Source organism: Drosophila guanche, unplaced genomic scaffold (assembly GCF_900245975.1).
Source record: "Drosophila guanche unplaced genomic scaffold, DGUA_6, whole genome shotgun sequence".
Taxonomy (NCBI): domain Eukaryota; kingdom Metazoa; phylum Arthropoda; class Insecta; order Diptera; family Drosophilidae; genus Drosophila; species Drosophila guanche.
This window is the reverse complement of record NW_022995748.1, coordinates 4,954,051-5,241,459: the sequence shown is the minus strand read 5'-3', so window position 1 is coordinate 5,241,459 and position 287,409 is coordinate 4,954,051. Positions and strand designations below refer to the sequence as shown.

The 287,409-nt window shown below is 42.5% G+C and overlaps 15 protein-coding genes, 2 long non-coding RNA genes and 8 other non-coding genes across 42 annotated transcripts; 11 read left to right on the top strand and 14 right to left on the bottom strand.

Moving 5' to 3' along the window:
* The first annotated feature begins 805 nt into the window (after positions 1-805).
* Positions 806-5,110, top strand: LOC117584189. The gene is made up of 3 exons (XM_034272956.1): positions 806-883; positions 2,946-3,077; positions 4,588-5,110. Exon 3 carries the CDS (start codon positions 4,627-4,629, stop codon positions 5,083-5,085), a length of 459 nt encoding a protein of 152 aa, XP_034128847.1. The 5' UTR covers positions 806-883; positions 2,946-3,077; positions 4,588-4,626; the 3' UTR covers positions 5,086-5,110.
* Positions 5,111-10,118: 5,008 nt separating this feature from the next.
* On the bottom strand, positions 10,119-10,638 carry LOC117584318 (MICOS complex subunit MIC13 homolog QIL1-like). Its single transcript, XM_034273147.1, has one exon. It carries the CDS (start codon positions 10,620-10,622, stop codon positions 10,230-10,232), a length of 393 nt encoding a protein of 130 aa, XP_034129038.1. The 5' UTR covers positions 10,623-10,638; the 3' UTR covers positions 10,119-10,229.
* A 33,859-nt stretch (positions 10,639-44,497) lies between these two features.
* On the top strand, positions 44,498-67,722 carry LOC117584521 (ras-GEF domain-containing family member 1B). Of its 5 annotated transcripts, none has more exons than XM_034273467.1 (12): positions 44,500-45,064; positions 50,908-51,657; positions 51,968-52,078; positions 52,264-52,377; positions 53,302-53,498; positions 53,576-53,705; positions 53,799-53,939; positions 54,920-55,051; positions 55,467-55,610; positions 57,512-58,005; positions 59,653-59,819; positions 67,543-67,721. In XM_034273467.1, the coding sequence occupies exons 2-12, from the start codon at positions 51,289-51,291 to the stop codon at positions 67,611-67,613; spliced, it is 2,070 nt and encodes a 689-aa protein (XP_034129358.1). In that variant the 5' UTR covers positions 44,500-45,064; positions 50,908-51,288; the 3' UTR covers positions 67,614-67,721. The 5 variants fall into 5 exon arrangements, with proteins under 5 accessions (XP_034129360.1, XP_034129361.1, XP_034129358.1 ...); XM_034273468.1 differs by having other exon boundaries at positions 44,501-44,565; XM_034273469.1 differs by lacking the exon at positions 55,467-55,610 and having other exon boundaries at positions 44,498-45,064; positions 67,543-67,722.
* Positions 67,723-68,589: 867 nt separating this feature from the next.
* LOC117584268 lies at positions 68,590-69,087 on the bottom strand. Its single transcript, XM_034273080.1, has 2 exons — positions 68,817-69,087; positions 68,590-68,737 (listed from the first exon to the last, which is right to left on the bottom strand). The coding sequence occupies exons 1-2, from the start codon at positions 69,058-69,060 to the stop codon at positions 68,616-68,618; spliced, it is 366 nt and encodes a 121-aa protein (XP_034128971.1). The 5' UTR covers positions 69,061-69,087; the 3' UTR covers positions 68,590-68,615.
* Positions 69,088-69,207: 120 nt separating this feature from the next.
* On the top strand, positions 69,208-69,758 carry LOC117584267. Its single transcript, XM_034273079.1, has 2 exons — positions 69,208-69,573; positions 69,627-69,758. The coding sequence occupies exons 1-2, from the start codon at positions 69,234-69,236 to the stop codon at positions 69,734-69,736; spliced, it is 450 nt and encodes a 149-aa protein (XP_034128970.1). The 5' UTR covers positions 69,208-69,233; the 3' UTR covers positions 69,737-69,758.
* A 64-nt stretch (positions 69,759-69,822) lies between these two features.
* On the bottom strand, positions 69,823-69,904 carry Trnas-aga. The gene has a single exon. It is a non-coding gene; the product is annotated as a tRNA-Ser (tRNA).
* Positions 69,905-70,810: 906 nt separating this feature from the next.
* Positions 70,811-77,138, bottom strand: LOC117584266 (abhydrolase domain-containing protein 2). Of its 2 annotated transcripts, XM_034273078.1 has the most exons (5): positions 76,710-77,134; positions 72,439-72,608; positions 72,021-72,375; positions 71,607-71,956; positions 70,811-71,249 (listed from the first exon to the last, which is right to left on the bottom strand). In XM_034273078.1, exons 1-5 carry the CDS (start codon positions 76,862-76,864, stop codon positions 71,077-71,079), a joined length of 1,203 nt encoding a protein of 400 aa, XP_034128969.1. In that variant the 5' UTR covers positions 76,865-77,134; the 3' UTR covers positions 70,811-71,076. The 2 variants fall into 2 exon arrangements, with proteins under 2 accessions (XP_034128969.1, XP_034128968.1); XM_034273077.1 differs by having other exon boundaries at positions 72,021-72,608; positions 76,710-77,138.
* Trnas-aga lies at positions 71,324-71,405 on the bottom strand. Its single transcript has one exon. It is a non-coding gene; the product is annotated as a tRNA-Ser (tRNA).
* Trnag-gcc lies at positions 72,753-72,823 on the top strand. The gene has a single exon. It is a non-coding gene; the product is annotated as a tRNA-Gly (tRNA).
* Positions 77,139-77,913: 775 nt separating the features above from the next.
* On the bottom strand, positions 77,914-80,073 carry LOC117583926 (probable tyrosyl-DNA phosphodiesterase). The gene is made up of 5 exons (XM_034272606.1): positions 79,896-80,073; positions 79,303-79,840; positions 78,857-79,246; positions 78,208-78,805; positions 77,914-78,145 (listed from the first exon to the last, which is right to left on the bottom strand). The coding sequence occupies exons 1-5, from the start codon at positions 79,969-79,971 to the stop codon at positions 78,014-78,016; spliced, it is 1,734 nt and encodes a 577-aa protein (XP_034128497.1). The 5' UTR covers positions 79,972-80,073; the 3' UTR covers positions 77,914-78,013.
* Positions 80,074-80,518: 445 nt separating this feature from the next.
* Positions 80,519-96,813, top strand: LOC117583927 (protein mothers against dpp). Of its 2 annotated transcripts, none has more exons than XM_034272608.1 (4): positions 80,519-80,658; positions 93,465-93,889; positions 93,952-94,642; positions 95,499-96,813. In XM_034272608.1, exons 2-4 carry the CDS (start codon positions 93,620-93,622, stop codon positions 95,903-95,905), a joined length of 1,368 nt encoding a protein of 455 aa, XP_034128499.1. In that variant the 5' UTR covers positions 80,519-80,658; positions 93,465-93,619; the 3' UTR covers positions 95,906-96,813. The 2 variants fall into 2 exon arrangements, with proteins under 2 accessions (XP_034128499.1, XP_034128498.1); XM_034272607.1 differs by lacking the exon at positions 80,519-80,658 and adding an exon at positions 89,547-89,563.
* Positions 84,581-84,652, bottom strand: Trnae-cuc. Its single transcript has one exon. It is a non-coding gene; the product is annotated as a tRNA-Glu (tRNA).
* Positions 96,814-97,893: 1,080 nt separating the features above from the next.
* LOC117584008 (NADH dehydrogenase [ubiquinone] 1 subunit C2) lies at positions 97,894-98,539 on the top strand. Its single transcript, XM_034272738.1, has 3 exons — positions 97,894-98,078; positions 98,167-98,310; positions 98,380-98,539. Exons 1-3 carry the CDS (start codon positions 97,916-97,918, stop codon positions 98,427-98,429), a joined length of 357 nt encoding a protein of 118 aa, XP_034128629.1. The 5' UTR covers positions 97,894-97,915; the 3' UTR covers positions 98,430-98,539.
* A 4-nt stretch (positions 98,540-98,543) lies between these two features.
* Positions 98,544-99,238, bottom strand: LOC117584009. The gene is made up of 2 exons (XR_004573822.1): positions 98,914-99,238; positions 98,544-98,858 (listed from the first exon to the last, which is right to left on the bottom strand). It is a non-coding gene; the product is annotated as an uncharacterized LOC117584009 (long non-coding RNA).
* A 675-nt stretch (positions 99,239-99,913) lies between these two features.
* LOC117584740 (protein MLP1) lies at positions 99,914-181,095 on the top strand. Of its 6 annotated transcripts, XM_034273814.1 has the most exons (10): positions 99,914-100,616; positions 118,613-122,034; positions 139,426-139,574; positions 152,155-152,292; positions 157,859-158,041; positions 173,820-174,130; positions 174,197-174,427; positions 178,697-178,892; positions 178,958-179,648; positions 179,726-181,095. In XM_034273814.1, the coding sequence occupies exons 1-10, from the start codon at positions 100,608-100,610 to the stop codon at positions 180,753-180,755; spliced, it is 6,360 nt and encodes a 2,119-aa protein (XP_034129705.1). In that variant the 5' UTR covers positions 99,914-100,607; the 3' UTR covers positions 180,756-181,095. The 6 variants fall into 6 exon arrangements, with proteins under 6 accessions (XP_034129705.1, XP_034129706.1, XP_034129708.1 ...); XM_034273815.1 differs by lacking the exon at positions 152,155-152,292; XM_034273817.1 differs by lacking the exons at positions 99,914-100,616; positions 118,613-122,034; positions 139,426-139,574 and adding an exon at positions 150,102-150,428.
* Positions 154,182-154,252, top strand: Trnag-gcc. The gene has a single exon. It is a non-coding gene; the product is annotated as a tRNA-Gly (tRNA).
* On the bottom strand, positions 154,824-154,894 carry Trnag-gcc. Its single transcript has one exon. It is a non-coding gene; the product is annotated as a tRNA-Gly (tRNA).
* Trnag-ccc lies at positions 155,147-155,217 on the bottom strand. Its single transcript has one exon. It is a non-coding gene; the product is annotated as a tRNA-Gly (tRNA).
* Positions 155,510-155,580, bottom strand: Trnag-gcc. Its single transcript has one exon. It is a non-coding gene; the product is annotated as a tRNA-Gly (tRNA).
* Positions 181,096-182,288: 1,193 nt separating the features above from the next.
* LOC117584742 (medium-chain acyl-CoA ligase ACSF2, mitochondrial) lies at positions 182,289-185,355 on the bottom strand. Its single transcript, XM_034273825.1, has 3 exons — positions 185,127-185,355; positions 182,684-184,136; positions 182,289-182,615 (listed from the first exon to the last, which is right to left on the bottom strand). Exons 1-3 carry the CDS (start codon positions 185,198-185,200, stop codon positions 182,352-182,354), a joined length of 1,791 nt encoding a protein of 596 aa, XP_034129716.1. The 5' UTR covers positions 185,201-185,355; the 3' UTR covers positions 182,289-182,351.
* Positions 185,356-186,491: 1,136 nt separating this feature from the next.
* Positions 186,492-188,255, bottom strand: LOC117583969 (beta-Ala-His dipeptidase-like). The gene has a single exon (XM_034272676.1). It carries the CDS (start codon positions 188,253-188,255, stop codon positions 186,492-186,494), a length of 1,764 nt encoding a protein of 587 aa, XP_034128567.1.
* Positions 188,256-189,430: 1,175 nt separating this feature from the next.
* On the top strand, positions 189,431-208,975 carry LOC117584741 (serine/threonine-protein phosphatase 6 regulatory ankyrin repeat subunit A). Of its 4 annotated transcripts, none has more exons than XM_034273822.1 (17): positions 189,431-189,808; positions 191,233-191,334; positions 194,981-195,082; positions 196,272-196,388; positions 198,038-198,130; positions 199,148-199,361; positions 199,447-199,742; positions 200,006-200,308; positions 200,366-201,793; positions 201,852-202,388; positions 202,449-202,655; positions 202,725-203,418; positions 205,830-206,059; positions 206,958-207,086; positions 207,546-207,654; positions 207,988-208,205; positions 208,325-208,975. In XM_034273822.1, exons 1-17 carry the CDS (start codon positions 189,431-189,433, stop codon positions 208,328-208,330), a joined length of 5,163 nt encoding a protein of 1,720 aa, XP_034129713.1. In that variant the 3' UTR covers positions 208,331-208,975. The 4 variants fall into 4 exon arrangements, with proteins under 4 accessions (XP_034129713.1, XP_034129714.1, XP_034129715.1 ...); XM_034273823.1 differs by adding an exon at positions 203,821-203,907 and having other exon boundaries at positions 207,988-208,975; XM_034273824.1 differs by lacking the exon at positions 205,830-206,059 and adding exons at positions 203,821-203,907; positions 205,264-205,475 and having other exon boundaries at positions 207,988-208,975.
* A 6,355-nt stretch (positions 208,976-215,330) lies between these two features.
* LOC117584546 (cytosolic non-specific dipeptidase-like) lies at positions 215,331-216,950 on the bottom strand. Its single transcript, XM_034273499.1, has one exon. The coding sequence runs from the start codon at positions 216,933-216,935 to the stop codon at positions 215,412-215,414; it is 1,524 nt and encodes a 507-aa protein (XP_034129390.1). The 5' UTR covers positions 216,936-216,950; the 3' UTR covers positions 215,331-215,411.
* Positions 216,951-246,176: 29,226 nt separating this feature from the next.
* LOC117584490 (T-box protein H15) lies at positions 246,177-259,161 on the top strand. Of its 4 annotated transcripts, none has more exons than XM_034273418.1 (7): positions 246,177-246,810; positions 247,202-247,661; positions 249,245-249,744; positions 249,839-249,969; positions 255,368-255,653; positions 256,679-256,923; positions 258,022-259,161. In XM_034273418.1, exons 2-7 carry the CDS (start codon positions 247,322-247,324, stop codon positions 258,560-258,562), a joined length of 2,043 nt encoding a protein of 680 aa, XP_034129309.1. In that variant the 5' UTR covers positions 246,177-246,810; positions 247,202-247,321; the 3' UTR covers positions 258,563-259,161. The 4 variants fall into 4 exon arrangements, with proteins under 4 accessions (XP_034129309.1, XP_034129306.1, XP_034129308.1 ...); XM_034273415.1 differs by having other exon boundaries at positions 249,245-249,762; positions 249,836-249,969; XM_034273417.1 differs by having other exon boundaries at positions 246,178-246,810; positions 249,836-249,969.
* Positions 259,162-266,101: 6,940 nt separating this feature from the next.
* Positions 266,102-266,922, top strand: LOC117584250. Its single transcript, XR_004573835.1, has 3 exons — positions 266,102-266,240; positions 266,333-266,496; positions 266,557-266,922. It is a non-coding gene; the product is annotated as an uncharacterized LOC117584250 (long non-coding RNA).
* The last annotated feature ends 20,487 nt before the right edge of the window (positions 266,923-287,409 follow it).

Here is a 287,409-nt window from a genome sequence, read left to right as displayed (position 1 = left end):
ACCGCTCCATGCTCCATGTCGGCTTTGAACTTCAAGCATGTTCGATGACAACATGCTCCATCATGCTCGCCTATAACATCATTTTGTGCTTTGGCCTCTGTTAAGAGTTCGGAGTCTGCTAACAGCGTTTAACATGTCACCCGATTACGGTCCGCACTTTCTCAGTTAGTCGTGGATTCTGTAAGAGAGCGGCATCGGGAGCGGATATGTCAGAACGGTTTTGTCAAGTGAAACATTTGACGTAATAATTAATATTTTTATTTATTTAAAGCTAATTTCTTATAGGAAAACACTAAAAACCTTACCTACACAAAAGGAATAGTATAATTAATACTTTAACAGCAGCTTAAGACGAAAATTATACTCTATGTGTGACAAACTTTCAGTGAGAAATGCTAAAAAAGCGGAATAAATTTGTAATCAGTTCCCTCCAAATATCTTAATGGAGTACGCCTGTCAGCAGCAGGATGAATTATGAATTTAAATTGCTGACGACGGGCATTAATTTTAGAATTAAAAAACAGTCGCCCAACTGAAGATAGCTTTTCTTTCTTTATGCCCTTTCAGAGGGTATTGTTATAATTGTTCAGCAAAAATAACGATGCTCTTGGGAACCTAAAAGTCGATCAAATCGAGGAGTATTTAACTTGGATCTACTACCTACATATCTCAAGAAAATGGGGCACAAAGTCTTCCCAGACTAGGGTTTGATTTTTATTGTGGTTTGCTGGTCGATGCGATGATTGTAATAAATTATCTGACAGAACAATTTAGAAGTCATTGAAGACATTTTGCTGAAGGACTCTCATTAATGATTACTCTCACTCGCACAATTAAAAGCTGACCCAAATGCATTTTTTATGGTCCAGCATCGAAAGTCAAAGTAATTCAATTTCGTTTTCTCTTTTGCTCCACTTTTATATCCAACCAGAGACATGGCGTTGACAGTTTTCTTTTCGCTTTTTTATTTCATTTTTCCATTTTTCCTTATCTTCGTAGCTGTAGCTGTGGAAGTAAATGTAACACGCAGAAAAAGGCGGTTTCGATCCTTACTTATTTCGCTGTCCAAGGCCATGCATATCTCTGTAGACCCCCACTCAGAACTCACTCATGGTTGCCTTTGACTATTTACAATTGACTACATGCGTTCCATATAGATGGACACCCAAGAGGATTCACCTCGTATTTGTTGAACCGCTAAGCCCGTAATCCCTTTTCTGTTATACCTGGAATTGGCAACATCAAAATGCAGATTGTTCACAGAAATGATTTATTATGCATGGCTTATGCAATGAACGAATCATAGAAAAGCCCAAACCAACAGACGAAGCGCACAGCACAGGAATAGGGTTTCCTTAATTGGAAATTTGAGACTGACGCAACCTTTGGCGCCTTAGATTTGTGGATCTATCCTTAAGTTGGAATGAAGCGGAAACTGTCAAAGAAAATAATTCTTAGGCCGGTTAAGGTGGTAAGGTCCTGGCATGGCTTTGCTTCTGCAATTGGGAATATTCAACGCAGATATTCAATGTTCCTGCTTGTTTTCATAAGCAGCTTACGGACAGGTGCGAGGAACTGCATACGAGTTCATGTGTCTGCATATATTTATTATTCAATGTATGGAATATACATACATATGAAGCTGCACAAAGACGAGCTGTCGTTATCTCTTGTGCGTGGTTAATCCACATTAAAGCCAGCTGCCGCCGTTTTCTTAACGGCGTTTCTTCCGTAACGGCATGCGAAATTTCGAAATTTCCGCGCACGTGGAAATCCCCTCATAATATGTGAAACAGTTTCCCCGGCACAGCCTGTTGATCCCCGTATTCTTAATGCCGCTTTTTAATTCGTTTCTGCAGCGTAAAAGGTTTCATTGTTTTTTTTTTCTCAGCAAAGGCTTAATTTTAAAATTAAATGTGCTGAATAAAATGAGCGCCAAAAAGCAGCCAAAACACCAAACCCCATGCCCAACCTCAAAACTCGAACACAGGCACAGCCAAAGGGCAAGCAAAACAGGGTTCGGGGTACAGAATGCACGGACAGTCCGGTATGGAAGAGCTGACTCTTAGGACCACAAAGACCAAGTGCAAAAATACAAGCAATCAAGCTATTTGCTTACAACTTCCAAATATGGGATCAAAATGTAATACTCTGTACTCAATGTTTAAATTTTCTCTCAATTGCACAGAGTATTCCTCTGTAAATGTGATTTACCATAAGAACAGTGTGCACTTTTTTATACATTTCTCGTAGAACACTCGTACACATGCAGACACAAACACAACCGCACTTATTAACACTCATACTCATACTCACTTACAAGAACATGCAATTACAATGACGACAAGCAGCTTCATTAACAATGCTCCCCCTGTAGGTTCACTCGCTCCACTCCACTCCGTTTCACTCCTCTGCACTTCCCACCTCTTTTCAACAGTTATTTTTTTAACTGGCTGTTCTTCTACCTTGCAGTCGTCGGGGTATATTGGTACCACTGAAAATGGGTGACAGAATATGTGTTCTAGATTTGTATGAAAAAGTGATTAATAAATCAAAGTAAATTGATGGTCAGCCATATTAATGTGGGCTGGGTTTTGCCAATTGCGATCCCTAGACAAAACCCCAAAACGAGCAAGGGCGTATTCGCGTCACTGCGAATTCCAAACGGGAGAGCAAACGCAAAGAGAAAACGAAGGAGAGCGAATTGAGAGCGAGAGCGGACAACCGATCGGCGAGAGAGACCCGTTAAAGGTCGATGCAGAAATCGAATTCTTGTACCGTTAAACAATAAACATAAACAATAAACATAAACCCCCACATTTATGTCTTGCCAGTCAGTCCTGTTTGGTCGCCTGTAGCACAATTTTAATATTTGTTGAACTAAGTAATGGAAAACCATTCTCTATAGCATTCTCTGTATTGTGTTTTCTTTTTATTTAATGCAGAAGAAATGGGACCAACCATCCACATCGGGTGGACCACCAGGTGCACAGGATCCAAAGAAGACATGCAACCTGGAAACGTATCTGGATTGGTCGGCACGTCTCCGTCTGTTTGTTTGCAATGAGATACTGCAGGTGAGTGTGGATATACAGAAGGACAAGCAGAAAATGGGTTCATAACCATGTCGGGGTCCAAACCAGGCACGGTGCTCAAGTTAAACGTAGCGCATGAATCCTTAGACCCTGTGGATTGAATTAACATTCCCATGCCTGCTGCATATTCAGAGTACTACGTGTCCAGGACTCACATGACTTTGCATGGCAGAAAGCAGGCAGCAGGCAGGCAGTCGAGATGGCTTATAATTTATGCCGTTCGTAACTGTCTCATTGACAGTTTGCCAGTTGGCCATGTGAGCGACTCGTTAAAACTTCCGCCAAGTCACGTGGTTGCATCTCTTCGCGTGTGCCCTCGTCTGCCTTCATCCATTGGCAACGTCTAACCAACTTGAGTAATCAAATAAATCTTTCATTTCGAATCGTGTACCATGGACATCACCACATCAGTGCGGTGGCATCGAGGAGGCACCGTTGAGCGGTGGAGTGGCGTTGCCTAGTATTGTCTGCTTGTGGGCATCCCTTGAAACTCCCGCACAACTAAATCTGAAATTATCCCTCAATGATTAAACAAAATTGATATTCAATGAAAGGCCTAGTCTTGTCTTTAATTTGTGTTGAGGAGCATCCAGAAGTAGCAGCCTAATCCACAATGCAAGCCAAAGCAGCACTTTTCCTTATAAAACTTTGCTTTTCCTCTTTGCTCCAGCATTTTCCCTTTGTCTTCTTATGTGTGCCTAAGATATTTGTTCGTGTCAGCAGATATTTTTGCAGTCTAGTGCACTTTAGCATAAGGAGCCTAAAAGATTTAGTACCATGTTCCGGTTTCGGTCCGAGGGTTTCTGGTTACATATTGAAATAAGTAATGGAAATACTCGTAAATGGTGTTTGTTCGCAACCCAATTGAATTGTTTGCATTATTTTTGGCACATTTTCTTTGTCATCTTCTTATAAAAACGAAAGTTCTTAGACCCTCTTGCACCAAGGTTCCCCGAAATCGCAAAAAAGAAAAATTTGGCGCATGAATTGGGCGATGACAACGCCCAAGCAACCACAGTTTCGCTGCAGTTGGTCCCATTTCATAAGGTTTTTATATATAAAGAGTATATTTTCCCATTTATTTGGCACATCGCCCACACTTTTCGCACGGTTTTCATCTTTCAGCAGACCTTCAATAGGCAGCAGCGTGCTGGCGTGCATTCAGCTAGTTTCCATAAAAAAAGAACTGTTTAATTTGTTAATGGATTACGCTTTCTGCTAACACTAACACGCTAACACTAGGCTTTAGCTGCTTTTGCTATTTATAACCATTTACGAAAACAATTCAGTTAAAAGTTACTCACTCCCTCAAATGCCTTTGGCTTATATTTAACTCTCACAAAACACAATCAGACAGCAGAAAAGCAGAAGGAAACACACAAATACAAAACAGAAAATAAAATGGTGTGTGGAACAGGGCAGAGCAGGGTCGGGTCCCATCCAGATTACAACTACAAATGATGTTCATTTATGGATTTCGATTTGAGTACAGTGGAGCAAATTGCAAGTGACGTGCCAACAACTGGATTGCATGCAGCGACATGCCGAGGGACACGGTCATTTGTGGCAGAAACAGGCAATCGTCTTAAATGAACAAGGCCAGCCACAAAGTCTCAAGACTGATAAGCAGGCTAAGGACAAGTCATCCACATCAATAGGAGGAAAAGCAACATCAACATCAACATCAGAATGTGGAGGAGGAGCTACCACATCAATGGACTTAGATGAGAGACCGTCGACGAGTGCGAGTGTGATTGGGCATCCAGTTGGCATAACAGGCACTTCCGCTATGAATGCAATGTCGGCACCGGAAACAGCGACACTGCCTGTGGCTGGCAACAGCAATGCGGAGCAGCCACCAACATCATCCCCTGCCACGCCATTAACTGGAACGGCACTGGGCAAACCCAATGATTGGGTTGTTATTCCAGTGTTTGCGGATATTGTTAAATTGGCATTGGGCGAACGTGAGAACTGTTTGCAGCGGTAAGTTTAATTTGCCTGGAACTGCGCAACATTTGATTGATGTTGCATCATTGCTTAGTCTGATGGTATGTGATACCAAAAACCTCTTGGCCAAGGGGTCCTACGATTAATATATTGCCTCCGCATCAGCATCCACAAGCAATTGCATTTCGGACTCCGCTTTCGCCTAAAAAAGGCATTCAGTCATTTAAATTTATATTTATTTATGTTTTAAATATAATTTACCGCAGAGCGAGGAAAAAATCATTTCCATGGTAATTCAATTTAAGGAACGATGACCATAAACACATAACACGTTTTTTCTTCTTTCCATAAATTATTTGTATGTCATTGGACGCGTTAGAGAGTATTATCCCTGGCAATGAACACACGATACATTTATTTGTTTCCCCTTATTGTGGAGCATTTATTTTAATTAACTTTAAAGTGTGCGATGGAATTATCAGATGCACAAAACAAATCAATAATGGTGTTAGTGTTTTTGTGATATGTTTAAATTGCTTTAAATATTCGGTAAATATAAGCAGTGCATTGGGGAAAATTGTTGTTTAAGTAATTTATTCTATTGGAGTGCTTAATTTATTTGAACGTAAGGAGGGAGAAGTAAAGATGAAGAGAACCCTGAAAACATCTTTCAATTCTCTTTCCCTTTTCCCCTGTTAAGCCGCCGACACCATCTTCCATTGGTGGTCGTCGATCGAATGCAGGCGCCATCCAGCGGGGAGTAGGAACACTTTGGCCAGCATGTGCAGCAAGCTACGAGACAATAAATAAAACTTACCTTTTTGTGAGTGCGCTATGAGTACTTGAATATTATTTTCTAGGCTGAGTATTTTCTCGCATTTCTTTACATTTTTCAATGGCACTCGGTGCCGCATGATGTTTTGATGCCCTTAGAAAGGTGTTTGGAAGTAGGAGAAGGTTGTGGCAAGTTAGAGAAGCGATAAATTAGAATCAGAGTCCAGAATTAAGATATAATAAAAAGAAGACATTTTTAAGCATTAAAATCGATGTATTTAAGGCTATTTGTTTTGGATTTATTGTGGTTTTATTTACTCTTGTTGTCGCATCGATGACAAATTTGTTTTTCTGTTTCTTTTCCACACAAAAAGCCAAATGAGTTTCCTCTCTTTTTCGGGTTCCATTCTTTGCAGTTTGAGTAGTTGCTTAGCCAAGGCAACCGAGCATCTTCTAAATCAGTTTCCTCAGCAAATGCCCAAACAACAAAAAATACTGTCCAGCAGCTCAGAAAAGTTTAGCTAAACTTTAAGCCAACATCAGCAACGTCAATGCAAACGAAGACCCTGAGTAAAAATTCAAATAAAAGTTTATTTCCAACTTTGATGCACTTTCGAAAGCTGAATAAATACATTTTGGGCTGGTCTTAGCTTTTAGGCGTCCTTTTACCCAAAGCCGTTCACGCAGAGACACACATTCGCGGACTGTGGATGTTGGTTTATGGTAAATGCGTTTTATGTTGATCCTTTGGCATGTTTTTTATAGCAGCTACTGAAAGACAACTATAAGGTGATGTATAATCTTAAGCGAACAAAGAGCTGAAAGAGATGCCAGTATATATGTGGGCTGGGTTTTGCCAATTGCGAACCCCAGACAAAACACCAAAACGAGCAAGGGCGAATTCGCGTCACGGCGAATTCCAACCACGAGAGAGCAAACGCAAAGAGAAAACGAGGGGAGAGCGAGAGCGGACAGAGCGTGACCAGACGACGAACGACGCAGAAAACGAATTCTTGTACCGTTATACCATATTTAATCACTTATTAACCTCTACTTACAAACAATAAACATATAAAATGGCATTTACATGCTAATTTAAATGCATCGTGTTGGCCTTTTATCCATTGTTTAATATCCTGTGGCCCCTGATGGGCTACTTTCACAGCCTTTTCGTTGGCTCAAGTCTTTCGTTTTTCCGTTTTCCTTTCAGCAGAAGAAAATCATAAAGGCAAAAACTAACAACTTAGGTACACTTCTCTTCTCTACTATTTTGTAAGCCGCTCACTTGTGCCCTGAAATATGTTTGCCATAGAGAGCTAATTGTCTGCTATCTTCTTCTCCTGGTCTCTTAGTTTATCCCTTCGGTTTACCCAGTAAATACCAGAGGCAAAACAATTTACAGATTAAATGCTTACGGAATGTTTGGTGGAATGTGTAGGACAGCGATTCCAAAAAGCTCACAAAACTTCAACAAACACATGGCCATACACCAAGCCTTACAAGCAACAGAATAAAGATTAGATGCAATTCCCAGACACAAAAAAAAAGCCAAAGGAAGACTTTCAAAGCACTGCCAAACAATGCAGCAAAGCGAGGAAAGGCACAACAAAACTACTTTCGAAATCCTCTCAAAGGATCAAAAAAGCATTTATTTGTTCTCCTTTTTGCTTTGCTTATTTCTTGCTCTAGCTTATGCATTTTTATATTCATTTTGTCCGGGACGCACTTCAGGCCCTCTCCAGCTATACGGGCATGTGAATATGACCGGCAAAAGTAGAAAAATAATAATGAAAATAATAAAATAATAATAGCATGCAAAAAAATAAAGAAAAACCTGCTTCCACTTTAAATCGACATTGAGGCACGTCTCTATGGGAACAGCCTCGTTCAGTGCTATCTGTCGGGTCCTTCCTTTCCTGCCGACCCATCGGGGCCACATGCCAAAGCAGCTATGCATATTGGATTTTGCACGTCTGTTCAGGCCTGACACAAGAACTCGAAGCCATTTCTCGAAATTCCAGAGCGGACAGCAGGCAGAAATTGCATTTAGATGTGCGAAGAAAATTGCTAAAAATAATATTTGCTGACGAGGGAATTTGAAATGAAAATTAAACCTAAGAGGCATTTACAATTTTCTCGTAAAATAATAATCATATCGAGTGTCAAATGTCAGGACCACAGAGCCAAGCCAAAGTTATATTCAAATCCCTTGAATTCAGGACCTGGCAAGTCCAAGGAATTTCCCACAAGCATCCACAACACCAGAACAAACATTCTAGAGCTCCTTGGGTTGGGGAATTTAAGTGCAATTCATTTGTATCCATTTGTTTGTGTGCTATTTCAATTTTGCTCATTAGGCCTTAGACATGGTAATTTGCGCAGCAAGACCATTGGGAGGAAGCCAAACCCAGTCCATATGAAACATTTATGAGGGTGAATCCTTGAGTCGCACCCAACAGCTGGCGCAATTATCCCTAGCTCAATGGCAGTGCAATATCATTGACCAAGTCCCATCATCATTATTATCATCAGCATTGGGGCCTGCCTTTTGCTAGCTCTTCGTCTTTTGTGTCTGTTGTTTAATTGCAAAATTAAATTATAAATTTCGTGCAGCGGTTATATAAGAGCTAATGGCAGACATTTTCACATTTGCATATTGAATGATTAGCAATGAATATTGATTCCAAATAAGAAATTTACAAAACAAACTTCCGAAAATGTATGTTTAATGGATGCCCCAATACTCGCAGCATCTACCTTCCTAAGTGGCCTGACAGCAGGAAGTTATTGCTATAACTGCGGGCAGCTATCCCCTTCTGTTGTCTTCCTTCAGGGATTGAGACTTTGTTCCTTCTGAGGGTGTGCTGCTCTTGTTATCTATCACTTGTCTCTCCCCTCTGTTTTTGAGTCAGTAGTCAATTTTACAGTAGTTACGGGTACCAGCTGTTGTTGGTCTCTGGGTTCGGGTGGATGCCATGAGGGGCGGAGGCAAGTAATAGAAAATAAAAGATATTGTATCTCGGGTACTGACTGACCTTTGAAGGCAAATCATTTTGTACTCTATAAGGAACATCTGCCTTAGATGATTGGGTATCAGAAATATAAGTTTCAACAGCATAAATTAGCTTTAGGTTTAATTTCTCGCTCATTTTTGTAGAATTTTTTAGTATAAACTTCATCTGAGCGACTCCCAGGCTTCTCAACAGCCCGAGTAATGGCACGGAATGGTCCACCCTACCATGTTTGCAGACCGTAAATACAAGTTCCAAACCTGAAGCATAATGAACTGAACCGAATCGAGCCCCCGCAGAAAACTTCAGGACACAGCAATGGGGCGATATTTACACACGACTCTACGAAAACTAAACAAGAGGAAAAAGGGCTACGGGAAAAAAGCTTAACCCTGGATTTTGTTTTTGTACGAATAACCAGAGGCACTATTTCTTATATGGCAAGGAGTGAATGCTGAGTGTGGTAGGGGCTCTCCTGTTGGCACAACTTGGAGAGCATTTTCAGAGCCTGTTCCAGTGGGATGCCACATTTTGTGGCAAGTCAAGCGCACATCTGTTGACCAAACGAGGCTGTTTCCCCAAACATTGTAGAATTTTAATGGGCTCATGGTGCGAATTCTACACTCCTCTCCTCTCACCATATTTTTTCGTACAACTTTATTAAATTTCCCTAAATTAAAATGCTAGAGAGCAGCGCTGACCCGCTTGTCGGCACTTGACCGCTGGCTAACCCTTTCCTAAACGAGTTCCAGTTCAAGTGGTATGGAGATGTGTGAACAAAATCTAGGCTAAAAATTCCTCTCACTGAAGTGCTGGCTGAATATTTGTGAACATTTAGTGAAGTTTTAAAGCTTCTCGTTTCCCTATTCCTACATATGTATAGTTCACATCCTTCACACATTCGAATGGCTAGACTACAGCTTCTACTTAATGCTTTTGCTCATGCGAACAAATTGCTGGTGGGAATTTTATAAATGGTATCGCACACTTGGCATGTTTTCGTATAAATCAAGTCCGCAGTATCTGCAACACTTTTGTGTTTTATTTTATTTAGTTTTGTGGCCGAGGCCAAGGCGTTGCAGCAAGTCCTGCAACCTTGGAAATGTATGGGCCACACTTGCTGCACATGCGACATGCCGGACGGGTGCAGTGGCTAAGACAAATCGATGGCTCCTACTTTGTTGCACAAACACAGCTAAGGGCATAATTTATGGAACACTTTGCTGCAACTTGCGACCATGTGGCACTTGAACTCAAGACCCACAAAGCTTATTTGTAATTCTAGCAATTGAAATTAAACATTGGTTTTAATATAGTTTGCTCACAAGAACCTAATTGGTGTCCTGGTTTTTTGATAGCTAATTGGCACACAGATACTTATATTTCCATCAAGCTGTTTTCAATTGGATTTAGCCGATGTTTTGTGCTTTTGGTCTATCTTTTGGTCCTTCTCCTTGGCCAAATCGGCTACGGCTTTCTCCACATCCTCCATAAAGTGATGAAAGTATGTGGGCACCTGATTCAGGTAGAGAAAAGCTTTTTTGATGGTGTCATTCCAGGAGTCCACGAAAGACTCTCGCCAGGGCTTCGGCTCGAGTTCCTCCATGCATTTCTCCTGACATTTCCAGCAGCAGATCCGATCCTTCAGGTCCTGGGCGTAAGGTCTAAGACGTTCTCTGGCGCTCTCCACTAACACAGCCGAGTGCTCTGGGCTCTCCCAAACTCCCAGCTGCTTGGTAGCAAATGCAACTCCAGCTACCACTCCCAGTTTGGCGATCACCATGAGAACCATTGCCACAAAGCCACAAAAACAAAACAAAATTCCAATAAAATGTAAAAATTTTTGGGGTTTTTTTTTGTTGGAATTTTGACTGAAAAGTCTGGCAAGGTTAGTAGATACTTGCAAGAATTTTCGGACTATTGGTAAACGTGTAATGAAGTTATATACAATGTACATACACTTCTGCATCCTGTTAAGAATATTTTCTGTTCCTTCTTTTAGAGCCGCACGTGGTCCTCCCGAACGAACACAAAACTGAGAAATGTCCCACATCTGGAACCATTGTACCGACTAGACTGTGGTCTGTTTGTGTTTTTTGGCATTCATTTTCATCATCCCCCTCTGCGGTCAAGGGGAAGTGTGTTTTGGTCCAAACTAAAGCTGCATAAGAGAGTGGTTATCCTGGTGGTGGCGTTTAAATGGTAAAGTTCTCCCAGCGGAACTAAAACGATAATCTTTTGTGTGCCAACTCAAAGTATGGTCCAATGTCTCCAATTTATAAATGTGTAGTTTCATTTGCTGGGTTATACTACTCCTTTTTACATGAAATGTGAACAGGGAACAGCTGCTCCATTATATAAATTAGAACTTTCAAACTGCTTGGACATCAATCAGAAGCGAGTCCTTTGGTTGGGAAACTTTTATAATTAGCTGCGAAGGCGAACAAGATGTTCAGTTCTCCTGAAGAGCTCACAGATAATATATTTATGTTAGGATTTCTCGAATCAATCAATTATTTTGCAACAAACTTTTCAGACCTGCTCATATAAAAAGTTTGATGTTGGTGTGTAATTTTCTCAGTATAAATGCCAAAAAGTATTCGTTTGGAGTGGCTTTCCTAATTAAATCAGTCCTAAGACCTGTGTGCCTTCCACTCCTTAATCACAGCCAGTGGAAAATCATCCTTATTGAAACAGGTGTCCCATAATATGTGTTTAGAAATTCATTTGATTGACTCCTTTGCTCGTTTTAAATGCTTTCAGCAGCAGGAGACAGGAAACTCCAAGAACTCAATGCAGGGGAGTCCCTGAGGTGCTGGAGAGCGAGGGATTGGTTTTAATTTTCACCTTGAATGGCATCAATATTCTTGGGGACACTGTTGCTGAAATGAATTCATTTTCACAGGAAGCATCGGGGAGAAGCCGCATCAAGTCGCATTTATAAGCCGCAATGCCGGAAATTAATTTCTTTGAAAATGCAAATTAAATCAAAACAAGTAAATAACAACTTGGCAAAATATTCGCAGACGTAAGAGCAGCTCTCCGTCAAAACATTTTGTCTGGCGGAGATTTAAATTGGATTGAGCCCGGAGTTCAGCGTACGCCTGTGCCGCTGGAAACTTTGCTTTACATGCAATTTGCTGCTCGCTACAGAAAATCCAAGAGTTTTGGCATTATTTCAGACTCTCAAGCACAGCATCGTTTCAGTAGCAGCGTCACATTCGCATTTTCATCTTCAAGAACAAAGTTTTCTTGGCTCTATATGACCTTGGGACTAACATAAATTTACCTTAAAGTGGAGAGCGACAAGCCGAAAAATATTCCCAAACTTGCACAATATTCAGTGGGGCTTTAGCCACAGTAATTGTAATAATAACCCAGCAGCTTTTTTATTTGATGGCCATTAAGTCGTGTAAAATGAAACAAATGCACAACTAATCGATAAGAGCCATCAATGGATGCCAATAAGAGCATTAGAGAGTGCCATGAGAGTGCAAAGAAATGAGAAAAAACATTAGGAAAACAATTAAACTGATTGCCGGCAATTTATACGCAGCAAAGTCACAGAAACTATGTGCAAAAAAATCCAAAAAAAAGAAAATTGGAGCTGCTGGAAAGTTTTGCAGTACATAGAAAAGTGAGCCGCTAAAATTGAGGCAGTCGGAGGAAAGGAACAAATAGAGCAGGCATCCATTAACTTGGCCACTAACTAATTGCAACCGCTAACTAATTGGCACTAAATACGAATGTAAAATGCGAATTACTTCACCGCTCATATGACTCGTGTGACAGACGCGCTCCATTCCTAAATAAATGTGCAGATTGCAGACATTTTTCATAAATTAAAAGAACTTAAAACGTCATAGGGACGCAAGAAACCTCAAAGTTTGATGTAAAACTATTTGCAGGTATCTTGTGTATCATTTATGTCTTCATTTAATTGAAAAATTCCCTTTCTCTCTGCCAGAACGAGTTCTTTCGCTTCATTTTCCACAGAGAAATGCAATGCCTTCGTTATAATTGACTGGAGCAGAAAGCATTGCGGATTATCCTTTTCATTTCTGACTCATCGCCGACTCAATTGTCAGTCGTTGATGAGTTCGCCTTTGTTCATATTTATTTATTGCATTTTTGGACATTTAAAGTGCAATTTGAATGACGTTAAAACGGCATCTGCTCGGGGAAATTGTCAATCAAAGATGAGTTAAATACAGTCAAAGAATGCCATTATTATTTATATCTTTGGCACTCTTCAGAGTTATGATTGAGTTGTTAAATTTCAGCTCAGAGTTCGTTGATAAAACTTCCAAAAGATGGGAAAACTTATGCCATTTCTCTGAAGCACTTCAGACATCAATTCCGACCAACAGCACTCGAGCAGGTCGCAGTAAAATAGCAATTGAATTAGGAAGTTTTATAGATAAAAGTATAGATGCCATATAATATTTATTACATTTTTGTTTACCTTGCTGCGGTTTTATATGCGTGCCTGCCTGCTGTGCGGTTTTCTTCTCCTTTTTCACAATTTAGGCTAAAGCATTTCAACAGAAGCTTTGCGGATAACCAGTTGTCCCTGAGCCAGCGACTTAACTGCTTAGACTCTGGCCATTGGACTTGACAACGTGGTGCATGTTGGGACCCATTTCTTGGGTCCTGCTGTTTTCTTTATAGCCACCGACTGACAACTGACTGCCACACATCTATGTATTTATTAGCATATTTGAAGGCTGCCACACTGCCACACTGCCACTGCAGCACATCTTCGCCACCTAATGATGTTGAAATGTACAGCAACTGTGTTTGTGATCCCCCAGGGCAGTCGGTTTCCAACCCATTTCCCAGCTCATGTGGAGTCAAGCGGAGAGAAATTTCCCTGTAGGGAGCGTTTCTTTATTTCTCAAACGTAACGTGACATAAGACCATCATAGACTTCTCTTTTTTTACCCGAGGAAGGTAGGGGCTAGGTAGTGACTCTGTCTGCTTATTGCATTGCTTATTTTACTCTATTTTTCGTTTTATTTTCCCCACTAAAGTATTCAATTGCGAAGCACCTAAATTCCCAAGGCTGTCAATCGTTTTCACGGAATTTTATTTGGCCAATGTGATCCATGTCGAATAAATGATTGAATAGGTAGGAATATTTGTTGCTTAAATATATATAGGAATACTAAAAATGCTCTCAAATCGAGCAGCAGATTAGTGGGCTTCGAAGTGGTAATAAATAATGAAAACATAAACCTTGACCACCGGCAAAAATCCACACTAGCCCTTGTAAAACAATTTGCTTTGTGAAAAACTGGCAATCCCAAGCTCAGAGATGCACAAAAGTCAAGCAAAATCGTTCGTTTTATTGTCAGTTGCACGCGCGGATATGTTTTTCAGATAAATTGGAAAAAATTAGTTTAGTGTTGGGTTGGTAGGACTCTACTTTTGTGTATTTTGTATCATGGAAGTGAGTGATGGACATGTATTGGAAGGGACGCACCATGTACTCAATGCTCAATGAATGGGTCAAATTGAAGCTTTTGCAAGCCAACAAATGTTACACCCTAAGGTCCTTTGATTTCGATTATTGGGACTGAAACACACAGACATTCATCGCACATACAACAAGTGTTTAAAGTTCTAGCAAAAGAATAAATAGTTTTTATTATCAAATATTATCTTAGAGGAAATATGAACGATCAATTCATTATGAATATAAAAATGTACACAAATAAACAGAATGATGAACACTGAGACAACTTTTATGTACCACGTTACAGCGAGTAATTTTGTTGGCATATTTGATTCGGCAGCAAACCGAAGGCATGCCCAACATTCACATGTGGCTTTGACACTTATGAACATTGTATTGGACGACGGCTGTTTGCGGTTGTGTGCCATCCTTTTGGGTTAAAATTGGCTATGAATAATTGAATATTTCTGGGTTTTTTGGCTCGTGTTTGATTAATTGTGTGCACACACACACTATATACAATATTTAAAGACATGGGCAGCAGATGATTTCAATTGAATTCAGACCGCAGCACGACAGGCAACCGACCTAAAAAGGATATGAATTACATGGATATTAAATAGCGGATACGGTGATAAAATACTTCACATGTGGTGCCCAAGCTTCGAGCCTCAAAGCCACAACTGGCTGGAAATTCAACTAAGTTGGCTTGGCATCAAATGAAATGCCTATCTACGTAGATCTAAGGAAAATGCAACTTCGATTTGCATTGGGACAGGTACAGGTACAGGTACAGGTGTTCTCCTTTCAAAGTTCTGCTTTCGAATGGGAAATGCAATCGACTAGCACTTCAAAAGCAGGGCACTGGAACTGCCTTTGTGAGCAGTCAAAAGGTAGCAATGAAATTACTTTCATCACACAGGGACCATGGAAAGCGAATCGAATTGCAGCAAAAGATACAAATGGAGTACACACATACGATACTCATATAAGTTGGCATGCATGTGAAGGCAGAACAATTTGCATTCACCGGAAAATCTGCTGGCTGCCGGGTGTGTCCCTATTGGCTGCCCCAGAAAGGCGAGTCCTTGCCACACGGTTGAGATGATCGGCCAAGATTTCCGTATTCCCACAGGGGACAGCTGTGAAGTGACACTTTACGCTTGGGCCACTTAAAGACCCAACCAACGCGATCCATTCAACGACTTCTACTGAAAAGTTTTTGCTAAATTTATCTCCAGTAATATATGTGGGGGTTTATGTTTATTGTTTATAAGTAAAGGTTAATAAGTGTTTAAGTATGGTATAACGGTAAAAGAATTAGATATCTGCGTCGTTCGTCGTCTGGTCTCGCACACAACCTTTTACGTCGGAGGTTGGATAGAAACTCCTCTCAGCGTTCTCTCGCCGATCGGTTGTGCGCTCTCGCTCTCAATTCGCTCTCCCTCGTTTTCTCTTTGCGTTTGCTCTCTTGTTTGGAATTCGCCGTGACGCGAATTCGCCCTTGCTCGTTTTGGTGTTTTGTCTAGGGATCGCAATTGGCAAAAACCCAGCCCACATATATGTTTCTTAAAGTGTAAAAATTTACTGTGGACAGAATAATTTACATTGAATTGCATGCTGAATGACTAAATACGTAAGCAGAATGCCAATAATTGGATTTAACTCAAATCAAACTCGATTTGTATTTCCTTTTTTAAAATGCTGCCATCGAATTGTGGTTTGATTTTTGTATATTTATCAAGTAAATATTGTTGACATTTTATTTGTTAATTTCTTGGGCTGTTTATTAAAATGTTTACTTCATTCTCGTTTTGTTTCCATTTTATTTATTGCAAATTGCCGCAACTTTTTCGAATAAATTCATCGAAATGAATGATATAAAATGTTTTTATTAGCCTTTAATGATATTCCTTGGTTGGCCATAAAAATAGATTATTTTCTACTGATTGAAATGCATTTGGTAAATTAAATCATAAAAATGAAAATTAACATAAATCATTAATCGAAACGAAGGAGCTTCCCGCTGTATTTTCAGTGAAATTTATTCTTTGACATAAGAAAACTGCTCTTATTTGAAGCTACAGCAAAGTGGGATAAGATACCGCTAAAGGTTATACTCCATGTAAAATATCCAGCAGAAAGTACTCGAATAAACTTTAGAACTCATCTCTGTTGATGGAGCTGTCGCCAGTTAAAGGGGGAGGTAATTTAATTTTCTATTCCCCACACTGACATTAAATTTCAGTGCCTGCCACATAAGTGGCCCTTCTCCTCACTTAGTTGCACTCTAAGGGCAATGAAAAAGTTTCGCTTAGAAAATGTGGCCGTGCGCGTCAATGTCTCGCAGAAAGGCTGCTGCGTGTCTGTCAGAGTCATTACCAGCTGGGTTCCTCTGGGCTTCCATGCCCGTACACACATCAATCCAAGGACAGATGGTGGGAGTGTGACACATTTGAGGAGCCAACACACTTATGCACTTAGGCGGCGATAGTAATTTTCTCATAAATTTCAATTAAAAAGTTGACGATATAATGACTTAATTGTGGCACACTTGCCAAGAGTTGGTCTACGTTTCTTTGTATGTGTGTTGATCTCAAACATATTTCATAGAAATGTCCTTTATTTTGTGCACTGTATACATAACTGTAAACGAATACACATAAATTGTGTTGTAAAATCAAATTTATTGCAAAATTCCGTCTAGAAAAAGGGCACACAAAACATACAAAGCGACCCAAAGCGGGTTTAAGAACACGTACAAATAATATTGTACCCTCATAAATGCCACAACCCATATCCGCATTCATAATATCAAGCACCGTTACTTGGTGAGAGACCCTCTGTTCCTGACACCTGCTCCCTTGTGTGGACCGCCATGTAACATTTACCATATTTGTTTGCATATTGAACCGTAATTATTTTCTTCTTTCCCTCTTCTTCTCTTTCTTATATTTTTGAAGCTTCCAATTCTTCAAATTCTATACGAGCTTATAAAAAGTGGAACGTAGAAACAAAGAAGTTAAACAATTGTTAAACAATTATTTATATGTTATCTGAGCTGTGAAACTCATCTGTGTCACAGGCAAGAACAACATTTTTTTCAAAGCAATTGTCAAAATAAAAACCACAATTGATATAAAATCCAACCAATAAAGCTGAAACAAAAGCGAAGCAAGGTGAAATCAAACAAGTGGCCTGAACAAACGAAAAAATCACATGGAACATGAAAACAAATATACAAATAAAACCGCTATTCGGCTCAATTGCACGTCGAAAACGACTGCACGAGTGGAAGAGTGGAAGAGGGGAGAACAGAACAAAAGAAAAGAGAGAGCTCAAAAATATAAAAATGGACCATGAACCCAGCACTCCAACAACACTGCTGCTCCAGAAACGTAGATAAACGCGTAGAAGGCAACAACAAATTGATTTTCTCTTTCTCTTTGACACTCACATTCAGAGGGCATGACGATTTTGAGAAGATGTTTGCCACACAGAAAACAAAAACCATCAAGAGATATACCTTCCTTCCTTTACTTTGGTCCCCATTGCCAATCTCTGCTCAAGTACAAACCGTAATTTACCGCCATCATAATAATTTAAAGTAGAACTGATTATAATCTTTGAGTGGCTAAAGTGTGCTTGACAGCCTGCACCCTAAAAAGGTTGCCCGCAGGCTGAGGCCTAATAGGGTTTAGAGCCGCTCTTTCTCCTGTTTTTGTATTTCTTTTGTGCAGCCTCAACATAAGCTTAGTCGAAGTTTTGTCAGTTTCATAGCATTGCACAACAGCGGTCGGCACGCACACATTGAAATGTTAGTTCGTGCGCATGTAGAACGGAACGTTGTATTGTATACTGCGCGCAGTAGCAGCGACTTTTCGTATGCACAGAGATAACGGCGTGCCGAACGACTACTTTAGGAACGTAAACTTTAACTTATTCCTTCTAAAAACGAATTCTCTTGATGGTTGTGAAATAAAGATAATTGTGGCTTTTAAATCCTAATGTTCAAGCCTTGAATTTTGTTTTTATTTTTTCAGTTTTCCAATTTGAGTATAAATTAGAATACATTTTTCACAGCTACACATATTTTCAAACTTAAATTATAACCGACATGTGCAAATACCATATGCCAGTTCTGGTCACTTCTCCATTCTTTGTTTTTGCCAGCCACAACTGATTATGTTATGCAGATTAGCCGCAAAATTCTGCCGTCAGTTGACCGTCATTTCCATTTGTTGTTTCCCAATCATAAAGTATTGCGCAATGTGCTATGTAGGTCCGCTTTGAGGTTGAAACCATACTAAATATATGCATGGCGTTGCCCAAATTGGGTAAATTTCAGTGAGCTTTTGGCTGTCAGAGCGAATGAACGTGAAGCAAATGAAAGGAAAGGTGCCATCAATTGCCCACCTGCCTGCCGCCTTCTGCTGCTGGCGTTGATTGCTAATCTTCAAGTGGGTCTGACAGTGCACCCGAAAAAAAATTGACAAGACATGAGAGGATGAGAAATCCAGGGAACATGCGGAAAAGCATGGCAAACATTCAGAGAGTTAACAGAAAATTGGTTTTATGCTTATTTACATTTGCCGCCAGCCAGCAGGTGGCCCATATACGAGTATCGAATAAAATGTACACACAGGAGCACATATTTATCCACGCTTAAAAAGGAAAACGCAAAAAAGTTGACAACTTTACGCTAGCGGATATGGATGTGGATCAGCTCCATTGAAGCCAACTGTTGCTGGCTATATTCTGTGAAATTTATGGGACTGTGTACATTGATATATATTATATTTTCGCTGCAAGGGATTTTGTTCAATGATTTTTAAAGAGCAGGCTGTTGCTGCTATCTGCGGAGAATATTAAGGGCTTTGTTCCATTTGGATAAATGTGGAAAAACTCTTTAAAGCAACAACTCGAAAAGAAAACTTTGGCAAGCAAAATACATTTATTTTATTTATTTATATTTTAATCTTGAACAATCTTTTGCAGAATCACTCCACCTATTGGTGACAAATTGAACATATTTTGTCGTTCCAAGAATAACAAATGTGAGTCATTTTGAAGGTCGCATCTACGGGTGTCCTTATTTATCTTGCTCACAGAAATGTAAACACTTTTATTGAGCGCAGGCTTAAGTGGTCCCCATGGGATAATAATATGTGATAGCGTGAGGCGTAAGAGTAATTTATGCCAACCATTAGACTTGTTGACACGGCCCAATGTATCTGTTCACTCAAAACTGAATATGGAGGTCCCAAAGCAATCATAGTTCTTAAAAAAGGAACAAAGGAGCCGCAAGTCCCCGGTAATCTGCGATGAAATTGACATCTGATTGGAGGAGCAGCATCTGGCTGGCTGCCAAGTCCTCTCTACGTGCTGTCAGTCTAATCACAGTGCCACGAACCCTCGAGTGGAGGAGACATGTGATGAGCTCGGCGCGATACCTAAAATCCAGATGTAAGCCAACACCTTGCCACCAGGCGACACCGCATCCACACATGAGATTCCCGTACGCCAGTGTGACACATTCTTGTGTGCTTTCCAAAAAGCCAAAAGCCTCACGGTCAGCGGAACATCACAGCCAAAAGAACATGACAGGAAAATGCACCAAAAATGCCACGAAAATGCAACGAAAATGGTTGCCCAAGCTGCATTTTCTCTGGGATCATGGTGTAGATGTAGAAGATGTAGAAAACTGTAAAAATAATGGGAATTTGATTAAATCAATGGCAGTAATTCTCTTGTTTGCCAGCCAATGCTGCATCAAAATTCACATGGAACCGGCCATAAATTCACGAATCTACAAATGCATTAGGCTGCACAAATGTCTGCTGATGCGAACATAATTCCCGTCATGGACAGGCACTAAGTACTCTCGCACACACTCTGGTATATATGTACATACATTTCTCTCACAAACACTTTTGGCTTTTGCCTTTTGCCTTTTGCGGACCAGAAATTGCTACATAAAAGGAAAATGCAGCTCGCTGGCTGCTTTTGGGTTGGGTGTCGTCCTCTTCGACAACGGAAGATGAAATTTTATTATTTTAGCTGGTTGTCATGTTACCCAGAGATATCATTCGTTTACGATAATTTCGGTGGGTTTACTGCCGGCAGCCCAGCACCCAGAACCCAGCACCCAGCACCCATTTGACAGTCGCAATATCCTTTGTCTGACTACAGATCGTTAGTGCATTTTATGGGGCTGTGGTACCACTGCATACACGAATACCCCCGAAACCCTTGATTAAACTTCTTGATGTCTCGTCTTAAAGTTTTAAGCCATCGACACCAAAATTTAAGCAAATATTTTCGACTTTTCCGTTGCTGGTTTTTTGTAATTTGTTCACAAATTATGCAAACATTTCGCTGCCCTGCACGTACTTTCAGTCAATTTAATTTCCAACATTTGTTTTACATACATATTTATGTCGGGGCACGTGCCTGACTCTGCCTGTCTCTCTGTTCGACACTTTTGGCTGTCATCTGGCAGACAGACGAGGGTAAGAAACTAGGAGACTGTTGTTTGCCGACTTCCAGTCATGTTTTTAAGTGGAGAAATTAAAGTAAACATGAGCAAACCATGTTGGGAATTCCAACTAGTCGTTGGCTATTTTCAGATTACAAATTTACAAATGTAACAAATTATAGATATTTTAGGCTCAAGAGCTTTGTGGACACAAGAGCCATGTAGGTTATTTCTGTTTATTTGGAGTCGTATATTGATTCGTTTGGCATGCTTTGCTTTGTGCAATTGTTAATCCGGAAGTTAGTTTATAAATTCGCCCATTGTTGACAGGATGAACAAAAGCGAAAGACGATGTATGAAGGCGCGTGACCAGACTGCAAACCTCACACATAATAAACAAATAGTTTTAATAATATGCAAAAGTTGCACAGGACACGTACGCCTCTCCATTTCCACATCGCTGGCTATGGTAGGTCTATGCTTTTATATCACTGGAGCCTTCAGGAGGGCGCTAAACTAAGTTGCTAAACTGCTCACCTGCAGTAACTCATAAGGAGAGTAAAGTGGAGTTATGTATTCCATGCATGTTTTTCTAGAAATAATTGTTAAAAAGGCTAGAAGTTGTAATACTTGTAACTGAAATAAATCTACTCCTTTATTGCCTTTTGAGTCCTCGCCAAAATTCTTTATTTTAACAGCTGTCGCTAATTGGCACAAATGAAATAATAATGGCAATAAAACAAACAAATTTGGCAAGCATTTTTCCATAAAGAAACATGGAAAACTGGTTGCTCTTTGACCACAATTCATTTTCGCTTTGATGCTTTCACACAGCCAAACCCTATCTCTAGGTGCCAGAGGGCAGCACCGGGGTCTTGGGTCCTGCCATCCAATCGTCTGCCCAGTCTGCAGCCCATTGTGACGAATGCAGCTTTTATGAGTTGGTTTGAGTTATCTTTTTGTTTTGTTTTGTTATTGTAAAGCGTTCAAGCGTTGCAAAATGTCGTAAATTTGAGAGGCGTTTGCATAATGCCAGACTTAATGTTAATTTTATGCAATTCATTTCAATTGAAAGACAACCTGATGGAATTGCACAGCCACAGCATATTGCAGGTTTAGATTTTCATTAGATAGGTTGTCAATTTGGGGCTTACATTGCAACGATATGGGAATTAAAATGTAACTAATTTGCAGGTGTGACGGTGACATTTCAATTGTGTCTAGAGTTTCCGGTGACTGACCTTTGGACACACAAACACAAGTGATGTTTGCAGAATGTTTGCCCATAATTGTATTTACGAAAAGTCATTGACTTGCTTTGGGTTTCGTCCAATTATTTGCATAAATGTCGCAACACTCAGTGTCAGATCAACATCTCACTTTTGTGCTTGCTGCTGTTGCAATTCCGACATGACTCCCAGCTCCGATTCCTCTTGAATGCTGTGGAGTTAAATGCGTCTAGGCGCTGCGTGGCTTTAACAATGCGTGCAAGTCTCAGTTTCACAAGGAGAGATGGATTAAAAAAGACTGCAGATAAACACTCACTCGACTAACCATTGTCTAAGCGCTGCTGGCAAAATGTCAGGAAATGGCAGCAGAAATCATTTGCAATGGCAACAGAATGACGCCCCGAGTGTGTACGACAATTCATTGGATGCCGCCGATGGGCCGACAAAGACAAAAGAAATGGGCGTAGAAAAAAAAAAACAAGAGCAACGATGGAAAATACTCTCACGATGGGATTTTTTGCATCAAATACTTTGAAAGCGGATCCGAGACCCACAAACAATGTAATGTCAACAGTCTACCTCCAGGATAAGGGGCATGCGCCGGAGGACAGCAGTGCAGCTGACAGTTCGACAGCCGCTGAATGGATGGATGGAGCTGGAGCCTGTAGCCTGTAGTCTGTAGCAGCCTACAGCCTACAGTCCCTTGGCCTTATTGGATTGCCGTTGTGGCCACATCTATTTACCCTCTTCTGGCCGATGGTGTTTGGCCACACTGTGTAAATATGTGAGAGAGATTTCCAGCTCACAGGATCACCTCACCTGGGTCATTCCCAGAAGTAACTGCCACTGCCCAGGGGCCACTAGAGTCACTACTCAGAGTCCTCTCAATTCACCTTTGATGTTGTGTCTGGAACAGGTAAATATTCGTGGAGCGAAAAGAGTACTAAAGTTCGACATGCTGGTGCTCCAAAGAGTTTTCTTCCAATTTCTGCAGTGAATTTATGTGTCAAAGAAGACTTAATGTTGGATCCCTTTCTGCCTTCTTTTTGAACTGTGCATGACTCAAAAAATAAACAGTTAAAAACAATATTTAGTGTGGTAAATTATGATATTGATTTGTGAATTTTTCAATAGAATTAAACATTAAATATCACATGCATCACTTGGTCCAACAAAATTCCCCTACCAAGCTCAAATTTCGCAGAGTTTACAGCTCCAACTCTCGTTCTCATTTCGGCTCCCACTTGTATCCAATTTTCTTTGCAATTTTGCATTGGTATTTTATATTGCTTATCTTTTGATTTTGCAGCCATTCAGCTCGACTTTGTTGCGGTTTTTTTTGCTTGCTCTCTTTTTTCCTTGGCGAAAAAACCGCACTCTGAAATTGAAGGGTGACCAACAATGGTTGCTGTTGATGCAATTTTGTGCAAGTTTGGATGGTGTTTGAATGAAAGACCCAGTCAAATTGTGGCCGTGGAAATCCATTCGAATTCACTTCATTAAAATGCAGTCCCCCAAGGGTGTGGCTCAAAGGAAAATATCGCGAAAACAGCGATTCCCCCGCGTATGAAGAATGCCATAACACATGAGTTGCCGAGAGAGCACCATTAGCAGTGCAACAGCTGGAGAGGGAAGACAAAAGTCAAAGGAATGCCAACTGGGGTAGACATAGCACTCACAGTGAGGGGCTGAATCTGTGCTGGATTATCCCAAAAGTCACGGCTTAGGCAAATGTTTTATGCTCCACTTCTCTGCATTAGCCCCGCGTAGTATGTTCAAGTGCCTCTGGCGCACGCTGCTCAAGGGTTATTTACACTCTGTAGAATCCAAAACTCTGAAGAGCGTTCTATCAGGCGTTTCCTAGTGAAGGCCTCCAACTACTGATGGCAATTTAACATTGATTTATTTTTTAATTCAACTTCATCTACTACGAAATATGAGACTTAACATCTTTTAAGCTTTCGAGAAGTTTCATCTCAGCCATTCGATGCTTGGGCCATATAATTAAATTGCATTGGCATTACATTTTATGGGGATGTGGTTCATAGACGCACCATAAGCAATTGCATTCAATGTGCATCAAATAAACAGAACTTAAGTTCACATTAACTTTATAGAGAAAATGAAAAGTACGAGACGGAGCGGGTGCCAGCAGCCACGGCACATGGTACAAGGACATTTCTAAAAGCAACGTACACTTTGCCTCTGTTCATTTATTTACTCAGTCAACTGTTCTGGCAATCACTTAGGCTAGGGGTTGGTACTCCTAGTTGCCCCTTCGCCATACCAAGCGCCACTTCTCGACGCATTCACTCAAACACGGTTTGTATTTGAATTTCCCTCATTGCGCATTCAGGCGTTGCCATGACCCTCTCCGCCTGCCGGCAATGGCCAACTTTCACCAACGAATGCAAGAGGGGCAGGCGGAGGGTGAAAAGCTCAACTGGCTGGGGCTGGGCTGGGCCTACGCACATGCCACGACCCTTAACACTTTCGGTGGAGCCAGTTAACCTTGCCAGAGTGAGAGCGTCCGCAATGTGGGTTAAGCAATTGCGCCTTCCAATTGGCTCTGCAGGGCAGGATGGTGCTCTAGTTGCTACGAAACTAGAACTGGGACCGCTTTTCGTTTCCTTTGTCATTTCTTTTGTATTGTCAACAACTCGGCTGCAAGCCGAGCAGCTGCCAGTGCTGGTGGAACTGCAACTGCAGACAAGTTGACTGCAAATATTATGATTGCCTTGGCGTACTCTGTTACGAAAGACAGTTACAAGACATTCTTTTGTTGACGTGACGAAAATTATTACCATAACTGACATGCCAGTGACGGGAGTGGACTCTGTTATTGCCTCCATTTGACATGCAGCTGATGCTACCTTTCCAGTGGTTGAGCAGTTGTAGTCATGCCTCAGTGTCTGAGAAAATAGAAAATTCATAAAATTCATAAAATTTCATAACTCCTTATCAGGAGTTTCGCTTGCCACCATCCACTTTGGGGTTGAGCGAAGCGTAAAACTTTTCTAATAAAAGCTGGGAGGCACAAGCATAATCCATTTATAAATGTACACTCGATAAAAGGCTTTATTAAATTGACAATACAAAATTGCTTTATTGGATTCGCAGTAAGTAAGAGGGGGGCGGCAGGCAATTCACTTTACTTTGATGAATATGGATGGATACTTTGCTACATACATATACATTGGATACATATATTCGTAAGCTCTTGAGAGGAGGCAGAACAAATCAACCATCTCGAAAGTGAATAAAATTAAAAATGCAGGTCTTCTTCCCTAAGGATAAGTGTGTTAACCTTTAAGCAGCGTTTGCCTTTACTCCTACATGTACATATGTACATACGTAGCAGAAATAGCAACAAAAATATTCCTATGCTCCGAAAAGCTCCGAAAACCGAAAAAGCATTTGCTCTGCTTTGCTGTTGTCTTTGTGGGAGCAATAGCAAAAGCAATAATCATAGCAAAACATGGAAAGATGTGCTCTGCGTAGCCGGAGCGGTAGCTCAAAATTGCGCGCGAGATGTGAGCAGAGATAAGGCAATTTTTGTCTCATTTACTGCAGCTCTCGGGTGTGTTTGTTGTTGCTTAGATTCTGTGATCGTTTTTTCTCACTCTGGTTTGTTAGGCACCGTTATTCTGGCGCGTCGCTTGACAAATGCGAAGCAAACGGTCACAGAATTAAAACAATAACAACAACACCCTTTCATCTTTCGGCTGTGGCTCTGCTACGACTCCAGAAACTCATTGCCGATACTTTCGGTTTCGGTAAATGTATTTGTAGATGTGTATGTACATATGTATGTTGTATATTTATGTGAATTGGTCTACAGTCTGCAGCACAGTTGTGTTAATCGTGACCCATAAACAAATCTGGAAAGCCAAAATTACTTTCTCATCTTGCTCCATGTCCTCCATCAGGTGCGCGAAGTTTTATTTTGAAGCCAATTAACTCTAGAGTTGTTTATTCTTATACAAAATATTACTAATGTACATTTTCCTGTTACTTTATTATAATTATAAGAAAACTAATTTGCATCTGTTTCCCCATTGCATTTTAATTGTCCCTGGCGATTCCCTGTGACAGTCTCCGGCTCATTTTCAGGAGTCTGAAAGCCCCGCCATACTGTTGCTACCCTGCGGTTCCGCCACTGCAGCCAACGCCACCAGCAAAGTGGAAAAATTTTAGTTTTCAAAGTCGTTGCCGCTTCGCCCACTGCCCCTCTACCGGAGGGCTTTTGCCTGGCTGCTGGCTGTTGCTGGCTGCCATTAGAAGAATTTTACTCTCAGACGCGTTAATTTACTCACATACGCTGCTTGTTTGCATAAATCAACGCTGTCTGGTGGTTAAAGTACGAACTGGAGTGCGAGGAATCCCAGCCTGGATAATCATACCCGCACCACGTTGGACATAACTTTACGGCTCCAACTTAAAGCCGCAAAAATCAGCATAGCTCGTGCGGTGGCAACGGCTGCTGCTCCTGTTATGTGGGCCCCTCTCGTGTCACTTTCCATAAGGGATGGCAGAATCTCCACCTGCGTGGAGCGTATGTTTCCGCATTTATTACACGGCTCGCTGGCGCGATTTACAACTCGTTTACTGAGCGATTTAATCCTTTTTGCTTGGCAATTTTGATTGCCGCATCGCGCTCTGCACATTTGTTAGATTATAATGAGATTTTCTGTTGTGACTTTTTATGGGATAAATAAAATGAAGCACCAGCTGTACCCTCAGCTCGTGGTCACTTGCTGAACTCATTTCAATTCAAGTTATCCGTCTGACGTAGTTGCCCAAGAAACCACCTAAAGTAAGTTTGGTTGATTTCGGTAGCAAAGGAATTATATCCTCAGGCGCTTTGCCGTTCGTACGACAGTTTTTGTGGCCAAAACTTTCGCTGTGTGCGGGTTTGTGTGTCAACTGAGAGGGAAGAAGTGGGAGCAGTTTTGCGGCTAGAACTTGGACGGAGCCTGATGACTGCTGGCAGCTTCAAGAGGTGGGTAGTTTCACCACAGCTTCAACTTTAAATTGGCCTGAAATCTCAGTTTAAGGCTACAAAAGAGAATTTAATGTCTCATAATTGCAACATTTTTTTCACCCATCTGCTAAGGTAGAATTATCCAAAAAAATTGGGAAAACTTTGGTGTGAAATTTAGCAGCTGCCTCGAATCCTTTTCTCTCCGTTAATGCAAGGCAAATGCTTCAAGGCAAAATCCCAGCGTTAATTAAATATCAATGTGAAAAGTGCTATCCTCAATTAGAATTTGGATAAAGGAAGAACGGATGCTTTTTTTTTGGATCCACTTTAATTGCCAGCGGGAGACAAGAAAATAGACGATTTGCATATTTAGTTGGAAATCATTTGTCTGCAGACATCTCGAGGGGCTTTCAATAGTGAATCCGAGATCCGACGTTTAACTGCAGATTGTGCAACAATGCCTTCGCCTGATTAGCAGAATATTTAATTAAATCCTTTGTGATTCAAGCAGGGAGAAAAACGAGAAATCGAGCTAAAGGAAAAGCACGAAAACGTAACGATGGGCGAAGAACAAAGCTCTCAATAAAGAGCTGACTTTGATTAGCGCATAATCAGACGATGAGTCCAATAAAACCATTGATTAATCGCATGCAATCCCTGCGATTGCTATATATTTTAATTGGAAACCCACAGACGGGCAGCAGAAGTTTCTGAATTTGAATGGGGTGTGTGTGTGTTTTTTTTTCGGCTTTTCCCCCTTTTGCATGATTGAGTGTTCTGAATGGAGAAATTGATGTTCATACACGGGCACTACCTCGGGTGCCATGGCTGCAATAGTGTAATGAAAGCATAATAAAAGCGGAACGAAAACAGAGCTCCAACCAGAAACAGAAACATGTGAAAATCTCAGCATGGGAAGTGCCTGCTCAATGGAAAGCAAACAAAGCGTCCTCCGTCTCAAGGGAGTTTGGACTGTTGTACAATAGTTTGTAGTTTCAGTTCACGTTTTTGACATGAATAAATTGGTAAATGTAACCGGGATAAATATGCTCCCACCCGAAAATCTCAGACACGGAATTGCAGCTCACGAAAACCATCAATGAAAAACAAATAAATAGATGAATGCAGAAGAAGGAAACATAATTTGTCTCCACTCCGAGCCACATTCTGATGGAGCCTAATGATATTTATTGCCACGCTCCTGATCGGCATTCCTACCTAGTCACAGGCCTTGCACCAATTCCTTTAATCTGAGTAGTTCTTTTTAGGATCTCAGACAGTTTTCCATTTTACTGCGAGAAATTCGCAGTGTCGGTTAAGCTCAGTAGGAATGTTATAAATAACCTTGAACACTTATTCGCTGGCTCCATGGACATCAAGGAGCAAAACAGGTCTGCCGATGAACACCTGAAGTGCCTAGAAAGTAAATATGTTTTCCCCAAGGTTTTTCTCTTCCGGTTAGGTGCTCCCGCAGAGCCAAGTGCTAGCGTTGATAGTCGGATATTTATGTGCCATGAAGTGTGGTCAGTTTATTCTTACTTTATACCCCCAGGTGGGAAACATATTATACACCTGCTGTGGCAGAGTAGGGTGTGAGTGGGTGTTTTGCCCAGAAATTACTGCCAGGGTTTGCCAGGTCAAGGTGTCAACTGATATGGGCCGTAAAATACCTTTAAATAGCTTAAAAATGTATAAAAAGGAAAAATGTATAATGACAGTCTGAAATCGTTTCTGTCTCCTGCATTCACTCGATTGCGATTTGGTTTTTAAATCAGCAATTATGCGGAAACACTGAATGAGTCAAAGGCAAAGGAAAGCGAAGGCTGCAATCAAGCAAAGTGGAGGAGCCTTGACATTGAGGCTTGAGGAAAATGTGTGGGCGTGACGTAAATGACAGGATAAGGTTGATGCTGATATAAATAACATACCTTTGATACCTGCTTGGTTTAATTAAAGTTGGTAAAATGTTGAGAATATAAGGAGAATATAAATACATTTCTACTATTTTTTAATAGAAGTTGCTGGCCAGCCGCTGGGATGATCTCCCTCTTTAGGTGCACTTTGGTGTTTCATGGGAGCATTTAACAAAGATAAATACAATAGAAGTGTGTAAGTATAGTAAAAATAAACATTTATTTTAGTTTCTTTCTCCGTAATAGATGTTTGAGCTCATGGTAAAGTATATGTTATGAGAGTGGGTTCAGAATGTGCAATGAAATGAAATATTTTCTGTCTGAATTTGAAATTTCTTTGGTTCATAAATATTTGAACAATTCACTTTATTTGCTGCTAGACGTTGAAGCATGGACAATAGAATTCAGACATGAATGGAGACACCAAAATGACTATATTCCAGACAGGCCCCCCAATACTCCTGCAAAAAGGGACACGTGTCATTTGAAAATTCCAGAAAAGTTCACGTTTGGGCTGCTGTTGGTTTCGCCTGTGGCTGCAGTATGTGCCCAGGGATGAAGCTGTTTAGGAAGTAGGACACACAACTGTCTTGTATGTGAATAAATGTAAATAACTAATGCAATAAGCAAAATGTACACATTATGTACACATCTCCACTTACATTTCTAGTAACAAAACGCAATCTCTTTAAAGTATTTCACTTGTTTCCCTGTGTTTCAAATTGTGTTTGTTTCAAGGGTTTCAAAGTGTTGCAACGCCACAAACCCGCCCACAGCCAGCATGCAAAAAACTGAATTCGCTGAATTCGATTTGAAAATTGCTGGGCTCAGCCATTCAAATGCGTGTTCTTTTGCCTCGTATTGTGTGCACTTGATTTTTTGCCAACTGTCTCGCTACAAATTTGCATTGCCAGCAGAAGTGGCCAGCTGTCATGGCTACTATTTGTGCCCCTTTGCTAAAGGACACTCTCCCACGACGAATGCAACTCGCATGTATTCAGGGAATGCATTTTGTGGTGAGCGTTTAACTTTGACTGTTCTCGTTTTTGGGAGTGAAAGAAAAACCCTGACCAAACAGCTTGGACGTAGACAACTGTTGAATGTGGGGCAATTAGGGAGCTATCGTTGTACCTGAGCGCCGACCAATCCTGTCAACGTCCCTGTACACACGCCCTCTCAGATTCAAGGGAAGCTGCAGAACACTCCCGAGCTGGGCACACACAAATTGCATGTGTAAATAACGTTTTAATAAGTTTCACTTGACAGGCTGCGGTCGTCAAGTGCCCCCTGTCTCACTCTTAATACTCGTATATCGGTCCACAAGAACAGCGTGGTGGTATGGAGAATTCGGTTACGACTCCTTGCGCCTTAGGAATTGTCAGCTGGCAAATTAAATTAAGTTGACACAACATAAATGTTGGATGTGTGCTTATATTAATGTTGATTCATTGCTAACAATGCTGCGGGGAAGTGCTCATCTCCTCATTTGGAGCCCAGGTGCAGGAATCTGACAAAGAGAAGCCTTTCAAAATGTATAACGCTTATCAGAATGACAGCAAAATCAACTCACGACTGTCTGACAGTGGCAGTGAGTAAGTCAGACCCCAGTTGATGATTTGCACAGAAGAACTTACGAAGATTGAAGACAAACACACCCTTAAGTGTATGTGCCTGCAATTTGTTTCTGGCTTTGGTTGAAAAAGTTATCAGTTTACAATAATCTCTGCAAAGAACATAACTTAAAGGCATCAAAAAAGTAAGTGAAACTCACAAATAAGTCAAAAACTTAAATAATTCGAAATGAATTCAATATTTGCCAGCATTTCCATAACATCATTGCGAATATTTGCATGCAGCCCCAAAAACAAATACATAATAATTTGCCACAAGGCGGCAGCAAAATTGGTTTTACATTTCCATGCAACGAGTCAACAACTTATTAGCAGAGCAATCGAATCGTATCGATTCAGGGGAAATGTGAGCAGTGAGCGTCTAGACAAATAGGCCGACATATTTGAGTGTTCTGCAGAGTACTCCTCACACTTCAGTAAAATCAAATCGATGTCCTCATTTGTTGTTGTTTGTGTTGTCTGACAATGACATTCACACGCTCGATTAACATTCAAGAATAACACCCATAAGCGGCACAAAAGCTCCACTCAGAAAGCAGCAAAATAATAGCTTTGAAAAAACACGTCGGAGGTTGGATCGAAAGCTCTCTCAGCGCTTTTTCGCCGATCGGTTGGCCGCACTCGCTCTCAATTCGCTCTCCCTCGTTTTCGCTTTGCGTTTGCTCTCGTTTGGAATTCGCAGTGACGCGAATTCGCCCTTGCTCGTTTTGGTCTTTTCGGCAAACACCTCTTTTTTGAGTCACAATTTTCGGCAAATATTTCAAATATATTTTCTATCACGTTCTTTTAATTTGTAAATAACTTTTCTCATACTTGCTCTTATACATATTTCACCCCTCATCCTGCTGGACTTACTCACATAAATATTCATGAGACCTCTACTTCTTGTCAAGCTTTGAGTGTGAAAAATGTATGAATAATTCTGTTCATGCACAGGTGAGGATGTGGAAACCAGGAGCAAGAAAATATTTGATCAAAACGGAAGAACTCATTTTTCCCCAGGCAACAACTTTCAAGCAATCTTCGACATGGTCTTGCTTAAATTGTGTTTATTGGCTCTTACACAAATTGATTGCCCAAATGGCATTTGGAAATAATGGAAAGTCTTGACTTGGATAAGGCAAACGAGCAGACAGCATACGGGAGAAACTTGTGGAAAAAGTACACAAATTTTGCTACTGCTGCATGGAAATCCATTTTGTGACCTACTCTAGAAGCATTGTCAACCGCCAGATTAGGATGTTTGCCATTTCCACAGAAAATATGGAGGAGGAATGAGACTAGGCATAGGACTAGCCCGTGGACAAACAGACACACAGCCCAACAGGAGCTTGCATAAATATTAGTTTAGTTCGAAGTGAGTTTCTCGTCTTCCCGAAATCCGAGATAGTGCAAGGCACAGGGGACAAGACAGACAACGTTGCATTTTTATTTGCTTCTTTCGGAAAGCTCGAGGAAGTCGCTCAAACTTTTCACCTCGAACAGCAGCGGGGCAGCAGTCGAAAATATTCATTAAAATGCAATTGAACTTTGCCCGAAGTTGCATTGGTATTTCAATTACTTCAACTTCACCGCGGGGAAATGGGGTCAAATCGGATTAAAGGCTTACCCAGTCCCCCATCGTATTCGCCAAAACTTGGCACGTTTCACGTTGCGGTGGGGATTGAATGATGATTCTGTGGCTCTTTTGATGGCAGACCATAAAAGTTGTCTGGCCAATTCTTCCTTTTCACCTTTACCGGGTTGCCTTAATGACTTTGAATTGTGCCTGAGCTGGAGGAAAACTACTACGTGGGTAGGATGCCAAGAGGGTTCTGGATGCTGGTTACCTCTTCAATACTTTTGTATTGTTTTCTTAAATTCTCTATTAAAACCAGCACCAAAGTTAGCAGCAATGGGTCTGCCACAAATGAAAATTTAAACAAATAAATTTATCACAAAATATGCAAACAAATTATGGGCATAATAATTATTGTAATTAAGGGAACCAAATGCACAAAAGAACGGAAACAGTTTACCAAATAATTGTGCTAATTTGTGGCAACAAGAAAAAAATAGAATACAAATTGTGTAAAAGGAAGTCGTATCATTCAGTAAACTTGAATAAAAACCCCAACCTTTATTTTAGTCAAAGAGTAAAGGGCACTTGAGAAAGTACTAATTACAGGGCAACTAACACAAAGGTTCCAAGCTCACTCAGTGTGACTAAAAGCCACAAACAAGCAGAGCAACATCCAGCCACATTGCTCTTAGTACCTGATTCTGCCACTTAACCACTTGTTTGTGGAGTCCCAGCAGAGTGTCCGGACAGAAGAATAGTGTCTGCGGCATCTGAGTAAACATAGCTATCAGTTACAGTCGGGATTCAGTGTGGGGACAGCTCCAAGTTCTGTGCGGTGGTTTCGACATAATGGGATGTGTAATTTATGTTACCTTTAGGTACCATTTATGCGTGAAAGGATGCTCTCCATGTCTCGTAAGGCATTTATAATTATGCAAAACTGCGCAACTTTGCGATGCGTTAATGGGACACTCGTAAAACCCACACAAAAAGGAAATGCGGGCAAGGGTGAAAAGGGTTAACCTTTTTCTCGGCGACACACAAGTTTGCTCTTAAGTTTGCTGTCAAGACTTTAAGGCCGAGATTACAGCCATTCGCTACCAGTCGTGTCAATGTGCTCATTCAATATTTTATGTTAACTTCCGAGGCCCAACTAATGGCTTGTCTTTAAAATATTTACTTGAAAGATCCAAGGATACAAAATCCTAATCCGGCAACATTTTGTATTTAACAGTTCATTGCCTTGCGGCCTGAGGCAACCCAATCAAATGAATGCCTGAAAAATTACTTTTCTCATTTGATTAATAGCCCCGGAGCAATGCCTGACTCAAGAACCAGAGCCAAGCCAAGGGCTCTTCGCAAAAGTGCTCACAATAGTCTTGGTCTTAGCCTCAATCCGGTGTTGGGTGCATATTTTGTGGTAGCAACAAGTGCCCCACTTTAATTAGGAAAATTAAGTTTAAAATTCCCATGAACATACCCGAAAAGAGTCAAGTATAGGTTTACGATCTAAATCTTTCTATTAGGCTTGGCTGTTTCTTGTTGACACTTTACGTGACTTTCCTGAAGTTCAGCTTAATTTCTGGAGCACTCCAGCTGCTAGAATGAATGAAATGTGGAGATGGAGGGGTCATGGGGCATGTTTTTGTTTAGTTTATCCTGTCCGCTAGTGCCGGAGACAACTAAACAATTCCGTTGTTCGCCCATGAAACGAATGAGACCGGTGACAGCTGACGGCGCAAAGACAGGCAAGCGCCTGTCCACCCGCCCCTGTTTTGGTCTGGTAAAGCTGATAAACTTTGGGGATATTTGGGTGGGTGGTCGGTCAATGTTATTTATATTCTGCCACATAAAACGTTTAAATCCAGTGTTCGCCGCGTAGAGCATTCAAATAACACCAAGAATTTATGCACCGACAACTTGCTGGCGAGCCAAGAACTTCGCTTGCGCCACTTCCGAGCTGAGCAACTTCCACATCAAGATAAAATAACACTAGTCGAGTATCTTCTGTGCATCCTCTGTTCTTAAATAAAAGTTCCACTTAACATTTCCTCATTGGCTGCAGCAATTGTCAGCCAACGGACAAGAACAGACACCAATGGCAGAACTCTTCTGCCATAAATGTATCCATGTTGGAGGGACTCTCGTTCTGTCCAGACCTGCCCTGCAGCCATCGTTGTCTGTGCTACTAGAACTAACATCATAATCAAAATGCCTGAACCTTGAACCAGTCGCACAATAAAAGTAAATGTCCCAAGGAATAAAAACAGAGACCAGCAAGAAGGGAAAAATATAGAGAGTCGGTGGCCGAAGTCTTAATACACTTACAAAACTTAACTTACTTAAAGATCTACAGCTAGAGAAATGACTTGATGGATTCTACTCTTTATACTATTCACTTCTCTGCATGGCAATACTTTTGCAAAAATCCCAGTACCCCTTGTAAGTGTGCAACAATACAACGGCAAAGCAATGTCCTGGCTAGTCGAGAGCAATTGTTTAACTGTGTGATATGCCGCAGCTTGTGTGCTAATAAAAAGGGAATAAACATTTTTATGACTTTTTCCCCTTTTCCCGGCCATGCATGTGCTGCACCGTTAGGATCGCATTGGGACTGGGGTCAGAAATGAGAAGAGATCACCCCAACCATAGGAGAGGGCTCTCAAATTGTTGCCAATTGGATGTGCTCAAGAAACGGTCAGCCTACGTTTGCAATTTGATTGACAAACTTCATGAGAGCTGCACATTATGATTAACAGAAATATTCCAAGAAATATTATATTATTAAATAAATTAATATATAATCTTCAGCATATCCGAATTTTAAGCACCCACGGGGCTGTCCATTTCGAGGTTATTTAAAGACCAGCAAAATTAAGACAGAAATGGAGACTAAAAATGCAGGCAACGTACTTGTAAGTAAAATCGGGCATATCTCATGACCGCCAAGCACTCAAAGATGCAAGCCGCGTGCCACGAAGTTACAGAACGAAGTGAAAAAGTGAACAAAGAAAGCAAAAAGGGTGGGCACATAAAGACAAATTGCATAATGGACAACGGCAGCGAAGAACACGAGGCACCAACAACATCCATATGTTTGTATGTACATATGTGTGTACATATATATGTACGTCTTCCATTCTCTCTATTTCCTCAAACCCACGAGCGTTAAGATTTAACGGTACTGGGTCTGTGGCTTCTGGGGTGTGCGGATCCTCAGCCCTCTCCTCTGTTGCGGCTGCTCTTGCTTCTCCCTCCACTATGGTATACACAGCTCAGGTAAATGCACAAAAAGCACCGTTAATCACATGTATGTAAATCCGAGTCTGAGATTCTGCAAAACTTGCTACTCATTGTAAATATTTGTGGGAAAAATCAGAAATGAAAATAAATTACATTTATTAAATTGAAGCCTCCTGGACCCTTTCAAAGCATATTCAATTGAAATATTCATGTCCCTTATAAGTCATCTGGTCCACACCTGAGCTCTTAATTGGTCTAATGCGAATTATCCCATTCATTTCATTTTGCTAAGGTGCTTAATGGCCTTAATTCTGTTGAACATTAAGCAAAGGAAGACTTGATGGAGTCATTTGTAATCAATAGTTAATAATTCGTGTGGGTACCTGCAACTGTGCTGCGTGCAAAACACCAGAAATGGAAGCCAACAAACGGAAAACTAAAAGTAAATATATGAAACAATTGTTGTCAAATATTGCAACAGACATCCGAATAGTAGTACAAAACGACAGTTTGATTGCTCATCTTTGTTGCCAGACAACAGATCATTTCGTTCAACTTCACTTCAAGGAAGCGGAAAATCAGAGGATTGTTTCGAGAAAGTTCTTTAACTTGATGATGGACTTCATCGTATGCGTATCAAGAGATAAGCTCTGCAAACCAAGCCAGAAATTGCCTTCGGACCAGAAAAGTATGTCTCCACAGATTATGCAAACACTTTTGGAATTGTTTACCTCTGAAAGGATATGCCGAATCCGAAACCTACCACACAAAACATTAAATCTTAACCTTTAAAAGTGCTTGACTTTCACTTTTTCAGCCAACACAATGCCCTCAAAGGTTTCCAGTTTCATTTCCGCCACTTCCATTACCAAATATACGAAACTTTTTTATGGCCAGTCACTGTCATTGGCCCCAAAGAGTTCAATGTGTGACGCTGTGATTTGCATTGATTAAATTAAAAGAAAGAAAAGTCGCAAGGGTTGAGATGATGCCTGGCGATCCAACACTTGACAGCTGTCGGTAGAGAACTTTTTGGGAAACTTTGGCACAGGGTAATCTAATCAATTTGTCATAAGATGTGAGGTCAGTAATGTTTGACTCGGACCGAACAAAACAGACTCCATTTGGCACGTGCTATTGCCGCACTAAGCCAAACCCTGATTTCAAATGGCTTTCGTGGCTGAGCGTAAAACTAAAATTGAATTTTTATTTATTTTGGGACCTGACAGAGGGACTCTATTCAGGTGTTTGGTCAACACACACACACACTCCCCTAAGCGCTTATAAAATATTTAGTGACAAGCTCAGCACAAACATAAAAGTTGCTATAGGGAGGCCGAATCCTTCCGAAAATACGTACAAACAACTGAAAGAGTGTGTGTCAACACAATCAGCATAATAAGACCATGACCGTGGCCCCCAAAGGGCTGCAATAAAAGTGGATTAAATGTAAACATGTGTGAGATTGACTCTGCCCTGGCAGGTTCCTAAGCCCTCACGCAAAGCCCCCAAGAGGGACTTGAACTCGAACTCCAACTGATCCCTGTGCCATCGGACCATTGAATGTGCACAAGTCAATGCCTAATGACTTTGGTTACATGCCGAATTAGGCGGGACATATGACAGCAAAGTTCCAGCAATCTTGGGTTAGAAGTTTAGGTGCTCATTTGTCCAGCCTCAACCTTTTGTATGCATAAATGGGACGCTGCGAAATGGGCTGTGTTTGGGATTCGGTTATCTCTATGTGTTGCCAGCAAATTAAATGGACTCAAAATAAATAATTTGTATGTACATTTTGCCCGGCTAAGAAACTGCTTGGCTTTTACTTGATTAAGCCAAGTAATCAGGAAGAATTTGTTATAGTTTTGCATCCTCAAACCTCCATTCAATAAAGATTCAATCTGCAGAGCTAATCTTGTTGGCAAATCGAAGGTATCAAGCTCTTCCCTTTCAATGAAAAGGTTTTCGTGATTATGTGGCTCCGCCTGAAGGTGAATTGGCTCTAATTTAATTAGCACAGCTCTTGTTTTATTCGTTTGTTCAAGGAGAAAAGAACAGCTAACCCACAAAGGCCATGCCAGAGGCAAGCCAAACAAAAGGCAAAAGGAGGCGAATGCTCTGTGGCAATGTTTTTGCAAAATGGACAAAGTCGAGCTGAGACAATAAAACGTTTTTTTATGGCTCTTTGAAATGCTTTGCCCGAAGACATTAAAAACTCTTTAAGATGGAGAAAAAGTTTGGTATTTGTGAGTTGGGTTTCCGGTTCTTTGTTTTTGCTTTACTGCTTTACATGCAGAAGGAAATTCGACAGTTCCACTTGAACTCGTCACGAATAATCGTAATTATGGAATTGGACTCAGACACTTGTCCGTTATCCTTCGAGTGCAATCATCTGTTTGAAAATTCCGTTTACGCACTCAATTGCTCACACCAGAAAATACACACAGAAGCATCGTTGGGAGTTTGCTTTCACTCATCGTCCTCATTATTGGCGCCATTCTGTGGCCGCCTTCAGTTCTCTGGTACTCGGCTGACAGCCACCAGAAAGAGCAGGAAAACTTTTTCCGCTTTCCACTTATTATTATATAAATTTAAGAAGTATGCAAAGAACAGACACTGTCTTGTCCCCCCCGTTCTTGAGGCGTGAAATGCATGTCAGAGCTGTCAACGTAGAAGTTTTAAGTCGGGGCTCCAGTCAGAACTAAAGTGCGGAAAAAATACTGAACTCAAACTTAAGAGAGTTGAGTAAAATATTGCCCTGTCTCGCTGAAATTAAATTTTAATTTCCCCCTAATGTTGGAGTCCTAGAAGTTTGCTTTTAGCCTCTGGATATTTGGAATAAAATGTACCATTACATTCCATACATACTATTTATGTATCTACTGTTTATGCCTACCTGAAAGCATTTATTTTAAAAGAAAAAACAAGCAAGTCTCTCATCTTCGTATATAAAAAGCTCTTTGAAAATCTTCCTCATTTGAGCTCCCGACATAAGGAAAATAATCTCTATTGGAACACCTCACAAGAGCTCTCCCATCAGAGCAAAGGGATGTCTTATGGTCGACCTTTACAATGGAATAATGACTGTAAAAAATAATTTACTGCCCTGCCTTTGCTGCAGCATAAATAAAACCATTAATGAGGCACATAAATAATGCGGCAGATAATTCAAATGTGTCAGGCATTAGTTGGGAAAATAAATAAAATGCAAGTGGGGCATTTACTTCCAACTCTTGAAAAATAAATGTTTGCACAATGACAATAATTTATTTACCAATGATTACTAAAAATTGGTTTGAATCGGAATTGGAATTAATATTTGCTTCTAAATGTAATTATTACTTGTATATTTTCCATCTCTCTCTCCACCAATGCACAATATTTACATTATGTCTATATTTTTCCCACGCCTAAGTCACCAAAATAATTTATACAACGAATTTACAATCAACGATCTTCTATTACATAACACCCATTCACCTTTCGCACCTGTTTCAGTACAATTCGCCATTGCAAATTACGTGTGCGTATAAATTATTTATAAAATTAACGTTGCCTATTTAAAATGCAATTTAATTCCTTGCAAGGACAATGACAGAGCACCCACGCACGTAATTTCCCTCACACACAGGGATCCGGAGATACATTGGCAACAGGCAGAGAGGAAAAAAGAGGACACTGATAAAGAAGGAACACAAAAAGGATTTAAAGAACATGAGAAAATTATACAGCGTTCTGTGCCGGACCTGCTGCACATTGCAGACAGAGAGAGAGAGAGAGAGAGAGAGAGAGAGAGAGTCGCATTGCAATTGAATTAATTAATTTTTAAATGCTTCCCCCGGTTTGCGCACTTTTGCCTGTCTTTTATATGTAAATTTATTGGTTTCTTGCTAGTGTGGACAGGGACACACACAAATTGAATACAAATACAAAACCAAAAGGAATTGCACAATTCACGGCGAATTCCAAACACGAGAGCCAAACGCAAAGAGAAAACGAAGGAGAGCGAATTGATAGCGAGAGCGGACAACCGATCGGCGAGAGAGCGCCGAGGAAGTTTTTCTCTCCAAACTCCGACGTAAAAGGTTGTGTGCGAGACCAGAGAAAGGTTCTTCACTTCGAGCTGTTCCAAAAGTGTCTGGTAATGGCTGTGTGCCTGGTTTTGGCGCTGTCAAAACTGCAAGTGCAATGCAGATAAACGAAGATAATTTGCATAAATTTGCAAAGCAACTTCCACCACCTTCAAGTGCAGGCAATGATTGCCTCCTCGTTACGGGGCTTCATTTATTTATAAACATAATTATCCTCGACGGAGCGAGCGACCGCACTTGTTAATTTTTGTCGTCAGCTTGTCTGAAAATGTCTGCGTTTAGCGGCTCTTTCGACGGTGAATCATGTTAACATAATGTTTAGGCAATTTTTTTAAAATTTGACTACAACTATTTGCACTCTAAATTCTTCATTCTCGCTACACGAAACAGGCAATAGTGGATTTTAGTAACCCCTTCCTTATTATAGTCAAAACTTTGGTTCTCTCGGGCGCAAGGAAAAGCTCATTAAAATCACCCAAGACTTGCATTAAGCAGACACACTTTTTGTCTCTGCTCAACGACAAAGTTTTGGCGCCGAAAAACTTTCAAACACCTTCTGACGTGGCAGGGCTAAGAGGGGATATTTCCACATGACTGGGGCCAGCATCTGCCGTACCAAAAGGGTGAAAACTTTCAATCGCAGTTTGATGTCTCGTCAAGCATGTATCCAGCAGCAGGGGCAAGCACACAGATGCTCTCTTACATTTTTGTGGTGACAAATTCTCAAGGCAGTTGCCAATTTATGCTAATTTTTATGGCAACCAAAGAAGCAGCATCTGGCTATAAAAACAAAATTACAATTTATACACTCCAAATAATAACAAAAAGGTCGATTAATTTGGCAATTAAATATTTGGTGGAGTCTCTTCAGTATCTATCCGATTATCCCCCCTGCAACATATTTGTATTTCTACTTTGGTTAGTTGTTATTTTGTTGGCTTCATTCTTAGCTTTTGCCGTGTAAGGTACAGAACGTGCCGCTGGCACGTGACACTGCGGTTGGTCAGCCAAAAAAAAGTGGAGCATATAAGCTTTAAAGCTGTCAATATTATTCTAGCCAACGAGATGGCTACACTCAAGAGTTTATGGCTCAAAACTTTTGTTTTCCATGGTGGCAGCAGTCTAAGAGCTCCTTCTGCTGTTTGTGTGGCATGATTTCCCCCTAACATCTCAATATCCTTTTATACTTTGGCATTTCGTTGTAATTTCGACTGCATAAGAAGAAAATTTCGCAACAAACTTTTGGCATATCTCCACACACAGACGAGCATGGGGATGGAACATTTTTGCTGAATTTTTTGCTTCTAAGGAAAATTGCTTGCTGCAAGTGTTTTTTTGGATTTTCATTAATTTATTGGGAAACTCATCGCCTGCCAGCGCCCTGCTTCCGTTCGCTCTGTTCGCCCAGAGCTGACAGGACTAAGCAACACAATCAGGCGATTGCCCGAAACCAAGAGGAAATGTGTTTGCTTCTAGCCATTAGCATTAATATTTCAACGCCTTCGGGTGCTGTCGGTCGCTGCGCCATCCAGTGCCCAAGGACCGGGCTGGGCACATTTTTGAGCTATGCGATGGAGTTTCCGGGCAGCGTATCAAGCTGAATTTCTGTACTTGTCAGCTGTTGCCAGCAGTAGTAGCAGCAGCAAAAGTAGCCTCTCCATTCATGCAAGCACTCCTCAACCTCTCGCTGGGACTTGTTTCATAAACAAGTCTTGATCGGTTTCCTTGTAGGGGTGTTAGTAGGAAGGGTAGAAGTGTGTAGGTGTGGCTGGGTTACACATTTACATGCATAGTTTTGGCAGTTGTTTCTCTGCCCCAGTGCCACAGCTGATGAGAATTGCCGGGCGAGCTGCCTATGGGGCTTCAAATGCAACTCACTTGCCAGAGTGGTTTTTGTAATTGTTGCTGCTGAGTGTGTACAAAAGTTGAACTGAATTTATTATGAGTGCTGTAGTTGCTGCTGCATAAATTATTGTTTTTAATTTATAAAACTGCTGCCAGTGCTCCTCGAGCACAATTGAAATATGTTGGCATGCCGGCAGAACCAGAACCCCAGCCCATGCAATGTGCCAGTTGTTCTTTAAGCTCCATGTACTACGAATTTTATGCAAGAGAAACATTGCATTTGGGTTTATTTCCGTGTCCGTGCTGAGCTCGTGAACTTGTGTGACATTATTTTTGCATCAGGCTACCAAGAAGCGGCCTTGGCCAGCAGAGTTCGTATGTCATTTCAGAGAAAATCTAAGTAGCTAACACCTTAATAAGTAGTTCCAATAACTCTATCTTCACTGCATTCCTAGTGGCTCAAATCAATTACAAATTACTTTTCGAGACACTAATGCCAAGAGATTTTCTCATTTCCTTTTTGCTGTTGGAAAAATATCGGAAAAGGCAAGGGGGAAAGGCAAGAGAATTTTTCAATCACGGTTGCTGGGAATGGGAAATCATTTTTCATATTATTCTACAACTTCAATTTCCTTTCAACTGCTTACTCATAAATCAACTTAATTTCTATTGGAATTCGATGTCACCAAAAAGGAAATTTCAAACAAAATTACGTGAATGTAGCTCATAAAACAGTTCACAAATTAATACATTTAAGTCAGACACACCCAAAATTAAAGTTTTGGTGACTAGCCCATCAATTTCGCTGGGGTTTCGGCTTAAGTCTTAGTCCCTGACAATGGCAGGATACTGCGGAAATGAACAGCTCATTTGTCTGTCGTCGGCACGAGGTGGAAAATAAATTACGCGACACTTTTACCAAGCCCTGTAAGGGCTCGTAAGTTGACATTCCGGTTGTGTGTGGGAGTGTGTATGATTGCCAGAATACCCACTTGAAGCGACAGGCTGGGTGGCCGTAGAATTGCCTACATTCCCACGAAGTCACGCACAACAGACAACAAGACGTGTGTGTTGGCATCGTAACCGGGGTCTGGTTTGTTTGTTTGTTTGCTCTTCGCTGCTTTTGTTTGACACAAGTCATTTGTCAACTCATTATTGGCCCTTATCGGGGCTGCTGCTGCTGAGAAAGTGCCACTAATTGAAAACGTGTTTTAAGTGCAATCCTCTTTAAGTTTGGTAATTTTTGTGTTCATTTTTTTTGCGGGGATCACAACGCCCTGCCAGTTTCACTAATTAAACCGCTTTGCGCTTCTGTCAGCAGGCCTAGCAGTGAACTAAAGCGAAAATACGACAAACAAACAAAAATACACTTCAAACAGAGTCAGAAGGTTTTGGGATTATATTGCAGAAACATTTTATTTGCATGTTTTCAGTGCGAATTCATTAAAGTTCACTAAAAATCCTGTTTTTTTATTCACTTCACAGCAACCACTGCCTTAGGTAGCCTAAATGAATCTGATATCGGCAGTTCCCACAGGCAAGAGTATGGAAAACAATTACCCGTTAAAAGAGTTTTAATGAATTGCATTCTTTTGTTTATTCTTCTCTTTTTTTGCAAGCCGGCTTCTCTGATACATAAATGGATCCATTTCATTTTAAATGCCATCCATGATGATCCCTGACGAGTTATATTTTAGCAGTTGGAAGCTGTTGTTCTCCCCCAAAAAAACAGTGCACACAGCTTGAGGTTCTTTATTTGTTGGCTATAAAACTTCCAGTCGAAATAAAAGGGTCAACATTGTGATTTTGTGTTCAGAGACGAGCCCTGAAGGCCATTTCCGTTTCTTTCTGAGGGCTTTTGACCACCGAACCACATCTTTCTCAACTCAGTAACACACACAGCAAGGGTGTAACATGATAAGTTGACATATGTATATGGGTGTGCATTAATTTGTTCATGTATGGACGAGTTCCAAGTGTTTGAAGTGCTCTGGTGCAACACTCCCCCACACCTGTCTACCTCGCTCTTAGCGTCAGTCATGGTGGATTAAGCAATAGAAATCAACGAACTGACATGTCATTTCCAAGGTGTCTTCAGGGGGAGGTCTCACCTCGCCAAGATGTTTCCAATCGACCGCAGAGTAAGTGGAAGCCGTTCGTACTTTGTGCAATTCCTTAAACGTAAAAGCATTTAAAAAGTTGTGCAACAGAAACATTAAACTTTTCTACAAAAAACAAAAAAACACAAGCAAGCAAAACTTGAAACTTTGAAACTGCATTTGAAATGGTAGACAGCCCACGTATCAAAAGCCACAAGAGAGCAAACATTATCGCAGACAAAGGAGCAGCAATTGAGGAAACTGATTGGAACTGATTGAGCTCCCTAGCGTTCCTTTTTGAAACAATAGTTTGCCGTAGAAACAGGACTGTACTCCAGGACGTTGAGAGACGCTTCTAAAGCAGTTTCACTACTCTTATTTCAGGGTAGTGGCTACAGACTGCTAATTGGCGAAGAGTCTGTAAGCTCAAGGCTAACTTACATTGGAAACACACAGAATTTCATTAATTTAAAAGTCGGCCAGGACTTCAGGAATTGAAGTTTCTCTTCAAACATTTAAACTTGCCAAACAGCAAAAGGCAAAAGGCAAAGGCAACAACCGCTGCAAATAATACAATTTGGGAGTGATATAAAATGTAAGCTACCATGTACCATGTGACTGCAGAAACACTCAAAAACTGCTTGGACGGACTTATACTTGAGCGTTTAATACTGCTGACCCGAAGACAAAGTTTAAATTTTAAATTGATTTCATTAAATTGTTGTCGGGACTTTTTTTCTAGACAAGCTCAAGCCCAAACGCTTTATAAACATTTTTCACAGCCAAAAAGAGAATTAGAGAGGCAAAGCATTCCCAGAAATTTGACAACAAAGCTGAGTAACAACGATATATTATCCAGATAAGAAATAAATAATTATGAACTATTTTGCTCAGTATCTAGCTGCTCCTTTGTATTTACACAGCAAATGTTATGTAGAAGTTGCGCTTGTTCCGCATAAGCGAACCTCTTGGAGCTTCGAGCATGTTCGATGGCAACCTGCTCCATCAGCAATCTCACAGCGAATTCCCTCCTTTATAACATTTATGGCGCTCTGGTCGCTGTTAAGGGTTTGGAAGCTTCAAACAGCTTTTAACATGCCCCCCGATGAGGGTGCGCACTTCAGTTCGTCGTGGATTCTGCAAAAGAGCGGTTTAGGGAGCGGATAGATCAGATTGGCGTTTTTTAGTGAAATATTAAAATCGGTAATTGATATACTAATATATTAGTCAGCAGACGCATTATAAAAAATTAGAAAATAATCCTAAAAAATATTAAACAAATCTGCGAACAAGGAGTAATGGAAATAATATTTTAGGAATATCATTAAGTGAGAATTAAGTGTAATGTGCGACGAAATGTGCGTGAGAAATGATAACAAAAATAGGCATCAGTTCTAAATCAGTTCCCTCCATTATCTTAATGGAAAGTGAGTTTTAAATATTGATCCCCAGCGTAAAAATTAATGTATGCAAGGAGTACCACGCCCACAGCTCTGCACGCAAATATTTCCCTTGAGAGCTATTTGTATTTATGGAATATCGAATACAGCTGTCAGCAGCAGGAGGAACCGTAGCGGAATTTGGCCATTTCTTAACAACAACAAAATCAATAAACATGAATTTAAATTGCTGAAAAAAAACGCCTCAACGGGCATAAATAAGTAGTATCGTATCATATGGTTCCGGCCGACTGGCTGCGCCAGTAAGTATGCAACGTTCGATTAACTTGTAATTTCAGAATTCCCAAACACTCGCCCAAATGAAGAGGATTTCTCATACTTTATACACTTTCAGAGGGTATTGTGATATTTTGACACTTCGCAAAAATAAATAATCTATGGAGATATAATTGCTTGCAAAGATTTTGATTGTTGTATCTGAAAGAGTGCCCACAGCGTCGGTTGTCTCATCTTCTTTTGTTCAGCATAAATGCACACTGTAAAGAGAAACAACAAGCAGCACATCGACAAACGAAGCCATATCTGTGACACCAGCTCCCGCGCCGTTCCACTCGAAAATGATGCATAATTTACGAGTTTCTGCCGACATTTCCACGCCACCCAATATGTGCCCGAAACTGTTTGCCTTCTCGCACATATCCCAGAGCATTTTTTGCCGTTTTCGGTGTTGCTGTTCGACTTTGTAGACTCTTTTTCCCTTTTCTGTCACTGACGTTGGCATGTCCGCTGGCAAAATTAAGCTCGGATATTGGATTGGTACTTATGGCTGTTAAACAATAATGCATTTTCAATTAATGAAATGAATGAAGTTAAATTAAGTGGGTGGAGAGTGCACCAGAGTGTCATGTTTGTGTATGCCATTTAAATCAGTTAGAAACTATTTTTTGAGAGCATTGTGATAAATCTTTAACAAATTATTATTGCACATATCTACATATCTAAATTCTACATAACTTCGGTTAACAGAGGGTTAGGGTCATTTTAATTGAATCAAAATGTGTATTATTTAGTAAATATTCAGTGTTTGATCGAATAACTTAATCATAACTCTACAATGAGCATAATTGAGGGAGAAGCCCTGTTGAGTTTCTGCAATTTACTTGCCTTAAGTTCAGCAAACACTTTGGTTTACCTAATCATAATGCAATTGTTTGGTAGCTCAGACAATTGTTCAGGGACTTATGTGCTTATGATAATGCATTTTGCGGCCGAACAATGAGAACATTAAAGCATTCAAATGGCAATTATAAAAGCTGAAGACATAATAATACCATAAGTTAAAATGTGCAGTTTTAGGTGAGGATTTTATGCAACTTCCTTGGAGTTTTATATGCCCAAAAGACTTTTGCAACACACACAAGAACAATATGTGCCGTTTATCCCTCTTTTGGCTAATTTCCGTGCACCAAAGCCATCTGCACCGATCCCTTATGCATTTGCATAAATACATCCGCCAGAGCAGCAAAACCCATCATCGATTTGTCAATTGTCTTGGCAATGCAGTTGCTAACATTCTGGCCAAAAAGATTGATGATGATGCCAAAATACTTTCAGACTTTGAGCCGATTTTCTTGACGTATTTTAACGGCTGCCATAAAAAAATGATGATACAAAATTTGCATGTCTAGGGTTTGGTTTTTATTGCGGTTGCCTGTTCGTGGACTTGGTCGATGCGGTGGTTGTAATGTATTATCCGATAAAACAATTTAAAAGTCATTAAATAAATTTTGCTGTCGCTGGCATTGTACCAATTTCGGGAGGACTCACATCAATGTGGGTGTAGGATCCTGTCCGATACGGGCTCTCTCTCGCTCACACAATTAAGAGCTGACCCAAATGCATTTTTTTATGGTCCAGCTACGAAAGTCAAAGTAATTTAATTTCGGTTTCTCTTTTGCGCCACTTTTATGACACAAACAGAGCAATGGCGTTGACAGTTTTCTGGTCGCGTTTTTATTTCATTTTTTGCAGATTTTTAACTTATAACCGTGGAGTGGAAAAGTATACTGTAGCTGTAGAAGTCCTTAAATGTGGCACGCGCAAATTCGGTTTCGACCCTACCATACTTTAATCAGCGGATTCTAAGAAGGAAGGAGAAATCTATTGAAAGTGATGATAATTGCACAGAAGTATTCGATTTTAGCACTTTGACTGTGCCACGATTTGAATGATTGCAACCTTTAAATCATTTAAAAACAACTCATATAATACTCCAATCAATTTATTGCATTATTAAATAAATAATATAAAATGCAATAAAGTGATAAATGTAAATAGAGGAATAACCACGGCAATGCACAACTGCAGGTTCGAATAAATGGCAAAAATATAATTGGTTTTCAATCCGTTTTGCAAAATAAGTAAAAACAACTCAACGAAACAGAAAAGCGAGCAAAGTGAAAGCAAACAAACGCAAGCCGATCAAATCAAATGTTAATGGAAAACGGGGGAAAAACAAGCAAACCCCAAGTGAAGTGGAGTGCAATCGATTTTATGAATTAAAATAAATTTAATTTCAAAACTTGAACAAAAATATTTTCTTAACAAAGTATAACTTTAATCATAGTGTATGTGTAAATATTTGTAGATAAAATAATGATGTGAGTTGGATGGCTATTTTGATATCCCAAACAACGGAAACATGGTGCAATTAATCAAATTAAAAATCCAAATAAATCATAAGTGCCAAGAGAGAGAGAGAGAGCCATTGTGCAGGCAAAGTAAATCTTATTTCAGCTTTAATCATTCGCAACCTATTTATATGCAAACCAAGTAAAGCCCAAGGAATTCCTTCAACTCCGTCTGAAACCCGTCTGCGGTTCGCATTTAGTTGCAAAGACTCTTAGCCTAGAACAGCGGAAATTCTTTGCCGCTTTGCTGCTTGCTGATTTCTGTTGTTTGTTTGCCAGCTAAATTGTTGCCATTTCTGCCTCTGCCACAGCTTCCTTTGTTGCTGTTGCTTGTTGACAACAGCGACAACGACATCAGTTTATTTTTTTGTTATCAGTTTTATGCTAATAGATTAGAGCACACTTGCAGCAGCTGCTCCTCGTCTCCGAAGCACCATTCCATTCCGCTGTGGAATGGGACTTTCTTGGAGTTTAGCCAAAGTTCAGATGGGTCTTAAAATATGCAAAGCATTTGAGAGTTTCAAGTATTCACAATCAAGATGAAATATTGCAAATTATTGAACTTGCCACGGCAAGGACATAGACCAATTTCATCGTTTGTGGTTTACCAAGCAAAAACAGCAATGCAGCTTTTGCTCTAATTATGTTATAAATACTGAAGCTTGGCGATGGGGAAGAAAATTTATTCCCGCCCTAAGAGGGACGAACAAGTGCAGCAATCAACTATTTTTGAGACCCTGCGGTTGGTTGGTTGAGCATTCAACATTCCTGGAAATTGTACTTCAGTTAATATGGGTTTAAATACGAGCCTCAGGCATTGTCTCGTGAGTTTCGGTTTACATTCCCCCAGCAAAACTTGCGTTATCAATATTTAAATTGCAAATATTTGACTGGCCAGCCCTTGGTCTGTCGACAGTAGTGCCATTATAATAGGCCTCTGCCTATTATTTCACTTCTTTGTCTATAGTCTTGTGTATCCAGCAATGTGGGCTTGTCCAGAAAGATGTGGGTGTGGCAAGCATCACTTGTAGTTAACTGAATAGAATTTTTTGTCGAGTATGAGTACATGGCATGAGACTTGTGTGTGTTCCGCCTTTGTTACGCTCACTTGAGCATGGTACAAAAACTTTGGAAGCAAAAACTGTAGGCAGATAAGGCAAAAACCCTTCGCACACACATAGCACACGGCATGGCAGACAAATACCAATCTTGTTGATCTCAACAGAACTTCACATAAATGTGCACATGTACGGACACAATTCACTTGTCTGTAAGCACCAATTATAAATACTCACTTTAAGGGTATCAAAATGTATTGTAAATGCGCCAATTCCTACTTCAACATTTATTTCGACGCAATCTCCTTTTCAATTGTAATTTTACAAATTTTCACTGGATTATGCAGTATAAATTGCAATAAATAGACACATAAATGCATTACGGTTAGCCCAAAAATTATTTTAGAGGCTTATTGAACAAATCTCCAGTGATAGCCATTCAAAGCTCGTTCATGATGCACTCTGACTATTTGCAAATTGACTACATTCATTCCAATAGCATACACTTTGTGTTTGTTGAACCGCTAAGCCTTTTATCCCTTTTCTCTTGTGACTCGGAATTGGCAACATTAAAATGCAGATTGTTCACAGAAATGATTTGTTATGCATGACTTATGTAATAGCCCAAAAATAAAATAGTACGCAAAAGGTAAAGAGACTCCCGCACACACAACACATGAATCTGGTTTCCTTAATTGGCAATTTGTGACTGACGCTGAGGCTGAGCTGAGGCTGTCAAAGAAAATGAATCTTAAGCAGAGCAAAGGAGCATTCGTTAAAGCAAAAGTGCCTGTGACTTTGATTTGCTTTTGTATCGATTTCTGCTTCTGGCATTGGCATCAATGGCATCAATGCCTCTTCCAGTGAATGGGGGCACAGCAACTGTATAATTTTAGCTGGCAAAAGCCAAGACTCAAACATGACGAGCCGGAATTAGGTTAACATAATGGAAATTTCTTGCTTTTTTGCCTAAGCAGCAGCCAGACAGGTGCGAGAAGATGAATTCATGTGCCTGCATATATTTATTATTTATTTATATTCCATCAAGATGAAGCAGCATCAAAGTGTGATGCCGGTATCTTTTGTGCGTGGCTGCCACCCGAGACCGTTTTCTTATTTCCGCATCAACGTAAGGGAAAGCTTAAAAATTTCCGCGCACGTGGAAATCTCCTCATAATATTCAAAACAATTTCCCCAGCATAGCCTGTTGATCGCCGTATTCTTAATGACACTTTTTAAGCGAGAGAAAAATATATTAAATTACTTGCTTTGGAGAAAAGAATGTTATCTACTTGGTTTGCCCATATATGTGGGGGTTTATGCTTATTGTTTATAAGTAAAGCTTAATAAGTGATTAAATAAGATATAACGGTACAAGAATTCGATTTCTGCGTCGTTGGTCGTCTGGTCCATGAAGCAACTATAAAGGATGGCCCGTCGGCTTTGTAGAGGGTGAAAGGGTGTGCAGAGAGAGAGAGAGAGAGAGAGCAACTTTCGAATAATAAGAGTACAAACTGCTCATACTGGCGTTCCACCACGGTCAGGGGGAAATGACGCGAGGAACGTTGCCGACGACGGGCCCTCCTTTACAGTTGCTTCATGTTTTTAGGTTGGGTAGAAAAGCTCCCTCGGCGCTGTCTCGCCGATCGGTTGTCCGCTCTCGCTCTTAATTCGCTCTCCTTCGTTTTCTCTTTGCGTTTGCTCTCTCATGTTTGGAATTCGCAGTGACGCGAATTCGCCCTTGCTCGTTTTGGTGTTTTGTCTAGGGATCGCAATTGGCAAAATCCAGCCCACATATATGTACATATATTTGAATGCACCATAAATCAATATGAATACGGGTGCAAAAACACAACATCAAAGACCACATATTTATATATTTTCTCCGTATTAAGTTCACAGCTAATCTGTAATAGCCACAAGAGCAAAGTTTCAACCTTTCACTCCATCCAAAGTAAAATCTAGGTCATAAATGTTTATTCATGGATAACCTTGAACCCAGCTATGCATCATTTATGCCTTTTTTTTGTATTTGCGAGCCTTTACGCATCTATAAATCAGTTCTGATTTCGTCTGCTGGTTGGGCCTTAACACATCTGCAGTGATTTAATGGTTTCCATGCTCTGCCTTCCCATCAGAACGTTTCGGTTACGCCCTTATTGATGAGGCGCACATGTCTATGGTCTGATGAGTTGCAAGTGGTCCCACAGGGATAATAACCCTAACCATAACCCTCACACGCATAGATACACTGACACTGATGCAGATATAGGCGGTGGCCAGTGATTTAAGCACTTGGGCGAAATCCACACGGCGTTTGAGTAATGTGCTGCGATAGAGCGCATAACTCCGATTTCACAACTCCATTTCTGATTTGCCTCTCTTTTTCGGTTGCAGGAAGAGAGGAAAAACCGAGAACTAATCTTGCTGGCCTGAAAATTGGAAAATCCACAAACGATAAACGGAATGAGGTGTCACCTAAGCCTACGCCAAAGGATTAAAATGGAATGCGAGAGTTGCTTGTTCAGCATCTAATCCTTCACCAAATTGACGTTTGATTGCCCACACCGACACCCATCCCCTACCTATCACCTACGTGTCCAGCCATGAGAAGAGGTAACTTTTCACCAGCCCGTTCCGTGCCCATGCATTAAAGAAGGAGAGGAGCCAGTCCGACAGGGACACCAACCCGCAGGCAGCCAACCCACACAGAACCAACCCCCCCCCCCCACACACACACACATGACAGCGTCAGGAGCGGCTGCCCGAACGTGACACATGGCGATGTACTTTTATGCCAGTAAGATATCCGCCATCGCCTGCGGCATGCGTTGCAAGCAGACCGTGCTGCAAAAATCGCGCGGCCAGCGGGATCGCGACAAATGTCGCCACCGTCGGCGTCGTCGCTGCCGCCACCCCAGCAGTAGCAGCAGCTCCGACAGCGATGACTGCTGCCTGGAAAACGAACCGGTACCATCTCTGGCGCCGACAAATGGTGGCGTTTTCTCTCTGGATGCCGGCAATCTGACAGCGGAGACAGCTCTCCTTGGCGTTGCTCCCGGGGGTCTGGGCATACGCTACAGGCGGCGACACAGCGCCGAGCAGTTGAGTGCATATGACTTGGAAATGGGGTTTCAGCAAATCGAGGTGAGTGATTACGAGAGGATGGCGAATTTCATGGTTTAATCATTTTTCATTTATGACAGTCATGTCTTGCACCACATACACTTTTTTTCTATGAATTTTTAAAGCAATTTAAAGCATTTGTTCAGTGATTATTTTCACAAATAAACGACAAGAAAATCTAATGATTTGCCTAAATTGTCATGTCAACATTTAAGCCTTTTGTTTTTAACCTGCATTTATGTGTATTCTCGTATGCACCTACAAACATTTATCCGCATTTGGAGTACGGGCACCTTATTATCCATTAATTTGCTCTTTGTTTTGTATGCAGCTTGCCGCAAAAACGGGCGGGCACAACCGCGTGGGTGTCGGTGACGATGTCGTTCAGTACGATGTGCCCAAAAATCGGCACAAACGCAGCCAATGTGATATTAATTTTGAGGTACGCCCTGCGGTAATTAAGCAAAACGTTTTGCCAAATGGCAATTTAATAATAATTTTCTGTTTCTGTGCCACACCCAAGCACTTAATTAGCTAAGTAAATGTGATTGGATTTTAGTGTCCTGGCTTTTTCCCACACATTTTCCAATTTAAATATATATTGACTGTTTGCATACTTTTTGACAGAGCTCGGTCTTGGGTTCCGGTGGCATTATGTACATAAATGGTAGAATAGTTTCTGGGCCATTGGACTCCCTGGTCGAGACGCTCATACCCAAAAATGTCATCGACTTAGATAAGGTAAGAATCATCTTTACTCATAAATGTTTCAACTATTTCCAATTTAAATGAATAAATGGCCAATAAATGGGCAAAGAAAAATAAATTCAAATTTGCAACAAAAACTCTGGTAAATATTGCAATTTCCATAGAATAAATAAATCAAGTTTCTTCGAACTTTTTCGTTGCAATTTTTATGCAATTAAATTAGGGTAAATGGTAAATATGAATTTGGTATATTAAAAACATACTTTAAATATTATTCTAAGCTGTTTGATTAGATTTTAAATATATTTTAAGAATGGCTCTAGATAAGGAAATTTGTTAAAAATCACAGGGAAAAGCGGAGGTAAAATTACTAATACACTTTTTTACATACCTCTCCTATTTTGTAAACGCCAAATAAATAACAAATCAGTTCCTACTTAGTTGCAAGCACTTAAAGCCGTTGAACTGGGCAACTGCCAAGTTGAATTTTCTGGCACGAGCCAAGAAACCACAAACCAAAAGGCAGCCAACGGACCAACAAACCAATTGCCAAACCCAAACCCAGACCCCAAACCCAGGCCCAACCTCAAAACTCGAACACAGGCACAGCCAAAGGGCAAACAGAACAGCGGTCTGGATACAGGACTTAGGACCACAAAGACCAAGTGCAAAAATAATTAATTCGTTGCCAACAAATCCAGAGATTTGCGCTTATTTTATAGAGCTGATGTGCGATGTCCTGCGGCAAGAGAAGTGTGTTGGGAAAAGGCAGATAGAACAAGAAGGAGTAAAGCTAATTGCTGACTTCTTTCAACTAGCTCAAGAGGCCTGACCATAGATTTGTATACAAAACTAGTTACAGGGTATCACTTTGTCCATCCCTTGTTCCCGCTAGTTTTTATTATGCTGCGTGGATAAATGTTAATTGAGTTTTACTTTTCTTTTATTTGTTTGCAGGAATTTGTATTCTCGTTTTTATTATCGTCACGCTTATTTCTGCGTCCCCATGAACTGCTGGGTAAACTATTGGACTCGGTACCTGATAGCGAATGTTTAGAATCATTAGTAGCCCTCTTGGCCGAGTGGACACTGAAGTTCCCCTACGACTATCGGGATGAGCGCATGATGAGCCATGTCAAACATATCGTTGCCAGGTGAGCAGACAGGAGTTCAATTTCCCTCTTGACGAACTCAACAAGAAGACCACTTGAACTCAATCTCCCTCTTGCAGATGTTCCAACTCGCATTTAGAGGCCGTTGTCTCCCAAATACTGAGTGCCTTACTAAAACGTTTGACTGATTTAGAGAGACATGAGGCCGACCTACGTGCTTGCCAACAGACCAACAGCACAACCGACAAGGTAAGTCTCGCAGCGAACCTCTGGCAGAGAAATCTGCCTAATCCCCACTTAAAATCAATGTCTTGTGTTTCTCCTTTTGCTTGCTGGCTCCAGATCGTAGTCGAAACAGCATTCAACTGTCCAACAGCCACGCAGCACGCACAAATTGTCTGCCGACTGGAGAAGAAATTGGCAAAGCACATTGGCGGCGAGGAATTCTTGCAGTGCAGCAGCATGATTCTGTTGGACAAACAGGTAAGTAATGGAGAAGAAGGAGAAGGAGTTTCAAGAAGGAGAATGCAGATTTTTGCTAGAAATTACTTACTGAGTCGTTATTGAGTGAAGAACAGTCAAAGCAATTACTTCCTAAGAATTAAATGAGGCTGTAAAAGTAATGCTCATATTAGTATTTTTTATGCCAATTAAATTACGAGCGTATTCTTTAACTTAAATGTTCTCTCAATTGTAAACGTTGCCCTCTGCATAAGTCAACATTTACCATAGGAACAATCTGCCCTTTTGCATACATTTCTCGTAGCACGCTCAGACAAATGCCCAAACACTCATATATACACTCGTACTCATACTCACAAGAACATGCAATTAAAATGACGACAAGCAGCTTCATTAACAATGCTCCCCCTGTAGGTTCACTCGCTCCACTCCACTCCGTTTCACTCCTCTGCACTTCCCACCTCCTTTCAACAGTTATTTTTTTAACTGGCTGTTCTTCTACCCTGCAGTCGTCGGGGTATATTGGTACCACTGAAAATGGGTGACAGAATATGTGTTCTAGATTTGTATGAAAACCTCGATCTTAATAGAAGTGATTAATTAATAAATCAAAGGAGATGGTCAGCCATATTAATGTGGGCTGGGTTTTGCCAATTGCGATCCCTAGACAAAACCCCAAAACGAGCAAGGGCGTATTCGCGTCACTGCGAATTCCAAACGGGAGAGCAAACGCAAAGAGAAAACGAAGGAGAGCGAATTGAGAGCGAGAGCGGACAAACGATCAGCGAGAGAGCGCTGAGGTAGACGAACGACGCAGAAATCGAATTCTTGTACCGTTAAACAATAAACATAAACAATAAACATAAACCCCCACATTTATGTCTTGCCAGTCAGTCCTGTTTGGTCGCCTGTAGCACAATTTTAATATTTGTTGAACTAAGTAATGGAAAACCATTCTCTATAGCATTCTCTGTATTGTGTTTGCTTTTTATTTAATGCAGAAGAAATGGGACCAACCATCCACATCGGGTGGACCACCAGGCGCACAGGATCCAAAGAAGACATGCAACCTGGAAACGTATCTGGATTGGTCGGCACGTCTCCGTCTGTTTGTTTGCAATGAGATACTGCAGGTGAGTGTGGATATACAGAAGGACAAGCAGAAAATGGGTTCATAACCATGTCGGGGTCCAAACCAGGCACGGTGCTCAAGTTAAACGTAGCGCATGAATCCTTAGACCCTGTGGATTGAATTAACATTCCCATGCCTGCTGCATATTCAGAGTACTACATGTCCAGGACTCACATGACTTTGCATGGCAGAAAGCAGGCAGCAGGCAGGCAGTCAGCAAGACAGGCGGAGAGTCGAGATGGCTTATAATTAATGCCGTTCGTAACTGTCTCATTGACAGTTTGCCAGTTGTCCATGTGAGCGACTCGTTAAAACTTCAGCCAAGTCACGTGGGTCCATCTTTTCCCGTGTGCCCTCGCCTGCCTTCATCCATTGGCAACGTCTAACTAACTTCCGTAATCAAATAAATCTTTCAGTGTGGTGGCATCGAGGACCGGAGTCGCACCGTTGAGCGGTGGAGTGGCGTAGCCCAGTACTGTCTGCTTGTGGGCAACTACAACAGCGCCACAGCCATTCTGGAGTCTCTGGAATCACCCGCGATAGCAAGGCTGAAAATTACGGTGAGTTCAAAGCTGAATCAACTGTCAAATGTTATGATGGATTATTACAATAAATTGCTGAATAAGTCTGTATTATGTTGAATATTTTGCTTGTTTCATATGTTTAACTTTTGATAGCTTTAATTCCTATACACTTTCGTCTGTCGTCAAATATACATAAATCTCTTCCGTGCATTACAAACTTACATCCCAAAATCTTGGGCATAAAGATTCGGCCTCGTCCACAATGCAAGCCAAGGGAGTACTTTGCCTCAAGAAACTTTTCTCTTTCTCTTTGCTCCATCATTTTCTCTTAGTCTTCTTGTGTGTGTGTGTGTGTGTGTGAATTTCTTTCTGCTCGAGGTTTTACCCGATGCCTAAGAAATTTGTTCGTGTCAGCAGATATTTATGCAGTCTAATGCATTTTGGCAAAAAGGAGCTTAAAAGATTTAGGACCATGATCTGGTTTTGGTCCATCGATTTCTAGTCAAATATTGAAAGATTTAATGGTGTTTCCATATACTTTATTCCATATTTTCGCACTCCCCCGTAAATGGCATTTGTTAGCAACCTAAATGAATTATGTTGATTTGTATTGGTCATATCTCTCCTGCATTTATACTCACTTTTTAATTTGACATTAAATATTACAAATAAATTTTCAACATTTTCTGTGCCACGTTGTCATAAAAGCGAAAGTTTTGAAACCTTCTCTGTACTTTTGCTTGCACTAAGGTTTCCCTCTCAAAAAAAAGGAAAAAAGATGTGCATGAATAGGGCGATGACAAGGCCCAAGTAACCACAGTTTCGCTGTGGTCCAATTACATCAGGTTTATATGCATAAAGAGTATATTTACTCACTTATTTGGCGCATTGCCCACTCTTTTCGGCGGGTTGCCGCTTTCAACAGTCCTTCAATAGGCCGCAGCGTGCTGCCGTGCATTCAGCTAGTTTTCATAAAAAAAGAACTTTTTAATTTGTTAATGGATTACGCTTTTTTTCACTTTACTCTTTTAGCGCGGTTTTTCCCTTTGTTGTCGGCACATTTTAACACCAGGCTTTTGGTTTCTCGTGCCATTTATAAGTAAATATTCACGAGGAAAAAATCAAGCTACAAGTTACTTACTGCTTAGTTTTGATCATCAGCTTCAATGCATATTCTCGTAGATTTAATGCTGGCCTTCGCCACACTTTCTCTACCTTAATTTGAATCATAAAATGTGTAACACCCTGCACAAGTCTGGTTGCTGGTGCAATGCGCAGCAAGAAAAGAATAAAATAAAAACAAAAATATATAAAAATCCCAACTGCTCATGCAAGAGAATTTCATAAATTTATAGAACTATGTAAAATGGTAGCCATGAATAGTTTTGGGGAGTGGGAGTGTCTGCATGCATTTTGTTACAGAGATATATTTCAATGGTGGCTGCTGACATTTTTATGAGTGTCCATTGGCCGACGGCAAAAGAGTGGCAAAATATCTGCAGAAAATAAAATAATTTTGCTTCTTAGCCAGGAGCTTTTGACTGACAAAAGAAAGTCCCTTTTCAGTGAAATGAAAATAAATATTCGAAATCTTTCAAGATTACATTGGGTCACACACCATTTAATGGCTAAAGAATTCCCCAAGTGGTATTCCCATGATGACTTTAGAAATCCTAATTAATATGTTAACAGCGAGAGACCAAATCAGCTCGTAAAAATCGATCTAAAGCTTTTGCGCGCAAATTACAAACATAAAACTCACACAAACAGAACAAACACAACCACAATCAGACACAAAAAAAAAAAGAAACACAAGCAAGCGAAGAAATACAATACAGAAAATAAAATGGGTGGAAGCTCAGGGCAGAGCTGGATAGGGGCCCATCCAGATTACAACTACAAATGATGTTCATTTATGGATTTCGATTTGATTACAGTGGAGCAAATTGCAAGTGACGTGCCAACAACTGGATTGCATGCAGCGACATGCCGAGGGACACGGTCATTTGTGGCAGAAACAGGCAATCGTCTTAAATGAACAAGGCCAGCCACAAAGTCTCAAGACTGATAAGCAGGCTAAGGACAAGTCATCCACATCAATAGGAGGAAAAGCAACATCAACATCTACATCAGAATGTGGAGGAGGAGCTACCACATCAATGGACTTAGATGAGAGACCGTCGACGAGTGCGAGTGTGATTGGGCATCCAGTTGGCATAACAGGCACTTCCGCTATGAATGCAATGTCGGCACCGGAAACAGCGACACTGCCTGTGGCTGGCAACAGCAATGCGGAGCAGCCACCAACATCATCCCCTGCCACGCCATTAACTGGAACGGCACTGGGCAAACCCAATGATTGGGTTGTTATTCCAGTGTTTGCGGATATTGTTAAATTGGCATTGGGCGAACGTGAGAACTGTTTGCAGCGGTAAGTTTAATTTGCCTGGAACTGCGCAACATTTGATGATGCATCATTGCTTAGTCTGATGGTATATGATACCTTTCCCTTTCAAGAGCACTTGAATTTCGCTACACATTAAAGATTCAGTATGAAAATCACATTAATTTATCCAACAAGAAGGCAGCATCGCCAGAAAACATATCGTGTTATAGCAGTGGAAAAGAAATATCTTGGCTATGGGGTCCTATGATTAATATATTTTTTATCCACATCGACATCCACAAGCAATTGGAATTCTTAATAGGCTTTCGTTTGAAAATTCAGAGAGTCATTTGTATTTATATTTATTTATGTTTTATATTTAATTCACAGCACAATATGCGAAACAAGGTCTTTAAAAACATTGTTTTTTTCTTTATGTCATTGAAGAAACGCGTTGAAGTGTGAATTATTTGGCAATACACACACGAACATATTAATTTCCCATATTGTGGAGCATTTATTTTAAATGAATTTTAAAGTGTGTGATGGAATTATCAGATGTACAAAACACTTTCATCAATATTCAAGCCTAATAGTGTTTGTGCTTTTATGATATGTTTAATTTGCTTTTATTATACTTTAAATATTTTATTATAATTTGGGCGTTCAGAAATGAATAGAGAATTGCGGAAAAATATTCAAGTTAAATTTTCCCATGAATTATTCTATTGGTGTAATTTACTTATTTTATCATAATTGAACAATTTCATTGGAAACTAAATAAAAGTGCCGCCATGTGCTTCCCTGCAGTTTGCTATCAATTAACTCATCTGACTGACTCTTATCACATGGATAGCATTTACCACGTAAATGCCCACTAAAACAATCCATGTTCCCCCTGCAGTCCCACCATGCGTATTAGTCCCTTTGGGCCCCAACGATACCCAGCAGAAACAAACAATTTAGCATGCTCCAGCAACCAGGGCACAGTGGTCACAATTGACCTCATTAGGCACGCAGGCACACCATTCAAAAGAGCACGATGCATATGTACGAATGTACATGCGTAGAAATTATAAATTCATAGAGTCTGCGCTTTTAAACTGAAATATAATCTGAGCGCAGAAAAAGCAATACCTTTCGACTCAGACATACCCACATTTTATTTCTTGTGTGTTTGTTTTAAAAGAAGATATTATAGAGCCCACATTTCCAGAAGAAAGCTCTCAGAAATATTTAGTTAAGAGATCTCTTCTGTCTTTTACCAACTTGCATGCTAATACAGGATGCTCTGAAATACTTCGCACAAAAACCGAAATAACTTTTGCTCTTCCATTCATCTATTTTCAATGTCGCATTGAGTTCCGCAGTGAAATGAACCGTAAAGCGACGTTTGTATGAGCTAATTAAACGGGGCCGATGCTGCATTGATTGCATGGCAACCAGTAAACCTCTCTCGGTTCTCTTTTCCCTTTCAATTTCCCCCCACATTTATATTTTCCCCGTTAAGCCTCCACCACCCTTTGACCATTTGAGTCCTGCGCCATTTTGCATTGCAAATAAAGCCCATGACTTTTTATCATCGAGCAAAACATACTTTTCTCACTCGCTGCCACTCTTTCATTCTACCCCTTCTTTACACTCACTCATACCTTCGTTCTGTTCCCCTCGTCTCGTTTTTTATGTGTGCAGCTTGCAAAATGGCCACATCAATATGGCGGCCTTCGATCGAATGGCGGCTATTGTCGGCGCGTTCACCAAGCACATGCAGGCGATGAAAACAGCACAGACGCCTTCCAGCGGGGAGTACGAACACTTTTGCCGACATATGCAGCAAACTACAAAACTCGGTGAAGCGGGTAAGTAAAATTCGCAAAAGTCGAAAACTTTGCCTTTTCTCCCCCTGTGCCTTTTGTGTATGTTCCATGAGTGTTTGGATTTTTTACTTTTCGTTTTTTCTGCTTTTCTACTCTGGGTATTTTATCGCATTTTTCCACATTTTTCACTGACACTCGGTGCAGCAAAGTGTTTTGATACCCTCACGAAAGGGGGTTATTGTGACCTTAAGTTTTTCAGTGCATACAAATGGTTACTCTTGGGCAAGAAAAATAGTTGAAATAGTCCATTGATTCCAGATTTCAATTAATACAAGCTTAGAATGCTTAGAACTAAGATTTGGAATCTAATAATTTGAAACGTTTCAACGTATTTCACTCTGAAATTGTGTGCAGTCTTTTAAAAGCCATTTGATATTTGTAATTAAGATTGTAACTAGTTATAATTTCAATATTTCGATTTTCTATATTTAACTAGGGTTTCAACATTTAGCTCTTCACCCAAAAAAGCGTATTTCTGAACTCCGTCCCTCGCTGCAAGCTCGCTTTTCTCAGTTTTGTGTAAAGTTTAAGTACAGTGGCTCAATGGCTGCCACTGTATGCTTATGTAAAAGCAGGGGGGCTTTAAACTGTTTAAATGCCCAAAAAAAAACTTTTTAATAGTTCGCTGAAATTCGCTAAATTTGCTAAAAACTGTAAAAGAGCTGGAAGCCAATTGTGAGCCAAAGAAAGTTTATTGAAAACGGCCAGAAATTTAAAGCGTTTTTACTTTTCCAACGCTTACTTTATATTGAAACTTGTATACATTGGTAAAAATGTGCATATGTATGTACATACCTAAATTCATACATATGTAGAAAGGCAGAATTGAGCTTGTCCGATCATGTCTCCAGCCTCAAAATCCCTCTCTTTATTTTATGAGTCAGCTTTTCGTCTCCCAAACTCACCCACCCTCGCAATTGCAAACATTTCATTTCACAACGCGTTCGACTTTTTGGAAGCAACAACAACACAACGTTGATTTGTCGCTACCTGCTTTCATGGAACATGTACCGTTGGACCCTTGGGTGAAGTGAAGCTGCTTTGTTGTTGTTGCTGCTTTCAAGATAACGAAGCTGAGGGAGAGCAGAGAAATGCACGTACATACAAATGTATGTACATACATGTGAAAGAGCGTGAATGTGTGAATTGGGGAGAAGCAAATCTCACACATGAAATCAAGGTGGGGGAGTGTGTGTTCGCGAACATGATCGGACATGCACAATTCTGTATTTCAATGTTGCGAATCCAACCGGGTATACCAATCGGTGGTAAGAAAGTCTTCCCACTAATTGGATTGTGCATGAAAATGGAGAAGAGAAGTAACCTTCAAGCTTTGAGAAAACACAATAAGGTTTATGGACGACTTAAAAAAAAACACTAGAAACCATGGAGTTGTCTTCACAAAATTAAATTAATAACATGCTAGGAAAAATATACAAAACATACGCGAGCAAACAGGAAGTTGCGAAATTTAATTTGAATTAGTATGCAGCCGGCGGAATAAATGTTAAAAGAATTTTTTCCACCAAGAAGCCAAGAAAAAGTCCAACATGAACTTCAATTAATCCGCGCATCCTCAACCTTCGGGATACAGCACACTTTATTCGCAGAGTAAATACAAACAGGAAAACTTCACATATCCCCAGGCCTCAGACAACACAGAAGCGAGATGAAAAAGAGATGAGCTCCAGAGAGCAGGCAAACCAACAAAAAAACTACGTTAAAAATGCAACAAAAGTTGCAACAAGGTGCACCACGTGATGTGTTTTCTTACTCATTTTGGTTTGGTTTTTTTTTAATCCTTCTTCGAGCTGTCAGCAATGCCCAGCAACTTGATATATTTTTCACAGAATGTACACATGACAAAAAGACCTGAAAGAAATCCCCAAACTAAAGACAGTTGGGGAGAAGGAAGAGGTTGTGTCACGTAGCAGAAGCATGTTGCATGAAAGCGGGCAAAGACATCAAAAAGGAACAAGAAAGTTCAGAAATGAAAGGCCACAGAGCACATAAGGACCCACGAACTCATTTTAAAACCAGGCAGGGTAAGGCAACTTTTGAAGGCTCCAGCTACTGGCAAAACCAACAACCAGAGGCATAGAAAAAAAAATTATAAATGGTAGCCGAATCAATGAGTACCCTGTCAGAACTACAAGTATTCTGAAGATTCAAGACAACCATGTAATATACAAACGTATCTCTAATTCAAAATACTTTTTTTGTCAGGGTATTAAACCCACATGTGAAGCATAGAAAGAAGTTGTCTTCGGGTGTTGCGGCAAAACGCATCTTAACAGCAACGGAAGCTAAAGAAATAAATGAATGAAAACTTATGGAGGAGAACTTTTTGCGGTGTGTTTTTATGCCTGGTAATTCAGCAGGCTCATCCTCCTCCGCAGCATAGGCCTGAGCCTCGGGGGGGAAAACTTTATCGGTGAGTGCATAATGATGGCGGCAAATGAGATTTACGACGAAAACCCAAAACGAGTGTGGGTCCTTCTGGCTAAACTAGTAAACTCTGCTCACCTTTGAGGAGCGGAATTTAATCCGCATTTAGCGTTAAATAATATTTTAGTTTAAACAGCTAAATTTAGAGAGAATATTATTCTCCTTTTTTCACCCACAGTATTATAATGTGTTTTATGGCATATGTTGGGGAAACGTTAATTTAATTTATTAAATTGTATTTAAATTCTTCCTAGATTGCATTAAAATATAAACAAAAAAGTTTAGAATTTATGTAGATTTAGGCATGTGGCGTGTTCCAGATTTGTTTTTGTTTATGGTTTTAGGCTTTAGCCAAGTTTTAGTTGATAGTTGGTCCTGTTATTGTGGTTATATTTGTTTTTGATGTCGCATCGATGACAGACTTGTTTTTCTGGCTAAATGGGGTTCCTTTGCAGTTATTGTAGTTGTTTAGCTAAGTCAACCGAGCATCTTCTAAATCAGCTTCCTCAGCGTATAACCAAACTAAGGATACTGTCCCGCAGCTCAGAAAAGTTTAGCTAAACTTGAAGCCAACGTCAGCAAACGTAAATGCAAACGAAGTCCCTGCGAAAAAGTCGAATAAAAGTTTATTTCCAAGTTTTGATGCACTTTCGAAAACTGTATAAATAAATTTAGGGCTTCTCTTCTCTTTTTTTTGGGAGTGCTTGGTGGATGTTGGTTTATGGTAAGTGCATTCTGTGCCAAGCCAACCTATTGACCAACAGGAATGGGTTTTTCCGAAGAAAGATCTATGTTAATTCTTTGGAAGCTGAGAATCTTCAGGAACTTTTCGCGTATCTGCAGCTATATAGCTCGAATTTTTGTAGTTACTCTTAATGCAAGGAATGCCAGCTTTATTGAGAACTGGGAATAACCCCCAGCTGTTCTATCATGTGGGATTTCACCCACCACTCCAATCTGACATAATCAGTTGATAACCTCCTGCTGGGAATGAACTGAGAATTCTTGTTGCTGTAATCTCTTGGGTGGCACAAAAAGGAAACACCAAACTGACCCACACAAAGGCTTTATGGTTGCGAGTTGTAAGAAGAGCAGCGGGCGATACGAGTATTCCACAGATAGGGAGATACGGGAAGCAAAGAAGAATGGAAAAACTTTAATCGACTGTCTGGCAAATTAAATGTCTTTAATCAACTTGCTTGCCTCCATCATGCTGGCTTTATAAACGCTCGCTGAACTTGCTTTTTTCCAGCCTTTCTTCCTTTGTCTATTATACTTTGCTGCCGGATGGACCCATTTTACAGCATTTTCAGTTTATTTCCAACAACTAAATATGTGTCTCAGTTTCTTCTAGTTTTTATTTGCGTAATCTTTATGGCCGCATTCTCGAAAGTTTTACCTGACAAAACAACAACAACAGCGAAAAAGCAACAACATAACTCAACTGGAAGTCTCTCCCTTCTCTGGCATTTTTTAATAACAATCCCTTAATACAGAGTTAATCGTCTGGTGGTTTACCCTTGCGGCTTACCCAGTTAAGACCCTCGAAATGTTGGGGGAATGCGAATCCATAAGAAGTAGCAGTTCTCATTGGCTTTTTTTAAAGGAATTTGGTTATCTTTTTCCGCCCAGAGTGGGGTCATAGATACAAGATAGAGACCCTCCGTTTCCCCTCAATCCATCACTTCGCAGGGGAGATTCCACCAGAATAAAGATTATATACCTCTTCCAGATTCATTTTACATTTGTAAACGTAAAGACAAGATAAACTTTCAAATGCCTTGCCAAACAATTTCGCAAAAACTAAAGGAACAACAAAAATGCTTTCGAAATGCCATCAAAGGATCACAAAAGCGTTTAATTGTTTTTCCTCTTTGCTTTGCCTATTTCTTTTCCTTGCTTATACATTTTATTTAATTTATTTTGCTTTGAAAATCTAACTCGTTTGTTCTACTTTTGGTGCACACTTGGCTATGAAGCCATGAGCATTGTTATGTCAGGAACGCACTCCATGCCCTCTCGCTCTATGACGGCATGTGTTACGACTGGAAAACGTAGAAAAATAAGGGAAATACAAATAGGGATGCATCGCTTGCATCAACAAAAATAAAGAAAATCCTGCTACCACATGACTGCGACACAGAGGCCCGTCTCTATGGGAACAGCCTCTTCGTGTGCTTCCCTGACTCCCCAAAGGGGCGACATGCCGGAGCAGCTGTGCCTATTGGATGGCGCACGTCTGCTCCGGCATGACACAGGAACTCGAAAGCAATTTCTCGAAATTCCAGAGCGAACAGCAGGCAGAAATTGCATTTAGATGTGCGAAGAAAATTTGCTAAAAATAATATTTGCTGGCGAGGGAATTTGAAATGAAAATGTTTATCTTTAAACGTAAAATGCATTTACGATTTTCTCGTAAAATAATAATCATATCGTGTGTCAAATGTCAGGGCCACATAGCGAAGCCAAAGTTCAATTTAGATATAAAATTAATTGTTAGTAGCTTGAATGCCAGCAAGTCCAATGAATTTCCCACAAGCATCCACAACACCAGAACAAACATTCTAGAGCTCCTTGGTTTGGGGAATTTAAGTGCAATTAATTTGTATCCATTTGTTTGGGTCTGCCTTGTGCATCTGTGTGCTATTTCAATTTTGCTCATTAGGCCTTAGATATGGTAATTTGCGCAGCAAGACCAAGTCCATATGAAGCCCCAGTCTCACCCAACAACTGGCACAATTATCCTTAGCTCAATGGCAGTGCCATATCATTGACCAAGTCCCATCATCATTATTATCATCATAGTTGGGAGATGCCTTTGGCTAGCTCTTCGTCTTTTGTGTCTGTTGTTTAATTGCAAAATTAAATTATAAATTTCGAAAACATGGGAAGTGCGTGCAGTGGTTTTGGTATTGCTTGAGGCAGAGGTTTTCACATTTGCTTAATGAATAATTAGCATTGAGTATTGATCCCAAATAAAGAAATCAAATTTATGTTTAAGAGCATTTGAAGTAGCTCTAAAATACATATACAAAATACCTTTTTCTATGTTTAAAATCAATATCATTAAATTTTCAAATGACAATTTGATTTTCGAAAGCAATGCCGTCCGTTTTGTGTATTTCCAACAGTGGAAACTGTGCAGATTTATATTGTTTTATTCACTGTCGTAGACATGGACCTGACAGTCCGGCCGACAGTTCAGACATTCCAGATAAATACAAATAGATAAAAGGAAACTTCTCTTAGTAACTGTCCTCGGCCAAACCCCAATACTTGCAGCATCTACCTTCCTAAGCCGACTGACAGCAGCACGTTATTGGTATTCAGCTGCGGGCAGTTTTCATTTTGGGTGTGGAAAAATGACCATAGACTGGTCCTGTTATTTATCACCTGTCTGGTATGTCATTCTTCTTGAACACTCCTCCTCTCAGAACAATTTTACAGCAGTCTACTGTTTGTTCTCAGTGCTCGGGAGACAAGCAATTGATGCCTCACTGAGCCAGCAAATAAAATATATTGTGTCTCGGTAACTGAGGGAAAACTGAGCATGAACTCTCTCCTGGATATTCCCACCGCAATCAAAAATCAAAGCCCAAGCTTAAGTTTCTACAGCATATGCATACATACGGGTATATGAATTGCAATCAGCTTGAGGTTTAATTTGTTATTCCACACCAAAATATATTCTGATATTTTGAGAATTTTATATTTAACTCCATCTGACTGACTCCCAGGCTTTTAGCCGCTTGTTAGACACCACGAGTATGGTGTGATACGGTTCGCTACTATGTTTGTAGACCGTAAAAATAAGTACCAAAACAGGAACGAACCGAACCAAATAGAAACGGAAAAAACAAACCAAACTGAACCGAATCGAGCCGAGCCGACTCAGAAATGGGGAAAATATTTACACGCCACACACGACACCATTGAAACCGAACAAGAAAAAAAGGGCTGAGGGAGACAATGTTGTTGCCAGGCCGAAGTATGTTTTTTGCTGTTCCATAACCAGAGGCAACGTTTCCTTCATTGTAACGGGTGCTGAGTGTGGCAGGGGCTTTGCTGTTGGCACAACTTGAAGAGAATTTTCAGAGCATGTTCCAGGCGGATGTATTGTAGCTTTTTTCTGCTCAAGCATACGTAGAGTTTGTGAACACAAATCCTATAAACTCAAACTAGAGGATAGAGGACAGAGGATGGCCTGCAGTGGGATGCCACATTTTGTGGCAAGTCAAGCGCACATCTGTTGACCGAAAGCGCTGCCCAAACGAGGATGCTTCTCCAAACATTGTAAAATTTTAATGGGCTCATGGTGTGAACTGGACATTGCACCATGCTACACTTCTCTTCACTGAGAAATGTACAACAGTTTCTCTTGACCGCTAGCTAACCCATTCCCCAACGACTTCCAGCTCAAGTTTTTCCACTTAAACGCTTTTCGGGCTTATGAATATGTGTGTGACCGATCGTCAAGTAAGAGCAAACAAATCTCAGTTACAGATTCAGCTCCTCGTCTTTATTCCTGGCCATATGCAAAATAAATTCCTTAAAAACTGGCATAAATTAAATTGATAATTGAGCGAGGGAAAATCTAAATATTGCCACTTTCTGGCCTCATAAATTTTAACTGTGTTTGCCCAAAAGTTTTGTTTACTACGCTCTCCGCGTGCCTGATAAAAATAACTAAACAAATGACTAGCCCTCAAGGCTTCATCGCATGCCATCGAACACGTGCCAAAGCAAAAAAGAAATGGAAAATGGAAAAGGCATGCTAGTGGTAGATAGTCGTAGGTGTAAATACACTATCGACTCTTCAGATATTTGTACTTGTGCAGGTTTGTGAGAAAATATTTATACACACTTCTAAAAATATATTTTAAATCTGCTGAAGCTGTTTAAAGATTCCATTTATCATTGTCTCAAAGCTAGTGGCAACCTTCTTTCCCTACTGAAATTCCTTGACCTCTTGTAAGGGTATGCAAATATCAAAAATTTCGACACGCATCGTTGAGATTTTTTGGACAATTTGGAGTGTGTACGAGTATTTCCTTGTTTGTGAGTACTTTGGGTCCATTCATGTGTCCGCTCGAGTGTTCTTTTCAATCAAGTGGAAACAGAAACTTAAATAACAATTTCTGGCTGTGTCCATTTTTCGCTGACCCACAAACATAACAAAAAACGAAGCTTGTGCCATTGCTGATACTATTTCTAACCAAATATTCCACTAACGACTGTGTTTTGTTTTCTTTTGCAGAACTAATGATGGCCTCGTTCGACTGCGAGGAACCCAATAATGCTGAAAAGCTAATGTATGATCTAAACTAGCCCTAAGCTGAATGAATGTTTTAGTTTTAACTAAATAGCATAAACGACTAAGAAGGCATTTAATGTTACCTAAAGCGACTAGTGTTTGTATATCTATGTAGGTAAATATGTATGTGCTAATCAGTAGTCCCTAAGAAGCTAACTTCTAAATATTTGTAAGAACTATTGAAACATACACACAAATATGTGTGTGTGTGCATGGACATTGAATATGTATAAACTAACTAAATAAATAATACATTTGGCATACAAGACAAGACGTGGCATTCCTTAAATAATAACGATACATTTTCCAGCACTCTCTCACTGGAAATGTTTAATGCTATAAAACGCTGGAGTATTGATCATTCGATCAAAATTTAATATGCGAACTCACGAGTATAGTAAATAATTTCAGATACTTGGGAAATAATAAGAACTGCGTGCCAGGTTGGTTCTGAATTTATTTACCGATCATTTAAGAAGTAATCAATTAAACAGCTGCTACTTTTGTTTCCCAGTTTTGAAGGTTAAATGCAACATTCAGCAAACAAACTCACCAGCAACATCTGTACACAGAAATGTGCATGATAATTTACGACTTACATTTACAAACATGCAACCAGAAAGGTGGATTACCTTTAGGATACTCAGACCAAAAGCCATACAGATCAATCCCTTCCAGCGTGGCTTCGTAGTTCTAACACCGATATTCTCCTTTGGGACATCCAAACAAGATGAAAAAAAATTCTGTATGCAATATACGAAAATCTTAATCATTTATTTATTATTTAAATGGATTTAAAAGAGACATTTTGGTATGCCAATTGCAGTCACGAATTGTTGTTTCCTAACTTCTGTAGATTCTGTTAAGTAGAGCAGGAAACATCGAAGCATATTCAATGTGAATTCCTTCGTACTCTTCAGAAAGAGATCTCTACATTGGTTGGATCACAAGTGCCACCCACACCGGGATATAAAATATAATCCAAAAAAATACTTTAAATACTTTGAATAATTTATTTAGAAACAAACATCTTTAACATTCAATTGACAGAACTTGTCACAGCAGTTGGAGTTCTTGTGGGTTAGGATATTAATGTCCAGGCACTCCTTACGATTGCGATTGGGTAGCCTAAAGAGAGCTGAAAAGGGAAGTAAGGATAATATGAACATTAATTCGGTGTATTATTAAAATATATATTACTATTGGGGTCGACTTACGCAGCTTGTTCTTTTGATCGCGACACGAGTTGATATTTTGGATCTCAGCTGGACAAGTGAGACACCAATTGCAGGGTTTGTCCCACTCGGAACAGGTGAAGTCGCAGACGCATTGATAGCGCAGAGTTCCGCTACACAATGCATTCGTATTGGTCACCACCGGACAGAGATTGTTTGAGCAGCCAAATGCCAACTCGGTTGCAATGAGCAGGAGCAGCAGACCCAGCAGAACCTTCACAGCCATTTCGATCACGTTTGGGTTCTTTGGATGAGTGCAAGCTCCTTTTATAGTGCCCCTTGGCATTTCTTGATCTATTTTTGTCCGGCAACATTTGTGCAAACAGCAGAAAATCCATCGATTGGGAGGGTATAAAAGCCGGCGATTTTCCACGATCGATTAACTGTTCTTTAACCAACATGGAGGCCACACAAGTACTGCTGCTGCTCCTCTCTTTGGCGACGATTCTTTGGGTCCCGATCTCGGGCTGCTCCCAGGCCTGCCATCCGTTTACCGGTCTAAATGCCTGCCGCGATCCTGGCATCACGGAGCCGAAACTGCCGCCCCGCGATAATGCCTGTTGCGGCCCCCACTGTGTTTATACGTCACCCAATAGAGAAGGTACTTGCTCTAATACAAAGACGAATCGCTGTCTCTTGGACACAAGTTGTTCGAACGGATTGGCATTTAACTTCGTTTGCATCTCTGGCTGTGAACTCCAGACTGTCAACGAGGGAAGAATCAAAAAGGGGTTCGCACGTGAGTCCATGTCTACATTGGATGTACCTTTTCACTAAGATTTATCCTTACAGCTTTGCTACCTTTTAACTACAAGAAGACCGTTTGCAACGAACTCAACAAGAAGTGTGGCATCAATTGCTGTTGCCGCGAGTTCTGTCCGAAAAAGTTTTGTAAATTTTAATAAATATTTTTAAAAAAAGTTATCAAGAAAAGAAAACAAATTAAACCTCCAAACAACAGGAAAACAAAAAGATGGTTTTAAGTTTTCGCAGCCGGTAGGATTCGAACCTACGCTCCCAGAGGGAATCTGATTTCTAGTCAGACGCCTTAACCGCTCGGCCACGGCTGCTTCTTGATGAAGTCGCGTAGAATGCTTATTTTAACGGACAGAATTGAACCCTTATTAAAATGACTAAATAACATGGCATTGTTAACATAACATTTCGTTACTGTAAAAAAGCTTAGGATGAAAATATGCGTGGACAGTGGCATCATCATAAAGCCGGTAGTTTCAATGTAAGTAGTGTAGATTCAAATTAACATTCATGCATATATTCACATATACAAAAGGTATTCCAGTTCAAAAAATGTTTCCATGAACTTGCACCATAATCAATAATTTAAATCATCCATCGAAATATTCCACTCGTTTAAAAGCTATTTAATACTGTTTAGTCAACTGTTATTTATTCCATACATTTACATACACATTTATAAATACACATTTACAAATACATTTATAAACAAACCCATATTTGTATATATTTATGCATATATCATTGCTCACACACCTCTTGCAAACACTGTAAACACAAACAAATCTTGTCTGCAACTAACAACTGGTAAAGATCAGAAAAAGTACAAAAAATCGTGGCCATCGATGGGCGAATTTTCTTTTTGGTTGCTTTCTTTGACTCGAAATGCATCGTAATAAAACATGATTCAAAATAATTCAAAAATCATATACACACTTATGTAAAATGAGTCTACAATAAGGCATTTGGTTGTTATACATATGGTGCGAGGGTATGTGCTTGTGCGACCGGGGACTTATAATTTATATTTACTGGGTACATGGATATCGTGGGGTTGTATGGTATATGTTTGTGTCTTGCATACAGTTGGCATATAAAAATATAGTTAAAACCCTGTGGGATTACAAATTAGAATGCTAATAAATAGGAATTTTGCTTATAAGTACATGACTAAAGTATAATTTAAGGTGATACATTATATGCTTGGCTTTTCGATATTGCATAAAGCGTAAACTGTTGTCTCATAAAAACTTTTCAAAACATCTGAAATAATTTTCACTTTTAAATGCACTTTACAAAAGTATACATCAATTTTGGTTTTCCTGTTTCCATTGGGGTGATCAATTAATTTTTTCCCATCAATCATTATATGTAAGTTGTATATGTTTCCGTTTGGTTTCTTCCTTTGATTAAGATTCATATAGACAGCGCCAGCCGACTTTCACACAAAAACATTTAATAGTTGTGTTTTTAACAATTTGTTAGTTTATGCCGGCGTCACCTTGCCCACATCAGCGTGCATCATCACCAGCGATCCCACCATGGCCACCAGTGTGCGATCCAGCCAGGTGACAGGATTCGGGTAGAGGAAACCGCCCTCGTAGAAACCCAGATGGCCTCCATGGGCCACCTCCACGTAGGCTGTATTCTGTCGTGTGGCTGCAAAAAAAAAATAATCATGAGTAAAATATTTAAATTTGAAAAAAAGGAAGAGGACCCAAGGAATCGACAATCGCAGCCGGTAGGATTCGAACCTACGCTCCCAGAGGGAATCTGATTTCTAGTCAGACGCCTTAACCGCTCGGCCACGGCTGCTTGTTGATGGGGTGGCGCAGAATGGTATTTTATGCCGTGCAGAGCACACACACAACCTTGCTAAAACTATCGCTACTGCGTTACACAACACTGAACTAGCAGCTATATTTAAAGTTAAGCGCCAAAAAGTTGAAGCTTAGGCCGTTGAAGCTTGATTAGGAAGTAGGCCTAATCACTTTCACACATTTTTTTTATACTCACTTGCATACTCCTTGATGGGCAACAACAAATCCTCTGGTATCAATGGATCATCCTTAGCATTAATAAATATCATGGGCTTCTCTATGGTATCAAAATAGAACAGCGAGGAGCTCCACTTGTACAACTCCTGGGTGGAGGCGAAATTATAGACCTTCCTTGTGTAGGCCTCGTCCAGCTCTGGCAAAGTTGCCGCTGCAATTATCTCACGCTCGATCAGATTATGACGTGTCTTGACCTCATCGGAGAGCAGGATGTGGCGATGTCGGAGAATAATACTCTTCACATTCTCCGTCATAATGTACAGGTAGAAGCGTCGGAAGTTTTGCCAATTCAGCAGCCATTTGGTGCCCCTAAAATGAGGATTAAAAGATTAGATTCGTTCAGTTCCATAATGATAATTTCATTCCCACTCACTCTACAGCATTGTAGCCCTGGCATATGGAGATTCCACCGATGACGCTCAGTGGCTTAAGCTTTTGCATCTCGCCCATGTACTTGGTAACCAGATTTCCGCCCAAGCTAAATCCTACAGCCACGATACGACTCTGACGATACTTCTGATGTAAATTCTCCACCATGGCGGCGAAATCCTCGGTGTGGCCATAGGTAAATATGCGTGTCGACGTCACCTGGACACTGCGCAGGGCTCCAATGTGATTTAATACTGCACAGCGATAGCCATTACACTGGGCCAAGTGCACAAAGGTTCGTATGTACACCGATTCCGAGCTGTTGGCTATACCGGGACAAATCGCCACGGTTACATCATCTGGAAGATACGGTATCAAGAGATTAAGATATGAAAAGCCGATTAAATTATGGCTGGACTTACCCTCTTGCTCGTTGAGGGGCTGGTAGAGGTCGTAGGTCAATGTGGAGCCATCCTGCAGGGAAAGATAGACCCGCTCTCCCAGAGGCCACGGGCAACGCACTCGTCCGACAATGCTGTGCAAAACCGTTTGCACATGACCACTAAAACCCCATAGTCGCGGCGGGACATAGCTGAAAGGAAGAAAATTTATTAATTTTATATGTATGAAAAGTAAAATTTAACTTCAAAATATTTGTATACTGTTAAAGAAACTTTTTGAACAGCTTCTTTCGAAAAATGTTACAAGTTAACAGTTGGCTGACAAACCCACACAAGCATCGGTGGTTCAGTGGTAGAATGCTCGCCTGCCACGCGGGCGGCCCGGGTTCGATTCCCGGCCGATGCATCTCTCTTTTTTGCATTTTATTTCTTTTTATGGGTTTTATTTATAAGACCTTGACATTGTGCAATAAATGAGAATGCTATTTATTTCCAGGCAATTTGCCAAATTTGATTATTTATAATCATCTTTTGATTTGTGGCCAGAATTGGTTACTGTGGGGGCTATGCATATGTATAGTAAAGTGAAAGAGAACCAAATAAAGATATAAAAGATAGAATTCTAAAGCCCAAGCCGCATTAGAATCAATTGAACCTAATTGAGCGACAGAGAGAGATAGAGGCAAGAGAAAGAGACGACCTGAAATCAGGGCCATTGTTGTCAGGCGTGCAAAAACGTGCAACAATTTGTGTGTTCCATTGTGTGTTCCAACTATTTCAAGTAACGCTTACCATTCAATTATTATCAATCAAAATGAAATCTCAAAAAGAGAGCGGTAGGCACGGCGGAAGAAGGCGGAGCGGAGCTACTCTGGGAACATGCACAAATGTGATTGACTGTAAACACCGCAATACATTTTTAATATGTATTTTCCTATCCTGCATTTTCCCCCAAACTCCAATCAACTGCCATCAAATATTCATCATTAAATTAAAAGCACATTTACATAGTTGAGTACATATGCACATACATTATTTACTTCGTCGAAAACTTTCGTAATGTTCTGGTAAAATGTCTTTGCTGAATAACAGCTGCAATTATTTCCAGCGCTGGAAAGTTTAATTTCATCATTTCGCAACGACAGTAAAAAATAAAAGGAAACAAACAACTAGACCAGAAAAGATAAGGAAATTTAAGGGGACCGAAAGCTTCGTCACCCTTAGACACTTTTGTTATAAATTGTGATTGAAATTTCGTAATTTGCGATTCTATCAGTATTTCAGATAAACCCAAAAATAAACCTAGCAAATGGTTGATTCTCTAGCTTGCAAAACTCAAAATACCCAATTTAAGGGAATAAAAGCGCATATGACTCATCATGTCGCACCCCTTTCAGTAACATTCAGCTATTGTTGATGTTATTTTTGCAACCCACTGTGCCAAGGCAGCAGTTCATCAAGAGAGAGGAGAAAAGAGCGACAGAGCGGCAGAGACACCCGAGCTTTTTTACCTGAAATCATCTTCCAACCCGTTTATTCTTTTGAACAAAATAGAACGCGAGAATTATAAAGAGAGGGCAGGGAGACCGGTGACCAACCCATCTGTATTCTGCTCACGTAATCTTTGTTGTTAAACAAAAGTCTGGGCACTGCGCCAAAGCGTGAAAAACAGATAGCACCCGGCATCCCCGCCGGCATTTGAATACAAATCTTCATTGTTTATAAGCATGTTCAAGGGAAACTGAAAGAAGGCATACATATAGCCGGCATTTTTCATTATCAGAATATAAATCAAGCGCTGACTATGAACTATCCCCTAATTAGTTCCACAAAAATTCTTAAACACTCACTAACAAGAAAGCAATTCAAAGGCAGTTCAACAGGTGAGAACAGGTCTAGACCTCTCTCTCATAAAATAAACAAGAATTGACGTATTATTCATATTTTTATGCATATTCACGTGTACTATACAAATGAATGTACATAGTATATTTTATTAGTATATATTTTTATCTAAAACTGACCAATTTCATTTTTATCTGTACCTTTAGAAGGTAGAAAATGTTTCTACTTAAGATTTTTGTACGAACAAGAATTTACAAGGCGCACAAGCATTTATGTACATATATTTGAATGGGGTTTCCTCAAATTGTTTAATTCAAAAGTAGATCAAAGAGTATGTACTCATAAATTGCCAAATGAAATGCAAACAAACTTTGTCTGCGGGGGTTTAAATAAAAACACTCATATTTCTACCCCTTCTCATCTTCTCTGTCTTTTTGATAGATACGAGCATACCCTTGTACATTTCCAGGTATTCTATTCTATGGGCATTTACTTGATGGAAAACTCCCACGCGATACCCCACCCCTTGCTCGTATCACGTATCCGTATGTAATTGGTTGCTAGGCGTTAGTCGTCGCTATTTTCTTAGCCCACTGCGTAATTATGGATGTGAACTTTGGTCGAGAGCTCACGCTTATCGCGATTTCTGGCAGACACAGCGCAAAAAGTAAATTAAAGCAAAAGCTCTACGAAAGAGATTTAGCGAAATTCCATTTACTTTTTCCGATTGGACAGCGCCACGGCAAAAAGAAATGCCGAAAACATTTACGGATTTACCAGAGATAAAACACCGGGCGAAATTTTCCAGGCGTACGCCCAAAACAACCAACGAAAAATGTTAGTCTTCAAGAGATAATTTTTAATAAAAAGTACTTTAAAATAATCATTCAATATTTGCATTGATAACCTATTGGCACAATTCTTAGTCAAGTTTAGTCGAGTAGCTGACAACTCTTCTTAGTCAGGGTTTATTAGTCAAGCGAAAACGCAAACCTCAAGAAATTTATAATTATATTGCCATATAAACACATGTGCATTTCTCTCACAAAGCTGCGGTTACAATATTGATATGAATATTGGAACCTGATAGTGAAAATAACAACTAACAAAAGGAAATGCAGAAAATCAATATGTGAAACCGCAAATGCAGTTTATTACTCGACAGATAGTCGACTATCGCCAAAAACTTATCGTCAATACAGGCAGATACTGTAAAGTTTCATTAAATGTTAAAGCGGCAAAACATCTGTGACATGTTTTATTAAGTAATTACGTTTAATGATTCATTCAGCAGATGAAAAACTTTGCCTCGGAAAAGATGTATGTTTTGTGCATTGAATAATACACAATGGCTCAGAAAAGTGGATATTTTAGAATGCGTGGATTTTCATTGCATTGTGAAATAAAAAACATGAGTATAGTAAAGTAATAATCTAAAACAAACTATTTCTTGCAATTTGTGGTTCAAATCTCCAGCTTTTAGTTTTCTGTTGCTTTTATTTAGCTCATAAAAAACATGCATCCCATTTAGACAAAAGTATACTAAATTTAAGTCTGAAATATTTCTGTTTCTAAGGCTGATTCATAAACAATCACGCAAAACAAATAAACCAAGAAATCTGAATTTTTCACACATTCATTTCCATAACTAAAGTTGGTTCAAAGGCTGGTGAGAGTAAAAATTCCGTTCATTACCCCTCAGTAAAGGAGGAGGGCTTGTGTAATTAAATTTGTAAGCAGAAATGGCTTAACAAAATGGTTAATTTTTAACGGCTCTAAAATGGAAATCTTTAAACTTAGCTTGTTGAACCTTGAAAAATGTAATATTTTGCTAAAATAACTATAAATTAAACGTTTCCCAGAACAGGTTTTTTTTTGCATTCCCATATGAAAACAAATTGTCTCTGTCGATTAACCAAATACTGAATGCAGTAATTTATAGTAATTGCAGATATTTTACTAACAATTCGCTGAAGTGCTAGGCAGCACGCCAACCGACAGATAATTATGCTTTTCAGTTATCCAACATTTTGGCCTGGCTGTAAGACCGACGATGGGGTGGCACAGTTAACAGCTGGGCGAAGCAGTGGTGGCGTGAGTCAACGGATATTTATGTTGGTACCCTAGCAGAGGATGGTTCAGATTTTCAATAGATTTTGGCAAATTATTTAGATAGAAATTCCTCCACTCCCTACACTACTTTTAGGTTTAAAAAAAACCTCAGCGGACTCTATGCTCAAGAGGTCATATGACTACGGTACCAAGTGCTTCGGTTCACCCAAGACAACCGTTAATTCATGTTATGTTTTGATTCCGCACTCGAGAAGTGTGTATGTATGTGTGGGGTGGAAATGAGGCCTGCGTGGGCTTGTGGGACGCCCAATGGGCCTGTATGAATAATGGCGCGATGGATACAGTGTGCTGGAAGTATCTCGTCATATACTTACGGCTCTCTTAATACAGGCGCTATTTTGTAGAGGCAATCGAGGAACTGCTCGTCCAGGCACCATACGCTCGGCTTTAGGGGCTGGCTGTGCACGTTCAGGATGCGAAATAGTATGCACACGATGACGGCGAACAGCGTCAGAAAGGCGGTGGACATCGTTGGGACGGAGAGGAGCACACTTTTCCCTGAACCTGGCAGCGGCAAGCCTGCCTTATCATCCAATCTCCAATTATCCGTTTGGCCTTCGTTTATTCGTCCTTTCTGTGTGGAAACGCTCCGGCTGCTGTGTGTTCGTTTTTATATTGTTTATTATTGTGTTGTATTAATGCATGTAGCAGCGTCAAAAAGTGTCATCACTCTGCTAGAGAAATTTGATGTGATTTGAATTTTAGGGCGAACGAAAAAAAACACTTGCGACTGATGTTTGTGGTTGTGGTCAGTGTGACTGTGGATTTAGCTATCAAAGATACCGCGTGACCCTCGTTAATATACCAAAAAATACCTTATCATATTATATATATACTGAACACATACCGAAATATTAAATTTGCTTATATGTCCTAAGCGGTTACTGCACATTTTCTACATGTGGTTAACTTAATTATTAAGCTTTAAAGCGTCGATTAAAGATTTATCCAGCACTTTAAATGGAAGAGAACCATACAGTACTGTATACTGAATTGTATCCATGGATTCTCATAGATTTGGTGGATTTATTGGTGAATTTTGTATAAGTTAATATATATTCTGTATGTAAATCTATAACAGAGTGTTTTCAGTTTAATTTAAGATGCAGTCAAACGTCTCAATCTTAACTGTTGTATTTTCCGAAGATGCCTAACTCTTTTTCCCTGCTTGAATAAAAAACAGTTGGTGTCATACGACCATAATGGATGCACACATGACATACACATGTGCAATAAGCGGCGTTTTATTTTGAAATTAGCATCATAACTATGGTTCAAAGTAACATTTTCCCAGTAAATTAACCTTCAGAGATCTGAAGTTTCGTTCCCTTTCAATTGAATCTGCGAATCTTCTCCACTCTCTCATCCACAATCATGCTTTCGAAGCTTTTTGCCTTGCTCGGCGCTTTGCTAACTGCAAAATATTTGCTCAAAATCTGTAAAGGTTTATTTTTGAAGCAAACCAGCCAAGAGTAATGTAAATATTTTCCGGATAACTATGTTTGGAGAGTAGTAATATCATGTAATGAGTTCTGTATATAATTCATAAACGAAAATTCCATTCTTGGGAATGAAACAACAAATTTCTCTGGTAGATCACAAATGCAGCCTGTAAACCTTATCCTTGTAGGTAATCCATTAAAAATGGTTTATCATCGGGCAGGTAAGGTGTGAGGGGAACATCATAGGGCAGTGGAAATGCTGGCACTCCATCACGATTATTACCCAAAGGAAAAGTATCCTCTCCAGTCTGAAAAATGCAATCCATTAATGAAGATTCCACCGATTTTAGAGGACCAGCCACAAACTAACCACAAATCTGGGAAGGAAAAGTACACCCGCCTCGTAATTGGCAATTCGTAGGCAAGGCTGTAGATTCGAATTCTTGTTGAAAGAGCCCCAGGCCGCCTTCGAAAGATTCGCAGAAGTCAGCACGAACCAATAGACCGACTGATCGGTTAGATTATAACGCGTATAGCTCTTGATGTGGGGCATGGCACGCGAGCGATGACGATCGGTGGCTTTCCACTGCTGCAAATGACCCTTGAGCCATGGCTGCTTGTCGTTGGTGTTTTTGCCATACGGCAGGCAGCCGCCTCCGATCATGCCATCGTGACTGCCGGAGACGTTGTTGAAGCTCGGATAAATCATCTTGAAGGGCGGCATCTGGCGGAGCTTGCCACCGGGAGAGGAGTCCTTGCGCAGACTGTTGACAAAGTCCTGCTGTATCCAAGCCTGCACATTGGCGCCGAGGCTACCAATGCTAGAGCTCTGGCAGACAACGGGAATGCGATCTTCAATGGGGGCTGCGTGCTTGGCCAGCAGAGAACCCAGACGGGCATGGCCCCAGGGATGGCCACGTACCGAGCCCTCGCGATGTCCGCCAGGCACAGAGCCCACAAAGAAGACACTAAAGGAAAATCTGGTTAGCTTGGCACAGCTTTCGGTTACGGGCTCTCACTTGATGGCACTGAAATCGCTCTTCCGAATGCGCGCTATCCATGGCTGCAATTGGCTGATCTTGTACTCCACCAGATACAACATGAGATCCTGCCTGAAACCGGTCAGACTTTCACCTGCGGCCGTGTCTGCATCCTCGGACATTGCTGGCAGAAGCGGACTTATCCACAGGCCCTGCGTGCGATTATGCCAATCGTCCTCGTAGAGATTTGCCGTGGATATCACCACTCGCATCGAGCCATCGGCATAGCCGAGCAGCATCATCTTTGTGTGCGATGTGGCAAAGGGTGTGGGCATCTTCACACCAATGGCCGTCACCTGGGGCTTGAATTTTCCAATACCCAAAAGCTCCGGCGACTCGTCGCCATACAGAACCAGCAGGGGTTTGTCCCTAGAAAAGAAATCATTGAGTATTCTGATGATTGCATGGTTTTAGGTACATCTTACAGTATCCCAGCAAAGTAATAGTGTCCCAGGAGCCAGCCAATGTCCACCATAAAGTTGATTTGGACGCTGCTCTCGATCTCGCCCAGGCTTTCGTCGAGTATCTCCTGGAGCGTCACGCTCAGCGGCTCCTGGTGCGTGGGTTTCGAGTCTGTGATGGCCGTGAGGAACATGTTGTAGGGAGCCGCACGCTCCAGCTTCTTGGCCATTCCTCCCTTCTCCACCACCACGGGAATGTAATCTCGGATGTTGCGCTCTGCCAGCTTTTGTTTTTTGGCCAAATTCGAGCTGTCCCTTGAAGTACTTGCGTGACTGTTGGACGTGCTCGATGAAGAGCTAGTTGAGGAAGTTCCACTCGTAGATGGAGCATTTTTAGGTGTTTCAGGGACAGCAGCTGTTGAAGATTCCTTGGCTTTGGCGGCCGCAGGCTTTGGTAAGACCTTCTCCAGTAGCTTCAACTGTGTGTGAATCAGTTCTGATGAGTACTTGTCAGGTATATCATAGTCCCCGCCTCCATTTCCTTTCTCGTAAATGACATCCACTGCAGAAATCAAACATTTATAGGAATTTGAAAATCGTCAGTGGCATTTTCTTACAGTGCGCATGGGAAAACTCGCCAAAGTGTATGGGATTCTTTCTGTAGCACTTCTCGCCATATGGACATTCCTTCATGTTTCTTATTTCAGAAATTTAGGTAATATTTGTAGAAAAAAACCAACAAACAAACCCGCAATTCGCAAATTCTTCAGACAAAAACACAAGCGCGCTCAGCTGTTGCTGGCACTTCTTCGATAACAGTAAAAAAGAGAAAGATAAATTTGTGATATATAAAACAGGAGCTACTTGCTGCTATTGATGATATTACCCTATTTCTGACTAAATCCATCTTAAATATAAATATATAAGGAAACTAACTTTTTTCCTTAAAATATATTTGACAGCTCATAATTCGTTAGCCCATTGTCGCCCACAAAAGTAATGAAATTTAAAGAGCTGCAGCCCAGTACGGCTGACTATCAGGCTATTTTTATTTTTGAAAATAACAGTAAGGATTGATTTACAAGTCGTATTAACTAATTTTGTTCACGTGTTTCAGGCGGTTCAGTGGACCAAGTTTTTTTATTCACTCGTGATCTATGGTATATCGGTGTATAAAATAGTATATTTAAATCATTTGTTGGTATATACGGTATAATCTGAGGGTCACGCGGTATATTTTTTCGACAAGTCCGCGGGCACACTGCTTGTGTGTGCATTTTTCGTGATAAACAATTTTTAAAAACAATTTACCCCTATTTGCGGTGCATTAATCTGTTAAAAATGACGAAATAAATCAGCCGGAAGTGTTCGATTCTACGCGTGAGTAGCATTCACAGAGTTTTTCATGATTTTTCCCAGCCAAAAACAACATCAGTGCAATTACGTTTGGACCTGGGTGAAAGAGAAAGAAGAAAAAATTGTCTACGCTTCTTCTTCGCTGCGACCGCGCGCTGCTGCTGCTGCTCTGGTGTTGTTGTCCTTGTTGTTGGTGTTGGTATTATATATTGCCTTGCTACTCTGACAGCTGCTGCCTCTCCCTCTCTCTGCAGGCAGCAGCAGGGACGATTACAGTTTTATTCTCGACTGCAGAGTCGTGCGCCGATTTTATGCTGCAATATGTGTTCGTGTGTGTGATTGTGTATGTATAAATATGTGTGCGCGCCATTAATTGAACAAAAAAAGAGCAGAGAAAAAGGAATTTTTCGGGGGTAAAACAAGTATAAATACACACAATAAAATTATATTTTTATTATGTTTTGAAAATACTTGAGTGTACGCTTATCTTGGGCACAAAAAGTTGCTGCGATTTCCTAGACAGAAATCCACTTGAATGCTGCCGCTGCTCAGTCCTCTGCCCCTCCACTGCTTGCCTGTGTTTCTGCTGCTGCTTGCTTGGCCTGCTTCCTCTGTCGGCGTCTCAGTCTGCATCACAGGTGCGGATTCTAATGCATTTCTCAAGTGCATTCCTCTCCACCAAAACGAAAAACTAAACAAATTTTTGGATGATTAATCGAATTAGAGCTCACCTTTGCCAGCGCCACATGCATGACTCAGGTGTAAGTATGTGTCGCCTGCGCGCATCGTTGGGGCTTTATTGATAATTGGGCTCTGGGACTGGGACTGGGCCACGGTGACGCTGGTAAACAGAATCTTATCGAAAGTTGGAAAGTTATGGTAACCAGTTCCAAAGAGTGAACCGTTTTGATGACAGGTAAACGGAATTCGTGGTAAATATTGAGTCAGTATTTATAAACTTTCCTATACATTTACATAAAGTGATTCAGATTGTGTAGTTCCTATTATCTACAAACGCTATCACAATAACTACCAAAGATGCAAATGGATTTCCAAATGCATTGATTTCAGATGTAATATCTGAACCTAATTTACTGATTTCTGAGCCACTGGTTCACTGTTCCTAGTTCTCCTTGCCTTGTTACCTGACAACCCTATCCAGGATCCAGACGCCTTCTCCCTCCGTCCTCTTATCGCCTGCTCATTCACAAATGTCGCAGTTTCTCTGTTTTTTTATTTATTTGTCTTATTTTCCATGCTTATCTACGCTACGCTGCTGCTCTTTTTTGTTGCGCTTTGTTCTTATCAGCAGAAGCGCTGTCAACGGCGGCGTCAGCACCAACGCGCGCAAACCTTTCCGCCATTCCCATAGGCCCACCTCTATACTATCCCTCGCTGGAGAATAGTGACGACAGAGGGGCGCCGTGTGCAGTTGCACTCACAGTAGTCACAGCAGCAGCGCAGCGTCAGCTGAATCAATTGCAGTCGGTTACGCTGTTAGGCAGCTGCCCGATGGCTGCTGCTCGTCTGTGTACAGTCGGGGTCAATACAGTAGCAGCCCCAACAGATTCTGATTTTGAAAATATGAATGCAACGCCTATACACTTTTTTCACACTTAACAGTATCCCTGAATAATACCAATTTCATAGATATGTTCGCTCAAATCACCTAAAAAGTACCTTCCGCCATAGAGATGATTCTACATGGGTATCATAAGCTTCTGTTCCCGAATCAACCTTTCTATTCTACTATTCCTTTGTGGAAGGTAACTGAAGCGCAACCCAAGACGATGCTTTGCAATGCTACATACATACACACATACTTACAATTGTGTGTGTTTAAGTGCACTCGATTCCACTTGGTGGACCCTATAGTGGGGGGTGTAGGTGAGAGACGGAGGCGTAGGTGTGTTTGATTTTTCTAGGGGTTCCGATCTAGGTTCTGTCTTGTTTCATTTTATTTCATTGTTGCGGTTTGGATTGCTGTTTTACTACAGTGAACACTGCTTTAGTGCGGGCAGAGAAAAGACCAATTGAGATGATGAAGAGCATAAAAGAGATTACAAGATGTAGTTACCGTATTAAAGAAGTACATTTAAACAAGATTATCTTTTGTAATCCCCTCTTTCTTATATTTAAGGTTCAGTTAAGGTGAAGTTTGTTTAAACTTCATATTTAAACAAAGACTTGCAACTTTAATTAGTTCATTTTGTATAAAGCTTTCTAGGAAATAAAATAAAATATTATATTCTAGATTTGAGTCATATTCATGATCTTGTTATCCTATTTTTAAAGCGGGAGACTTATCTCCGTTCAACATGATAAATCATTCCAAGAAACGCCGCAAGAAGTTCCACAACTCAAGAAATTATAGTTACTCAAAGGTACGCCCCCGATCTAAGGTTTCCATGGGTGCTACACCCACTCACAGCTCACAGGTAGATAGAGACACTTCAGCAGACCCCACCTACATACATATGCAGTAGGTTTTTGCCTTATGTTTTAACTATTATTCTAATTTACGATGCATATTGTTTAGTTACAAATTCCCCCCTTTGCCAGCAGAATTGATTGGCAATTCAAATTTGCCAGGCCGAAAATTAAGTGCGCAAAGTCAATATTTCAATTTGTGCATAAACCGAGGGGAGATATCTACTGAAAGTCGTATGCTAAATTTGCATATGGTTGGGTTTTCCACATGTAACTGGCACTGTTAGGAGGCAGCCATCATCCTACGCACTTCAAAAAGAAATATTGAACTAAAAAAGATAAGTTGCAAATGCAAAACGGGAAAATTAAGCGGCTGTTTTTGAAATGAGCCTCCAAATGGGTTTTGACTTTTGGCGGGGACTGCTTTGCTACGTTTTGCTGCTTGCCAAATAATTATGTTATTAATTGGATTTATGCGCAGTTTGTGCAACATGCAACATGCAAATTTTCATGTCTGTAACTCAACCAAAAATTCAGCCACTGAGCAAGGCAATTTCAACCCCCCTCACATCACCACTCAGCAAGTCGGACGGCATTGAAACACAGTGCGTTACGAAAAATATAAGGCATTTTATAGAACAATTTCGTGGAAAGTTTGGCACGATTTCGTTTTAAGTTAGATTATTCTAAGCTTGAGATTCATTTGACACCATATTCCATAATTCATTATCTAAGTTATGAGCTTACTAAGCAAAAGAATTTACAGTTGTGCAACGCACAGTCCCTTGCATATCTGGCTATGCCTTATCGCTGCCAACTAATTTTAGATCTATCGAAAGCGTGATTTACGCTTTTCAGTTTTCAGTATCTTTTTTTTTGTCTGCCAGTCAGTGTCAGTGGGCGGCCCCTTCTTGTTATTTTTTTATATCCATATAAATATTTTTGTTTCCGTCCACTGGGGCTCCTCGCAGACCCCGGGTCTGCCCTCCTGCTCTTGATCTTCTTGTCGCGATAATCCGTTCGCGCAATGGTAATAAAAAGTCAAAGAAACACAAAAAAAAAATTGTCAACACGAATTTGAACTTATTTTTAGACCCTGGCGCAATAGGATTTTCTCTTTTATTGTTATAATGCCGACAACGACTTTATTAAGAAGTGGTTGGGAGCAGATTGCTATCATCATCCATGGCGTTGGCTTTTGGGACAAAGCTCGAACATTGGCTTCAAATCGAAGATCAAAAGAATTTTTGGGTTTTAGAAAAAGTCGCTTTGAATTGTACCCTTTAATGTGATAAATTCAATTGGGTACTGAAGAAATTTTAAATGTATATTTAATTATTGTGACTGCCATTTACCAAATGGATATTCCTAAGAATTAGAGTTATTAAAGCAATTGAGCTTGTGTCCTTCTGTGTTTTTTGTTTAAAAAATAAGTGTTACACTTATTTGAACACATTACAACTGGGGTTTGTTTTTTTAGTGTTTAGAAAAAATACTAAAAAAGAAACTTAACAGTTTCCCATACCGGGAATTGAACCCGGGCCTCCCGGGTGAGAGCCGGGTATCCTAACCACTAGACAATATGGGATATGAAGTATACCGTTTCTAATGGTTTATCGAATATGCTCAGAAATTATTTCTAGAAACTTGCAATAAATCAGAACTAATTTTGTAACTTATTAAATTCTCTGATTAAATAAATTGGCAACAAGCATCGGCACTCTTATTTATTAATCTTCTCGAAAACAAATAATGCAATAATGTTACAATTTTCAACATATCACAAGATATAACCTTTTTAACGTTGAATAAAGACTTTCAAGTTGCAAACAACTCAATCTTTAATGCTCAAGCAGAAACTCCTTCTGGATTTTTTCTATAAACCAGCAATAGTGCCACATTCAGTGCACAAAATCGATGAAAATGGCAGCTAAAGGAGACAAACTGCGCGAAAACTTATGAAAACGCAACTTTAAACTGTAATAAAGTGGGAAATTACAGCGCATAAATCTCTGTCGCTAAACTGTCAGTGAAGTGCATTGCAGTGGGGGGAATCGGAATGGTAATAAGTACGGAGAGCGGGCAACGGGAGACCCAGGGACTTGGAGCCAAGTCATGCAACAGGCTGGCAGGCAGGCAGTCAGCCAACACCCACACAGAGCTGCGGGATCGTCTTGAATGAAATTAACCCGTAACTAGAGTTTTACAGTTGTGGAGCTACTGGCTACCATCGATCCATTTGTATTCGCATTCGTAATCGTAGTCGAAGTCGCTCCCCCTTGCATATTAAACATCCATGCAGCCACACACAGTGCTCCCGGTTCCCTCTTTAGGGGGCTGCTCAGGCATTCTGCTCCCATCGCTTCGGATTGGCGCTTCATTGTCCATATAAAACTAATAATTGTTGCATTTAAAATCTAATAAATTTTTGCATTGACAACGCGGAGTTTACAAATGTTGTTGTGTGCGCGTGGAAGAAGGATGGGTATTCGATTGGAGACAACACCAACTCTACACTTAGCCGCTCCTCTTTTAATAGTGTAGATATCCATCAGAAGCAAATAATTAAAGCAATAGCTTCGGGTATATACTACAACATTGATACCCTTCTGGTGCTTATATGACATGATGATATTTTGTTTTTTGGCGCTGCAATCAGTCCTTGTGTTTGGATCAGTGTTTTCTTACAGATCGTTCCTTAAGCTCCAGCTTGGTCTTTTTGGTAATCACTTTCTATTCCACCATTCCATCGTATATTAAATGGTCATCCATCTAGTCGTTATCTTCTACTATTTGCGATTCTTTTGGTTTTTCTAGCTCCTCTTTTGGCATTTGTTTCGCCTGGCGCTAGTGTCTCCTCCATTGGACAGTGTTGCGCTTTGAGCTTTTGACCATAATTGTTGTACTTGTCATTGTTTTGTGTCGCGTTGCCAACTTAAGTACAGCCTGCACTCACAAACACACACAGAGGCAAGTGTGTGCGTGTTAAATACATGTAATTAGCCATGTTTGTGCCATTTAATCCACTCGATTGTGCTCCCTCTCCCTACCTCCTGCTTTGGATCTAAAAGAGCTCGCTGCTGCTCATCGCGGCGACGCTTTTCTAAGAATTCTTTTACGTTTTGTTTTGGCGCACGCATTAGGCGCCACACAGCAGCAGCACGTTTAACCCGCCAGCCAGGAGGAGCTGCAGCGCGCAGGAACAGGAGGCAGAGGGGGAATCCCACACAGCGAGAAAATATCGTGCTAAGATTAACTGAAATTTTGGGGAACAGGTTAGGTGTTCCCATTATTATAAGTTTTTGTTTAATTGATTAGATTTATTCAAAATAGTTAGGAAAACTGAAAACTATCCCCCTTTGATTAAACCATCTCTCAGGATTGAAGAGCTCTCAAAACCAGATTGAAGAACTCGTTTGTATTGCAGTTTCTGCCAGTGCAGCTAAGAGGACTTGGCGCATACTCCACATATTTATGGCTATTTAAGCGAACCGAACGAATCGTGGATACCGCCGATGACGAAGATGATGATCGTGGCGGAGGCTGCTCCTGGTTGCAGGTTGCAGTTGCTGCTACTTTTGTGGTCCGCCAGTCATTGGCATTGATTGGCAGTTGAACACGCAACAATTGTTGCATGTACAGGCGTCGACAATGACGATGCAGCAGCCACCACCACCACTGGCACAATCTCTGTTTGTGGCAGTTGAAGTTGCCTTTTGTCACATGTTTGGCGTGCATTTTGTTGCTTATTTAATTGGCTGCAAGCTCACATACAAATTGTGTCGATTTCTTGTATTTTGAGAATCTTGACCACCCAGTAATAGAAAATACAGTAGATACTTGTTTACAAATAGATGATGATCTTAATGGAAAAATTACCCAAGACCAAAACGGAGATCTTTTGGGTCATTTGTATTACAAATCAATGTCAAGTTGAGTCCATTGTCAAAATTGTACATGTTCGTCACTCAAGCTAAAGAGATTTCGCAATTTTTTTTACTAATAGTAACATAATTTATTATACTAATATTATGAGCATGCTCTTGAAATAAGTTTGATACATATTAATATTAATTTAGAGATCCTAAAATGCAATTTTATTTTCTACACAATAGATTGCATGTTGGCACAATCGATTGCTACTTAAAAGCAAATATCTACAATTTTCTAGATTACAAGCACTTCATACTCATTCACGATTGATGCTTATAAATGTAAACCCACTAAATTTCTATTTTCTATTGATGAAACCATGTAATTTTTTTAAATTTCTATGACTTTTAAATATTTTTAGAAGAATACTAGAATCCAATCTTTGCCAATGTCTTTCTTTTAATTTGAATTTTGTAATTTTCTTGGGGCATAGAACCGCTAAAGAATATGTTTAACTTGTGTTTCGTGTGGTGGATATAACCGATATGCACTGTAGCTTTCATCCCTTACCATCCTCAACATTTAGGTGGTATGGCCAGTGTTGACAGCTCAATTACATGACAAAGCCCGAGCAGAGTTGCTCGTGCTACACTGCAATTATCGCGGCAATTATTTGCAATTTGAATGAAGTTAATTTACTTAAAAAATGATTTTTCCTGTTTTACCGTTTGTTGTTTGCATATTTCCACCCATTAAAGTTTGAACTTTGGCACGTGGCTGTGGCAAGAGAGCGTTCCATATGTGTGTATAATTTGTGTACATAAATTTTTATTGTTTTTGTTGTTGTTGCTGTACTACATAATTATGGTACTGAAAGTTTTATGTATGTTTTTTTGTCGTTGTTTTCGTGGGGTGCACGCGCCTCATGACTATTTTCGATTTTACGACTACTGTGTAATGTTACCCATGTTAGCAATAAATTCGCGTTTAGTAGTGTTAAACACGCTATAAAAACAACACTGGGAAATATGAGGAGCGGGCAGTGTGACCCCTATAAAAAGGAAACGCATACATTTTAGGCGCATACATTTTATATCAATTGTAACATTATGGGATTCAAGTGCACTACAAGTCCTGTAAATAATCTATTAACAAATTTTGGATCCATAGATTTCACATAGTACGTACTCACATATTTTATGGTTGGTTTGGCAACTCTAATTGCGATTTTTCGGCACGCCCATCAGCTGTTTCACGCCATACCCATACTTCCACCGAAAATAGTTGGCAACGCATTTCTTTTGTTCTTACATTTATTTTTGTAATGCGCGCCCTGCACACAAATACATACATATTGCCCATGCACATGTACGTCTACATATGTTCTTGTACGGAATGTACACCCTGCCATCAGAGGGATCCATATAATTTTGATTCCTCTCTTGTCGCTCCTTCCATCCGTCGTCCCACGCACTACGCTGCCACTGCCCCCACCCCTCCATTCACTTGTTGTGGCTGCGGTTGGGGTGTTTACAGTTTGATTGTGGGCCGACGCCGCCGCCACCACCGCCGCCTGCACACAAACACGTTTGCGTTCACGTGCAGGCGCCCCCTGGCCACCTCCCACTGTCGATAGAGCATTTGATTTGTTTAAAAACTAAACTTTATTGTGTGTGTGTGTGTTTGTGTGCACTTGGCTGTTGCTGTTTCTGCTGCTGCTGCGCTGCCTTTGGCTGTGGCTTTGCTCCACAAATACACACAGGCACAGTCTCACGTCAATCAAATAAGCACCAACACACGTAAGCTTTCGAGGCAGCGACAAGAATACGTCACTCAACGGTGATTGGGATCCAGGGCTGGGTAATACAAATTTAATAAGGGCTTTCAATGCTTGAACATTAACATTTAATATAAAAGGAAATATTTAATGTTGAAAATTTAGAAAAAAATAACTTGAAAGAAAAAAACCAAAAGTTTAAATAATATGTAATGTTTATGCTCTCGGTACTTACGCTATCCCTGGAACACCTCTACACAGTCGTGCTCACACAAACACATGGGCGCACACCCAATGCAGTGCATTTTTCTGTTCGTCAAGAGAGTCAGTCAACACTTTCCGGACTCACTGTTCAGGCCCGTTCGGGGGCATTCGTCGTTGATCGTTCGTGTCGTGCAGTTGATTTTTTTGACTCACGGTTCCTCTCTCGCTGCCGCAGATCACGACGATCGTTGAATATTTGTGGAATTTCCCGCAAAAAAATATTGAAATAGCATTAATAAATAAATTATATTCTTATAAAGTTAAATGATATGATAACATTTGGTGCGTGTGATTGAAATTCGGTTTTACTGAGTCGGAAATGCAGATCGTAACAAATCGGTCGTCGTGGAGGGTCGTCGCATTTACATACAAATAACATTTTGATTTCGTTTTTGATTTGTGCATCTCGTTCTGTCGTATCGCTATCGTGTAATCCCCCTGCCCCTCTCTCAAGCACGCCAGTGTGCGTGCCTGCGCGTGTGTGCCTGTGTGTGCGTGCAATATAAATAAATAATATTATATCTGCAGTCTTTCATTTTAAAAGTCAAGCAGCAACAACAGAACCAACAACGATACTCATCATGTGTACGTTTCCTTTGCCATACATTTGGGGAAAGACTGTTTTATGTTGGATTAGGTGTTGTGTACCTTTAAAACTTAAGATTATAAGTAGAGTATTTTTTGAGGGATGATAGTGGGATACGGTGACATCGCTCTTAGAGGTATCCACACCGGCAATATGTCTCTCCGCTCATAAAAAAGGATCAGCTGAGAGTGATTAAATTATTGAGGGATTGCTCTCTTGCTCTTGTCTTCTCCACCTTATAAATTCAAGCGAATTAGTAGATATTCTCTAACAGATTTCGAAATTTCTTCTTTGCTATGTCTACAGATCAAGAGCTTTAAAGGTTTTTTTTAGGAAACGTAAAAAGTAAATTTATTTTTTATGTTATGTGCTTTTTTCTTAGAATCTTATTTGTTTTGCCAACTCTACATTATCTAAGGTTTAATCTTTTTACCATTTCTAGAGAAATTTACGAAAATTGAATGAGTGTGTACGAAAGGTGAAATACAATTTGACACCTATTTATTTTTCGTAGTGACTAAATATGAAATCTAGATGGTAATCGGTCAGGTTTCTATGAAAAAAATTGATTCGGAAATCATTGTTTGGGTACGATAAGAAATTTAAAGTGTAAATTCTTAAATTGTATATTGCTATTAAGGGTCTCTAAACTTCGAATGAAACGACCTCAGCTTTTCCTGAACTTTGTTTGATTTCAAAAGATTTCCTGGCTGGGATTTCGTTGGTCGGTCTCTGCCTCTCTTTGCCTTCTGCTCTCCCGTTCTCTATCTGTATAATTTGTCTGCCTTTTCGATTGTGTGTTGCATTGTTTGTTTATTTTTAAACAGCCATGTCCAAGTCCCTTTATCGTTTGGTCTGTCGATTCTTCTGCTCTCTCTTCTCCTTTTTTTGCCCGTTTTTCAATGGCAGGCAGCGGAAGTGCTGCGATAAGTTGGCTACTGTATCCCCATTCCCTCTTCCACTGACACTGCGACTGCAACTGCATTTACCCCATCTGCCGCGACTGCTGGTTTTCTACCTGGCCGTGGGATGATTTACGCTTTATTGTCATTGAAGCATTTATGATTGATTATTGATTGGAATTATATGATACTCTCGGTCGTATGGCGTACGCATGCGCGAATGCGTGCCTACCATACAGGAGATGTGCCTGGCGTCGTTGGGACTTGGTCGCAGTCTCGCACTTGAGTTATGATCGGGTGATCGCTGATCACTGATCGGCGGTTGTGCTTCTTCGAAAAGAGGAGCCACAGAGAGTGCGCTAGTTTTGGGTGGGGCTGTGCCGTTCACAAGAGTGGACGTGCTCAGGTAATATGCAATTGAGAATTACGATTATTGGACTTTAATTGATTGGGGGAATGTCCCCCCAGCGGACAATGTATCATAAAGGCCTAAGGAACTGAAAATACAAGAAATAATAATCATTTATGTTGTCTGAAGAATAACTTTACTTATTCATAGAGTTGATTCCTTGTTAAATACAATAAAATCCATTTAAAGCTATAAGAATCTAATGAATCAATATGGTATATGGCTTCTAGGAACTCCTATGTAGGATACCTTGTTAAAGAACTGCCAGAAAAACAATTTCCCCCCTACGTTAGAACCTCAACCTGCAATCAATTGCGCCAAAAGCTTTGCACAAACATGCCAAAGACATTATCAAAATTCGTATGCTTACCCCCACAATCAATCGAATTCCACAATCCACTAGGCACCACAATTGCCACTAAAAACCACACAAAACAAGCCATTCAGCTGGACAAATATACACACAATTACACACATACTATGTGAGAACTTCAAGTCCCCGGACACCCTGCCAAGTGTCACTCTTGGGTTTTTAAAAAACGAAATGCTGGAAAAAAAGTTGCTGCGATCTGAAGACGTAGTTGAATGCTGTGACATTAAGTTTTCAATAAAGAAACGCATCTTCTCTTTTGACACTTCATAGTCCGAACCAATGGAATATGATATGATATCAATTTAAAGATCTATTCTTTAGCCAAACATCTTCAAAACCTAAAACCCCTTTTCCGCTTATTCGATTTCACATTCGGAGAACAACCAATCCAATTTAGAGTATTTTGTCCACTCGTTTAACGCCTCAGGCTCTGGGTGACTTTGGGCAATTAAAAATTGCGGTCCCGCCCAATCTGCTCGCGAACACTGAAACACTTGCCCAGAACCGAAGTTTGCAGGCCCAGAGATCTTGTCCCGAACCGTAGCTGCTCTTGCTGCTGTTCGTTCTATCAGCAGCAAAATTGTCAATGCAGCAAAAGTCGGGCAACGCCCCGAGAAAAATCGAAATTAATTCACGCAACGGCTAATTTGGCCAGAAATATGCGCCATTTGGTCTGGTAGCCATGTAGGCATAGGAGGTACGGATAGAGGTGTTTTCTTGTTGTCCGAAGTGCTCTGCACTTGTTGATTTATAGACGGCATTTAATTGCTTTTGAAATTGGATTTACTTGCCACTACTTGCCTGCCTGCCTGCCTGCCCCTTGCTGCTGACTGCCTGACACTTGCAGCACAAAAAAGATACGGGGAATGTGAAGTTGAGAGTCAGAGGCGCCTCGTGTGTTGTGTGGTGGTGCTGCACTTTTGGTGCTCCAGCCTGCACAAATTAATTGCTACTACAAATTTTCATTCAATTAGATTTTGTCACTTTTAAATTTAATTAAAATCTTTTGACACCTCGACGAGAAATACGAGATAACAGCGGCGGGGCAGACCAGACCTTACCTTCCTTCATGCAAATGGGAGGCTGCTGCAACCTGCCGCTGAAATGAATTCTCTTCTGAAATGCTGTTAACATTGAAATGTCATAATTGAAATTGAATTGTTGTCTTTACCGTTGCCCATAATGACGTATCAAGGGTGGAAATGCCACACACATAGAGAGAAGGTAGTGGAAGGTAGAAAATATCAGCAGCGGCAGCAGCAGCCAGACCCACATTTGTGGTGCTGACAAGTTGTAAACCATTTGGTTATCATTTGTGCTAATTATGAAATGCCATTGCCAGGCAGCTCTCAACGGGGTACAGTGAAGCGAATCACATGTGGGATGCTGTACAAATGGAAATTCTAAGGGGAATACTCGGTGGTAATGGTTGGGTTCTGGGAATGCCAAAGATATTCAATAAAATGTTGGGGAATACTATTACTTAAAGGAATGTCAAACAGAAAGAAAAAAAAGGCATCTCGCTTTCATTTGCATAACAAAATGTCCCATTGAAAATCTCTCTGCAAAGTGGACATACTTCCCTCCCAAAAGAAATAAAGGAAACCTTTAGCATATATTATGCCCATTATATCTTTAACACTTCCCACAGGAAGGTTTATACTTACTTCCCACGGTTTATAGATCTCTGCGGAGATGTGCATCTTTTTTTAACCAGCTTTACCCTCTACCATGAACTTCTTTAGATCCCTCCCCACAACGCCCTGGCACTGCCTCCCCACAGATGTGACGTCAATGGTCAAATGATCAGTATTTTATAGAAACACGTAATTTTTCTGTCAAAACAGAGTTCCCATTAATACGGGAACGAGGGCCCGTAGATCAAACAATACTCTGGGGGGCAACACACAATAATAATTCTCAATAAAAATAAAATGTTGCAAGTAATTTGCATGCAATTGGCTGCCCGGCCCGGAACGAACTAACGAAAGGTGGGAGGAGTCGAATCGGGCATGATCGAAACCACCTCCCTCCCAGCAGCGACTTCATTCATGATGCAGCAGCAGCAGCAGCAGGAGGCTGTCTCTTGCTTGGCACATGGCCAAGAGTCGTTAGATTTTTGCATGCGTTGGGGGCGTTTCCGCGCACCAATCTTAACTCGATGATGAATGTATTATAGTTAATTTTTGTATTTTTACTCTTTCTTTTTTTTACAGACTATCCGCCCGCTGATAGCTATACCGGTTATCGGGTGACTCCACCCCAAGGCAATAACAACAATAATAACAATAGCAATATCCATAACCATAATCACAGCAACAACATCAGCAGCAGCAGCAGCGGCAGCAGCAGTAACAACAACAGCCACAGAATGGACACCGACGATGTGGAATCGAATACCAGCAGCGCCATGTCCACCCTGGGGACACTCTTCTCGTTCACATCGCCGGCGGTGAAGAAGCTGCTGGGCTGGAAGCAGGGCGACGAGGAGGAGAAATGGGCTGAGAAGGCGGTCGATAGTCTTGTGAAAAAGCTGAAGAAACGCAAGGGAGCCATCGAGGAGCTGGAGCGAGCGCTGTCCTGTCCCGGCCAGCCTTCAAAGTGTGTGACCATTCCACGATCATTGGATGGACGATTACAGGTTAGTTCCATCAAATACAATATTCCATGGATATCCAACTAATTTGCATTGTTTCTTGTTAGGTTTCACATCGCAAAGGCCTGCCACATGTGATATATTGCCGCGTGTGGCGCTGGCCCGATCTGCAGTCGCATCATGAACTGAAACCGCTCGAAATTTGCCAATATCCATTCAGCGCCAAACAGAAAGAGGTCTGCATCAATCCGTATCACTACAAGCGCGTGGAGAGTCCCGTCCTGCCGCCCGTCCTAGTGCCGCGCCACTCGGAATTCGCCCCAGGACACTCGATGCTGCAGTTCAATCACGTGGCCGAGCCAAGTATGCCGCACAATGTGAGCTACTCGAACACCGGCTTCAATTCGCACAGTCTCAGCAATAGCAACACATCGGTGGGCAGCCCCAGCTCCGTCAACTCCAATCCGAACTCGCCATACGACAGCCTGGCTGGCACACCACCACCTGCCTACAGTCCCTCGGAGGATGGCAATTCCAACAATCCGAACGATGGCAATCAGCTGCTCGACGCCCAGATGGGAGACGTGGCGCAGGTTAGCTACTCGGAGCCGGCCTTCTGGGCCTCCATTGCCTACTATGAGCTCAATTGTCGGGTGGGCGAGGTGTTCCACTGCAACAATAACTCCGTCATAGTCGATGGCTTCACAAATCCATCCAACAATTCGGACCGCTGCTGTCTCGGCCAGCTGAGCAATGTGAATCGGAACAGTACCATAGAGAATACGCGACGTCATATAGGTGGGTTTCAATTTATTTGATTTAATTAAGAAGATTTCATATTAAGTATTTTGTAATATTTTGCATGTTCCCAGCCAAGAGCGGTCAATATTTTTGTCTATTGAAGTTCTAAGTATTTAAGCTTTCAATTTATAATCATTCTTTTGCTCAGAACTTAACTAAATTCGAGTTTTCACAAGAATTCCCGATAAGTAAAAGTGATTGCAAGTGCCACCATAACTCATTAAGATTATTTTATGAATGGTCTTAAATTAGAAACTACAAATGGTTCTATAATTAAACACTCATCGAATGCTATTATCAGTTCATTCAGAGATGTGTTTCCGAATGAAATGGTAGCTTCAAACTGAAATGGGTCAAGTTTATGAGGATCAAACTACGATGAAAGTAGGTGTAGGTTCTGATTATGAATTAACTAATCCATTCAACTTTTTTCGTATATTTAAAGATAGGAACTAATATTTAAATCGTTTTAAATCAGATATTTTTTATTTTGGTTTTATTAATCAATCAATAGCAACAGAAAATACCTTCGTAATATAGAAAAAGTTGTATTTAAAAAACGCAGGCCCAAAAGAGAAGCAAATGTGAAAATCCCAATATAGGTATCGTATATGGATTGATTGCACGTCTTAAAGGTGTTTAGTGCTAAAAATAGTATTCTATTTTATAAATTTTCATCTGCTTTTCATAGTCAGATATAAATTGATTAATTTTTGGCTACTTGTCCTTCAAAAAGTGTTTTAATCTTTTCGAAAGATTAAATTATATTTATGCTAAATTTATATGTCCATCCCCAAAGTAAACTGTATTATAATGTTATTCATTTCGTATCTCTTGTTTCTCCCGTCTTCAGGTAAAGGCGTTCATTTGTACTATGTGACCGGCGAGGTGTATGCCGAGTGTCTCTCCGATTCCGCCATATTCGTGCAGTCCCGGAACTGCAACTACCACCATGGGTTCCATCCGAGCACCGTGTGCAAAATACCACCCGGATGCTCGCTCAAGATCTTCAACAATCAGGAATTTGCTCAACTCCTCTCACAGTCGGTGAACAATGGCTTCGAGGCCGTCTACGAGCTGACGAAAATGTGCACGATTCGCATGTCGTTCGTCAAGGGCTGGGGAGCGGAGTACCATCGCCAGGATGTGACGTCGACGCCCTGCTGGATCGAGATCCACTTACACGGGCCGCTGCAATGGCTGGACAAGGTGCTCACCCAGATGGGGTCGCCACATAATGCAATTAGTTCGGTATCCTAAGTTTAAGACACAAAACAAAAACACAGAAAAACAAACAAACAAAAAAAAACCAGTAGCTAAATGAGTATGTGTGTGTGTGTGTACGCAAGAGCAAAGTATGTAAAAGACGTAGAAACAGGACAGAAAAGATAAAAGAGATCCCAACTAAAGGGGAGTGAAGAGAAGAAGTATATTTAGTGCCTGAAGATGATCATAAGAGTTGACATTTTGATGTCTATATAATGTGTAGTATGTGTAGGCATAGATCTATATGCCCCATATAAACACTATCCAGATCTATCCATATATATGTGGATATACAGATGTATGTATGTATATGGAAAGCTACTCAAAAAACCCGCCCTTTGCCTATATTTTATAGTTTATGATCGTATGATTTTCTATGCGAATGTCATTCCTAACGCTAATACAAAACAAAACGAAAAAAAAAACGCAAAAAAATGAACAAACATTTATGTAAGGAACCACCTACAAAATGGTTATAACTATATACACACATGATCTATATAAAATAATGATCTACCTATATGCAATGCAATGCTGTATGATGCCCATTGGCAAAAACGTTGTCGTTCAACTCTATTTCAAGTGCTACTTATGTGTCATTGCAAAAACTGCTTTAAATATAAATGAAAAATATATAAAAAAGCAACAAAAAGAAGAAAAAATCACCTAATTAAACCTATCCACTTAAAGTACATAAACTAAAGAGAGAGTTTACATAAGAATACGATGAAAACTTTATGCAATACATTTCTTAAAATGATTTTTTTTATAGAAGAAACCCCCCATTTATGTTCTCATTCTTTGCGGTTGGCTTTTGATCAACGAATTCAATGTTTTAAAAAAGTTGATTTAAATTTATGGTTTAACTAATTTTAAGTTGAAAATACTATAGAAAAACAGACGAAAAAAACTATAAAAAACACTGCAATTGAAAAATGTTTAATTTTAATTAATTACTTTTTGCAAACAATGATCTTTTGTTATCTTAAGTACATAATTTACGTTTAATTGAGGAAGGAAGCCATTCATTTAAAAAAAAAATCCCTTTTTTTCTACAAATAAATATGTATAATTTTGAATAAACTTAATTTAAGAATTTTGTTAGTTATTATGATTTTTTTGTATTCATTCTTGACTAGATCCTTCAAATTTTTGTGTTCCAAACCAATAGTTGAAAAAAGAGAATTAAACAAAACCCCACAAGAAATGCCTTATTTTGAAATAAACTCGTTTTTTGACTCATCAGTTTAGTTTAAAATTGATTTATTGGAATTTTGCAACAACAATTAAACACTTACCATGATATATAAATACTTAAATATGAAAATGTAAATTTAGCTGTATATTAGAGGCTTGGGCAGGACACGGCCTTATATAAACTATGATGTAATAATTGTGCCTATTTGAAATTTTACTTGCGCCTTTGATGTTTGTACGACATATAGTCAGTTTTTACTGAATAATCCAAGAGGTCACTCTTCCGTAACCTCACACCACAGAAAATACTCGAGCAGAATATATGCAAACAGCCTTAAAGTTTACACAGTTTTTGCAGCAACCACCATACAAAAAACTATATGAATTGCCTTAAACACATTCTATTGAAATGCCTTGCTTGCCATTTAATGTTTAATGTATGTAATATTGTAAAAGTATAAAATATATTAAAGGATAAACTGTTTGTTTCATTTCGAATTTTGTAAAGCTGTCTCGAATTATTTATTGCACGTAAGTATCGATATTCTGGTGAATGCTATCGAAAAGTCGTAATTTTGTTGGTCGACAGTCGCAAAATCTGGCAGTGGCTCAATTATTTCTTAGAAAAATAAGTTAAATTGCTAAAAATATAATGTAGCTAAAGAACCAACAATTAGAGATAAAGTAAATTAATTATACCTTGTATATGCATACAAAATCGCACCAAATAATCGATACATTCTTACAACTTGCACAGAAGTAATTCCAAACGATAGTCCATCGCTATTGTTTTTCTCTGTCAACACCATGAACGTCTCGCCCGTAAACGATCCATTGGAATTATTAACAAATAAGGGCAATCGCCAGGCTTCTTTCCTGTCGCCCATATGGAATCCCCTCACCTGCACCGTGGCCGGCTTCGGTCTGGCCATTTTCGTCAACTGGGGCTTCCGTAAGCCCGTGATGTCGGGTAAGTTCCTCGCCGTCTCCATGTGACGTAACATTGTTTTTGTGTGTTTAATATTGTAATTAAACGGTTACTAAATGTTCCCTGATAGGCATACAGAAACATATTGCCTTTGCGGCCATTGGCGGTGGTGCCGGCTACTATTTTGACCAGAAACGAAACGAGTATCTGGCCAAACGCGATGCCGTGCTGCGGCACTACATTGAGCTGCATCCCGAGGACTTTCCCGTGAAGGGTGAGTGGTCTAGAGGCTTATATTACTCGCCTAGGGATACCTAATTAACTTCTCGTGTTTACATTACAGATCGCAAAAAGTACGGCGATGTCTTGGAGAGCTGGGTCCCAGTGCGTTAAGATGCAGGCAGCAGTCGGTTTTGTCGTGAATCAAGCGATGCCCCCTGTAGCGCATTGTCCATATAGTTAATAAAGAAGCTTTAATTGTAGAAATGAATTCGAAGAAGAAAGTGATTCGAGCATATCTTTTACATATTTATTGACAAATTGGTTCGTTATTGGTTGACAAATATTCTATTGTTTTTGTATGGGACTGTTTTTTGAGAGCTGGGCCAGGCCGGCCGGTCAGAAGTTGTTTTCTATCAGCTTCTGTGATTTAAGCTTTTATTTTTGTAGTTTTAACGCTGGTTCAATGTGCTATTTCTTTTTGATGGTTTTTAAACTGGAGAATCGGTTTTATTTGTTGTTGTTGTTTTTTCTGCTTTTTGGTATGTGCTGTTCACGTTGGTTGATGTAATGCAGAAGTTTCTTACATATTGCTTTGTCTTCCTGTTGTTGATGAATTTATGTAATTATGAATTGATTTGTGGAATGTTATAGTCACATTTGTACTCGAATCTATTGTGTTGGGTATTTTGTGCTCATTTTTTTTATCTGGAGCACAAATTTGTTCGCTTCTTTTTGCAACTTCGCTTGCAGCAGTTTCTGTCTCGCCAACTTCTGTGCAGGGGTGAGAGTCTGCTGCTGGCTGAGTGAGCCCCATTGAAGTGCGTTCAGATCGATAGCCATTATTCTCAGCAAATTAATTATTCTGTTGAATTGAGGAGTGTCACCGAGATTCCGTGCACGATGCTTCTACAAGGAAAGTTGTATCATTCAAGCGCACACTAGCTGTTCTCTTCTAATATAAACATTGGCCGCCATCTTGGATATATAACTTTTTGATTTTTCGCTCCACACGACAAGTTTGATCGTGTAGATATGCTTCCCATAAATATACCGAAAATGTTATAAAATATGTTAAAAAAATACCTGTAATATACCGACAGATCAAAGGAACATACTACTCTTAGCCCTATATTTAAACAGGTGAAAACGTTGATTTTCCAATTATTTTTGTCTTCTAAAATTATTTATTTGAATTAGAATTAAATCTGCGCACAACAGCACGTCTTGTGCTGTAGTTAACAAAAGAACATTACGCTCCCGACTCACTTTGCGTTCTAATATGAGCACCCTGGGAGAGGATATCCCAGAGTGTTTTGCTACAGGAGAGAATTACCCAAACAGCGCGCGCAGGCTGCTATATTTTGAATTGAAGGCTTGCTTTGCTTTTCATACATATGTGGCCGCCCCGGAAAAACGTGTAACACTGCTCTGGGCGCACTGTTCCCACTAAGCTCCTATTTATTGGTCCCGAGCCACTCGGACGCCGTTTGTAACAGCAGAAAGTGTCTAATTTTGTTCTGAATTTAGAAAACTCCGTTGATAAATCACACTAAAATATCCGATATTTAATCAGCAAAATTCAAGAATATTGATATCCGATATATCATCTCTAACTGCCCCCGTTTCGTGTTTACCGGAATTTCATCCGTTTGTGTCTAGTTCCCTCGCATTGATGTTGTGCTTTTAAATAATTCCGCAAGCAACGAAGAAATCAAGCAAAAAACACAACAATGTAACACAAAAACCGCGCCATAAAAATCAATAACAAAAAGGAAGTGAACCAGTGACAAAAAGTGTTTAAATAAAAAGTAAATAGCAGTTGCAGATCTTACACTTGGAATTTTGTTTCGATTTTAGTCCGTTCGTTTTCCGCGCTCCGTCTGTGTATGTGTATATGCGTGTGTGTGTGTGCTTCGCTTCGTTCTTGTGTTTCGTGGTTTTACCGTTACAATTCCAAAAAAAAAGAAAATATAAGAGAAAACAAATAAAAGCAAATGAAAAAACAAAACCTAATTATTGTTCATTAACTAAAAGGGAAAGATAAATGGTTTTTTCGCTCTACCTTTTGAGCTCGCAGAAATCTTTGAACGGAACTTCAGAGTCCAAAGTCATTACAACAAAAATACAAAAACATTACAACATAAACAAAACACAACATCAATATAATATAATCGTAGCCTATTTAATTAAAAACTAAAACGACAAAGTCAAACACAACACCATCGATACATCACACATTTGGAAACCCTCCAAAAGCCGACGGCTTTTTGCTTTTGTGCGGACTTTTTTGCACTGCGAATTCTCTTATCTCTGCAAAGCAACTCCAACAAAACAACAAAAACAACGATTATGGCAAAGGTAACGTAACGCTAAAGCCCGGGCAAAGAAGCCTCAGATAAGCTCTTAATTTTATTAGAAAATTAATTATTTATGGCGAAACCAAGCAGCTGTCAGAAGACCAATCACCCAGCCTCACTCTTCTTTGGGCACTTTTCTTTATCACCGCGATCTTTTCTTTTTTTTACCGCGATGTGACGCGGTACAGTGGGAAAAAGACGGAGAAAAGTGTGCAGAAATAACAGATTTTTGATAATAATAATGGTAAATAATTTGTGCATTTTACTTTTTAACACAAAAAATACTAGAGTGTCGATTTAAAGTAGAGTTTTGGTTTGTATTTGGACTACTATCATATAGGGAGACACATAAGTTTGTGTCCATAAAAGGCAGCCCTAAAACATATAATTGGTGAAAAATGTATAGGAACATTACCAACTAAAACCTGGATATTCTTATAAAACTCAACCCAGAGCCCATCGGTACCTACGCAATTTCGTCTTGGTAAATGTTTATCAATTTGGATTTTATTTTATTGCTTGTGTACTTCTGTGTATTCCTCTGTGTGCATGTGTAACGGTGGGTGGAGAATGAGTGTGTGGGTTGGTCCTTGGGTGGGATTTTGGGGAAGTCAATATGGAGTGCTGGCGTTCGGTTTTCACTTGCTTGTATAAATTATGCATATTTTGTGGGTTTTATGCGTTGAATTCGCATTGATTTCTTTGGATTGCCGGTTGAATCAATGGAATCGATGGAGAGATTCCGCCTGTCGTCCGTTCACTTGCCTCACATGCACTTTATGATGTGTAAAATTGAACGAAAATTGTGCAGATGGAACAAAATGTTGTAGTCATAAAAATTGTTATGGCAAAATAGGTAGAAGACGATGGGATGTGGTCGTAAAATGTAACAAAAGTGGAAGAGATAAAGCAAATATATCAAAGAGAAGAAATAATGGGAAGAAGCTACAATATCATGTAACATTTGGCCATTTCTCTTCACTTAGGAACCAAGTATATACTGAGATTATGCACACAAGGTGCTAAAATCCATGAAATAATTGAAAGTATTTTTTTTCGAAATAAACAATTATTCTCTGCCCAAAGATACATTTACTTGCAAGATACCTTTCCCCTTTTAACCGCTTCTGAGTCGAATCGCTGCCTCAAGTGTTTCTCCCTGCAAAGAGCAGGAAATCTTACTTATTGCCCAATCTGGAGACCATTACGATGCGCGGCCGTAAAAGCCAGAAAAGCAAGAAAAGTCTTCAATCCCAATCAACCGATTAAAGTTCCGCAAAAAGGAAGGAACCCAAGGCACTTCGCGGCCATTTTTCACTGGCTACCAAATGAAGCTACATTTTTCTTAGGGTTTTGCCTGCTCAAGCAAATTTCGCAATACATTTTTTATGACAGAGCACGTGTGCGAAGGTAGCTGGGCATGTGGGTTATGGATGGGTGGGCGTCAGTTTATGGATGGGTATGTGTGGGTGCTCGTTGGAGAACCTCATCCAACAGTCGCGTGCCTGTTCGTTTCGTGACGGGTTTGTTTTGTTCCTTGATAAATTACCTTTTCACTTGTCGCTCTATATAAAATTATTTCTCTTTATCTTTAACTTTCCTTCATTTCCCGTAGCTTTTCGTTTCATTTTCTTTGTGGCCTGCTCGTTCCATTTTTCTTGCTGGCTGGCTATGAAATTTTGATTTTCATGTCTGCGACTCAAGTTCAGACACTCCCACACACACACAAGTTGGAACAATTCTATTTTGCAGTTCTCGAGAGGCTCAAGATCTCATTGGACCTGTGTTATTATGTACTCTGTGGAGAGGCTAACCACAGGCCAGAGACTTCCCCGTGTGCGGTAGTTTTTCTGTTGTCCTTGAGTGGAAAATACAATTGTGGCGATGGGGAAATGCAAATGATGAACTGTTGGGGTATCCTCTAGTAAGAGGATGGAAATTTCTCATGCTTTTAGTGTGCAGTTCAAAAAATACACTCTCCTCTTGTGGCTACAGGGCATACAGTATCCTTCAATGGCTCGCCTTTTTTCCGCGACATGCTCATAATCATCAGAGCTTCCCCTGGCATTCGTCCCTCTGTCCCTCTTGTCGTCTTGTCATGGCCCCTATATCATTATGTGCACCAGCCTGTAGTAGTATTATTATATTCCTTTCATATAATTGTCGACTGGGGGGCGCCTCTTATGTACACATTTTATTGTATTTTTTTTTGTGTCAACAGCAGCGGTCGCAGCAGCAGCAGGCACAACCACAGGAGTCGCCTGCAAGTGCAAGGATAACAAGGCGAAGGAGATATTGTTTGTGGTATACTTACCCCCCACTAATACGAAAAAGATGTGCGGCAAAGCATGAAAATATCCCATGTAAAAACAGTTTTCTGTTTCTTGAAGTTTCCTGCGTTAGAAATGGAAATCTTCTATGTAGAATTTTCAGGAATAATCTCGAATTCCGGAGAATAACTTGAAAGCCCTTTCGGATTGCTGCTTTAAAAATTCCCTCCATTGGATTTTGATGCAGTCCTCATTCTGCCATTGCACATTTTTGTGATATGTTGCAGCATCTGTTTCAATATGGAGAGGATTATCCACCTGCCCCGACCACATGAAGCCCCGCGAAACGTTTGCCATTTATGATTTATGCTGGCATTCGTGGAATTTTCTGTATTGACTCTACGCGAAATGCATTGGCATTGACCTGGGCGTACCTTTCCCATTCTCGCTTTATTTATGGCAGCTTTTGGCTCGTGGAAATTTATTGATAACGCGCTTCCTACCACAATATGGCCATGCGTCCTGGCTGGCTGTTTGTTTGTTTTTCTGGGCAAACAGGCAAACCTCGTCTCGATATCATCAATGCTAATTTGCTATATCATCGGTTTTGGTTTCGGTTGGAGTTGGGTTTAAGTTTCGTTTTTGCATTGAAAATGAGAAGTTTTTAATTAATGAAGTTTTGAAAATGTGTGGACAAAGGTAGATATATAAAGTCATTTACATTTAATTAATATTCAGCATTGAAATAAATTCCTAACAAATAATGCAATACATTTGAGTATAATAAATTATTCAACATTTTTAATCCTAATTCGTTTTTCTGCCACTCACAAAATGAACCCAACTCTGAATGAAATGAGAGTGAATTAAAAGTAATTGAAATGTGTCCCCGGAATGGAATCCTTCAGCATTGAAGTCCGTCCCACCAGCTACTTAACCCTCATCAGAGACATTATCCTTGCATATTTGGTGGGCGTCACATGTGCCCCATGCATCGTGCAACGTTTTTTCATTTGAAATTCCAGCGTAAACACGTGGGCTGCCTGCACTACGTGAGCTGCCGCCGGTTCTAGGGCGAGGGGCAAATGCTAGATTCTTAAGCTAATTTCATTAAATATTCATGGCCACGACACGACAATGCACACAAAATACGTTGCCAGCCATAGACATGGGACACACACATGCACCCATCCACGTTGCAGTGGCAGTGGCATTGCTGCAGTGCCTCAGTGGCTCTTCTCTGCTGTGGATCCTTCGGGCTGTTGTCAAAATGTCAAACTGGCTTAAATTTTAACGTGCTTGGGCCAAGTTTTTGGGGGAAATGTGCCGCACATGTGTGGCTTTTGTCGATAAAAGGAGAGTCGCACACATACAGTTTAGGGGCTCTAGACACAGAGGAGGATGGATGGCTGGATGGTAGATCCTAGCCATTGTTGCCCCAAAATTAATAGTGTTTATTTTTGGGCTCACTATTCCAGCAGCTGCTTCTGCCAAATTGTCATTTAATCATTCTGCAGCTTAGTCAATTTATTGTGTACCTTTCATAGTCGTTGCCACTGGGTTCAAGGTTGTACGAGTGCCTTTTGATTGATGGGCTTACAAATATATGTCAGACAGAGAAAATAGGGTTTCAAATTATAGAAAATCCACCAAATAAAGAGTATGTTCTTAAGAGGAAAATTGTTTGACAACTTTTACCATTTTCATGGCAAAATGTATTTCCCAAAATCTTGAAATCAAATCAGAAGACATTTTCTTCTCCTTCGCTGCCTGCTCGTACTCCTGCTGCTGCAACTAATTTAATTAACTTGGCCAAAAAAGCAAACTGGTTGTCTAGTTTTGCGGTTGAATTTGCAAACATGCTGCATAAATAAAATGAGCGCAGATAAAAACGCTTGAACCAAAAAACAACATTGGGGCTGACCCGCAGACGGAGCCGACATGCTGCTTGCCCTTTGGCTTCAGGGTCCTTTAGCCACCCGGAGACCATTAAATGTTCTGACAAATGGTGTATTAGCATGGGGCAAGTTTAGCCAGAGAATGGATGAGTTCAGTAAGCCAAAAGAATGCTTTCAGTGTGCGTTCAAAAGTCAAGTGGAATTGGAAAGAGATTTGATTTTTAAGAGAAGGTTAGCTGTGAATAAAAGTGGAACAGAAAGCAGACTGTTTAGAGATAGTCCTCTCTCTGAAGTTTATAAACATTTATATGATTCAAAGGGATATATACAATGGTCGTTTAATACCCATTTAAAGGCTCTATCTGGCGTGGGGTTTTTTCTTTTCTCCATTTTAGAACTTTACCATTTGTTTCCTTTGTTTGTTTCTTGTGCAGCACTGAAAATTCCTGCCAACTTCTGTGCGTTTTTTCTTGGCAAATATCTTTGGACAGCTTGAGGAATGGCAAATGGATAGAACTAGATGGAAGATATTCTTCATTCATTTGCATAACAGCAAACATCGCACTGCAATCATTCGACTCGTTTGTGCTTAGCAAATTTGTTTAACGCTCTAATTGGGCAAACATGTGGTTTATTGGCATTCATTAAAAATGATCAAACAATTTTGAGTTTAATTAAATATTAACACGCGCAAATATTTAATGGCAGCCATTTGAATTAATTGTAAAAGCACAAATCAGCATAAGCCGTGGGAAATGCAATCAAAAGATTCAATAAAATAAATAAATAAATCATAAAATAATGAAAACTGGCGCCAAATGTAAACCGTAAAAGGGGGGAAATTGCGACAGGGAAAACCCAACCCAAAACTGTCTGCCCGTCTGTCGGATGTGCAGATCCATAAAAAGTTATGCCGTCTATCTGTGTTTTTTTTTCTTGTTCTATTTTATTTTCTTTTTCCTCTTTTGAAATTGCTCGCTGAACATGAAAGACCCAGATAATAATTGAATTTTTTATTGAGAATTGTAGGAGGAGTGCCCCAGAAAATGGCCAGGAAAGGTGCTGTGGCAATGGAGGTACAAAAATATATTCAATTTGATTAGGATTCTTGGCTTTAAAGAGCGTGTACTGTAGGGTAAACGTGTATGCCAAAAACTACACCAAACATTCATGAAAAATCAGTTTAAAAGTTGAATGAAGATCTAAAAGTATATTTTCTTAGCTTTAAAGGAATTATATACTTTCCAGGTACAATTCTATGACTCTTTACATAATAAATACATAAACCTATGCATAGAGGTTCCAACTGCATTTGCAAATGTATCCACGCCCACGCCATAATCTCGAATCACGGCTCTTACGGCGTATTCCCTTTTGCTGTTGCACATTCAATTACCGACCAATGGGAAATTGTTCCCTGTTAGTTCGTACCCAGCAACATCCGAGTACATATTTGATTTTGATGGGAGGCAAAATTAAATAATAAAAACTCTAGCTGAAAGGTGTAAAAACCGTGCAACAATCCGCTTGTGTGTGTCTGTGTGTGTGTGTGTGTGGGTGCACTCAGCCACATGACCACATGATGGCAACACGAGTGGACTGTGTGGATGTGGATGGGTCCATTGGGTTTTAGTCCATTTCTCGCACTTTATGTGTTTGTAATTGAAAATTAAGCGCCTGTCATCGGGGCCAAGGCAGAAGCTGCAGCAGCAGCACTCTCTTTGCAGGTCTGTCCAGTACATACACACTCGTATGTGTTGGCACTATGGGCACACAGAGAGGATGAAGGATACCGATAGGTGAATCGGATTTCGATTTTCTGCCTGGTCTGCTTTGACCAGTCCGGTCCTGTCCTGTCCTGGTGCATGCGATGATGCACTTAAATCCCTGTGGCGGCTGTCATGTGCGGTTAATTTGTTTCAAATCAGCTTAGACCCCCCAAGAGGAGCTTCAGCGTCTGTCCAACTAATTATCTCCATTTTTCATTTCCAGTGGGTTTGTGGCACATTCTGAGAACTTGCGTAAATAATTGGCTAGATTATAATTAAAGTTTGAGCTGGAGAAGTCAATAAATATTGGCAGGAAATAAATTGTTGAATAATGCCAAAAATCTACTTTAATTCGCCTACCATAAAATATTTTCAATTAAAAAACTTTTGAGAGCATTTTCCATCACAGAAAAACCCAGTTCATTCCACACCGGAAAACCCAAATTTCACGCAAATTGAAAGCTTCCGTAAGTGAGACATTCATAAATCATAAAAAACTCGCACTCCAAAAAACGAAAAGGATTCTACGAAGAGGAACACTCACCTGAAACAGAAAATTTGCACTTGCTGAAAGCCAATTGTTTTTCCAATGCATTTTTTTCCCCCATGCGAAAGTGTGGAAAACAGGCGGGACCTGAGGACTGGAAAAACAATAGCCATAGCCAAACTTACTAACCCAATTTAAGTCCCATGTACAGCTCTGGCCGGGACAATAGCAACAAGCGTTATATGGAACCACAAAAGCAACAAACGCACGAGTAATTCTCGTACCACTAGTGGGAGCTCGACACGCGATGCCAGCATAAAATATGAGCTAGCAAAAGGCGCAAAATAAAAGGCAAAAGCTACTAAAATTACGGAAGTACAGTGCCCGGACAGGGACAGGGTAGTAGTAGTAGTAGTGGTTCTCGGGGCCACAGAGTAAGCTCCAAGTAACCGCAGTCGTACACAAAATGCACAACCAACCGCACAGATATTAATGTGGCTTCGGTTTGGTTTGGCTTGTGTATGGTTGCGGCTGTAGGTGGGTGGCTGTTGATTTTCCCCCCCCTGAACAAGAACAATGTTTTGCTCACAAATAAATGAAAATGTTCTGTACGAGTTAACTGTATGGAAACTCTGGAACCCTAAAATAAAACGATTATTATGTTGCGGCTACTAAGCTTTAATTATGGCAGGTGGGGATTGGCAATTAGGGCAAATATTTGAGCGATGGATGGGTGTTATTTCTAATGAGATTATATACAAAATATTCGCTGGGAAATGCAGTGATTTCGACTTGAATTTAACAGAAAATAATATAAATTTAATCAGCTGTGTAGCTTGGATGGTTTCAGAGAGGTAAAAGGCAATAAAAGAGTCTAAAGATAAATATAAATTATCGGCTTTTCTCTACAAGAAACTTCCTCCCAACTCGTTCCTTAAAGCATTCTCCTCTTTTCTTTGGGGCATAATAAATGTTAAGTCCATTGTTTCAAATATCTTGACGGCAAACAACAAAATTCATTTTCCTACTGGGACGCCACACCCGACATTGTCTCGCGCAGAGCTTTTGTTTTTCCGTTCTGACTTTAATATTGTCTTCTAGAACATTTCTCACCAGTTGCGCCATAAAGCACTCACGGGTCTGTGGCTGGGGCGTGTATTAAGGAGGCATTAAAGGAGCGTTTGAGGCCAGAAGACAACACTGGGCTACGGCCACAGGCGTCCGTTTTAATGCTCATTATAATTATGTGTGTGGGGTTACAACACTTTTATGGCCTCTCTCCTGACAACAAAAGAAATGAGAGAGAAAATGTACAGACCATAAGATACCCGGTACACGGGAAATAGTTACAATTTATAATTCCGTGTGTACTTTTATTTTCCAAAGACATCTTACGGTGCTCTCGATCGATTTATTCTTCAGTCATATGTCGAGTATACCTCTGCAATTACAGGGTACATAAAATCAGCACACAAAACAACAAGCTCACTTAATGACTTGCACGCCAGGTGACGCTCGTGTGCTTCCGCTTTTTCTGCTGCTCGTTTCCATCCCCTTGCCCCTAATGCTTCTCCTTCTTCTTCCTTGTGCAACATCACATTTCATACGACCCGTTGAACGCCACAACAAATGCTCATAATTTGTGTGTGCGTATGCGACGCACACCTGAGGTGCTGACACAGCTTGGGTGCATTTAATAGTCTTGGGTCGCAAATTACATAAGGCAGAAATGGGGGATGGGCCTAGAAGTTGCGTTGAAGGCAGGCGAAGAAAAAATGTAGAACATTTGCGGTTAGTCAACTCTGTGGGGAGTTCTCAACGATTTTGTTATGACATCAGCGCAAATTAATTCTAATTTGTTCATGTACAAAGTACAGGGTGAATGCTAGCAGTTTGGAAAACTTAATGGCAAATCTCAGCAATCAAGAATAATTTCTTGTTCGGGTTGATGCCCGAAAAAGAGCGAAAAAACGGTAATTATTGGGAAAGAGCAGACGATAATTCGTATCCAATAATATGTAGAAATTTGGTCAAGTAATTATTTTACGTATTGTTTTCAGCACTAAATAACACAATGTTATGCCGCCTCGATCTATTTTTCTCACAATGCTGATGCTACTTTAATTATTTACACTCTTTTCAATCAGATTTGCACTGCAAAAGTCAGTTAAACTCGTACACAACACAGTTCTTAGCCAGCATAAAATCCGAAGCATACATTTGTGAGCCCCTGAAACGACCTTCGTCCTCTTTTTTTCCTTTGTTTCCTTGCGCTATGGCTTCATTCGAGCAGCATAATTGAAAAGGACCCCCAGTAAAAGCTGGGGGAAAGCAAAGACAAAGACCAGAGCAAAGGAAGGTGGAAAGATAAAAGGTTTACAAAGCGTTTGACTGCTGCTTCTGGAGGGCATACATCCTGCTACAGTTCCCAGCACTTAGCCACAGACGAACAGACAACTACCGACCTTCAGAGAACTATGCTTCGGGCTGTTTGGTATGGGTATAGAGTGCAGTAGTAGGGGTATTAATGACAGTGTCGTTATTCCGTCCGACTACAAGATATTCGCTTGCCAAGTGCACAGATCGTGGGTTAAAAATATAATTCTTTGTAAAAAAACTAAAACTGCTTAGAAATTTATATATTTTGTATATAAATTGTCTAAATTTCCCGAATCTGCATAATAAAAGTGTGTACGAAGTGTATCCTTTCAGCAATTGTCGCTACAACGACCAATGTCTCTGTAATTAAATTTTGTTTTACATTTTTGTTTCCTAAAATGTTTAAAGGCCCAATTTTATATTTGGAGAACAGAATTTTGCATGTGCACACAAACATATGTTTTAAATGTTGTGGAAAAGCAACTTCAGGCTGAGATGGAAATGGTTTTCGTTAACTTTACGAGTAGCCGGTTGAGAAAACTGGACCAAAAGTCACCCCGCCGGATGCTCGCTTGAATTATAATGCAATTAACTCAGATCCAGATAGGGTGGAATATGTTTGCTGGATCTGCAAATGTTGCCAGAGGTCAGAAGTCAAGATGCAATGCATGGCAGAAAAAACTTTGCTCCAGCTAAAAGTTCAAAGTGAAAACTATGCACGCTGCATTCGCAATGCGGCAACCGGCAGCTCACAGAGAGGAAAACCCCTATTTTTCCCTAGCCAGAATTGACAATTTTTTACTGCAGTCCAGTTGGCAAATTGCAAAGTTAGACAAACATCAGATCAAAGCAACTGCACGATGAGCAGGAACAGCAGCAGCAGCAGGAGAAAAATGTGAGCACAGCACGAAAAATGAAAACTATTTGGCTTTATTTTTTGGAATTTTTCCATACTGAAGTTGACTTTGTTTAAAGTTCAGTAAAAAGTTACAGGAATAGTTGCCACTGGCTAAAAGTTCTGCTAAATTTAAATCCCAAATGTGCCCTCACACCACAATAGTTAAATTTTCAAAATGATTTCAATCAGTGGCCAATGAATCATTCATAATTTAACCATGAACCCAAGAGGAAAACCACCTTCTGTGGCCGCAAAAAAATATATGAAAACTCTTGCTCATTTGCATAATTTCTACAGCTTTTCTCCACAGAATGGTTTGCCTCGAATCAAAATCATATGGAAATTGAAATCAAATTTCAATGCACTTGAGGGTTTTCCCCCGCCCTAACAAATGTCCATATCCAGCGAGTTGCTGTCACACTTTCCACAACTTTTGCTTTGGGTTTTCTTTCTTTTTTTCGTTGAACCTCTGACGACGGTTGTGTGTCGGTGACAGTTGGAAGGGCTCAAACGGCAGTCGATAGTTGACCCAAATCCTACCCCGGCTCTACCTCCCCACTGAACCATCATCCATGCCATCTTCGGTCCCACACAGCCGTCATTCTGTCTGTCACGCACATGTACATATATCTAGGGGGAAAGTACCAGAAACTCAGAAGCGACGAAGAAACGAAAAGGGAAATAATTTGCAACTCATTGCAGAGGGTAATCTTACTGGGGGTTGATGTTTGTACCTCAAAGAGCGGTGCAGGCATGACTCCATAGAATATATTAGCAATACAAAAACCCATATTTTAGCTAGAATTACTCATCAGATCGTAGAGCCTTTTCCAGTGCACTTGTCACTCAGAGAAGTGGACCCCAAAACGTATCTTATATACACCATGAACCATGAAGAGCTAAAGCTCCAGGGTAACTCATGCTTCGACCCTCAAAGTCAGTCTTCCGTTCCCTTTTCGTTTGTCATTCTGCAGTGGTGCAGCGCATGTAACTGTCAAAGTTTTTGGGGGGCAACAACAGCAAGAGTCTGAGTAGATATATCAACGTGTGTTGTAGATTTTGCCATCTCCATCACGCTCTTACACTCTCCATCTCTGTCTGTCTCTTATGTGACATTGTTTACCTTTGCAAAAAAGAATAAAAATGATTTACGATTGGAGTTTTGAGCGCATGGAAAACAGTGTCATTTTATTTTGGCACTAGACAGGGCAGAGAAAAAACCACAACAAAAAAGGATAAGACAACTGCAACATTTTCCGACAGAAACATGGCGAAAGCTTTGGGGAAAACGTGACCACGTGGCTTATGAATTACGGGATAGAATAACGGCTAATAGTGTCAGGGCTGGAGCGGTCATAGAATGTTAGAAAGAAAAAAAGATATGAGAAAGGCCACCGTACCATGGGGTTATCCTGAAACTTTGTCTTTGCTTCAAACCCATACAAAAATCCACAACCTGAACTGTGTGGCTCTTTTAAAGACTAAAGTGAGGTGCGAGAGCTGGAACGACAGAGTTGTTTACAGACAACATTTCCAGTGACAAAACCGCATTCGAGCCACATGTGTGTGTGTGTCCCCCCTTAAATGCATTACGACACATTCAGAGTAACCGCAGAAAACTAAAACTGAACAATGTGCAACAACAAACAGCCCATACAGAATGGCCTAAATGCAGCATCCAACAACTAACTCTCGCAAAATGTTGCTAAAGACAATGGACATGACCACAAAATGTTCATCAGCCTCATATACTCCGAAATTCGTGTGGAAATTGCCATTTTGTTATTGTGAATAAATTTGTGGAATTTCGTACAAGTGGAAACAAGTATTCGTTTCTGTTCAATTATGGACAACGAAAAATTCAATAATTGTCATTAATGAGGATTATAAAATCGTTCTTTTTTAGTGAGCACATTTGCATGGCTTGCTGATTTATTGTTATCTCGCGGGTTGATTTAAATGTTTCCCATTTAATCAGTCATTCGCGGTAAGCACGCTTGAAAAGTTGCTGATTGGAAAATGCAAAAATAGCCTGCAACAACTTTTTTAAATCATCCTTTCCATCTGAATAAACAGAACTATGTTTAATGTGCTCATAAATGTATCTAGAATTTTCCCAATAAATAGTAGAATTTTATCTAATTTTAAACCAAAGAAAATGTTCTACGAAATCTGACAAACTCATGTGTTTATCTGTAATTTTTAGAGTTCTAGAGTTTTCCCCACGAATAATAACATCGAAACCAGCCACCAATGGCAATTTACGGTTATCCTGACTTTGATGGATGTGCAGAGTGGATTGTGTTTGGTTTCCAGTTCACAGGGCCGCAATGCCATTAACTGAAGCTATTTTCTTTGACCACAACAAATTGCGCATACGCCATGTTTCACCTGTCCAGCAGAGGCGTTGCTGTTGTCCGGTAATGTTTCTCATCTTATTCAAAATGCATAGCAAGGTGCAAGGTTCAGCTTTGATGAGGCACGGTGTGGTGGCAGGGAAACAACATGCTTTCAAATCAATTGGAAATGCAATTTACAAAATTGATTGGGGACGAAAATGAAGAAAGAAATGTTGATGGTGTATGAAATGAAAATGGGGATTTGGATTGGGCGATGGATGTTCTATAGAAGGGCCGTGGGGCATAACAACTTGTGTTGCAGCAAGCGATTTACATTTTAAATTTGTGTAGCCTCGAAAGTCCTTCTGCTTTGCAGTGCCAAAGAAAATAGAGAGATGTACGAACAGTGCACGTATCTCTGCCTCTCTTCAGTTGCACAGTTGATAAATGGCGTTCTCGTCCTCGTCTTGGAAGTCTTGGGAAGGCTCTTCCTTTTGGTGTTGGTTCCCTGGAGCATAATAAATTATGCCCAAATGCTTCCTACATACCAAATGGAGTTTTTCTTAGACAATTTCTGTTGCTTTTTAGCAAGAAATTATTGTATGTAAGTTCTATTTCAATTGCAAATGAAGAATGCTGAGTAAGTTTACCAAGTTTTCCACCAAAAAGTGCAGAATGAAACTTCCTTTTCGACTTCCCAGAATTTTTGACAGAATTTCTCTCAATTTATATATCTGGGGGGTAATCTATTATTCAATAATTAGCTGTTGATCCTCTTTATTCCAGCCCAAGTCTAGTCCCGGTGTAATCCTCTTTCGTATCTAAAGTCTTGACAAATTTTGAGCAGCTGCAATCCGCGTTGCCACGCGTGGCACACACATAAACTTGGAGCCTAGCGTCGTCAAATCTTAATTACAGCATTAAATGAATCGTAAATTCTAGGCTTGGTAACACAATGAAAATGCCTAAACAACAATTATAAGAAACTCGTCTACAAGGCACTTGAGGAATTTTTCTTTTTTTTTTTTAACAAAACAAATGAAAAGGGGACCCATTTTTTTCTTGAGGTTCAGTCAATGAATGGCAGTGTGTATTGCCTCTCGGGGGAATTTTAATCTACGCCTAAAAGTGAGCAATACTTTTTGCCATTCAGCTTTTGAAGATTTGGAATTTATTTCTAGACGCTTTCCTGTAACTCAGCATGTGTTCTCCCTTAACTGCTGCCACTTAAAACTAGTCAAGATGCACATAAATTAGATTCCAACTAAATCTCCAGTCTGGACAGAGCCCGACAGTCTGCACTGAAGAATATATATGGTTCGACTAGGACATTAATTGTCTGGCTGACAGTGCAAGGAGAAGGCTGGTAAGGGCGACGGGACTCGACGCTCCATCTGTCTGTAGGCTCTATAAAAATGATTTAATTTTACGCACGCCTGCAGCAACTTTTGGAAATAAAATTCAGTAAAAAATAACAACAAATGGTGGTTGTCTAGGAGAAGTCACAGCATGTGTCCGTCCACACATTGGCAAGATATTACAAATGTTATTTGCCAGACAATTTGGACCATGTCGCTGTCACAGCGCAAAAAAAAAGTATTTCAACCGAAATTTTCACCAGATGCTCCCTTTTTTTATGGCGCAGCGAAGTATGCAGAGAGTCCTGTTATTCTAATTGCCAATTTTTGCCAGTCTCTCAAAAGTATGCGCCACATTTTAGCACTAAAATTCCGAATTTATACTCCAAACATAAAAACAACAGCACTTTCAGCTCAGCTGCTCCTGTACCTACAATTTTTGTTAATCTAAGTTTTTGGGTGTGAAGCAAATCTAGGTATCAAAAGAGTGTAGCAACTGGTACCTTTTTTTACAGGTGTTTTGTGTAGTTTTTATGTGCTAATATTAAATATCAAAATATAAAACTCAGCATTTTATTATATCATATCATCAGATCACTTTAAGGGCCGAGAGTCTTTCGGGTACTTTATTTTGTTTTAGTTCGTTGCACCAGAGCTTTGAGTTTATGATTCCTTTCCGCTTTTTGTCATCAATATTCAGTATTCAATTATTCCCATAAATAATGGGAAAAATATCTTTAAATGTTTTATCACCTAAGCATATCGAATGCTAGAAATTAATAAGTTGGTCGGACCATGTCTAGGATATCTAATTGGCAGTAAATCCCTAATCATCTTCATTTAATTTGTTAATTTTCGACTCCAGTATCCCACAAATTTTCTAAATAGCGGTCATCCATTCGTTGGAAATCGTAACTGAAGCTCTCTTGCTGGTCCTTTTTCAGCTGTCTTGCTGTTGGTGAGATAAACCGCTTAGTGCTGCTGATGGATACAAGGTAATGGCTTGTGAAAATACATTGTAGCCTTCGTTGTAAAATATAGAAAGAGGGTAAAACAGGAGCAAGTTCGGTGGAAGCGGTAGTCAAGTTGATTGAGCTGTTTCGATCTGGACGTAGGTGGATGGTAAAAAGTCATTGGGGTAGTTCCATTTGCCGTCTGTCGTAAACCGAAAGGGTGAATGTCTGTTGGAGTAATGTATGTGCATATGTTTATGGAAGCCTTGCATGTGAGCCTGGTCTGTGTTTTGCTACATCAAATGGGGCTTGTGTTGTTTTTCAATAAGTTTAAGCCTTAAATCTACGAGAAAATTTCAAGTGTTTGCTTAAATTTACTATGGAAGTGTTTGCATACCTAAAACTGATGGAAAATTGAGAAAATTGGTTTGTTTTGTAAAATATTTGATCTATGAAGTGGACTAAAACTTAATTAAAGCCCAAGTTGATTGAGATATTTGAACACTGCTTTAAAAATTAAAATTTGTTTGAGGTATCTTGTCTTAGGATTCATTTCTGAGTACGCTTCAAAACGCTTTTCCGTAATTATCTCTTTATTATTTATGGCAAGCTTGATTTACAATATGAATATCAAATAGGAAACCGCCAAAGTCTGAGCTTTGCACCCATTTATCCATTTTCCTAGCGATAGAGAAATGAGGAAAATCATTCAATCAATGTTAAACCATTTCAACATTATTTTTGGCCGTTCTTTTCTTGCCTTTTCATAGCCTCGAGTGCGCCACAAAATCGTTATTGATTGACGGTGCTGTTGGGGTTATGGATGATACAAATTATGCATGCCACAAGCTTGTACTCAAGGGGTAGAATACGAAAGGGTGGTGTATATATACAAATCGCAAGTCCTTGCATTTTATGCACTGCTCAAGCCAAATCCGGCTTCAAGTGGCGCCCCTTGCCACTCGTTAAGCTCTATTAATATCCATAGAAAATGAAAGAAGCCTTTGCTTTAGGATTCGAAAATGATGATACCCTTTTATGTACATTATTTTAAGATAAAGAAATTCCTCTGGCATTTCCGTAGTACCCTCTGAAAGTGTATAAAATTGCTAAAATTCTATGGAGACAGTGGGCGGTGCCGCCAGCGCTTTATGTATGGACTATACATTAAATCCTTGTGGATGGAAATCGATAAAATTTTATTTAGTTCCGTTGTGGTTCCGTTCTGCTTCGTTCCGTTCCATTCTGTACTGTTCAGTGCTCTGCTCGGTTCTTTCGCGGACTTGTCAATGGGCAAACGACATGCGTTTGCGCTTAACCTACATGCAGCTGGTGGTGCCACTGGTCCCAGGGGTGGTGGCATATCCTGCTCCCAGTATATCCTGCTCTACCCACCCTCTCTCACTCTCTGTGTGCCGGCTTTCTCTGTAGTCAGCTGTATTCGTTTCGTTACTTTCTTTCACTTTGTTGTGACAGTATTTATTTGTGTTTCAATCGATGCGTATCGCCTCCCTTTTTGTAGTTGTTTGTGCTCCGGATTGTCGGTCCCCGGGAGCGGTAAAATATATTTTGTTGTGACAAATATTGGATACAGTGTACCAATTGGCAGTTGGACTTTTCTTTATAATCGAAGTTGCAATATATTTTAAGGGAAATCAAATAAAATTGACTTACCCCAAGATATAAGAAATTAAATTAGCGCAAGTGTTTGGTAATATTTTATGGAAAAGTTGTGGTTTTTATGCATTGAAAAACAGTTGAAAAAACGTAAGTAGTTCTAGAATGTTCTGTTTTAATTGGAGTATAATTTTAGATGCGTTTGACATCTCACAACATAAACCTTCACTCACATTTTTCATTTTTAAAATTCCTTCCCCAATTTTTAGGAGAAATCGCCAACATTTGCGAACAAAACTTCTCAAATTCCACACAAATTCCCCCACAAATTGTGCCATATGAAATTCCGCCATAACTTATTGATTAATCAGTAATATATTACTTTATTATCCTCTGCGCAGCCCCAAGCAGGAGGGAAGGGACTCGTCTCTCCGGGCTGTGGGGAAAAGGTTATAATGCAAATTCCCCCAACGCTCTTATCGGCCGCATTTAATTTCAACGAACAGCTGCCCCCAATCCCCCCGTTATCGTGTCATATTCCAATAATTATGGCCACATATGGTCCCAGCGCCAGCGCCAGTGGCAGTGGCAGCCCTGGCAGTGTGGAGTGGCATTGGAGCTGGCTGAGAAATGAACACAGTTTGTGCCACACGCCGCCCGCCTTTGGTGGAAACTTTGTGTGCATTTTGCACTTGATAACAATCGCTTTTTGGGGGGATGGTGTTTGGGGTACAAAACTTTCACGCGAAAAAGTTCAAGGACATTCTGTGCTGGGTGTGGCATCCATTTATGCTGCTGAGGTTGAAACTTTCAGACGATGGCAGCAGCGCTCTTGCCTCGGCTTGTTTGACTTGTCTGTTGAAAATTGCATTTTCGATTAAGTCGGGCTTGGGCTCTGTGTAAACTGCCATCGAGTACATTTCATATTGTGGCATGCAGCAAATTTAGAATGTGCTACCCAAAGCCATAAAAATAAACCAAAGGATTGTCTAAGGAGATGAAGAAACTTTCTCGTGTCTGCCTAAACGATGGCAGAGTTGATAGTTTGATTGTTTGACATGCATTTAGCACATTAAATGGAAGTTTTTTGGTACTGATGGTGGGAGAAGATATTGGGAATACATTTGAAAGAGATTCAATTGATTTGAAAGGCCAATTTCTTAGGAAATGTATTTAAACCAGTTCAGAATGTTGAGTAATATTGAAGAATTACACTTCTAAGACCTCCCCAGCTAAATGTGTCACACTTTTCTCCACATTAGTTCACATTCACAGCCTGACACTAAATCCCTTAATGAGAACTGGGAGCCTTAGCATTACTTATCCATTACGAACCACAAGAATCCACCCTGTAGCCTGTCTGACTCCTCCGCTCGTTCCTGTTCGTGCATAATTAGCTATCTCTGTGATTATATCCCCCTTGATGCTATAATTTCATTATAGCCGAGACACTTTTCTACTTTTCCCACCCCTTGTCGCTGCCATAAACAGCCCGATGGTGCCATAAAACTCCTGCTGCCATGGCTGACACTTACTTTTTCTGATTTGATTAAACTGCAATTAGCTTTGGGGAGGTACGGAAACAACCCTGCAGCATAGACAACGAAGCTGCATAATGTCCGATGACATCAGCCGAAAGGGCAAAAGAAAGCCCCACCCTGACGGGGGTTAAAAGTGCGTTGAACTGGTGCCAAGTGGAAACGCCCCACTGAACTACTTTGGCCACACGGCAGCTACTGCCAAAAAGTCTGAGCACGTGCAGGATGTACTAGGATGGATGCCTGGACCCGGCTGGCGCCATGAAGAAAAGCTGCACTGAAAGAAGGGCAGAAGGGATGAATTATTTGACATCCATTAGGATATCCTCTAATATTTCTGTAATTGGTGCTCCAATTTCTCTCAGTGCAGCAATGAATCGAAAAAACACTAAGGGCAAGTGTTTGCCCTGACAGCTGGAATAATTTGCATAATTTTAGGAATCTTTGAGATTTTTCCCAACTTAATTACATTTCTCTTTGCGTCTTTGCAGGATCCGGCCACATCACGTATACCCCGCCTGGATGGCCAATCCCGAATACCACAGCCGGGCAACTTTGGCATCACCCCGAACACCACCTCACACATACGACCGCCGACGAGCAGTGGCAACACACTGAAGGCCACGCAGATCTTTCGCACCCCAGCACTGGCGCCAGCAGCGACAGCGGCCAAGACGCGTCCTGCCAGCGTTTATGCGGCATCAGGCGGTGCCACGGGCCCGCTAAGGGATCTGGGGAGCAGCATCAAGAAGAGCGCCAGCGGCGAGAGGATCAATAATGCTGTGAGCCTGCTCAGCAAGCGGACCACCACAGTGCTCAAGAAATACTTTGGCAACAATAATGGAATGATAAGGAGCAGTTCGCCTGGGGAATCGCCAGCTCCCGCCAGTGCCAAGCAATCGCCGATGACGAGCTCATTGCCGGTGACGCCGATGCCGGGTGGGAAGCGAGCGATGGTCAGCAGCCAGCAGTTGACCAGCAGCACACCCATGCCCCTGCTGCGGTCCGAGACCTTCGTCTGTGACGAGGAGGAGGAGAAGAAGATGTCGCCACATCTGAACCGAACGCGGCTGGAGAGCACGCGAATCTCCAGCATGGGATTTGGGCAAACAATGGACATGGACTCACCAGATTTCAATGCCACGCAGGTCCTGGCAAGGGATGCCACGCGCATCTTAAAGGATACGCCCAAAACTATGCTGGATCAGGCCCATCAGGTGATGAAGGGTTTGGCCAAGATGAGCTCACTGGGCTCGCCCATAGCCCACGAATCACCGTCCCTGAGGATGCCGGCGAAAGATGCCACCCTGACGATTGTGCCGCAGAGTCTCTCTCCGGGATTTGGCAAGACGATGCATGTGATGTCCCAAGATTCTGTGGCCGCCAGCTCCACCCACATAATCAACAACTCACCGATGCTGGGAAGGACCATGCCGGTGATCCAGGCAAAGGATTCAACCAGAACCATCGCCTCCCACTCAACCGGAATGGGAAATCTAACCAAAACCATCGACGCACCCGGAGATGTTACAAAGTTTATTGCCAATGGGGGAAATCTAACGAAGAGCATGGATCAGTTGCCGCTGCTGGAGCACATGTCCATGCCATCGGGTTTGGATGCGGTGGCCAGTGGCAAGGGCAGTGGCGGCACAGAGAGAGCGCAGACCGAGCTGGACGACACGCTGGACGTGACGTTGACTCCGCTGGCGCCGGACAAGGCCAACATGAAGCTGCCACTGAACTCCACCCTGAACACGGAGCGCCTGCTCGATCTCAGTGGCCTCCAGTCGCCGGCACGACACATCCAATTGTTGAATCTGACGCGGGAGTTCATGGAGGCCACACCGCACAGGAATGCCGCTCAGATGGGACGTCGTTCCATGGGCCAGCACACGCTGCTGTGCCTCTCGCCGCAGTCGGCGACGACAACGCCGCACGGGATGCGGCTGGGCCAGCAGACGCCACAGCCGGTGCACTTGCTCTCGCCGCTGCTGAAGCAGGCCCAAAGCGAAATGGTGCTGCCGACGCGTACCCCCGATGCAGAAGGCCACGCGACGATAGAGAACACTTTGACATCGTCGCGGAGTCGCACACGCTACAGCTTTGGCATGGATCTGCCCGACTCTACGCTGGACTGCTCCATTGAGTTGGTGGACAACTCGTTCTCATCCTCCCAGCAGCAGTTGCAGCAGCTGCAGCAGCAGCTCCTCAAGAAGCAGAGCTCCTTCGACATGGACGAGAGCCTGGGCATCCTCACGCCCGACCAAATGAAGGAATTCCTCGACTCGCCGCACAACAATCTCATCCACAACATGGAGCTGCAGCTGGCGGCGGGCGGACATCGGATGCACCATCCGAATATGCAGCAGCTGCGAATGGAGCAGACGCCCTCCCCAGAGGAGCTGCCCCTGGATCCCATAGAGATCAAAACGGAGATTGTGAAGCAGGTGGAGGCCGCTCCCCAGCCACCGCAGGTGTGCACCTCTGCGGGGCAGTCGAAGCTCAGCAACAGCTTCATCACGAGCGTCACCAGTGTCACCAGCCTGGACACGGGCTACCAGGGCGACGGGGAAATGTCACGTCCAGCCTCGCGTGGCGCCTCGGATCACTCACCCAGCAATGGGCCACATTTGGGACGGGTGAGCCGCCAGCCCAGTTTTCCGCCACCCATTCCAGCGGCAGCTCCGGCAGCGCCCATGCGGCGGCAAGACCCAATGACGGACTCTGATTTCTTTACCGAATCCGATGCGGATGATGTGCTGCAGCGGGGTGATCGACGGGCCCAAGTGATCGATGGACAGCTGTACGGCCCCACCATGCAGCCGAGTGCCTCCGTGCCGCAGATGGAGGACTCGTGCATGGAATCTTCGGGGATTTTCACGGATGTGGAGAATCGTTGCGACGAGGAGATGCGACAGCCGGAGCTGGAGGTGGATCCGGATGTGGATATGTCGCCGGATGACTCCACACAAACAATGCGCAAGACGGGAGCGGCAGGTCAAGGTCAGTCGCAGCAGCAGCAACTGCAGCAGCGACCTCCCAGCAGCTGTCTCTCTTCCTCTTCGGCAGCCACAACGCTTTCGAATCGAACATCGTACTGCAGCGTCGATGGGGGAAGCACGAAGAGCTTTGCCGACGAAGCTTTCGTGCCGACGGCGGCCGCCTCAGCGAGTACTGGTGGCGAATGCTGCCGATCATCGTTGGGGCTTTCAGTTCAGCCCACAGCGTCGCCGCGTCCACACGCCTCATTGTCGTCGCTCTGCACCGTCGAGACTTATCGCGGCTCCACCTCCTCCAGTTCGTCGATCGCCTCGCCCAAGTCGTGCAAAGCTCTGACCACAACAACCGCAAGATCCACCAACGTATCGGGCACCCCTCGCAGCTCCAAATCGCCGCGCAGTGGCAAAGCCTCGCCCGCGTCTCGCAAATCGCATGCGCCCAATAAATGGGATGCCGTTATGAATAAGATCGCCAGCAATAAGCCTTTGATCAAAACCAACTACAATGATGTGAAATCGAAAGTTTCCAGCACACGTGCCGCCATGGCAGGTGGCCAGAACTCTGTCCAGGGCTCTGGCTCGGGTTCCACACCCGTTCAGGGCTCCTCGAACGCTGTGTCCAAGGCCACCACGCCCAGTCCGCGGGGCAGTCCCAGTGTCAGTGCCAGGCGTTCGCCCTCGGCCACCCCCAAAGTCGTACCGCGACACCCCCTCGTTGTAAAGCGAAGCAGCAGCAGCAGCGCCACCAGCAGCTCAAAGACGGCCACACCATCACCGCCTCCGTCAACGCGGCAGCCACAGGATAAAGGCTCAGTTGTCAACGGCGCTGGTGTCGGCATACGGTCTAGCTTCAAGTCCCCAACGTCACCCACATCGCCGCCGACTAAAAGATTGCAGTCGACGCTTATCAATCGGTGAGTGAAGTTAAAGATATTTTATCTTGAAGAGCTTTTTCCTTGGGAACGGAGAGATGTGAGTGGACAGAATAAACGGGCCTGATGTGATGTCATTGTACGTATGGAAGTGTGAAAACTGATGTGTAATGTGAAATTTGGCAATATGCTGCTTAATGTACAATGTGATACTATGCTGTTTTTTGAGATATTAATAGATGGGTTTCCTGTACAATATTTACATACATTTGCGTCGCTCCTTATCTATTAGTAGGCAGATCAATAGAATATGTTTCAGGGAGTGAAGAAGATTCTAATGTTTGTAGATCAATAGAGGAAAATATTTGTTGTATTTGATAAATGGGCGTTTACAAAATGATTTGATGTGATAATTGTACGGTTGAGGCAATTTGAGGGATTCAACAGCTGGAAGATCTAATCGGAATAAGAGGAATCGGTAGGAGCTACAAACTAATATTTTTGAGGAATTTAAACAAGATTAAGAACAAAATAAAATAAAAACACAAACCCATAAAAATAGCGTCAAGTTGAGATCTTCATTTGATTTCAATTGAATCAATGGAATTGTTTTGCTAATTATTTTGGCATAGATCAGTCAGTAGCTGATAAGCAATACGAAAAATATGTGTCGGAATTCATTATAAATAAAAGAAACAAAGCGTAGACACGTTAGTATTCTTTTTATTTGTTTTTAGCATATCTTTAGCGCAGTTTCTTATCGCTTCTAACAGCATACCAAACCTATCAATTTTCTTATCAATGCTTTTGCCTTTTTTGATGGATTTCTTGGGTTATTTTTGTGTTCCACTTTTTATTTTTGATAGGGCTATCGAATGTTTGTTAATGGCCATACAAGCCACACACAAATGCACTCTCACACACAGACTGTGTACCTGTTCCATGGCAATCTTGTCCAAGTTTTTAATGAGTTCAGGGCCATGTGGCTAGGTGGCTCTTCGAGTCGATAACAATTGCAGCAAAGTATTTCAATAATTCATCAGAGAACACTCGTAGAATTTGAAATTACGAGTAAATGAAGAATGATGAGTGGGATAATAAATAAATATTTGCAAAATGAATACAGAAAAGAGTAGTACAGAAATACTTTGTGTTCAATGTGTTGGACTATTTAATCTCTGCAGAACTTTGTTCTCTTTTCTATTAAAGTTCTTGAAAGGTGCAAATTAATTTGCTCCATTCACACTTTTCGTTAATTTACTGTCTGTGACGTCATTGGCGCTTTGTGTGTGTGTGTAAATGTTCAACAAATTAACCACATTGGCCTGCCCTGAATTGCCTTTAATTAGATGGTAATCCACATTGGAATACGCCCCCCATTTCTCGGTAAACAAAAGTGCCAGCGAAACAGTTCACGAACTTTAGGTACAATTTGTGGAATTTGTGGAAAGAGCAGCAAAATGGCAGAGCTGTGGAGGTAAAGACGCTAAAGTTACCTAATTTATTGAACTCGTGTCGTGTGTACTAAACATCATTTAGCCATGGATAAGTCTGATGACCGTAGAGCAAAAAGTTGGTCGAAATTGAAGTGAACAGAGAGGGGAACGCTGTGTGTTTGTGATTTGCTTTAATTTCCAGCTTAATTTCGCAGATATAAAGTGCTTATAATGCGCAGCTTTTTGTGCTGTTTTGTCATGTGAACACACAAATCGCTTACGGCCATTGAAATGAAAATTTCTGTGCAGGCCCCTCAGGTGCATACATTATACAAATTAACTCTGAAATGAGACAAACAAAGGAAGGGAGGCATGGTAATTAATACCTCTGCACTTTGACTTTTGGTTACAGGGAAAAGTAAAGGGGTTAGGGTTAGAGTCACCAATCTAACAAATTGTTAAACACACTAGAAGGCAGAACAAATTATAATGTTAAGCATGTATTTATACCCTTTTAGAGTGTACTTAGGGTTAGAAGAATGAGAGATTTCAGGGTTCATAAAATAATCCCTGTATTCAGCAGCATCTCTTCTCTAGCAAATGCAGATACAAATCCTTAAAACGTGTTGTAGCTAGCCATAACTAAGTTGTATAATTTATCCAGTACTTTCCATAGAACAAATTAATATTTAAGAGTATCCAAATATGCGGCCAACCCGCGAATCTTTTCATTTTTGCCATTTTGTTTTGGTAGGGCTTTTTTTCATGTTATTTTTCAGTTCGCAGTTCAGTTAACATGCAAAACATTTCAAATTACAAATTTTCCGCAATAGCTAACAATTGCACTGCCAGCAAAAACCACAAACTAACAATCTGCAATTCGCGGAGAATCCCCCACAGCCTCTCTCTGAAATTATCAACATTTTTTGCCGTTGTATTTCCCTACACGACCCAAACAACAATAAAAATTCATTAGATAAGAGATTTTAATCAGAGGTAAGCCACGATTCGTGGAATTGTATTTGTTAGATGCTTTTTGTTCAACCCTACTCATGGCTTTTCTTTCAATTCGAATCAAACATCAAAGATTTCAACAAGCCACAGCCACATATGCTTATATGTATATACAGTAGCTATAGATATAGATATATTTCTCATCCGAGACGAGCCGAGTGGAGCCGGCAATAACAAACTGAGCAATGTGAATGTATCTTGTAGTGTGTGCTTTGTTTGGGTCACGGAACCGGCTCGCGCGACTGTGTGAAAAACACCCAAGCTCAAGTTGAGTAGATCTGTATGTATGTGAATATGTACATATCTATATATATCTATATGTCTGCTTAAAATCCAACTGTCAATTCACATGCGCTTACGTAAATGAATGAAATGCTTACACGTAATGGGAGAATCTTGTGATATTGAGAATGGGAATCGGGTTTAGGTGAAGCGAAGGTTTAAAGCTTGAAAGTAATACATACTCGATTATAAATTAATATATTTGTGTTCCCTTTTAAAGTTATTTTAAGTTAATGGGATTTGTACATTCAATAGTTCTACATTTGAATTGATTACATACGAGATTGTTGTCAATTTAAACCATTACGTCATGGGTCTTACTACAGAGATGTTAATTATAGCCTCAGTCCAGAAATGATATCACTGTCGTAATGAATAACATACAATAATATACAACAATATATATAAATGTTTCTTTACGTTTTTGAGAGTGCGAATATTTCACAGCTATCAACAGTCTTGTGGAAAGCTATCTTATTCAATTAAAAGTTCAGCAAACTAAGACACATTTTGGCAATAAATAAATAATTGTATTAGCTCATAAATATTTCGCCTTTCAGAGAAAGGACTTCTGGGCTGAACGTTAAAATGATTTCCATTATAAATTCATTGCCATGGATTGAAACTTTGTTTATCCCACAGATTATTTATTTTATCAATGGCAAAAGCAATTTCAATATAAAAATGTATGACGAAAAATCAAACAAAACTTCAACTTCATTACAAACTTGTAATCACAATTTGAACAATCAGCGAGGAACAATCAAACAAATTTGTTTGCTTCACAAAAACTTTGTACAAGACAGACACAGACCTAGCCGTAATTTAGGTCTCCCTAGTCTTTTGGCCATTAGCGAACACATGTTATCAGCCAGAGGGCAGACCTCTAGACACGGCGGACAGAGAAACGGCGTGTTACTTCAAGATAAACAATCCGAAACAGAGGGGCCAAAAGCCACACGAATAAATATCATAAATTTCGACAAGGTCAACAGAATAGCAACAGCAATTAAGGAAGTACACGAGATCATAGTCTACGCTCCAAAGAAAAACTCAAAGCACACGAATGCAAATATTGATTTTTCATCTAGAAATAGACCAGTGGCATTTCCTCTCTCTCTCAGGAATCAAAAATAGGTCTGGGTGGGGGCTTATAGAGTTGGGAGAAAATTGGAAATCGAACATTAGGCGCGTCTCGCACACCGTCGAGCATAATAACGATTTGTGGTCTGGTAAGCGGATTCATTATCACGTGCATGGCGGCGAGGCTTTTGTTTTCTCGACTGGTGCTTCAGACACCGTTTCGCTGTAAGATGCGAGAGTCATAAAATGAATTTTTGCACTGAGAGAAAACGTTTGTCAGAAAGTAAGGGACTGTTTTGAGCGAAGTCTACTTGCCCTCGCTCTTTATGTCTGATGAACGCCCTCTCTTGGCCCAGTGTCTTCCATCACCATTTCATACTGTGTTTACGACTTTGACCTTTCGCAATGATATGGTAGTTTTAACTCTAATGACAATGACGATTGTTTCTCTAATAAAATGGCCATAAATGTCATGGTGTTATTAATAAAAGCCATCAAACTCAATTGGATCCATACGGCGAGAGTGAAACGTTCGACCGCCGCATGGAAATTGCTAATAAAGTCGTTTCAATCTGCCAAGTCTTCCAAGCAGCCTCCGGCTTTATGTTTTGGGGCATGTCCCAGGCGGACAGACAGGGAGTCGAGTCGGTCTTCGGTGGCATACAGTCGCGCAGCTCTGCTGTGACAAGTGTCATGCGGACCTGTCAACACGTTGAAAGCCGAAGCCGCGAGCCCATGAGCGAGAGAAGTCGACTATTTAACGCCCGCCAACAAAAACAGCAACAACAACATACTTTTTAATTAAAAATGCAACCAGTTTCCTTTTTTTCTTTGCTTTTTGGCTTCAGAGCTTTGCTTTAAAAGTTTGCATCAAATTATGTAATTCTTTTTCTGGCAAAGATAAAAAGATGAAAGACGAAGCTTTCTATACACTTTTAGATCGATATTTGAAGATTTTATACATATTTTAAATATACAAACTATAATTTGTATTTCGCTGCAGTGCCCACACCTTTTCATAGCTATATTACCCATTGAAAGTGTATAAAATTGTGTTAAAAATGTGAATATGTTTGCCCCCAAAAACATAAGAGAAAAAGGCCAACAGAATCACGCTTTCCTCTCCAAATACCCTCATCATACCGCTCATTCTTTTGCTTTTTTGCGCTTTTTAGTTTTGTTTGCATTTTTAATATCCCGTTTTTTTTTTGTGTGCATAGCTGGCCAATTCATAAATTTATAATGGGATTGTGAAATAAGTGTGTATAAATATTAAATTAGCTGCTGCTGTCGCTTGTTTAAATGAAGATACAATTTTAGGGGGTTGAGTTGGCAATGCTGACCATTTGGCGTACTTCCTAAAAAGCCAGTTTAAAATTGATTATATCAAAATGTTGAATCTGTAAAAACCTGTATTTTAATTGACAATTTCAGATGTATCGATTCAGAGAACATTTTTACTATTGAACCAAATAAATTCGAGAAACGGAAGTTACTCCATCATCCAAGAGAAACAAACAACAAAAAATTGAAGCACTTTATGTGTTTTTATTTGAGTATTCCGGAGGGAAATCAAACGGAAATCTAAACAAAAATTGCAATAAAATATAGCAAACAGAGCATGATTTTTTTTGAATCATTTTCTATACCGTAATTTGAATATAATTTAAAACGAAATTATCTGCCAGCATGAGGTGGTAAGGTTTATTTACTTTTTCTGCTGGCAAATTTACTAAAATTGGGTACACTCCATATTTATTGATGTTCTGAAGGTGGGTTAAGGGACCTCGTTGTGAGAGTCGACTATTTTCTGTATTAAGAGGAAGTTGCAACTTTCCCTCCCACAACTCCAATACAACTTTCATCTCTCCTGAATACCCATTAAGAGAAACAGCAATACCCAACCATAACACACACACACAAGCCGTGTTAAATGTTAAATATTTGATTGGCAACAAATGAAGTTAAAAGTTAAGCCAGCCAGAGCAATTTTCGGCCCAATTGTCAGATGCTCCACAAAAATAAAACACAATTTTTGGCAAAAGTTCTTCAGAAAAAGTGTGGTGTGTAGCCAACAACTCGGTTGGAAAAACTCAAGGAAACACTATTTGAGTAAATTTACGGCGCAAACTTATCCCCAGAGTAAAGCTGCGAAAATTGGTTAAGCTCTTGTTTGCTTTTCCAATTTACAAGAGCGAAAAACCAACAAATCGCTTGAATTCATCGAAAAGTTGAGAGAGCCATTTAGATGGATGTAAATCATACGAAACCCGTTGTGTTTTTGGTGACCCTGAACTTGTGCCGGAGTCCAACAACCAAACCGAATCGAGTTGAGCCGAGTCGAATGGATAGCCAATTAGGCGTCGTGAGAATATTTATGCGCTAATCAATGATCTGCTTGTATTTATGGGCGTATGCGGCAACGGTTTGGATTTGCTTTGCTGGTTTGAATAACAATAAATTTCCATAAAGAGCGCCAGTCGGAGAATAGAACCTACATTATGGGCTTTGCGAGTGTGGAAATTTATGGTGTGGTTTGAACCCAATCCCTACTCCCGTTTGACCTTTTTATGAGTGACACATTTGGTTGTGTGAAATGTGGAAAAATGCTGTACAGGCTTGAAGGCCATTAATCATTATTATTCTGACAAGTGAGACCTTTGGATGGGCTAATCCTTGGGCAAAAAAACAAACTGAAACCATAAACGAAACTTTTTACACTCTGATTGGGTGTGTGTTTGTCCCCAGATTCCTACAATTTAAAGGTTTTTTGTTTTTCGCATGATTGATTTACTTATGATTTCAATGAATTGTCCTTAGTCGTACGCACATTAATCTCTTATCGAATGTTAAGTTTCAAATAGAATAATAATGCGCACATAAAATATGTCAAAGAAATCGTTTCGCTTTTTGCCAGAGTGACAAATGTGTAAGCTGATGGGAGTGACCCAAAAATGGTAGAGACTGAAGCCTTAAGCCTGGAATTCTAATGAAACACAATAAATCTTTGCGCCACATTTACATATTGGCGTTGTAATGAGTTTCAATGAAAGAGTTTTATTAATTTCACAAAAGTCTTTCATTTCGCTAAATATTTCTCTCGTTTGCATTCCCCTTGGGGCACGGTGGCACTGGCTGTTTTTCTGTTGTTAATTGATCATCTTTTGTGCCTTTGGGGCAAACTGGCTGGGAGTTGTATAAAGTTGTTAGCCGTTAAATTGGAACCAGAACACTCCCCACGGTGGTTCCCAGTAAAAATACGCTGGCGAATGATGAAATTCAATAGAGCGTAACCAAATCCTATTTTCAATCAAATTTAATGAAATTGTTGAATGCAATTCGCAGCTTTTGTTGCATTTTGACGTCAATTAAGCATTTCATTCAGGGCCCCGATTGAAAAATCCATTCCTACCGCGTGGAAACGCTTTTAGAATATTTATTCAGGGAACGTTGAATTTTTCAAGCCAAGCATTTCTCACCTTTTTGCTAGACTTTGCGCCTGCCACTGTGACGCATTTGCATTAACAATTTATGCCAATTTCTTCCTTTTTGGTGGAGTAATTACTCGGGGGTTCGAGGTTCTTCAGAGCACAAGAAACTTGAAATTTGAAATTGTAATGAAGTTTGGTTTCTGTGGCCGTAAACTTTGCCCAGTAGTTGCGGAAAATGGTTTATTAGCAGCTGAGCGAAGCGGACGCGGAATTACTATGCAAATTTACAGACTTTTGAGTGCAAGGGGAATCCGAAAGTATAACAAAACTCAAGGTTCTAGAAGGTGTTTTTCGTGGCAAGTATTGGCAAGTATTCATTGCGTGAACCTGAAAATACGGGTATAAATATGTTTATCTATTTAATAAAATTGTTCGTAGAACAACAGGCTGATAAGCATCGATTATACACTGTATAAACCTGTATTTCAATAGCCAATATTAGATAATTACGATTACGAGAGTATTTTTTTTATAAACCAAATACTAGGGAATTCTTTATTTGAATCTAGGAACGGAAGTTGCGGCATCAAATCAAGATCTAAATTACCCAAAAATATTAATGTCTTATGCGAGTTTCAAAGCGGAAATCCAAACAAAAGCAAGCCAAAAATACATGCTGACATGATTGTTTTATCTGCATTAATTTAAATGTGAATATTGAAATTGAAATGCAAATGATTTGCATGCGTGAGGGGGAAGGGTTTACTTTTCTCTGCTGGAACTATTTACTTTAATGGGGTACATTTTCTAGTTTTTTAAATTATTTTAATATATTTGTTAAACCTGACAATTGGTTGTCGAATTGCCTACCATTATCCTTTACAATAAAATGCTCTCATCATCTTTTCCCTTTCCGAATATTCTTTTGGAAACATCATTAACTAAATGAATTCCTTCAATTTCCTTTATTGAAAGTTTCCGTTCCCGTTATCCTAATAAATTGACATTCCATTTCCACCATAAATAAATAGATTTTATTGATGGCCATATTTGTGTCGCTTTTAATTACAAAACAAATCAATTATATAGCATTCTCGCCATTTCATTTGCCTGATTAAGTAGTAACTCTAACCCGTTTTCACTCTCCCTGTTTGCCTGTTTGCAAATTAAATACAAATATGTGTCATTTCAGCTGGGTTTACTTTGAAATTTTGTGGGCTAGGCATTGGCCATTAATAAGCAATTAGCAACAAAGTCACCATGGAAATTGTACGGGCTGGAAGTACAAAAAGTCTCACGTGCCCAATGACATTTGATGGCATTTTAAGTGCCAGCGAATAAACAGCTGAGTAATGCTCTCCCTCTTTATCACTGTGGTATTCCCTACCCATCATTAACATTATCATCTGAAATCCAAAAATGAAGTTCCATAAAAAACGAAGCCTTAAGGGAAACCACCTCCACAGGGTGAGAGTGAAATATCTACGAAAACCATACATTTCTGTGAGCGTGGCAAACAAATTGCCTTCCGTGTGGGAAATTATGGCGTGTGTGGAGTCAAATAAAGTGAGGAACCAACAAACCAATAGACAGGCGGCCCCAAAAATTGGGGAGTGGAAAAGCTGGAGAGTCGTTAGAACCGATGGAGGCGACTGGGAAGTTTAGGGGAGCTGCCGAGCATCTGTACGCACAGGAATCGACGACAAATCATGATTTGTCAGGGCCCATCAACAGGGAAAATACTGGCGAAGCAATGGCATCAGAGGAGTGCCACTCGAGACCCCGACCCTGCCCCATGTCGCTGTTATGTCTCACCTGAGCATTTACGCAATCACCAGACTTAACCCTCGACATGTGTCACTCCTTTGATCCATTCTTCATGGGGCCATCAATACACTTTCTGTACCCTCAGCGAATTTTGTCCTATCCGATGACAGATGTACCCTCGTACTTCTATAAGATTTAAAGATCGAAATAGATCTAAAATATATTTCGTACAGTTCATAGCCGCTAAGAGCTGAATATTTGTATGGATAGTTTATTGTATTATTGCAGAAAAATGCCTCTGTAAGGGCATTTCCTGTTCTCTTATTGATTTCTTGTCGTTTTGGGGCTTTGGCAACATTTTGACTTTTGCTCTCTGCTAAAACACCTTAAATCTCTTGCATGCGATTTTCCTCACATGTTTCGTAATGTCAACAAGAATTTTTCCGCTCCCCGTCGTGTCGTTTTCCCCATTTGTTCCCCCCAAGTATTCAATCTCTTGTGTGGCAATCGTCTGAGGATTTTAATTTGTCGCCTGCTCTCATCGGTGTTTTTTAAGGGGGGGAAAATGCTTTACAAGTTGGTGAAATTTTCCTGCATTGTTGTTGCTTGCTCTTTCTGACAGTTTCTTTTCGTTTTTTTCAATGATATTTGATTAATGTTGGGGTTTTCTTCTTTTGCTTTTGTCTTGCTTTCTTGACTGCTTTATAAATTGGATATTAACTAATGAGCTTAAGTGATTTGGTAGCATTTTCTGCTCTTTCTCCCCCATTTTTGTGTGTTGTGAAAGCGCCACAGTTTTTGGGGGAAAATCTCATCGAGTGTGTTACGCTGTGTGTGTTCTATGGAAAGGGAAAACGATGCTCTGCCAGCTGTGTTTGTGTGTGGGAAATGTACATTGTGAAAGTCATTCATGGATAAAGCAAGTGGTTTATCAATGGATTGTGTAATTCATTGATTAAAGGCTACAGATTGAATGCGAGAATGAAGCATCTGTAGACCTTGATTTCCATTTGCTATTTATTCAGCTCAAACAAACTTTGTATCTTTGCTTATCTCAAATGTGAGCATTCGTAAGCTTTCATCTTATCTGAAAGTGACTTTAGTTATTTATTTTTGTCTTATCAAACTGTGAATTCCAGCTAAAAACCTCTTGCCACCTTATCAGCTACTGCACTTGAATACCATGAGTTTTGTCAGACATAACGACCACCCATTAGACCCCACATATAATGTGCACCTACCCCAATTCAATTTCACTTAGACACCCACGCTGTGCCCAATAATCCTATATCCTATGGTACGAGTATCTATGCTTCAAAGCGGCTACAGGCCAGCCACTTAGACGCCCATCAGGAAACTCCAACGAACACGACTAAATAGATTGCTTGGCCTACAAGCGCAGGACAGGGCAGGGCACAATGCTTGATATTACAATACACAGTCGAATAATTCCGACCCATGAATCACATGGCTTATTTTTAAACGACATCAGCGGGGCCACATCTATCCGCAGCACTAACTCAACAGAACTTATCCTCAGCCCAAACTCTATTTTTGCTCGCTTCTCTGTTCGGGCGGGACCCGGCAAAAATACAAAACAACACGCTGGGAACCAAAAAGAAACAAAATTTCGGCCTGGCCGAAAGAGCAGCAAACATCATCAGTATCACATCCCATTCCCATCACAAGCGAGCAAGCGAAATTAGTTCAAATTCTATATTTAAAAGTAGGACTGCCGGCAAAATGCTGCTGCTGCTGCTGCGGCTGCGGCTGCAGCTCCACTGCTGCTGCTGCCACATTTCCAAACGGAGCGCAACGCGTTGGAAAACACTTGTTTCGGTTTTGGGGGCTCTTTTCAAATAAAAATGTTGTTGCCCGATGTCGGTGGCAACATCGACAAGGTGAGACCAGAAAATGTTAGGTGCGCCACGGAAGATTTTTCGAGATTTCTAAATAAGTTACGCACCAAATATGTGTTAGCAGTTGCTTCTAGTAGTTTTTAGTTGTTATCCTTATCCAAGCACTCCCAATAAAAGTCTTAACAATCCTTAAATTATCTCCCAACCATAGAGCATTCCCCATTCGCTTAACACAAACATAATCAAAATCCACCAACTATGTTTTTTTTTTGACTATTCTTTATGCGAACCGCATAGGAAAACCGCGAAAAAGTTGCTGAAATGTTTACGCTCAGCTTCGTCCATTGTACGAGTACGATCCAATGACTACGAGTACGAGTGGAGCTACGAAACATGGGTAGAAAATGCTGAGCGTAGAGTAAGGGGCGCTGGAGCGAGACAGTGCCGGTCGCTAAGGCCCAGAATCAATTAGGTTTTTGCTTTCCTGCCATTGTTGTGCTACATCTATCTTGGATATTGTGAGTTTTTGAAATTCACCCAGACGTGAGGAAACATTTTCTTGTCAATTAATACATTTATGCATGTTTTTAATGGACACTTTTTGCGTTTCTTGGGCTTCCGCTGTCTCAGGCCAGTTCCAGTCGAGAGACCAAATGTGGATACACAGATGTCTTAAGTGTTTTCAGTTTTTGTGCCTGCTACCATTTGAGAAATGTGAAATAGTAAAGCAAATATTTGTCTTACAACTGAATGCCATTGTGGTCATCGGGGAATAGCAAATATTTGACTGGAGTGCCGTTGTCTGGCGACTATTTATAAAGCAATTCTTCGGTTGACCGCAATATCATCGAATCTGTACATTTGAATTTCTAGTCTGCGCCTTTTGTTATTGTAACATAAATTCCATCTAATTGGGTTGGTTGCATTTGGTTTTTTGAATACGTATGAGACCTTGGGGAAAATTTCGAAATTTTCATATTTACGATTGTATTGTAATTTATGGAATAATTTTGTGTATTTGGGGAAATGTTGCTGCCATACTGCACCGATAATTCTTATGAGATTTCATATAAAATCGCTGAAATATTCTAAAATGGTTTTAATAATAATTTTGACCTGAATGTCCTTTGGCCTAGAAAGATAATTTTTGATAAATATCTAAATATCAAATAATATTCTGCAGAATTGTACTCACGAAACCTTTGCTTATACATTTCCCAAACATTTTAGTATGGAATTAAGTTATTTTCTTACGTTCCACTGATCCACATTCAAGTGAGGGCAACAGCAAAGGGAAATTAGAACAATGCCTCTAATGAAAACAGACACGAACCCACCGATAGATCTTCACCGATCATTCAGAAGTTACTTCCAGTGGATGTTCAACAGCAAAAAAAGTAACATTTACATTTCTTATCGCTCAAGCCATTTCAATTTGCACATTCGTGGCATTTTTTCCGACATTAGTCTATATGTAGTCGGCTCTCTGTGAAGTCTGAATGAAGACAATCGTAGTGTGTTGTATTCGTAGCGTGCTGCCTTCTCATTCAACTATTTGCAATGGTTTCCTAACCTCAATGCTGCTGTTGTTGTCGTTACTTTTGTCGCTGATGTCGATCTATTGTAAAGTATGTCCCACTGCCCATATATGACTTAATGCGTTGCACTGTAGGAGAAAGAGTGCCAAAGCAAAAGAGCAGGTTGCCAGGCAATATGCCCATCAGTTGTCTCCATCTCCGTCTCCGTCTTTGTTTCACTGCAGAAGAACGAGTCTTGGCAGCTGCTCCATGCAATTGGTGCATTTGAAGCTGATTAAATATAAACACTTACATAAAAATTTTTGTATTCTTTCGTTTTCAATTTGTAGGTGAGACTACTTTCGTTTGCTCAATTGTCAACTACATGCTACAAATTCCATTCCATCAATTTGTGTGGTCTTACCATCTTTCAATAATTGTTGAAATATTTTCAAAGCTGACTTAATAGTAGATCTTTATCTTTGTTTTGCCCAAAATGAAAAGAGGTTGCCTCATTAGTCAAATATGGTTGGCTTTTCGACTGGGATAGCGACAAAACCATTTAGAGAGTCTGCATAGCGAATCTAATGGGACATGCTGATTCTATTAGCTGACATCAGCGTTACAATTTTTAAAATAAACAGCCACTGAAATGATTTGCCTCAAGTATTGCCTTTTGTTTCGTTCTGGGTTCGATTATCTTTTTATAGTAAATTACCTTGAAAGGAAATCCTCTTAAGAATATATTAGTGCTCACGAAGATTTAAGTCGTAAACATTCTACTGCTCAAAGTGATCTATCAAATTTATTGTTCCATTTTGTTAGATTTCCATTGGAGTTAGAGTATGTGTGGTTCCAAGATGAGCACTTGGGCATCATGTCCCCACTCGTCGTTGGGGGGTGTTCGTTATTGTTACAATTTCATGGCGATGGCCTGGCCAGGTCTGTCTGTGGCTTACGCTGGCATCAAATGCTGCTAATGTTCATTAATAACCCATGCGTTCCCCTGGTTCTCGTCTGGGGATCTGGTTGGCGAAACGCTGTGGAAGTTGTTCGTCTGGTTATGTTGTCACCAAAGGCGATTCTCTTTATGGGAAATAGGAGTATACTGTGCTCCAAATTGATGTGAAGTGAATCAAAAACAACCAGAAGTATTCCCTTTATCTCTGTGTCTTTATCTTTGAGATTGTTGTGAATGAAAATTTCATTGTTTTTTTATATCTAATAGAGAGAGAGAGAGAGACCAATTAGGTCTGAATTAATGCAAAAGGTCACCTAGATATTTGCAAGAACAAAAGAATTGATTAATGTGAATTTTCACAACTTTGTATATGCAAGAAATCGCATAATGAACTCATTGTGCCGCTCGGTCGGACGGTCGGCAAAGGAAGTGAACAATTTAATTATTCTACATTCTGTTCGCGGGCGGAGAACATTTTTTGAGGTTAAGAGGGCAAAGCTTTGAAGTAGAAGCAGAGGCAAAAGTGCAATCAAACCGATTAAAGTCAATTGTCTATGGCAGAGTGAAAGTATGAGCTTGCAGAAGGAATATAAGTAGAGGGAATCACGATAAATAATCTTTCAATATGAAAGCAAACTTCAAAGGCACTCAGAAATATGCAACTGCAATGGGAATTTAGCTCTGGGTGCTTGAAGAAGAATAAAGTACTCGGCTATATAAATACCCATTACTCCAGAAGTATCTACAGATACAGATTTCACTCTGCAAACCCTTTCCACAAATACAACATACCCCCGTATGCCAACAGTAAAGGGTATTAAAATCTCAATTAAATGGAGGAGAAACCCATCGAGGGAGTTGCAGATCCATCAAATGTTTGGTTTTCATTTCTGCAACGACAAATCATAATGCAAACTCTGCTAGATTGGTGCTTCCTCTATCCATTCTCGTATGTCCGCACGAGTACGAGTATCTGCATACAAAGCAGTATGCAAACACAACTTCAACTGCAATTAAGTTTAATGGAAGCTCATTAAGAGTACGAATTGTTTCAGCAGAGTTTCTGCATCGGGCTGTGGCACAAGAGGCTGGGGAGAGGCTGGGCTAACAATTGCATAATACATAGTACATACAGACATAATGGAGAGTGGGGAGAAGCTGTAGGTAGATGGGGTCCAAACATGACGCTAAATTATTGAGGATGCTGCAATTTGAAGTTGGCTTCAACAGCGAGAGGAAGTCACTTAATTGCTTCACAAATTTCGTTTACTCTTTCAGCCAGCCTCTGCCAAAGGCCAAAGATCAATTGAATGCCTGGCCAAATGCCAGTCTATGAGACTCACTTGTCAGATATTTTATGGATTTTGTCAGTGCTTTTAATGCGCCTTTTGTCCTCGCTGCAGTCGTTGAAACAGTTTCAGAATTGAGAATTTTAATGGGTATTGACTGCAGTCTTTTCGGGACTGTTCTAATGATACGTGATGTCAAGGATTCTTGGTGGTTTTGCCGATTAATTGCAGAAAGTTCACGACAATACAATGGCAGCATCGTGGAAAGAGATATGATGGCACATGTATATCTCCCCAAGGAAACCTAAAGCGACATGTGGACTATATGGGTGGAAATGTGTGATGGTGTAGGGTCTGACATGTGCACATTTATGTATGGTGCGCCCTTTAGAGGGTAAGCCAGATCAAGGGTTGGTTGTCTTTTGCCTCTTTTCAGCATTACATAATTTATTTTATAATAATTTTCGTTATCAAATATTGAATTATTATTATTCAATTACATTTTTCAAAGAATACATCCACTAAACTCTTTTGAAATCCATAAGCCACAAGGCAATATTACTCGAAAATTCTTAAATTTTCAACATACTTATAACAAGTGTAGCAAGGCTTTCCATATTGCATGTCACTGCCACTCCTCTCATTTTCATTAATTTGCATTTCATTAATAATGCATTTTAATTACGTACCATTGCAACAGCAAAAGCTCAACAGTTCCTCGACACCCGTTTGCACTCTGTCTGTGGTTGGAACGATTGGTAGGGAAATGGGATTGAGATGGCTATGGGTACGATATAATAAATATTTATAACAACAACATCACAAGTTTAATGCGATGAACACACCACAGACATTGGTGTGGTGTGCTATTTAAAATTTACAATTTGTTTATACCGCGAGGAGGGCTTCTGTCTGCCGCCCTCCCTCTATACTTTCTCCCCTTCTCTTTCTGTTTAATCGATTCTTTCGCTCAATTTCCGCACCATGTTTAACGCTTCAGTGGACTGTGCAGCGTGTCGATGGGTTCGTTTTTTATATTTTTACATAATTAAATCTATTTACCGGTCAGTCGGAGCCCCCCCCATCACCATCCTCTCATTCAGTCGTGCTCTACTCTGTTTCCTCCTGGAATTAGGTTTAGATAATGTCTAAAACGTATCTAATTATTCATTACTCGCACTTGTTAACTGCATTTTCTGAACTCGTTTCTTGGTTTTTTTCTTTGCTCTTGTTTGCGGAAGTTTTCGATTTTCTTTGAATGCCAGCTGGGGCTTGGCTGGCGGCTCGTTTAGGCCTGGTCAAGGCGGTGCCTTAAAAGGCACAAACGGGTGACACAGAAAGCAAACCTTGGCAGTGAAAATATTGCCAAATGGTAGCCTGGGCTTGGCTATAAACAATCTTTGTTTTTGCAGCAAACAACTAATGCCTTGGCATAGTTTTCGCAGAGAAATTGATTTTCCGTATCTTAGTTTTTTTCTTCCTTTTAAGTTACCGACCAAAGGTAACATTAAATATTCATTAAATGCTATTGATTTACCAGAACAAGCGGTTTGCCCATGCTAGTTCATCGAAAACATTTATTTTTGAGCACAAAAACATTTGCTTTTCTATGCACATAAAAAGGGGAAGGAAGGGGCAAGCGGAATGTTATTTTGGCTTCCTATTTGCGTTGTTTTTGCTGAGTTTTAACTGTTACAGCAGGTACCAATTTAATTTAGTTATATTCTTCTCTACAATTCCCAATTGATCTTTTTTCTCTGTTTCTTTAAATATGTTTTAAACATGGGTGCTAGTTTTTCTGAGGCAACCACTTAAAGTTGACATATTTTTGCAATCATGTTTTGAAGCCAACCAACTATCTATACATCCACCGACAATCCATTATGCTGTGTGCACGCATTAACAACTTGATATAATTGCATTTAATTATGCTTCAAGAAATTAAATGAAGTGTCGTGAAAACAGCAACAGCGTTAGCGTAAAAAAAATATGAAAAATGTTTTGGCTGCTGGTTGACAAGTGCAACTGCAAAGCGACAAAACTACATTTTATTTTGCAGTACCCGCAGGATGCGCGAAGAAAAATTATAGTTATGTTGCCTTCCAGCGGAAACGCAGTTGGCAATGCTAATTCCTTTTGGCCATTCGCGCAAGTTTTTTCGTTGTTGCGTTTCCTGCTGCAAATTTTCATGTTTTTCTGTCTCTCTTTCTTTTGTAAGGTTTTCAATTAGCGAGCTGTCGGCGGAAGTCGTTGGTTAAAAATGCCAAAAGAAAAATAGCATTACAACGGCGACGAAAAGGAAATTTCACCCACTTAACCACCTCAAAAGGTGGTGCAATAAATTTCGGCTAGTTTTTTTACCCAATTGATTTTACGATTTTCACCTGTTTATATGTTTTTGTGATTGTGATTGCTTTACGGCGCGTGAAGAATTTGTTTTTTCCATAATTTCACAGCTTTGTGGCTTTCAAGTCGATGCAAGTCAAAAGTTTTGGAGTGTTGTAAAACCCAGAGAAATGTTTGAGAGAAAGGAAAGAAAACCGACAGTCGATCTAATAAGTGAACAATCTTTTATGTCCTTGATTTGTAAGCGAAATAAATACTATATGATTTTTAAGCTGGCAGTTATGGGTAATGGGGAAATTGTTTGTTAAATAATAACCTAAAAATGTGATTTTTCTGGATGGGTTTGAACAATCCTGGACCGAAGGAAAAAAAAGTATTTCTGAGAACTTAAGCCGTATCCAAAAATGCCATATAGTTAATAGATATTCTTTTATCTTTCTCCTTACAGTGGACACTCGTATAGCAAGGATAGCCACAAGTCCTCGCACAGTGATCTGCGATTGTTGTGCAGCGGTGATGTCACTGCCACTGCCACACAGGCAGCATCGTCTGCGTCTGGAAACGGCTCACCAAAGCTATTGGCAAAAACTCCGCTGCGTAAGTATTAATTTTGTTCATCCAATCACAAAAAGCATCACAAGCATCCATCAACCAAATCTATTCAAAGAAAACAAAATATCTTTAATTAATTTGTTGAAATCAAATTGTTAGCATATTTTATTGTTCAATTGTGTACATTTCACTTTACATGGCTGCTACAGAAGCATTTTATTTATACAGTATAAAAGTATGCTACACATTTTGAAGTATCCAAGATCACTTTTAAAGCTTAAAGCAGTGCAGTACTCCCAAGCAGTGCCAAGCAGTTGGCCTAAGCAGTTTTTGTTGCAGAAACATGTGCTTTGCCACATCTAAGAGATACAACGAAACTTGCTCTCGCCACAAGATAAACTTGGCTTCGAGAAGAAATAACTTTGAAGCCGCTAAGTAGAATGTTCAAAGTTTTAAGCCGCGAACCGGCTTTTTCCTACCAACTACCAGCTGGTTGTTAAGAGTATCGTAACCCCCATTGTGGCATGCGAGGGAGCGAGCTTTGTGTGCCCGAGTGTGCTCTGACCGTACTAGTAGATACAAATGTATCTGGAATCGATAAAACGGCATTTGCCTGCACTCTGTCTCTTGTGTGTTGTCTCTTCAGTCTGCTGCCGCTTTTTCTCTCGTTTACACGGGCTCCGTGTCTCTTATGTCTCGTTTTTTTGTGTTCGGTGTTTCTGGTGTCGGCGTGTTCTCCGTGATATTGATTAGATCGCGCTTTCGTGATCGACGGGGAAAATAATTACCAAAATTGGTCATGAAATAAGGCCGTCCCCGAAAAGTGCATGGTTGTGCGGTGTTACCAGTGTGTGATCAAAAATCAATCAAAATAAACACAAAAAATTATATCCAGACTCAATTGTGAATACGTATGAATCATCATTCACAGGTTTTATTCATTTGTTTGCCATTCAGACCGATTCAATTGACCCTTCACTGGGCTACCTCGTTTATATAATGTTCACCCCTATTTGTGCAAAACTTCTTAGCACAAAAAAAAAGGGAAAACAGGTTTTTCGCGCTACGTTTTCCATAGAATGCCGGTTTGGGTTTTGTTTTCGTTTCGAAAAGTGTACAAATGTTTTCAACTGAAACAAAAGCATCGTCTGGCATTTCAAGAGGCTAGCAAACATTCTGACCACCAGACGGAACCACTGAAAAATAAAACCCAACCAACCACCTTTCGAGTGCATTCCGTTTTTCGCCCTTGACGTCATTTTTCGGTATACAAATATCGGCTTTGTAGAGTGGCTTTTGCAGGGGGTATTTTCTTGTGTTTTTATGTTTGCAAAGCTAACAGTCCAGCATTTTATACCCTGTAGGTTCATGCCATTGAGTCTATAGGGCTGAACCTCACACTGTCAACTACCTCTAGTGATGTGCCAAGGGTGCCCAAACTTTCGATCAGTAAAGCCAGCCGCCATCAACATTTCGATTATTTTGTTGACATTGCCCAAAGTTTGTTTGATGAACTTCCAAAGTACAAATCGCATTAAGTTAGGCGCTCAATCAATCAATCAGTGGGTGCTCTGGATCCCGCCCTACGCTCACACCGAGGGCATTATTCTTAGCTGAGTTCTGGACTCGGCTCGCATTTTGCTGGCCATAAATTATGTTGGTTCCAGCGTCGTAATCAGTTTTGTTACAGTTTGTGGCCGGGCCGGCTTTCTCACGAACTTTTGCAAAAGACTGACTGAAACCATCTGAAGCCGCAAAATGGCTGTTGCCCTGGCTCTCCATTACCAGTTACCGTTAGCCTTTGTCGAATAGAACCTGTAAGATAAGAGGAGGCTAGGGAGAGAGAGGAGAAAGTTCATTTACCTATGCATCGCTGGAAACGTGCCTCTTGTTCAAAGTTTCAGATCAAACTTCATCAGCATTGAATGAGTCGAAGTCTGGGGGTGCTGACTCTGCCTGCCTACCTGGCCACAGCTCACGTTTGTCCAGGCCATGCAAAAGTTCTTTGTAATGTAATCCCCTAATGATTGGTTAATCCGCGGACGACAGGACTCAGTTGAAGCGGAGCTTTAAGCTGCTTTGAGATTCATATTCGGGGAGTGCTCAACATTCAAATGAGTTAATGATCTCATTAGGCAATGACATCAGTGTGATTGGAGTTTATTATGGGTTTTTTTTTTTGCTGTAGATAGGTACTGGTAAAAATATTAAACAGAACCCTAAATAAAGTTTAACATATTTTACTACCAGCGTAGAAATCTTTACCAAGTCTTAACAGTGTTGACAAATTCTTGATGGCTTAAATAGAATGTTAACATTAAATAGAATCAGAAGCTGTCTCTATCAGATTATATTTCCGCCCCAATGTAATCCGATCAGTGGGAAAGGAAATCATTAGTGGGCGTGCTACACTGCTTCCACACACAAAAGAATTCATCTTTCAGCGGATAAGAACCATAAAATATCATATGGGCAGCATTCCATTTCTAACCACTATGGAATGGTCTTTGAAGGTTTAATTTATGTTTTCCTAAGATCGTTATGTGATGTGGTACTGGCGTTTTCTAGATGCAGAGCAAAGTGCAAGAGGCGACACCTGTTTCCGGCCATGTCTACCTGGTTTCTTCTCTCTCTCTCTCTCTCTGTCTCTGTCTCGTGACTTGTCTCTCCATTGCCTTTGGCCATGTGTGTCTCTGAGTCTCGTAGAAGCTGCTTTGCTATAATTTTCATCAGAGTTTTCTTTGCTCTGTTCTGCGCTTGACGTGACGCTAGAAGACAACCAACATTTTTTTCAGAGCGACTCTTTTCTTAATTTTCACTCGACGTGCTGGCATGCTTTTGTGCTTTTTACATTATTATTATCATATTTGAATTTTTTCGCTGGCTGTCTCTTTCATTTGCCGCTCTGTCTGTCTGTTTTTATGCACAATCCTGCCTGGCTTGACGGGGCAGGGCAGAAGCAGCTCCCCTTTAGGGAAGCTTCTCTCCTGGGTACGGTACGGCTTGGTCTCTTGGTGCCGTCCGATGTCTGCTTTGAAAAAGTCTTTTGTTTGCTTTCATTTCACTCTACCTCTACCCCTATCTCCATCTCCATCTCTCACTCCCTCTCTCTTTCTGGGGCGCTTAATAATTATGTGGGAAATTCGCAAAATAATGCTAGACAGAAATACGACTACTACGAGTGTTTTTTGTTGTTGTATGGGTGTTTCTTTTCATTTTCCATGGCTTGTTTCTGTTTCGTTTCGTATAATTCGCTTAACTATGCGAGAAAGTGTTGTGGGCGTTATGTTGTAAAAATTATGCTGCAAAATACTACGAATGCAACAGCAACAGCCAGAGCCAGAGCCAGAGCCACAAAATGAAATGCATTGAAATCGTATTTCGCCGACAACTTTTCAATTTGCCAACATTTTTGTAAAGTGAAGGTTGGGCAAAAACTACAGCCCAGCAAGAAACAAAAAAGTTGAATTTCAATCAAGGAATTTTTCAGCATGAAATGGCAGGAGTGAAGAAAAGTTTTATCAAGAAACGAGGGTGAGAAATGTGCGGCAAAACTTACAGAAGGATGAAAAGTTTTCGAGCAATGGAAATGCAGATAAAGTGTGGGAGCAACGGTGTAAATGTGTAAAGAATTTAGTAATTAATAAATAAATATTAATAGTTTTTCAAATTGAGTCTTAATAGGAAATAGTTTGCTTTTTATAATCTTTAAATTTTCCTTTCTAAAAATGTTAAGCAAATGCTTTGGGGCATGGCAAACTCTTAGATTACAGAACGATAGCAAACCCAACCCAACCGTAGCAAATCCATAATGATCAGCGATCATAATAGTATCTTTCTCTTTCTACAAGTTTAACCCTTCGGGTCGTATGCCTCTTGGCCATAATTCCGCAAAGACTATCGATTACCATAATCTCTCTCTCTCTGGTGACCACCACACAAATTGTTACCCTTTTGGTTTTTTTTTTTGGCTGGAACAAACCCCTCCCGAAAAATAAGTATCTCAAGATTGCTGTCAACTTTCACTTGATATTTGCGTTGAGTGCACTTTTGTTATAATCGTTATGGTATTGTTGTCCGAGTGCTGCAGTGATGTTTTTTTATTTTTGTTTTTGCATAATGTAGTATGGCTTTCTTTATTGAATAAGAAACGATCGCGAAACACTTTTCATTTTGGCCATAATGAAGCGCTTATATGCCATGAAAACCGAAACGGGCCACAGCCAAAAAAAAAACACACACAAAAACAAAATCAGTTTTCATCAGCTGTTTGTGCTGGGACCAACAAATTTCCTCTGGTCACTGAACCAATTCCAATTCCTATTCCTCTTTCAATTTCGATTCCATTCGAAGCTAACTAAGTTGAACAGAAAACGCGGTGGATGTTGCTGTTGTTGTTGCTGTTGTCGGCGTTGCACGTTTGGACGATGTGTTGATAATGTTGACGACGACTGCATGTATTTGCTGTGGCTGTTGTCGCTGTCGGCTGTTACTGTTGCTTCGACGGTTGTATCGCATTTCAATTCTAGCGTGTCCAAAACGCCCGAGACTCTTTTGCCGCTGTCAGTTTTAACGAGCAGTTTTTCTTTCGTGTTTGGTTTTGTTTCTCTAGCGCCAACATTAGATTCTATATACTCTGCAATGTAAGAGTGAAGTAGCTTGCAGGTTTGCATGGTGTGTTATAAAGAAAAACATTGAAGACTGGTCTCTCACTGCTTTTTGTTTGGTAGAGTGAAGGCAATGAGCCTTAATGGGATAAACATCTTTGAAGATCATGTTCAACATGAGCATTATGAGGTCTTAATCTTAGACAATAGTCCATTAATCATTTTTAAATTTACTTTCTGGTTTATTAAACAATTCTTTTGGAGTGAATCATCCCATGATGTATTATTATTTAGTCTTTTTATGATACTCTCTCTAGCAGCTTCATTGAAAGTGTTCAAATCAGGGATTAAAGCTATAATTTTGTAGTTTTTTAATTTCGAAATCCTCGTAAAAGAAACTATTCTTCAACTGATTTGAAATGTCTGACAACAGGATTTACTTGAAGCTTTCTGATATCGTTTTACTACTCGCTAATAAGTTTTCCCCCTGCTGTTTTTATTACACTTTTAATAGGGTATTTCCTAGTCATTATCGGAGCCAAAGTCCACAATTCTCGGATTCACCTGCATTTCGGTGTTCTTTTGTGTGTTGATTGATCGTAGCAGTTAAAGCTAAGGCAGCAGGTGGACAAAGCTTTTTCCGTTGAGTTGTTGAATGTTTAACGGCAGGGAGAGAGCCACAGAGACCCACAGACCTCAAGATAAGAGCCCCACAGACCCGATGATGTCTGTTTGTTGGGGAATTGACCTCACCGTTGGTTCCATCTCTACAGCAACACGAACACGAACGCATTTGTGGCTAATTTGCATATCAAAATAAGCCAAAAAAAGTCTTACAAATGTGAGTGAGACGGTGAGTCAATTAATGGGCAAATGCATTTCCTCTATGCAGAGTCATAAAGTGCATTAACCCACTGAATCCACCTAACTTTCAGCTTAATTCAATCAATTAATTGGGTCGTTAGAGTCGCTCAACTTTTATCACACACTTCCTGTGGCCCAGTCACGTAACTTCAAGTACGACTACGAGCCCGAGCCCGAGTCCGAAGTGGAAGAAGTACTTACACTAACAATTGTCATTCAAATGTGTATTTAATGACACAAACTCAACCCACTGGCCCCAGAGTCCTCAGTGCCCAGTGCCCAGTGCCCAGTCTTCAGACACAAGTCGCCGGGTGCCAAAGTTTCTTTTTGGGGGTCGCACGTGCGGTCGCTTAAAAAATATTGTTAGAAAACCGGAAGCTTTTCATAGGCCCTCATCAATAATCCCCAGTCGCTGTGGCTGTCATTCATTAGAGCTCCAAGTACATTCACACTCTTAGACACACAGAAAACGTTTCGTTGTTGTCTAATGGAAATCTCGTTGACGGTTTTATCAGGTGTCACACAATTCGTTGGCCCCAATATAAATTAAACTCTTTACATGACTGAGCAGGTTTGTGTAGCTTTAAAGTCTCCGTAGATAGTGCTGGTGGTTTATTATGTTTAACAGATTGAACTGATTTGATTAAGTGCTTGGAGATTGTTGATGGGTTTATGAGAGAAAATGTGGAGAATACTGCTCGTATTTTATATTAGAAAGACAAATATTGGGACATATCTGAAGAACGCTGAAAGTTATATGTTTTCCATTCAAAATTGTTGTAATATTTAATGAAAAGTCATTTCCACTTTATTCCCACCCAAATCATTGGCAGCGCATTTTGCCTTATTTTCATACTCATAATTTTCATATTGTATAACATTTTACGTAATCATCCCCCGTCCAATCTTATCCATCAGTTGCAAAATGATTTGGCTTTGTTTATGGATGAATACTGAGAAAGCAACTTGTTTGTTGTCTGTGAGTTATTCCTATCGCATATAGTAGAACCGTCTGGCTTATTTGCACAAATTGACCAAATTAGAGGTAAACTGATGTCGACAGCTCAATTAGACAACAAAACGAGGCTACTTGGAAGAAGCAAATGGCAACCTACTGGGAGAATGGCCGACTGGAAATAAGGCGAATGTTGGCTTAATAAATTCACACATTTGCCTAATGCCATTTAGCCCCAAAGAAACTGCTAAAATGCCAACACAGACCCTCATACATATATGTACATATGTATTTATGCATCTAAAAAATCTGTGCATGTGTAGGCACTTGCTTAATGAAAATAATTTTAAAACAAATTGCCGCCACTTGCGCTCACTGCAGTCAGTGTGCCCCAAAGTGTGCCAAAATAAAAAGAAATTGTGGATAAAAAAAATGAGTGCTTTTCAGCCCCTCTCAAATGCAGCCCCGGGGCCAAACGACAGTGTTTTAAAAATAAAATTGCATTATGAGTGCATTTTGCATTTCTATTTGCCTTTCCCCCTCTACTTCCCTCCTTTTTGTTACATATAAGTAGCAGCAGAAGGCAATAAAAGTCTCGCTGTATCTGGGAGATAGCTAGACCTGGGGTGTACTTGGTGGCAATGGAAAATTGTAGTGAAAATGGTAATGCCGAGGGAATGTAGTTTGAAAATAATTATGGGGAAAGTTTTCATTTTGCTTTGTGTAAAATTATAATGGAAATTAGCCTTTATTATTTCTATTACTTGAGTGGAACTGTTCTAAAATTGAATTGAAAACATATCTTTATTTTTTGAATTAAAAATTTGTAGTCATTATGCATTTACATACAAATTCTTTGAACTTTCTAAAATCATTAAGAAGAAACTAGACAAAATCTGTCCCAAAAGTTGCCGCTACTTCTGCCACTTTTTCCAACCGTTTCTTCTTCCAATCATCTTTTGCATATCTTTCCATTCTAGTTCCTAAATATGTATAAGCTCTGGCCGACCCATTTAACGAGTTACAGGGTATCAGGCCCACACTCATTCGCTCACTCAAACAAAAATCTATGCCATCATCGTCTAAATTTGTCTTTTGGCCCAGCGCCCTTTTTGTTAAATTTACTGGAGCAAATAAAAGCAGGCAGGGAAAACCATTTCAATGACATCGTTTTGGCAATTTAAACTACATTTTATGTGGGTTTATGTCTCAGTTTTTCTTCGACTGAAATTTAATGCAAAATTTGCATTATATGCCGGCACAACATGCGATGCAGTTTAATGATTGTTTATTTCGGATCTGCATGGGGTGCGCTCTGGTCAGTTTTTAGGACCCCATTTTAAGAGTTTACTTTGGTGTTTTGCATGTGCAAAACATTAATAAAAAGTAGAAATTCCTTTTTTTGTTTTCTTTTGTGTGCGGTAATTGTTAATTTTTTATTGCCCGATTCGGTTCGGGCCATAGTTTTGTCCGAGGAGTCCTGCACAAACGCTCTTCTTCGGGGAGCAATGAACCCGTAATTTATGGACATTTTTTATGCGGCCATATAAAAAATCATATAAAAAATGGGGTCCATTGCGGAGTTCGAACAGTTTGAAATGAGTCGATGGATTCATTGGGAGCAATCATTGTTTTTATGTCCCTCTGGGGGCGGATAGTGTGAAGCCATAAAAAATAGCTCTTTGGGATTTGCTTCAATTTGTTTAATCAGAGGGATTATACTAGTTGAATGGGGTCTTAAATTACGCAAAGAGATTGAATGGACTACATTTAAATTGAAGCTGTGCTGAAAGCTTTATTTTCATTTTAAAAGATATTAAACTCCACTTTTTTACCGTTTTCACCACTGAACCGGTTAGTTTTATTTTTAGTCTGTTAATTTACATAATAACCGCTTGGCGTGTCCCTCTTTGCCACTGCCTCCCAACATCTTTGTATGCACTTGCCACTTGCTACCATTGCCATATAAATTATGTATATTTATGCTCACCTTCGTTATGCTGTCGTCGTCCACCACGTTGTCGTGGTAGCTGGAGGAAGTTCCTTTGGGCACTGTCTCTTTCGATTAATTGCTTTTGCAGCTTCCGCTGCTTTTCACCCACCTGAACGCAGAGACAGAGTGAAGCAGAGAGAGAGCTTTCCAATGAAAAATGTACACACGCCACGCCCACGCGGCAGCAGAGGCCAACTTTTAATTGAAAGTCAAATTCAATTTTTGCATATTAAATTAAATGGAGCCCGCAGCAATTGCCTCCTCAACTTTCGGATCATCGGGCTGCGCTGCCAGGCGCAGAGTTCCAGCAAAAGTTCATCAAGTTGCCCTTGAGTTACATGCATACTCGTATATCCCCCACTTCCGTTTCAAAAGATGTCGGGCATTCGGGAGAACTTCCGGCATTCGAGGTCTGACATTTGGTATTGAATCTCGTTCGTGCTCAGTCGTGTGAATTATGCACTCCAAGTCCTCCATTTGACTGGGCCCTAAATTAGAGCCAACGAAACAATAAAATCTAAGATATCTCGCTGCACTCTCTGCACAGCCAAACATTTGACACCTTTTCGTGTTTCAGTTTGGGGGCTAATTATAGTTCGCCTGGTCGTCTGACATTTGCAGGGGCTGCCAGGCCTGACAGACTGCCTGGCCCGGACTGTCCCGACTATCCCAACTGTTCCGACTGTCCCAATGGCTCTGACATGCGGTGACTAAAGAGGCCGTCGCTGCTATTCATAGCATTGAGGTTGCGCTTCGTCTGCCAAACGGAACAACACACTGCGATATTTATACCCCGTACTCCCCAGACTCTCCATGCTTCTGATAGATGCTTGGATACTGGGGCGATGATCTTTACTGGTTTACCTGTCCATCCATTAACGTTGGGATTGCTGTTGCCAGACGATCAGTCGAGAGAAATCCTTAAACCTACTGTAGGTTTCCCGAGTAGTTTTCACAGTAGCTCTTTTCCACTGTTACATTCTCTGTTAACCCAAAGTCTGATGCAACACTGAATTTGATTTATTCGTTAACCACTAATTATTCATATCCAACAAAAAACACCATTACTTCACTGCAGCCCCACTGAGCCAGGGAATATATTTCTGCTGCCTTTTTCCAGCCCACTGGGAAATGTGTGGCTCTTTTTCGAACGAGGTAGTGTTCCACATTCAAATGCTGGGCCACAAATCATGGCGTGCAATTTGTCAGCTCATTTCGTTTCAGGTTTCATTATGGCTTGCTTTTGTTAAGTTATGATGACATTCAAACCTGTCAGCGGCTCCCATCCAAAGAAAGAGGAGTGGGGTGGAGCATCACTCCCTGGTGGCACTTGTTCTCCGCTCACTTGAAGATTTATATGGATTGTGTTGCAATTGTTTCCAAAGCACCATGCCATGCACCTGCTCCACTCAGATACAATATTTCTTTTGCGTTTTGGTCCCGCGGCATCGAAAATTGAGGTCGCTTTGTCGTCGCACAAGTGTCTTCTCGCAGGCCATTTATCATTCTCGTTGCGAAATTCAGCCGGCAGTTAATCCAACATTTAGTTTTGCACACAACTGATCTGGGACTCATGCTCAATTAAATACAAAATGATTTTTATGGCAGGCGTGTAGAGTGTTTTGGCTATTTCTGATTTGTGTGTCTAGGTTGTTGGCACCATAAAAACATTCTCCGAATGCCCGCCTGCGTTTAGCATGTGAAAAATGCCATACAAAATGAAGCAGAGCATCCCATGGATGTTGGGCGCCATTAAAATAATTTAATTAAAAGCCACAACTGCAGTTGTGGGTGGGAAAAGAGTCTGTCTGCAGTCACTAGAGTGGGGTGCACAGTCCAAAATGTACAGGAGGGAAGTCAGTTTAATGAGGCGGCTAATTGAATCGGTTAATGGTCCCCCAAGTGAATGGCAATTAAATCTAACCATTATAAATCCATTCAATGTCAACTGCAGTCCACACAAAAGGAAAATACTTTGCCTAACTTAAACTTCAACCATTCAAAATGTCAACCTTGCGTTAATCTCAGAGCATAAATTGTTTTGCAAAAAAGAAAAATGTAAAGGAAAATATATAGTAAAGCAAAAAAAAATCTACACAAAATGCATTCAAGCGGCAATTGTCAACGGCAACATCAAATTAAATCTACCGCCATCGCCAACGTCTGGAGATTGTGCGCGGGTGTAGCCTTCGTCCCTGTCTCCGTTTCCGTCTGCTCCGCCACCGCCGACAATCGTTGATGCATTCGAGAGCCTGTGAAAGTGAAATCTCAAATCGTGATATCGATCAGACAATACTCCGCATATAATACGCACACACACTCGAGAGGAAAACTCTTACGTGCCGCAGAAAAAATGGGTGCACACAGCTCGAAGGAGAAACTGTCGCGCTCCTATTCCGAGCGCTACATCCACTCACAGATGATTGAGCGGGAGCGCTTTGGCAGCTTTGGGAAGCGTTCCACCAAAGCCCAGACGAAAGGTAAGTGACGGCGGCAGGGTATCAGGGGAGCTACGTACACCCATGTATGGGTAAATGCTAATCCGATTTGACTGGGGTGTAATGAAATAAGCCCACATGGCGGGTAAAAACGGTTAAAGTGGTTTAATTTATAAAAGACTTCAATGCCACTCAGAGTAAATGAAAAGGGAATTAAAGGGATACAAAATTATCAATGGATTTTCTTTAACATTCAGCTGAGGACAAACATAGAACGTTGAATCGTAAAGCCCTTTACAATGTGTTCCTGGTTAAAAATAATTACTTAAAATTCTGCAAAAGACACTTTCATTTAATCTCCACATTTAAATTGCAAATGTACTAAAAAAATGGACTATAACCAACAGGAGATCCGCAAATTTCCATTTAGCGCTGGTAAAGTTTGTCCTTTCCGCCACTGTAAAACTATTTGGCATGCCACATGCTGTCTGCTGGCTGTGGTATGGCTTATCGTTGCTGATAAAAGCCCCATAAGGATTACGTGACTCGGCGCAATGCGCTTTGGTTTTCACAGCGGCAGATAAAAGTTTTCCATTCGGCCTAAGCTGGGCGTGCAACTTTTTTTTCCCTGTTTTCCCAGTGTCCATGTCCAGCACAATTAGCCGACAGCTAAAAATAAAATTTATTAGGTTTTCCCTGCTGCTGCTGCTGCAGCTGCTTCTGCTGAGGAAATGCATTTCTGTTGGCTTTAGCACGGCTGATTGCCGCTCCTGGTTGTGCCCCAGAGCAGCTACAAATTATGTCTAACAAGTGCGAGGTCTGTGCCTATGGCTGGGGCCATTCATTGAGTTGAGGCCCAACAATGAAACCTCGTTAAGGGGGGAACCCGGCGTGAACTTGAATCAAAGTTGATTATTGTGGTGAGGAGACACGATACTTACCAATAAAATATGATATGATTGTGGAAAAGTAATTTAAGTTTGATGGATCATAGTTACAACAAATCAAATCATTCGTTTGCTTTCATTCATAAAAGTATACCAGGAATTCACAATTATATGTACTTCATTTCTTTGTACAATTAGCTAAGGCTCGAGAGCTCTTTTGCAGAGGCAAGAAAGTGGCTTGATTAGAGTGGAGTGTTCCTTAGTTTTCTATTTCCCCCATCTAAAAATCATAACGATTCCTTCATTCATTCTTTCGAAAACTTAAGTGCACTTTAAAACTCAATAAACAGAGCCCAGGGCTCTGCTCTCATCTGGAACTCAGTCTCCCACCACCGAGTAGCAACTTAATAGATTCATGCACTCGCATAATATAATTTCACCCTTTTTTTTCATGCATGTTTATCCAACAAGTTTTATCATGGTCTCCATGCAGTGAGCAAGGGGGTTTGGGGTGCAGACACTTCAATTATGGAAACGCTTTGTTTTAATCCACAAAACATTGTAAATGCAAATAGCCCCAAAACAGGGGCAAGGACCCCCAGCTGGGAAGAGGAAAACAATTTATGAAATTTGAAGAGTGTGTTGTTTCTGGGGGGACTACGAGTACGAGCACATAACTCTCCTTTCAACCCAACCTAACAAAATCCACAGAAAAACACCAAGACAAAAACACTTCAAAGCCTCGCGTTGTCTGGCAACGTGTTCCCGCATAAATTATACATCATCATCATACACATATTGATTGCTTGCAGAGACACAAAAGTATTTTACTTGGCATTTTTTGTTCACACCCGTCTCCCCATGTCGTTTGTCATTTGCAGGAGCTGCCAAAAAGCGTGATGTGCGCAATCTGAGCATATCGCCAACCGATCTGGGCCCGCCGCCAAAGACCCAACAGACCGCCAAGGGACAATCCACACGCAGCAAATCATCTGCAACGACCACGCCTACATCGATACGTAAGTGAACAATTTCAATACTTCCCATAAAAAATGTAAATTATGAACGAGTAATAGATATGGTCATATATTCTGCAACGTGGTAGGCACTTTTAGATTGCTTTTCATTGATTGCTGGCATAAATATATTATTACCCATAGATTTAGTCAGATGAATCTTCTTTGACCCCATTATACCATGTACATTGAATGCTAAAGAATGAATGAATAAAACTTAGCTACACTTTTTCTTCCGAGAGAGATGTGAAAGGAAGATTTCCTTTCAGAAGACTGTGCCACAAGAATGTTCTTTCCCTTAGTCTTTGAAGTAGGAAATTTAAAGTTTTAATATGGAAAAGCAATAATAAATTGTACTTTCAAGTACGTTAAGAATATTTTCGTAGAAAATACGCAGTCATTAGGTTTTCCCACATTATTGTAAACTGGGTTTGACTCTTAAAGAATGAATTGTAGCTAACATCTGCCATTAAACCTGCCATCAAAGCTCAGGCCCTCTCTGGACTCTCACAGTCGTCACCTGTCAAAGTCTTTTTGCAGCTTCTGTGAAATCCCACTTGAACTGTGTCAACTTTTGTGTGGAATCGCCTTCTGTCTGGCCCACCTCTCCAGCTCTAGGAAGAGTTATATGCGAATTCATTGCTCAGGTGAGATGCTCAACTGGTTGCGCTCGATGAGTTTGCTGAAATGGCAGGGCCAGAGTGAGCCCGCCTCACCCTATCAATGTGTCGTGTCCAGACCGGCATGAGCCCGCTATATTTCAATTTAGGGCGTGTCTTAGATCTCAGTGTCCGCTACTCGCGCAGCTGGCAAGAGAGGAAAACACTTTAGCTCTCGATTCCCACAGTTAACCGTAAGGAAAAGCCGGAAAATCTGAGAATGGGGCATGGGACAGCTGCCAGCTGCCGAGGTGTCCGCCACGCAGCATGTCCCGCAAGCCTCAGCTCCAGAGGTAATCTGTGCGAAATGTGCTGGAAATTGTGCACAAATTTGGCATCGTTGACTCATTCCAGTGACTCATCCTGGCAACTGACAAGACTGAGGTAATGATTTCACTGGGCCAGATGTGCGAATGCTGTAGATTTATTATTGAAGTTCTTGCAGAGATGATCTGAAGAGTTCTTCGGAGTGAACCAGTGGGGCTTCAATGTCTTTGTTTTGCTACAGCTAAAACATATACATACATACTCGTACACACATGCACATGTAAATATTTCTTTTTTTTTTGCTAAGAATTTTTCAGTACTAATTGACTTGTGCGTATATGTCTGTCGCATAATTAATCATAGTTCTGATGAGAAAAATATGATAATGATAAATTGTTTTGAAATACTTACTGATGAAAGAGACAAAAAAGAACTCTTGGAAAAATGTCAAGTGTATAGTTCTCTCTTTGTTCCTAACTATATTTGCGAAAACATTCCATTGGCACATGTTTTAATAACTGTAGTTTATTGTATGTATGCTTTTGGGTACCTGTATGTATTACATTACATATATTTAAAAATGTATGCATGAACATATGTTATTCTTCTTACGCCAATCCAACATTCTAAAGACTCTTCAAATGATTTATTTTTCAAAGAGATGATGAGGAACTCTTCATGTCAATCAGAAGCTAGAAGATGCTCTGAAATGTACATCTTCATTATTGCCACATGTTCAATTAATAATAATGTTCCAATGGCCTAACTCCATTATCTGATTTATTATACATATTTGGAATTTTCTATAATAGAAATTCCGTGACCCCATTCATACATTTCAACAACGAAAGTGGGCCAAACGAATACGGAAAACATGCATACATAAGTGCAGATATTTATGCTTGATCCACGCAACCACTGTGGCTCCTACATTAATATATACTATACGCCCTGGAACTGCCACAAGCATCGGTGGTTCAGTGGTAGAATGCTCGCCTGCCACGCGGGCGGCCCGGGTTCGATTCCCGGCCGATGCATCTGACTTTTTTGTTCGTTTTTTTAGCTACAAGTTTTATTACTTTGTTTACAGAGTCGTGAGCGAATGTTTGCAACTTTGCATAAATTAGCTTTAATAGGGAAATTCATTGTGTGGCCGCCCCTCCAAGGCAGCGCAGTTAAATTGCTCGAAATGTCGCAGAGTTGGAAGTCGTTAAGAGAGTGCCTGCCTCCTCCTTCGTGATCGCTGTCGCAGCATTCCCTAAGTAGGGCCCAGCCTCTGCCAATTCTATTTTTATGCGAAAGAGTCTTATTTAAAATTAGCTTTCGTCTCCCTTTCCCCGATCACTGATCTCAAGTGAATGCAGAGCTCCGCATGTAGTATTCGCATGCGCATGCTTATCAAGTTATTTTCACATCGCGGGGAAAACACAAAAGCGAATAAAAAACGAAGCTGAAACGTGTTTTGCATATTCAAATGCGCAGACTCTCTTGGCTCACCCTCGAGGCGGCTGGCATTTTTTCCACTAATTAAGATTTATTCAGCCAACATGCAATTTCATGCAATTAAAGACTTGAGAGATTTATCAAAATGGATCAAAAAAGTGTATATGCATCGGCCGGGAATCGAACCCGGGCCGCCCGCGTGGCAGGCGAGCATTCTACCACTGAACCACCGATGCTTGTGCGAAAAACAACCAAAATTTTCCACTCGACCCGGACAATTTGCCATTATCTCTGAAGAAGACTTGTAAGGGGCAAGCATAACCGGAATTAGTAGAGGTAACATAAAGGAAAAGCTTAGAAAAGCAGGTATTTGTCAGAGACACTTCGAAGGGATTTTATAAGTTTTAAAAATTGTGTGGAAATAAAGGTTATATGTCAGACTAATGTATAAGCAAACTTTAAAAAAAAAGATTAACAAAAATATTGTTTGCATCGGCCGGGAATCGAACCCGGATCACTCGCGTGGGAGGCGGGCATTCTACCATTGAACCACCGATGCTAGAATATATATTAAAATTCCAAAATATTTTAAACAAAATTATCTAGAGTATTTAAATTCTGCACTCTAAATGAACTAAATTCCAGGTGGTATACACTGGTATAGAAGTAATGACGCGCTTAAACGCGACTCAGAACGTTCCTCCTCGCTAAGCATAGAGTTCCTTTATTAGATCAATACAGTTCAATATAGTAGTACTCTCCAAAGAGAAGACATATCATCGTCTTTATAACAAAAGAAAAGCATGTTTATTGTAAAATATCAAATTACAAAAAGGAACAAAAAACTATTTTGCATCGGCCGGGAATCGAACCCGGGCCGCCCGCGTGGCAGGCGAGCATTCTACCACTGAACCACCGATGCTTGCATGCGAAGATCTTCCAGAAATCGTTTTACGAACGAAGTTAAATCTATTTTGAGGTAGACATGCTTCCCATACGTGCTATAGAAAAGTTCCACAACTTCGAAACTGTCATAAGCAACTAGGTGAACAGATAACAGGGGGTTCTATTGTTTGATCTTTCCCGGGTTCATTGTACCTCCCATCTCCCAACCAGAAGTAACCAGCACTCCCATAAAGAAAAGTAATTCCCGCTAATTGCACGCAGGTTGCTCGCTTTTGATCACATAATCGCAGCACTCTTCAGTATTCGATGGACACCTCTATGGGGCAAACGTGCCTGAAATAAACCTACACACAGTCTTTTGCTGTTGACCAACCCACACGTCTACCTGGCGCTTACTCTCATCAAGTTGGCAACAAAATAAAAGCGATATGTTCATTGGCATAATTTTGCAAGATCGATTGAATCGTCGGCATTTTCTCACCTCTTTTATCGCTGAGATACTTAGTGGCCCACGCACTTGAAGACTGCGTTCGGGAACAGATTAATCTGTGAGATCCGGTTACTTTACATGGTAATTGCTTACCGATGCCCCACGCGTGTTTAAGTTTCTTAAACGAAAGCAAAATCGTTACTCGATTAGAGCTCGTTACTGTTGAAGATCTCTGACATTGAACCTGCCTTCCGATTCTTGATCGTTGGGTTGTTTTTAGTTGTGTTTTTTAGAGCCCAGTCTGTGACATTGGCATTCGTGGCATTGTAAACTCTTTTTTCGGCATGGGCATGGGCACATACACTCGTTGACGTTCTCGAACAACTCTCATTGTTGTGTAGTTGGTAGTTTTTGCCGCCTAGACTTGTACTAGCCATTTATGGCTTCTGGCGCTGGCTTGTTTTTGCGGTTAGCATTGAAATAAAGCTCCTCCTCAGTTCCAGGCACGAGCACAAATTACCTAAAACAATATACGAGTACTGGGTGGATGTCCAAGACGGGTACCGGGACAATCCATGAGGTCAGCTTTGGCCAGCGGACAAAAGCAAGTTGTGTGCAGCAGCAAAAGAAAACAAAAGCAGCAAATTATGCTAATTGTTCAAAGAAACCTGTATCTGTATCTGTACCGTCTGAGAGCTAGAGGTACAAGATACAAAAAGAGAGAGCTGAACAGTTGACAGAACAAAGAGAAATCAAAGTCACTTAAGATTAAGAGAGAGATCGCTTGGCAGCATTTCAGCTAGAGACAGACTGCTTGGATACACTCTGGCAACATTAAAGCTCTCTTTGGCAACATTTGAGTACTGCTTGAATACGAGCACTGCTTTAACACTGCAAATCAGGTTCAGGCACTTGTCGCTTAACTTGTGCAAAAGTGCCCTCATTGTAATGCAAATTATTAAAGCGAACCTGTATTGTTTTATGATAATTATTCAAGCAATCCTGAATCCGTTTCGACGGAGACATATGTGTAAATATATTATAATTAGATTTGAAAGAGTAAACCACTATTCGCCTGACCACCAGTAACAATCAGTTCGAACTGCCTATAAGCACTGCTTTTCGACTGCTTGCCATGCTGAGACACTTAATCTGGACCAGAAACAGGTGTTTCTGTTTTTAGCATGCATTCCTCCTTGGTTGCACCTTACGTTGCACGCTGAAAACGGAAACTGGTTTTCTTTTGATTTCATTAATTTGGTCAAATTATGACATGCTGTTGCCTGTAACGCGGAATCTGAATCGGGCTGTGGCTCGCAAAAACTCGCGCTTGGTTCTTTTGCTGCGCTCCCTGCCATTTGCCGGCTCAAGTGCATTGATAGCCTGAAACCAGAAATTTCTTGCTTGGAATATTATCAGTTTGTTCCTTCAGCATGCCATGAAATACATTTTAGACGTGTGAGTTCATTCGGCACTCAAAAAATGTAAATGTAGTTTTAAAAGCATTACAAAATTCTCATGTTTGGCGTTCTCCTCAACTGTGTACTTCCATAGCCTTACTGGACCTTCAACTTGTTCCATTCTTGTTCTTGGCTCGGTTGATGTTCTAAAATAAAAAAAATCACATATAAATCATGGGTTTCGTAGCTATATTTCGAAGGGTTTTGCGCCGCAATAAATCTGATAAATGCATTGAGTCAAAAAATAGTTGGATAAACTTTATATCCCCAGCAGGCAGTAAGTTAACATATTTTTGGTCTTATCAATTTTTGTCAGCTGCCTAAAGGCATGCAACATCTTTTTTATCCATTTACCCTGGCTGAAACAAGAAAATGTATTCGATTTGTTTGTTTACTTATTCCAGAAAAACGCTTAAATGGAACATCAACAGCAGCAACCCCGGCTTCAGCGAGTATTAGTAACAACACCAAGGGCGCTGCCACAAAGTCTGCAAGTCCAACTGCAACACAAATCAAACAGCAATCGCCGCAAGCTAAACTTAAAATTGCATGTGTTAAGAGCTCCCCAATTGTTAAAATTTCCGAAGGTAAGTGTCAAAAGGTCGAACATAATAATTATAGTAGCAACGATGGCAAATCAAAATTGGAGCACTTCCAATCGATTGTAACCCCATTATTTGTTTCCTATTTCCCTTTTTCTGGGTGTACTTTTTTGTGGCGTGGTCGAACAAAGTGAAAGCATACGAAATTCAAGTCCAAAATAATTTCGTTACCAATCGAATTAATTTTTTTCGTACCCCATTGTTTGCCGTAAATTTGTGACTTCAAAAGCCCGTCACAATGGACTTGGAAAAAAAAAAACTTTTTCTGGCAATTGCAAAATGGACTCCTGGGGACAGTTTTCGACTGGCAAAGTTTAGGGCTTAAGAGTTGAGCAACTTTTGTAATTTATATTAATGCAGCTAATTAGCCATTTGGGGATAATATGCCTGAGCCACATGTCTGTCTATCTCCACACTGTTGGCCCTGTTTCGACACCTGTTCGAGTGCCTCGCATAGTTTTTAAATGGAAAAGTAACAATATTTCAGTGGGTTGATGTGCACAATATTTATGTGCGAGTCTGTGTGTACATTGATATTCCATTGGGGATGGTCTGAGTGTCATTAATATGTGGTGATTATTTTTTATGGGTCTCGTGTTTCGTCATATTGTTTTAGCATATTAGTTTATTAAAGACTTAGAAATCCCTGGTATCCCACGATCGTAGCATTAACTCAGTTGTTGAGTAGCCAGTAAATTAGCCAGCAACGTGCCAACTTCTTGCCTCACTCTTACAATGATCTCGCGCTCATGTTGTTGCCCCTCTGGTGCTTATATAATCGTGAGCATGACCCCCACACTAGATGGCAAGTGGTTCTACATAATGCCCCACACGCACAAGCAGTACCCTCTGTTTGACGCCTCCCTCTGGGTCTACCCACAAATGTCACTGCTTGTTTATGCCGCTACGCGTTGCCGCATTAACGAAATTTGCTTTGATGTTCAACGAGTTGGTGCTGCTATTGCTGCTGTTCTTGCCTCGCTTTTTTTTTATTCTGGGCGTTGGTGTGCATTGCCCCACCGTCCGCTCTACGCCCCTTTGCCAACCACTGCAATGTTTTGGCTTATTTCAAGTTAAATTGCTTGTTAAATGTTTTAATGCGAGTGAGTGACTGCCATCCTCACTTTTTGTGGGAACCTAAAAGCATGCTCAAACCACTTTCTTAGAGCTCTCTACGACTGCGTTCGAGTGTGTGTACAAATGTTTCTCTGACTATTTTATCAAATTTTATTTATTGCTTTCACACCAACCATTTGGGGGGAGTCGATCAATTAAGTTGTCATTTAGTTTTGATTGTGCGCGATTGTAGGGGCCCGCATGCGAAAAAGTTGTGGGAAAGTGCGGTTTCTATGTCAACGAATATTGAATACTCTTGTTTGATTGTTAAAGCTAGTGTTGAATGCCATGCTACCCTGTGGCAATCTAATCTATCTGGTGCTACGGTGTGTCTGGTGTCTGACTTTACGCCTCCTCGCTTAGCACCCATCCCCATTCATTTCTTAAGGGTATTTAAAAATAAAATCTTTGAAAAGCACGCAAACTCTTTTTTTTTCGCTGGGGTGTGTGTGTGTCTATGTGGTTTATTTTGTATTATTTGTATTGGTTGTGTGTGTTTGCCGTGGCCCGCCAGCCCATTATCTGACGGCCTGTTTTCACTCTAATTTATGGCCTACACACATCAAGTTCATTGATTTCGCTGTCGTCAGTGGAAGCGTGTGGGCTTCGCTCCTCTTAATGGCCGCTTTTCACGCTTTTTCTCAATTCAATTAATTGACAAATCTCTTTTTTTCTTGAGTGTGTTTGTAATTTTCGATAGTTGGCTGTCATTGTAGAAGCAATTGAAAATGTCATCGTATCATCATAATCTATCAAATGCTTTGCATTTTCCCATTGCATATTATTAACTTCCCGATCGAACTGCAAAAAAAGTTAATGGCCGCCTCTCCCAGAGCTCGGCTCCGCAAGAAATCAAACACCAACACGCACATTTCCATTATTTTTGCACCGAAAAGACTTTTACTTTTCTTTTGCGGGTATCTGCCATGCGTAACCAAAGCACAACCCCCCACAGAAAATCGACAAAACAATCCAAACGTAGTCGTACATCAAGTCATTACTACAATGGGTATCGAGTATATAATGATCGTTTCCATTTACAATTGCAATAACTTTGCAACTCATTTTGGGCCCACACAGGTATTGCTTGTTGCAGGCCTAAAGATTTATAAAAAACCATTGCTTGAGTGTCTAGCTATCTGTCGTCGTTGGTGGTCGGTGGAAATGCTTTGAAGGTGTTCGAGATATACGAATTAAGTTGCTTTCTATGGAATTGTCTTTTATCTTTAGTAAGAATTCCCTTTGCTCTAAATGTTTCCCATAGCAATCAATCATCCTCATTCATAGAACCTATCCTCGCAATAAATTCTCGCTTAATTAAACCAAAGCGAAACGTCTAAAACACATTAACATACTTTTGTAATATTTAAGTGTGAGATACAGGAAAAAAAAAACGTTATTGAACTGTCAGCAAATATTTCACAAACCTAATTCGCATGAACAATTTATGCAAGCCGAAGATTTCCTCTCCCTGCTGTGGGCTTATTTGCACACAAAAGTTGGCTAAAACCATAGCCAAATATTGCATAAATTGTTAAGATCTCTGGGCCCAAAACCGAGGCTCTTAGGGCTTGTGTAATTTCGTGTCTGAATACACTTATTTTCTAGCGTGAGAATTTCGTTTTCTGGTAATTATGAATATTTTTTGTATTGGATTTTTTTGGGTGTACTCATTTTTATTTAAGATATTCAAATAAATTCGGAAAATTGTCTGTAATGTAATTGAAGTAGAGGGAAATAAAAGTAGCTTTCTACAATTGCCTGCGGCTTACTTATGTAAGTCCCCGGATTCGTATTAATCTAAAACTTTCGATTTTTGCATTACCCTCAATATCCGGCACACGCAGCTCCATTAATGCTTTCAATTCATTTGGTGGCCCAAGAAAATTTGTTTAATCAATTGCGAATCATATAATTGATGGATATCTTTTTGTGGGAGTTAATTGGGTTTATGTTGGATTTCACGAATTGGGGTCAGGTTTCTTGGTTGTGTTTTTTGTTGCATATTCTATTCAATAAAAAATGCCATAATTATCCAGGTTTAATCTGCACAAACTTGATAAGGTTAATAGCCGCAGAGGTTCTCTAAGTGGAGCGTGCCTTTTAATGAGCTGTGGCTGCTTTGCTCATTGTTCTTTGTCTTTGTCTGTCTCTACAGGTAATCAGACTCAACGTTTTCTTTATTATATACTTATTTTGCATACGCTCATATGACAGCCAGTCAATAGGCAGGCCAAAACGAAAAACTACTTTTGCTGTTGGCCAAGTGTGACGCGAAAGTCACGGAGACAATTTTTTGTTGCCAAAGTCCATAATTACAACGATGTGCAGCAAACTTTTCTTTTCAAGTGTCATATTCAACTTTGGGGAAAGGGATAATTGACATAAAAGAATTGGTCTAAAGAGTATAATTTTATTTGAATTATGATTTATTTAACTTTGCATTTGAATTCTTTGCAAAGGATTCTTTATGTGTATCTATGATTCAATCTAAAATATTTCAAATTAAAATTATGATTCGGAATTAGTCTTGATTTGACTTTTTCAATTATTTTCTACCGTCATCTACATTTCTTTAATGCGAAATTAACTATTAATCGAGGCGCATTTAGTGAGTTCTTTAAATTAAAATGATAAATCTTTGACTGTTTTTCGGCGTGATTTGAAGTAGCTCAACATATGTTTTAAAATACTGTTTTGACCAGACAAAAGCATGCTCTTTCTGCATCAATCTATCTTTGCCTGGCATCCCCTCTCATCCATTTGGCGTATACAATTTCTTTGATGTCCATTTTGCATTTCACTTTATGTAAGTCTGGCGTTTTTCGAATTGCTTTATGTGGTTTTCGTGTGTCGCAGTTGCTGTTTAAGCCGCAGTCGCGAATAAAGTCGCAGTTGAAGTCGCGATTGAAGTTGAAGCCGGTGCCGGTGCCGGCCGCCTAGCCACCATTTGTTGCTTGCGGCTTGGGGGCCCAGACGTTAGTCGCGCGCTGAACTTTCAAACAAACAGACGTGTGCGGGACCGTTGTGGTGTTTTCTTTTCTATCGTTGTTGGTTTTGGGGTGTCTCAAGCTCCCTCGTATAACGCTTTTACAGTTGGACAAGCATTGGGCGGTCCAGTGGCTAGGCAGAGAATTGCGCTGCTTGAGTGCGCGCATGCCCCAAAAATGGGCATCAACGAGTACTGTTCAGTGTTCTACGGTTCGACGCAAAGTCTGAATGCGACTAAAACCGCGTCCGATTCCACGTATTCGTTGCCAACGGCTGTCGATGTGAAAGAGTTTCAACAAATGTTGAAAAATCATAAGAATCTGCAGGCCAAGAAGTATAGCTACAAGGATTATCCGAACGATGTGAAATACGGGAAAATCTATGCGGGCATAGGCTGTGGCGGGGCAGCAGCAGCTGCTGCCTCAGGAGTGGGAGGAGGAGGAGGCGCTGGCAGTGGCATCAAAAAGCTCTTCAACAACAACAGCAGCAGCCAGAACAACAACATCAACATGAATGTGGGAAAAGCCAGCAAACTAATGCCAGCCACAAGGATACCGACCACCAAGTCCATGATTGCCTCGGGAGCATCCTCAACGACACCCAATGACATAGATATGTATCGTTCGTTCAGTAAGAAGAACTCCGCCTCTTCCTCGTCGTCCTCATCCGCTGCCAGCAGTGCATTTCTCTGGAACTCCTTTCGGATGCCACGAAAACAAAAATCCCTGCTCTCCGATAAGAAACGAAGTGGCGACGATGCCGGTGAGTGTCACATGAATGAAAAAAAAAATCAATTTCCACTAAGGGACACTGCCAATTGATAATTGCCATGGTTGGATATCTCCTCAACCAGCGGCTGTGACCCATTTGAAGTTAGTTTTTGTGATTCAGAGAACAATGAGATTGTTTGGGTCTGGCCGGCGGCTATTTGGTTAACAAGAGTGAAAGATGAGACCAGAGATCTGAATTGGGCAACCCAATTCAACGGAGACCCACCGACTCTTGTATAATTTGAAAATTGCTTAGGCATGACCCACAACCCAAAAAGCAACACAAACATGTCTAACGGCATCGGCATCGCTCCTCTGCAGATACCCATCTCCCGCCGGCAATCTCCCTTTGTAGGGTATAGAAAATCTATTCTTTCCATTGCCAAACGGGGCGTTACAAGTTTTCCAGACATCAACTTTTGTTCTCTCTTCTTTGGCTGTCGCTTATTTCTTGGGACTTTAGCGCTAAGTGTTGCAAATACGATTTTCGTATGTCTTGGCTGCCATTCCATTATCTCAGCTTAATTATGAAATTTTGTTTTGGTTTAGCAGCTAAATGCTAAAAATAAACCACAGGAAAATAAAAAATAATATTTAATTGCTGGAGTTTCTACAATGTTTCATTCGGCAAGTCATTTATTTGGCTTGTGTGTATGTTGGGTCACCACAGGCTTGTCATCGCTTGGAAAAATACATGATTGGACAAATGTTGAGAGCTGTAATTGAGACATTTGATAAATTAAGGGCCTCAAGTCGCTTGGCTTTGATTTCTTCTGCGGCAGCTTGAATTAGTGAAGTTGGGGAGTTGGAAGTGCTTTATTGGTTTGTTTGGGCATACAAATGTGTTCAGATGTCCTCAAATATCACAAGAACTAACCTTTTATAAAAATAATACTTAAACTTCCCATTCCCAGGCACGATGCCTCTATCCATTGTCCCCAATTTGAATTCCTATCTCATAGAGCATTAGAAACCTCGATTGATGCTCCGATTTCTGCAGCATCGTTTTGCCAGATTCCTTAACTGATGGGCAGCCTAGCGGCCACTTTGTGGCTCATTCAATATTTATGGTTCTTAACACTTTTACACGAAAACATTTGGCCATCAAGTGCGCATGCCCCGCAACGCATAGGCGCAACAAGAATACGTGGCAGCCACAAACCTTATGGTCTGCTTGGTATCTCCTCTTCTGTGCTTCTGCTGCTTTGGACCAATATCGATTTTTTAGAAAATAATTCTTGCAAAAGTTTTTGTCTGGTCTCCTAAGGTTCCTGCACAGAGTCTCAAGTTGCTTTTGGATGACTAACTACCCCGACGTCAGTGGCAAAAGCATACGGACAATGATGACGATGACTCATCTTCATAGCTACCCCAACAACAGTTATGTCAAAAGAAACAACACTTTCTCACTCACTTTCTCTCTCTCTCCCTCTCGCGCCTCAGCATAAAAGAGGCATGGCAGGCTCTGTAGTCGAAGCTAAATATACTCTTTCAGAGTTCTAGATTGATAACTGCTAGAGCTCCTTATGAAATATTTTTGAAAATATTAAACAGTTCCGATGAAAGAACTGACCACAGATTAGTTAAATTTAGAATTTAGAACCTTTTGTCAACTTCCCCATCATCGTTACAAACTTTCATTCGCATACATCACTCTCCTTGCAAGAGCATAAAAATTGCATAATGTACTTTTTCCCCTGCCATTTGTGTTTGAGAGAGTGTGTGTGCGTATTATGTGGGACATTTGACACACTGACACTCATTGTGTATGAGATATGACAGTCACAGGACGAGAACGCAGGCGCAGTGAGAGATTTTGAGGAATTTTGCTCTGCTTTATCAAACTGTTATACACTGCTTGTTTACAGTGCTGTCAAAACTGTGCAGCTGGCTGTTTCGATTCATTTCGCTTTTTAGGCATTTCTCAAGTGGAACCAAGTGATAAAAATTCACTTAATGCTTTCCAAATTCACCGCAAACGATTGACTAATAAATCTCTGCTCGCACAAAATGAATTAATAAATCGAAAATGTGGAGGGGAACGGAATGTGAAATACCGAAGACAATTAAATCATAGCTGTGCGGCGTTCATTAACGGTACTGTTGCGTTTTTGGCGCAAACAAACTGTGACCACACATTCCTACAGACCCAGGCAGCCGGCTGATTCGGCTCTAATGGAGTCAAGTGCAGACCTCGTAACGGCACCACAGCAGCAGCGTCACAAGTGGCAGCACGATGGAGGCTGTGCAACACAGGCCAGGCCAACAAGAGGTAGAGGCAACGCCAGAGAGCCTCTACAACAAGTAGAGGTAGGCAGCAACAATAGCGTTTGCGCTCTGTGCAGCCAAGTCCAAGTCCAAGTGGCGGCTTCTGTGCAGCAGAGCACAACCAATTGTTGCCAGCAGCAGCTGCATCTGCAGCGGCGGCTCCGCCAGAGAACATACACCGCTGGGCAGCACTGCAAATTGATTGATCAATGCCTTCCAGTAATCAAGATGTGCCTTGGCTCCGGGCCAAATTGTCAAGCGGCCAAGACGAGGCGTATGCGCAATCCATTTCCAGGCCAAATGCAAAGATAAGCCGCATTGAACTTGTTTTCTTTTTCATTGGCAAACCCCATAATTAAGGTCGAGCCATAAAATATTTATGGCTAACACTAATCGATTTCCAATCGGCTTAAGAGAACAAAAAGGGATTGAGGCGTTTTGGTACAGTTTTCTAATGGAAATGGGTTGATCTATGGGAGAAGATACAAAATTATAGTTCAGTAAGAGTTTTATGTTGATTTAATGAGATTTTGATAACCTGAGTTTAGCAACAGTTTTGATATGCATCTTAATAGGCTTTTTATTATCCACGGGAGGAAGTTTCCATACATTAGGGCTCTGGGCTAAGCTGGGCTCGTTCGAAAACATCTGTCATGAACACCTGTAGAGTGTACCAAAAATGATATCCTCAGCTCCACCCCTAATTACTATTTCTTCATTCAATTATAGGTGTGGAATTAGTTACACCTTTTCTGTGCTCTCAATATTTCCTATGTGCTATTTGAACAATTTTAATATGTTACAGTCTGTGGGATCTCTACCAAATCCCGCATCAAATTATGCTATTAAAATAATTATAATTTCATAATTTTGCACAAAATGTTCAAAAATTCGCTTCGCTGCCCAAACTTCCAATTTACGGATTATAATTTGAAATTTGTGCGTGAAAAATTTAATAACTTTTTTTTACGCTTCCTTCATGTCGTCTTTTTTCATATCTCTATTTTTTCATAGTTTTATTTCTCTTTACATATATTCTGCAATAAGCCAAATGCGTATTTCTCTTTCGCCAGTTTGTCGCGACGCTTCGTGCTTGGACTTGGACACCCATAGACCCAAAACCCATAGACATAGAGCCGGCGGACTCAAACCAAGACCCAAGCAATTTCCAGCACAAAAACTATGCCAAGTGTTTTTTATTGACTTACGCACAGTGCGACATACGACGTGCGACGTTGGGTCTGAGGTCTGGGGTCTGTTTCTCTCACTCTCTCTCTCTCTCTCTCTCTCTCTGCTATCCCATGTTGTTGGCTTTGCAATTAACACTTGTTGACAAGTTCACTGGGCCATGCTCGGGCCAAGCCATATATAATTGTGATCTCTGCTGTGTTTTCACTTGGGCGTGGGCGTCCAACAGCTGCTGGGATGTGACCCCACTCTGTCGGGCTATGATTTTGTGGCATTAAATTTTGATTTATATTGGGTCATTAATTAGACTGAAGCCAGTCTGAAGTTGAATCCCAGTTTCATTTTTTTAGGGCACGCCTTCTCTTACAGCTAGTGTAAATGAAATGACAAAAATTAATTGAATATTGCTCATGCGCCTAGTGGTTCGCTCATTGTCCGCCTGCTAAGGCAATTAAGTGACCCTCATTGATGCACCATCCCAGCAGCCCAGTAGCAGTATCTTTATCATCAGTTCTTCATTGAGAACGTGTCTCTTTCTCTCATTCCTGCTCATTTCTGTACGCATGCTGACGTCAGAGTGGGAGTTGGGTCTGTGTCTCTTTTTTAATTACGCGCCTTGGGTCTGCTTATTGTACACTTTTTTCGCGCTGTTCATTTATGCTGTGCACATGTGTACGTACGAGTATGAATATGACGTACACTGAGAAGAATGATTGGCGGATTTATTATTCGTTATTAATATTATTATTTATTGAAATGTTGTTGTCAAATGATTTAACTTCCTTGGTTTTCTTGAGAAAAATGTCATTAAAAAGTCAAAGTGTCATCTCTACTCATTAAGGAGTTCACTTTTTGTTGGCAAAGGTATCCAAATATTACTTAATCTTCAAAGCAGTAGATTCTGATAAACGAGAGGGCGTTGGATATTAATTTCTCAATTAAATTTTCTCTCTGTGTCTGATCTCGCGCCTTGTGGCGATCATAATCCACCATGTGGTGAAATCAGCGCCACAATTAGCAAATGCTGCCGCTGCCCCAAAGAAAATATACGACGAGCAACGAACAACGACGATCCCAAACGAACAACGACGATATTGTGAGGCGACTCGTGCCTCTTTATTTTGAATTAAATTCATTAACAGTTTATGTTTAGAAGTTTGCGCGATTGTATCGCCAGCTCGTTGTTGACTTAGTGCGTATTTAATTTTTGAGCGGATTGTACGGAGATTCGGAGCTGCGCGTGTGCGAAAAATTACAAATTGAAAAAGAAAGATGTGATTCAATCATACAAAAATTGTGTGCGTGTGCATCTGTGACGAATCAAACGTCCCCACAGTACGGGGCTCTCTTGCCAGAGGATTCCTACTCATTAAGGATGTCCCCAAGAGTCGGCAATTAAAATCGAATTCCCTCGTTCGCGCAAAGTCGGGATTCTTCGTCCCACTATGGCTCTGTTAATTGAATGCCTTTGGCCACATTAAACCAAATAGAGCGGAAGCAGTGTGCAAGTACCGTAATGATGGAAATGTACGAAACGGGTGGTGCAGTAGTAGGTGGTGCTGTGGGTGACTGTGCTAGTGCCAGAGTCGAGTCGTCGCTGTTGGTCGTCTGCGATTATGATGAGCAAGCCGAGGATGAGGGAATTGGCGGTAAGGCATGTCGTTTGCATTTGAAAATTGTGCAGGGAATACACAAATCAATTTAGAACTGTTCCATTGCAATGGAACAGAAAGAATATAATTTAAAAATTGCAAAAGACTAAATGTCATTCGAGTTTTTTCTCTTCAAATAATGTACGATAATATTTTCCTTAAATATGGAACCGATTAAAACTGTACATTAATACATTTTCATTACATCTGCCACTAATTTTCGCAATATTTCTGCTCATGACTTGCGACGCAATTTCCGACTGTCTCAATCAAGCAACATTTAATGCAGTTGGCGCCCGTGTATCAACAAAATATTGTGCAAAATAAATAAAAGAGGACTAGCAAAAGCATTAAAAGCCAATCGCATAAAGCAACGAAAATGAAAAATAATACATATTTTGACGGCTGGCCTAGAGCTTGCCACAGAACAAACATGAATTTTGGCAAAAAGATTGTGTGTACCCTGTAACCAAGAAAATAAAAGTGAAAGAGTATAAGAAGTGAGCCCGTCGAAGTGCAGAAGTGACCAAGGGCAGCTGGGCAGTGATGAATCATTCTGTCAATCACTGGGACAAACATAACATATTATAGATATATTTAAATGGCAGAGCTATGCATAGCAGATGTTTACAAATGCAGAATAATTAGTCTTATATAGGAGGAACAATTAGTAGCTTAATCTAAATACTTTCTAGGGTATTCGCCATTCTCTATGTTCTGCCATTTGTCCGCGCATAATTAGTATTCTCTCTTTATCGTTTCACCATTTCTCTTGCTCACTCATTGGCTTTCCAGTCATGAAGCTTTTTTCTCTGCGGTCTTCTCTATCGTGGGATTTCTGTTATTTTTCTTTCCGCTGTGTGGCAACCGCAAAAAGAATATGAAAGGAATATAAGTACATCAATCATACATACATTATACACCCAAACATTGGAAAATCATAGACAGTGTTCGTATCCGCCTGCCCCACTCAGTCATGTAATGATTAATTAGACAAATTCGGTTTTGATTGCATTATTTTCGTATCTGGCATTGTACTATTGGTTGGCCAAGAAACTCGTAGAACAGAAATTGTTTTCGTGCACAACTTATCTAAAAATAATCATTAGAACTTGAGCCAAAAAGAAAAAGTATGTTTAAAGTCTTTATTTTGCAACGAACAAAAAGTCGAAAATAAGATAGGCGTAAAATAAATGGAAATGCGCCAAGCTAGACGACGACTCTACGACCTTGAAATGTGTGCGTTCCTATAGGCATTGTTGTCCAGACAGATACGCAATGAGAGGCAATATCCTACTGAAATAAGTGATATGAAAATCTTGCACTGATGTGCTATAAATCCCTTGATATGTATCTTTCATCACTGCCTACAACTCTGGCAGTTTGAAGCGATCTCTGTCTCTGTCTGTCTCAGCGCCCATCATAAAGACTTTTCCCTTTAGTCGTGGAACTGATTGACATTTAGCAGAAATCAGTCGTCTGTTCGTAATGTATACATCCGTACTGCGAATGGTCTGAAACGATTTTCCATTGGCCATTTTATGGCCTTATTCTTCGGTTCCTTTCTTCAATGTTTATCCATTGAGAGTTGTTTACAAATGACCTGGCTGCTGGTACTTTTATTTTTCCCGACTGGCTGAATGCATAATTTAGTGAAATTAGAGAAGTGGCTCGAAGGAGAATTATTTGAAGTGATTTGTTAATGGGATGTGTTCAATTAAAGGAAAGTGCTTTTTACGAATAACACTTGCTGGTTGGGTTCTTCCTGCTTAAGCAAAATGCGACACTGAATATAAATTAGAAGAAAGAACATGTTTTTGGCACTCGTACTTAAAATGGCGGTTACATTTGTTAAATGTGTTCAAGAAGAGAAACGAATCGGAAAATTAAATTTAATTCGTTTGGTTTGCTTTTGATTGACGTCAGTCCCAACCCCATTTTTTTGTAGATCATTAAAAAAATATTTTATTGAACAGATTTCAGGGAATTTCTTTTTAGAACTATTGCTAGAAACTCTAAACAAAATCGTTTCCTTCTTGTAAAAGATTTTCCTGCATTCTTTACAAGTTGTTATTAAATTTTTCCTTCACATGCTCTTATGTCGACTACAAATTGCACAAATTTGCGGCCAGCCACTTGACTCTCTCGCCCACTGATAGTGTTTGGGGCCAGGGGCTGTCTCTGCTTGTGGCTCGCTGCTAAAACAATTTGTTGTTAAATTGCAATTAAAGCAAAGCACCAAATGGACAGCCACACACAGCTGACGACTGTCTGCATTACGAGTGCATACCCCTACCATATACCCTTACCTTCAGCCCCATTTCCCCCAAAAAAAGCACTGTGTCCATCGACCTAAGCGCGAAATAAAACAGAGACAGCAAACACGATGGAGACCCACAATGAGATAGGGACAGCAGACAGCAGGCAAATGCAATGAAAGAGACAGCTACAAACGATAGACAGAGACAAGCGACGTTTAGCTTTCAAGTCGAGGCAAGTCGGGTCGAGTCAAGTGAGTGAAGTGATTTTTGTTTTGGGTTTTTGAGCATTTTCCAAACGCAGCTAATTGAAATGCCAGTTTCGAGTCGTTGTTGCTCGTTTTAATTACGCGCATTTCCATTGGACGGACGTGTTTTTTGTAGGTCGCCATGGGTTAGGACAGGTTGCTGGAGTTGAATTTTCCAAAATTCACTAAAATGGCAAAAGCAACAATGAGCCGGAGACAGAGGCAGCTGCCTAATGCCAAATAAGATATTTTGGAATTTCAATTATTTTCTGTCGCCCAAGCGTCGTTGCACCGCTTCAAACATCCATAGAGCCGGACAGTGTCCGTCCAGGCAGCTGTCCGTCTCAGTGTCACAGCATCACAGCCCACTGTGCACCGTGCACCGTGCTCCGAGCACCGCGCACCGCGAGATACTGGCAACACCGTCCCAGTTTGACACATGTTGAGTTTTTAGCTGAAAATCAAATACAAAAACCCATACCAAACCCAAACCAAACCGTCATTATGAGCTTGGCTGACCGAAACCGAACCCAAACACCAACCCAAACCCCATGTGCAGACTCTGAACATTCAATGGATTGTGTTGTGTGCTGCAGTTGATTTTGATGTTGATTGATATTGTATGAGGGAGAGTTTGTCCAGGAGGTGAACAGACGCTGTCTGCCACTGATGAAATGACACTAGGCTCAAACAATGTTAAGTGGCAAAATCCCCATTGCTGTTGGGATTTGCATTTGCATGAGAGTTGAGTGAAATTTAGTTTGACGCACTTATTTGTCCTTTCTTTAATGTTGCTCGTAAATCATTGAAATCTCTCTTTAATCTTTGCTTATCATTTAACTTAAAATTTAATTAAATTCGAACCAATATTCGTTTGCTTAATGAAGTCCCTGAATTCCTTTCAATTATTTGGGAAAATCCACGCGCCGGAAAAAAACACTTTTCCCACCACCAAAAATCAAATTTCTGAATGAAATCACCCGCAGTTGAGTTTTTCCCAGAGACCCATTGCAAAACCAAGTGAAAAATGGTATGGGAAATGGGAATAGAAATTGTGAAAAGAGAAGGCGGCCATATAACTACCGAGGTGGTCGGTTTCTGTGCCATAAAATCGTGCAAAATGGAATGGAATCGCGGTTCGGGTCTCAATCCCCGCGAGCACCACCCGTTGGCTCGGCTGTCACCAGGTTGAGCCTGTCAGCAACTTGTTGCGATTCGACAAGGACCCGCGAGAGTCGAACCGTGAGAATATTCTGGCTGAAATTGTTGGAAATTACGCAGGGTCCGGGCATTCGAGGTGTACTCAGCTGTGAGCGCAGTGCCATGGCAAATATTGTTGGCCTTGCAATTAAATGGTCGTAGCTAATGTCATTTAATTGCCTAATTGCCATGCGAAATGTTCTGTTTCTTGGCTGAATTCTCGAATGAGCCTGTCGTGTGCCAGACCCGTTCGAGTCGCTCGCACGGCGTGTGTCATTGAGGAAGTACAGGGGAGAGGTGGCATCAGGTGTGCCCCGTCCTCAATGACAGTGTCGAAGGTTCCTTCATTAATAATTGCTGGATATTAAATAAGTTCTTGGAAAAATATTGAAGAATTGGGAAAGCCAGGGAACACCAATCAATAACCAATAACCTTTGCTACATTTTCTCAAAAAATTGATTAGGCTATTCAAATATAAATGTTTTTGCCAAATACTGCACCATGTACTACTCGTATTTTTGAGCCACTATAACCTGCATTACTCTCAATCAAATCTCGTTTTTCTGAGTTCCTGCAACATGCGTCGTTTATTTATTGACGTTACACAATCTTTAATAGTGGCTGAAACCGAAAGTAACAATTTGTCCACTTGAATTCCAGTTGCATCCACCTGTCAGCGGCAGTCGTCGGCTAATTCATTTATCGAATTAATGCATTGATGGCTACACTTACAGCAAGAGCAGGTTGTAATTTTGTGCAAACATTTATGAACAGTTGTTAATAAAATATTTGGCAGTAATGCCGAGCTCCCTACATTGAGTTTTTAAATTTATATGGATTAGATTTTGATTGGATTTATGACTACCCACATTTCGGTTGTAATCATGCTGGAAAAACCAGTTGTCAATGGAGTTTTCCGCTCACCTAAACCTTGGTGACAAGGCAATTTTGCTTTCAATATTTGAATAATCATCTGGCGGTAATGATCTTATGTCTGGCAAACTCCGGAAGACAACTCCACCCCTTACATATGGTAAAAGTAACAAATTTTCCTGGTACACGAGAGACCAGAGCAATTGTCATATGAGACATGTGCTCCATCCAATCTTGTGCAAACATTGGCAACTTTGTATGTCGCTTTGGCTATACTCGTAAATTTATGTGGCAACTTAAAACCGTCAACCGTTGACTATGCGAGACACATGCTCCGCAGACGCTGGGTCTAAGAGCAGACCAGACCAGACCAGACCAGCTTCAATTTGGAACCGCAAATCGGCGCGTGGCTTGTAAGGAAATCGTGTAAATTATGGACTGATCGATGGATGGTTCATGGCGGTTGCTGAACCCCAAACACACCTCTTCCTACCTTCCTATCTCTTTCTCTCTCTCTCTTGGCTTGGGTCTTCGGGCCTCCCTATCTTGGGGCTTGTCAAGGCCAATTTGTTGGCTAAAAAATTGGCCACGCATCCTCTCTAATTGACAGCTTCGCAGCTGGACAGAGAGCGTCTGGTAATTGATGATGATGGGCCCCAGCAGCGGCACCGACCTATGCCATTACTACTCCTATATAGTGTTATGGGTGTGGCAGCTCTTACACCTCGTAGCGGCATTTGCCGAAGATTGCCTTGCTTTCCCTTTTGTCAATGGAATTATGCAAAAGGAAAATTTATTGCCATTGCGGTTTTGAGTTGTTTTTTTTTGCGTCTTCGAGGCACGAGGCAATTACTCATTTTTTACTTGACGCTTGGGCGAGTTAGGGGTAGAGTGAGTGTGGTTCATCGTTAGATGAATCATGCCCTACCTCATCATCGTTAGCTCATCTGCAGCCTCATCTTCATCGGGAAGCAGTGTTAACTCATTTTTTGGTTAATCTTCATCGAGGTGGAGGAGCGTCTTCAGGTCTATCTTCATCTGGGAGATGAGTTAATGAGCAAAGACTTTCGCCATTGGAAAGTTGCATAATGTCGTTGTCTTAGGATTGTTTTGGGCTTATCTATGGGTTACATTTGATATAAATTTCCTCATCGTGGGCCCTTGACTAATGACCTTTTGATATTCCATCTCATTGCAGAATCCCTGCGTTCTGGCGTGGATCAAACGGAGTTGCAGGAGCTCAAAGGACAGTCCTCAAATGGTTGCACGACACCGCCAACGCCGAGGGACTCGAAACGGGCTTCACTTAGCCAAGAGTCGCTCTGCGTTTGCGGTGCCGCCGACATTGGGTGCAAATGCCAGACGGAGCCCAAGCTCAAGAAATGCGAATGCAAACCCGTCAATAGCCCAAAACAGACAGGAACCGAGGCAGTGGCAACAAAACAGATGCTCAAACAGGATGAGAAAGATCAGGAAAACATAGCCCGTATTATACCTAGTACAAATAAAGTAAGATTTAATGTTATTACTCTCACAAAATGAATTCCAATAATTTATCTTCATATCATTTTCCAGTCGAGCCCTTTGAGCGAAGTCATTGGAAAGTCGTGCAGTTCGTTGGCGGTGCTTGCCAATCCCCGGGTGGACATAACCATCCAGTATCCCGCCCTGAAGCCCTACACTAAAAACAATGTGCTGGACTACGATCGTTTGACAGAGTTTTTCGAGGCTAACCTCAACGAGAGGCAGCAGGAGCAGCGTCAGATGATGGGACTCGCTGTAATGGTTCAGTACATGTCTCAAAAGGTTAGTACCGAGTAAAGAGTATTCTTTAACGAGTGCGCTTCTGCGATGTGTAGCGGATCAGTGAGAGGATTTAGCTGAAGCAGGCGCCACGGATTTATACCTAGACATTCAGTCTCTTTAGCCCTTTGCAGTTGAACATATTTCAGGGTATCCGCGAGTCTCTTTCCCAGCCCATTGTGATTGTCCTCCTCCACATATGTGTGTGCCAGGGACGGGTTCACTTGCTCTAATAATTCCCGAATTGTTTCCTTTGGCTTGCCATATCCATATGTTCTGCGAGGGATTGATGCATCGACCGGCCGACTTGCTATTGTTTGAGAAATTTGCCTTAATCTATGCTTAAAGTTGAGCTAATTTTGTTTAATTGTGTCAGTGCGGGCTAAGCCGAAACAGTAACAGAAACCAAAACCTCAACCTCAACGGAACCTGATCCGGGGCTCACTTTTTGTGTTTGCACTAATTAAAAACTGAAAAGTTTCGCAGGCAACCGATGCTACCAAAAATCCCCAGATGTACCCGTTTCCCATTTCCCTTTTCCCTTTGTGCGAATGTGGAACTGTGTGAAAGCCTTTCTCTAACGCAAAATGAAAGGGTGTGAGCCAGTGGCACATTCTACTTCAAGCATGGAAGAGAGAGACCAAAAATCGTGTTCCATCCATTCAATTAATTGTTTGCCATTTTCGGTGTAAAGGATTTAATCAGACAAATGAAGTTTCCAGGGCACGTGTGAGTTTTGTCGAGATTTGCCATTGAAAGGATGTGGAAAACAAATCCCCTTTCGTCATGATAACACAAGGCTATTCTGGCTATCCTTTTTTATCCAGCAGAGCCCAGACACTACCTGTTCGAAGGGTCGTCTACCCGCGGCGGCCCTCTATTAAATACCAATAACAAGGTCATAAAAATCAGCAACAAACGCGAAATGCATTAGTTTAACATTTGCATATTTATGCGAATATGTCAGGTTAATGTGGAGGAGTAGACATACTTCTGAGACATCATCGCCTCTGGGCATCGTAAATCGATTTATGATGTTGTTTGTCTGCTGACTTTTCAACCGCAATTGCTTTAGGTAGTATGCAAAATGGCGATTTGTTCGAACTTGTCACCTTCGTGTAGTTTGAGAGAACATCGTAGAACAGAGCAGCGGGGACTTTAAAGCCACTTTCAGTGAACAGAACACCAAACTTTCTCAGGCACATTTGGTATTGGACAGCAGCAAAGCCTTTTGTGTCATGCCAAATGTTAAGAATTGCGCAAATCCATTGGCTTTAGTGCCCATCTCACTCACACAAGTCTCGAGGATAATCGAAACAATTGCTATACAAGGCACACAAGCAAGAGACTCCTGCAACTGCTGCCTGTATCTCCGGGATATTTTAAGATTTAACTCAGTCTTATGCAATGAAAAGATGACAGCATAATGCCCCTGCCTTTGCACAATATGTGCCATCAGCTGCTGCCATTGTATTGATGTCATTTTCGTTGGCCATTTGCGAATATTTGCCATTTCCCCTTACTCGTATTCTTTTTTTTTGTTCTGGTCTGAAAGGAAAGTCATTAAAATAAAGAAAAATTCCCGAATACCTTAAGCTGTTGCTCGGAAATTTTCACATTGAGCTGGGGGAATTTGAAAGGAAGAAGTGAAGCAACAGGAAGTATTAAGAATGCTTTCAAATTAGTCTCTTTTTTATGTACTTTTCGGTAACGAAATTCATTAAAGTCTGGGGAAAAGTTAAAGCCTTAAAAGATTAACTAAGTCTTTTGTTTAGTTTGTGGGAAGTTTCTTGCATATTATACAATTTTTAGCACATTTTTAAATGAAATATTAAATCCGATTACAGCGAATACACGGAACACATCAGAAATTCAAGAATTACTGATTTACGCTCCTAACTCTATTCAAAATGTAATAATAAAATACCCAAAAATTCGACTCTGCATTAGCTTGAATTTGTACGTTGAATTTTATCTATTCGCAGTTGGCGCTTGCACATGTTCTAATGCAATTTGTGTATTTATTTTGTGCATTTCCCATATTTACTTTACTCACATTTCGAAAAAACAAACTCGGCCCATGAGAGCCGTGAATATATTTACGAGTGCATATGTAAATAGTTGATATCGGGAATCAGGAGTGGCAGAGCATACCACAATATTTGGGTAACTTGTTGCATGCGGCTACCGGTGAGGTTGCCGCGTGTCTGCAAACATGCAGCGCGCGGAGGGATTTGTTTTTTCAGAGAGGGATTTCGGGAAATCGCAATGGCAGCACACGGCAGCCTCGTTTGAATATTTTCCCACTAAAAGCCTAAACTTATGTGGCAATGGCACGGAACATAAATATTTATTTAGATATGATCCGAGCCAGTGAGATTTCACAGTTTGGTGTGAAAACCGTGGAAAAACAGGCGGCAAGGTCCTCCACATATACTCGTACTGTAAACAGCAAGGACATTAGGCCAGAAAGGACTAGGCTAGAAGTAGAATTTTTGGCCTCGTGCTCGTTTTTATGAGGTTTTTAGTGCCCGCTGAAGGACAATTGCCGATCCATTAAGATAGCAGAGTGCGCAACACGAAATTGTCTCAATTCGTAGCCAAAGGATTAAATGCAGTCGGTACACTGGTTACTCTTCCTCACAGTCCAGTCTCTCTTTCTCCGGCAGCAAGTCACCGATTTCAACACTTTAATTGCCAACGTCCTTGTCAGGTAATTGTCGCTGTCTTCGTCGTCGTCTCCGTTGATGTCTGCATTGACTGTCATCCAGCAAATGTCAGCCGTCTGCAGCAGAGTCGGACTCGAAGGCAGTGACTGCGAGTCTGCGACACGATGGCAATTAATTTGCTGGACAGCGAAACAGCGACTGCTGCAGTCATGGAAATGGCAATCACTATGCAATTGGTCGGGCAGCTCTTAATTTGTAGATCGGGATTAACCAGGCGACTGTCTGCCATTGATCTTGATAGTCTCGGAAATAGTTTGAGGATTCAAAATGAAATTTAATTAAGGTAGAGGATCGGCACTGTCCCTCAAGTGCCCAGTAAACTACTATGCAAATTGCAATTGGCTTTAGCTAAATCAAATTTGTAACATCCACTCGAAAACTATTTAAAACTAAACTATAAACCCGTGCCTCTGAGGCGCTCACGGCTCACTTCGACACGCATCCACCCAAAGTGTTGCAGAGAAGGTGCGCGCCATTACAGTGAATTTGAAGTGCATTCAAGACACCCACATTGAGCCGCCCCAAAATGCAGTTGCTGTCCCTTCGCTGGGCAAACGCGTGACCAATGCAGCAAATGGCACATTGTACGATTGATCCGAAACCACATGAAGTTGGCCAGCGATCGATGCCTAAGCCGATCCTGGGCTGGACGGAGCTGAAAATTCTTTGCTTCGAAGCTGTCGAGGCGTGGCCCAAGCGAATCCAATCCACCCTTCCCCTGGCCACTGCGGGCTACACCCACATTACATACTTTCCTCTAGTATTTTTTGTTCATGCGCGGACTGGGGCAGGAAGCAAAACCCAGGACGGAACCCTTTTCGCAGCATGTTTTAAAAATTGCATTTTTATTTGGTTCGTCGTGTCTCCGTCTCATAAATCCAAATCCCTTGTAAATATTTTGCTCAACATATCCGGGAGAGTTTCGTTTGATCCAGCTACCTGCAAGATGCCTTCCTTGTCTGCAATCTACCTGCCGCGTTGGGTATAAAAGCAGATCGCTCCCTTCGTTGGGCCATCAGTCTACTTCAAGTATTCGTGTTCAACACACTACTGCGCACATAACGAGAGCAAATATGTTTGCCGATTTTGATTTCACCAACGAGAAACTGTCCTCCCAGACCATGGACTTTGATTTGATCAGCTGGTCGGTGCCACACACCCAAGCCAACAGCAGGATGCCCTGCAACTTTATGGATAATATCGCCTATGCCCAGGGCTATGCACAGCAACAGGTATGCAGGGGAGCCCGAGGAAATCTCTTGTGGAAATTATAAATGCATTTATTTATGGGATTTTCCCAAGCGACCAATGTCAGACCTCTCCATCCGTCTAGACCTCGTCATTGTCTGCTGAGGGAATTTCCCTTGCTCTTGACAATTTCCCTTTGTTTCGACTTCCGTGCAAAAAGAAAAGAGACTCTTGAAAATATATTTTTAATTACACCCGCGGTACAGGTAGAGCCCATCCATGACCGAACCGAACTGCATTTTATAGCCGGATTTATAGCGACTCTAACAATGTTTTTGTCTTCTTGCCATTTCAGCTGGATGCTTGCTCCTGCGCAGAGACCAAAGAGCAGTGTGCACGTGACAGGAGTGCACTGGAGGAGACGATTGGGCTGTTGCAACAGACGCAGCGGGACTGCGAGGAGCTGCGCCAAGAGCTGCACTCCAAGGATGTGGAGTGGGCACAGCGACAGCAGGAACGAGACCATTTGCATCGCACTGAACTGAAGCAAGGTAAGAAATCATAGATCTATCCATTCGATGCACAAAACTAACCCGATGTTCTCCCTTTCCTTTAGCTGAAGATAAAGTAATGGAGGTGCAAATGCTTGCAAAGCAAAGGTTCTGCGAACTGGAGGCCCAGCTGCGGACCAAGGATGAGGAGCACAAGTTGGTGCAGGCGGCCTACCAGTTGGAGGTCTCACACAAGCTGGCCCTCAAACAGGATCAGTTGACCACCGCCGAGGTGCAGATAATGGATCTGCAGTCGCGCCTGCAAAATGCCGCGGTCCTGGAGCAGGAGCTCCGCGACAGACTCATCCGCAAGAAGAACATCCACACCACCAGCATTAACGAGGGCGCCCAGCGCGAGCAGGAGCTTAACGGGCGCATCCAGAGCCTCACCAAGGAACTAAACACGCTGCGGGCCAACACAGAGTACAGCGAGCGCGATCTGCGCGATCGTCTGACGCTCTCCCAGGACGAGATATCCGTGCTGCGAACCTCGTCCCAGCAGCGTAGTCCCTGCACCAGCAACATCACCAGCCTGTCCGACACCAGTGCTGAGCTGTGCCGCCTTACCAGTGAGGCCGACAGTCTGCGCTGCGTCCTGGAGCTGAAGCAGGCAGAGATTTCCACGCTGTCCAAGGAGAACGCGGACCTGAAGCGCGAGGGCGAGGAGCGCCTTAAGTTGGCCAATCAATTGGACCTGCTAAAGTCCAAGAACGAGTTGCTGCAGCTAGAACTAGAGACCAAAGCCGAAAAGGAAAAGTAAGTACCAAAAGAAAACCCAACCCAAAATAATTCCATTTCCATTTCAATAATTCTCCTTTCTTGTTTTCTCGCAGGGAAACTCAACAAAAGTTGGATGAACTTCAGAAGGCCTACAACCATGAGAGCATGAAGCGCACTCGTCTCACCTTTGACAAGGAGGAGATGGCATACCTCCTCAGGACGCGCACCGAGAAGCTGCACAATGCCGAGGCGCGGCTGCAGGAACGTTCCCTCAGCTCGCAGGACGGTTCGCACTGCTTCAGTCGCAGCACCAACGAGTCATCGTCGTCGCCCACATCGCCGATGATCAAGGGAATGATTGAGAGGAACGACTCGATCAGCTGGACCCTGGAGATTGACGGCGAAACGCCCAAGGTGAACTCCGCAAAGATGGTGCGTCGCAATGGATCCCTACGCGGCAGCAACGAGCGCAGTCCCATCCAGCGCCGGCAGCAGTCGATCAGCAATGGACACGCCAATGGCCACTCATCGTCGTCCCTCAGGAATGGCACCGCATCGTCGGCTCACAGAAATGGCAGCTCATCATCGAATGGACCCAATCCGCTCTCGCAGAGCATGTCGGCCACAGCCCTGATGCGTGGCAGTCACTCTCTCAGTGGCGAGTCTGAGTCCCGCACCCGATCCCATTCCATGTGCATCAAGGCATCGGCTTCGACGTCCGCTGTGTGCGAGAAGCGTCACACATCCGACGCCACGCTGGGCGGAGATTTGATTTTGCCCGACTGGAACGAGGATCCCGTCTGCTCCAGCTCGCCACATCCCACGCTGCAGTCGGAGATGCGTCCGCGCAGCTCCACCATGAAGCTCATGTCGTCCGAGGCGAATGCCCTGAAGAAGTTTCAGGAGATTCAGGAGTCGGCCGGCGAGGCCATGGTCTCCGGTGCCAATTCCGAGGATGAGAGCTGCTCGGCCTCATCGGAGGACATGATGCGCAGCTCCACCTCCAGCACGGCTTCGGTGGGCTCCCTGTCCAAGCGACCGAAGCAGCCGTCCTCCCGCATGTCCATTGAGGAGGCGCTGCCCTGCACACCCATGGAGGTCAGCTGGTCGGAGGATGCCGCCGATGCAGAGGCCGAGGCATGACAGGACATGCCGGGAGTGGGCTACGAGGAGCGGGCAATTATCGAACAGATTGCCGTTGCCGAGGCAGCCGAAGAGGCTTACGAAATGGCCGCCTATGCCGTGAGTGATGTCCAGCAGGAGGAGCTCATTGTGGGCGACGACGACGACGATGACGATGATGATGAGGATGATGCGGACGATGATGATGATAGCTTCTAAAGCGCCTAAACACCTTGTGAAAGAACATGAAATGGAAGTCAGAGGGGAAGCATAGCTTGGCAATTCTTTCAGCAGTACCCTTTAAAATGATTATGGATCTAATTTAAACAAACAAATATAATAGTGAATATTTCAGAATTGAGAATGTTTGTGTGTAAATAATTGCATTTAGCATTATAGTAGAATATAGTAGATGCCCCCCACTTTACCAACGTGTAACAGGATAATGCATGGATATATAACAGATAAAAGATTACAGAATTAAATAATTACAGCTAGTAGAGCACTGCAAGCGGAGCCGTCACAGTGTCCGTCTGTCATACGAGTATGGGATATGGATATGGATATGGAATATTGGAATATATGGATTATAGTATATGGAACAGAGCATATAAATGTTATAGTATACCACTAACTTTTTTAATGGAACACACACATTATACATACAGAAAGCTAAACCAAGTTTAAAGTATATAAATCTTACAAAATGTTTCAAACTAATCAGGAGTACGAGGAGCAGAGCACTCCTGCAGTAACGTAATGGGTAGCATTTAGCTGAAGCAGTATGAATATTTGCATACAACTTATTACTATACCACGTACCGTAGCGATATTGATATTGTACTCTAACCGCGACTCGCTGATATCGTACACACATATATGTTAATCCCAATCCAAATACTAGCCTCTAGCGATTCTCAATGATTGTAATCCTCCTAACCCAAGCTCAAGCCCACAACAAATCCATTCACTCGATGTCCTTAAACGCCCGCTAATCGTGTGTAATAATAATTATAATAATTAATGTACCAATTAGTATGTCAGATCTTTAAGCTTTATTCTTGTGTGTTTGTATGGAAATTCTAGATGTACGCGTATTTATTATTTAGTTTTTAATGCCTTATGGAATGAGAAAGGAAAATGCAAATAGAAACTGTCTAAAATCCTAGTTTATACCAGAGAACTCTCTCTCTCTCTCTCTCTCAGCTATACATATACATATATAATATAATAATAATATTCGTGTACGTATGAATTTGTATTAGTTTTAGTTGAATATGTTTTAATTTTGTTGTTATCCTTGAGTATCCGAAGAATGCGAGTTTTATATGTATAGATTCGGGATACGCAATTCTTTGTAACACGCAGGCATTGTCATTAACTTTTAAGTATATTATTTTTATTATGTGTGAGTGAACTACGGCTGAGAGGGACATTCAGCAACCAGCCAGCGCCAATCAAAGGAAACCGCGGCAGAAAAGTTGCAACAAATAAAACCCCATAAATATTTTTTGCTAAATAATTTCAAGAAGCCCTTAAATAAATAAGTAATTGTTTCAGAAACTATACAATGAATTTCCATTTACAATTTATTGTTGAATTTACACATCTAAAACTCTAAACTCTAACGGCCTCACGATCCTTGCCTTTGACACGCTCCTTAAATTCTTGGACTAGCTTAAACTTCTGGATCTTTCCAGAGGTGGTCTTGGGGAATGCCTCGACGTGGATTACATAGCGCGGTATCTTGAAGTGCGCCAGTTTACCCTTGCTGTATGCTAGCAATGACTCCGCGGTGAATGTCGCGGGATCAACGTCCTCGTTTAGGCGGACAAAGGCACAAAGCTCCTCACCCAGACGCTCATCGGGTACACCAATTACCTGAAAAACAGTGACAACGAATCAATCAGTCATACATCTGTAGAAATTGTACTTCAATTGGTACTCACATGAGCTTCAACAACAGCCGGATGTGTGTTTAAAAAGTCTTCAACCTCTCGGGGGAAAATGTTCTCACCGCCGCGGATGATCATCTCCTTGAGGCGACCCACGATGCGGCCATAACCGTTGGCCTCCAGCACGAATTGATCGCCGGTGCGCAGCCACTTGTCCTTCCCCATGGTCTCCTTTGTCTTCTCCGGATCACCGTGATAGCCCAGCATAGTCGTGTACCCGCGAACACACAACTCTCCGGGCTGGCCCAAAGGCACAACGTTGCCCTCGGAGTCGATTACCTTTGCTTCGACATGATCCTGTAGATGGCCAACAGTGTGGAGTACTCTGTCCTCGCTGTCGCCGGGCATAGACTGGAAGATGACGGCCGTTGTCTCCGTCAGACCGAAGACACTGTGCATAGCCTCAACACCAAGGACCTCTTTGACATCCTTTATGAGCTGCGGCGAGACAATGGCCCCACCGGTGATGGCCTTCTTGATTCTGCCCAGTTGCACCTGGAGCTTGCGTTGCGTGCTCACGAGATCCACGTACATGGTTGGCGTTCCGTGTATCACAGTGCACTTCTCCTTGACGATGGCCTGCAGAGAGTCTTTGGGACTGAAGCCAGCCGCAGGTAGTACCAGAGTGGCGCCCTTGTTCAAGCCGGCCATGATCGTGATCACAACACCAAAGGCATGGAACAGTGGCACCTGCACGCATATTCTCTCCCCCTGGAGCTCGTTGCGATTGCCCACATGGATGCCGTTGTTCACGAAATTATAGTGAGAAAGAGCCGCCGCCTTGGGGCTGCCTGTGGTGCCCGACGTAAACTGAATGTTACACGCACTTTCGGGACTGATTGTGGGCTGAAGCTTGCCGATCTCCTCACGCTCGCTTTTGCTGGCCAGATCGAGGCAATCGTCAAAGCGCAGAGCGCCCTTGAGGCCGTCCTTGCTGTCGATGATGACAGAGCGCAGGTGTGGGAATTTCTCGCTCTTGATCTTTCCCTGATCGGCATCAGCGATTTCAGGGCAAATGCTGCGCAGAATCTCGTAGTAGTTTTGTGTCTTGAACGTCTCCGGAGCCACAATGGCCTTGACATTCACCTTATTTAGGCTGTAGGCTATCTCGGGGCCCTGGAAGGCTGGATTGATGCCCACCGAAGTGAGGCCTGCCCGGGCGGATGCCATCATGCCAACGTACCAGTGCATGTAGTTGGGCGCCCACAGTCCCACAGCATCGCCGGGCCGCAGCCCCAACCTGCGGAATCCCGCCGCCAAACGGTCAGCCTCCTCCAGCAGGCCCTTGAAGGTGTAACGCTTACCCTCCTGGCAGGAGACAATGGCTTCCGTATCGGCATACTTTGACGCCGACAGCTCCAACTCCTGCCCCACAGTGCGATAGACTAGAGGTTCTTTGCCAATATGATGTCGATAGCTGATCAAAACTGGCATAGACGTGGAGACACTAAAAGGGAGGCGAAACATATAAGTCAATTTGTATTATCAGTTAAAATAAATCTGGGAGTAATTTCTTAATTTTTTCCTTTCTTTTACAGCTGTACTGGCTACGCGTCAAAAACTATTCCCACCCAGTATGCTGGTTGCTTCTGCGCTCAGTATAGGTTCATGTCTTTGCTAATATAAAAGCTTTTGCTTAGAGAGAAAGCTTCATGTATGGCAAGAGGGTGTGGTGTGAGTGTGCCTGTGTGATGGTATGATATTATTTTGATTTTATTGCAAGTGTTTTCTCTACAGAATTATGTGCTTGCAAGCTGTAAGCGTGTTTGATAGCTGCTGGGGGTTGAATCTAATCGAATCTACCCAACAACTTAAATATATAAGTTACATTGTATTATCAAATATGATTGTTGCATAATTGAAATATTAGATGCCAACAACGATAAACAATGTACCTATACTTATGAACATGCATACATATATTTACTTACAGATGTAAGTATGTAATTGTAAATATCAAATAACTATTGAAGCACGGCACGCTTTCATCGAATATCAATTAACACTTGGGGGTCTTCACTTCCATAAATAATCAGGCGAATGGAAATTTTTGTCGACAAATATGTGCTTATCTTTCAGATGTCAAAACTACTAGTCTGGCACAAGTCTGTTCTATTTTTGGCACTATATGACGGGGGGCGTGGCACTTAGATAGTTATTCCAAGTCTAAGATATAGTTTTGAATTGGCAACTGTACCAAAAGACAACTGGAATCGAAATGATTACGCAACTTATGAGCAGAATTTTGATTGGAAAAGAGAGATGGAGGGGGATACGCGAACACACCACAGTCAAAACTGCGCATTTATTGTCTGGAACTTTTATCTTGGGATGGGAATATCTTAAGGCTCCAAGCACTTGAGGCTCTGCTGCCTCCCTGCAAAACCATGACCTTGAAAGGAGTTTCATGGGAGATTAAATTTTAGGGTGTTTCTACCTGCGCTTAGCCTGGAGCAGGAACCCCTGTTGAAGCACATGCCTAGACACAATCTGCAATCGCTTATTAATCATCTTTGATATCACACAAATATAATATAAATATAATTATATTTTCATAATATTCACACATTCACTTGTACCACACAGCACTGGTATTTAAATTAATTTAAACGATTCTAACGCTCTTTATTCAGTTTAAGTCTTGTTAAGTAATTTGTTCTAGCTCGACGTCCGCCGCTCGCCAAGTTCCAAAACAGAATAAGCAGCGGCATTCTAATCGTCGTCCCATCTGGTCTGCAATGCCCCTCTGCCCCTCCGCTCTGTAGCTTTAGCGATTAGCTTTTTTTTCTATTTCACGACTTCACACGATCTCGCCCGCTTCGTTTTGTTTTGTTTTGCTTTGCTTTGTTTTCATTTGTTGTTGCTTTTATTTTCTATGTTTGCCAGCACGTGTGGCTGTCGCAGCGTCTGCCTACAATCGCATTCGTCTGGCCGCTGGGGCTGTGCGGGGCGTACGACCGGTTTTTTGTTGCTTTTAATGTTTGAAGCTTTTTTCTGTTATGGCGTGATTCGTAGTTTGAGTTGCCTAAATTGTGTGTTCTCTCTCTCGTTCTCGATTAGGGTGGACCTTGTGTATGGTTGTGTCTCTCGGGTTTTCAGTGATCTGTCGAGTCGAGAGTGGGCCTGAATATTCAGAAGTAGTTTGTTATTGCCCATGAAATCGGTGATAATGTAATACACCTTAGATTGCTGATTGTAAATTGCAGCTGATAAATATTTAATATACATATGCACATACATTGTATGTAGTATCTATTTTACTTACTGGAGATTAAAAGTCAAGCAGCTGTTAGGGATTCTCATGGTTTTTGTGTGTATTTATCTGGAATAACATACAGATGAAAACACTTTCATTCACGTGTTTGACAACTGTAGTAGAAGATCTGGGAAAGACAGACGCTTTTAGAAGAGGAAAAAAAAAATAAATTATAGTAAAATACAATTACATTGAGTCTACTATTTATACATATTTGCATGTATAGTCTGCAGACATTCACTCTGTAATCATTTCATTCGGTATGTTTCCCAAAAGATAATAATTAGTATCACAAAGTCGGCTGGCATTATGTGTGAAAAGGGTTTGTAGCATTGCGACTGGCATCTATGATAAGGTGAGCCAGACATGACCCAGCACTGTGCATTAAAATCTTACTTGTTATCGCAGCTGTAAGGTTGTATCCCAATGCCCCCCTAATGGGCATTAAGCATTTTATTTGCTTGACCTTGATGGTCTATTTATACCACTTAACGACTCTCACACGACAGCATGACTGCTTGACTTTACCGGCAATTGTATAGCAAGTTATTGGAGCGTTCTTTCCCGGTCTTCGCCGAGCAACACGTCCTTGGCATCGGGCGATCTTTTGAGGGTCTCGCGCAGCTTTTCCTTCTTTGTATTGACAGCCGCATCCATCTCGAGGACAACGTGGGTGGTCTGCACCAGGTCCACCATGTGCCTGAAGTCCCTGCCCGAGCCGTGGCCCGGCTTGAAGCAGTAGTACTGCTCCACCTTGCACTTGCAGTCTGCTCCCTGCATGGCCATCTCGTAGAGCAGAGTAAGGAACAGCTCCATATTCTGGCAGTACATCTTCTCGCTGATGGACTCGTCGCCGGTGTAAGGGCGGCTGTGGATGGAGGCGAAGGGCACCGCCAAAGTGTGTGCCGTGGGCATGCAGAACTTGCGCAGATCGTTCACGATCGGCAGACTGATGGTGATGGTGTCTGGTATGTGGACCTTGCAATCGAACACCCTGTCGAAGGCGTCCTTGAAGGATTTGCGGAAGATGTCGTGGCGGGACTCGTTCAGCGGCGCCAACTGGTCAACGACCCTAATGCGTGCGATGTGCACGCACTTGAGGCGTAGATAGGCCTGATCCAAGTGATCCTTGATCAAGTACCTCATATACTCCATGCTCTGCTCCGGCACCAGCAGCACCGAGAACTTTGCCACGATGCGTGTGGGCTTGTAAAGGCTGCGAATGCTCTCCGGCTGGTAGACCCGAAGGTCGTGTATCGACAGGCTGGGCATGCACCACTTGTGCTTGAGGTATTGCTGCTTGGATCGCTCGTACGGCAGGCGTTCGATGTCGCAGGTGTCCTTGAACTCCATGGTGCCGACTTCAGCCAGGCAGAAAATATCCCAATCCTTGTGCGTGGGGGGCATGACATGCCTGTTGATGTCCTTCACCAGGACACCATTCTTGATGTCCATCAGGGAGTTCATCAGCTGGCACATCTCAGTCATGGGCTCGTGGCCCGTTGTAGAAGTCTGCTCGGGACTGGCTTGTTTATTCTCTCGCACCTCCAGCTCGAAGTAGATGTAGCCGGTGTGGCTGGTGGGGACCATGGGCGCGTGTTCCGCTATCCACAAGTGGCTGCAGTGAATGATGAGGTCCACGGTCCTGAAGAACTCCGCTCGGTCGTGGATGATACCGCGCAGTCCATGGCTGCCCTGATAGTGGCTCGTCTCGATCACAAAGCGCACATTCACGGGCAGGTCCCCGATCTCCTTCTGCCAGGCATCCAGGGCGTATATCCAGCACATGAGCGGACCCTTGGAGGTGGCTACTCCGCGGCCATACATTATCCCATCGAGCTGGGTCATCTTGAACGGATCGTGGGTCCACTTCTCCTCCTCGCCAATGGGCGGCACGTCCAGGTAGCCATAGATGACCACATTGGTTTTGGCAGGCGATGAAAAGTATTCGGCAAAGATCACATTCTGCGTTTGTTCGCTGCCCTCGACGGTGGGCTTCACCTCCATCGTTTCCACAATGAACGCCATCTCGACCAGGTACTCGGTCACGCGATCCACGATCTGCCTGTTCTGCGTCTCGTACTCCACGCCCTGACTGATCGAACGGATCTGCACCAGAGAGGACAGATTCTTGAGGAACTCATGGCCACGCAAATGGGCGGCGTGCACGACATCCGCCAGCTCCGTTTCCTTCCAGTGGACACGTTCGTGAACGGGAAAGTCCTTGATGCATTCCCCTATGCCGCATCTGCAGAAGCTGTCGTCTTTGCACAGCAGACCGCACTCATTACGCTGGCCCCAGCAAATCATTATGATGCTCTTTTAAGGTTTTATTTTTGTAATACGAAATTTTGGTACATTTTGTGTGTATTTTAAATGAAAGCCAAATGGGAAATGGCGTAGTTTTCGATGAAGCAAAAGCATTCAATGAATCTCTAAGCCATCACCCCTTTTTCAGTTCCCAAATCAACAAGGGAGAGAGCTAGAGAGAGAGAGAGTGGAAATCCCAAGAAAACGTGAGAAGTTTACCCAAAGTTATGCCTCTTCTGTTTCGTTTTTGGCGCCAAAAACTGTGTCACGTGGATCCGGGAGTGGGGATTCAACAATTGTAAACAGACGCTTGCGCGGATGCTCGCTGGCGCCGGAGGCTCTTTCGTCGCGTTGCCAAGGTGCTGCGGCGACTCGAGTCTCACCTGAGGCACTGTGGCAAGAAGTTTTGGGGCTGGCAAATCAGAAACTCGCAGACGCTCGTGGCAAACGGTTGGTGGCTCACAGTCGAATTCGAGTGCTAGTTGGAGCTGCGGCATCAGTGGCAGTGGTCGAACGGGGCAAAGGACCACACCAAATACCGCCGAGCGGGGGCATAACCGTTGACGCACACGCAACCGAAACCATAAAAGGGGCTAAACATATAAATTTGTGTAGTAAAAGTGAAGAAAGCGAAAGAATCAAAGTGGAATAATAACAAGCGGATGTGTTGGCTATAGCTACAGCTCCTTATAGGCAGGAAACACATAGAAAAGTGGGCTGCAAAAAGCAAATTGAAGCCAAGAAACCTTTTTTGTGGCCTCTCCGAATACTGACTTCTGTCTCTCTCCCTGCATGTGTGTGTGTGTGTGTGTGTGTGTGTGTGTCTCTATGATGGTGTGAGTGTGTTGCCAATGAAAATGCAAATTGTTGGTAACAAATATTGGTAAAATGCGGAGGCCGACAGAATTTGTGCAATGCGAGTGCGAAGCGAGTGCCAAGTACAAATTTTACAATATCACAAATCAATAAAGGAATTACAATAATCCGGAAATAAACTGCGAAAACCGCATAATGGAAACATAAATTAGCTTGGAGCAAAAAAGTGTTTCGGCCTTCCCATCCCACCCGTTGTTCCCGTTCTTCCTGCTCTTCCTCCCGGCGTTCTTGTGTAATGGACGGGGAAGCCTGAGGACACCAGCAGCAGCAGCAGCAGCAGCAGCAGCAGCAGCAGCAGCATGTCTCAGCCGCGCGGAGGACGTGGTGGACGCGGTGCTGGGGGCGCTGGCGTTGGCCGGAAGACCCCCTCATCGTTGACCGGTCCGCCGGACGACTCGGCAACACCCAGCGAACGTGCAACGCCCGCGAGTAAGGCCGACTCCGATCCCAAGGACGACAGCTCCAGCAATGGCGACAAAAAGGATATGGACCTCTTTCCGGCCCCTAAGCCACCCAGTGCCGGCGCCTCCATACGCGACACGGCCAACAAGGTGCTCAGCCTGGCCATGAAGAGCGAGTGGACACCCATCGAAGCCGAGCTCAAGAAACTGGAGAAGTATGTGGCCAACGTAGGGGAAGACGGCAATCACATACCCCTGGCGGGCATACACGATATGGTGAGTGTTATAACTGGAACTCGTACTCCCACAGGCACTCACCCGCCCGCTGCAGGGTAGAGTAATTTGTAAAATCAATTTTGTGGCAGAACGGGAATAGGTATAGGTATAGGAACAGGAATAGGCATAGGTATAGGGAACAGGATGTATGCGATGTACAAACGTCGCCCTTATCAACGTCGGCGGCATTTTCCCATTTCTGGTTGTTTACCAGCCAAAATAACGACACACAGTACACAGAAACAGAAACAGAAAGAGAAACAGAAACTGGAGGCCCGGAGTGTTATTTGATAGCGCGTCCCAAATGTTTGGCTGCCAAGGCAATGGCTCGTCTCTGACTCTGACTCTGACTCTGGGTCTGGGCCTCGGTGGCATACGGCCACAAGTTGCGCTGACTACCCAACCAATAAACTCATAAAACATTGGGGAAATTGAAGCGCTTCGATTTCAATTTACCATAAAAATATCAAACGAAAAAGTCGTTGACATAAAATTAACGTTGCACAGTCGAGGACAGCAGAGCCGCAACTACTACCACAGACGAATGCTAATCAATTGCAGGGTTACAGACTAGACACCAAAAAGGGGTAAAGAAACCTGTAACAGACGCGGGGATACGTCTGCCAGACTAGACTCTGCCCAAGGCAATATTTGCATAAATATAGCCTCCATCCAAGCTGGCAGAGTTATTTTTGCCTCTGCTATTTTCGCCTTACTTGCAGTTGCTTGAGACTTTCATTCAGGTCTCGGCTTGATGGGTTTGCTCTTGATTTCCTTATAATTGCGCTAATGGCTCAGCCGAATGATGGAATCGGAATCTTTGTGTATGTAAATTAACGAGTAGTACCCTCATATCAGCTGCAGATTGCGAAACCATTCCAATTCCATGATAATGATGATGAATATAATGAATTGGACTGCTTGAGAATGGGGTCAAGCGGCAGAGATTCGAGAAAATTGATTCAGATAGCCACAGGGGTTTGCTTTTATTAATTCTTTAAATGTCTTGGTAAATATTTAAGTATTATTTTAGACTATTTTCTAGCATTAAAGCACATAGGTTGACTAGTAATCTACAATCAGCATCTGGATAAGTAAAGTCATAGATTTTCTGTAGCCCTTTTGGTAGCACATTAACTAACTATTGGAAAGGAAAGTAGAAGTAGCTAATAATACAATGGGAACCTGTTGGTTGGTCAAATTAATTTTATTTTGCTATTAAATGCAACATTTCTGAACTAGAATTAATCCGTTTTTCGAGAGCTAAAATTGAAATGAATGTACGAACATCAGAAAGGTAATTAAAGATACTTTGAAGAAGGTAGAAATAGGACTACTGGACTATGCTTGCAAAATGTTTCTGTTACAAGATAATCTCACTCAGCTTACATTTCTGATTGTATCTTTATCAAATTCCGTTTCAGAATACCGGCATGACACCGCTGATGTACGCAACCAAGGACAACAAGTCCGCCATAATGGATCGCATGATTGAGTTGGGCGCCGATGTGGGAGCCCGCAATAATGTAAGTGTTTGGCTAAGAATAGCAATCGAGTTTAAAGTAGTTCCTTACTACCCACAAGAGACCGATATAGCACAGAGCAGCTGTTTCAGCCGGCGGTGCCAACAGTAGCCGCTGAAATTGTGTCAAATCAATAAAAACCGCATAATTAAATCTCGTACAGGGAATGCCAATGGGTAACTCCCGACTCCAGCCACATCCACGCTCTATCCGCACGCACTGCTGGGAAAATGTACGCGGCTTCCCGGCGACTCTCCTCAATGGGTCAACCGAAGAGAGCTTGGCCAATTGTCGAGTCGAGTTGGGTTGTGTTGGGTTGGGTTGAATTCAGTTAACTTTAGCGGCAGCGAGTTGGTTTTTTGGGCAAATCACTCAGCTTAAACACGCAAGAGTCCGGTTGGGAATTTGGTCAATGGTTCCTTAGGGTGGCATCTGAAACTTCTTGCTTGGATTTGTTTACACATTTGATAAAGTAAAACATTAAGGGAATTTATTTAGATAGAAGCTACAAGCGGGGAGTTGGTCAGAAATCGGAAGTAAGAAAAATGTCTTCGAGAACTAATTGCTCTGTAAGTCATCGCTACAATTCATATTAAATCTTGAAGATGAAAGGTCAACGATGATGGCCATCATCATTATTTCGTCTCCCATTTATAATCGTGATTATTGCCAATTTTTGCGTGGATTTTCTAGCCTCTGCCCTGCAAATGAAGTGACCAATTGGCAGCGGCCTTTTGGCCGGCAACCGTTTGGCCGCATTTGGTTTTTGTGCCTTTGCATGCCACAATTACTTAGCACATTTCATTCGTAGCTGCTCTGCCACAAGTACCACAGAGCTCTCCACTTTGCCTTTGGTCTTACATTTTGGGGCCCTGAAACGATAAAAATCCTTGACCTAATTACAAAATAATTGTTGGCAAACCCAGGGAGACCAGCGGAGACTTGGCGAATTAAATTACCAAAACAAACACAGAAGTTTCTGTTTCAACAGCTCATAAAAAATAATGTTCAGAAATCTTGTTAGCTTATAGAGGAAGATGACTAAGTTTTGGGCAAATGTTAAAGTTAGAAAAGTTAGTTACAAAAATACAAGCACTGACGAGTGTTTTATTGTTATTGAATGCTATCAGGCATTGTTGTGAGTTGGGTAAAATATGAAAGTTTATCCTTAGAATGATTTTTAGGCATCCCATTCCCAGGGGAAATCTGTTTGTAGATACATTTTTGGTTGATCCATTACCATTACCATAAATTGACAGCGCTGTTCGTTACCGCTTAGCCATCCTTAAAAATCTTTCGAAAGAATACGGAATTACATATTTTAATGCGCATTCTTCTTTTCCTTCTGTGGATTGCATCATTTACTTAATTATTTTCATGGCTTTATATATGACTATAAAAATACTTACATTACGCCATTCGCGGCACACCTTACTGAGAAATACTTATTGTTCTGCCCCCTTTCAAGATACTAGCTTCCCATTTTAGTGTCACTCCCTAAACTTTACTCCGGAATGTTACTACAGTAACTGTTTTCTCTAGCTACAATTCCATCTAAATGAATGTCCAAAAAGAATTGTTGTTTATTACATTAGCAATTTGCAATTTAAGCAAATGTCAGTCCAAAGTAATTCCGACACAACACGACAGGTCGAGTACGAGACTCGTGACCATTGTAATGGTCATAAGGAATGCTCTTATATGATGTAACTGCTGGCTAATTAACATTTTTAACTTCTCAACATCTTTCGGGTGGATCTTTTTGGGGCGGTGGCACGGCATGTGAGGCCGTGAGCAACACCTCTTTGCAGCTTAAAAGCCAATTAATCAAGCACATGACTGGAAAGTACGCCCCGTTCGTAAACTCCATTTGCGGCTTTTTGGGCCTGACCTTTCGAGTGTGGATAAGGAGAAGGACCTCGACGTCAGGCGCCACATCCGCTACATTTTTATGGCCAGTGGCGTCATTAATATGCAATTTTAATTAAGCTCAAACGGAGTACTACTCCACTGTGAAGCCTCTCCATGTGTGGCGATGACAGCGGGATAAACATATGCTCCATCATTTGTCACTCCACCCACAGAAGTGCGTGTGCCAAGTATTAATTAACTTCATTAGCCGCTGGGGTGTGTGGAAGAATGAAAATGACCGTCCTAATGCGGATTTATAATTATTTAAAAAGGACTCTCTGACTCTCTGACTCTCCTGCAGGGTGTGTGACAATGCAGAGTAATAGTAATTGCCGGAATGACTTCATTTGCAACATCAGGGCGTCAACTGGCCAAGACGCGTAGCACACTTATCTGCGCCGTAAACACCCACAAAAACTGGGTCGTGCCTCTCTTTTAGCCCGCCTTTTACCCATGGCAAAAAGGCAAAAATGTGCTGGAAAATTTGCGCTTCCGTTTTGGTTTTGTTTCCGGTTTTTGCTTTCGTTTTTCGCCAAGTAACAGCAGACTGACACAGGCCCAAAGAGGAGCCACGAGGCCCACCACGACTTGACTCAAAAAGTATGCAAAACAGCGCGTGAAATATTATCTGTCTGCCTGGCTGCCACTCGCTGCTACCAAGTCCAGGCCAGGCCTTGCCTTCTCGCATGGAGTGTGGCTCTGTTTGCTTTGGTTTTTCCTGCTATGCAACGTCTTGGATTGGCTTTCTGGACATGTGTCAAAGCCGTCGACTCGACGTTATTCGGCCGGCTTGCGTTCGTTTTATGCAAATTAGCCAAAGCTGCGGCCAGAAATAGTCGCAAATAAACCAAAAGAAACCTCAAATTTCACATGCAACGAAGCCCACACACTCTAAGTGCGCCACTCTCAAGGGGAAATCCCATGGGAAAGTACTCGATTATTACACGCCAGGCGCTGTTTCAGTTGTAATTTCTTGGAAAAGCACCTCTTCCGTTTTGAATTCTTAAAGTTAGTAACCAAAAGTGAAACCTTCAGCGAATCTATCCACTTACCAGCTCTAGTTTCCACCCACCAACGCGATGACAGTGCTAAAAGACCTTTCCATTAGGAGCCCCATACAATACACATTCTTTCGTATATAAAACCAGTTCACTTCCGTTCTGGTTGCGAGCAATGGGGAGGCTTAGTTATAAATTAAGTCAGAGCAGTCGACGGCTCTCGGGGCGTATGTGTAACACATTGCGTTATGGCTCATTATATAAGGCAATAAATATTTAGTGCCATCGCCACAAGTCACATATGAGTCACTTTCACACCCTATAATCCCCATTTGTCGCCCAAAAACAGGCCAACATTTGGTGGGACGTTATCTTAAAAGTTTATTTTCCCTTTGGTCATTTGGTCAGGGTCATAATTTTCCGTTCCATTTTCAGTGTTTGTTTCTTTTGGGCTGTTCTGGAGCAGCTCTGATGCAGTTTTTGCATGTGAGGTTGGGCCACTGCAAGGGCCATTAAGAAATGCCAGTAAGTGAAAGTCCGCATGCAAGATTGTGGCTTAAGTAATCAGACCAGGCACAACCACACCCTGATGCCTGTGCTCGGATTTGCTCCACATGCAAAGCGAATACCAACGCTGACTTTGACCCATTGAACTGACCCCGCACTGAGTGCGGGAGTTTCCTGCGAATGAATTGCAATTGATTTAAGCTTCCATTCTGCTCTTTCTCGCCCTCTTGCAGGATAATTATAATGTGCTACATATTGCGGCAATGTATTCGCGTGAGGATGTCGTCAAATATTTGCTGACAAAACGCGGCGTGGATCCCTTCTCCACCGGTGGCGTAAGTATTCCTTTCCATACCCATAACCCATAACATCGTAGCCGCTGCACTCGTATTATTATACAATTTTCCCTAATAACCCACCATCTAGGGGGTGACACGTAAGGCGATGGCAGCACTTTGGTTATTCCCCGATTGAGGCAAGGAACCTTGGGGTCTGCTATCAGCTTCCTTAATGACGAATGCTTCACGGGCAATTTGAGGCCATTAGACGCATACTGCCAGGGCCAAAGGTCAGACCCGAAGATGCAACACTTTGTGGCTCGCATGTTGCATGTGACTTTGGCGGCAGCCAACAATTAACTGGCGACAAGGTTATGATGGCAAAGTCTCGACCCTACTACAGCTTTAAAGAAAGAGAAGGGAAGAGAGAGTGTTTCATGGAGTGTGTTAGAAACAACTCGAAAACTCGAGGATTTAGTTGAAGTTTGCACAGAAACTATAACCAAGTTTTACTCCTGAGAATAGCAAACCCTAGGTCTTCCTGTTGCCTCTCAGTTTCGAGTTAGAACTAAGACGATTTTCTTTATTTTTCCTGCCGCAGTGAGTTCTTGGGGGGCGTGTGCCGCACCTAAATTACTGATGTTTATCAGAAGAGAGCACCCATTAAGAGCGAAAGAGAGAAAGCGAGCGGGAGGGATGTATGAGGCAGATGCAAACCTTTTTGTTTTGGCAACAGCAAAGTTTCAAGTGTTTCGCCGTTGGCGTGTGTGCGTGGCAACATCCACGTGCCACACCTGCCCCTACACCATCCCTCCGCTCTTTTAACCAGAGCTCTGCTCCTGTGCTCGGTGGCCACCCACTGCGGCCTGTCAGTGTGAGTAGTGGCATAAGTTTCATTATTTTTTTCCTTTTTTTTTGGCTGTCAATCTGTGATATGAGCTTAGCGCGCTCCCCGCTGAACTGGAGAGGAGGAAAAGTGACACGAATGTGCTTATAAACGCAAAAACGAGCCACTCACCAATTCAGTAGCGAGCGGGATTTTGAACCGAATGGGAACTGTCTTTTGGGTGTGAACATTAACCAAATAGACGGCACAGAGCACAATAATTCATTCCGTCTATTGCTCGTATATTAAGGTGTTGCCAAGCCAATAAGTGTGTGCCCCCAACCCCAACCCCAACCCCACCAGTGTGTACACACCTACGAAAATCCGTATTTAATGTGACGCTTTTTTATCATCTTTCAGTCGCGCTTTCAGACTGCGGTGCATTTAGTGTCAAGTCGGCAGACCGGAACTGCAACAAATATCCTGCGCACTCTCCTCGCAGCTGCTGGCAAGGATATACGCGTGAAAGCAGACGGCGTAAGTGTGACCAAGTGTGCATGTGAGTGATTGAATGAGTGAATGTGAGTGGAGAGCCACAAGTGTTGATGCCAAGTTATCTGCGCTTGCAAGAGCTGCACATACTCGTACTCCCACTGCAGAGAGTGCAGTCACTCGACTCCAGTGCCAGGTGGTGCCAACGTAAACAGAGATCCCCAAAAGAACTATAAAACAAAATTTAGTATGTATACAAAAGAGTCAAGCAACATCAACAATAATAAAGAGAACAAAATTTGTGGAAAATCGATACGCCAAAAACCGCCCACAGCAAATGCATTTCGTCTAGCAGAAAAGTCAGAAAGCCCACCAAAAAATAAAAGAGATGGTCCTGTCCCTCTTGCACTGAGAAAAATCTGTTCTTTAATGATCAAAATAACTTTGAGAATTTCATATGAGAACTACACTGAATAGTTTACTTATATGAAAACTTACATTTTGAACTATTTATTTAATAAGTTTATAAATACTTATTATTTGTGAATTTATGGATAACTTTTCTACACAGAAGTTTGTCATAAAAAAGGAACTTAAAGCAATGTTAAACTAGAAACCATGAAAAGAAAAGATTATTCCGTTTTCTCACAGTGCAAATATACGAAAGAAAACTCTTGGAAAAGTCAGCGAGTTTCCGTCAGAGTTGAATTACCATCAGCGTCATCGTGCTTCGCTGATTAACTTGCATTGGCTAACCGAAAAACCGGGACCCCGCCTTCTGCACAATACTCTCCCCTCCATCAACCACAAAGGGGAAATGGTAACTGAAATGCGGAACTATTTGTCGCATCACGTGCACGGGTGCAAATGCACGGGGCGATATTTCCATTACGCACGCGAGGGGAGCGCATAAATTACACTCCGAATTGCCATCGACTTTATCCGCGGGCCACCGATTGATTGTCTAGACACAATGCTTGGCATCCATACGGTACGATACTATGCGTTGGTGCTGCTCCGATGCGGTAAATGGCAAACAGCAACTTGATTTAAATCAATTAGAGAGAGAGAGAGAGGGAGAGAGCGGCACCCACACCACGATAATGGCATTGTCAGCCGAAATTAGTATGAAGAAGTATTTAGCCTTCGATGCGGTGTCTCTTTCTTCGTGGGACACCATCCAAATAGCTTAACAATTCGACGCTGTTCGGGCCACAATGACACTGGCACGCACCTCGAGGCGGATTCCAGGCGCTCTCTCTCTCTCTCTCTCTCTCTCTCGGGAAAGGAATTTCCCACCCGCACGAGGGCGCTCAACTCGTTGCCAACAACAAACAAATAACAACAAGGTGGGGATACCAACAAAAAAAGGGGGTCAAGTCGCTGTACAACTTGATTTACTTCCCTCGCTTCCTGCTGGGGATGATGGCTCCACCCCCACCCTCCGGTCTAGGCCCTCCTTCTGTCTGCGTTGCGGAAGGGGGGAGGAGCCGTTGCCAGTTTCAAAGTTGAAGCGAAAAGTTGCGAAAGTTGGCTAAAAATAGCGATAGAACATGTTGCCGCTAACACTTCAGGCTCGAATTGGCTAATTGGATATTTATGATTATGATTGTATTTGTGTGGGTGTGTGTGAGTGTAGAGTTATCACAATTATGTATTTAGTGTGCTAACCAAGCAACATATCTCTCACCTAGCGTGGCAAAATCCCATTGCTTCTGGCCGTGGAGTCGGGCAATCAGTCCATGTGCAGGGAGCTCCTTTCTGCACAAACGGCGGACCAACTAAAGGTGAGTGCAAATCAACATGAAACATATACAAATCTTTCGCTTACAAAAGTGCCGCTCTAAAAATACTGCCTTGGAAAGTATCTGGGGTATCTGTAACATAAAAATAACTTCAAACTGATATAAATATTTATATAACATAAATTCAAAGTCGAAGTACGGGCTAGAAAAACCTTCTTCACTTAGGGAAAGATCAAACCACTTAATAGCCAAAGTCAAGCCATATTTCAGAGCTCTAAAAACAGGGCAAGAATTTCTGCATTCAAGCTAAAACCAAGCAAATAAATCATATACTTTCTCCTTACTTATGTTGCCATATCTTTCAACTCATCTGAGGTTTCGATCTCAAATGTCAACCAAATAAATCATGTATGCAAATTCACATTCACATTCACATTCTTCGCATTTGGCAATTGGAAAATTCACTCTTAGAGAACTCCTAAGACACCTCAAAGTTCGACCAAGGCCTCAAGCCTTAAAATAAACTTCATTAATGCCAATCAAGTGTCCAGCTTGGATGTCAGATTATGTCCACATGTTATCATGTCCAAGTAAATAAATCAAAAATGTAAATTCCTTTGCTCTGCGCTACGCACTTGATGGAGAGTGAAGTGCGGCAACAGTGCAGTGGGGCAATAGGGAAAAAGTGCAACAGTGCGCGACATTGACAAAGTTTGCGCAAAAATTTCAATTTGCGTGAAGCCCAACTTTGTGGGCTTCGAGAAGTTGAAGTGCAACACATGCCAAGAGCAATGCGTGTCGATTAAATTAACCAAAAGGGGTGCCCCGAGGGAGTTTGCTGGCTGGCGTTCGCGTTCGGGTTCGGGTTAGGGTTCAAGTTAAAGTTAGAGTTGAGGTTGACTTTGGCCGCTGGCAGAACACGCAATCAGCCGGCAAACAAACTGGGTCAACTGTGTGGCCAAAACGCAGCTTAAGCAGACCTGGCCTCTGCCTTACGCTTCACTAAAATAAAATGCGCTAAATGAAGTGCAATTTCTCATGCTCGAATTTCGTTGGCAGGCAACGACGGCCAATGGAGACACGGCCTTGCATTTGGCCGCCAGACGGCGGGACGTGGACATGGTCCGGATCCTGGTCGATTACGGCACCAACGTGGACACGCAGAACGGCGAGGGACAGACCCCACTGCATATCGCTGCCGCCGAGGGCGATGAGGCTCTACTCAAGTACTTCTATGGCGTGCGTGCCTCAGCGTCCATTGCGGACAATCAAGGTGAGTGTGAGCTCCAGTCCGAAACTGGACCAAGGATAATGCCACTTATAATGCCATCTATTCCATGTTTTCCGCTTCGTTGCAGATCGCACTCCGATGCACTTGGCCGCCGAGAATGGGCATGCGCATGTCATCGAAATACTGGCGGACAAATTCAAGGCGAGCATCTTCGAGCGCACCAAGGATGGCAGCACACTGATGCACATTGCGTCACTCAATGGCCATGCTGAGTGCGCCACGATGCTCTTCAAGAAGGGTGTCTACCTCCACATGCCCAACAAGGATGGTGCCCGCAGCATACACACCGCCGCCGCCTACGGACACACGGGCATCATCAACACTCTGCTGCAAAAGGGCGAGAAGGTGGACGTGACCACGAATGTAAGTTGGGGTGGGAAGGTTCTACAATCTGTAGATCTTAGTATATAATAGGAGCAGAATCACAAGATGCGTTGACTGATTCTGCCAGTAATTGTTATCCGATTGTTAAGACTTTTGGTAGTTCCCCTACCTACCCCATTGCCTTTTTGTTAATTTTTGGTACGAGTAAAGCAGTTGGAATGCAGCATCCCAGTTCAGTCAGCCAAGCAGGGGTCTTTTCCATCTCAAATGCAGTTCTAGATAATATTTCGAATATTCTTTAGGACAACTATACCGCTCTGCACATAGCCGTGGAATCGGCCAAGCCTGCCGTTGTGGAGACGCTGCTGGGATTTGGTGCCGATGTTCATGTTCGTGGCGGAAAGCTGCGGGAAACGCCGCTGCATATTGCAGCGAGAGTGAAGGACGGAGATCGCTGTGCCCTCATGCTGCTGAAGTCGGGCGCCAGTCCAAACCTCACGACGGATGACGCCCTCACGCCCGTCCATGTGGCTGCACGTCATGGAAATCTGGCCACGTTAATGCAGCTGCTGGAGGACGAGGGAGATCCATTGTACAAGTCCAATGTGAGTAGAAATTGTAGAACTATAAATGCATTTTTCGGTGATAAATTCTCTTTGTAGACGGGCGAGACACCCCTGCATATGGCCTGCCGTTCGTGCCATCCGGAGATTGTGCGCCACCTAATCGAGACGGTGAAGGAGAAGCACGGCCCGGACAAGGCCACGACGTACATTAATTCCGTGAATGACGATGGCGCCACGGCGCTGCACTACACTTGCCAAATTACCAAGGAGGAGGTGAAGATCCCGGAGTCGGACAAGCAGATCGTTCGCATGCTCCTCGAGAACGGAGCGGACGTGACGCTGCAGACCAAGAACGCACTGGAGACGGCGTTCCACTACTGCGCCGTGGCGGGCAACAACGATGTGCTGATGGAGATGATCTCGCACATGAATCCCACGGACATCCAGAAGGCGATGAACCGGCAGTCGTCGGTGGGCTGGACGCCGCTGCTGATCGCCTGCCATCGGGGACACATGGAGCTGGTCAACAACCTTTTAGCGAATCATGCCAGAGTCGATGTGTTTGACACCGAGGGCCGATCGGCCCTGCACCTGGCCGCCGAGCGGGGCTACCTGCACGTCTGCGATGCCCTGCTAACGAACAAGGCCTTCATCAATTCGAAGTCGCGCGTGGGGCGCACTGCCCTCCATTTGGCGTCGATGAACGGATTCACGCACTTGGTCAAGTTCCTGATCAAGGACCACAATGCGGTGATCGATATCCTGACGCTGCGCAAGCAGACGCCCCTGCACCTGGCGGCGGCCAGTGGCCAGATGGAGGTCTGCCAGCTGCTGCTCGAGCTGGGGGCCAACATCGATGCGACGGACGACCTGGGCCAGAAGCCTATCCATGTCGCCGCGCAGAACAATTACTCTGAAGTGGCCAAACTCTTCCTGCAACAGCATCCGTCGCTGGTGAATGCGACGAGCAAGGACGGCAACACCTGCGCCCATATTGCCGCCATGCAGGGATCTGTGAAGGTGATCGAGGAGCTGATGAAGTTTGATCGATCTGGCGTGATCTCGGCTAGAAATAAGTTGACCGATGCCACGCCCTTGCAGCTGGCTGCCGAGGGCGGGCATGCGGATGTGGTCAAGGCCCTGGTCCGTGCCGGCGCCTCCTGCACCGAGGAGAACAAGGCGGGCTTCACCGCCGTCCATCTGGCAGCCCAAAACGGACACGGACAGGTGCTGGATGTGCTGAAGAGCACAAATTCTCTGAGGATCAATAGCAAGAAGCTGGGTCTAACGCCCCTCCATGTGGCTGCGTACTACGGACAAGCGGACACGGTCCGAGAACTCCTCACGAGTGTCCCCGCAACGGTGAAATCGGAGACGCCCACGGGGCAGACTCTGTTCGGAGAGCTGGGCACCGAGTCGGGCATGACGCCCCTCCATTTGGCAGCCTTCTCGGGCAACGAGAATGTGGTGCGGCTGCTTCTCAACTCGGCGGGCGTACAGGTTGATGCGGCGACAACGGAAAACGTGAGTCCATATAGAATATTCCCTTAACTTTGAATGAAATATTTACCAACATTTGTAGGGCTATAATCCACTCCATTTGGCTTGCTTCGGCGGACACATGTCAGTGGTCGGTTTGCTTCTGAGTCGGTCGGCGGAACTCCTCCAATCGACGGATAGGAATGGCCGCACTGGCCTGCACATCGCTGCCATGCATGGCCACATCCAGATGGTGGAGATTCTGCTGGGACAGGGCGCGGAGATAAATGCAACCGATCGCAATGGTTGGACGCCACTGCATTGTGCTGCCAAAGCCGGTCACTTGGAGGTGGTGAAGCTGCTGTGCGAGGCCGGTGCCTCGCCCAAGTCCGAGACGAACTATGGCTGTGCGGCCATCTGGTTCGCCGCCTCCGAGGGCCACAACGAGGTGCTGCGCTACCTCATGAACAAGGAGCACGACACCTACGGCCTCATGGAGGACAAGCGCTTCGTCTACAATCTGATGGTTGTGTCCAAGAACCACAACAATAAGCCCATCCAAGAGTTTGTGTTGGTGTCGCCAGCACCAGTGGATACGGCCGCCAAGTTGTCCAACATTTACATGGTTCTATCCACAAAGGTGAGTCTCCTTTGAGGCTTTACCCTTCCGAATCCCTTTCACTTTATTGCCACTTTGTAGGAAAAAGAACGAGCCAAGGATCTGGTGGCTGCTGGCAAGCAATGCGAGACGATGGCCACCGAACTCCTGGCTCTGGCTGCTGGCTCCGATTCAGCGGGGAAGATCCTGCAGGCCACCGACAAACGCAACGTGGAGTTTCTCGACGTCCTCATAGAGAACGAGCAGAAGGAGGTCATTGCCCACACAGTGGTCCAGCGGTATCTTCAAGTGTGTGTTATGAGGGTTTCCCCCGTCCAATTGGAATAATCTTGAACTAAACTTTGCTTGATTCTGCAGGAACTCTGGCACGGCTCCCTGACCTGGGCCTCCTGGAAGATCATGCTGCTGCTGGTTGCCTTCATTGTGTGTCCGCCGGTGTGGATTGGGTTCACCTTTCCCATGGGCCACAAGTTCAACAAGGTGCCCATCATCAAGTTCATGTCGTACCTCACCTCGCACATTTACCTCATGATCCACCTGAGCATCGTGGGCATCACGCCCATCTATCCGGTGCTGCGCCTCAGCCTGGTCCCGTACTGGTACGAGATCGGGCTGCTCATCTGGCTGAGCGGACTGCTGCTGTTCGAGCTGACGAATCCCTCGGATAAGTCGGGCTTGGGATCCATCAAGGTGCTGGTCCTGCTGCTGGGCATGGCCGGGGTGGGCGTGCACGTGGCCGCCTTTGTGTTCGTCTCGAAGGAGTACTGGCCCACGCTGGTGTACTGTCGGAATCAGTGCTTCGCCCTGGCCTTCCTGCTGGCCTGCGTGCAAATCCTTGACTTTCTGTCGTTCCACCACCTGTTCGGGCCCTGGGCCATCATCATTGGCGATCTGCTGAAGGATCTGGCACGCTTTCTGGCCGTGCTGGCCATATTCGTGTTCGGCTTCTCCATGCACATTGTGGCGCTGAATCAATCGTTTGCCAACTTCTCGCCGGAGGATCTGCGGAGCTTCGAGAAGAAGAACCGCAATCGGGGCTACTTCAGTGACGGTAAGTCCAGACGTTTGCTTTGCTTTACTCCAGTCTACTTCTCGTTAGTTTTTGGTTCCCATCTTTTCTGTTTCTTTACTGGAATGTTTTCTCGCAAAACTTCCTCTTTTAACGTGTTCAATGTGTCTTGATAAGTATCTGTATCTAATCTGCCTTGAATGAACTCTGTCTATGTGTGTGCTCAATGTTCACCTAAGAAATAATAATACTCGTACAACCACATAATACAACAATTGCATGCTCAACCAGTACAAATACCAAATACCAAAAACCAAAACCAATCCAACAACAGCAAAACCAAACCAATGCCTCCCCTCGATGTCGTGTCCACACTCGCTCCCCCTCTCTGTCTCTCAGTCCATACTAATCTCATTCTCTTTGATCTCAATGCATCAAACACAGATGACATGCCCACTCCGCGACCCCCTCCAGCGGATAATTATGTCGATAATCGCTTCAGCGAGTTCCGACGCAAGCACAAAGATGATCGTAAGTCCAATTGCTTTCTCTCTCTCTCTCTCTCTCTCTCTCCCTGCCTTGCATGGTCCACCCATGTGCTCCCCCCCGTACCCTACCCACCCCTACTCATACTGGAGCTGGAGCCCCTCCACTCCACTCCACTGCTCCGCTCCGCTCCTCTCCTCCTCGCCTTCGATGTTGTGCGTAAAAGTTTTATTGTCATCTTATTTTCCAGTGCTATGGAAAAAGCAACAGCTCCCCGCACCTCGTTCCTTACAACAAACAGCCGTTACGTTAGCCTTTGCTCGTTTCAGTTACAAAAATCTTTCGTTTGAGGCATGTTTTGTGTGGGGCAGGACTCCCAGAGAGGGACCCTGGGGTCCTACCCATCTTTTCTATATCCTTGATGTTGTGGAACAATTTATCATAGGTATCATACTCAAAGCTTTATAACTTTATTTTTACTTTCTTTACATGAACTTGTGCAGCGAGAAGTTTTCAGTTGAATTGGATTTTAAATTAAAAGGAAGACAAGAAATATGAAAACAATTTCAGTTTTATTTTATTTTCCTTTTTTATGTTCTACTTTATTTTATTATTAATAAATGTCATGGACACTTACATATTTTCAAGGCAAATGCCACTCAATCTTTCTACTCAAAGAAAAACTAAAAAAAAACATTTATTTTCCAAATTAAAATTCTTTAAAATTATATAAACTTGTCTTCCGATTCCTTAACCGTCTTAACTGTTCAACAGTAATAATTTTTATTATACATTTATTTAATATAGTTTTCCTTTTACTGATTTTAGTCGATGTCTATCCAAAGATAATCACTTGAAGCGTGTATCAATTGAAATTTTCCAATTTTGCATGTTGATGTTTAGCCAAAGTCAAAATCTGTTTAAATATATAGAATATTATATTCGTACAAAAAAATATCATGCCGCCGTATACTCTGCAATAAATATTCGCAAATGCCCGCCTGCCAGGGGCTTTCAGCTTGTGCCCGCCCGCTTGCCCACCACCAAATTCTGCACCCGAGAACGAATCGAATCGAATCGATTCGAATCGTATTGATATAACGATCCTCGAACTGCCCAATGCGAGATCTGCGATCTGCGTTCTGCGAATGTGTTCTGCTGCCGCTTTTGACGTGTTTTCCACACACGCACTCACCCATCCACCCAAAAATATGTAACCAACAATCTACTACTACTACTACTACTACTGCTCGTATCTCGCACACACGCCTGTGCCATGCCTGTATATCTCCGATATATATGCGGTGTAATGCCAAGCCATGCCATCCAGCATCAAGTATGAGTCAATGTCAATGTCAATGAATAATGTGAATGTGTTCGGTGTTCGGTGTTCGGTGTTAGGACCCATGACGCCATTTCTGGCTTTCGAGCGTCTGTTCTTCGCCGTCTTCGGACAAACGACCACTCTGGACATCAATCCCATGCGACACTTGCGTCCCGAGTGGACCGAGGTGCTCTTCAAATTTGTCTTTGGCATCTATTTGTTAGTGTCTGTGGTTGTACTCATTAACCTGCTAATTGCCATGATGTCGGATACTTATCAACGCATTCAGGTTTGTATTGACAAGGCCACTAATCCAATATGTCTCTCTCTCTCTCTCTCTCTCTCTCTCTCTTTCTTTTACTTAAACATATATATAAACTCTGCTCTTTATTATTGAATGATTTTATTGTTTATGCTTTAAATGGTAATAACTACAACAACCCTGACCGTACCGTCCAAATTGGATCACAATTGGCGTTCCTTGGGGTTGGTCGACGAATGGGCCAACCGCTCGTCGCACAAATGGGCGTCCGTTATCTTTTTATTTTTCAATATAATTTCCACGGTGTGTGTGTGTGTGGTGTGTGTGCGTGTGCGTGTCCGGAAACGGGGGTGTCTATCTATGTGGTGTATCTGGACACAGTGCGCATGCATCCGATAAACTCGTTCGAGTTACTATTCTTCGCCGTGTTCGGTCAGACGACGACCGAGCAAACGCAAGTTGACAAAATCAAAAATGTAGCCACGCCCACTCAACCGTATTGGGTTGAGTATCTGTTCAAAATTGTCTTTGGCATTTACATGCTGGTGTCGGTGGTTGTCCTAATTAACCTGCTGATTGCTATGATGTCAGACACCTATCAACGAATCCAGGTAGTATTGCTAATGGCGCTTCTGTTGAGCAATCCTTTTCCAATCTTGCTATACATACAACATACATACATATTATTATATTTACTATCCCTAAGTTAAGTATCTTATTTGGCATAACTTGATGATAATTAATCTTGAAGTCTCTTTCAGCTAAGCAACGTTTTTTGAGTTGAGATGTTCTGTCGAAATATTATTAGAGATTTCTTAGAGAATTGAACTTAGAGAACTTTTTGCTGGCACATTCTGTAGATCCATCAACCGCCTGCCAGACTTGCATCTTCCAGGTTTCATTCAGGAAAACTCAAAACTCTAGCAAAGTCTGAGAGATACACTTTCGCAGCAAACTGTGTCTCAAAGATGGAAACGCCTATGCCGCAACAGCCACACTGCGTCTTAGACTCGTACTAGTGCCAGTAGCCCTTGCAGTTGGAAGTACAGTAAAGCTTAGTGTTTAGCTTTAGACGAATAGCTCATGCCTAGAAGAAGCCGTATCCAGCCTGTGCTGGCCAATGCATGCTTTGAAACGTGTTGCTGCATGTCCATATATGTGTCTGTGTTTTGTGTGTCCTAGGCCTAAGTCTACAGAGATATACCAATGAATACGTTAGGTTTTGTATGACAATTTCAGGAGAAACTTTCGCTAGAAATTGCCATCCAAAACAGGCGTCTGCATTTGCATATTTCCCTTATTGATCCTTTTTGCAGCTCTTAAGTTACGTATATTTATAAGCCAAACGAAAACAACCGAAAATTACCAGGCTTCAGCTCACGAAACTCATCCCGTGTATCTACTCTGTGTTCTTGTACTCCTATGTCATGCCTCATCCAACCATCAACGCATCTTAACACTCTGCCAAACAAACAAAAACCAAACAAAACAAAACCTATGAAATACTAGGCACAATCCGACATCGAGTGGAAATTTGGCTTGTCAAAGCTTATACGCAATATGCATCGCACCACAACAGCGCCCTCGCCGCTTAATTTAGTTACCACCTGGTTTATGTGGATCGTCGAGAAGGTCAAGGTAAATCGAAGAAATTCCCAAGCAACGCTCTCTCTCTCTCTCTATCGTATTCTGTCTACTATCTGCCAACTATCAGAACTGTCCTTCGGACGGGTGCAGTCCGCTGCCTCTACTGACCTTTTCCCCAACCCATTTAAAGCAATTTGGCAACAACCGCAAAGGAATCTCACCAATTGTGAATGTTGTCCAGCAACCACTCCACACTCTACAACACTCTTCACCTGGCACTTTTCTGTAATATCCGAGCACCTGTCAGCACTTTGTGTACTGCACTCTGGCACTTTGTCACTGAGAATATGCTTTTGATGTCCAACCAATTGCTGATCGCCGTTTATGTTGTATGTCTCTTGTCTTGTATGTCATTCATGTCCTGTGTCTAATGCGCCTTGATCTTGATCAAAACTCACACAAACGCCAATCGCCAATCGCCAATCGCCAAACGCCAAACGCCTTACACAGGCACGCATGAAGAAAAAGAAGCGTCCAAGTCTGGTACAGATGATGGGAATACGTCAGGCCAGTCCCCGCACCAAGGCCGGCGCCAAGTGGCTATCGAAGATCAAGAAAGGTGAGACAAGTATGTATCGCTGCAGTTGCTACTCGATAGCATGGGTATCTCTATGTGTATCCCCCGTTGGTCAAGTGCGGGAGTTCTGTAACAGCTAACAGCGGGCTGTCAACCAATCTCCATCTCCATCTCTAACTGTCTCTTTCTTCACGTGTAAGACTGTCGCGATCTCTGTCTCTGTCTCTGTCTCTTCCTCCTCTGTTTCTCCTCTCTCTCTTTCTCCTAAACATTGGCTCGCTCTAGCTCAAAAGTTCTTCCTCTACTTCCAACCTTCTTTCACCCTCGGGCTGGGGGGAATTTAGCATTTCTAATCCCATTTTGTTTGCCCCTTAGACTCGGTGGCACTGTCGCAGGTGCATCTCTCGCCGTTGGGATCGCAGGCCAGCTTCTCGCAGGCCAATCAGAATCGCATCGAGAACGTGGCCGACTGGGAGGCCATTGCCAAGAAGTATCGAGCTCTGGTGGGCGACGAGGAGGGCGGCTCCCTCAAGGACTCGGATGCGGAGAGCGGATCCCAGGAGGGCAGCGGGGGTCAGCAGCCGCCGCAACAGGTGGGAAAGAGGGCCGCCATTAGGGCAGCCTCGGAACGCAAATAAATTAATTCGCACACTGAATGGAACACCACAGAACTATTCCCTTGGATTTCTTACTAAATAAGTTTCGATTGCAGGTCTAAGCTTCACTTCCCTCCACTGTCTACTGTCTTCTCTCTTCCAACTATCCTTCCGCCACCAACTTCTCTCTATCTCTTCTCGACTATCCAACCGCCTGTACTGTCTATCCTGTACTGTACACCTAAGCCCTAAGCCCTAACCCTAACCTTAACTAACCCTAACTCTAACTCTAAGCGAACCTACTGCTAAGCCGCACTACCCCTAAGTTAAGCTTCACCTTCCTGTGGCCTTAGGGTAAATTAATTTAGCTAGAATATTGAAATTGTTTTGGGTAAACTGCGAAGCGCCTCATCAGATAAGTTTATTTAGTTTTTGGATATCATTTCTACGACAATTATGAATGATGAACAACAAAACAAGTTTTCCATATTCGATATTTTTGAAATAAGTCAATTTTATTAGTCCTTTTTGGACTACTTTGCCAGACTCTTTGAACAAACTCCTAGCATTTTGTATTAAGCTGAATCCGACGATGAGCGATCGAACATAGCTAATAATTATCTTAGTCTGTAAGTATCCCTAACTTTAGCTTCAATCGGAGTTTCGTCAAACCAAACCGCCAGATCTCTCATTGTTTTCCAGATCTCATTGTCCAGAATATATTAATTTCGTGTTTCCTAAGCTTGATTCATTTTTTATAAGAAACCTACGCCTACAAATTGTTAATTGTACTTAATTGTAAATAAATAAGATATATTTGAAGAAAATGCGACCCATCAAGACTTCGGTATGCGAAGAAGAATATTGAATTCAAATTTTGAAAACTCAAGCGAGCATCTGTAACAGAGATATGTCGTTACACTTCACATTCTACTTTCACATTACATATAATCTACATGTTATTCGAAATCAGTGCTGGAAAATGTGTGCATTTATGATTTATGATGTAGAAATTATGTCAAAGAAATGTAAGTTGTTGTCATTTTATTAAACTAGGTGGGGCCAGTATGTGCGTGTATAAAGTCACGTAGAATACATTCATGTAACTTTGGCCCCCGATTTCCTAAAATTGACATCAAAGTTCTTAAAATGGCCACAAATCCTGGCGCCATAAAAGTGGTTTGAAGCTTAGCTAACTCGAATTATTTTGACATAAACACGCGTTCAGGGTAGATCCTATAAATACTTGGCTCCAAAGTATGCCCAAATCGTTCGATCAAGCTATAAAAATAAACTATAAAGTGATATGCACAACTAAAAACAGTCACAAAATGGAAACTGCATGCCTGGCATGGTAACAACTTCCCCTATGATTACATCTTCAAGTTTATGGAATATAGTAAGTTGCCTCCTTCATAGTTTTTTTTATATAAATATGCATAAACGGAGTGACAGATAACCGAGACAGATGTCATTAGCGGAGCGGCAGTCCATTCCGGCTCAGCTCCCATTGACCAAGGTGTTGAACTTCGAAATTGCATTTTAATTTGGCCTTAACTGTAGCCACAAGCTGGAAGTTGGAGCTTGTGGCTGTTGCTGTTGCCGCTTTTGTCGTTCTCTGTGCCACACTCGATTGCAGGTGTCACATTCTGCTTAAACTTGTTGAAAACCTCAAGTGGTCAATTGTTGCAGTTGCTGCAGTTGCACATATTATTATACATAATTGCCCCATGCCTTGCCTCTGTCCTGCCTCTGCCTGTGCGTCTGCTGCTGTCACCTGATTGCCGCCTGTTGACATTGGCTAGGCGACTGTTGTTGTCTTTGATATTTGCAACAGATAAAATGTACGAACAGTGAACAAGTTGCGGCTGTGGTTAGAGCCAAGGCTTATGGCCACAAGCGTGTGTCTATTTAAGCAGCAATTAGGCAGTAAATAAATTTCAGCCGCCGGATATGTACGGGCAAAGCAAACCCACCGATTCAGTAGTCCAACAAAATGCCAGCTGCATGCATCCCGATTCAAATGAATTCAAATCCAACAAATGAATGAGCCCAACCGGAGATGCTGGCAGAGACAGAGATGCTGTCCATCATTCATCAAAGGTTGGGTCTCTGGCTCTGGACGCGGGCCCCTCCCTGTCCAGGAAGCAGCCCGGCCCGGCCTGCCAGTGGAATCAGTGGAGCCAACATGTGTGTGGTGTTGGCACAGCAGGTGACATTCGCAGACCAGGAAAAACGCAGGAGAGTACGAGCAAAATGTAAATAAATGAACAGACAACGACGACACCCGGGCAACACGACATGGAACAAGTTGTACGATGTACGACGATACACGTTTGTGTGTGTTGTGGCTTGCTTTGATATACAAAACACTTTTTCATATCGAAATTTGTGATATGTTTTGATTAATGGCCAGCGACACAAACACTTAATTTGACGCCGTTCCCGTAGCTGGCGCCTTGAGGAAACCAGCCAAACGGCAGCGATCCCAGCCTCGATTCAAAACTTCTCGACGCTGACTCCGAACTGGGTCTTGGTGTTGCCAATGGTCTTGGGTGATCGTGTGATGGCTGCTGGTGGTTGGCTTGGCTGTTTTTGGGCTGGGAGAAACAATAATCTCGTGCAAGATTAATTATTGTAATCACATCAACAGCAGAGCCATGCGAACGGAATCGGAATCGAAGTCCCAGACGGAGACGGACACGGAGACGGAGACGGAGTCGGAGTCGCAGCTCGAGCTGGCAAACAGAAATGATCAATGATCATCAAAAACGAATTCGAATATTTTCTGTTGATTTTTATAGCGAACTCCCCGAGATCTCGGGTAGCAGTGTGGCTCTCGGGCATGGGTTACACATTTCATTGGCTAATCAAGATGCTAATTTGAAGAAGATTAATTTGTGTGCGAGTTTCGGACTTGTTGTTGGTTTGCTGTCTGCCCCCAGGGCATATCCCCAAAGATGCACAGATCCAAAGATAATAATCGGCTAAGCCAGAGGAAACTGAAGGCTTACTATTAATACAGTCCAAACTCCAGCTAGCAACTGCGGTGCGAGTATTTAATTAAATCCCCGTAGCTGCCATTTAGCATAGCACCCCACACACAGATACTCCCTCCACACGCTTTATTGCTGTGGCTTTTTGTCTGTGTGCAGTGACACGCAGATTAATTGAAATTTTATGAGTAGCGCAGACGTAAGCCATCAGCGAGACCACCTTTTGCCAGCCCCTAAGGTCATAAGAGCCAGTGTCCAGAGTCCAGCATACAGGCTGTGGCCAAAGCTGCTGCAACATTATGAAAAATTGCCCACAACCATATGCCATATGCACAGTGGTTGTTCATGTCGTTGTGGTGTGCAAAAATGTGAGAAACTAAAGAGGAAGTTGCATTATTTTGCCACTTGCAACCACTGTTTCAGCTTGATCCTGCTGACGCGACCGCCACGCTAATTGATAGACTGTGAAATTATTTAACAACGGCTGGAAAGTGAGCCAAGAGCTTAGCTCAGATCTTGAAGACCATGCCGTGCCGTGAACGGACCGCAGAGAAGGAACTACCAAGAGGAGCCACCAGGTGGGTCAGGGCTTGATGACTCGGCCAGGTCGGCACTCCGTTTGGTCTTGCACGAGAGCATTTAGATTTGGCCCCTGGCCACACATCCACATTCACATCCACTCCTCAGGGAGACAGATAGGGGACGCCGAGATGAGATGTAACAGACAGAGAGAGAGAGAGAGACAGACCGCCGCCTAAGTGAAAAGTGTTAAAAAGTGCGGCTCTCGGTCCACCGTTATGGCAAATTTTGAAGACAAATGAGCAGCCGCCACGGCTAGCAGACGATGGTTTCTTTTTGACATTTGCGAAATTTGAAATGTCAGCCAGGCAGCGGGACAAGAGCCCTTGACGAAGGTATTCATAGCCGTCTCCAATGGGAGGTCTGCTGTGGCCTGCGCTGAGAGGTGGATCCGTAGCAGATCGTTATGGTTGGGCGGATAAGTCGCGGGAATTTAAATTAAAACTCAGGTGAAAGGTTATTAATTTGCAAGTGGAACTGGGCCGTTGCTCCGTCTTATTGTTAATAATCGTCTCTCCACTCATTTGGGTTAATGTTGATGGCACTTTGACAGGGCGGTGGCCATGACGCTGACGACGAGGATGACGAATGCCAGCAGCACCGCTGATGTCGAATGAAATGGCAATGACAGAGTTGAGTGCGGTGGATCGGATTAATTTGAATGGGGAAAGTTTTGTACAACAAATATGCAAAGGTTCGAGTGAATCCTTGAGCAAATGAACTAATGAACAACTGTGTCTGAGATACAGTTCAAATGTGTTGTACCCCCTTGCTCCCCTCCACAGTTGCTGCAATTTTTCTCCACTCTCCTCCATTTTCAAGTGCAACACGAACGGGGAATCTGCAATCTGTGGGATCTACAATTGCCGGCCATTTGCGTTGTAACTTATGGCGAACATCAGTGGCACAATTAAAATCATTTAGAGGCCAATTAAATTTCGTTAGCAGCATTAAAATCAGCCAGAACCCCGCTCCGAGTACGAGGTCACATGAGAACCATTCCGATGGACACTGCCATGCCAGGGAGGATGAGGAGGGGTAACTCTGGGGCCTCCCAGCCTTGTCACTGACAATTAAAAGCACCGAAAATGGCTGTTGAATGCAACCAGAGACACGGGCACGGACAGGGACACAATCACAGGCACAATCAGAATCAGAGTCAGAGTCCGAGGCCTGTTGTCCTGTGCTGGACTCTCCATTCCCGCTCCCGCTCCCATTCCTTCAGTTTTTCTAGTCCATGAGTGCGTGCATTGGCAGAGTGCTGGAAAGTGCGTGTTGTTATGCGATTTGGCTTAAATTGGCCAGGCCAGATATTCAGATTGTGTCTCTCTGGTCGAATGTGTGGCAGCTGGGGTCGCCATTAGAGGCACAAAGCGATGAGCATGGGAATTTCAATTAGCCAGAGCCTAGGGAGAAATCTTTCCCACCGCCTGCCAGCCAGCCAGCCAGCCTGCTGGCCAATTATTTCTGTAATTCCCGCTGCTTCTGGTGATTTTTTAAAGTTGCAAGTCAGCAACGACTGAGTTGTTGCCAAATAAAATAAATTCACAAAAATTACACATTGGCATCCGTGTGCCGCCTACGTGGTCAGCCGAATCTCCAACTCCATCTCTCCATCTCCGACTGGCTGCTGATGATGGGTAGGTGGCATTCAATTTTCTACAAATTTGCTACTCTTTCTCCCGCAGTTTTGGAGTCGCAGCTTCGAGTCGGTGCAACTTTCACAGCTTCTTCGGTAGATGGGGAGAGAGCCGTTCGGGGCCCATTATTGGGTAGCTGTATCTGCATTTTGTACGCCTCCAAATCGAATAATTTGCGCATAAGTTATGGTCACACTCGCCTATTTTGACCCCCTCCCAACCGGCACCAAACTCTTCCCTGTGTGTGTCGTGCGTGCTGAATTTCCCCCTAGCCTACCGTTACCAAGTGGACATGGCCACGGCTCGTTGGCCATTTCGCCCGGCTACCTATCTGCCGAACCTACGTGTATCCATCTGCCCTATTCCAAGACTGCAGCCCAGGGGCCGTGTGGCAGGGTTCAACTGCCAGCAACACAGCAACACAGCACCGCAGTCCTCCAGTTAGCTAAGCAAATTTCACACTTTTTAGCCCAACAGCGCAGTGGCAGCGGCACCAACTTGAAACGCAAAACAGCGGCAAAGATTGAGATACTTTTTAGTGTGTATCTGTGGCAGAGGCAGTCGAAAAGTTATCTTTTAGATCGATGGTTAAGGGGCCGATAGGGTTTGAGTGAATAATGAAAATATCCATGAAACTCTTCATTTATTTTCAAATAAAGTAGAAGTTATTTACATTTTCAGAGAAGAAAGATGGATCCTAAAACGGCAAAGTGCTCACTTCAGAATCTGTTTCAAAGTAGAAGAACCTTCGAGGTTGATGGCTTAATGTCTCTCTGGAACCACAGAATTAGATGCAAATAAAACATACATACATATCTCTAAGATGGTTTCTGGTCTACACACTCAATGAGTTTTTACATGTTAGAAAGAATTCCTCTAGTTATTGTCTCCGATCCCAAATAAAACTCTTACAATCTCCAGCAAGCTTTCGTATCAAAGAACTTAAGCACTTTCCATTAACAATCAATATGATAATGCTGAAATGCTTGCAGATCTGCTGTATTAAAAAGCTGCAAAAAATAAACGTTCAACGCCAGCAAAGGTGCCAGCAACACAGTTCTCTCAGATGAAGCTGCAGCTCATCTGGATCCGGTACTGGGGCTGCGACTGGGATTGAGTCTGTGGCCGCGTCGGCGTTCTCGTCGCTGTCTTTCATTTCCCTTTGATCTTGTAGCGCCGATCAAATCGATCAAATGTAATTTTCGCAGCACGAACGTGCGGCATGGCCAAAAGAGACCAAACTATGAGCGCCAAGTGCTGGCTGGCTGGCCCTCGACGATGTGGCTCTGTTCCCCGCTCTCCGTTCTCTGTGCTGTTGCGGCCAAGTACATTTACACCAATTGCACTGATCGATCTGGGTGTAAGTTATAAGCCACAGCAGCAGTAGGAGCCCCGCTTGAGACCGTGCCAAATTCTTAATAGTTGCAAGCCTACTCGTACTACGAGAGCAAACCGCACACACAACCCAAAGGAATGAAAGAATCCAGCACCGAGAGACGAGAGACGAGAGACTGGAGACGAGAACCTCCTGTAAACATTCAGAAACAGAAACAGAGACAGAGACAGAGCCACAGCCAGAGCCAAGATGATCACGATGGCGTTTTGTGGTTAAGCGTCTGGGACTTCCACTGTGGAGTGAAGCTTGGAGCTTGGAGCTTGGAGCTTGGACGATACGATGGCGGTTTCGCTATAATTAAGGACTTTGGTGTAATTTGTACACCTATTTAGGATCGCGTTGATTACAGGCCGGCGTTTTATTGCTTTTGACACCTAAAGGGAAACCGGCTTTTGGCCAGCATCAGCATCAGCATCAGCTCCAGCTCCTGCTCCACCTCCAGCTTCAGCCTCAGCTCCAACTGTAACCCATTTGGAAGCCACAGACCCGACTTCAGCCAGAGATCTCCCGATTGCGAACCGAAGTGGATTTATTGGCTGACGTGAGTATTTAGTGTTGACGGCATAGAACAAAGGAGTCGCCGCTTAGCCGCTCAGCCGTCATTTGGCATACACATGCCACGGACAGAATCGCCCTCGGGCTTCTCTTGGGCATATTCCCACATGAAGGCGGCCAACAGCTGGGAGCCCTTGATGTAGTTGTCCACCGAGATGCGTTCGTTCACCGGACACCCGCCGATGTCGTGCTCCGCAATGGGCAGCACCACCACATTCTTGTCGAGCACCCGCTGGAAGATTGAGGGAGCCAGCAGCGAGCCGCCGTCTCGTATAAAGTTGGGCTTCACGTTGTAGGTTTTAGTCATGGCCCGAGTGGCGGCCAGATACTCTGGACTGTTGCAGCGCCCACTCCAGGAGGGAATGACGAACTTCTCGCAGAGCATCATCTTGTTGGGCGATGCCCGCTGCAGCCAGACTATTCCCAGATGCTTCTGCAGTGCCCTTGTGACGTCCTCGGGCCTCTGGTTGGGCGCCAGCGAAATGGAGAACTTCCCAATCACCTTGTGGGGTATCACAAAGCGGACATCTGCCTCAAAGTTCGCCCCTTCGATGCCATGTATCGAGAGATGGGGCATGGCCCAGTTCTCGGCGAGGGCCACATGTTTCTTTGTGCGGTTCGGCAGGCGGGGCACCTTCAGGTTCTCCCCAAACTCAGCGTAGTTGAAGTCCGCACAGCGCACGGCATTCAGGTCGACGGGGTGGGCGTGCATGGCCCCGTCTATGAGGATGTTCAGCTGGGGATCTGCCAGAGAGCTGAGCAGGTAGAAGAGATCCGGCAGGGCCTCGAAGATGGTGCCGCCGTGCTCGAAGCTGCTCAGATCGCGGTTGCAGCACTGCACCTCCAGGTGGTAGTAGATCAGGCCCCTGGATCCGTACACCACTCCAGGGGTGGTGGCGCTCTGCCAGCGGCGAGTGGCCATGGCCACGCAGGAGACATTGCGGAAGAAGCTGATGCGCTCCTTGAGCACCGTCTCGAGGCCCAGGCTGCCGCAGTGGGCCATGCTCTCGATGACGAACACGAGGTTAACGGGCAGCCGCACCCCTGCGTCCCTGTAGGCCTGAATGGCGTTCAGCCAGCACAGCAGCGGACCCTTGTCCATGGCCACACCCCGCCCGTACAGATACTCGCCGATCTCCGTCATCACAAAGGGATCTGTGCCCCAGCCATCGGAGACGACAGCCTCCTCCACATCCAAATTGCCATACACCAGAATGGTTGGCTTGCTGGGACTATGGACGAGCACTCCAATGATTACCCTGGGCATGCGAATGGTCTGATATAATTCGGTCATCTGCATGCCCAGATGCTCCCCAAAGGCCACCACATCGAGATCCGCCAGTCGCTTCAGCAACCAGTCGATGGACTTTCTGATATCCTCGCGCTTCTCATCCCTCGTGGACACCGTCTCGTGGCCCACCAGCTCCCACAGATCGTTCACGTAACACTCGCGCTTGATCACAACCATCTGGAAGAGGCGCTTCAGCGGGGAGTTCGGACCAAAGGAGACGGACTTCACCCCTTTGTCGGCTTCTAGCATATTAAAATTAAATTTGGACATTTTTATGGGGAAATTGTAGATATTTTTTGATGCAAATCACAAATGAATTTTGTCTGTAATAACTCAATTCGAGAACACAGGCACAGGTCCCAAGGTGAAGCACAGTCGAAGGTCGTGCGGGGCAGTCAGTCGGAGTAAAAATAATTAAATGTCCGACACCAGAGTCACATAATTCATTATCACAGAGAGAGAGAGAGCGAATGGTAATAATGGTAATGGTAATTTGTCTAGCCGAAAAGTCAAATTTCAAATTATATCATAAATAATTTGTCAGCAGTTTGCCAAAAATGAGAGAATCGAGCGGCATTATCGCCGGCAATTAGTTGCTTGTGGGGCCCCCGAAGCAAATTCACAAATCCAAATTCAAATTCACAAATTGGCGTGGGCTGCCGTCGCTCTGCATCGATGGTTATCGGATCGGTGGAAAACAATTGCCCCTCAACCAACGGACACCGAATGGACTATTGAAAGCTTTTGTCGTCGCTAGTTTCGGGGGCGTTCTGGCGGCTGGGTGTTCGCTCGTTCGTTCGTTCGTTCGTTCTGCGAATCAGCCGCCCACACAAATTCACGGCTGCTTCAACAAATTGCTTTGACACTTTTCCAGCGAACGGCAACGGGAGAATGGAGAATGCTCTAGAGTGTAGTGGCTTCAGCTGCCAGCGGGGGAGCGCCGTTAAGCCCGACTTCGACACTTGAACGCATGCGCGAGTGGCTTGAAAAATTGCGGATATGTCACACGATTTTATGGCTATATAGAGAGGAGATCGCTGCACGGCAGAAACAGCAGTCGCGGCGCTGTCTCCGCAGGCGAATGCTAAATCATCATAAAAATGTTGCAAGTCGCAACAGGACTTGCCTCATGCACTGCTTAGCTACCAACGACTATCCCTCTGCCCATTCCTGTTTCTGTTTGTGTTCTGTGCCCATGACAACTGACTGGGTTTCTGCCCCAATGAGCACCCAGTCCAAGGTGTTCTTGATTTCTTGGTGGGGCAGCACGCACAGTGGTGTGGGTTCTGAGCAAAATTGTTTCAATACACCTCCCAATTAATTATAATTTTAAAGAATGCTTCTACATTTTTTATTATATTTATATTCCTTTGTAGATGCTCCACAAATGCTGTGTGATAAATTATATTGCACAATTGCGGATTAGTTAGCTAAGGCAATCTTTCCATTTGCCTTGAAGTCCAGTCCAGTAGAGCGAACCGGTTCGGTTGAAAACTTGTGCAAATAAAACGATTAAATGGAAGATATATTATATTGGGATTATAATAAATTTGTGTGGGTGCAGTTGTGAGGGAAAACTGGACCACAAATCAGTGTACATTATGGCTCTTTTATTGTATAAATAATAGTTGAATAGTTTATATAATTCTGTGTGCCACTGTGTCGACTTGGGCCTCCACTTAGTGGGAATTCCTGCTGCTCACTTACGGCAAATGACAAGACGATTTCACACCTCGGGGAGTCTTCGCTCAAGGCTCTGCCCCTCTTTGTAACGAGCTTTATCTGCTGGTAGTGCTCGGAGAACCCAACTGACAGCAGCCGGGAGGGGAACGGGTACGAAAGATTATGAGTGCATGGTGTGTGCTATGCTTGATTTGCCTCTGGGCTGGACATGGTGGAAGGCACTCCACAAAAGTTATGTATTAGCGCTTTTATTGGTGAAATGTACATGTTGCATGTCAAGTGCTCATCCATGTCCAGGAATGGCCATTCTACGAGTGGATTTTACCTATTGATGTTGGTAATTAAAGGCGCTTTACTTACGGGTGATTTAAATGCATTCCATTCTATTCCGATCTTTAATCACTACAAACTCTAATCATTTCTTGACATTCAAGCATCCGATAAATAGCCATCAATTTCGTGTCCCCTCCAGCATGAGCCGAACAAGCATGCTGATGTGTAAAACAGAGTTATCAAAGTGCTGGGGCACAGAACTTAAATTTACCAATGAACTCCAAGTGCATCCTCAATCAGTAATCACAGAACTGAAGAGCAGAGCAGGCAATAACCTGTACATGCTTGGCGGAAGGGGCCGGCATCGGCCGGCATCCTTTGAGCCTTTTGCCAAATTACCGCGCATTTAATTTCCACTTTGATGTTGCATGCGGCAAGCACTTTGCCAGCCAAAGTGTTGAGCATTTTTTCTTGCAGCATAGCGTGGCGCAGCTCGCAGTTCAACATCCGATTTGCATGTTAATTTTTGGATTTTTGCTGCTTCTGCTCTGTGCTCATAATTACAGGCAGAAATTGAAATTTTATTTCAGACTTTTTTGGCGCTACAAAATTTCAATGTGTGGGCCTGAATCTATAGAAAAATTGATGCCAGACCTGACAATACCAGCGGCCAAATTTGCGAGCCTCAAAGTTGGGATTCGATGGATGGTTTCGAATATGAATGGATGGCTGGTGGGATGGATGCTCGGGCCAAAGCTCGCTGCCGTTGACAACATGTTGTTGGCGCATTTCAAGCGGCATTATGATAATTTTATGGCAAATCATTTTGTTTACAATTTTACAGCCCCACGACTGTGGCACGCCCAGGTTGATACTCGACGGTAGGTGCTGTGGCACGTCTGCTGTCTGCTGTTTGTGTGGTTTATGTGTGGCTTATGTGGGCGGCGCCACGGAAAAACTTTACACAAAATGCTGTGAATGATTATCGATTTTACATGGCAAATTACAGGCCTCTAGCAGACATTCTAAATGCTCAACTCATGAGTGTCAATTTGGATAAATATTTGATTTAAATTGAATTTAAATGGTGATTTGGAGTGCGTTTAGTTGGGTCTAAGCTTGAGTTATGTATACCTTGGGGATTACAAGTCAAGCTCAATTGTTAGTGAGGCCCGTCGGTGGATCACAACCCACTCGATCCACCTCCACAAAAAAAAACACTCAGAGGCATGGCAGCAAGCCGGCCCTCCAAAGTGGGCAGAGCCATAAAAGATCCACTCAAAAAGGCCCAGTCCCTGGCCCCAACAAAGCAACTACATGGCAAGTACATACTGGTCGTCGGATCGGGTCTGGGTCTGGGTCTTTGCCTGATCTGGTTTTGGTCTCCGATCTCCGAGGGGAGGTCTGGTCCAACACTTTAGCTTTGGGAACGAGCGCTAAAGAGCTGCTGATGCTGTTGCTGTTGCTGTTGCTGATCCCAAACAAGGCAGCCGCGAAGAAGACACCCGAAGAGTGCAAACCAGTTTTGGGTGCCCAAACGAGTTGGCAAAACGGTTGGTATCTGTTTTTGGCTGAACGAATCAGTGCCAATGATGGAGCTAAAGCAACGCCCACAGAGCACTAAAAAAGAAAAGAAGCGCGACTGCCGCTTGTAGACTCTAGAAAAAATGGCTGAAATGCGAGGCTTATCTCAATTGCTGTTCCAATCCGCATTGATCATGAAAGCGAGCTGGTCCGTTATAGATAACGCTATACAGAATGGGGATCAATTTTAGTGTTTTGGCTGCCAATGAAGCGGCAAGTCGGGGAAAATTCCCTCTCTCCTCCCCGGGCATGTACATAATTAATTTTACTAAAATTACTTACCTATCCCCAGGCCACAGTTGGCATCCTGTGAATGCGATTACCATAGAATCCTCTTCTGATGGATGACTTAGGGATCGAATGTGTGGTTTTTCACACTTTATTTACTTCACGTCTCCTGCACTTGCACTTGCCTTTACCAGTGCCTGGAAGTGGGCGTATCCTGTGTCATTCCCAACCGATTTGGAATGCTTCTCCAAGGCCTGAGATCGGGTCTCAGTCTCAGTCTCAGTCTCATCTAATTTCTCTGTGTGTGTGTCTCGTAAATGGAACTTTCTTTCACAATTAAGCACGCTTTCTGCCCAATTTTTAACCGCTGCACGCATTTCATGTAAACCGATGCCACATGTGTGTGGCTGCATCTTTTTTGTGTGAATGCATCTCACAGAATAAGTATCTGTGACGACTGCACACGTTAAGCGGAAGATCGGTTTTTGCTCGCTTTTCACTTCGAATCGTATTATCCCATGTGGGGGATGCATTTCTCTCGGTTCTCCTTCACTCTCTGTCTTCTTTTTTAACAAATAATTATGAGGAAAATATTCGTTTCGGGTTTGCATGAAATTATGTTGGATTTTCTCTGGTTGTTAAGGTTACAAATGCGAGTTTGTTGGTATGGTAGTTTTGAGTCAATAAATCTCTAAATAATCATAGCTTTAGGCGCATTATCTTTGTCCTTTTGCCTGCCTTAATCCTTTATGGCCAGCCTTGATCTATTTTCGTTTGCCTTGAAGAAGTTTGCATGCCGAAATTGATGCCGCTCCATCGCCAATGTCAATTTGCATACCAATTGCAGCTCCCTACCCCCCCGTATGTCAAAAAATGTGAAAGTTTAATATAGAAAATGCTCAAAGCCCCGTGCAGAGTGCAGCCTCGTGCCCCATGCCGGCAGGCGGACGCCAATCCATTGACTGACAAGGACAAGTCGTGTGCGACAGTTGACAGCAGCTGCCTGCCACCGTTTGATGTGGTCTGGCCGGGGTTTGGGGTTTGGGGGATCTCGCCTGGACCTCGGCCCCGATCCTGGGTGGCCGCCACGGGATGTCCGTTGCACAGTAGTCGATGGGTGGCGTCTGATACGCAGTGGCTCCTGATGCTGCCTGATGATACTGATGTGGCCACCAGCTGGCGCCACAGCCACTGGACAGAAGCACAGAGCACAGAGCTGTGCCACTGATGAATTTATGCGGAAGCCTGCATGAGAAATGCATTTTTCATAACAAATTGAAACGCAGCAGCCAGAGAGAGTGGCAGAGAGTGGAGTACGAACGTTTTTCAATTAATATTTATAAGGTATATTAATATTTGTGCGATCCTGGGGCGTATCGCCAGTAGTGGGCCATAAATATTCGAGAAGAAAACAAACTGTCAGACATTTTTATCAGCAATTAATCGTGTTAATCAAATGCCTTGTCAGCATCATTTACCAAGAAATGGATTTACGTAATGTCTAACCTCCATGGCCTGGCAGCAGCCACAGCCCCTTTCCACGGCCAACAACAAGAGTTGAGTGAAAAGCTTTTCGAAACTCCATAACCAATTCCCAATCAATCAATGACAGAGGCCTCACAGCTAATGCAGAGTTGGAGCTGGGGCTAGAAACTCATTGCATTTCATATACAAATTGTTGAAATTAAGCGCACGAGTCACCAACATGATCACAATGGCGTGAAAACAAGTCAAAGTTGAGGCCTGACTGCGTGACTGGGGATTGGGTTCGGATTCGGATTGGGATGGAGTTTTTTTTTTGGGTAAGACAGCGGACAGCAGCCATCGGACAGCAGACAATAGCGATTTAAAAAGGTTTTCCATGCTCGCGCCATAGAAAGTTATATCCAATGCTGCGACCTTATCGGGGCTCTCATCTCAAGTTGTCATGTCAACGCTTCTGATTCTGATTTCTGGCTGTTTCTGGCTGCATTCCACGCATGTCACAGTCACAGTGCCAGCTACAAGCCAAACCCCAAGCCAGGCCGCAGATTGATGCCCTGCCACAGTTGGATACCCTTTTCCGAGCTGCTCTCCACCGTCGCATTGCCTGGGGGCACGGAGTCGCTCGTGGCAGCCGCATCAATGTCAGCATCAGTCGACCAATATCATCAACAACGTCGCATTCGTCAGCGTGATTAATTTGCTGGTCTTGTAACTTGTAACTTGTAACTTGTAACTTGTAACTGCCAACTTTGTCTGGGCCTGGCCCTGTCCCCGTTCCCGTTCCCGTTTCTATCCCTGTAGCCATTCCTTGCCTGTCTCTGCCTTCTGGCTCTGTCTTACCTTCTCCACTGCCTTTGGCTGGTTAGCCATAGCAGGCTTATTGGCATTTATTAAATGCGGATTTAGTTAATGAGTTATTTTTGGTTGAATGTCGCTGTCAGGTTCATAAATCAGGCCAACAAAGTGCGGGTCCGTCGGGGCTTAGTCCGTTAATATGCAATGATTAAAAGTGTCATTTATTATGACTTCGAATATGGAAATTGAAGAGTGCCACCGAAGCCTCAACCCTTTTTGTGTTGGCTAACAAATTTGATATTTTTGCATACATAATAATTGAATAATTCGTCTTAAGATCTTTATGTTGCAACTCGACTTCATCTCTTAATACCAATAGCTAGCCATTAAAGAATGAATCTAATATGCTATTGGGATGCTGCCAGGACCAAAACAAATGAAATATTCCCCAGTAAGAGTTCACATTCTTCCACCTGGAATTTTGTCATATGATTTTTAGCTGAAAACAAAAATTCAAAGTACATTTAATACAGAATAAAAGACTTTAGATTGTAGGTGTGAAACCTGCAACAAAAACTCAGATATATTTGAAGAAATATTCTCTTCCTTTGCTGAGAATTAATAACCAAAATATGACGCAGCGAAACGGGCAAACCGCAAGAACCGCCAACAATGGGATGCAAAATATCATTTATTAAAGGAAAGAACTGCCAAAATAATATTTAAAATTAATGCGAGAACAGTTGTTGTTCAGGCGGCTGCACCCACATGTCCGATCTCTTCACACCTGTTCCGAGAGAGAGAGAGAGAGAGAGAGAGGAGGAGGGAGTACGAGTATTGTCAACATGTGGTCCCGCTTCGGGATCCCGCTGAGCGACGTTTGAGTTGCAGTTGGTTCCTTGGGCCTGGGCCTTGGAGTTGGTGTGTGCAAAACAAAACGTCGCCGCTTTGTCTCCTGTTGTCCGAGCTGACAGGACCCATGGCAAAACACATATAGTCATACAAAGCGGAATACAAAACAAATCGGGAATGCAGAATCGGAAAGTGGCCCCTGCCCTGCCCTGCCCTGCCCTGATATGTGTGTACATAAATATTGCTAGCCATAAGTACGGCATGTTTATGGTGCCCTATGGTGTGGCTCTTTCACGGACACAAGGAAACACGGAGCCTGCGTCCTTAAAGGATATTTACTTATGGGATACTTGCTGCTTGCTTATTAATGACTTCACCCGGGGCCTCATTGTCTGGAGATTCGCTCAACTCGATTTGGCTTTGGGCCCTTTTACATTGTGGTTCTTTACCGCCCCCCTGTTGGTCCCTGTCCCGTTTGTGCCTTGCCGCTAAATTATCAGAAATAACGGTCCAACCAGTCCAACTAACGGTACCCAATGGCTACTGTGCGCGCGCCGCTTTTAACTCGGAATCTTTATTATGTTTTGCAGTGCCACAGATTTGCCACTGACTCTCTGAAGGAAGAGCTGTCTCCCAGGGGTAAAATCGTTGTGAATGGAAACAAATTGGCAGTGGCCAAAGGAGCTGCAGGAAGAAGAGGTAGAAGCAGCAGAAGCAGAGAGAAAAAGAATTGATTCTCAGAGACAAATAAAGGCAGCTGATTAAGTTAAAAGAATGGACTAAAAGTTCTCACCACAATTTAAAACTTTAAACCCTTCCGATATCAGTCTTGGGATCTACAATTTCATCAACTTTTACCCTGCATAAATAAAAATAATTACCAAAAATTACGTGCACCTAATTGAAGTAATCTACATTTATTAAGAAACACTTCATCGTCCTTTGGCTTATTTATGTATTTCGGTTGCTGGTTGCGGGTTCCTACCCACTGGCCAAAGTAATTCTTATATAATATATACGAGGAAAAGGAAAATATTCGGTTACTTCTGTGTGCCCCTTTTTATGGGGCTTATCATTCACAATTTATCAGGTAGGTCTGCGGAGACGTTTGGTGTCAAATTTGGGTGTTGACCACATGAGCGCGTACATGGCAATCAACGCCAAATTATTTCTTTTGTGTGCCACCGCAGAACGCCCCATTGCCGTGTGGCATCCTTCCTTCCTGCCGCCACAGCACAGCTGCCCCAGCAATTATTTCAGGTAGCCATGAGGAATGCGGTCTATCTATGGTATAATTTTCGGCTTCCCTGACTTCGGATCCGATGGGATGGTATGGAGGTTGCATATCGATGGCGACACCTTGCGCCATCATCGCTCGGGGTAGATTACTACTGTAAATATTATTATGGAAGATTACAATCGCTTCGGGAGACGGAACCGTTCATTAAAATTATAATTTTGTCTCTCGGGTACAGTATCTGATTTCGTGTCTGGCCAAAAAGTTATCAAACAAAAAGTTGCGCATGCGCAGCTACAGAAATGGGATCGGATGGGCTTGGTGGGATGACAATGGCGACCAGACCAGGCGACCATTTTACGCGTAATTGACAAGCTCTCTGGGCCTTGGTTTGGGGGCACATTTATGCGGCATTTAACCCAACTAATTGCCGAACAAAAAATTTCCCTGCGATGTGAAAACTTTTGTGTCATGTTTAATTATTTCCACATTTATGTAAATGTTTTCCCCAGACACAGTTATGCGGACAATTAGATACCCGAAATTGTGTTGCGTGTGTTTAGGTGCGCGTGAAAATAACAAAAAAAATAAATAAATGGTAATGGTCGTAGAGGAAGAGACACAGAGCCCCGATAGACCCATTGAAAGTTCTCCGGTTCTACGGTTCGGGCGGCAGACAATTCGTAAATTATTCAACAAACTGTCACGCAATATTCAGCTGAAAAAGTTGGGAAATCAAAGCAAAAGCGTTTACCCAATGCGGACCGGACCACACACATTTAGCCAATTGATTTGGACCTCACTCCGGGGCACTCTCCATTATCAGATATCGACACAAACTCGCGTACGCACTACACACGTAAATGTCCAACAATTTTTGACAATTAGCGGCGCTTTTCATGTTTATTTCGTTTGGAATGGGCGGTCAGAGAGGGGTATATCCATGGGGTATCGAGGTCTCCGTCATATTGACAATTTAAGCGCAAATTTGTTTCAACATTCAACGCGCCGTTGAGGCTCGCTCGTCCACGATTGAAAGCTAATTTTAGAATGCCTGCCGCTGCCCTGGCCGCTGCCCCTGCCACGAGGGTTTGTTGTAAACGGAATCCACGCAAATGTATTTCCATTGTTAACAAATCGAATTGAACATTTCTGACATTTAAATGACATTTGAATTGGGTTAGAAAGCAATTGGTCGGGCCAGGCAGCCAGTCGGTCAGCACTTCTGAAGGTAACACCAAAGTGCGATCATGTTGAAAGGCAAAGCGGTAAGGCAAATTGGCTTTTGGGCATCAAGTAGAGGAAAGACTCGTAGAGTGATGGCAGAGGAATGCCGATAGATATGGTTAATAAATCCATATGCAAGAGAAGCTGAAAACAAGGGGATTAGCTCTATAGAGACAAGTTCTGTGATAGAGAAAATTAATATACAAAAACTGTGAATAAGAAATTGTTACTGCATTTTTTAATTCATACTTCATTTGTAGTAAAACATATCTTTCGTTTTGTACACTGCAACATTTTTTGGAAAATATTAAAAGTATTTTTATGTTTCCCCAAAAATGAATCACTTTCACCGACAAACTGAAAAGTTTCCCCACAACAAAGGGTCATCGTCGATGATCTTTCCCAGCGATTGACGCATTCGAAATGACTCAAAAACGCTAAATGCTCCTCTCTACACAGAGTAACGAAATAAAAAGCTATCCCCAAACCAAAAGAATTCATCGTAAAATTGAGCCATAAACATTTTACGCAAATTTTGATCAGAAAAGCAAAAGGAAGGCTGCTGCATATGGCATAATGAATTTTATCAATTTCTTTTGAAATTTACTGCCAAAATGCTTAAGCATGGCGTCGATTTGCTTAAAGAAATTCCATTGTGCGGATCGAACAGAAACCAGAAGAAAGAGATCAAAGCGATGCCAGCAGAGAGGGATCTGGCGGGAAGGGGGTAATTTTCAATTTTCCACAATTACAGCGATCGACGGGAAGTAATTTTGCCCCCCTAACAGACAGGGAGAGGCTGATAGGCTGTGGCTCTGGGTCTTGGTCTGGGGTAGGTGGATGCTGCGTGTTTGGCACAAAGTGCAGATAAAATTAATTAAAATTTAATTCAATTCAATTCACTTGCGCCGGCGCAAACACAAAGAGATTTATCGCTGATAAACGCGCCTAGAATGGCCAACTTTCGGTCTCGAGAGTTTCAGATGGAGGTGGATGTGGAGGCGCACAAGATCAATGGATTGGTTCGACCATTGCCTGATCCAACGGACCCTGCCCTGGCAGACCGCCCTGACTGCCCGCCCGATCGGACTACCGCAATGGATCACGCCGTTGATTAATACCCTGTTGTTGGCTAGGCCAGCCATTAAAATGCCATAAAATTATTAATTAAGCAAGTGCACAGAAAAGCCACTTGCCAGATTTATGGCCCAGCAGTGACGATAAAGTGGAATTGAACGCAATGGACTTGAACCATATCGAATCGAGGCGAATGGAAAAGTGAATTTTCCAACTTTGCTGTCCAAATCGATACGCAGCAGTCCCAGTCCCAGTCCCAGTTCCCTGTTCGAGAGTGCCGCCTCAAGCATTATGGATTTTTAACGAGTTTTCAATTTATTTGCGCGCCAGTCGCGGAAAAATCTTTCGAGTGCTTTTCATACAGACACTCGACCATCATCAAGTGGCCTTCTTTTATTTGGACTCATGGGGCATGGTCATGTGGATATAGTACATAATGATACACACATATATGTGCGTACTCGAACATTTGTTTTTCGTTTCCAGTGGCTGTGGACTAGTCAGACTATATCAGCAAAACTTCTGTCGGTGGGCAGACTTTGAAAACAATTGAATGCGGTTCACAAAATGTTAAGAAATATAACAGATAACCATTTTATTCTAAGAAGCCATTCCAAAACAATAGAATTGCACACCAATTTGTTTAATTTAAATCTTAATTTTTGCAACTGCACCACAGTGACATCCACAGCCACATGAAGAGTCAAAGAACTCGGGAAAATGTATATGAAATAAGCCCTCTGGGGCCACAATCGTGCTTGGCAATAAAAGACCAAAAAGGAAATCGCGCCAGCCAGAGACCAAGCCAAGACAATTGAGCTGAGCAGGATGAAGAGGTGCAGATGGGGGGGAAATAAGCAACAATAGTCAATAAAACATGCGGCAAATCATGTTTATCGCATTGATTTATGCATTTTTAATGTGTTCGCTGTTGCTTATCGGCAATGCGCCTAAATCAACGGGGCCCCCAAAACCGAACCCACTTTCACTGCATCCTCGCAGCCACAATACTCCGTCGTCCCTCCATTCAGACAACAGAGAGACAGAGTCAGCGTCAGAGCCATGGCCAAGGCACGAAAAATTCTGCTGTGGCTGCATCTCGCTTTGAGCTACGTTAATTTTTAAATCTCACCGCCTGATTAGTTTGCTTCGCGCCAAAGAGCGAACGCCAAACCCCGATGCCGCTGCCACCGACGCCGTGGCTTTGGCTTTGGCTGCAATTGTGCGCCATCTTGATTAGACCCCGGGCTGGGAGTCGTAGTGGAGCCGAAGCTGAAGCTGAAGCTGCAGTCGTGGTCATCTTTTGGTTTTTTTTTTTTTTTTTTTTTGGGGCCCATTGAATATCGAAGTTTGGCTGAGAGCCAGGCATCATCAAAGAGTGCCGCCTTTTGCCGCTGCCTTTTGTCTTATTAATAATTCACATTAACGCTTGCGAGTGCGGCCAGGTTGCCGCCTGTTTTTGGCCCCGACCAGTGTGGCCAGCCCCCTGCGAAATTATCACCGATTCCGCATCTTGTGGCGGCGGCGGTTTGCTTTCTGGGATGCTTGACATAAATGCCGAAAGCGCACGAAATGCGAACCGAATAAGAATAAATGGTCAATAAATAAGGTGTGAAATAGCTAAGTGGGATGAACCGATGTACGGGGATCGGATTGCAGCAGGGCAAGGCAGTGGAAAGGTGGCCCTCTGAGAAGGTGCTTGAGATATTAACACAAACCTAATGTTATTCGTTTTAATTGGTAACTAACTAGTCGTGGGCAAATCTCTCATCTAAACGCAATACATTTTACGAAGAAAAACAAAAAAATCATACGGGAAGTTACCTTAAACCAATCAGAGTCAAAGTCAAAACTCAAATCAGAGTCGGCCTTCACAACTATAATATGAAATGGCTTTCGTTTGCCTTGAACCCTCCTCCCAATAAATTACTCTCCATACTGTCCACAGCCCTTTCGGTTAATGTTTGCATTTCATTTTTAACTGCTGCCGAAGGTCTGTCACATTTGCACGCCGTTTGGCTGTGTTTGCTTAGTTTTATAATTGCAGACAGCTATCGGGGATTAGTTGTGTCAGTGTGCCCCTAATTTGCATAATGAAAGGATACCGAAGGCATATGCGATGGTATACGGCGGAATTATGACAGGAGTAAAAGGACTCGCGGTCGTCGCATGTGTCAAAAAGTAAACAACTCGGCATTTGCATAAGCAAATTAAAATAGATTAGTGGGTTTTTTGTGTGTGCAGTCGAAAGGCAAACCATTTCCCGAGCATTAGACGGCTTTGTGAGGGATCCCGATCCCCGCTTGGATGGGGCAAGGTGTTGCCTACATTGCTGCTCGCCCCCCGCCACAACCATGTCCAAAACGTGCCCCAGCCTGCTCACAGAAGCATTTGATTGGTGCACGGGTTTATGGCCGCAAAAGCGGATACGAATACGCTTAATTGGCAGCCTGGAGTGTAATCAAGGCGAGAGCCAGCGGGCCACGTGTGTCCTTTGATTAACAAAGGGTTTTCTGCGGTGGCTGCATTTTGCATGAGATTTGCTCGTAAATCTCACCAACAGCAGCATCCAGCAGCACATCCTGGCAAATTAATACAACAGCAGAGGGATCCCGGCGAAGCCGCACTGCTCCCTGCTCCATTCATTGCGGTCATGTAGCATCTTAGTCGCATATCCCTTAAATTATGTACAAAGGGGGAGACAAGGCAGTGAGGAGTCGACTTGGGGATACTGTAGATGCCTAGGGTCAGGTGTGGGATGAAAATGTATTGTAAAAGGGATAACGGGTTTTACCTTTATGCTATTCAATATGTGATATTTAATTATATTAAATTTAATCTACGTTTAAGGGAAACCATTAAACATTAACATGTGCTAATCCCCACTACTTACGAGTCACAAAACGAACCTCAGTTCGAGCCACCCTCCGATCATAGGGTACAAAAAGTATGTGGATGAAGGAATGGCAGCACAAAGAAAAAAGAAATTGCCAGCAAAATCGTAGAAAAAAAAGGCCAAACGATGGCCATAAATGGATCAACTCGCCGGCGTGCGCACCTGAGGCCTGAGGCCACGCCGGATGGCAGGATAACGGGACAGCGGCAGAGGCAGCGACAGCGGCCACTCCGCATTCGCAACTCCCACTCCAACTCCTCGTCCGACTGCCACTCGAAGAGCAATAATAGCCGGAGAGAGTGGCGCACTTTTATGACCCAAACATGCGTCCACCATCCACCGTGCTGTTCTTCGGTTTCAGCTGCAACAAATCAGTGCAAGGATTTTTTTACGATTAACTGCGTAATTGAGTCGTTCCGTTGAAGACAAGCGGACAACGGTACATTGCGTCCGGGGGTAAATTTAATTAAACTGTAATAAAGCAAATCCCACCGAACCCCTCTCGCTGGGCGTAATGAGAGCTAAATCAGGCTTAAGCCACTCCTCCTGCGACGCCTCCAACAACTAGCCGCCCACTAAGTAAGCAGAAAAAATTGACATAAAACTTGTCTTTCATGACGTGAGCAAGGCGGGTGGGGGGGTAAAGGTAAATAAAGCAATAGGCCAGGCCCAGCAAAACCCAAACCCAAACTCGAACCCGAACCACTGCCACGCCCACACGATATGGCAAATTGAGGCAGATTTATCAAGCCGAGAGGAAAAGACAGTGGGTGCCATAAAAAAGTTTATGTCTTGCAGGCGGAAGGTGAACACGAAGCGGAAAGAAATTGCGGATAAGCACCAAGAGATGTGCAGCGGTTTGGGGGAGTGGGGAGTGGGAGGATGAGGATGAGGGCTTAGGTATATTGGCAGTGGCACTGGCACTGGCAGTGGGTGGACTGAAGGTACATTCGTCGAACCTCTTCGGGTGGGTGGAAAATGGCAGGAAGAAAACTTCCCGTGGAACCGCAAAATGGCTGCTAAACTGACAAGCGAACTTTATTATTTGTATTCTGTTTTTTTTTTTCGTCCGTTTTTTACTTGGCCTTTTCTTTTCATTTATATAGATATTTGCTCCCCCCTATCCGATAAAGTTTCCACCTCACTCCAGGGTTTGAGAGGGATTTGCCTCAATATGAATGTGGAACGTGGCGCAGGAAGGACGCAGCTGCTCTGACTAAATTGCTTTGCATGCAGCGCTTAAGTGGCAAGTGGCAAATGGCTTGGAGGTGGAGTGCCACGAGAGTGGTGCGAGACTTGGGTGGTGCTGTCCCACAGTCTGTTCCAATCGGCAATGTGTTTATGCGTAAAGATGTGTGTGAAGACGAACTGAGAGAGCAGAAGAGTCCCTCCAGTTGGTGGAGATTTCAAACGTATTTTAACCTTAAAAATATTAAGAAACCTTCGAGCTACATTAGAAGCACCCATTCATTGTTCTAGTATTATTTTCATGAACTTAACATTTTGGATTGGTCACCTTGTGGGTCACTTTTGAGCATGGGCTATTGCTTCCGCCTTCAAGAGCTTCCAATCTTCCGCACACCATCTCTAAACCACACATGAACACCTAATTAGCAATCTCTCATTAGTGCATTCCGCCAAGCGTTTACAATCCATTCTTCCACCCATTATTAGGTCGCCTCTCAGCCAGGGGCTCCCTGGAGACTTTTATTTGCATACGTTTTATGACACTCTACAATTAAGTTCATTGCAATGCAATTTCAATTTTAATTGCCCGGGCTTTCGACACAGCCACAGAGACCCACACAGTGAGTTGTATCAAGAGACTCCCGCTTTCGAGCGTCTTTCCAGGTGAATTTGCTTTATGGATCTCTGCCTCTCCCCACTCGCGGTTGGATCTCTTTGTGTGTCATAATTTTGTACGCTAAGTTGGCAACACTTTGCAGTTGGCAATGCGTGTGTCGGTCTCTGTGGTTTTATTTTTTTAATTGCTGCAGCTTTTCAATGGAAATGCAGCTAAAGCTAATTACGGACACGCAGCAGGCTGGCACAAATTGTTAGTAATTAACAGGTTTGCCCGGCACAAATACCGGCCAGTAGGAAGTTTTCTTTTTCCTTATTTTCGCTCTCTCAATGCACCGGCAGTTGGCACGGCGCAAGTGTTGAAAAATGCATTTCACATTTGCAATTGCAAGTGCGATTCACAATTGCATTCACACACTACTGGCGCAGCATGTAAATGAATACACTCATGAATAATTGCCGCCACATAATGAAGAGTCAAAGTGCTGAAATTAGCCAAATGGGGGAAGATTCCGCATGATTCGGTGGGGTAATCAAATAAATATGGCAAAATGTTGTTATTTAAGAAGGAAGAGTACATGAGAATGGAATTTTTACCTCAATCAAATTAATTTACTGACCTCTGGCAGAACTAAACGAATGATTAAATGGCCATTTCTTTTCCATAAATATTTCAAGACACCAATCCACTGCGAGGTCTACTCCACATATTTCCCCTGGCACATTTACACACCTATCTAAAACAGCTTTGTCTCTGCTGAGATCCGTGACCGAAATAAGCCGTCAAAATAGAAAAAACCCCACATGATACGAGTACGAGTACGAGTATGTGTGGCCCACTCGGATGCTGGTCAAAACACATTCAGGCACACATAAATTTGGGAAAAAAAGAAACAGAGAAAAACTGAAGCGTTTAGTGGCTCAAATTAATTGAGCAACATTAATTTGGAACCAACAGAAAATAACTCACACGAAAACTGAAGGCAAATTAATAACCAAAAACAAAATTGTTAAGCCCAGGTTTTCTTGCACAGCACATTCGTGGATGTGTGATGTTTACCAGGGGCTGGGACACTGTGCAACCAGCAGAATGGCAGTGGGACCCAGGTTCCGAGTGGAGAACAACACTTTTTGACGCTTTATGCAACCGAAGCGAAGCCGAAACTTCATTTATAACTTAATTTGGCGCCATCAACGGCTGCCGGCTGCCGGCTGACGCTCTCCTCACGGCTTTGACTGCCATAATTATGGCAAATTAAATGCAAAATGTGTTTAATCTTAAACCAACCACCAAAGAACGAACCACGAACACTGTCGAACATTGCCCAGGCTGCGCTTTGATTGCGCTGTAAATTTGTCTGCAGCTCACCGCTAGGCAATTTTTGTAGACCGATAGGTTTGGTGGGGTATATGCACTTGATCGTGTCGTTGGTTGAGTTAAGAAAGATTATTATAGAGAATTTAATGTCGATTCTTTGAAAATATTCCTAATTTGAATGCTGCCTTGCTGCCTAGAAGAATTCCCACACCGAAACTCATAGTTTCTGCCGCGAGAGCAACTCAACTTCACATATGTAAAAATTACACTGGAATTCTCGTTGAAGTTGTCGAGAATCTGCATCGGCATCATCGTCGTTGTTGTCGTCGGTAATTATAGCGGTCCGCACACTAATCAACGTAATGTGCGATGCCTAACCGAGAGCATGGACATGAAAAGTCAGCGCATAAATTGGCAAGCAAAGGGGAGGGCTCCAGCCAGCCGATCGAGTTTGATTATACGTACGCGATTGGCGGCAAATGCTGCTCCGCTGACTTATTGAAAAGCAGGCAAAAGGATGCGGAATAAGCCTCGGGATGTAACTGGAGTCGATGCCGTTCGTTCGGTGTGTCAAAACAATAAAAATGCCCAACTAATTAAAGCAGAGATGAGGCTGCCGGCGGCCGGCGGCCAGCTGCCAGCCATGACAGGAGTACAGGAGTATCTGTATCTCTGTGCGAGAGTATCTTTCCCGCTCTCGTTCTCTGGATATAATTTATGAGCAACTTCACAAGCCAAGCGAGAACATAAACAGTCATTTATCCAACACATTCAGATCTCAGAGTTCTGTCACTCCCCTCATTCAAAGGATCATATCGTCCTTGGGTGTGTCTGTGTGTGAGTTCGTTTCTGTGTTTTGTGTGTTGGCATTTCATGTGGTTGGGCAACACAATTGGACACTAAACACTGAACGAGCCCAAACAATTGCAGGGTTCGGGTTTTGTTTGAATGATTTTATTGCATTTGCTCATTAGTGCAAATAGAAGAGGATCTCCTTTGCCTTTACGGCCCGAATTCACGTGAAACTTGTTTGCGGCTTTTTGTTCCAATATTTATGCAGCTTGCAAAAAAAAAATTCTGTAGGTTTGAAACGATCCTCTGGGTCCCCGATGGTCTCGAAAGGTGTTAACCTGGCAAAAAGTCACTCGATTGATACGGGGACTGCTGGTTTTCGTTGAAAAGCTGAAAATCGCTTGGCCCAGCCTCTCTCTTTGTGGTCTCTTGTGGCTCGGTTTCGGTTGCAGCCCGACAATGGATCGGTACTTGAGCAAACAAACTGTCCCGAGCTGATGAACAGCGTGCCAGATTCATTTATCACAATGGACAATGAATGTATGCCCTTCTTTATTCTTTCAATTTTTGGCACGATCTATTGGGACAATTTATGATGGTTCTAGAGATGCTGGAGGTGGGGTCACTTGACACATTTGAATATCGATGTGGGTGGCACTGAAAGACGAGCTAAATGGTGACCAAAGTTGCTTGGGGATTGTACATATTTATATTTAATTAATTAGCCCCTTAATGTGGCATCAATGTATGGTATCAGAAGACACATTTTTTATATCTAAAACCCTTTTGAAATCACCCCACAAACAACCCTTGATTAAACAGAAGCTGCTCCTTTAGATCCAAATGGAATTAACCTTTGTACTCTCCATATGCCTATCCATCTCCGTCTCCATTTCGTGCACCCTTGACCGTAGCCACTAAGTGATCTTTATCGCATTGTCCTGCCCCGCTTTGGGAGTTTGTTTTGACCGCGACTTGCCAACAAATGAGCCTAATTTGTCAATATGCCTTGTGGGTGCGTTTCTTTTTGTGTTTGTGACTTTCATTCAGGCCGCATTCTTTTACATTTTTGATACGAATTTCTTTCTCTCTCTCTGGGGCATGAAATTTTCATTTGACAGGCCTGGGGGCATGTGGCTGGATCCCGAAACTCAGCCTGTCAACTTACGGCACATGTCGAAGCAGAACAGCAGGAAGCAGCAGCAGCAGCAGCAGCAGCAGCAGCAGAGTCCAGGAGTACCGTTTGCCGGACAGTGATTAAGCGAGAATTAAATGTCAGATGCTTGGTAGCAGCAGATGAGGGATCGGGATCGGGATCGGGATCGGTATGGGCATGGGCCTAAGCGTGAAAAGTGTAAAGAGTGTGGAGGAGAAGATCTTGACTAATATACCCGAACACCCTGAGGGATCATGACCAACTGTTGGCAACCTCGTCTCGACTCGAACCGAAACAGAATAAAATATGCAAAAAGCCAATTTTAAATGCGAGACGTCAATCAACGCAGCGTCAGCTTCCAACTGCCAACTGCTAACAAAGGCTGCCCAGTGCAAAAGGCCAACAAATGAAATGATTAAGAAAAGATTATAAGTTCGCCAGCATCGCAAATACATACAGAAATGTATCTCCTATATGGCACCGTCGTTCACTCAACTCGGAGCTCATTAAGCAGCCATGACGAATGGAATTGAAGCTGATATATGAATGCCCCAGACCGGAGTAGGAGGCCTTATATGGCAGCCTGTATGGCAGGCTTAGCAGGCCATCACTGTTCACTGATCACTGTACAGTGTGCACTGCTCAGTGTCAATCGGCTGGGTGGTCTCTTGCTGATTTCGAGGTGACTTGGCGTGAATTTGTTAACTTTTGCTCAAAGCTCAAAGCTGTTTGCTGCATGGAGTTGACTGGAGCGAGTATCATGATGCAGGTTTAAAGTTTCTAAAACAGCAATGTCAGATGTAAGATTTCTCATTCCTCTTTCTAGTAAAATACCCAGCAAGCCTACATTCTGGTAATCCCCATTTCCTACAATCCATTTGCCATAAACCAGTAATTCCTTGTGCTGCCATCCACTCATCATGGGCCTTCTCCGGTTAAGCCTTCTACTAACTCAACCTGTTACCCCACATAAAGACTCTTACGAGTATTTCGTATTTCTGCGTCATTTTCCCCAAAAAGAAAACTGTCCTCTAATGCGCCTAAGCGGCCTCCTAATAGTAGAGCCCCAAGGAGGAAACAAAATGTAATCAAATCAGGTAAATTTGTCATAAAATACCACACAACAACACAATATCCAACGGAGATGAGGGAAAAAAAACTAATTTTGAAATGGATTTCGTACGCAGTTTTGAGCACAAATGGTCCAGGACATGGATTCAGGACTCGGGCTCTGACTTGGACTTGGGTGTCTTGCAAATTATGCGAAACCATTTCGAAATTGAACGCATGACAGCCGCACGAGGCAGCACCACCTGCCCCCCCGCACTGCCCTTATGACATTGGTCAGCAGAAAACTTGCAAGTCATGTGGAATGTTTTCGGCATGGGGGCGTTCTGTCCAGCTCTAATAATAAAACAGCACGGAACAAGAGAAAAACTAATAAAACAAAAGTTTCCCCAATGCCATTTTGTACCTGGTAGTTGTGGCATTTCAAGAGGATGTCTTGGATTTGATGGAATGGATGTAACAGAGGAGAATAACTATTATACCGAATAGATCAGTCAATAAGTGTTGCCGCTATAACCAGAGAAACATGCAGCCAACAAATTGCCCTACCCCAGAATGCAGACAAATTTATATCTGCATTCAATTCATTTGCAATACGATTACCGGGTATCCCGTAGTCCAAATGTTAGATACATCATTCCTGATTCTCCTTTTTGTTGCTTACCTTTTTATGTTAAATCACCGCAGCAATAACAAGAACAAGGATGGTCCGCCGCATATCGTAGTAGAACATATGCGACCCATGTCTGGACCAATAAGCGGCCGCAAAAAGAAGGAACTTTCACAATTCTCCCTCGGTTGTTTGTTGCTTGGGTTCGTGATTTGCTAAACTTATGAAATTACTTTACGTGTATCTCTGGCACCCACCACTCGAGCAACTCCCACCCGAAAGCTGCATCAAGTTTTTTTGTTGGCCCTGCTCGGGCCATTTGGTCAATTCCTGCGGCTGTCATTGTGCTATTCCAACGCCTTATCTCTTCAGGATTTACATATCAGAGGTGGGGTGGGGCCAGGAGTTGGTTTACCATTTTTCTTTTGATGCCAAACTTTTACGCAAGTCCATATGTTGGATTAGACGACGTGTGTGCCAGTGGAAAGAGGTTTCTGTTTTGTGTGGGGATGGGGATGGGGATGGGGCAGGGAATCCCATAAATAGGAAATCACATTAAGTTTGGAACACTCCACTGTCCGTTGTTTGCATATCCACAATTTTGCTTCCGACTCAAGAGATAAGCATTGCCAAAGTTTAGGTTTATGGCCGCCACGTTCGGACCGAAACTTTATTCCTCATGTCTTTCAGTCATTCTTTTTGTGTGTGTCCTGCACTCGGGAGAATTATGCGGAATATGTCTCCTGATGGTCAACCGATTAGTCTTCGAATATGAGTACGAGTTTGTGGTTAAATAATAAATATTCTTTATTTTACTTGAGCAACAACAACTCTTCTCTTCATCTTAATCTTCCTTCGGCTGGAAGCACACAGCAATTTGCGAATTGACAATCTAATATTTCTACGCAATTTACGCAGAGCCAAAGCCCTTCAACTGGCTTAATAAAAGTCCAACAGAGCGTTAAGAAAAAGCAGTTAGTAGTGAAATTGTTAGTGGCCGCTGGACTTTGATTGAACCCGAGAAAAAACCATGGGAAATGTAGGCAAAGGGACAGCAGAATTGGGTGGCTGCTGCTCCGAGGCGGAAGATGCGAGAAAACTCTTAATTTAGGGAGAAATATTTGTGCCAGCGTGTGTAATATTGACTACAAATGCATGTGCAAATGTTGCCACGGTTTAAAAGGATACAGCAGGCCCGAAGGAATAACGGATAGCAGCGGCTGGCACACACTCACACGCCAACTGTACCCACCAATCGGATGGGAAAGCTTGGCAGCAAAAAAAAAAGAAGAAGCCAAAGCAATTTAAGCCAGAAAAGGGTGTCACATGTGCCAAATGACTTTTGCGTGTGGAAATGACAATGATTTCTGCTATGTAGACAATAACGAAATGCAAACAAAGGACAAACAACGGAATGGAAAAAGGAAGAGGAGGAGGGGAGAGGGTACTGTGGCAGGGACAGGACATCACGGCAGGATGAGTTCATAGAGAGACATTTGCATTTGCCTGCCATATTTGTAAATGAAATTGCGAGGAGACAGCTAGCTCCACAAACTTCAAATTAGTTTTTGCCCAAAAACAGTTTTCGCTGCCAAGGAAATGATTAAGCCGTACCCTGCCCATCCACATCCACATCCACCATATCCCTTGCAGGCCGCGACACATGTTGGCTCATAAAACTGTCACAAAATGACTTTACAACTTAATACACGGACACGGATACGGCCAGGGACTGAGACTGAGACTAGGACCGAGCCAGAACTGGAGACATAGACATCAATCACATTGACTGCCACAAATATAGACATCAAGCCAGGGGCACCTCGCCGCCAGACAGCTGACGCCTCCGACCAGAGTGTGATTAGATGCCAGCGAAACATTATTTTGACCGCAAAGAGCAAAGTTTTTGCCGTGAAATTGCATTTGGCAGCTGTCTAAACGTCTCGCGCACTTTTTGCGACAGTTTTCGCGGACCAAAAACTCTATGATCATGGAGGAATACAGACAGAGTGTGTACCATGCCATGTGTACATGGAGTTGCCATGTGCCAATGTCTGCGCTAATTTGACGCATTTCAGGACACAGATTTTGATGACCATATGCTTAAGTAGCTGCAATGAGACATTTATCAACTTATGGCATTCAAAATAAATTGAATAGTTTTCCATTTCTATTGCTCTGATTGACAACAATTTTTCAATTTGCATTATCCAATTGATTTTACAAGCTACGCTGCAAAAAGTGCCCGTCATTTTGCAACAATAGTCACAATTTTTATAGTAGAATATGTGGTTAGTTTTAGTTCTATGCCATGTGTTTTCTGTATGGGTTGAAAGACCGCACTGCAATTAGATGGAGCAACAAAGCGGCAACCAGACAACGATAAAAACCAAATGATGATTGGTAACCCTCTGAAATGATTATTTTTTGTCGTAATGGAGGTCCCATATCGCACATTTACACTCCTCCAATGGCACTCATTGCATGTCAGCCAGAGATACAGTACATAAGCCTCAATGGAAGTTGTCACAGAGGTGGAGTTAGGGGGTGGAATATCTTTATTATATATGTTTAAATGGGTGGATCTGGGATAAACAGACCATAGCGAATAATGGGCTAAGTAATGAGTATCTAAACACACTATTTCATATATTCTTGTGCCAACTTTTCAATGAAGCCTCTTCCTCAGTGTCTTTTTATGTTTCCTTTTCTGCGAAACCCCTTGTGGAACGCCTCTGCCTTTAAGCCAACTCACTAAGCCCCTAAAATTATCGAAATGCAAACCGTTTGCGCTCTAATTACATGGGCCAGGCCCAAAGCAACAAAATAATATTGTCACCTGATGGTGCCGGCTGTTTCCGAGAGCGTGTGTGGGCGGTACATTGGCATGGCCCTGCACGTAATCCAACCAAATATAATTGCCATAAAACAAAGCAAAAATACAACTGGAAATGGAAAAATGGAAAAATGGAAAAATCGTTGCCTCTGTGAATTTGTTAAAGTTTAGAGCTTCATTTCGCCTTGGGTTTGCAGAAAAAACTCCACAGAATATGCATCGGAAAAAAGGCAGAAATGAAAAATGTCGCACACGAAGTGTGGCGTTATGGCCGCTAGCTAATTGCAGGCTGCACCTGCTCAAAGGTGGGCGTGCCGACGCCCCTCCCTGCTAGCAGTAGAGCTATTTGGCCTGTTGGTCCCAGTCACAGACCCAGTGAAATTTTGTGTAAGCTGCTCGCTGATTGCATCTCTTGTCGCAGGCCCAACCCTTGGATCAGACCCACCCAGTCCATGTAATTTTGCATTGACAGGTTGAGGTTGACTCTGGCCCGGGGCCTTGTCGCCTGCCTGCTGTGGCCCAGTCTCGCTCTTCGGTTCGGTTTGGGGATATACTCGTATATACTTGTCCATACATTGCATGGCTTTCATATCCGCATCGCGTGCTGCATGTCAACGCGTGTGTTCCACGTAATTGTCGCTGACTTGGTGGCCATTGCCAAGATGGCGGCGTTCTCCTCATCCAGCATGAGGGATAAGAGGCACCATGGAATGAGATTCCAAATATTACAAATTTACATGAAAATAACCATTACAAGTACTTATAAATGTAAGCAATCGGATGAACATTTTGGTTCGATTTAAAAGTATAAACTACAGAGGAGAAAGATTTTTCTACTACTATTAATCTTTTCTCACTCTTATTAGAGACTAATAAGAGTAAACTCTTGGTGCTGTTATTCAATACCACCAGCTTTTGACTACATAAATAGGCGAGTAATCCCTTTAACAAATATTAGAATTCTATTTAAATTTTAAGAGAAATTTCCATTATTAATTTCTAATTACTTTCTAGCTAAGTTTTTATATATTCTTTATTTTTCCATAATTTCTGACACCTCAGAATATCTGCCAAAGTATATCCAAAAATATTCCAACTTGTTCCACTGTGCAGTGACAGCAATTTTGTGCTGCTTGCATCTGGGAGCGTGCTTAGCGGCCATCAGCCAAAGCTTTTGCACCGCCCTGTGATTAATTGCAATAGGCGCTCGGCAATGATTGGTTCCTGGTAAACTTCGCACTGTCATGACATCGACATGGACATGAACATGGATGGATATGGAAATGGAAATGGAGATGGAATGGCTTCTAGGAAACCAAAGAACCGAGAAGACCAGACAAATCAGCGTCACCTTGTGCCTGGTTCTCAGGAGACAGAGCGTCTCTAACCGCGATAAGATCATCGACATCGGCATCGGCATCGGCATCAGCATCCCACGCACACACACCTTCTAGGAGGAGTGTGGATGGTAGGAGTCGGGGTAGCTACGTGGCCCCTCGTTCACCTCGTTGATCTTTCACACCTTGTGCTGCAGTCAGCTTCCTACAAGTTGGGTTGTCCATTCCTCCGCCACGCTCTATTGTTTGGCATGTCAAGGTTTCCATTGTTTGATTTTCCCGGGCCTACCCACGCTCCTTTGGCGTTTTCCTGGGATCGGGATGGATGTCCTTGCATCCGATATAAATCGCATTAATCACATGGTATCCAAACAATAGGACAGCAAGGTGTGATCACAGTTTTGACAGCGACAATGACAAGAGATTTTTATTGGTTACCCCCAAGAACAACCTGTCCTGTCCCCTTTCCATACTCGCCCCTGATTCAATAGAATACCTGACTATAGCTGACACTGTGTCTGCCTGTTCCATTGTCTTCTTCGGCTAAGATCTCTCTTACTTTCAGATTTTCTCCTCAGCAAACACCGACTCCAGCTCCCAGTCATTCGAGGGCAATTTATTAATGTTTAATAAGCCTCAAGTCAAGCGTCGAGTTGAGCTCTTTATCGTGTGGGTGGCTCGGATGAGGGCACATTCTTCGCATCCCATGTCTGTGTGTGGCGACTATCTCTCCATCCATCCATCCATCCATGCCATGCCACCTCTGAAGAATACGGCAGCCATCTAGTGTTTGTCATGTTCTCCAGACCAGGTTCTTCGTCTCTTTGATCTAACCGTTTTGTCTATGTTGAAGAAGTAATTTGCAGCTTTTACACTAAGAGAATGAAAAGAGAGAAAAGGGAGATACAATTTTGTATTCGAAAAATGTTTAAAGAAGTTTATTCTTTATTTCTTCAAGTGCAACAATTATCTATCTCAACTTCATCATCGACAGAGCAGCAGCAACAGCAGCAGCAGCAACAGTTGATGCTGCAAGTTGAGCTCATAAATTTTGACAGCAAACGGAACGCGTGTTAATAATAATTTCAATTGCTGCTTCAGCATTTGATGTTCTCCGCCAGGCTGATCCCCGTCCAGGATGTGGTCCATACCGAAAGATCGTTAATCTCGACGAGAGAGAGAGTGGAGCGTTTGTTTCTCTAGCACATTTGATGTGGCAATTACCATGTGGCAGGAAGCAGTCGTGGCACGGCCAAAGACCAAAACAAATGTATCTGCATACGAGTCCGCTCGTCGCACCATTTGTATTTGTATCTGTATCTGCATCTGCATCTGAGGAGGCTTATCTGCATCTGCTGGAACCCCTCTGCAGTCTCTGTGGCAACAGTGGGCGTGCATCATTGGCAATTTTACCATATTATCAACGCATCTGTGAGCCGACAAAGTGTTTTCAACGCTTTCGGTAGTTGTGGCACGCTGGTTCTCCGGTTGGAGCTTCGGGTTGGAACCTCTTTTTTTCTGGTTACCGATGATGATGATGATGCTGCTATGGTGTGCAGCTGGAAGGCGTTGCCAGAGCTGCGAGCCAGCTTCGATCTCGATTCGATTAATTTTCGCATTAAGCTCGGGCACAGCTCCGCCCTAGACATGGCCAAAAGGATTTGTTTTGCCTACAATTTTTCGCAGTTGTGGGCGCGGTAATGAAATCAAATTAGGGACGAGATCAGGGACTCGTTGCTGCTGCTGCTGTCGCTCCCGCTGCTGTGACTGCTGGCATAATTGATTTGCTTTGCTCTGGTCTCCACTCTGGAATCTCTCAAGGATAAGTGCCCGTTCGGGTTGGTGTCCTTGGTATGCCGATCTGGTCACAGTCACACCTGCCCTCCAGTGACACGCTTCGCTCGCACTCCTCCTCAAGGATGCTCAGGCATTGGCAAATGGCATTGGCACTGACACTGACACTGACACTGTTACGGGCATGCCATAAAATACAATTGTTTGCAATTATTATTTTTCTGCTTTTTGTTCCACCTTCTGGGCCACAAAGGATTAAGGTTGCAAAAACAAAACCATTTGCTACGCAATTTATATGCAACAATAGGACGGGAAAAAAGCGTAAGGCACACATGTTGGTTCGATTTTGGGCAGCAATAAAATTGATATATCCCGTGGCACAATATGGCTGCCATGTGCATTTAGATGGCCATGTCCTGACACGGCTTCAGCGGCTTAGTTTTCCTTCCTTTTTTTCCTGCACGCTTATTGGCCATTTAGTGCACGTCGGAGTGGGGAGTGGGGGCAAAAGAACCGCAAGGAAAATAGTGAAATTTTCCCAAATAAAAACTAATGGATAGCGACAGCAGCAGCAACATCGGGCATGGAATCCACTCTGCGGCTTCCGTTTCTGCCATAATCCCGTCAAAGCGTAAACAAAAATGTATTGTATCTCTCCTGCCATACCATTTCAATGGGAATGGATTCTGGAGAGTTGATTGGGTTGCGCTTGCTAACGCTAACCCCTTCCATCAATGTTTTCCTATATTCGGTGAGGTTTCCTCATTTCTTGGTTTTAGGTTAGTTATAGACTTCTATGATGTTGTTCATAAATAAGTTTTGGATGGCTTTGTTTTGATTTGTTTGCTGTTCGCAATATGCAGAAATTATGCAAATGTCTCAAGCTGAAGCTCGTTAGTCAAAATGTTTCTGTTTGTTCAGATAAGAAAAGGAAGTAAGGAAAATATGTTTAGTTTTTAAATTTGGATTTTCTGCATCTAACTCTAACTCTTTTCAGAGCAGTTCTACATTAAAATAGTTACATTTTTCCGGATTTTTTTCATTCGTTTATATATCTTTCTAGAAGCATTTTCCGCCTTCAAAAAACATGGTCTTGAAACGCCTAAGAATGCAACAGAAGAAGAGGACACTTCATGTCGAATGAACAACTGCATATCAGCTTTTTATGCTGCCACCTTCAACATATTACTTCCCTGCCTGAACTTTGCTCCTATCTCTTTCCCCTAAAAATTTAAAAAATACAATCTGCTGTTTTAATCAACTTGAAAGGAACATTTCTATTCCCTCAACCACTTCATTAGCAAGAGAAAAAGAGGACTTCCCCCAAATAAACTATTTAAAGAACAACACTATTAGGAGAACACGCCCTTTTAATGTCATTAAATCAAATTCAAATTGCCCAAAAGTTAGACGAACCAACCCACACTGAAAATAAACAAAGCGATTGCAATTTTTCACTCCAGAGCAGGACCAGGAATTCGAATGGGAATGGGCACATGAGACAGGGATAGGACTAGGGAGTGGAAAAAAAAACAGGAAAGTTGAAAAAATATGGTGGCATATGCAAATGAGATTTCAGGGCAGAAAACAAATCATTGAAAAATTGTCACCGAACCGCGACAAAGCAAACAAAAGCGGGAGACAGGGAAACGGCCCACCCTGTCTGGGCGCTGGGTTCCAGCACATAGCGCACCTCCTTCCACTTTTTTTCCCACTCCACCTCGCTGTCTCTGTTTCTGGGCGATCTGGCCACCATCAACATCGCCATTAGTGGCTCAATTGTGCGCCACATCGGCTGGCAACCACGAATCGCATGCAAATGAAACCGCAGTCGGGCCGTAGAAAAAAAAGGACAACTCCGAGCACGGCGCCGCGTATCCTCTGGAGCAAGGGCTGGGGTCGGGGCATAGGGCGCAGCTGACGAATTGTGAAAAAAGTCAGGAGGAGGGAAACAAGATGGTGGCGGGATGTCTGGTGTGGTGCCACCGGAGGAGGCAGAACTCCGGGACTCTCTAGGACTATAATTTTCTGCTGCGTTCACACGCCATCGTCGCATTTTTTTCCATCCTCTTTTTTTCCTTTTGAGCAAACATTTAAATTTAAAAAATTTACATACCCTATCTAGGGAGGGGACGGGAGTTCAGCAGAGTAAGGGTAAAGTGTGGAGGGAGTGAGGGTGTTGTGGGGGAGAAAGAGTGACAGGAACCCTGATATTCAATTATGATTTTCCAATTGGACGCCGCGCACGAGACACTTGCTCAGATAACTCTCGAGCTCTCCTGTCTGTCTGTTCTCATGGGTAATGGTATGGGTATGGGTTCCACTTGGGAAAGTACGGGTACAAAAAAAATTAAATAAACAAAAATACATTTTGCATGAAAATGTTACTTTGCTAGTGCATAAAATTAATAGTATGAATCAATCAATGATCTTGCTTTTGCCTGTTAATATATATTGGAGGTATCGAATGTAATTTTCAATTATGTAAATATTACTTCAAAAATATTTGTGCAAGGGTTTTAATTCTTTCCCCCGTTCTTTTGTTCTTCAAACGTTTCTTTATGTGTTTCTTTATTAAAATTATTTAAAAGACAATATTTTCAAAGTTCCTTAGAAGTAACTTAAATAGCTGTGCATTCTATCAAAAAATGTGGATTTTGTTCGAAGCGGAATGGTGTTGAAGTAGTGTAATATTCACAGATTCACAGAAATGTCATTCAATACAACACTCATCGCATGCACTAAAAAACTACACTCAATGAATTACACTCATTTCAGTGTGGTGAGTAGCCAGCGAAACGAAATGGAAACGGAACAAAGGCTATGAAACAATGAAGAAGTGCATAAATATACGATGAAATGCACAAAACACACCCTCTCTCTTGAGTTCACTCAAATACTTGCTCAGAAACTGACTCACCCATGCTTTACGCTCTTCGCACACAATCAGGAACTCGTTCAAGCATTTCTCACACACACTCTCGCAAGCATTCTGCTCACTTACACTCATTCTTACCCTCATTCACTCACACGCTCATACCCATGGCAACAACTACAACAACGACCCAACTGTCAACAGCCGCCCAAAAACAAAATGACGAATTTATGAATATGTTTGCGCTCTGCTCTCGCCAAACAGAGACGGACGCCGCGCGGCTCAAGGGCTCTCTCGAGTGCATGACACACTAGTTGTCTCCCTCTCGCACGCCCGTGCCAGCTTGGAGCCGCCTCTCATTTGAGTGCATGGGAATGTTGGTGTTCGTTGGAGTGTTTGGAAATGGAAATGGAAATGGAAATGAGTTATGCGCACCAGCCAGCTGCCTCGCTCGCACCTCTCATAATTGAAACTTTTTGCGGTTAGCCGCGCTCCGTGTCGTCTCTTACGTAGCGAGGGCTTAGCGTGACGTAAGGGCAAAAGTTTTATTTTGGCGCTGGGCCGCGTGTCAGTGCTGTCAGGAATCTGACGCTGGCTGCGACGAGGCAGCGGAGCATCAACCAAGTGCCTTACCCCCACCCCATCCGCCGTTCGACCGTTAAGTCGTGGAGCGCTCCACGTGACGTAAGACTATTTATATCGTTACGTATTGGGGTGTTGAAAACCTTTGCCGTAAGATCGGTTCTTCACTCTTTTGGGGGTCAGAATCGACTGCGACTTCGTCTCCGACTTCGGTGCTCTGCCACTGCCACTGCCACTGCCGCTGCCTTTGTGCTTTTGGCTTTGCTTTTGCGAATGCGTTTACATGGCGGCCAAAAGCGAATCGGGCCGGCGCTCATTCATTCGATTCATGGCGATTCATTCAATGGTCAGCTGCGTGACTGTGTGGCAGCGACGGCTCGGCGGCTCCAACACACAATCTCTCTCTATCTCCCTTCCGGCACGGTACTAGGCTCTCGACCCGGACCCAGACACCGGACACCGACACGGACCCAAAACCCGGACGGGGACCTCGCTACGGTCGTAAAGTGTGCGAATCCCGGCTAAACGAAATGTGTGTTTTATTCGAGAACTGGCTGTGAATAGCGATAGCGAATATTGAAAGGATATTTTTAAATACAATTTTAATAATAACTGGAAATGTTCGAATTCGAATACGGTAAACATGCAAACAAATATTTAGATCACACTTGAAACCGTTTCATAAATGAATAAACTTGATCAAATATCATAAAAACAATAAATGTTACAAAACAATCGTTAAAAATTTGACAAATAATACAAAATAAACAAAACATTTTAACCAAAATAACTGAATTTCTTGAAATAAATTTGCTTAACATTTTAAAAGCTAAAATAACATTCTTATTAATGATTGATAATTTAATTATAAACAAATAAATCAACGTAGTTATTGGACAATTTAAAAATATCTGAAAATGGATAAATACGAAGCACACCACACAGACAATGATTATCACATTTACATCAATATATTCCAAGCAAACCTAAAATAATATATAAACTATATTATTCTCTATCAAATATAGAAAAATCTCCATTATAACGCTAGCAAATGCCCCAAAATAAAAACCAAAACTGTGTATGCTATTGAGATCCCTAAAACACCGGAAAATCAAAACACTGCAAGAGGAAAACTCAGCTTGAAAATGCTTCTGAGCAATCAGCCGGCAAATACACAGCCCCCACAGACGCCGCCTCCGACGTCGTTGTCTTCGTCGTCATCCCAGAACTTCAAGTCCAAGCTTCAGCAACAAATTGCCACAGCGGCTGTGGCAGCAGCCGCAGCGGCAGCCACCACAAACCTCGCTAACGGCAGCGCCACTCATCATCATCACCATCATAATCATCATCCGCTGAACCACCATCATCATCCGCATCATCAGCATCAGCACAACATTTCCTTTGCCACGGATTTCTCAATTGCCGCGATTATGGCGCGCGGCGGAAACGCCCCAAGCAGCCGCGAGCCATCCGAAAGGAGTCTGAGTGAGTAAAGTAATTCCGACCTTCCACCATCTATCTACACACTATATCTGAATCTATACATCCCCATCCCCCATACACACTCTTAAATAGATATCAATTTGCATTTCTATGAGCATTTCCTTTTCGTCGCTTGAATTGTTGGTGATTTTTGTGAAATAGTCGTTCATTTTTTCTTTTGGTTCTTTCTCAGAAGAAATTCTATTCATATGTATTTATCTTTGGTTTGAATTGGTGGTTTGCATAATGAACACGTTCCAGTCACTATTGTTGATTGAGTATGAACAATATTTCTGCATATCCAACATGTTGATGTTTAGCTCAAGTTATGGGTTAATACGCTAAGCGAATCGAACTTTCATTTACATATTTATGATTTCGGCACAAGCTAGAGAAATTTTAGATTGCTATCTGGAAAAAGTGATCAAGCTAAAACTTATAAATACAATTGTATAACAAAATAAAGCCAGTCTGCAAAGGAAAATTCAAAACAAATTACAGGAGACTTGGGTTCTGCATATGGTAATTCGCAGTATACAATCCAAGAACTCTTTGGAAACATTTTATGTTCATATGCTCCTTAAGCATTTTAATTATAAAATGTTGACTGTTCTCGAAGCATGGACTTCTGGAGTATTCAATCATTTTTGCGGACATGAAGAATCTGGAAATCATCAATTACTGACCCAAATGCAGTTAACAATTTTTCTTTTAAAATAAACCACTTCTAAAAATATTAAGAGACCTTCAATAGAACCTTATTTAAATATGTACATACATATGTACTGTATTTATGTATGTACATATATAGCAAAAGCAGTGCCATGTGTCAGCACATCCGCACATATAAAGACTCCGCCTCAATAAAACCTTTCAGCAAAAAGATACAATTAATCGATTGCTTAGTATTTACCCATACCCGTTCCCCAATTCCCCTTAACCAATTTTCCTACCCTGTCGAGGAGGGAAAAAGTGTCGCAATTGCATTATATTTCTCCTCTATTTTCTGCGCATATTTTTTCTCGTATTTTTTTGTATGCTTTATAAATTATATATTGATGACAATGCAACGTTGATGACTTGATAATTGCGGCAAATGCGCGGCAATAAAATAATCAAAGCCTATTTGTATGCAGGGGGGAAGAGTGTGCCATATGGTGTGGTGGCATGACAAGAGAGCCAGACATACTCGCATACGTATATGTACAAATGTACATCCATATAAATATACAAATGTGTATGTTTATCTCCCTCTGTCGCGCATGCAAAACTATTTAGATGCCATAATTGGGTAGAGACAGAAGCTCCAACAGATGCATTCATTAGTGGTGGCCCCCAGACTCAACCTCTGCGCGCACACGCACACAGACATTGGCCAAATTAACATATGAAATTGCATTTTGAGCAAATAATTGAATTTTTTGGCGTTATCTGTAAAATACATCTGGGCGCGAACGATTCTCGAATGCGTCGAGTGTGTCGACTGTCCCTCGTCATCGACATGCAACACGTTGCCATAGCGCTCGCTGTACTCTGCCTGTTCCTCCCGCATTAACAAGCCCATTTGATGTCTCTGTTGAATCTAGGTCCATTGTCTGTGGAGCAGTATTCGGGCCAGGATGTGGACGATGATGTTGACGTTGATGTGGTTGACTTCAGTGACTCTGAATCGCCGACGGCGCTGGCTGCCACAAATGCAACGGCAGCAGCAGCCGCAGCGGCGGCGGCAGCAGCAGTTCAGGCCCAGCAACAAGCGCGTCAGGCATTGCGTGTTGCACAGCAACAACAGCAACAGCAACAGCAACAAAGGCAACAGACACATCACCATGCAACAGCAAACAAGCAACAACGCCAACATCACAATCATCATCACAACAGCAACAGCAACAGCAACAGCCACAACAACAGCAATCACAGCAAATCAAGCAGCCATCGAGGGCGTGCTTCAACCGCCACACCAAATGCTGCCGCTGCTGGAGCTGGATCTAGTGGTGGTGGTGGCTCCACTGCCACGGCCACGCCCTCGCCTCCACCGCCAGCCCAGAGTCCCGAAGACGAACGCCTGTCGCCAGAGGAGCCCGCGCAGGTAACCAAAAGCAACAAAGTCAGCAACGCTCCTATACGCAAAGCGCTTTTCTTACCATGTCCTACCTTCCGATACTCCCCTCCGTCTACAGCAGCCCACGCCCAAGATACTCGGCTCGTGCAATTGCGACGATCTCACGCCAATCCAGTGCCACCTAGAGACCAAGGAGCTCTGGGATAAATTCCATGAATTGGGCACCGAAATGATCATTACCAAATCGGGCAGGTGAGTCAAGAAAGCCTTAATTGTAGATTTGTATTTAAAAGGGGATCTCTGAGTGGTTTATGTATGCAATTAATGGTTGGTGTTCAGGCAGTTGCATTAGTGCGGAAAGGTCTTGGGTAGAGGGCTGAAAGAATATGAATGAAAATAAAAATTAGTTTAGTTAAGTTGTGGCTTTCCTGAAAGAGGAAGCGTAAATCTTAAGGGATTGCCTGATATGCCGTACACCTTCTTCATCATACAACACATATTCAATTGAATGTCCATGTTTTCCTCTTGGCACCTCAATCATTTAATATTTTACCCCTACCACAGCTAATGTCTACTTTCCTCACGTCCCCGAACTAACAATCTTTGTAAACTTGCCTCATCAGCAATCGATTAGGTTAAACGTGCACCGAACAATTTTCAATATTCATTTATCGATTTCGATTGCAAAAATTCCCAGATAATCGATCACATTTTGCTTGTCAAAGTCCCCCGGGGACCACTTGCATCCCCACATCCTTTCCTCATTCCCTGCATTTTATTTCATTTAACATTCATCGGAATTCCATTTGCCAAAGGCCTTTTGCCCAGTGGTGATCTTGGGGCGTGCTGTCTGGAGTATGTGATGAGGGGCAGTCCGGGTCATAATCATAATGCCGCCCCCGGCAGTCGGGTACCAATCAAGGCACTCCACTCCACACAGCCCACGAAAAGTCCTCGAAACAGAAACTCGAACAATCAATAAAATTTTAATGCGCCTTTCACCCATGGAACCAAGCCCCATATCGCCACCAGACCCGCCCCGGCGATGACGCCTCCTCGTCTTAACTGGAAAATATCAACAACTTTTTGTTTAGTTTCTCATTTACATGGCACCATGAGTTGACCAACAACATTTGATTGACAAGGCATCGAAATAATATGCCGTCGATTTTCGATTAGCAGAAACAAAATTGGGAAGCCGCCAGCCCAACAGAGAGCCAGAAGCAGCTCGTTTTATCAGCAAGAAGGTTATAAATATTCTTCCAGATTTGTTGTTTGTATGACTGGGAATAGTTTATATAAAAACAAAGAGATTAAGATAAAACATAACCCTTCCCATAGCTCACTTATATTTTTAGCAAACGTCATTCCAAAATAATTGTATACTCTGTAAGGGTATAACGCCACACACAACCACCTGTACCCACACACAGGCTTGGGTTAAACGACTTTTCATTCGCAACTCAACAAAGAAGTTGAAGAAATTATTGCTTGACGATATTTCTCGATTCTCGTGCGAATGTCGTGTAGGATGGATGGTTGTATTGGGAGGGGGGAGAGGGTAGCTGGTGGGGTGAATGCGAAATGCGAAAGAATACGAAACGAAAAAAGGAAACATGAACGAACATGAAACATAACTGTTTGGGTGCCAGAGGTTTTTTGTTTTTCTCTGCTTTTGGGTTTACTTTTTTCTGCCATTCTCTTTCTCTTCAGTGTTTTGATAACATGCGAAATGCGCATTAGTCGCTAGGTGGTAGTTAGGAGCCCTGTGTTCTGTTACTTCGGCGCCCCTTTCAATGTAGTTGGGCATGATGGATTTGAGGGTAAGGTCAGAGGGTGATATTTAGCCCCAAATCCATCAAACTCATTCCCAGCAAAAGGGGAAGGAAACTGCGTGGCTGCTTCTGTAAACACACTACCCGAAACAGTGTGATAACTGAAGGTTTATATGAAAATGATGGTACATAATGGATAGCTACATATTCATATTGATATTGATTGATACTCCCTACATTCAGAAACCACTTCAACTATTTTCAGAATGTTTTTTGAGCTCCTCTCTTCTTTGCTTTTACTGAGTATCACACATTCGACTCTCTGTGCGATTTATGTTTTAGTGCTTTTGGTGCCTTTGCTTTTTTGCCTTTTCGCTTGGCAACTTTTGTTTGTTTGTTTGATGTTAATGTGGTGTTGTGTGTGTGTGTGTGTGTTTTGTTTAACCCTTTGGTGGCCGTCAACAGTCCCCCCATACCCCTGCTGTGCGCATTTACGACACATTAACAAATTTACTCCTTTCGCTCCTGCTCCTCCTGAATCCTGAGTTCTCAGTCGAATGTCCTGGCGTCCACACAAAGTATAAATTGCATTGTAATAGCTGCCGATTGTCGCGCTAACAGCACATTTGCATGTCCCCTGGCTCTTGGGCCCATTTCGATTCGTGTTCTGTTTGACTCTCGGTGTTTTTTTGGGGACTGCTGCCACAGCCACTGCCACTGCTGCCCTGTAATTAGTCAACGGATACCGATGCGATGCCCGGTTCTACCCGACACTTGCCGCCGCTTATTCGTATTTACATTTGTGCGGGTTTGACGAACGGACAGACGGTTGGACGCATGCAACACCATTGCAAGTCTGGCCAAAAGAGAAAGAGAACAATAATTCCCAATGCCGATATACATCTATGTCAGCACGTCGTTTGGTAGCTAAACATGTCCGACCAGGGGAAGTGGGAGTGATACATTTTAAATTACAAAAGTATATGCTTGGGTACAGCTTTTAGATGGTATGATTTGGTGGCATGTTCAGCAGGAATGTGGCTCTGTAGTGAAAAGTATTCGAACAGGAAGGGAGATAAATTATTCCCATATTTATGTGCAGAAAGCCCTTAAATTTCACTAAAACCCTGTCTTTCATCTACGTTTTACTACTGTAAAATATTCAGATACTTATTTGAAACCTTTCAGAGCCATTCCCTTTGCAGTCAGTTATCGTTAAATTGCCATGAAAATGTTGACGCAACATGCAAAAGCGCATGCGCAGCTCCCATCAGAACGGAGCCGAACAAAAACTGCATCAAATTGCGAAGACATTCGGAATCCAACTACGAGGATGATTTACAGCCCAAGAAAAGAGTCAAAGATTGTTTGAATTGTTGTGTACCTGCATGTCATATGGTCAGGTTAGCTCTCAGGACTGCTCTGCTTATGTGTGTCTGTTCATATCTACGGACAAGTATGTGCTGGCTGCTGCGGTCATTGAAATAAAATATCACGTGGTTTGTAATTTTGTCACGCTGTCAGCGGTTTTGAGGTTGGCATTTTCCGCATTCTGTTGCAGGATCTGAGGACAAAGGCGGCGCACAAAAGTCAGCAGACGCGGGCGGGCTAATTGTTTTGACCTCTCGCCCAGCGGGTCGAAGTCCCTCGGCTTGTCAATATTTTGCGACAAACTCTTCACGCCTATCAGGTCCGATCTGTCTATCCCGGGGCTAGGGTCCGAAGGGACAGACAGTAGCACAAGATGCATGGCAATTGCAATTTTCATGGTGCAATGGTTAGGCATGGGCAGGCAGAAATTCCTGTATTCATTTCTGTCTAGTAGTTTCACAAACTTTTGCCACAGCTCCATTAATATTTCAACGAACAGCTGAACTACGGCCAAAACCCAGACCATTTATCAGAGGGAATCGACAGGGACAGACAACAATTGAAACAAGTTAATCCCCCAGACGAAAGGTGCAGCAGGGACGGTCAGAGACGGGTCTAAATTATGAATTAATCAACTAATAAAAGATGGAAAGAGCAGGGAAAAACAGGGGGAGTGTTGTCAGTTCTCGATAAGATCTAAGTTATAGTTGTATATATCCGTTGTTAGTCTGTTTTTTTTTGTGTTGGGCTTCAGGGTTGGTTCGTTTTGTTTCGTTAGTCGCTGGCTAATTTGCATTTTATTAATTTAGACCTTGAGGCTTAATTTGCTGTAACAAAGGTGTTGATAATGAATTGGCGGCTCTCCCACAGTACTGGTACTGGGTCTCTCCATGCTCTATATAAACTAATTGAAAGCAAAGCCACCCCAAGTCGATGACGGCCAGGGCCAGTCCTCCCCTTGTGGTATTTCTGGCCATGGCAAATGGTGTGTAAACTTCATAATTGTAACCTTTGGCACCTAAGCTCGGTCCGGTCCACTCCCGCATTCCACACTAAAACTGAGTAAAAGCCATTTCCCTAATTTTCCCATAAACAAATACATAAAATCCACACCAGCAAAAGAAAGAACTAAAGTTGCGTTGCGTTGGGGTTTCTCCGTAGGTGGGGTGTGGTCAGTGCCTCCGGCTGTGACTTTGGCTGTGGCTAATAAAATGTATGTAAATGCTGGAATATGATTTACGACATTTCCGTCTCGCAGCCAAACGCTGCGGCCAGGGGCAACTTTAGACATGGGATAGCCATAGCCCAAAAATAAGGCGTGGCAGTCTAGCTTCGCACATTTATGGGCACATTAGCAGAGCCATCAAACCGCTGAGGAAAGTGTTAACAATCCGAATAAATTTAGCTGGAACTCGAACTTCCATTCCGAATCACTTCTGCTTCTTCGCTTTTGGCCAAAAACAAAATGGAAGCTTCCGGCTCTGGCGGCTTCCGCTTGGCTGCAGTTCGTAGATATTCAGATAAGAGAAACCATGTTAAATGCCTGCTACAATGGTGCTAATTGTGGCATGCAACTGCAGCACTTGCTACTTGTGTTACAACGTAGCCAACGATTGCCGCGACTGTTGCTCGTTTTGGTTGTTGCTCAAACTAAATAGTGTGGGCCACTGTCATAACTGTTACCTAGTTGACGTTATCCAACTCTGGCTAAAACAATGCAAGTGGTGACACTGGCCACGCCCCCCAGTAATCGTCTGTCAAGCAGGGCGTTGACAAACTGCAATTGCACAAATCACACACAAATATGAGTTGCAATTTCCCGAGTTATTCTGGGCCATTCTTTTGTAACTGGAATGAGTATGTATTTCTTCTTTGTAAATCTTAGGTGTTAATCTCAATGGTCCTCTGATAATGATTAACTAATGATAATGATAATGATTAGCCAGCACACACACAGCTACAAAATGTAACTCGAATACTCATAGATACAAACACCCAATGTTGGCTTTATGTTCTTGGCTCTGACAATGTGTTATCCCCATGTTCTAGGCTCGGAGACAAATGACAAAAAAAAGTGGGCTGGGTCATTAGCGTCATTTACACTTACCTTCCACCGCAAAAACACACAAAAAACGACAAATTGTTGTTATATAATTTCAACTGTTGATGGGTTGGGGGGGTAAGTTGGTTTGTGGAATGGTTAGGGGGGTGGCACACCCTCTGTACACCCCGCTGTGGAGTGGGTCTGCCTGCGACAGCGCTTGCGGAAATGTGTCAAAAACGTGCTAAAAGTCATAAAATTAAATATGCGTCCGCATACCCCCCCCGACTGCTGGCAATACAACCCCCTCTCAGCTATGAAACGCAAAGGCGGGCAATAAAAAAATAGTTCACGGTTTTCCCTCCTTTCTGTATGCTTTTCTTTGAGTTCACTAACATTTTCCGGCCACACACTCACTCACACACACACACACACACACACACTCCACTTGGTCCACTTTCAGGCGCATGTTCCCCACGGTGCGTGTGAGCTTCTCGGGTCCATTGCGGCAGATCCAGCCCCCGGATCGGTATGCCGTCCTGCTGGACATTGTGCCCCTGGACTCGCGGCGTTATCGCTATGCCTACCATCGCAGCTCCTGGCTGGTGGCGGGCAAGGCGGATCCACCGCCACCGGCCCGCATCTACTGCCATCCGGATTGCCCCATCAGCCCGGAGGCGTTGCGCAAACAGGTCGTCTCCTTCGAGAAGGTGAAGTTGACAAATAACGAAATGGATAAGAGCGGACAGGTGAGTCGATGTCTAGGTAATGGGGGTTGGGAGTTGGGTGCTTAAGCCAGCAAAGGACATTCACGGGGTGGATATGCAGGAGAGTTAGAGGCGAAAGGAAATCGATATAGCTGGTTGGGTTGGGTAGGCTGTTCAACGGATGAACTAGTTTCGAGTCAGCAAGTATTAAAATATATGCGGAAAGGATAAGGAATCACAGGCTGGAACTTTCAGACTTTAACAGAAAACACAGTCCCGCAAAGTCTAGATTTCATTTTGGGCCACAGTCTCAGGCATACTTCTTCAACATAGGAAGAAAATCATTTAAACTCCTATCGTTGGTGTAAATCCCAGTGGTCTTGTCTAATCACCAATACAGATGAGAAGGAAGAGAAGAGCTAAAAGCTCTAAAATAAATCTAGATAGAATTCCCTTTCAATAGCAGAAACCTTAAATGTTAGCAGATTTCTGAGTCTAGCTTTCAGTGTTTGATGCCAACTCCTGACTCTTAACCCCAATTCCAGCGAGAGCACCTGCGAGCAAACAGTACGGACAGTTCTGCCATCCCGAATTCATTTATTAATATTTTAGGGGAAGAGGCAAACACACATAAACTGGCGGGCGGCTGACTGGCATTGTCTTCAGTGTATGGTTCTGGTTCGGGGCAGGGGGACGTGTCGGGTCAGATCGGGTCAGTCAGGGTTGCCGCGTGCACATATGCAAATGGCATTGCGCGCGCACAAAAATGAATGAAAATTGTTGGCAATTTGGTGGCAAATACTCCTCCAGCTACTCGCCCACATGTTTTGAGCCCAAGATCCGAGTGGCGACGCTCTGTTTACGAGCCTGCTACCGTTTTTATCACAGCCATAAAGGATGGGGACTGGGATGTGGGATGTGGGATGTGGGATAGCATAGAAGAATGGAGGCTGCAGAGTCAAAACAAACATGGACTACTTTTTATGGGCGTACATTTTTTATAAGCACAGACAACACAGAAAACATTCGCATTCAGGGAACTCGTTTCTTACATTCGCTTCTTACAGGTCGTGCTGAACTCAATGCATCGCTATCAGCCACGGATCCACTTGGTGCGGATGAGCCATGGCCAGAGCATACCCGGCAATCCCAAGGAGCTGCAGGATATGGATCATAAAACCTTCGTTTTCCCGGAGACCGTGTTCACGGCCGTGACGGCCTATCAGAATCAATTGATTACGAAACTCAAAATCGATTCGAATCCGTTTGCAAAAGGATTTCGCGATTCGTCGCGTCTCACTGACTTTGATAGGTGAGTGTCTTCCCTTGAATGCTGGATACAGTAGTTGGCCCCGTTTCTGCCGGTTTTATGGGGTCATGTCTGATTTATGGCCTAATTTACGATGGCCTGTTGAGCCGTAAAACCCTACAGTAGCTCAAGTTGCTGCTGATTAGCGAAAATGTGTGAAAGTGTCGGAGAGCAGAGTGCGGAATGCTCAATGCGAAGTATGGAGCAGCTCTTGACGCATATCCATTAGCAGCTGCTGCGGCTGCAACGTGCTGCACATGCGATCAATCAGCAAATGCCGTCGCTATTGTGATTGAAAAATGATGTGGAACTAGTTGTTGGATTTCCTTGAAAAAATACAGATTAAAGGGCCAATCCTGTGATGAGTGACATGCGTGATTTTTACAATTCAGTAAATTCTTCAGTAAAGACTTAAGACTCAGATTTCTTAAGACTATTTTGGTCTAAATATTAAATCCCATAAATCAGTTGCTTTCCTCTTTAACGTTTGCAACATTTTCACACACGAGCAACAATTCGCCCGCTCAGCAACATGTGGCTGGATGACCTTAGCGCCAAATGGAGCCCATCCTATGGGCTTTTTTTTGGCAAGGCACCTGAGGGCTGCCGCTGCCGCTGCTTCTGCTGCCCTTTTTTCGACAGCAACTTCAAAGTGTTGCAAGGCGGCGACTATTAAGACAGCAAGAGCAACGCAGCAGCAGCAGCAGCGGTGGCAGCAAACGCTCTGCCGCCAACAGCAACATGGCAACAACTTCAAGAAGCAACAACAATAACATGCAACAGCACACGAGCAACATCGCTGTTGTAGCCGGCACGGCGGCGGCTTAAGTGGCGTAAATTACAGATCGGCGGCTTTAACTTTGAAGCCGATTCGTACATGAAATGAAAACACGAAAATAATGAGTGAATGTATGGCTCTTGTGGCTCTTGTTGCAGTTGTTGTTGTTGTTCCTGTAGTTTAGTGTCGGCAATTGGCAGTTACTTTCAACGTAATTATGTTATTGCCCCAACTGAAGCCATGCCCCTGCCACTGCCACTGCCCCCTGCCCAAGACTCTTCTCGAAAGCTTTTCTCATTCTCTCTCCTCTGTTCGTCTTGCAGAGATCCGATGGATGCGTTCTTCTTCGACCAGCACATGCGAGCCGCACCACTGCGCTTCTTTCCGGATCCGCTGATGTCGCAGCTCACCCCACAAGAGGCGGACGCCGCCTCGCTGGCCCTCCTGGAGAAGGCCCGCCAGCACCTGCAGATGTTCGGCCGCTCGCCGTACACCGAGATGCTGCTACCCCATCTGTACCAGCGTCAGGCTCCACCACAAGCCTCGCATCTCAGCGCCTTCCAGCTGGGCATGTGGCAGCAGCAGTGGCCCCAGCTGACGGCGGGATTCCTGGCCAGTGCCAATCAACAGGCGGCCTTTGCGGCAGCCGCAGCAGCAGCAGCGGGCGCCAATCGCACACCGCCCCCACCTGTTGCAACGGCAGCACCGCCTGCTCCAGCCACACCCACATCCTCGTGCGGCTCGGCGTCGCCGGATCTGCGGGCGAGGCCACAGATGAGTCACTATCCGCAGCGCTTCAGTCCGTATCAGGTGCCGCAGCATCAGGCCTCTCCGCCAGCCTCCACAAGAGCGGAGAGTCCTTAAGAGAGTCCCACCCCAAAGGCAGAACCCACAACCCAGAAGAATTCCCTGAAAAATATCTATGAAATGTATGTGCAATGTTGTTGAAAACCTTTGTAAATAACCCAAAAACCTGTTGCTGCAACATCCAAAGAGAATACAAGAGACAGAGAGAAAAAATGAGAGAGAGAGTGTGAACGATGTTGCATGTGATGCTGAAGAGAGAGAGAGAGAGAGAGATCGTGAATGATGAACCGTTGAAAGTGTGACCAGCGCTGAGGGTGAATGTGAGTCAAGGACAGCGGAAACGGTTTCACTCTATTGTAATTTTCTGTAGAATTATAGCAGTATTAGTTAATTTAATTACGCGTAGGCCTAGCATCGATCCCATGCCCCTGTGTGCTCTCTGTGTATTGTAATTTTATTTATCCACTTTCGTTGTTGTCCATGTGTTCCTATAACTGCAATTATTGTGAAAATTCCACGCTGAATTAAACCCTTTAGACACTCCCCCCAATTCCCCCAATCCCCCACATTGAAAATGCAAAATCCAAGTACTATAAACACTTATTTAAATGATGTGCAAAGAGAGAGAAACTGAATAAACAATTTATAACACAAAAGGCTTATAACATTCAGTTATATCTGAGTATTGTTTCGGAATGGGAATGGGCTTTCGCCGATTTTTGTTTTCCAAACATGCGATTGCCATTGCCATTGGCATGACTGTTGCTGGTGCTGGTGCTGGTGCTGGACAATGCGAGACGAGTAAGTGCTTCCATAAATATGGCCAACAATTAATAACGATGATATTGCCAAAGGGGTGGGGCTCTCGACTCTCTTTCTCTCTGCTGTGGGGCACGTGATGCGCAGTCGCGCATGGCAGCCAGCCCCGCCACTGACATTTATGCCCCGGCAATGAAATATAATTTATAGAATTTTGTGCTCTTTATGAAAGTCTAATTAATTACCGCTCCGTGTTTTAGTGCTGCCAAAGGGTTGCATGCCATCAGCAATGGATGCAGCGAGCTGCAGTTGCAGTTGCACGCGACATGCGTCATCAATTTCTAATGATGTATGTCTACTCCACAGACATTTGTTATTAATTCCATCGCATTGCCACTGCAGCTACAACTAGCTACTGCTCTTTATTTTCAATTAACATTTTAAAGTGGCTGTTTAGCAGTAAAGGTTGGACATCTTTAATGGATAATAAAATAGTATCTACTTTCAGATACTTTGTTGCAGTTCCCCTCCTACAATTTTGCATTTGAATAGATCAACTGATTGGGAGGCTCAAGGATAGAACCAACCATTACCAACAGCCAGAAATATATTTTATTTAGCGTATTTTTATTCATTGAATAAAATAATTGCAAGTTGGAAAACATTTTTGTAATTGAAGAGATGTCGTCAAATGTCGTTGAAATTCTAACTTCGAACGAACTCTGCGCACCACGACTAATCACCATTGCCACAAATACTTGTACAACAAATCACACCAGCCGAAAGCCACTCACAGATACAAATATTTAATAACTTAATTTTGTTGCCCATAGGCCACGGCGGCAAGTTAGAAAATTCAAATGGGTCTCAAACAGAGAGGGAGGGTTACACCCAGACAGAGGTTGACTGGGGGGCCGGTCGCGCATTTAAATATGGCTTATATAACCGCAGTGCAGAGTCTTTTTACCTAACCGATAACTAACCAATAATTATACTGTTTGAAGCTTACAATTAAAAAATCATTTTTGACCAACGAGCACAAACCTTACTGCTTCTCTTCGTTTATGCCACTTTCCAAATGTCTTAATTAAGGTACCTGGGTCTTCGGATTGTTAGTAGAGTTTCACTGGACTCGGAAAACAACTGTGAGAAAGTGTCATATTGTTATGAACAAAATATTCCGTTTTACTTGACAGTTGTTGTGTGTCCTTTGGCTTGATTTAATTATAGATTTAACAACTTTAATTACATATAGAAAGTAAGGTTGCAGTTGGGGAAAAACGTAAGTTAATGACAGAAAGTTAAGGGTGAAAGCTAAGGGACTAAAGTCATGAATAACTCATCTCATTTGAAGACAACTTCTCGAACCCAGATACTAAAACAATTTATTTCCTGTTTTTCCTGCGTTACAAATTTCCATATCTCTGACGCTGCAAAGCGTTACAAATTCCTAGTGCTACACCGAACACACAAACCACAAAAGTAACCTCCGCTCGGAACCATTATGGAATGTAGATACCTGAAATTTTCTCACTCACTGCGACAAAGTCGTACACAAATTATCTCGCCACTAAAAATTTGCCTAATTTCCAACATAAATATGAGCCAAGTTATCTACAGCGACCGATCTCGCAGGCGGCAACCTTAATATTTCTACTGACTAATTTTTCTGTGTTTTTTCTCAGTAGATGGTAGGCTGTGGGCACGGGACACGGCAGGAACAGGGAACAGGAGCAGGGCCCAAAACAAAATGTACCCCCTAAAGGATGAGTCTCGGGATCTTGACCAGGCAGGCTGGCAGGCGCTAACAAATTTATGTCTTCTTCAGGCTTAGACAGCGTAAAAGGTGCTACTAAATAAGAGTTGGGCGAGAAAGGTAAAAAAAGGAAAAGAAATACAGGTAAAGGTAAAGGTGAGAGCAGAGGCCGCTCAGCTCATTACACACAATTTGCAGTTAGGTGCGAGCATATAAATTTCTTTGACCAGCTTATCAAAATTATGTTAACTTTTATCTAAATTATATTTTGTGTATTTTGGTGCATAGGAATGGGAATGACATGGGGTTCTTTCGCATAAATTGTATGTTTTTTCGTGGATTTTTCTCATACATCAAGGAGTAATAGCTATTTATTTTCGTAAGGGTTTTCGGAAGATGCATCTTGATTTGGTTTATAAATGCATGAGGGGTTTTGGTGCTATTTATGTGCTGAAATCCCACAAATACTTGCTGCAGTGGATACATTTGTCCATTTCCAATCTCTTCTCTTAATATAGTTTGAAGAAACATTTTGCAAAGCCTAGAAAATCATTCAATTTATACACACACGTTTATATTGTGGCTGCATATGCATTTCGTTGAGTTTAATTGTCGAAAGCACGTTTATGACACAAAAATATCGTGATCCAGTTAACAGTTTTGATGCACTAACCAGACCTAATGTTATACCATATAATTGGTCTTCTCTGTGTACAGCAGAGCTTCAAACGAGGGCGGGGCACATTCACATTCACATTAGCCATGAACATGAGTTAATTATACCATTAAATTTATTCAATTTATCAAAGAGCCAACATGGAAAACACAACAGACGTCAGCTTGTCAAATGAAGATACATTTAGCCGCCGGACAGCAGTTCATTCGTCAACGGATCGACTCGAATCGAATCGGTATCGCTCCGGTCTGTCCGCTCCATGATTTGGCAACTTTTTTCTGTGCCTATTGCCACTCTGCCCCGAAGGTCTACAAGTGTTGTAGCGTGTGTTATGGGCTTCGAGAGATGGTAGATGATAAATGAGAATTATTGACAAGATGTTTTGGAAGAGGGAAATTGGAGATTGACCAGAAAAGAGGTCTAGACTGATGCGGAAAACCAACCGGAATGAGCTTGAGTTTGTGGCAGAGGATAAACCTTTGAGGCAGGAACCTAAAATATACCATGCTAAAGAACAATTATAATCTAATAATTATTAGTTTCTTACTTATCCCACTCTCTAAGCACTCTTTAAAAGCAAACAAAGCTCCAGAAAAGCCCCCAGAAGCGTACAAATAAGTTGAAATTATGAACATGAAAGTGCCAATACTCGTACTAGTGTTTAAACCAGGGCCTGCTTAATTATGGTAATTTGAGTGCACATACTCACATCATATGAAATAAATAGCACTTACGTTCAGAGAGTATTTTTAACAAGGGACCGCTGGAGAAATTAATTTCACGACACAGAAATATGGCAAAGGCCTCTAGGCCCTTCCAGGGCAGAGACCGAGTTCGAAGTCGAGTCGCAGGCCGAGTCCGAGTCCAACAAGCGAAGCCTACATCACACTTCAACACAATCCGGCAATTTCATCGAATGCCAGAAGGGGCTAAGGATGGGCGGGATGGGTATGCGGCGGGATGGCCCCAATTGCATTTCACGTTCCGCCAGTGAAAACCTCTCCATCTCTGCCCCACTCTGGGGCAAGCATGCATGTTGTGCTTGTGTCTGTTTTGTCTGCATATTGAAAATTTGCATGTTTAAGCAAATCCTTGCCAACACTTTCCATGCGGATACCCACATACTACATATAGTATATGCCATATACACATTGTAGCCGTGCAAATTCGTGCATATATGGTATATATATTTATACATACAATAAATCCAGGGGAGCAGGGCAACATGCCGGAAGTGCTTGCAGTTTAAAGCTTATCGCTGCAATTTAAGTTGGTCCGGTAGGGATACGCTTTCCCTGGGTGCGGCCCTGGCATAGTTATACCCCACAAAGAAGTGGCTCCTGAAAGGTGTAAAGGATTCTGAGAAGGCTTGTCCAAGGCTGCAAAGAGAACTAGCCAGAGCTGACTATCAAATAGTTATCTTGAAGACTACAACAGATTTGGAAATGATTCTTTATTAAATAATTTTCATACTTTACATTGAGAGAGCTTCATTTATTCATCATAGGGTATCAATCGCTTTACCCCTTTTCCACTCAAAATAAATATAATTTCCGTGTAAATGGGTTTTTGCAATTTCGTGCACGATGCTTGCCGCCGTCCACGTTCAATGAACTGCTCTCCGCCCCACAAATGGCAAAAGGCGGTGGGCCTGTGGGCCAGCTCTGAAAGGTTCATTAGCAGCTGTCAACTGGCTAATGAAGTGCCCAAGAAAAGATCCTCAAGATAACCAAAAACTACGAGAATATGCTACTATATATATGGGCTAGAAAATGAACTGTCTGCTGATTGATCTGCTGAAGTCTCCATCAATATCAACAGCAGCATCATCAACTGGAAAACGTATCCCTTAGTGACTATTAATAAATGACAAGTCTGCATTAACAAATGCAATAATGCAATGAAAAATGTACTTTTCATTTGGGGGCCAGACTGGCAAAAGTATCTGTCGGATACAAGCAGAGGCTGTACGTGTATGGGATGCTCTGTGGCTCAGTTTTGGTGTTGACATTTGAGAAATTTGTAGCTCATCTTTTGCTGGCATATCTGGATGGCAGCCACAGGGCTGTTTCTCCGGCCATCCAAGGCCCCGGACAAAAACTGCAGACGGCAACAGCAGCTTTGCCACTAATTACAAACACACACTCACACACAGGGACATAGAGGCATAGACTGTGGAAGTGGAGGCAGAGTGAGGCAGAGACAACTTGAGTGGCACATTTGCACATGCGACCGCACAGAATGAAATGTATATTGTGGCTGCCAGGCATCTGCTGCCGCTGCTGCCGCTGCTGCTGCTGCTCCATGTGTGGGTTCTGTGGGGGCGTCTTCCTCGTCGTCAGCTGCAACCAACTTAATTGCCTTGCTTATTTCGTTATTGGCTGTAATAAGATGTCAACGCTGTGCAGATAATTCACCACAATTCAAGACAAGCACATATGAAATAAAAGAATCTACCAAGCATTTATGAATTTCATTATCGTTCATATTTTCTTCATCCTGTCTCGTATGGAATCTTCTGTTTATCGTAATCCAGCTCAAATATTTTGAAGAGAATGAGGAAAGTAAGCTACTTTTTTGTCGTACAATTTCACCCATATATCCGTTCATTTATTTGCCACAGGCACGCTTCAATGAGGCACGAAGTGATTTTAATGGGTAAAAAACTTGATTCTAGTCCATAAATCTCGCATATATTTTGTGTTGTTTTCATGTTTTTCGTCGCCCTAACACAATTTTTTATGGTCTGTGAATTATGTGCTACCAGGCGGGGAAAATAATAATCAAAATAATCAGCGATGCCAGAACCAAATAAAACTTAATATTAATCAGGTGCGAAATATACGACAGCAGATCAAAGCAAAACTTTTAAATATAGAACCCCGCTCGAGTGCCCGTTGCGTGAGCTGTGGCAGCGTCGACGAATGCAAAATGAAAGCAAAGGAGTAAAGAGAATAGCGATTGTCAGAGCAAAGAGAACAGTTGTAGCCAGGTGCTGAGAAAAGAGACCTAGAGTATATGCCGCAAGGAGAGCTAAGAGAACAGTTGGACGCAGTGGACGAAGAGCGAATTGTGAGTGCAAAGTTTTGAGTGATCGAAAAGTGGTGCGGCCATTTTGGCGGGGGGCCCAAAAGCTGCTCAAGCTCTCGCCAGTGAGAGAGAGAGAGAGAGGGAGGGAGCGACAGTGAGCGAGTGCGCAAGACTTCCAGTGTCGCGTGGTATTCCAGTTGGGGAAACTGAGTGCAAAATTGAGAGAGAGCGAGAGTCTCCCTCTCTCTCTCTTGATGTTTGTCTCTGAGTGCGTGGCGTGTCTGTGTGTGTGTGTGTGTGTGTGTGTGTGTGTGTGTGTGTGGCGGCTGAGTGCTAAGCAGGCAGATGATTGAGGGCGTTGCTTGGCAAAAATGGCAGCAAAATGTTGAAAGCTTTAACTACAGCGCACGCACTCACGCGGGAAAGAGACGGGCGAGACACAAGAAGAAAGAGAGGGACCGAGTGTGTGTGTGTGTGTGTGTTTGCGGTGGGGTGGGGTGGCAAAACAAGATGGTAGTGCAGCAGGCAGACAAGTTGCAACTTGTCCGTAGCTTGTTAACAATTGCAGCACAGCACTCAAATAAATGAGCCACAGGAGCAGTAGCGGCAGCAGCAGCGGCGGCAGGCGAAAGAAGAAGGCAGCCATCCCAAGGATTGACTCTCTGCCGTTGTGTGTGTGTGTGTGTGTCTGTATCTGCGAGTGTGCTCGGAGAAATTAGTTTTGGCCGTAGCCAGAAGTATAAGAAGCAGAAGGAGAAGGAACTCTACCAGATGTTGTTGTTGCCAGGCTGCAGGCAATATACTTAATTAAAAGTCGCACGAGGCAAAAGCCAAGCAGAAAACAGATTAAAAAGCAAGTGAGAAAAGGCAACTCCGAACCATGAATACCCTTACAGATACAAATACAAATCACAATATCTAATGCCATCTGCAAGAGTATATCAAAGGCTGTCCCTCAAGCACCTTCCTGTATCTCCACCGCTCTCCCCTTTCACTTGCAATTGTTTGTCACTCAACAAGGTTGTTCCTCTTTTATTTTTCCTCCCATTGCTTGTACGTTTTCAGTTCTTTTTTGGCTTGCCAGGGACATTTTACTTAGATCTTCAAAGAGCATTCCATTTGTTGTTGTCGCCGCCAATTCTGATTATTCACATCGATTGGAATTTGTGAAATTCTCACGAATTGACACTTTTAGCCACTTGGGTGGCTCGTGTTCTAAATTTACGCACATTGCTGCTGCTGATTGTGACGCTGTTGCAGCATCTTAGGTGAATGTTGCAAGTGCCATCCACACATTGCCTGATGCAATGACAAACCAATTGATTCGATCGATATGCCAACAATTTGTTCATTCTTTCATTTCTGTGTGGTCTGCTCTGTGGGTTGATTGGAAAAGGAAAACGTTGCAGAAATGCACTGACAGGGCGGGAGAAATTTGTCTCTTGATTCAGATCGGAGATAAACTCGGATGAACAACTAAACTTACCCCCTAAAGCGATTTAATTTGTCTCCAAGTAAGAAATTCTTCAAATAAAAATAAAACTCAAGTTAGGATACCCGCAAATTGTCTATCAATCGCCCGCGATGACTTTTCAACTTTTGTCAGAAGGCTCGTGTTAAACGAAGCACCTGTTCTGGCTTCCCTGCACTCCCCACGACTATTCCCCTGAAGGACGTCATGCGGTTTGTTCCAGCTAAAGCGGTTACAGATCGATCCTCAGTTCGGGCACTACAATGTTATGGGCGCGTGTTCGTTTGGGCTGGACAACGGTAGGCATTAAATTATTATAGTTTACATTTACGTTTAATTAATTACAAATATTTGTTCAGAATGCGCGATACTGCCTCCACTGCACCGCTCTCCGCAACGGAGAAAGACAAATTGATAAATGAATGCAGTGGGAAATTTATGTGCATTTTCAGTGTTAAATGGATGGTGTAGTCGTGGAGAATTCACCTGTTCCACAGATGGAAAAACACATGTCCGCCGTTCTGGATGATGATGATGATGATGATGATGATCATGAACTCTCCTCGATGGCTATAAATAGTTTCAGACTCACACACGAAACGCTCCTGATTAATGTCACCCAGTTAGTGCGAAATTAGATGAGAAATTGTCAAATGAAACATTTATAGCGGCTAACCCAATAAATTAATATTTATGTGAAAAGTGACAGCCAACACATACACACATGGGCCACTATCGGATTTCAAACAGATCCATTAAATTATTATGAAAATGTTCTCGTTTCTTTCCAATTTTTTGTGTTTTTCTTATTGTTTTTTGCGTCACTTTTGCGCACGAGGTCAGCGGTGGGTGTACGAACTGGAGGCCCACACAAGTGGCAGCTCAGAAAAAAAAAGAGTATCGTAGAGGGAAAACCATTCTGGCATCGCATATGCAGCCTGGAAAATAATGGCAGTCGAAGACGGGATACCCTTAAGATATTTATGCATGTTCTGCAATGGGCAATTGATATGCGTTCCACCTACTTTATATAGCTGCAATATCCTTCGCCGAGTGTATAAATAACAGGCAGACCGCAAACACTAATGAGCGCGTCGAAATTTATGACATTCCAACAGAAGAGGCAGCAGCACCAGCAGCAACACCATGAACCTCCATCGACAACGAGTGGGCATTGGCATGTGTTTGTTGCTGCTGTTGCATGCAACGCATAATTCTCACACTTCGACAGGCAACCAACATAAAAATAAGAGAATTCAAATTGAATGCCGCCGAAGTTGGGCTGTTGCTGTCCCCCCAATCGGTCGGCGTCATCGTCGACGCCCCCTCTCATTGCCAACACATTGGAAATGTCAAATTTAGTTGACAATTAATAAATTATGCGAACGGGGCGCTTAAGTGGCGCCAGAGCGGGGACCAGGACGTCACATAGTCATATAGTCATTAATTTTAAATAATTATGAGACGCCGGGAGAAATCACAACAGTCCCTATGGGTGGGCCATGTGTGGGGGAGCAGTCTCTTAATTAACTGAGTGCCAGCAAGATCCTTGCCACAAATTGTTCACACTTCAGCGTTTTCTCTGCTGTCTTATTTCTTTAATGCCTAGAGTGAGTTCCTGTCTGTGTACCTTTCTGCCCCTCGCCACGTGTGCCACTTTTCCCGAAAAACAAAAAAAAAAAAACAGAAGAAATGTACTCCCTGGCAGCCCCACGAGTTTTTTTGGGGCATCTAATTGACATGTTAGTGACACATGTTGCCGCAACATTCTCAGCCGCGATGTGCTCCTGGGCGAGGACCTCACACGAGTTGCCAGCAACCGAAAGTGTCAGCGTAATACGAGTCGATGATATATGTTTAGGGAGCCTCGGTTCGTTAGTTGGGAATTATTTATACGGAAATCTTGTGACATTGACAGAGAGCCACGAAACACGGCGGAGAGCTTTAGGTTTTGAATAACAAAGGGCAGGGCACGCCACTCGGTCACAGATGATGATGATATTGAACTTGGAACTTAAGTTGGGGCAAAAGGAACTTTAAATTAAATGCATAAAGTCTTGATGTTAATAAATAGATGTAGAGCCATTTTTATGTACTAACAAAATCAAATCCTATTCAATAAAGCCTCAACTTTAACTTCCTGTATCGAATATCATTTCACTTACACATCCTAATCCACACCCATCCCTCCATCCCTGACACAAAACACTCTTTCAGAACGCCGCTCGCTCATCTGTGCTAATCCCAACAATCCCCGCTTTTCATAGGCCATTAAAATTAACAATTATGTTGTTCGGCCCGGATATATTCGCTGAGTCTCGGATGTAAGCCTCTCTATGCGCAATGCCAAATCCGTTTCTAATTTTTAAATTCGGCAACAAAGGGGATTGTGGAGTCGGTCACCGGGCGATAATCGCCAATGGGCCTTCCGCCAGTCGGCTAACTAAGGCTCTGACACCCGCCCACTCACTTATAGACACAACACACACAGATGACGGGCGCACACACACGTGTCACGGCTGGCTGTCTGTCCGTCTGTCTCTGGGTCCCACTGACAGCTACAAATTGTGCTACAAGGCTGGGCTAGAGGTTACCTTGGGTTTGGTTTCTGTTTGGATTTCGGATAGGGCTTTGGACACTTTCAGCTACTTGGCCCAAAAAAAAGTAAACGTCAACGCTGACTACGACTACGACGCCGACGCCATGTTCGTGTAACTTTCAGCATAATGACCCAGACACGTGGCTGTCTAATGTGGCCAGGAGAGTGAGAATGTTAGTGAGAGATCAGCGCAGGGGCCGAGTGGCAGTTTCGGGGTGGGGCCGGCACTCTCCGCCATTGTTTTTCAACATTTATATGGTAAAATGTTAAATGAGCAGGGCGGAACACGCTTTGAATGGTAGGTTGGTGTCATTTTATGGTGCGACTCTCTGACGCAAGCCTCGTTTTTAATACATTTTATTGCAATTTGGGATTTGAGCTTGGTTCAGCTTTCGTTGCAATTAAATGCGTGCCAAATTGTTGGACTAATTGAAATTGCCCTCTGATATCCAATTAAACTGAGTGCAGCTTCTGATTTCCACTTGGTGCTGGCTGGTGTGAAATTTTCTGGCTAGTTGGGAGTCCGTTTAATAGTTAATGAAGAGATGGACTTCGGTTAGGGAGCGTACTCCATAGTTCATGAAGAGTTGAAATTAGTTTATATGCCATTTAAATGTAAGCTGAAATCGATGTTGGTGGTCAGTACAATTTTAGGCATATGTTCTCAAGAGTTTATTTTATTTTAATTGCATTTTCTTAGTCTCTGTAATGCCAAGATTAATGTTAAAAACAATATTATTATTATTTACACGTGTAAGCAGCAGAAAAATGTTCAATGAAATGTTGTTTTTTTTTTTATCACACTTAGAAGGAGAGGTTTGCCCTTTGATTTCTAAATATTTCTAGAGATATTTATTAATTCAATTAAAATATTTTCCAGCACTTCCCAATATCTTTATAGTACTCCAACCTATCATCATTAGCGTTTCAATTCTCCCTAATATTTATATTATTTCCATTTGCGGATTGCCCTTTTTTTTCAATGAAAACAAATTGTTGGCACTGCCTTTCGCTCCTATGACTTCATTAGGCTTCCTCCTACCCCAGATCGGTTGTCATTGATATGGACAATCCATCAATCATACATCGGGCTGGTGGTTCGGGTTCAGGAGGTAGCCTAGATTCTAATCTGAATACTTGGGCCAAAAAGTTAATTTACTTATAATTGCCGAGTCCAAGTCCGAGAGACACTCGCCTGTTGTTCGTTCGCTCAGTTTTGTTGGTAATGACTTGTAATTCCGCTAATGAGACCGGGAGCGGGCACAGGGAACGGGAACGGGAACGGGAACGGGAATGGACTCGACTCGGTCTCCGAGTCTCCCTGGTACTAGCTGAAATTGTTACATGTGTAAGTGTGACGCTAGCGATAAGAAGTAGAAGGAGCGGGCATTTCAATTAGAGTGGAAGATACCCCACAACCTGCCATGGGCCGGAGGATAGGAAGAACTGGTTCTCCTCAGTTGCGATCTCTTCCTGTCGATATTAACGCGCAATAAATTAGCACAAACATTTCGACGGCGAGGTGAGAGAATCCCAACTCATCTCTGGACTTGTCTCTCTCCCTCTCTGATTCTTCTCATCCAAATTGCAAACGCGTCTAGCATGCAGAGGGAGCGTTAGCGTGAGGTCCACTAACATGCCCGATCCCCTGGCAGTCTTCCCAGTTCAATCTCGATGCGATGCGATGCGCTGCGCATAATCTTCCCGACTCTTTCGACGGTTAATTTCAGTTTGAGATAATTATAGAGCGGCTGCCACCAAAGGCCCTGCCCCGTTCCAGACCGACTTTAGCGGCAGTGGCGGCGGCGGCATCGGTGGCAGATTCGGAGCGGTTGCAAGGTGCCCTGCCACTGCCACTGCCACTGCCACTTCCACGGCATGCGCTTGCACGCGCTCGAATTTATTATTAGCCCTCTCCGACAATCAAGCGGTGATGCGGCCGATGAGGCCCAGTCTCTGGCTGAGATGCCGCAGATCAGATCGGGGCGTTGAGTGTAGTAAGTGATAGTGGGCAGCAGTTCCACCAGCATGCGAATGCCAAAGATACAGCAGAAGCTCCAGAATGCCACCACAAAGACGAGTCCAAGAAGGAAGCAGAGTCAGCAGCCAAAGCGCTTGCCCGCTGCATAATTATTCGCTGAGATCGTTCGAGGGTATATTGAGTATATGCAAATGGTTGTAACAACTAGAATATGGCGTGATTATAGAACGTTTAGTTAGGGTTGGGATGAGCTAGCTGAATAATGTGAGGCTATCATTGCATTTTCAGAGATGAGCAATAGAGATGGAGGTAAAAGAGGTGGCACTGTGTCCTGAAGTTCTAAAGAATATCAATAGAAATTGGAGAAAATATGATTAAGATTCAGTAGATATTTCCTTCCCAAACAGCTTCCAATATTTGTCCAGAGTATTCACTTGTCGTTGGTGTGTGCTCCCATTTCTTTTTTATGAGCTCCAATAGTCAGACACACACCCCTCCTATATGTATGTATTATTTTCAGCATCCGCAATGTCCGAGAGCCAAAGCGAAATGCCGACAGAAATCAAAGTCATATGCAACCACGCCCACCAATGGCATGTTGATCTTCATCAAGATCGCCCAGCAACGGTACCGAGGCTGAGAGTCTGAGACTCTGAAACATGGGAACACATGTGGAAAGGGGGTGTGCGAGGGATGCCTTAGCCTCCATCTCCATAGAAGCTAATCAACAATTTTCTCACCTCTTTCTCGTGCGATGAGATACAAAAAATGAGAGAGAAAGATCCCGAAAAAAAAGTATCTTGGCGGTAGGCGTTTGCCACACTGAATGCTCTGTCGGCAGCGGACAAGGGACAGCGCGGACTGCCCCAACCCAACAGCAGATTCCCGGCTCCATTTGCTATCCAAAGCAATTTCCAGCCTTTGTTTTAAGCCGCACATTTTCGATAATAAGACTGGAACCGACCAAGAGGGGAGGCCAAATTGAGGGCTGAACCTGTTGCATGTCGGCGAATCGGGTTAATCGATTTTAAATCGTTTTTATGTTTTCATTTCGATTCATCTGTGGCCAGTTGTCGGAGAGATTAATCTGCAGCAACTATTAGAAGTTCGTTAGACCCCCAGACCAGATCTAAGCCCAACAATCCAATTTGAACAAATCCAAACCCAGTTGTCGCGTAAAATGTGGAGCTGGCATTAACTGCGGTCACGCACTTTCCATTTAAATCAATTCGAATTTATATGGGATCGTTAATGGAAATTTATTCCCTCAGTCACAGGACCACACAGCGACCTGTCCCTGCCCCATGCGCGTGTGTTTGTGTGTGTGTTTGTTTGCTACCAAATAAAACTTGCTGAATATTTGCACAGCAAGTTGCAAATTGATGGACAACCCGCCACAACCGACTCCGCTCGCAGGTAGGCTTTGCTTTTGTATGGCCGAGTATTTATAGCAGTCCGCAGTGTGCTGATTTTTCAAACACATGGCCCCCACATCTGGGTGTACTCTCCACTCCACTTAACTGACAAAGCCAGCCACTAAGCCACTGGACGCACAGTCCGAATCTGCATCTGTATTTGGGCATGGGCATGGGCTTCACACATGTAAAGCTTAAAAAATTACGTTTTCTCAATAAGTTTTGATAAAAATCAACATCATTTGTGATGGCACAGTTGGGGGGAATTCCGATATGTGGTAGCTGCTCTGGCTGCCTGCCCCCAAAAACGGCAGCCATCCTATAGAAGTCAGCATTCGACCATACTGGTTAGGGGAATGAGCTACAGTTGAGGGATACAAAAATCGACCACGAACCCATAAGATCTCCCATGTACAGCAACCGAAACGATGCTTGGTCCACGCCATACCTCATTAGCTTGTGCATACGGCCAATGGAGATGAGAAACCAGTTAAAACATCGAACCCCACAGATCCACATGCTTTCTCCCCGCCTGTGGATGTTGTTGTCAGCTTACGGGTGAGCTAAGAAGCAGTCGACGGGCACTGCTGTGCTGTACCCAACCTCGAGCCAGACACAACACCCGAGACAGGCTGGGGTCTGGCTGGGTATTTACAGCGAACGAAACCACATCTCATGTCTTACGCTCGTCATTTGCGCGATTTTTAAGCTGATGATCAGCGACAAACGATCTTTCACTCGCAACATGATGGATTCATACCACCAACAAATTTGCCACTGATGAATGGATTTCTGTCTGTCTGTCTGTCTGTCTTAGTGTCTTGGAGCCAGAAGTCGCCTCGTTCTACTCCTCAACGCTTTGCTTAGTTTGCTTTGGTTTCATTCGTTCCATTCCGTTTCGTTCGATTCAAGCCAATCCAATCCGATGCGATCCTATCCGAACCCATCCGATCCGATCCGCAGGGGCTCACCAAACATGGTGTAGATATTGTGTGCAGCTTCTGGAATGCGTAGCAAGTTGTGGCACAGCTAAAGCCAAAGCAAAAGCTCAAACAAAATCAGACATCAGACGACAGGCGACAGTGGCTCCCAGTTTGTACTCCTACCTCGTAGCAGGAGTCGGATGAGTGTAATGCATTGTAACAAATTGGACTGGCGTTTGTAGCGACAGCAGTTGGAGCAATGAGGCAGCCCAGACAGGGCGAGAGGGCAGACAGGGCAGAGTCGGACTGTCAGACAGGATATGTGATATGCTGGCAGTAGGAGGCAAAAGCTTACCTCTAATTTAGCTGACTTGCCAGTGGGTAACCAGTGCGCCGGAGTGATTGATTTACTTACTCAAATTGTAGTCTTATCAAGTGGTGACCCCGAAATTACCCCACGAACACGACCACCCAGCCAACACACAATGCTCATCAATTTGTGACACTTTGGCAAAGACTTTTGTTTCACTTTGATATGGAAATAAGGTAGAAATCCCCACAAAGACCCAAATGCCGCCGACAATTGTCAATTGATATTCGAAAAGCTGCGATGGCTGTCACAATGAGTGATATGGAAATGGAAATTACCAGATCTAAGGCAAAGGTGGCAGTGGACGAAGGGGAGGGCGCACATAATCGCCACTTTTGTCAAACGTGTCAATCAATGTGGAGCTCGCTGGCTGGCTAGCTGGCTAGTGGGATGTTCCGCTGTCGCAGTCCCTAAGCCCCAAGCACCTAGAAGACCCCGTGAAATTAGTAACGTTTCCAATTACAACCGAGAGCGGGGTACACCCAACCACGCGTTGACGTGTCAGAATTTTCATATGCATGTCAAGTGTCCAACACTAGAACTCCCTTCTCCTGTAGATACATAGATCTAGTATCTCCTCCATTCCTGGCATAGTTCACGCCCCTACAAAGCGCTGATTATTGCGGCTTCTCGTTGATTTCTGTTTGATTCGTTCGCCCTGTCATGTCAGTTTTGACAGTCCGAAACCCAGAAAAAAAGTACAACATGGACATGCCGGCTGATGGCTGATGCTGGTCTCTGTCTCTCTCTCTAGCATTCGTTATGCTTAACTTCAATTAGATGAATCGAGGTTTCTTTCACACCAGCAACCGTTACGGCATTATAATTGCCATTGGATTAGCTGTCAACTTTTTTGTCACAATTTCTTTGTCCTTGCGACAGATTTTTCCAGCCCCAGGCTGAGGCTGGCTTTTGGTTGGTTCACGGACTCTTCTGAATTTGATATGACATTGATGTGTCAGCCCGTTAAATGAGCAAATATGACAGGACATCACGCTTGTTTGTGGTTGCTTTCATAATGCCAGCCCGAGGGTTGGGCAGCTCCTGAGGGGATGATCACGCGGCTGATGATGATGAGTTGCATTGTGTGAGACTTTCTCAGGATTTGTCATTCAGTTTTTGATGCTGCTACAAAAGTCCTTGACTGAACTCAAACTAACCTTGACACTGACTTTATGAAGGCAAAGTTAATTGGAGTTCATGGGATAAGAAAAGTATAATTAGACGAATCTGTTGAACCATCCAAAGAGGTTCATCGAATAACCTTAGGTTAGAGGAGTTGTAAAAACAAGCAACAATATCCATTAATTATGAGAGTTCTAGCAGAATGTCTAACAGACTTTCCCTAAGAATATTTTCCATCTCCTATTCCCTTTTTTCCCAAGACAAAGACTCAACTCCAACCTAAATCAATAATTCAGCTATTCGTTTAAGCCACTGCACTCGTTCCATATTCGTTATCCTCTTCTGGAAGGGCCCCCATTTAAAAGCATATTAGATAACTTGTACCGAGCCATGGAAAATAAAGCAGAAAATTTCGATTTCATGGCGATAATCATGAATCGTGATTTATTTAGCGGAACAATTTGTCAGTGCGGTGGCGTGGCCCATGATTGCCCCGAGGTCCAATGCCAGACCCGAAAAAGGGGTGGCAGTTCCTGCTGCTGTTGACTTGTGAGTGCTTTGCACCCGGAACCCCACGAGCACGGATACAGCAGCGGACATGGACACGCACACGGACATAGTCCCCCAGCCCACAGCCCGTTGCTCGGATTGAGGGAAGTTTTTGTGTGCTGCGCAAATTCGCGCAACTATTTGTGAAATTCGGGCAACATAAAATTTCGTTATCTATGGTCTCATTATCATCAACACACACACACCCAGTCAGTCAGTCAGTTAGTCAGTTAGTCAGAGGGTGCTGTAAAATCCCAAATCCCCGCACACACAAACACCCCCTCCAGCAACCGTTCGAATGCAGTCATGTTGAAAATTAATTTTGTCACAGTTGCGCATCGGCGGAAAGTGTCATTATGATATCGAGTCCCACTCCCCCACTCTACCACTCTACCACTCCCCCCCCCACAGACCGTACACCGCGACGATGCTGATGATGAGCCTGTCGTTGTCTGTCTAGATTGGTCTGTGGGGGGGGGAGGTTGTGTGAGGGTCGCTCTTGGTGTTGCCAATTGCTAAGCACACGTCTCTCTCTTTACTCCCCCCTCTCTCTCTGCTGACAATTCCGGTAAATTGAAATGATTCGTTAGGCATACGTCAAGTCGCGTGATTCCCGTTTTTGTATCACTTGATTTTTTTTTAGGCGATTCGATTTGCCGGCAATTTGTTTGCCATTTGAAAGTGTTCGACTTGGGGTAGGACTTCTTTTAGAGAAGGTTCTTGTTGTTGGGCCATGCCTCCTACGTGGGAATTTGTAAATTAATTTAAATGAAAATTGAATTTTATTAGGTGTGACAATTGGTGCACGGGTCTCTCTACTGGGATAAAATGATAAAGGAAAGTCGTGGGAATTGACTAAAATTCTCGATTCTTCAATTATAATTTTGTTTCTCCTATCCTTTTCCTTCCACAAACTTTCTTTCACATCAACCCCAACACTGTCTCATCTCAGCCCCCAAAAACAATGGCAAAACAGATCAAACAGTTCCCCAACTATTTAGGGCAAGTGCCGCCATCAACAAGTCATCTGGCATCAGGAATCCGCTTAGATTCTATGGTCGTTGATGTCGGCGCTGCGAGAAGGGCTCAAAGAGCTGAGAACTACTTTTCACTTCACACTAATCGCATCTAATTTGACAGATTTACATAAGGATTAGGCAGACGAGGAGAAATACCAATAGAGGTCGTTGTCTGCGTATGTGACCCTGCCTAAGAGGACTGCATAAGTACATATTGATGACTTGACACTGACTGACTGTCAAATGTCACTCAAGAGGCCAACAAGGGAAGGATTAGAGAGACTCAAAGATGAACTGAGCTGGAATACAAGACGTTGTTATCGGTGACGACAGTGCGGGTGGAAAACAAGTGAGTTTTTGGGTTCCAAAACGGATTCAAGTGGGCGTTCAAGCTCGGCGTAATTCACACTTTTGTCACGGGCAGTTGACCAGAAACCTGCAGAGAACTCAACTGAACAGCGAACGGATATTGATGACACAATGCTGCACATTAAGTCATTCAATTCGAAATGTTGTACAGCTGTGACGATTTTTAGCACCAGCAACAGCAACAGCTACAGCTACAGCTCCAGCAACAACAAATCAACGACACATCAAGCGCGAAAAAAAGGGGTTGGGTTCGGTCCGGTACGGTCTGGTTCTGTTCAGTTACTCGACTCTGAACGGGTTCGGATTCTCTGCTTCTGAGTTTTTGGGGGCGCGGCAGCGACTTCATTACTCTGCGTCATTAGGCACTCAAATTGTTGCCAGAGAGTTTAACTCTTCTTCAGGGTAAAGGGTATCAAAAGGAGTACATGGGTTCTGGCAACAAGCCAGAAAATTCTTCAAGTATTCTATATACGATAAACGACACCTGTAACCAAGATGAAACTGCTTAAAACATGAATATAATTTGATGTTATACTGCGACAACTTGTTCTTGAAATCGTAAGTATATTCCGAGTATTTTCATTACCTTATTTTATGCTTTTACAGGCAAACAATTAGTCGTTCCCTCTCTCATAACTTGTCTACTTGTTTTTTGACTCATATCGAAACGGTTGCGCTTCAATGCCAAACGGAAGTCCCGCGTCAGCGTCTAAGGTGCGTCCATCACGTCCTCCAGTCTGCCAGCCCATTCAATACCATTTCCATCCCAATCCCTCCTCCCCTTGACTATGAAGTGACAAAAGGTCTCGCTTGGTCAGTGCCAGAGTCCGCGCCTGCGTCCGCGTCAGCTTTTGGTGTCACTCCATCGATCGACATTATCGACCCGCTTCGAACTGTGCTAATATTGTCGAGTTAACTGCCGCTGCTGCAGTTGTTGTTCAAACTCGTAATTTGCTTTTAATTTTTATGACCATTGCACCCTTTCCGCCCGGTTTCTGCCCACAGACCGGCTTTGGGTCTGGTGTCTGGCACAAGAAGTGGAAGTGGTACTGGAACTAGATGTGGATGTGGAACGGAACTGTTGAAGCGTTGCCATCAACGCGTCGCACAGCGCCACGTCGCGCTCTCTGTCGCAGCAAATTAACAGCGTTAATGATCGATTTTATAGCGGGCAATCGATAGATAGACATAATATCAATAAAAGTGCAAAGTACACATGCACGCTGGTGCGCGGTACGCTGGTGCGGCTGCAGTCAAAGGGTTGGCCCGAGCACCATTGTCTGGCTTTGGCGTTAATGAGCTTCCCATATGACATATCGATGGTTTGTTCTTTTCTTTGGTTAGGGGAAGTGACTTCATGGATATTTGCTTGCAGATGTCCATGAAATATAAGGAATTTAATAGCGGAAAAATATTTGAAACATGTTAACGCAGAGGCTTTTGAGTTCATATTTAATAAATGAATTTAAAAAAAAATTAGATCCAGTTAGAGGATAAATTCTGTTACTTCTGCATGGGATGTTCATTTGATATGCTTTTAAATAAATTATGAACTTGATTAAGAATAGATTTGATGTTATGAAAATATATAAAAATATATCTAAAGAGAATTTGAATATATTTAATTTAAACATTTGCGTCAAATTGTGTTCCCCGAATGACTGAATATCATCATAACGTTGAGAGCAGGCAAGTGCATGTCCAAAGCAAATAATAATAATAATAATAATTTTAGTTTGAATGCATTCATATTCATGTCTTGGCCCACTTCTGATAACTCAAGTGTTATGAATAGATAAACTAAACTGGACCGCTAGCACAACTCCTTCCTCACTCCCGAACCCGTTTCATTAACATTAAGTGCTTCCGCAGAGAGCAAAGCAAAAGGAGCTGCTGGGTTAGTGGCAGTGTGCGGGCTGTGTGTGTGTGTGTGGCAACCGGTTGGCAAAGTTTCGTGGATGCCACAACGCTGCCACATCGATTAAATGGCATTGAAATTCTAGAAACTTTTCAGCAAGAGCAACAACAAGGCACGATAGTCTAATTTGCAAGACACGTACCAAAAATTAACAGCAGACTGCGCCGTAGTCGGAGTCATTTGCATTTTGTGTGCAAAGGAGCAGCTGACAACTTTATTTCGTTGCCATAGACCAAAAGTGGCCTCAAATTACAGCCACACAGAGTGAGAGAGAGAGAGAGAGAGAGACAGACCTGGAGCCGGTAATAGAATGGAAGCTGGAAGGAGTGCTGACTCCAGTCTCTGAGTTAGCGCCGAATTTATCATATTTTTCCATGGATAACTAACCAAAGAGTTGTGTGCTTAAGAGATTACATTGGATAACCCATTCAACAGGAAAACCTTCAAGAGTATAACGCGCTTCGGCTTAACCCTATTAGACACACATTCTTTCGTGGCTAACTGGCGCCCAGTTCCAGTTTGAGACGACTTCTCGCTGAAATCATGTGCATGCGCTTGTCTGGGCCTTCAAAAAGAATTTATCTGCAAGGCCCGGAGCGCAGTCTCTGTTTCCAGGGACTGCCTGTCTTCTGCCGGAGACTCTCGGCACACAATGGGTGGTGGAGCGCATTGTGAACGCCACTTAATTACACGGAAGTCTGCCTCAACAGAGCGGGAATGGACTGCAGCTGGATCTACAAGTGCTGCCAAGTCGACTCATGCGCCTGAACAGAGTCAAAACTCGGAGTCAGAGGCAGCTCTGGTTCAAGGTTGAGTCGTAAGACGATACTCCCTGGCTACTCGCTGGGTGGTGATGCAAAAACTAATTGCAACAAGGCTGCACCAGTTGACTCTCTCGCTCTTGTTCCCCACTCCCTCCCGAAAAACATGCATATGGCGTGCCAAGTACCACAGCGAAAAGAACAACAAGAGCCGAGTCGAATGCCTATAAATCAGCAAATATTTCAGCAATAATTCAGTGCGAAAGGTGCTAGCCTGTTGACGATGGCATTCACGCCTTGAGCACGCGTGGATTCCCATTCGATCTGGATCTGGATCCTGCACTCGATCCACTCACATAATTAATAAGCTAGAGCCAGCACCCTAGGAACGGGGAGCAGCCTTGCGATTAATCAAGCGACCAGCAAACACACAGAAGAGAGCACAGCCACAGCCAGAGCCAGAGCCGACTCCAGCTGTGCCTTTGACACTGGCTTAAAATGTAATGATTTAGTTGCATATTCATAATTAACGCATTGCAGGCCAGAGATGACTCACCAGAGACCAAAACGGGGATTGTAGAGGAAGACGCAGTCACGATCCGAGCGACGCGACCCGAGGGCTGTCTCAGTCGTCGTCTCATTAACTTTCAACTGATTTCAACCCGAGGAAGCAGTCAGCAGCATTAGCGGCCTTTTGTTTTTGGTTTTCTCTTAATAACCAATATACAGTGGAGGTCAGAATTATACGAACACTAACATAATTATCCAGATATATTTTCTCGCTGACTTGCACTTGCAGCATATTTTTTGCACACCACAGAGATATCCGAGAAGTTCTCGGATTGCACAGTTGCACGACTTTAGGTAGTACCAATATCTTGACCTTTATTGTACACATTTTTTGGCATATCTCTTTTTGCCTAATTGAAAGTCGGCTCCATTTGAACTGGGCCAAAACGCATCTTCTCCCTTACGTTGGGGTGGAGTGGAGCTGGAGTTGGTCGCTTGGAACTTTGCCGATCTTCGCCTCCAGTGCATGAGGAGTAATTCCGGTGTTAATTTGTACGCAAGATGCCCATCAATCATGCGACGGGAGCGGTCTCGAGCGGGGAGTGGTAGCTTGTGGGCGTTGGCGGCTAAACTTTTTGTTGTTGTCGGCAACCGAATGAGGCGAAGGAGTAGCCCCCAGACGACGGGTGACCCAATCGACTGGGGATCGTGAGAAAAATGATTGACCAAAATAAGTGAATGAATAAACGAGTATGCGGCAGCGGATTCCAGGAAAGTTATTCATAGCAGAGACTTACCTTTTGGGTGGCAAAGCTCTGTTGCAACATCGTCCACTTACGGCAGCGGTGATCGTGTCAATGATGTGACACCAGACACAAGCAACAAGCGGCAAGCAACAACATCAAAAATTGGGCCCACGGAACATGAATGGATTGCCATCTCTATAAGGATGGGACAGCAATCAAGCCAAAATAATTAAACGCTTGTCAGACACGGCAGACACATGGTAGAAGGGGGTAATGGGATGGAGAAGCTGTGGGGCCCACACACATGGCTGGGACTGGGGGCCGAACAAACCAAAAACAGTTTGACACAATGCCGCGATAAATTTGCTCATCATTCACTCATTCAGTCGGTAAGTCATTCACGATCAGAGCAGCCCATCCCATCCCATCCCTCCATTCCATTCCATTTTGTTCTAGAGAGAGATTGCCACTAAAAATAAAAGCGGGCCTCATCCGTCAAGCGAACGCGAGAGCGAGAGACTGCGACGAGGTGTCAATGAAAACTCCCCGAACCGAGGAAAGCTGCTGGGGCTGACAATTTTCCCGTTTCCTCATGCCACCCGGTGGGCCCCATGTCCCCATGCCAATGCCAATTTGTGGTGATCATTCATGTAACTGTAACAAGATCATTCCCTGCGTCCCTCCCAGCGACTTGTCTGTGTGTGGTAAAGTGTCAACATTTACAATGTTCAAATGTCAAAGATGACAGGAGAAACAGATCCACAGAGGGAGTCAGGGACAGGGAAATGCTTCCAACTGTTGCCTGTTGCCGAACTGTTGTTTTATGTCGAAATAGGGCCAAGACAATTCCATGTAATAGTTACATCAAGTTAACCTTTTAATTACGGGCCATATGCTGCACCCACTGGCACTGGCAGTTCCTTCGTTTTGCATTTCCATAACAAATTACAACTTGTTTGTGCCTCGTCTGGCGTCACTTAATTGTTTCTCTGGCTGTGCCCGCTGGCTGGGCGACTGAGAGACTGACTGGGGTATGTCAAACAACTGTCAGTTAGTTCGTCATCATCATTATCAGCAGCAGCAGCAGCAGTCTGTGGAAAGGAGAGGGCTCTGATCACAAAAAACAGCAGCAGACCAGACTTCTCTCCGAGCGTGATCATGGCATATGATTAATTTGCATTCACTTTGTTCTCTTTTGTAGCTGGCTTTGTTCAAACAAAATATTGACTCATACGATTTGTTGATTAATTCAATTCAATCAATAAATCAAAAATCTGTTAGCCCCCCCCACCTCCCGCAAAGAAGACAACAGAGAGAGAGAGAGAGAGAGAGAGAGAGAGAGAAACTTCCAATATCCAGAGACAGATTCGGTGATGAGCTTCAACACCGCTGGCAGTGTTGAAATATTGACACCACAGGTGTTTTTATGTGGAAGTCAGTTAGACGTAGACCCCAGATCTGAGAAACGGGTAGGAGAATTTGTATGTTTAAATAAAAGAATAATGAATGATTTGGGATGCGGGTTTGAACTGAAAGTCAAGGGTCAGGAGTGGGCAACGGAAGTTGTCTAATGGGGGAAAAAACTCCATGAAATGTTACGGGGAAATGTTAAGAGTTCATTGAAAAAGGAGTGGCTTCGACGAGTAAAGAAAAGCCATATTTCAATGATAAAGTTCTACCTTAAACCCAACTATAAATCTTTTATCCACTTGCCAACTTAAATTCACAAATTGCTTTGGAAATTACCATTTCAACAATGCCCATTAGATTCGTCACATTGTCTTGGCGAAACCAGGAAATGGTTTCTGCTAATTTCTTTCCATGAATCAGAAGGTAGCCATTATCTAATTACTCATTCAATACCCTTTGCGGACCACCTGCTCGGGCCTTTTCCACTCTCAGCCTTTCAAACTGTCACCAATTTCCTGGGAATTGCCAATAAATTTTTAAACACTTCTCTTTTGGGCCGCAAGCTTATTTTCTCGCCATTTTGCATTGAAATTTTGAATAATTCAAGTGGCGCAAATTGTTCGTTGTTCGTTGTTCGTCCACCTGGGTTACCTTTCCCCTCCCCTACCTTTTGCTCTCCCTCTCCCTATGCCTCTGTGTCTGTCGCTTATGTAACGCACATGACAGTGTGACAAATTTCACATAAAACAATTGCCTCTGAGGCAGCAGCAGCAGCAGCAGCAGCAACAACTGTCGCTAAATAACAAACGACAGACAGTCAACGAAAAAATATTTAATTGAATTAAATTGTTTGGCATGTCGGCCGCGGCTGTTACCAATCGCAATTGGCCAATTTAGCAGGCAGATACAGAAACGCAAAGTAGAAATTGTTAGCCAAATGAAAGGCTGTGAGTCAGTCGAACAGAAATGCGGCATTTGGGGAGCCACTCGTTTGGGGCAGTAGATGGAGGCAGTAGGTGGCACTCGGAGGCAGGAATGTAAATGGAGATGGAGATGGAGATGGAGAGCTGGAGGTGGAGCTGGCACTGGCACTGCAAAGTGACGGTAGAGTGTCGCTTTTATTGTTTACTTTCAATCACTTTTCGTCACGAATTCGTCGGTTACTTGTAGAAAAAGTAGCAACATGAATAAATAATGCCCCGGGCTGGTACTTCCACTGGGGTCTCCAAAAGGGAGATGTGGCTATGGGTGGTCACTTCCACAGAGGCAAGGGTGTAGTTGATTTAACTCTTGATGTAAAAAGGGGAGTAGCAAAAGAGAGTCGAAAGTATAGAAAGCATTGGAAGCTTCAAGCATTTATGCCTAAAGTGTCCCATCTGTCGCCCGTGTTTGGACCCCTTTTTACTGCACCACTGGGATGTCTAACAAATCACAGACACATGGTTGACTGACTGCTTTGTGGACATCGTTGACAAATTGCACATAATGATATTAAATTGAAAATGATTGTGTGCAATTGTTTTTTTCGCTCCCTCCCCCACTCGCTGTCTCTGTTTTCCATCTCTGTTTTTTTTGCCATAGATCCCTCTCACTTTCACTCATTGTACGTATGCTAAAATCAACAACGGACAAGGCGTTTTACATTCACGTTTGAAGCACAAATTAAAATTAATGGCGGGGCAGTGGCGCGTAAAGCACAAAAAAGAATGGGAATACCCAACGACAAACAAACCCAAACACGATACATCAAAAAGGTGCACACAAATACAAGCAGCAATGACATCAACTGAAGATACATACAACATCCACAGTGAGGAGGCAACAACGCACGTGCGTCCCATAACCAGAAGCTGCACTTGAGATCGCTGGCGTCTCGACTGATGGAATGGGATGGGTTTGGCCTCTGCCCAAGAGTATGTTGGATTTCCACTTACAACGAAATCATTTCACTTTGCCTAATGTGCAATTAGAAAACGCATTTTCATTAGTTTTATCGCAACCATTTAGTTTCAGCTGCCACCAGACCCAGTCCCCCATGAGTCCATCCTCGTAGATGGACTCTCCAGTGCACGTGTGTCTTATGTAAACTGCCTTCGATAAGCTTTCAATAGGGTCTCGAGTCGGAAAGGTGCCCTCCTGGTCTCGAAATACGCTTAATTTTGCTTATCGGTTTTTTCGAACAGACAGAGGAAATGCGGGGAAAAAAACAGATGACTAAAAGCATTTGGCGTCTGTAATGATGATGATTATTAGATGATGGCTTGAGAGCCAGAGTGGGTGGATGGAGGGGTGTGCCATATGTTGTAAGCAGAAACATTGAATTGGTAATAGATGTGTAGTAGGTTCGAGAATCATTTTGGTAGGCAAAGATGTAAATATAAATTATATTTCAGTTATGTATTCTCTCTCTTATAGGTTGAGTTAAGTTGTTTAATCAAGAAAATTTCAACTATTTCGTAACTAATAAGCCACTAAATTTCAGATTTTTTACGCATTTCCATTATGTGAAACAATCGCTATAACTATTTCCAGTCACTCTCCAATCAAATCCAACCGAAGCCATAGATCAATCGCTCGACTGGCCTTTGCATGTGTTTATTCATTTTTTAGCATATAATTTGTACATTTACTTAATTACAGACATCTGCCCCGGCGATTTTCATTTCCATTTCAATTTCCAACCGAGTTCATTGTCTCCTCAGGCTGCTCTCACTTTGAGTCGAGGCAGCCAGAGCCAGAGTCGAAGTCGAACAGCTTTCGCTTAAAGTAGTTGGCAAATTAGCAACACCAACGGCAATCACAGGCACAATCCCCAGTCACAGCAGACAAACAAAAGGCAGAAAGTTATATAGATACTCGCACTGACTGGTGCATGCTCAATCAAATGATCGTGTGAAATGGTTTTGATCATTGGCCATCTATCAATGTTTCAGTATTTCAATTCATTTCATTTATAATGAAACGCAACAGCACCAGCAACAGGCAACAGGCAAAAGGCAACAAGTGCTGCCAGCGTTTAATTAACTTGATAAATCGTTTGTAAATTTCTTAATTATTACGTAGCCGTCGTGTGGTCAGTCAGCCACAGCTGTAAGTAGCTTCAAGTTCAGTCTTGGATACAGTCGATTCAGCTAAGTACAGCAATAATTTAGTCATTTTTCGCTTTGCCATTCACCTCCTCATAGACATTCATTCGTGTTCATTCGTTTTAATAATTTTATTTAATTATTTTGCCACACAAAACTACAATTAATTTAATCAGCAATATTTGTGACGACAAACCAAGTGCTTTTTTCTGTTCAAACAATTCGAATTAGTTGGCAATGTCGCTAATTGTTTATGAGGTGAACAACAACAAAGCAATTATATGTACGTCTGTCTGTAGATTTGTGTAAACTTTTGCTATTGAGAAACTGTTAACAAGTTAATTAAATAATTGAGATAAAAAACATTATCTGTGATGTGTGAGAGTCTCGGAGCAGCTGCTCACGTAATTGCCCGGGTAATAATAATTATCGTTGTTAGCCAAGCCGGGCTAACAGTGGGTTCTAACAGCTAACTAACTAAATGTACAGTTCAAGAAGTGCTCTTAACGTTATATATTATATACCGTTATCAGTTACACCCGATTGAAGATGTGGCCAAGAATATATGGCAACAAAATCAATAAGGAAGAACTTCCATGTACCATAACTGAACCCTTTTCAAAACTTGGCAGCACTTTGATGGCAGCTACTTTGAGTTTTCCATAAGTGCAGCTGCCAAAAAGTTGGCAAAAAGTATCTGAAAGACTTCCACAGAGAACGAAAGAGAGGAGGAGGAGACACATTCAGTTTCAGTAATTAATTAAAAGCCAGCGTCTGCATAAGAAGAAGCTGCCTTCCAAGTTTCGGGGCCAACTCCATCCCACAAAGCCAAACTGCCTTACTAAGCGCCTTGTGATCCTTTCTTAATTGAAAAATGTCGTCACACAAAATGGAGAAATGGCAAGCGAAAGGAAAGCGGAGCATTCAGCAATGGGCAAATCCCTGTTAATCCGGCACTGAAATTGGAAAAACCTTTGCACAAAAGGAAATGGAGCCAGAAATAGAGACAAACTCTGACTCTGAGCGAGAAACGAACGGCAGCGGCGATTGGCAGCGTCTCAGAACGTGGCTCGTAAAACTCTTGAGCCTCGTCATAAAATTGGACAAATTATGTAATAAATGCAACATAAATTTTGGCTTTGCTCCACTAATTGGAAAGCAATGCACCCAGACCCCAACAATTTGTACAAATTTAACCATCAGATTCTGTCTCTCTCTATGTCTTTTCCACAGGTCAATGTTCCATTCTAGTTTCTGGCAATCAAAAGTGTCACAATATTACACTCTCAAACAAATCGTTAGACTTTGTGACTCATCGAACAAAACGCACTGCAGACTTTATGTCTTCGACTGGATTTCATTCATAAATATTAGTCAGAGATTTGGTGGAGGAACCTTATCCGATGGAAATCGTATAGCCACCAGACAAAAAGGGGTCGTCACACCTTTGGAAATCAATATCAAACAATGCCATGTTGTTGGTGATTTTCCGGCAAACATAAAATTTCTTTTCAGCAGTTGGCTGCTTTGTCCCAACTTTGACACTTTTTATAGCCGCCGCCGGTCCAAAACTTTTCTTCTTTCTTTGCCCGTTCCGCAGCCGAGACGACAAATGAGCCCGCCCGAGTGTGGACCGCCGCCGTCGCATTGTCTATGCTGGATCTTGGATGCTGGTCATCTGTCTGGGGGCACCAAAAAAAGACGGAGAGAGGGAGCGCTCCATAAGAGTTTGCTGCTGACCGTTTATGGGGCTGGTCGACGCATTTGCATGGAAATTTGTTGAAAACGAATCGATATCGAATGTTATTCAAAATCCATGTTGAAACGGTAATTTGTTGACCAGTTTAAATGTGTTATTAGCACCGTTTATATGCAAGTTACGCCCAAGAAAAGGCCCAGCACTGATAGATATCTAGGCTGGATATCGGTTCCTGCTCTCGTTTGTGCCCTAATTTATGTATCTGGATGTGGGCTGGCTGAGACGACGCATTCAACGGCAGTGTTATGTCTATATTCGTGTCTGTTTAAACTGCAATAAGCCCTGGCTAAGACTGATCTATGGCTGAGCTCAGATCTGGCTGTCTTGGGCATTGATTGGGTTTCGGTTTTGTCATTCGAGACTGGGCTTAGCCGCGGATAAGCGGGGGCCTCACGACGGTTATGGTTTGTGTGATTGATCTACGCAAACTCGGAACAAATTTGATACTGAATTTGAGCAGTTGGGGGGTTTGGAGTTCAGCTATGCCTAATAATGCAAATTCTGTCTATGAAAGTTATGTTCCAATTCAAATTGAAACATTTGTGGGAGTGGATGAAAATATTATTAAAGTTCTTTGTTGGATTTCTATTCAATATCCAACATTTCTACCATTTAATGTGGCAACAAAATTAAATTCAAATGCAGCTGATACAAATCAGAAACGCTTTTGAC

Bases quoted from the DNA above. Each gene is read 5' to 3' on its own strand.
- LOC117584268 (XM_034273080.1), bottom strand. From the start codon at position 69,060: ATGGCTGTGAAGGTTCTGCTGGGTCTGCTGCTCCTGCTCATTGCAACC. The intron at 68,738-68,816 runs GTAAGTCGACCC...TTCCCTTTTCAG, and splicing joins CGATCAAAAGAACAAGCTGC to CTCTCTTTAGGCTACCCAAT.
- LOC117584546 (XM_034273499.1), bottom strand. From the start codon at position 216,935: ATGTCCAAATTTAATTTTAATATGCTAGAAGCCGACAAAGGGGTGAAG.
- LOC117584266 (XM_034273077.1), bottom strand. From the start codon at position 76,864: ATGTCCACCGCCTTTCTGACGCTGTTCGCCGTCATCGTGTGCATACTA. The intron at 72,609-76,709 runs GTAAGTATATGA...TCTTCCTTTCAG, and splicing joins GCGCCTGTATTAAGAGAGCC to CTATGTCCCGCCGCGACTAT. The intron at 71,250-71,606 runs GTGAGTATAAAA...TTTTTTTTGCAG, and splicing joins GCCCATCAAGGAGTATGCAA to CCACACGACAGAATACAGCC.
- LOC117584008 (XM_034272738.1), top strand. From the start codon at position 97,916: ATGAACGTCTCGCCCGTAAACGATCCATTGGAATTATTAACAAATAAG. The intron at 98,079-98,166 runs GTAAGTTCCTCG...GTTCCCTGATAG, and splicing joins CCGTAAGCCCGTGATGTCGG to GCATACAGAAACATATTGCC. The intron at 98,311-98,379 runs GTGAGTGGTCTA...TTTACATTACAG, and splicing joins CGAGGACTTTCCCGTGAAGG to ATCGCAAAAAGTACGGCGAT.
- LOC117584740 (XM_034273814.1), top strand. The intron at 152,293-157,858 runs GTAAGTGAACAA...TACTTATTCCAG, and splicing joins GACCACGCCTACATCGATAC to AAAAACGCTTAAATGGAACA. The intron at 174,131-174,196 runs GTAAGATTTAAT...ATCATTTTCCAG, and splicing joins TTATACCTAGTACAAATAAA to TCGAGCCCTTTGAGCGAAGT.
- LOC117584189 (XM_034272956.1), top strand. From the start codon at position 4,627: ATGCAGCGACATGCCGAGGGACACGGTCATTTGTGGCAGAAACAGGCA.
- LOC117584741 (XM_034273823.1), top strand. From the start codon at position 189,431: ATGTCTCAGCCGCGCGGAGGACGTGGTGGACGCGGTGCTGGGGGCGCT. The intron at 189,809-191,232 runs GTGAGTGTTATA...ATTCCGTTTCAG, and splicing joins TGGCGGGCATACACGATATG to AATACCGGCATGACACCGCT. The intron at 196,389-198,037 runs GTAAGTGTGACC...TCTCTCACCTAG, and splicing joins TACGCGTGAAAGCAGACGGC to CGTGGCAAAATCCCATTGCT.
- LOC117584267 (XM_034273079.1), top strand. From the start codon at position 69,234: ATGGAGGCCACACAAGTACTGCTGCTGCTCCTCTCTTTGGCGACGATT. The intron at 69,574-69,626 runs GTGAGTCCATGT...TTATCCTTACAG, and splicing joins AATCAAAAAGGGGTTCGCAC to CTTTGCTACCTTTTAACTAC.
- LOC117584490 (XM_034273415.1), top strand. From the start codon at position 247,322: ATGCTTCTGAGCAATCAGCCGGCAAATACACAGCCCCCACAGACGCCG. The intron at 249,763-249,835 runs GTCAGCAACGCT...CTCCGTCTACAG, and splicing joins AGGTAACCAAAAGCAACAAA to CAGCCCACGCCCAAGATACT. The intron at 256,924-258,021 runs GTGAGTGTCTTC...TTCGTCTTGCAG, and splicing joins CGTCTCACTGACTTTGATAG to AGATCCGATGGATGCGTTCT.
- LOC117583926 (XM_034272606.1), bottom strand. From the start codon at position 79,971: ATGAAGGAATGTCCATATGGCGAGAAGTGCTACAGAAAGAATCCCATA. The intron at 79,841-79,895 runs GTAAGAAAATGC...TGATTTCTGCAG, and splicing joins CGAGTTTTCCCATGCGCACT to TGGATGTCATTTACGAGAAA. The intron at 79,247-79,302 runs GTAAGATGTACC...TTTCTTTTCTAG, and splicing joins TATTACTTTGCTGGGATACT to GGACAAACCCCTGCTGGTTC.
- LOC117584521 (XM_034273467.1), top strand. From the start codon at position 51,289: ATGGCGATGTACTTTTATGCCAGTAAGATATCCGCCATCGCCTGCGGC. The intron at 52,079-52,263 runs GTACGCCCTGCG...ACTTTTTGACAG, and splicing joins AATGTGATATTAATTTTGAG to AGCTCGGTCTTGGGTTCCGG. The intron at 53,940-54,919 runs GTAAGTAATGGA...TATTTAATGCAG, and splicing joins TGATTCTGTTGGACAAACAG to AAGAAATGGGACCAACCATC.
- LOC117583969 (XM_034272676.1), bottom strand. From the start codon at position 188,255: ATGATTTGCTGGGGCCAGCGTAATGAGTGCGGTCTGCTGTGCAAAGAC.
- LOC117584742 (XM_034273825.1), bottom strand. From the start codon at position 185,200: ATGATTAATAAGCGATTGCAGATTGTGTCTAGGCATGTGCTTCAACAG. The intron at 184,137-185,126 runs GTAGAAACACCC...CCTCCCTTTTAG, and splicing joins CTGCTCCAGGCTAAGCGCAG to TGTCTCCACGTCTATGCCAG. The intron at 182,616-182,683 runs GTGAGTACCAAT...ACTGTTTTTCAG, and splicing joins CGGCTGTTGTTGAAGCTCAT to GTAATTGGTGTACCCGATGA.
- LOC117583927 (XM_034272607.1), top strand. The intron at 93,890-93,951 runs GTTAGTTCCATC...GTTTCTTGTTAG, and splicing joins CATTGGATGGACGATTACAG to GTTTCACATCGCAAAGGCCT. The intron at 94,643-95,498 runs GTGGGTTTCAAT...TCCCGTCTTCAG, and splicing joins GAATACGCGACGTCATATAG to GTAAAGGCGTTCATTTGTAC.
- LOC117584318 (XM_034273147.1), bottom strand. From the start codon at position 10,622: ATGGTTCTCATGGTGATCGCCAAACTGGGAGTGGTAGCTGGAGTTGCA.